Here is a 254,780-nt window from a genome sequence, read left to right on the forward strand (position 1 = left end):
TGAAAAACAATCGAACGCAATTAAATAATTATCGTTTTCCCTCATTAAGACACAAATAGATCAATTACCTGTAAGTACCTGTAACTTTAAACCAAGTATAGTTATTTTAAACATATCGCTCAATCATAAATCTTCGTATGATATGATCATAGACCTGCTGGAAAATCTGGCAAAACTTTCGTCCCACTGGATTTTTTTAACTTTGGAACAATAGAATTTATATCCCCTTTTAGATTTCAATAGGAACTTTTATCCCCACTGAGGAAAAAAGTTCCACCGGGGCTGTGAGACAGGGGTGTGACTATGAAGGGATCTTTTTGATGCTGTAAAAAGCTCATTGCTTAGTTATTAACTTTACCTAAAAGTGTTGTTTAGTTGGCGTTGTTAACCCATGAAAAGCAAATTTTAAAGTCAACCAAAGACAGTAAATTTGCTTTTTTTTCCCAGTGAAAGCGTTCTAAAATTGAAGATTTCTTGATATGAAAATGACGATCATAGCACAATTTTACGAGAAGTCTTTCTTCATTTTTGACCTCTATTTTCCACGTTTTGATTTCCACTGTCCTGATTATCTTTTCAACAAGCCCAAAACTGCCATCACGTTCGTGAGTTCTATCAAAACTTACAGCCTTTTTTCTCCGCTGCAGATTATATCCAGACAGACTTTAATGTTATTTTTGTCCTGGGCTAAGATACCTTCGGATTTAACTTGCTGGTATCATCGCTTAGGAATTATATTATATGCTTTTTTGCTAAGACGAGAGAGGTTGCTTTTAGAGAATAACAGCCGAGGCCAGTGTTATTCTTAGCCTCTATCAATTTGTGTCGATAAAAGCTTCGTTCCTGTAGTCTAGCCTACTAACAATACTTAAAACCAACCAGCTCAATCAAAATGCCTTTTGATTGGCTTAAACGACAACACGTGATTAGCATAATTAAAGTATTCAATTAATTAATTTATCTCAACCAATACCTTCCCTTTTTTAATCAACATCTTTCTCTCTTGTTCAGATATTGCAGTGTGAGTAATTGAATGAATCTGGACGTAGGGTTAAGGAGAGAAATCTATCGGATATTTATCGGAAAGAAAATCAACGTTAGGTATATAATTATAATTATATTTTTCGAACAAACCAAAATGAGAACGAAAACGGTCTTGTGAATTTGTCTCACCATATGTTTTACTTTTTTGGTTGGTCGACCTGTTTCAAAATTCGGGGGGGGGGGTGAAGTTTGTTATTTTTCCAGAACATTATTTTTGTTGATGTGATTTTAGGTTCTTTATTAAATGAAATTTTGAGCAAAATAGACTTGGGGTCCACTATATGTTTCAAAATCATTGTATTTCACTTGTCGTTAGCCTACAGCAAGCTAAGAATGACGTTTTACTAAGATTAACTAGGTAATTAGGGTTGGTTATTGTTTGATGAAAAAGATAAGTTGAATTTTGGTGGCTTGATTGCATCTCAGCTCAGAGCTAACTTGATTGCATCTCAGCTCTTGAGCTAACTTGATTGCATCTCAACTCTTGAGCTAACTTGATTGCATCTCAACTCTTGAGCTAACTTGATTGCATCTCAAATCTTGAGCTAACTTGATTGCATCTCAACTCTTGAGCTAACTTGATTGCATCTCAACTCTTGAGCTAACTTGATTGCATCTCAACTCTTGAGCTAACTTGATTGCATCTCAACTCTTGAGCTAACTTGATTGCATCTCAGCTCTTGAGCTAACTTGATTGCATCTCAACTCTTGAGCTAACTTGATTGCATCTCAACTCTTGAGCTAACTTTGATTGCTCTCAACTCTTGAGCTAACTTTGATTGCTCAACTCTGAGCTTGATTGCATCTCAGCTCAGAGCTAACTTGATTGCATCTCAACTCTTGAGCTAACTTGATTGCATCTCAGCTCTTGAGCTAACTTGATTGCATCTCAACTCTTGAGCTAACTTGATTGCATCTCAACTCTTGAGCTAACTTGATTGCATCTCAACTCTTGAGCTAACTCTTACTGTAAAGGGAGACGAATACTCTGTAAATTTAGCATAGCCTCAGGGCTTGATGGTTTAGGCTAGATAGGATAGATAATATTTTAGAGTTTGACGGTTAGAAACTACATGTTTTTTTATAAGAACAGCCAAAATATTTTAAGCCTTTGGATGTTCTTAACTTTTTTAGTTTTAAACCTAGAAATGTTCTTAACATGTTCTTAATTTCTTTATTTTGATAGTATTTTGGTCCATTTTCCTAAGAACATGGGTGTTTTCGAGTCGGCAAAGCCTTAAAATGTTCTTGACCTGTTCTTAAGATTTTGGCTTTCAAAGTCTTATGTTCTTATGTAGTTTGTTCTTATAAAAAAGTGTATTTGTTTTGCTTCATTTCAGTTTGAAAGAAATACTATGATGAGAGCCTTATTGGCGATACTTTTCGTCCTTGTTGCCGTCTTGGTGCCAAGTTGCACTTCCCTCACAGATGCTGAACAGAAGGTGTTAGATGACTTCGATATTACGATTGCGTCATTGAAAACAAAGCTTCAAGATCTCAAGAATAACATGAATGGCAAAATTACGAAGTTGAAGACTGATGTAAGAGTTCTTCTTTTCTGTGATTCAAAAAGAAAGGGGATCTTCTCAAAAGGTTATCATCCCTAAATGTTCCCTGTTTTCACTTTTTTCTCTGAAGAATTTCAGTGCATTACAAACTTTTGATCTCCGGGGATCTAAGGATAATAAGTTTTCGAGATGTCAAAGCCAAAAAAATTGAAATAGATTTTTAGAGACAGGAAAGATATTTGTTTCTCAATTTTTGATCCAAAGTTTTTCGGAAATCATAAGAATTTGAGGGCACGGGAAGGGTGAATTTTGGATTTTCATAATTTTGAAACCCTTTTGGTCGCATGATCGATGAGTAGATGAGTAGATTTCGGCGGGAAGCGATTTTGCTGACTGAGAAAAAAAATAAACACGGCTTGAACACGGTTTACTTCTCGGTTTACTTGTGTTGTACTTTCCGCCACTACATTACATTCCGTTCGGTACGCTACTAAGGCTACCATATTTGTTTATATTTGTTTATTTGTTTTTATTATTATTACTACGTTTTTACTATAGTCAAAAAAGTGCTGTTTATTCTCGAATTAACTGTGTTGATTTCTGGTTGTAACCTTGACAACTGGCGTTCCTTATTCTTTTAGACCGCAGACCAGTATACAAAACTCCATGCTGATCTAGAAAAGAAACTTGATAGCACTGTAACAAAACGGTTAACTTCTGTCAATAAGACCAATACATTGTTCGCCACCAGAGCCAAATCGTACAAAGACAATTTGAGAAAGAATTTGACTAATACCATAAAGAACCTTTACCTTACTCAATATAAGAAGGCTTTAAAAGAACGGGACGATTCTGTGAAGGGCTTTGTTGAGGAATTAAATCCCATTCAAAATGATATAAAAACAGAATACGGTAATTTACCTTTTTCTTCTTTTTTTTTACGTGTCCCATATCCAGGAGGTTAACGATTTTTGTTCAAAAGTGGATATCTAGGGGTTTAAATATCTACAAGATAGCGGATATCCAGGGAGTAGAGTGTCTTTTCAAGTAGAAAATACGATATCCAAGGGTAAGCATCTTTATAAGAGAGGATATCCAGGGGGTTGAGCATATTTTTAAGAGCGGATAAAGGTCTTTTACTAATAAAGATATCCTGAAAAATCGATATCCTCAACAGTGGGGTAAATTTCTTTTCTGGAAAAGCCTAATGTATACAAGTTGCACACGAGGGCCTCTGAGAACCGGATCATGATTACAATTTTCTTGTCTCCAATATCTTTTCGGATGTTTTTTCCAAGCTTCATTGAGTCTTTCTTTGAAGAAATGATTCTCCAATAAATAGATAACTGTATTATATCTGCAAACTCTCGAGAAAGATATATACAGCCATACTCTCTCTCTAATTCTAATCTCCTTTATTGGAATTTCTATGAAATCCGAACTAGAACATCTGCCCCATCAGCCGGGAAGTGGTATCAAATACTTTCTCTAATTTGAAGAATATTCATGGTCCCTCGAAGATCAAACTAAACCACCTGGAGGAAAAATTTCTTTTTTCGCGTTACACAATACCCTGAAATCTCAATCCCAGCACTTAAACACTTTTATTTTGGAAACAACAACCCCATGAAGTTGACCAGAAAACATTTTCCTCAAGGAAGATTTCAATCACTTACCTAAAAAAGACTCTTAGGGCTTTTTACTTAGTTTGTGACTCCCGCTAATTATTTCCCCCTAATAATTATTTCAGACATTTACAACGTGAAGTCACACAAACGGCAACGTAATGACACTTTAAAAGCAATCAAGGAATTATTGGAACAGAAGAAAGGAGAATCTGTATCAGACCTCAATAACATCGCTGGTGATTTGCATTTTGCAACACGTCAAATGCAATTGCAACAATTCCAAGAATTAGAGAAAGCAAGATCTGACGGTTACTCTGGAATCAAACAACTGAAGACGACAACAGGTAAACAAAAACAAAAATAAACACTTTACTTATCTTTCTTTTTCTTCCTTCACTTGTGGAGGTAGGAGGTACTCTGTACCAGAATGTACCTCGCGTTTATCGCTTCTTAGTACACTCTGGTACGCACGTTTTTTGGAGTACCGTCATATTCAGATCTGACGTGTATTGAAAAGGCTGACGATTTCGCCTGATAATATCATATATCGTGCATTTTTAATGAGCTCTTTGATCCATAGGTGAAATCTTATTGGCTCATTTAAGCTTTAGAAATTATATTAGACGAGATTCATTGTTTCTAACATCAGTGTAAGAAAATATTTTGACTAAAAAAAGGCCTGTAAACTTGGCAATCCTTCATCAAATGATAAGATTTTTCGATCAATGTTTTCTTTAAGATGAACTCTACTGCTTGATACTTTCCTCCAAAATTCTCCAGCGACTTTATGTCTGCAAATTGAGTCTGAAATCGTGTGTGCTTATAAAGAAATTTTCATTTTCGGCTTGAGAAAATATCTTTTCAAAACAAAATTGAACGGATAATAAAATGGAACATAAACTTCTTTCGTTGACGAAGTTTTATCTAAATTTTCGTATATATTAAAAGGCTAGAATCTTCAATGCTGATAATTAGAATGTTCAGAGCAAATTTGAGTTCTACTAAAAAGTCATCGTGCGAGCTTAAAATTTATTTTGATACCTTTTATAAAAGAAATCAAAAGACTTTAACGACCAATTACCGACACATTCAACTCCTGTTTCTATTTATACCTCTATGGGTGGACGAATCAAAATCAGTCTTTTACCTCCTTGAAATTTTGCAATAATTTTTTACACCCTAGAATATGAACAAAAAACTTCTCTTAGACCCCCTTGAAATTCTTCTCCGATTTCCCCCTCTGGAAAAATTCATAGTAATACCAAAGTGGTATTACCCATAAAAATTTATGTAATTTTTCCTTATTATTTTCCCTTCTTATATAGTCGGTGGGCGAAACTACTTCATAGCTGATCACAAAGACTGGGGAGCAGCGGGCATCAATGATTATCACAAAGAAGAACACAATGTCCTTGGTGTGGCTCCATTTGCCGCTGTCCTTAATGGTATCGAGTTTCGAGAAAGTACATCTTCCTATTCGCTTGAGGAACCGTCACTTGATGGTTCATTCGAAGGGACTAAAGGTAACAGTTTCAAACATAGACGATGGCTATCATCTGTGTAATATATTATTATGATATTACGATATATTATAAAACGTAATATGTTGCGCCGCGGAAGATAGAGTTTGTGTTTACGGACGATATCAACTCGGCTAAATTCATTCATTTCGTTGTGCTTGGACCGACCACAGGATTAGGTCGGTAGATTGCACATTGAGCTCCTCCGACTATTTTTCGCCCGAGTGGACAAAATTTCCGTCCAACTGCTAATTTGCGTGTTTGAGGTTATTCTTTATTATTCGAATTCATCTTAGACTATAGCATATAGTTTATTTTAAACTACGTTTTACAGGGAAGACAATCGAGGCAAAATCTTTTACACAATTTGCAGATAGGAAACTGTTGAATCTTAAATCTACTCCTCTCATTTGAATCCTTTAGATTGCAGTTAAATTAACATCTAAACTTTTTCGTACTCTTTACTTTCTGTGAATAATTCTTTTTAGAATGATCGAATAAATTACGTATAAATGGGAAATTTGTTAGTCTGGTTAAATTTTGTTGACTCTTCTCTCCCTCTCTTTTACCTCTAATGACTCAAACATCTACAGTCGACTCCCTCTCTCTCTCTCTCTCTCTCTAATTCGATCTTCAAGGGACCAAAAAGTTTATTCGAATTAGAGAAAGATTCGAATTACAGTGAATGATCTTCTAATACCACAGCCATCCCCAACCCTCCGGTACCATCAGACGTTCTTGGTGAACCAACTGTTAATGGTCAAATCACCAAAATGAAGAAATGGCTTACAGATTTCCAGCATGGTAACGACGAAACAAGAGACATGTTATACCCTTACTTCAAACCTGTGTTATCTTATGTAGAAGGATCATGGCAGAAGGTGAATGCTGACGCAGCAAAAATCACTGACGATAAAGCATCTAAGGTACAATGGACTTTTCCAGAAAAAATTTGAATATGATAAATGAAATTTGAGAAATTTACCCCCCGGACATTGTGAATTTTGACCCCCCGGACAGTAGGTCTGACTCCCTGGACAAGCATCAGTTGACCCCCTGGACATTCAAAATAACCCTAGAAAAAATTACAACCTTAGGAACTAAGGATCCAAAAGTTCAAGAATAGTTCAATAAGGCTCAGATTCTAGCATGGAAGTCTAAAATCCCCTTTCAAATTGAAATGTTCAATTACATTTGACAGATAACCCAAGCAACGTTCTCGCCCGAACTTCAAATTTCTAAAAAAGAATAAATAACCAAAATTCTCAATATATTTTGACGTACAATCTCGGTAAAAATATATTGAGAATTTTGGTTAATTCCTCGTTTTTAGCAATCTAAAGTTCGCTTTTGGGCTAATTGATAAATTTAGTCAAATATTTCAATTCGGGAGGGTTTTATAGACTTCCAGGCTATATTCTGAGCCCTATTAGACCATTCTTGGACTTTTGGATCCTAAGTTCCTAAGGTCATAAGTCGTAAGTCGTGTGTTAAAACCCGGGGGGGGGTACTAGGTTTGCGAGGTGACGGGTATGTCCGAGCTGAAAATCGAAAATCGACCCTTTGAGAGACAAAATTTTGGTGATTTTGGGACCCTTTCAGAGACTAACTTTTGAATTTGTACCCCTTTGAGAGACTTTTGAGGAATGAGAAAAGGTACCCTTATGGCTCGCACATACCCAGCCCCCATTTTGCCTAAGTACCCCCCCCCCCCGGGGTTAAAACTCTACACTTCAAACCTAATTTAGAGCGCTTCAAATCGTTTGTGGTTATAAGATTTCGTAGGAATTTCCCTCTTTTCTCAAATATTACGACCATGATTGTATATTGTAGGTATTTATACACCACGCTTATAAACTTGAATACAGTCTCTGTTTGCACTCGCCAAAGTATCAAAAAGTGGTGCACGTGGATCTGGGCATGAGATCGTCAGTCACGTTTACTAAGCCTTTATTTAAATCTTTCAAAAAATCTTGTTTGTAGAAAGTGGTGGGAAAATTGACGGTTAGAAATAATAAACAATCCAGATAATGGTTCAATAAGGCTCAGAATATGGAAGTCTATAACCCCTAAGACCCCTCCAAAATAGAATTACTCGACTACACTTAAGGGCTCTGACCATAGTCCAAAAATTGATTTTGGTATTTGAACATAGAAGTTATATTTCAGGTTTCTTAACACTTTTAACAAAGAATTGCCTTTATAAATTGCTTTTTAATCGCATCCCTTAAGAGTAATTAAGAATTTAATTGCAAAAATGAGGTTATGAACTTTAAAAAGATGTTAATAATATGTTGCATCACCCTCTTTTACAAAAAGTGCTTAGTTTTAATGGATAATTAACTTTTTTGTTTCAAAATTTCTTTACTGTCCGCAAAGAGTTGAACTATTTTAAATTTTGCGGAAAATTTTTCTAAAACGATGTGTCAAAAGTTATGACTGTTTTTTAAAGCAAAATCCAGATGAAAAATTGATGAAAAACCACTATTTTGAAGATTTGGAGAGAAAGAAGCATTTACAAAATTTTTCCGCAAAAAATTTTATTGTTCGGTAAAAGATACACCATCTACTGCGAAAAATTTTTCAAAATTTTTTTCTTCGCCGAAACTAAGCTCTTCAAAGTTGAAATAATCTTCCTCGCAAAAGTCTTCCTTTTCTTCTTCTTCAAATTTTTTCAATGCAATTTTTGAATTTTCAGATTCAGGAATATTTTGTCTAACAGAACATGTATAACATGCCATAGTTTTGTTGATTACATCAGTCAGAAAACACATTTTAAACACGGCAATTATGGTCAGAGCCCTTAAAAAATGCGAATTTCTCACCCGAACTTTAATTTTCTTAAATACCCCCCGGATTTAGACAAATTCATTGCTAGGTGGTTGATCTAAATATAAATTTTGGCAACCAGATACACCATTTTAGCAAAAAGTCAGTTCTCGCCAGGATGGTTAATTGTCGCCATGGTTTATTGTTTGGCATTGCAACCAAATGCTTTTTGTACCAGTCAAAAAACCTTACACATACATAAAAATACTTAACTCATTTCAAATTCTACTTGATTTTTTAGATTGTTTTTGATTCTGAAACTGGTGCACCGAACCTTGCAGATAAATACAGTCCAGTCACCGTCTTCGGTTATACCAAAGACGAAAACGATGTTGAACAACCACAGTATGCTAAATTCAAGACCAGAATCGTCAGCCAAACAATATCCAAAGCTGCTGGTTTGAATCCATTGAAATTTAGACCTAAACCAGATATTGTGTCATTGATTAGACATTATAATGATATGGCGAATCTGTTGCATTCACCTGCAGCTGACTTCGAACTTCAACATCTTGATTTCGAAGGAAAAGCAGATAATAATGGCAAAAGCTTCTATACTTACCTAGGTAAGATTTTAGATTTAAAATTAGCTGATGATTGTCGTCCATACGCGGGCCAGCATGAAACTAAATAATAAATCAAAGTCTCTTTTCTTTTAATTTGAATAAGCTCTGATATCATAGAGCACTCTCGGCAGATAGACTTGTAGATTCAAAATACAATCTTTTTTGATGCCCCAATCGTTAAAATTTAAAACTACACTCGGTTTTATCTATCAAGAAGGTTACCTGATGTCTTTTATTATATATATTGGTGATATGCACAATTGCAATGTTTTCTGGCATTACATCACGGACCCAACAGCTGATTGGTTGTAAGTGACGTAAATCAGTCAATACGTCACTTTCAACTTACCAGGTACTGGGTCCATGATAGACATTTCAATGGTGCATATCATGAATCGGTGCAGCCTCATGTTCGTGCTGTGTAACTCAGGTTTCTCCATATCGTCACTGGCAGAGTGCAGGAAACCATGTTCGACGCTTTTAGTGTGCGCTGAGAGGTTGATAGTCCCGAGGGGGGGGGGGGTAATTAGGCAAAAGATAAATTGAGAAAAATCTCTGTAAGGGTCCCAAAAACGTCCAAATTCAGTTGGTTTTTTAACTTTGGCTCAGACATACCCGTCACTCACCTCACAAACCTAGTACCCCCCCCCCCCCCCCCGGGCTGATAGTAAACTGAGTCCGAGGTTGACCATTACTTGGACAGTAGTACCAACTTTAACAGTGGACATCTCGCCAAGCAATAACTTATTGTACACTAAGAAGAAAACTCTAGTACAAGGCTACCAATATAAGACATACTAGAGATGTTATTGTGTACAAACTACTTACTCCCTTTCCAAGATTTCCATTCTTGTTGTTGAACTCTGTTGTTGAATCTATATTATATCATTGACAGATCGTCTTATGGAAGAGATCCCTGGCAAAAACAACGACAACACCAAGACGGATGGAGAAGGATTTGATAACATGATTCTTCTCAGTGCAAACCCAAAAGCAATAGGTATCAAAATTGATTTTCATTGTTTGTAATAAGAATAAGATAGGATTGTTAATGAGAATCCCCTTGTGTTGAAATATTGATTGCTATAAGCAAAAAGAACTTTTTCAAATGATAAAATTTCTATATTCTTTGACGTATCTGAAATATGTAATCTGAATCGGGGATTCTGAACATCTTCACAGGTACCGTAATATAAAATGAAAGATAATGGGAGAATTCCTGACCATTATTAACGACCTAAACTAAAATTAGAACTATTTTGAACCGAAATACCGATTTTCTTTTTGGTTAAGCTCTCTATTGATGATCAAAGATAGTATAGCAACAAGAAACTGATAGAACTTTTTTTTCGAATTTTTAAGGCATTGAATTTGACAAATGATATTCTGTAAAACACCCCCTGTTGAGAAGCCATCTTTTTGTTGCTGGAAATGCTTTAACCCCCTGGAATTCCAGGTAATTTCAGGCTTAAACCCCTCTGGAATTTTGAATTTTAGTAGGATTTAAAAAGCTACCCCCATGGAATTCCAGTTGTTTTTGACAGATTTTTGTCTCCCTATGGAATTCTGCCACATATCAAACCTTATTACTCCCTTGGAACGGAAATGGATCTCCTCAACAGAGAGTATACGGGTTCTTTTTGGAAAAAGCTCAATGTGGGATTTATAAAAGACTTTTATGAATAATCTCACATCTCACATAAATTTCTTTCAAACTTTTAAGGTACCAAACTTGACGCTAGCAGATATCATCGATCATACAAACTCAGTCAGTCAGATGCTATGGGTATCGAGAACACACAACGATCATTTAACGATCGATTATACGTTTCTATGACGAACAAAGAAGAAGTGGTCGGCCTCACTTTGGATTACGTCAATAGTGCCGAAGTTGAAAGTCAAATCAAAGTGAAAGTCTCGTACGCCTTACCCCTTGAAATTGTTTTCCTGACACCGCTAGCTGAATGGAACCCTTATTCGATCCCTCATAAGGATGATTGTGGTGACGTTAAAGGATCTGGAAGTGATGATTCACCTTTCGATGCTACATGTCCTCAAAGATTTTTCAGAACTCCACAAAAGTTGTTTACCAATGCGACACAGTGCGGTGGAGTACTTTACGAAGAAGAAGCTTATTTTTTCCTCACACCAAATGGAGACAAAGTCTGTTTAATTGCGTCCGGGATACGTACCGTTATCCCACCGGTGCATGGTCAACATTTAGGCTTACGGCAACGTTTCCCGATCGCGCCCGCCTACAAAGACGGTGCTGCAGCCGGTAAGAAATTAGACGCTATGGAAGATAGCATCGGATTCAGTATCAAGAATCTGGTCTCCAAAGTTTCCTTACAAACAGGTGCTTCGACCAAAGTAGGCATCAACACGCATTCTCATTACATTCGGTTAAGCATTGACCAATACAAAGAACTCCAGCATGGTAGGTGATATTTCTGCTTAGCTTTTCAACAAATTAACTGATGATTCGTAAAAGATGAAACTTACATTACTAAATTGATTCTTGTTTACTTTTTCTTAAAATCGTATGATTTCGCCCTGGTTGTGTTACATGCAATCATTGAGCACTCTTGGTAAATTGATTTATACATACTTATATTTCTGCTTATAAAAATGTATTTTTCGGAGATATTGAATCTTCCACTGTGAATACCATGACGAAAGCAATACAGAATTGTTAATGAAGGCCAAAATCCACCTCTCCAAAAGAAGGTGTTTAATAACTGAGCCCAATACACCCGATCCTCGCAGACCCACAGACCCCTTCCCACTGGCTCTCCTGTGGAAAATTATTGTCCAATTTTTATCCCCACTGGAAGTAATCAAATAAACCAATCCCCACTTCATAATATTATGCTATTTTTCGCATCCCCACTGAATTTCCTGACTTGGAAACAAAAGAAATTCCTAGCCATAAAAATATTGAATACAGTCCGTTATTTTTATCCCCAGGCTCGAAAAACCTACCGGGTCTGTGAGAGGGAAAAGAAATAAGATTTAACTGAAGATAAGAGAGTGATTTTACACTTTCTTTATCTTCGAACTTTTAATTGTTCTGATTCTAGTCGTAAATGTTAAATCAACTTGAGAGGCGTCACGGAAAAAATAAGAATCTATTTTACTTATTCAGTCTGTATATCATTCCAGTGTTGACCGTGAAATCATTCAAAAAGTAACAATAACTTTTGTAATTTTCCTATATTAGATTATAACGAATTTCACTTTTTTCTCCTCTACAGGAAAAGAGCTTTTGGTAGCGACAGCTGAAGACTACACGGCACATCAACATCTAGTTACTGTCAAATATGAATACGGTAAATTCTCCATCGTCGGGTGTGATACCGATTCTCCATCCGACAAGCATTTCTGCTTTGATGGTCACACACCTGATGTTTATTTAGCCGGTGAACCTTTCAAACCAGGGTTCACAGGCTATGGTTACGGTTACGGATACGGCTACGGTTATGGTTACGGTTACGGCTATGGATATTCTGCTGGAAAATAAATTGATTTTTTGATATACGTAACTTAAGATTACGTCATTTTTTAAATCAGAAGCACCCGAAAAAGCTAAGATTTGACATATTTTTGGCTATGTAGTAACTAGCCTATACTAGACATTATCCGTGTTTTTTCTACGCAATGAACGTCTATTCCACTTTGCGAATTTTTCGAATGTTTGGAGCCCGGGTTTTCGGGCTCTAAACATTCGATTTTTTGACGTCACTCTAAATTTCGAAGCTCCTGCAGTAGCAAAAATATCGAATTTAGTCAAAGCACTTGAAAGGCTTCATGTTTTGAAAAACATCAAAGTGGAACTCACTAAGCTCTAGTTTAGACGGCCTACTTTTTGCCCTGCCTATTCTAATTGTGAATAAACCAGCCGAGGCTGGAAGGTCAGCCATTAGAGCTTAGCTAGATAGCTTTAATAAGTGGGTTAACAGATGTAAGAGATGTACTGAAACAGAGTAGACTAAAAATGTTGAATAATTTACAAAATGTGAAACATTTGATAACTTGATTTAAAATTATTTAAAACAAGCCTGAGAGCTCCTCCAACCCCCCCCCCCCCACGAGAAGATCAAAGTATACTTCTCTTTAGCATTGTAGCACTGTTTCTATGACATCAAACAATTAAGCTATAAGTTCATTACTATAAAATAAAAGAGAAACATAGTGTAATTAAACTTTTTGTTAATTTCATTCCAGTCAGTTATGACACATTTTTTCTGCTGGATGTAGACAATATCCATTCTGACCAAAGTGTTATCTAGAATTAGAAATAAATAAGAAAATTGCCAAAACGTCAGAAATAAAGATATCCATCAAATATATACATAGAAACTGTACTTTTTGTTTTACTTGATAAAACTCCAATAACACTTTAAACTCCAGAAAAACACAGTTTGCATCAAAATCTTTTCAAAACGTAGTTCATATTTATAACATTTCAACAGGTACTGTATTTTGGTAGACTTGGTCAAATTACAGAAACCATTTGTCAGTTGTCTGCAAGGCCAATGAGGTACGTAACTGACTGCTATTCAGTCACAGCCAAAATTTGGCAAGGTCAGAAAAACATAATTTACATCCAGTCTTCGTAAATAAATTTTGTAGTTTAGTACCATCAAGTTACACAACATGCACACAACCATCTTGAAGACTTTGCTGGTCGCAAATGATAATCGAAAGCAAAACTTAAAATTCATAACTATGCAGGGAAGCTCATTTTTCCCCCATTTTGCTTTAAACTCCCTTTTGATTGGTCTTTGAATTTGGGCGATTGCTTTACCGCCTTGGCGGAATAAACACACGGCCATAATAAATAAATTCAACAGGGCAGCGGAGTAGCAATTAATTATAGCCGTTCATTCCATTCCATCATTCAGTCAAAACGTGCGCCAAGGTTAGAAAAAGACAATCTGCGTCCGGAACTGCGTGAAAAATAGTTTGATCAATTTCAACAAGAACTGTATATATTAATATCAATATAATTGATCAAATTCCAAAGACCATTTGTCATAATTTTACAAGTCCAATAATAGGAGATGTGATGTCATCATTTGGTTCCCGTCATCTGACCGACCCTGATTTACGGTCAGCAGGAAGAGTTGGAGAGTCGGAAAGCTTTTCCGCTGCTTTGCTGGATTTCCACTGTTGACCTCTGCACGCTCTATCAGTCTATGTTTACAAGTTTTCAAATCGAAGTAGCGAGCCGCATGCTAATGGAGAGTAAACCGAAAACCAGTTTATCCACGGTTTCTCAATTTCTTAATTCGGATCAGTCCACACGGATTCCCTTTCAACAAGATGTAGCTGCTTCTTAAAAGAAAAATATTTTCGACCGACCGACCAAACAATTTTTTGCGATTCGCCTTATCAAACACGTCCAAACCAAGTCCAAAAAAAGCACGATTGCATCATCCAGTCTTTATCAAATTTAGACAGTAGCTGTACTTTTGTAAACTTTATCAAATTCCAATAACATTATAACACCATCAATCCCACCTAGAGGCAAACAAGAAAAATATGTTTTTATTGCAAAAACTAATAAAAGGACCCTGCCGACGCACCGGACTTGACGAACACCGGACGCGCGAAAGTCCGGTGTAAAATGAGAATTTTTTTTACCACCAGACAATCTCTACTTTAAGAAAGTCAGATGTCCGGTGTCGGAGAAGGATATTTTTTTCCACCGGACTTGCTTCCGGTGTAGCGAAAGGATACTTTTTGCCACCGGACAAATACACCGGACAGTCCGGTGCGTCGGCAGGGTCCTCTAATAAAAAGCAGCAATAAAAAGTATCAGAAAATTCAACATAAACAAAAACTTGAGCAAACGGCTTTAAACCTTCAAAAGATGTAGAAAAAGAATCCCCTTGACGAAAATCATGTGAAATATAATAACAGAAATTGAAGCTTGCAACAGATCATTTACACTGGAAATACTTTGGTACAACACTGACTTATGACATCTGACTTATCGCTTGAGCTGCCATCTTGAAACACCACATTATGATCTGTAAAAACAACGCACGCTAAAAGTACCCAAAAAGTTAACCCGATCGGAAGAAAGTTTAGAAATCAAAGTGAGATCGGGAAATCGGATTTTTTTTTTGTCGTCTTATGATGCTGATGGAAGAAAATTTTACCTATTTGAATGCTCAGCTTAGGCTGACCAATTAAAGTGGGCTGTCTAAATAAAGTCAATGAATTGCCTTCTTTTGACGTCAATGCAATGACTTCTTTCAATCTTTTCCAAGCAAGATTTTAGTTGCCAACTTTTTGCCCAACTTCTGTCTACTCTAACCCGACTCTAACAATTAGAATAGACAGGGCAGAAATCGGCCGTCTAAACTAGAGCTAAAGAAACGAGATGAAAAATCCCGGTTTTTAGTGATGTGCTCGCTAGTAACAGACAGACGTCAAATTTTAGACGTTCTAGCAGTAAAATTGCCGTAATCTTAACTTACGCATATCACGAGCTGAATTTACACTTGTTCTGGAATATATTTCCATCAAGACGTGGCATGGATATAGGACTATAGGGAAAAGGACTAATGGCATATCACCATAACTAATAAATTTTCTTTCTGAATTTTTGATCTGCAGACTTAAAGTATGTATCATATAATTTGCATACTTCACAAACTGCATAAACTTGTAATAAATTTGTGGGGAAACATTTGACGGAGATAACTTTTAGAGGTAACCATTTCAGTCAAATCTTATGAAACGTGATGAAAAAACTTCTTTTATTCAGGATTTATTCCTACTCGGAATAAACCTGAAGAGTCTAAGATACTCCCCATTGGTCGTACGAGGCTCCACACCTTACGTAGATGTTTTCAAGTTTTTTTGAAGCATTTCGATATAGAAAATATGATGAAGCATGGTCAGATGGTCCCACTTGCTCCATAATTAAAAAATCGATGGTGGAACCTCGTGCGACCATTGGGGAGTGCCTTATGTACCCCGAGTATCATATCCATTAAGAGGCACAGTGTCGCGTTGATATATTTTCGAGATTTTCAAATATTTTTGTTTCTTTTCCAGTGCCGTAGAAAGCATTTTCATATTGGGGGGCTGAAGTTTAGTGACACTGCGAGGGCCAACCATGGTTTCCATGGTTTGGCCCGGGGGGGGATTTTGAAAATTTAAGCTCTAGATTGCTTGAAAATGCACTCAAAACAAAATGCTTTCAAGAAAAAACAAGAAAAACTTTGCATTTTGCAAAATAATCATTTTTGAAAAAATTATTGCCCCCCCCCCTACAGTGCTACGGCACTGTTTTCTGAGATTGTAGTGGCTACTTGTCAATGATTTGACTTTCTACTAAGATTAATCAAAATATAAAAGAAATTGGGGGCATAATGTATGGATTTTTTCGTTTACTACCAATGAGTTATATAAGACGTTACAAAGACGATATGTTTAACAATTATTTTTGTATAATTTGATAACAATATTGCAGTATTAATTGAACCTTTATTTCTTGTGTTTATTTTGGTATAACTTGTTTAACAAAATATATTATTAATCAGCATTCTACTCGATACTTTCAAAATAAAATCTAGAAATCTTTATTTGACGTATATTTAGAACACAGCATTGAACACATAAGAACCGGAAAATATTCCATAGACCACCGACTGTTTATTCAGCTTGAATTCTCACTTTTATCAAAAGAATGAAAGTAGTTTATCCTTAAATTGCGAATAACAGAAAAAATGGCAATTCGCGTCTTTTCATGTTTTCTTAGGACAAAATTGACAGAGGTGACATTCATGGCGTTCTAAATTTAGATTTAGAACGCCGTGGTGACATTTCATTAGTGCATCATTTTGAGAAAAGTCGTAATAATAATTATAATGCTATCATTTTTGACATTCTGTTTTTGGCCTTCTAAAAAGTCGTTTGAAGTAACTCTAAAAGTTTCGGGTTAAACTGCGCTTTTATGCTTTGTTGAAAAGATATTTGTGAGTGGAATTTTATTGAAAAAAGTAAATAAAGATGGAAGAATCAAGTTTGAAAATGAAATCAATTTACAATTATAGTGAATAGTCTATTGATTGGAGATTACTGAACACCCCTGTGTCACAGACCCGCTGGGACCCCAGCCCAACTGGAAAACTTAGCAAAAATTTTGTCTTCGGTTGAAATTTCAGCCCCACTCGAAACTCCATGTTTGAAAATTGCACTCCAAAACCATCCCCACTGGATTATTTATAACCTTGGAATAATAGATTTCCCATCCCCATTGGGATTTCAATAGAAATTTTATCCCCACTGAGGAAAAAATTCCACCGGGGCTATGAGACAGTTTACTTAGAACTTTGGAATTTTTTTACGACCTTTTACCTTTTCCAAAAGGTATCAAATTACATGGGTTGTTTACATTTTGTCTTTCTAAATTTTTGTATCAATCACTATAAAAAGCTCACGAAGCATTTTTTCATGTTTTGTATGCTTGTCAGTTAATGTTTAGAAATGAAATACAAAACTAGTGGAGCTTTATATATAACAAGATGTTGCGAGTTTTAAAAAGTAGGAGTGGACATGGCTATATTGTATCTTTGTGATAAATATTTTGGGATTAGCAAACTTTCTTTAATGGTTTGATGAAAACTTTCTAGGTTTCCTTCTTTGATGAGACTTTATATTTATATCCTTTATTGATTTGTAGGGGGTTTGGCTACACTGTAATTCTTGATTTGATGATATATCATTTCAATATTTGAGCCGAGGGGGGGGGACACTCATATGGTCCGACCTAACGGTATATGCCATCCTTAAGGCTAGTTTTTTCGAGACCCTTGAAATGCACTGTAAGGGTGTATTTTGATAGATACACTGATACACTGTTGCTTAATTGAAACTCTGACAGTAAAAATATGATGTATCTTTATGGTTTTAACTCGCATTCATTTTGATTTGTTTTGCACATTGTGTCGACATCTCAAGCTCATTTTAGGTACCTTTTCATTACTCAAGAGCTGCAATGAATTGGCATGTAAGGCGCCCCCTTTTCACAGACCCATTAGGATTTTTTTCCGCCAGTGGGAATAAAAATAACTTGGTTTTTATTCAATATTTCATTTGAAAGTCCCTTCTCTAGCTGAATCTATAAAAATAAATGATATAAATTATACATAAAATCATCACTGAGAAAAATTAACACACAATGGATGATGAAGTAGGTCAAGGAACATACGAAGGTCGAAGACAGCAAGGTTTCACCCTCGATTTCGTTCGCTCACCACCTGGTATCCTATTGGTTGTCAATACGGTAAGGAAATGTCAATCAATCGGTGAATAAATGTGAATTTGGGAGAAATGAGGAAGGGAAGTTTCTGCTCGTGTTTTGAAATTTTATTATATTGGGCTCTTTCAGAAAAAATCCGTTCATTGGAGGTGGAGGATGTATTATTTTTTCAATGAATTACCTCTAAACATTTTCATTTTTCACGCCATGGACAATCATCAATCTAACGAATTAGACACCAAACTTACCCCTGGACACCGCAGACTTTTTTTGGAACCCTTGGACAATTCATCCTACCCCCATGAACGGATTTTTTCTGGGGAAGAGCTCATTTTATATTTATTGTATTAATACTTTACCGGATACCAAGTCTAGCCAAGATGAAACAAGCTCTTTACATTAACGCTTTCTTCCAATAGGTTATTTTGTTTCTGTGCTGGACCATCATAGCTGGTTGGAGGACGCAAGTTCATCCATACATCGGAGTTTATTATGAGGGAAATACTGGATATTACCTCACAACCACCATCATACCATTTCTTATTCTGTTGACCGTCTTTGTGCTTAAGATGTTAAGACTGCACAAGAAAATTCCCAAAATCGTCAATTGGTCTTTGACAGTAAGTAAGCTTTAATCCATTTGAAAAGGTTTCGCACGAGCTTTGCATATTATGAGCTGTAAACATAAAATATCATCCACATCATCCAAGTCATATCCCAAGCTCTTATTTGTTGGGGATTCTATCCCATCAACGGAATTGGGTGTAATGTAATCTCAAACCAGATCATCCATTCCGTGCAAAACAACGCTTTGCTCTAGAGAGATATGACGAATGTGACGATCCGGCCTAGTTGTTCAGCCAAAACAATCGCAAAACCGTGTTTCGAAAAAGAAAGCGATTAGGTTATAATGATTATGTTTATGATTGGTGTTTGATTCTGGTGTGGCCGTTTTTTGTTTTAGTCAAAGTAGTCCGCAAATAATAATACAAGTCTAATGTGCAAAGCATCGGAATCTGCTCGGGGATAAGGGGTTTTTAAGGAAAAAAATTCTATCTAAAAAATAAAACGTCAGTGAGAACATTCATTACGTCAATAAATAATGGTTTTATTTTTTTTTTCGTTCTTTAAAGTTCGCGAAATTGATGCTTATGGTGACGATAAGTGACACCCTGAATACGAAAGAAAATTATGAAAATATGATGAATGATGAATTTTGCGCTTATGTATTACAGTGAAGTGAATACGGTTGCTCTATCTAGTGGTAATTGAGTCCTCGGATTCCACATGGACCTGTAGCTCAATGGTAGAGCAAATGCCCGCGAATGGCATGGTTGTGAGTTCGACTCTCGCCGGATCCGTTGGTTTTCCAACTGTTCTGGTGACTGGTCAGAAGACAACATGAAAATATTTATTCAAAATTCTATTTTATAGATGGCAATCAATTGTGCTGTTTGGTCGGTGCTTCTCTTCATCTCGTCCTGTGTGGTGGGTGACATGGCAAGAAAATTGAATCCTGCATGTGAAGTTTATTTATGTCATCATCTTGGCGCATGCGCGGTAAGTAATTATTATTGTTTGTCTGGAAATTTCACCCCTGTCTCAAGTGCCCCGGTGCAGTATTTTTTCCTAGCGGTTGGTATAATATTTTTTTAATCAAAATCAAGGTGGGGATGGAAATTCTATTGTTCCTACCTGTAAAAGTCCGGTGGGGATGGTTGTGGAGTAAGTAATTTGCTTTCATTAATTTCAAATAGGGATGACAGTCAATTCCCTAGTGAGATTGAAACTGTAGGGTATATGTATTTTTCTTACCGGGTGCAAGCTTTAGTTAGACCAAATTCATAGTTGGGCGGGGTCATAGGGTCTTTGATAAAGTAAAGGAATCGCAGCAGAAGCGTCAAAAGTTATTAAATAATTTAGCCAAAACTCGTAGCCCTAAAAATTCGAAATAAATGGATTTATACCATTGGATAGATAATAAAATTATGAACAGAAAAGTTTACAACAACAAGTCTTTTGTATTTTCAGCACCCCCTAGCTCGGGAAGGGGGGTATTAGGTTTACATGATAACGGAGGGTGCCGCCCAGCTCTCCCGCCGAACCATTATTCGACCAAATTTCGATGTTTCTGGGAGCAAAAATTCAAATTATCCTATTTATCCACCTTAACTTGCCTAAGCCCCCCCCTCCCCCGCCAGGCCCTGGTTCAAATGTAAGGACGAAGAATGTTACCGCGACATGAATAAGGTAACTGTAAATGAGGAAGTCAAAATACTGGTCGAAATACTCATTGCAGTTGAAGCTCTCTAATTTGATCTTCAAAAGAAATTGAATTTTCATCGAATAAGGGAGCGTCGTTTATGAGAGTTTATTGTTGACGGGGACTTTAAATTTCATCGAATAAGGGGCCCCCCGAATAGTAGAACGTCGAGTTAGAGAGCGCCAATTGTACTTACTCAAATGCACTTTACTTTTGCAAAAATTGAACAATGAGGTAAATATTTTATATTTTCCATTTCTTTTTCACAGGCTTTTGGATTTTTCGGATGTATTGGTTTAGGCGCACAAGCCTTTTTACATTTCCGCGAATGGCGTCAAAAATCGGCCGGTGGACTTCATAGCGCCACAAAGTCTTCAGGTGACGGAGCTGATGTTGAATAGGATTCTTACACGTATTATAAACATGTATCATAAAATGCTGATATCAGCACAAAGTCTAAATATAAATTTTTCAATTTTATCTTTTACGAATTTTATCTTGAAATAATTTTATGATCGTTATGACCACTCGATGTATATTTTAACGAATACTATTCTATGAAATTTCATTTACTGATCATTCTTCAAAACGATTTTAAAATTTTTTATTTTTTCCAGGAGTTTAAGACGGGGTCAAAATGCTTTCAAATCTCACAATCTGAAAACATCTATCTAAACTGAATCTTATTCTACTTTCATTAATGTTAATGAGCTTTTAAAAATGATTTGTAACTTTTTAAGTATTTTGACCCTTTTTCAAGCATTTTGAAACTTAATCCTCTGGAGTTTGAATGATTTTTTTCTAATTTCTCAGGCAAATTAAGGCCTGTCCAGATTTTTCAAACTTAGCTTAATTTTTTATCACCGTTTCCACTTGTCATAGCATATCACTTCATACATCGAAAGGGGTCAAGTTGAACATTTACAAGAATTTTTGTCATTGGATTGGTCGTTAACTATTCAAACAAAAACTTTTATTATATTTTTCTAAAGAACGCGTCATCTCTATTGTTTTGAATAACCAATTATGTGAGCATCTTGTAAAAACTTCAATACAACTGATCGAAAGAAGCGTATTTGAGTGTAGATCACTGTAATTGCTGTGCCATAATTAATTTTTTCACCCAAAAAAAGATATTAGGCAAAAACCAAAAAATGCTGACGTTAGCAAAACTTGTTTTTTGAATAACTCCAGTTTGGCTTATGGTAAAAACCAAAAACATGAAATTTGGACCAAAGTTGCACACCATTAAAAGGATCATTTAAAAAAAAATCTATTTGAAATTTTGCTGACGTCAGCACTTTATTGCAAAATTTCGTATTTTGCTGATTTCTGCTGACGTCAGCAAAATTTGAAAAAAAAAATTGTGCAAAAATGTTTATTGATATGCAACTTTTGTCCAAATTTCATATTTATACCATAAGCCAAACTGGAGTTATTTATTTAAAAAACAAGTTTTGCTGACGTCAGCATATTTTGGTTTTTGTCTAATATCTTTTTTTGGGTGAAAAAATTAATTATGGCACAGCTATTCCAGTGATCTACACTCCAATAGGCTTCTTTCGATGTATGAAGTGATATGCTATGACAAGTGGAAACGGTGATAAAAATTATGATAAATTTGGACGTGCCTTAATTTGCCTGAGTTGTTTGGAACAAGTTCATGTTGAATGCCTACTTGAACTTGAAAATAGTTTTACCAGAAGATAAAATTAGCATATGGTCGACCAAAATTGTGGCAAACTCGAAATTTTATGTTTAGCGGACGTTTTTTTACTTAGTTTTGACAATGATTACACGTTTTTTTAAAGAACAGATTGTCTATAAGAACATAGTGCTTCGATGGCCTGAAATGCTAAGAACAAGTTAAGAATATTTTAAGGCTTCTTGGAATCTGAAACACCCAATTTTTTAGGAAAATGGACAAAAATACTTAAAAAATGTGAAATAAGAACAGGTTAAGAATATTTTTTCAGGTTTAAAACTCAAAAGGTTAATAATATCCGAAGGCTTCAAAAATTTTGGATGTTCTTATAAAAAGAGAACGTGTATATTATTTGCATTTTTGAGTACTTTTGATCATTTTCTCGTTCGAAAATTTAAAACTTGAGCGCTAAAGCTTCGGTTTATTCGGCAAGTAACGAGGGGTAACGAAAAAGTAACGAAGTAACGATGGGGAAAAAGCTGAAAATGGTGGCCCTGACGTGTCGAACTATCAAAATTTGTAAATTTGTGCGCCAGAGCTAATGGTCCTGGTGATTTTGGGAGAACCTAACGACTCTGGTTAATCTATTCAATAATTTGGGAAATCTGATGATTGTACAGCAGGATCTGATCGTTCTGGTGAATATGACTGTGGAGATAATAAATCCAATTGTTTTTATTGTAAATTGGTGTTTGTGAATAGACTGAAAGATTTGACGGCTTTGGTGAATCAATGGTGTTGGTCAATGCAATGATGGAATCAATGGTGCTGGTCAATACAATGCTGGAATCAATGGTGCTGGTCAATACAATGATGGAATCAATGGTGCTGGTCAATACATTGATGGAATCAATGGTGCTGATCAATACAATGCTGGAATCATTGGTTCTGGTCAATACAATGATGGAATCAATGGTGCTGGTCAATACAATGATGGAATCAATGGTGCTGGTCAATGCAATGATGGAATCAATGGTGCTGGTCAATGCAATGATGGAATCAATGGTGCTGGTCAATGCAATGATGGAATCAATGGTGCTGGTCAATGCAATGATGGAATCAATGGTGCTGGTCAATACAATGATGGAATCAATGTTGCTGGTCAATACAATGATGGAATCAATGGTGCTGGTCAATGCAATGATTGAATCAATGGTGCTGGTCAATGCAATGATGGAATCAATGGTGCTGGTCAATACAATGATGGAATCAATGGTGCTGATCAATACAATGATGGAATCAATAGTGCTGGTCAATGCAATGATGGAATCTATGGTGCTGGTCAATACAATGCTGGTATCAACGGTGCTGGTCAATACAATGATGGAATCAATGGTGCTGGTCAATACAATGATGGAATCAATGGTGCTGGTCAATGAAATGATTGAATCAATGGTGCTGGTCAATGCAATGATGGAATCAATGGTGCTGGTCAATACAATGCTGGAATCAATGGTGCTGGTCAATGCAATGATAAAATCAATGGTGCTGGTCAATGCAATGATGGAATCAATGGTGCTGGTCAATACAATGATGGAATCAATAGTGCTGGTCAATACAATGATGGAATCAATGGTGCTGGTCAATACAATGACGGAATCAATGGTGCTGGTCAATACAATGATGGAATCAATGCGGTTGGTCATAATGCAATGATGGAATCAATGGTGCTGGTCAATGCAATGATAAAATCAATGGTGCTGGTCAATGCAATGATGGAATCAATGGTGCTATGGTCAATACAATGATGGAATCAATGGTGCTGGTCATTGCAATGATGGAATCATTGGTTCTGGTGAATTCAATGGTGGAATCGATGGTGGTGTACTGGTGGATGCAATGCTGCACTCACCAATGGTACTGTTGTGCAGGTGAATGCAAGTTAGAGATTGTGCATTTTTTGTAAGCATCATCTTTATAAGAAATCTATCGATAATTTTTTATTCAAGGGGTATTGACTTTCGGCGATGGGTTCTTCCAAAGCAAGTTAGGGTTTGTGAAAAATGTGAGCATTTTTATTTTTCTTATAAGCATCACCTTTATAAGAATACAATCCATAATTTTTTATTCAAGGGGTATTGACTTTCGACGATTGGTTCATTCAAAGCAACTTGGGGTTTGTACAAAATGTGAGCATATTTATTTTTCTTATAAGTATCATCTTTATAAGAATACAATCCATAACTTTTAATTCAAGGGGTATTGACTTTCGGCGATTGGTTCATTCAAAGCAACTTGGGGTTTGTGCAAAATGCGAGCATATTTATTTTTCTTATAAGCATCATATTTATAAGAATACAATCCATAACTTTTAATTCAAGGGGTATTGACTTTCGGCGATTTGTTCATTCAAAGAAAGTTAGGGATTGTGCAAAATGTGAGCATATTTATTTTTCTTATAAGCATCATCTTTATAAGAATACAATCCATAACTTTTAATTCAAGGGGTATTGACTTTCGGCGATTGGTTCATTCAAAGCAACTTGGGGTTTGTGCAAAATGTGAGCATATTTATTTTTCTTATAAGCATCATATTTATAAGAATACAATCCATAACTTTTGATTCAAGGGGTATTGACTTTCGGCGATTTGTTCATTCAAAGCAAGATAGGGATTGTGCAAAATGTGAGTATAATTATTTTTCTTTTAAGCATCATCTTTATAAGATTACAATCCATAACCTTTGAAGGTTTTGAATTTTGGTATTTGGTTCATTCAAAGCAAGTTAGGGATTGTGCAAAATGTGAGTATATTTATTTTTCTTATAAGCATCATCTTCATAAGATTACAATCCATAACTTTGAAGGTTTTGAATTTTGGTCATTGGTTCATTCAAAGAAAGTCAACGATTTCACATAAGAATAGTATTTTGATTTTAATTTTATTCGGTTTCGTTTTTTTCCGAATTGAAAAATTTAATCAGCTTACGATTAAGCTCTTATATTAACAAGAAAGCCTAAGCGGCGTATAGGCCCCCCAGCATTGTTGACAGTGTCAACATATTCTTTCGTTGCAGAGTCGCAATACAAATTTACAGGAGTAAATTATTTTTGATGTATTGACTAGAGTCAAGCGAGCCAATTAAAATTAATTACTTTAACATTTTGAGATTTGACCATATAAGTTTGAGGTATCAATTATATGTGGTTTTTTCTTACGCATGCGCACAATAGAAAGTCAGATAATTCAATTTTAGCCTGGACGCGTCAATTGATAATTGCGCGCATAGGCCCCGACAAAGTCAAATCTTTTCGACCAGTTGCGTTTTAAAGGCCCATACCGCTACGCGCTGGGCCAACAATTTGATTGCCATTCACAGATTGCTCGTTTCTTAATTGATTATTGTGCAATTGATTATCGTGCAATTGACATTGCAGCAAAACTTTAGCATTTTATTCTGCAAATTAATTTAACAAAACAATATTACATTGAGGATAAGATGCGTTTTAAAATGAAAAGTCCAAAATTCCAATCACCAAAATTCGAAACCTTCAAAGGTTATAGATTGTAATCTTATGAAGATGTTGCTTATAAATAAATATGCTCACATTTTGCACAATCCCTAACTTGCTTTGAATGAACGAATCGCCGAAAGGAAAAATCATTTAATGGGTGGAAGGAGGGTGAACAATAATGTCATTACTGCGGACAAGGCTTGTACATGAGAAATTGGCAAAAATCAGCTAAGTTGTTTTCCAGTGTCTATAATAATACCTTAGTTAGGTTTTTGTCGAAGTTTTGTCATCACATCGTTAAGTAAGTATTTATTCCCCCTGAGGTATATCATCATAATCCATTGTTTGTCACTTTATGATTTTAACGAGGTGGCAACGAAGCTAGAAGTGCTTTCTATAAACGTATAAAAAAGATACAAAGGAGATGGATGTCCAGTGGATTATATGTTCATGCTAACTCTGGTCGTGTTCAGACCAAGGTTTAAAGTAATTAAGTCTATATTTTTCTTTTATATTCCCTTTGTATTTAGCTGCAAGTTCCTCATAAGTTAAACCAAAGTTTAAAAAGGAATCACACACTGGTTTAAAAAAAAAGGTTTTTACGATATTATCACAGTTTTCTGAATAGACGAAATCAGAATTCGCAAGTAAAAAGCATGCTCCTTTTGTAAATTATGAAAGGAAAACGTGAAATTTATGACTTAGCGACGCTGGGAGCGTCTCTAGCAATTTAGGCAGTTAATGGGCTTTTAATGAGAATATCATGGATCGAAGTATCAAAAATGAAGCCCACTCAGGGTGCCTTTTCACTGAGACTGTCTGGCGAAAATCCATTTGCTGAAACAAAGAAAATTGATAGGAAAACATTAAACTTTTTGTTCTCCAAGAGAGGGCTACTCAGGTGAGTTAAGGCAAGTTCCAAACATATTTTGCGTGACGCGCACCGCTTCCCATTATTCCTTAACTTTCGTATATAGCTCAAAAGAAGCGTATTAAGGAGAGGATTTCGGAAAGTGCTGGGCCGAAATTTTAAATTAAGTCAATCTCAAGATATCGGCCAAAAACTGATTTTTACGTTAGGAAATACGTCGAAAAAACACGTCAAAAAGACAAGTTAAATGACGTCATATTTAAAAACAGCGATAACTTCGATTACATTGCTACAAATAACACCAAATTTTGACTGGAGACGTAGATTAACGATTCTAAAATATTTGTAGAGAAATTTTCAAAATTTTTAGATGACGTCATTTAATGTCGGTAAAAATTAAAATACGTCAAATATTGATGACGTCATCAAAAATTTTCAAATTTTTTTCATGCAATATTTCAGAATTAACAATCAACGTCTCCAGTCAAAATTTAGTGTAAATTGTAGTAATGTAATCGAAGTTATCGCTGTTTTTAAATATGACGTCATTTAACTCGTCTTTTTGACGTGTTTTTTCGACGTATTTCCTAACGTAAAAATCAGTTTTTAGCCGATATCTTGAGATTGGCTTAATTTAAATTTTCGGCCCAGCACTTTCCGAAATCCTCTCCTTAATACGCTTCTTGTTTTGAGCTATATACGAAAGTTAAGGAGCAATGGGAAGCGGTGCGCGTCACGCAAAATATGTTTGGAACTTGCCTTAACTCACCTGAGTAGACCTCTCTTGGCTTAATGACCAATTAAGCGAAAAAGGCAGCATAAATAAATTGGTTGCCATAAAAGTAGCAGAATGTGCAGTGGGATTCTTTTGTGGGAAAAGTGTTTCCTTTCCCGATAGATCTGTATTGATTTGATACAAAAGACGAAGAATCTTGTCACAGAAAATGTTCATTAGAAGGCTGTAATTCAAAATCCCTTGATATGCAAGTTGATGATTTTTAATAAAATTTTCTTCAAATTCAAAGGGTTGTAAACGCTTTGACAACTGTTTTGGGAGTCAGTAATGCTTTCCTATCAATTTTCTTTGTTTCAACTAATCGATATTCGCCAGACAGTCTCAGTGAAAAACCACCCCTTGATATGCGAGTTGATGATTTTTAATAAAACTTTCTTCAGATTCAAAGGGTTGTAAACGCTTTGACAACTGTTTTGGGAGTCAGTAATGCTTTATCATCAATTTTCTTTGTTTCATCTAATCGATTTTCGCCAGACAGTTTCAGTGAAAAACCACCCTATGAAAAACCAAACCATTTCACTGCTGATAAATGTTGATGTTCTGAATGGATCTTCAAAGAAGGCGATGCTATTTTATTGCAAACAATCTATTTTCAATGTATCTTTGGTTTAATTGGTCATTAAGCCAAAAGAGCTCTACCCCTCTCTTGAAGAACAAAAGGTTTAACGACCATGCAATTTTCGACGTTAATAAATCTGGAATGCTAATATGAAGCTATGAAGCCATCAAAATCTGATGTTAATCACGAATCTTAATTCTATATTTTTTACAACCTTTAGAAATTTATGAAAAGGACCATTGATGATGAGAACCACTTATCTATCTAGCGTAGTGAAAAAGCACCCTCAAACATTCGCAGGAGGGGATTCATTTTTCCTCTCTTATTAAAAGAAATAGCAATTAAGTCGTTGCATTTCTTAATTCCCGTATCAACTTAGTACTACTTAAGCCTTAAACTTTCATGTCTGAACACGAACTCTAACTGTAAGTCGAGCAATCAACACCAAATTTTGCATGATAAAAATTTCTAAAATTTTGGAAGACGTCATTTTATTGTCGGCAATAATTTAAGTACGTCAAAAAATGATTACGTCATCAAAAAATTCAAAATTTTATTTATTAAATATTTTTGAATTAATAATCAACGTCTTCAGTTTGGTGTTGATTGCATTAATAATACATACTAAAGTCTATTCACGATAAGTGTGCACTCTTTTTTCTTTTACCTATAACTTTTGAAGGAATTCTTCAATCTTTATAAATTTGGTATCATTGGAAAGATATTAGTGAGTGGAACAATTTGAAATAAAAAAATCTTTAAAAAAATTCCAAAAATGAAGATGAAAATGAAGAAGAAAAAAATGAAGATCTTGTAGAATACTGCTATAACTTTCATTTTCACTGGAGAGATTCTTTGATCTTAGAAAATCATCACTGTGAAGAAATTTCATTAAGATATTTATTCAATATAAAGTTATGATACAAAGTTAATAAGTGATTGACCCCAAAAAACAGCAAAAAACTGCAGAAAACAGCGTTTTTAGACGTCAATCAGCTTATAACTTTGTTTGATATCTTTTGACTGAATGATTATTTTTGAGAAATCTTTTCACAGTAATGACGTTCGATGATAAAGGATTCACTTCACGGAAAATGGTAGTTATAGCACTTTTCTACAAGATCTTCATTTTTTTCTTCTTCATTTTCATCTTCGTTTTTAGAATTTTTTTGAAGATTTTTTTATTTTAAATTGTTCCACTCACTAATATCTTTCCAATGATACCAAATTTATAAAGATTGAAGAATTCCTTCGAAAGTTATCGGTAAATGAAAAAAGAGTGCACACTTATCGTGAATAGACTTTAGATTTGAAGTTATCTTTCGTTTTTCAATAATGATGTCCTTTGAATCTTACCTATGACGTGTTTTTTCGACGAATTTCATAAAGTCAAAATCATAGTTTCTTCGTGATCCTATATGTACTACTGAGGTTTTTTGTTTGATTGGAAGTCTGCGATTCAGATATTCAGAATAATTACAGCATTGGTTTATTCATAGAGGTAATAAAAAATAGATGGAGTAACAACTTTTCTGTAATAGCCAGAGAAGTCATAAAACTCTTTAGAAATTTCTTTCAAATCGGCCTCCTTTGATTACCAATCCTTGATAGCAAAAATTAGTCAAGATATAGATTATAAGAACTAAAGTAAAGCTATTCTGTTCAACGAAACCTCGTATTTTTAGGTAAAATGCAAATTCTTTTCGAGTAATAATTTCTTTATAGTTTTAAAAGAAGTTTTTATTTTATCGGGAAACTTTCGAGAGGTAAACTTCTTCAAATTTTGCGAATTTTTCGTTGTTTGTGGAAGGTTCTTTGCTATAAATATCTTTAGATCTAAAATAGCAGCTGCCTCAAAATTTTGATAGAATATAGTTGAAAGATTGGCATTAGTAAATATGTAAAAATTGACAAAAACTGCCGAGGATTCCCTGAGCAGCGAACATTTTAAATTCGATGTTCTGTGCTTATTCTTGCAAGGTTTTCTTATGTTTTATAAACAAAACTGTCATTACACAATGAACAAATTAAAAAAGTAGCGTCATTTTATTCAAATTCTCTTCGACTCAAGTATTCCCATGAGCGAAAGCAAAAATTAATGGCTTTTTCCCAAAGCAACAAAGCAACAGTTTGCTATCAACGATACAATACAATAGAATAGTAGGAGTGGTATCTCCATCTATATTTTTATTACCTCCATGGTTTATTAGACCCGATATATTTACGGCCGAGTTTACGGCTAATTTCAAAATTCATTGTACTAACTACTATGTACTAAAACGATAGACGATAAACGTCCCCGGAAATCCCCCCCCCCCGCACAAATTCGGAAGCCGTAAAAAGTTCTTACACCAACTCGCGGGCCGCCATTTTCTTTTCTTCATAAGGCAAACAGTGAAGATCACTTGTTTTTTGTCATGTGACGTATTTGTTGTGGGGACGTACCATTACGACCACGGATTTGACATCCAGAGTGAAGCGCTTCTTAATTCAAAGGCGTGTTTGGTTTTAGAGAATTAGCACATACTGGACAGGACATTCGAAAAGGAAGCCGCGTGCGAACGTCTGGAACGTGATCTTCAAAAACAAAGAGGTAGAAAGTCAAGTTGGTAATAAAATGACTGAAATAAACGAGCCAAATGAGTCTCGAATTCAAGAAGAAACTGTTAGTTCCTTATCTGAAGATGTTGATTTAAAATCCCAAAAAACAGTAGATGAAAATCAAAATGGGGAAAGTGGCACAGACGATCAAAAAGAGGCAGCTTCTGATGAAACTGTGAAAGGTAAACAAATATATTGTACTAGAAAAGATAAATCTGGAAAAAGAGAGTTTAGACCAATCTACTGTTTGTGGGAGAATGTGTGGAGTAAGACCTTTCTAGAAAAAGCCCCTGTTTGTCCCACCAACAACCAACTCGGGCCTCTTCGGGCCATGTTCGGGCCGAGAGACCCTATCAATTCTTTTGGCCCGAACATGACCCGAGAACATGACCCGAGTCATTCAGGCCATGTCAGGAGATTCCATATAGACCTTTTCGCCTTTCCATCCGCCATCTTGAATTGTATGCAAAAATAGTGGAACGAAAAAGCCGTGGTTGGATTTAGTTGGAAAATATGCAAAACATATGCAAGTTTACACAAAGATTAAAAAGACAACAAAGCATCTTATAAAGAAATATTATAATCATTAGAACAATAAAAGATGGAATTTTTTAATTCAAAAAGAAATATTCACAGAACAACAAAAGGCTTTTAGAAATATGTTCTTGAAGACATTGCATATTCTGTTTTCATGCCATTAAGAAATTCCACGAAGACGGAGTACACACATCAAACTTTCAAAACACGCAAACTGAAAAGCAGTAATTGTGACGTCACACATTATCAATGTTTTGATTTGATCATTTGGCGGCTCTATTCCCAGGAGAATAATTTACCATCAGCCGAATAAGGATTATTTTTTACCTTCGCTGGTGATTTTTCAGTTTGAGTTTATGTCTAATGTTATGGATTTTTGAAGTGCTTGTTCTAAGAGATGAGTGAATATAATTATTTTTAGTTTTCAAGAGAAGCAAATTTAATCTTTCTTCTACAAGATTATGCTTTAATATAATGCCAATTATGCATGTAAGTTTTATATTAATACTTTCTTTTCGCATATGTTTTGCATACTTTCTAAGGGAATTTCACCACGGCAATTCGGCACCATAATTTTTGCATACAATTCAATATGGCGGATGGAAAGGCGAAAAGGTCTATTTAAATTGATTCAGCATGTCCAGTCAAACAAAATAGTACAAAATAAGATTTGTCTGTTTTGTTTATATCGCTCAAAAAAACTTTACGAGCTTCCCGTGGACACAATGAAGTATAAGCCCGAAGGGCTAGAAGTCAATCTCTTTGGTAGGATTTGAAGCCAACAAATCCTACCAAAGTTGCGCGGCCTTGAGCGGCTCGCCTGGTTTTTACACAAATGACAGATTGGAACTAAAATTTACCACTAAATTTCGAAAAAAATATCAATCATAAACAAAGGAATTGCTAGATTCAATCTGCCGTCAAAGGCTTCACTTTTTCTTGCCTGAGAAAGGTTAGAGATTGAACTCTAGCCCTTTGGGCTTTAAACTCAATGCGTGGACACGCTTCAGTTTAAAACCAGGACCAGTTTACTAGCAAATATTTCCACTCTAAGTATATTTACAACTATGTTTTCATACCAAATAAGACATTTAATATTTATATGAATTTACAACATTCATATATTTAAAATATAATTAAGAGAAACCAAGTTTTTCTCAAAGAAAATATTAAGAAAAGTTCAGTCCTGAAATTACACGCCTGTTTAAATCATGTTTTCAAAAATTGGCCCGAGTGTGGCCCGTGCGTGGCTCGCGTGTGTCCCGAACGCAGCCCGAATTCTCGGGCCATACTCTGGCCACGCACGGGCCACACTCGGGCCAATTTTTGAAAACATGATCAAAGCAGCGAAATTTCAAAACAAATCAACTACGCAGCTCCGCTCGCAGCTCTACTCTACCATTTTTGTTTTGATTTAACTTTGTATTTTAATGACCCGACAGGTCATTCATTTGAGGGCTATGCATGTTAGCCTTCACTGATGCAAGTTACCTGACTTCACGGTACAACTCAATATTTGGAAAATTTTATTTTGTGTCAAAAAATGTAAAAAAGATGACGATAGTGAGCAAAATCAAAATGTTTACTCTATGATGTTTGAAAATAAATTCAATTCAATGCACTTTTTATTTTCACAAATACAATGCTTAAAATCCTTGAAAATAAACTCTTCATAAGTACCACCTACAATGGTTACTCCGAAGGCCAAAACTTTTAAAATTCCTAAGTCAGAAAATGGTCTGTGACCAAAGTGCTTGGAATTATCGTAAAGCTAGAATCGCTTGACGTGCGTTCTCGGCTCAATCCTTGGACTGCGCACAAAATGGTAGACTTACTTTTGACAGTAGATCTGACATATTGTAGAGCACTTTGTAGTTTTGATTCCCATTGAAGAATCATATTCTGGCTTTGTTGCTGTATGTAAATATTCCATCACTGTTTCATCAACCATCTTTATTTTGGCTATGGCTTGCATAGTGCAGCCGCCAAGCAAAGAGAACCCGAGACATAAACATCAGGCCGTTTGTTTTGGTTTTCAAAACAGTTGAAGCAATAAAAAAGAAACAAGGTATACCGGGTGTGCCAAAAAAAAATAGGCCAAAAATTGAAACTTTGACGTAACTTTTTTCAGTTAGAATAGAAACTTGAAATTTTACATGCGTCTTAAGCAACCTATTTCCACAGAGTTTCATTTGTACAGCTTTAGTAGTTTCAAAGATATGGAGAATTTTCTAAAGGATGTGAAAATGTGCTTGTTTATAGATTTGACGTCAAAACAAAAAACTAGTCAGCCACAGTTCTCTAGCGTTTAGTATCCAAACCGGAGTTGCGTTTGTTTATTTCTGCTTTTGTTTTGAAATCAGAAAGATGCCATTGCAGTGTTATTTTAAAAGATGACATTCTATTGCAAAAAATTCACTTACTACGTTCAAGACAACCGGCATTTCTAACCATTACTGAAGAAAAATTGCCACAAGACAGACAGAGTGAAGAATGGCACCTCTTTCTGACGAAGACAAGGTGATTATCAGACATTATATCGAGAAAGAGTATACAGCTTATGAGATATGGAAACAGAACCTAGAAAAGAACTGGCATTATTCAAAAGTTAAACGTGCCATCAAGAAATTTAAAGAGTATGGTACTATGGAGCGAAAGAAAGGATCTGGAAGACCAAGAAGTGTCAGAACTGCTGAAAATGAAGCTTTTGTTGAAGAAATGATCTGCTCGCAGGAAGACCAACCTGGGACACACGCTTCACCAAGAGAAATTGCTAGAGACCTTGAAATCTCTCATTCCTCTGTACGCCGAATCGTTGAAGATAAAGGTTACAACCAACTTCTCATGAAGACTAACAGCTCGATCGACTCTATAAAGGTTACAACCAACTTCTCATGAAGACTACATGATTGAACGCGCCATCTTTCAAGATGAAAGCAATTTTCCACTCCAGTTACCGTTGAATAACCAAAATGATTGAGTTTATCACAAAGGCACAAAGAAAGACGTTCCTGATGAAAACCTTTTCCATGAAAGCAACCGCCAATCAATAAAAGTTATGGTGTCAGCTGCACCCACCTGGCATGGTGTTACAAGGCCGATTTTCGTAAAACGAAAAGGATCAGAAAGGATTGAAAGTCAACGTCAAAAACTACAAGAACCATCTGAAATGTAAACTCTTTCCAGCAATCGAAAAAATCTATCCAAGAAGGGACTGGGTTTTCATTCAGGATGGAGCTTCATCGCACACCAGCAACATTGTCCAAGACTTTTTGCAGGAAACCATACCAAGACGATACCTTAGGAAAGATCAGTGGCGTCCAAAGAGTCCGGACAGTAATCCTTCTTATTACTATTTTTGGAACGAAGTTAAATGCAAGGTGTAGCGCGGAAGATTGAAGAAGCCTTTTGAAACAGAGGAGGAAATCATTTCTAAGATCAAGTCTGTTTGGAAGGAATGCGCAAGAAACCTACCTGAAATCAGAAAATCTATGAAACAGTTTGTTGGTCGTGTTGGCACTGTTGGTGAATGTAATGGTTCATCAATTAAGATACATTATTCGTGAACTCAAATCTCAGATTTACTCATTATAATTTTTGTCTTTACTTTTATCATCAAAAGTACTGCTTTGTAAAAAAGTATATTCTGAATTTATCTTCAGAAAAAAAACTGACGTCAAATCTATAAACAAGCACATTTTCACATCCTTTAGGAAAATCTCCATAACCAGGGGGGGGGGTCAAGCAGTTAATCCAGAACATCATCCGTAGTAACTGATTTTGGATGATATTTAGGACCACCCACCCATTCTGACACTTAATCCACACTGGATTTACTGTTTTTCAGTCACAATCTTTGTATACCACCCCCTAAAACAGTCCACCGGGGCATTTTGGCATGCATTAAGTTATTTTAATTGATGTTGGTCGACTTTCTAAGTAATTTTCAATGCATTTCTTTTAAGGACATGAATAGCTATGAAAATATAAAATCTAAAGAAAAAATATCTAAATCTAGTATGAACAGGTAAGAAAATAGATCAAAACAGCAAAATGATAAAAGGCAGTAAGTAACAAAATATAGCAAACGTTATTGCATACCTCAAAAAAGATTCAAATATCTCATTTTTTAAATCAACATTCAAAGTCAGTTAGATCTAGTTAGATTTTGTGGTTTTAACTAGGCTGCAAACCCAATCTTTAAGTGTTCCCAACGATGTAGAACTTGCTTGGGGTTAGGTGCCCACTCACCCTATAATTTTTTCAAATTGACATTTTAGTTCTCTTGTCATTGTTTTGAAGAGAAGGGAATCTAATTCCCTGGCAGAGTACTCCCTTAGTTTTTCAATTTCTGCTGAATATATTGAGAGCTTTTGTTAGTGGAGAATTTTTTGGTTTTCTGGGTATGTCTTAAAGGAATCTTTCAAAACGGGTTTTTTCTTTAATCTGACCAAATTTAGTTGAAATGAGTACTAGGGAACCATGAACTTGACTTTATGTTACAGCAAGGAACGAGGTTCCTTCCTATATTAAGTAAAAACTGGTTTAAAACAAACCATTTTGATAAAAGGTTATACAAGCTCGCAAGCAGGCTGTTCCACCTGAAATATATTTCGCAAATTGTCTACCATTTTTAATCTGTTTTGATCGGATTTTTGTTTACAAAAAAAGGGGCGAATCACCCGATTTTATAACACTTAACAGCTTGAAAATTAGTGAAAACGGAATTTGTAAACAAAGCAGGAGAAAGTTAAAGCAAGACTTTGATGCAGTTTGACGTTTTAAAGACAGAAGAAGAGGCAAAAACGAGCATGAATCAGAATAAATGAATTTTACAGAATGACAGAAAATGCAATTAGTCCACTTTTTTTTCCCAGAATTCTTATAGAGACCACCCCTTTGGCAGTTAATCCACTCTTGGATTAACTATATTTTTCAAAATTTGAAAATGGACCACCACGGTCAAAACAGGCATAGTGTTTTGGATTAACTGCTTGAACCCCCCCTGCCATAACTTTAAAACTACTAAAGCTATAAGAATGAAACTTTCAGGAAAGCTTCGAAATAGGTTGCTTAAGACGCATGTAAAATTTCAAGTTTCTATTCAAACTGAAAAAATTTACGTCAAAGTTTCAATTTTTGGCCTATTTTTTTTTGGTACACCCGGTATAAAGTAACATTTGACACGGAATGAACCTCGGAATGAGCCACGAGTAAATGTCCACAACCTACACCTCCACCCCTGGAACGTCCAAGTTTTTCGTAAAACAAGTTTGAATTTGGAGCAGAGCCCCCTAACAGTCTATGCTGACAAATTGACACAAGACATTAACAAGAAATCCCTGTGAGAGGTTTATGCCAAAATCTGCAACAAAAACCAAAGTGGTCTCTTCTACTGATTGCTTTGCGGCGCTCCTTTGCAGACTGTTTATCAAATTTCAACCAATGAGATTGCCACATTTCACACAGCCCTTCTTTTTGGCACCCATGGCCTCTCAGTGCCTTGCACGACAGGCAGCTGTAAAATCCCACCCTTCATATATTTGTTTCAATCCAAAATCCTAAGGCTTAGGTTTTTTCTCATCTTCAATATACTGAAGAAAGCAGGATTTTGATGTGAGAATTACATTGCCAACAAAGTGCCGTAGAAAATCATTGAGTAAAAGAAGAGTTTAAAATCTTAAATATTTTGATTTTAAATAATGGTGGGAAAAAGTGAAACATGGAAAGTTTCATTTTTTATTGGTTTAATTTGAAATGGGAGATTTGGAAAATTTTCGTTTGATTTTTTGCACAAACCCCTGTAACTATGGGTTAGCACCCCACTGCTAAGATGTTGGCTTGAAATTGAAAATGAAATCACTGAAAAATCAGCCTGCACTCCAAATCCTGACAATCTTGATACCTTTGAAAGGACCAAAGGAACAAAACAATAAATAGATCTTTTCGCTTTTCATCCACCATCTTGGATAACGTGCAGATACAATGGCAGCAAATTTGTTGTGGTGGGGTTTTGTAGGAAAACTACACGCAAAAAGATAGTACTATTTAAAACTCACATGCATAATTAGCATTACATTAAAGTATTATAATCTTGAAGAAGAAAGATCAATTTTGCTTAACTCTTGAAAACCAAAAATAATCATCATATCCTCTCACCTCTTAGAACCAGCCCTTTAAAAAACCATAACATTAGACACTCAAGTTGAAAAATCAGCAACAAATCCTTTTTCTGCTGACAGTAAATTTTTTCTTTGGAATAGCATGGCAAAAATGACCTCATTTCAAATCAAAAGATTTAAAAAAATGAAATTAAACCATGATAACAATCTATGAAAATATATATAATCATTGTTGAAATAAAAAGAACAATTTTCAAGTACAATGCTTGGCCATGAATATGAATTGCTTTTTCAAGCAATTTAAGCTTTAATCATAGTTTTCTATTACATTTACCTACAGGAAAATGCAGGAAAATGTAAGAATTGATTTCGAAATTGCTCATTAATCTAAAGTCTGTTCACAATAAGTGTGAAAATGTGAAAATGATAGTTATAGCACCTTTCTACAAGATCTTCATTTTTTTCTTCTTCATTTTCATCTTCATTTTTAGAATTTGTTTAAAGATTTTTTTATTTCAAATTGATCCACTCACTAATATCTTTCCAATGATACCAAATTTATAAAGATTGAAGAATTCCTTCAAAAGTTATAGGTAAATGAAAAAAGAGTGCACACTTATCGTGAATAGACTTTAGGCTGGTTGAAAAAAAGGCTAATCAGCTACTGCGAGCTTGAGAATCCAAACAAATGTACTCAATTGGTCAAAATTGATTACCTTATTACACAAATATTACTAGTCATTTTATTAGCACGGATTGAAAAACTTTGTGTAAAAACCCCCTTGGTGGTGTCCTTGAAAAAGCAATAAAATTTGTGTTAATTTTTTGGCATGTTAATTTCAAGGCTGTTGAATACTCTTAGGTGCCAAATAAACGGGGGGGGGGGTTCGAATAAACGGGGGGGTTGGAAAATTTTCGAAATTTCAATAAATGGGGGGACCTAATTGCCGGGGGGGTTGGAAATTGTACTTATGAAAACCCTAAAATAAGGTAAATATAGGCTAAAATCAGGCTTTTTGGAGCAAAGTAAGGGGACTGAAAAGGGACAACTGAAAATATTCTTAAGAACTAATAAACGGGGGGGTCCTAATAAGGTCCGGGGGGGTTGGAAAATTTTCGAAAAATTAACAAGCGGGGGGGGGGGCCGTTTATTTGGCACCTAAGAGTACTTGCCTAGTAATATCGTGTAATAAGGTAGATTGCCATTCCAATCAGAGATGTTTCAATTTGAAGAAAAGCAATTTATGATGTGTGATGAACAAGCTGTGACGAAGAAAGCTGTGTCTATATTTTTTACCTGTTTGCCTGTTTTCCCAATTTCAGTAAGAACAACTGAAATATAGGAAAGAATGATGAATTGGTGAAAAATTAGGTTGAAATATTAAGAAAATGTTTTTTTTAATTGGTGAATCTGACAGGCATATAAAATTAAAGACTCACAAGAAGAATAAAAAAACTACAGCCTGGTCTTGGTAAAAATATGTTAACAGTCCCTGATTCATCCGGTCTGTATTCCAGGTTTCTTATTAAGGGAGCTCCCAGTGTCCCACAAACAGTAAATATCAAGGTCTAATTTGTATTGTTTTGAAGTATTAGCAGAGCAAAATGTTAACAACATCATATACAATTCTTCTGACACGACTCTTGGCAAAATAATGAGAATGAGGTACCAAATAGAAGTATTATCAATTGTTACCCCATTTTATTTTTCTGATAAAAAAAGGATCAAGTTGTCACCTTCACTTACCTTTGCTGCTATTTAAATTCATTTCTGGCAAAATCAAAGATTGGTCAAATTGAAAACCTTTTACTGCTAACTGATTAAAAACTCATTTCTAGTTGAAACAAGTGAGAATGGAGGCGAGACTCAAAGCAATGGCCTTGACCATAAAGACGGAGAAGATGAAGAAGCAAAGGCTGTTAGTTCTACTGACGGAGAAAAAATGAAACAAAACGAAAATCCTGAGGCTGGAGAGGAGAAGAAGAAAGAAGAAAATCAGGCTATCAAGAAGAAGGTTACTGAACAAACATCAAAACAATTTTAAGAATTTTGATGTCATTAATGGGCCAATTGCCTGTAGGTTCAGTCTTATTCTTACAAGAAACTCTTTATTTCTTTATTTTTCTGTTTTAGGATGAGTCGTTGGGATCAGCAGTTGCTAAGCATTACAATGAAATTCCTGCTGGTAGTAGAGAAACCAGGAAAGACAGTCGAATTTTCCATTTACGAAATTTTAACAATTGGATAAAAAGTGTGATTATCAATGAATATCTTGACAAAATCAAAAGGTAACAATAGTGCAGAAAGATTTTAGCCTACCTGAGCAAAAAAACCTTTGTTAGGTTATGACTATAACCAGTTGTGATTTGTGAGTTGTGACCTCATCTTTACTAATTTTGCTATTAAAACACAGCTTGAGAAATCTCACTGTTTAACGCTGGTAAAAGCGCAATAACAACCATTTCCAAAGCAATCAATTATCATAAAGAAGTGAAACATCCTGAAACATTATATTTCTGATTTGTTAAAGAGCAGAAAAGGTTTTGACCGAAATTTTGATTTTTAATAATTTGATACTGGAGTCTAGTGAAGAAGTAGACAAACATTATGAATCTTTTCATAGACGAAAGCGCACTTCAGATGATATCAATGTGTTAGACTTGGGATGTGGAAAAGGCGGCGATTTACTGAAATGGGATAAAGGACGTGTTGACCATGTTATCATGGCAGGTAAGATAAACCTAAATCTTCTAGATTATTTAATAAATAGCTGTTTTGTCATCTTTTTGGCTCACCAATTTCGCTTTTTTTCTACAGAAATTGTTACAGTCCTAATCTTCTATTGAACATTTGAATTTCTTTATCTTGGAATAGTTCTATGTTAATGAGTTTCATGGGACGAGCCTGTAGGTGGCTTTTGAAATATGTATGGGGCAGAAAGAACAAGCAAAACTATTGGAAAAATCATCAAGATGATCCATTAGACAATGGAAAGCTTTACTAAAAGACATTACATGCCCTTACTTGAGCTTTCCTTTGGGTTTTAAATGATTATGTTAGCTTTGAGTCAGTTGGCTGAAGTTGGTTGTATGATGATATGGTGGTTATATCAAAAGTTTTAAAAACCTTTTGTAGTTCAATTCCATTGATTACTCCTTGAGGGGAGGCGTTTAAAAGAAGGGAGTGTTCACGTCAAGTAATACAGTATACAGTGTTTGAAAATTCCGAGTACCTTCAGAATTTGGTATTGTGCTTTAACGTTTTAATTTTATCAATTAGACATTGCTGCTACTTCAGTGGACCAGTGTAAAGAACGATATAGCAAACTGGAGCGTGACCGCCGAAGAGGATCTCATTCGCGTGTCTTCTCAACTGAATTCTTTGCCGCTGATTGTACCAAGGTTAGAAATTCCTTTCCAGATATTTTTCGAATTTTTACTATTTGATGATATTACACTCCTGCATATGCATACCTTTCAAACAAGCACAAAACCGCTATTTAACTCGAACTCTATCAAAATTTACGGCCTTTTTGGTCACCGCTGCAAAATTACCAGTATTCATTTTGTCTTGAAACTGGCTTTCTAAGAAAAGTTTAGTTTGGAAAATAATCATAAAATTGAAAGTGTCTTTTCACTCAATCAATGAGCTGTTCCATCAAAAAACCATACAGGGGGTTGGACGAACCCTTTCAAGCTAAAAAAGAATCATTGAAAATGTGTCGATACCCCCTCGAAACTCGCGAAATTTGCAAATGTGCCCTTGGAAACATTCTTTTCATACCTTAAAGTGAGGGTGGACAAACTGAAATCAGTCTTTTACCCCGTGGCAAATCTGGAAAAACTTTACTCCCTCGGAAAAATGAAAAAAGCCCCCCTAGAAATTTTTCTCAGAGTACCCTCTGGAAATGTTCCTCCACCCCCTGTATGGATAAAAAATGTAATGGCCCAATAGCATCACTGCTTTTCGATTGTTTTTTTATGTCATACTATTCTCAAGGATTTTTTTTGTGTTCAGGTGAAATTTGTTGAAGTTGGTATTCCGAAATCTATGGATTTTCTGATATAGAGACAAAAATTGGAATACAACAATCGAATTTGTAGAGGCAAATTCTAAGACAAATAGAATATTTTCTTCTGTAATTTAGATTTTCTTCCTTTTATTTCCTTTGATTTCTTGTGTTTTAGGAAGTGATATCAGAGAAATATAAGAAGAAGGAAATCAAACTAGACCTGACAAGTTGTCAATTCGCTTTCCACTATTCCTTCGAAAGTTATGATCAAGCCGACATTATGTTGCGAAATGCTTGCCAAAACCTTCGAGTCGGAGGTTACTTCATTGGCACAACTGCCGACTCCAACAAACTAGTGTAAGCTTCTATGGAGTACTACTAATTCTAAATCACTTTATGATGCATTGGGCTTTCTATCTCATCATTCTTTCAACATATCGGTGGTCGATACATATTGATTCAGGAAGAAACATTTGTGTCTGACCACCCCCCCCCCCCTGGGACCCCCGAAAGACTTCCATCTATTCATGATGTACACCACTGGAGAGTCTTCAGAGAACTTTTAAGATTTTCCACCCAATTGTACAACGTCACTTAAACAATAGAAAAAGTGACGTATTGGGTGGAAAAAAAAAACAGAAAAGTTGCATAGTTTTGTGAAGTCATTTCAGTGGTGCATATCATGAATTCACATTATCATAGTGTAGATCTTTGAAATAACATTTATTTCTTTTCTATATTAGTAAGCGAATCAAAGAATGCAAAGAGGCCGATTCTTTCGGAAACTCAGTTTTCAACATTAAGTCGAACCACCGAGACAACTTCCCATTGTTTGGATCCAAATACACTTTCTTCCTTGAAGGCGTTGTTGATTGTCCAGAATTTTTGGTGCACTTCCCAACAATGGAGGCGTGAGTCTTTTTTGTAATTTTGTTGTTCAGTGTGTTCTGGTTTGTCCCTTTCTTTGATAAAGAAGAAAAGGAAATTTCCTGTAGTCGTACGTAAAGTTTTATGGCTAGTAACTAATGGGAAAATAAAAAATACGCACGATAACATTAATCGAAGGAACTTTGAATGTTCTTCAGGCTCATATTGGTCATTTTATTTTTTACATATTATTTTATTTATTACTTACAGCACTTCCTTTTCCCAAGGTCAGCTCTAACCTTTATCATATATATTTTAGCTTGGCAGCCAAGTACAACATGAAGTTGGTTTGGAAGAAGAATTTCCATGAAATTTTCAAAGAACATGAACGCCAACATTCCACCCTCTTGAACAAAATGAACGCCCTCGAGGTGTGTTTGCTTTCATTGGTTTGCATGAGGGGAGAGAATTCTTTTTGAATACTCAAAACTTAGAAAAGACGATAAGGCTTGAAATTTCATTTAGTTTTTAGGGAAAGAAAAATTAAAGCACGTTAGCTTCGTTGTCTTGTATTTTATTATTGTTTAATTTCTATTTCATGTAGACGTACCCTGCACCTGCGAACAAGACTCTCTTGGGAGGAAGCGAATCGCAATACAAATCAGCTTGTGATTACTTGGAAAGGAAGAGCTGCAGTCAGGTGGGCACCTTATCAGCAGACGAGTGGGAAGTGGCTGGGCTTTATGTGGCTTTCGCTTTTGAGAAAATGGAAGAGAAATCGGCATCGACGAGCCATGACAGCAGGAAGAGAGGTCGCGATCATAGCTCCGATAAACGACGATCGGTGTCCTCCAGCAGCAGTAAACGATCACGAAAAGGTTTTTCTCATTTTTACTTGCAATTCTCTCTTGTTTTTTTTTTTCAATATACTCGTCCTTTGACCGTTTCCGAACAAGTACCACTGAAAGTAACAATAGCCCAAGAGAAGCACAAGTTTGGTTCGTTCGGCTACCGTTAGGAAAAAACGCTAGAATTTGAGACAAAAGTTTATTGCCAAAAACATAGCTTTTGTCTTGCACTGAGAGGCTTGAAATGAAGCTGTTATGTCAGCTGACTACTCTCGGGTACCTAATAGCCGCCCCCCCCCGCTGATTAATTTTTTGGAAAATGTTTTTGAAAGTTCCCTTTTTTGTCTAAATTCTGCTGTATTAGCCTCCTTTTCAAACATTTTCCACCCAGGACATTTTTATTCCAAACCCCCCGCTTATTAAATTTTGAGATTTTTTCCAATCCCCCTGCTTATTCCAACCCCCCCCCCGGCTATTAGGTACCCTAGAGTAACATGATAAAAAGCCCGAACATATTTCACAAGTACGAATTTCATTTATAGAATCTGCAACTGAGGAAGTTTACGAAGTGAAGGATGAGATTTACGAGGTGAAGGATGAAATTTACGACGCGGAAGCCGATGTTGCCACCACAACCACCACATCTAATGGTAATTCACATTTTCGTTCTTTCCGTGCATCGTGTACGTCATTGTTTTCCATCTGAAACTTATACGGCTTTAAATCCATTTCGAAATTATTTGAAAAACTTGATGTTTTTTGACATCGTTCTTTTACGATATTGCTACCAAACAGTTTCTAAATGATTACTACTAGGTTCCAAATAAACGGCCCCCCCGCCTGTTAATTTTTCGAAAATTTTCCAACCCCCCCGGACCTTATTAGGACCCCCCCCCGTTTATTAATATCTAAGAATATTTTCAGCTGTCAAAGAGAAGGCCCCTTATTTTGCTCTAAATAGCCTGATTTTAGCCTATTTTTAGCTTATTTTTGGGTTTCAGAAGTACAATTTCCAACCCCAATTAGGCCCCCCCGTTTATTAAAATCTAGAAAAATTTTCCAACCCCCCCCCCTTTATTCGAACCCCCCCCGTTTATTTGGAACCTAAGAGTAGTAATCTGCAGAGGCAATTAATGCAAAATGAAGATGGTATTTAAAGTTGCGTGGAAACAGAACAACATGTGATTAATCTTATATTGGGCTCTTCCAGAAAAAATCCGTTCATGGGGGGTGGAGGATGAATTATTTTATTTTTTGACAATATATTTCGATCTATTGATCATCTTCAGGTCTAAAATTCAATAAAAACAAGATTATAAAAATCTCCGATAAAAAATGTATATGTTCACATATCTACAGTAAAAACAACCAATCTTATATTCGCAGTGATATCCTACTTTTTGTCTGTTCAATACTGTTAAAATTATTGTAATGACTTTAAGTTGAATGAAGTCCATATGATGAAGCCTTTCAGGTCAGGTACACGAACTTTCCATCCAAATTATTTTTTTTCAAACTTCAAAATCTGTATATTCTCATTATTTTCCTTTAGATTCCAAAACGGAAGAGAAAAAGGAAGAAGCTGCCATGGAGACGGAAACAAAACAAGAAGAAACGGTCGTTAAGGAGACAACCGAACAACCGATGGAAAGTGCTGACTCAACACAAGAAGCTGCGGAAACCGCCGAATGAGTAACGAACACACGCTGAGAACAAAAACACGAAACATTTTTTAACATATCGTTATATGACATTTATAGGTGTACATAACGACCAACTTTGATTTTATAAATAATGCAAAATTTTAGAACAATTTTTCTTGTTTGTTTTTTGCGTAACACAATGGGCCAAGAAAAATCGCAACTTTATCCTGTTTCAACTTGATGCGGAACTATTTCTTGAAGATTTCTATTTTAGTTTCTGTGATAATATTTTTCACTTTTGCTGGACACACTTTGAAAATGTAAGCTTGTAATAACTAGGGCGTGTGCTATGTTAAAGACAAAATCAGTAACTTTAATTACGAATTTAGCGAGTCTCGTTATGCTTAGTATAAGTTAATTTTTATCAGCCTTATCATGCTTAAACCAACTTACATTCGAGATTGAACAACAGTTCCATAGATCTGATTGTACGTTATGCTTATCAAAAGTGTGTCTAAGATAACTAAAAGTAATACATTAAATATATTGTCTCCAATTTCTTGGTCCCTCGGTCATATTGAAAAGACGGTAAACGAATCTTTTGTTTTTGTTTTTAAAGTTTGTGATTTAATCCTGGAGATTTAATCCTGATTTTTTTTATGTACAAAGCGTGAAAAAATATCCAATATTGCACATGATTTCACTACTAGTTTTGCGAGTTTAGAGATATATGCCATATTTATGCAACAACAGGAGGTGTTCCGAGTAGTTGGATAACAGTTCGTCCCAAAGTGCGGCCCTAACAAGGGTGCGTTTCTCGGCTTCCCAAAGTACACTGTACGAACTGTAAAGGGTCGAAATGAGAGAAATTGCAAGAGTGTAAGAAGAAGAACGAAGCTTTTTGAGCCAAATTTTGACATTTTTGTCTTCAAAATACATTCTGAGCATTTTGGATTTTCCCGTAAATTTAGTAATTTCGTAAATTCTCCCTGTGCTTTTATTTTGGGCCGCTACGGTTTTGTGATATTCACTTTTTTTTGCTTGGAAGAGTTTCGGGCTTTACAGAAATCTGTGGTGCGAACAATGACCTTTATTTACTTATTAAATTTCACAATGAAATCCACCTGTCCTTCTTTCCGCTGTTTTATGTATCCGGCCTTTTTGCGAAGCGAATTTATGAGCGAAGCAGTTTTGCTATATTGTGCACGTACCTTTAACTTCTATCCCAAGCGAAAATTTGCTATAAAATTTGCTATATAAATCACATCTTCAAACCGATGATTTTATCAAAATGACCTTGAATGGTTTGGCTTGAAGCCACGAAAACTTTCTCGGTTTGGTAGCTAGGACTGCGAAAAATGCCGTTTTAAAATGGTGTACCCTAGCAGTGAACAGCAACAAAATTACCGGAAGCCGAAACACGGACTTAGAATCTGAAATTGATCAAATTGCCGTGGCGGGCGGCACGCATCTAAGCAATCTAAGCAGTGGTTCTTCGGTTCTTAATGTTTATTTTGCTGTTAAATGGAAAAAAAATAGTTTGAACGGTGACAGAAAGGATCTTCATCATCCCTTGACTTTTAACAGCAAGTATCAAGTATCAAATAAGGTCAATCAATGAGAGGTTTTTGCAAGTCGCGCGGGCGGGAGGAGTGCTCTTTTAGTGAACGAAACTTACCTTGCAAAACCAAGTGGATATTCTATGATAAAGAAGTAAAGTCGGAGGTAATCAAATTTGTCGAATTTGTCAAGAAATAAATCAAAACTGCTGAAGAACGAAGAACCAACAAGCCATCTTTGTACATTTTTGTTTTTGTTTTATTTTAATGTTTTGTGATGATTTCTACAGACGATCGTGATTCGAATAAAAATGTTCGATCGTTCGATTTTATTAAGGCACCGTTTACACTAGAATAACTACAATCATGGTCGTAATATTTGAGAAAAAAGGGAAATCCACCGGGGTGTTTTGAAACCACAATCGATTTGTAAGTGCTCTAAAGTAGGTTTGAAGGGTAGAGTTTCAACTCTGAGTTTTAACACTAGACTTAAGACTTAGGATCTCAGGATCCAAAAGTTCAAAAATAGTCCAATAAGGCTCAGAATATAGCCTGGAAGTCTGCCAACCACTCCCAAATTGAAATATTCGATTAAGTTAAAGAGATAGCCCAAAATCGACTTTCTCGCCAGAAATTTAAATCTTGAAAAACGTTAAAATAACCGGAATTCTCATTCTATTTCGACCATGATTGTAGAAGGAAAACAAAAGAGCGATGCGCAGGGCAGTGGCGGGTGTTGTGCCGCCGTGGATTATGTAATGTGTTTGGGGCATTAAGGCTCTTACGACCCTGTCTCTATAGCGGCTTTATCAGAGGGAGGGATTTTTAGAGAGTCTCTTATTTTGCTAGCAACTTGCGAATTGAGGTGGAGTCTGGATCGCTTCGCAACCCTTATACAATACGGCTAGTTTGTAATTAGAGCAGAGAACGGGGGGTCATGTAGCCCGGGGTCCACTTAGAGCTTTTTTATGGACTTTTTGGCGCTGATAAGTGGCCCGGTAGTATATGGTAATATGCTTTTGCCTAGGCGGACTGTAAAACAGTCCGCCAGATTTTAGTTGTTTTTGGAAGGTAAAAACAGTATGAAGCAATATTTTTATTTGAGAATAAGGGATTGCAAATCTGTTAATCGTGTTTGTTTCTCATTTTTGATTATATCCTTCAACTCCAAGTAGTTTTATTGTTATTTAGATTTTTAATTTTTTTTTTCAAAATGGCGACCTCGCCAAATGCTCCTAGTCTACTTGACTGGACTCAGCGTCATAAAAAATTATCAAAAAGCAAAGTTCAGCCAGAAGTAGACTCTAGTCTAGGGGTCATGTAAAAATTCAAAACAAAAAAGGGGGAGTATTTTTCTTTACTTGGCTCTCTCCCCGAGTTGATTTTAACAGGATAACAGAACAAAATGGCGGACCGACTAAGGGATGAACTCAATGATTCTAAAGAAGAGGAAGAAGAAAACTTTTGGTAAGACTTTCTTTGGCTTTATATTTTTTGAATAATCTTACTCTTAATAATTCAACTCTTCAGCTAAAATTTTTGACTACCATCCCTTTCTGACACCCTTTTTTAGAGCCGGCAATTATAGCTAGGAGGGTTAGAATCGCTGCAGACAAAATGTCAATTGAATATAAAACCTTACCAAGTGCCCTGTATAGACCTTTTTTCAAAGAGGACGTCCTGTTGAATAATTATGTAGTCCAGCCATAAAAACAATGATAGAGCCATGCATAATTACTGTATCATGCATATTGTAATAATTATGCATGGTTTTATCATTGTTTTTCTGCACGACCCTCGACATGAACCGAGAATTCTCGGGCCTCTTCGGGCCATGTTCGGGCCGGGAGTCCCTATCAATTCTTTTGGCCCGAACATGACCCGAGTCATTCGGGCCATGTTCGGGCCATGTTAAATGTTAAATTGATTCAGCATGTCTCCAGTCAAACAAAATAGTACAAAATAAGATTTGTCTGTTTTGTTTATATCGCTCAAAAAAACTTTACGAGCTTCCCATGGACACGCTTCAGTTTAAAACCAGGACCAGTTTACTAGCAAATATTTCCACCCTAAGTATATTTATAACTATGTTTTCATACCAAATAAGACATTTAATATTTATATGAATTTACAACATTCATATATTTAATATAATACACCGTTTAGGAGTGTCGACTGCGCACGCGTCAATCCAATTTTCCATTGTTTTGATTTTAGCGATCACGGAAAATTCACTCTCCTCCGTAAAAAAACGGTAGGTAAACATCTGGTTCTCATAAGGAAACATAGCAGAAAAACGGTAGGTAAAGAACTCCTTTTAATCATAACTTCTTTTCCTCTTGATGAATTTTTGTGAAATTTTCAGGAGAGACTTATAAAATTATCATTGATATCATGTTCAAATATCTAAATCATTCTCTTTAAAGGAGAGACAAAAATTCACAATGTTTACATTCCTCTAACCTTTCACAGTACTAAAGTGCGCATTTTTACCTACCATTTTTACCGGGCCTCTGCAATGGAGTACCGTGAAATGGCGAGACTCCTAAACGGTGTATTAAGAGAAACCAAGTTTTTCTCAAAGAAAATGTTAAAAAAATTCAGTCTGAAATTTATACACGCCTGTTTAAATCATGTTTTCAAAAATACACCTTTCCCGTAATTCGTAAAACTAATGCGCGCGCATTATTTTGATGCTCTCCACCGTTTGGTCTCTGGAGGTAAACAAATCCGTTTTTGCCTGCGTCCCCTTAGGGAAAGTTGGTTTTTTTGAGCTTTTCTTAAGTTCTGTTGAACAAAATCCCCTCAAATTTTAGTATGTTCAATCTATTCATGATATCATACCACCCTGAAAATATTTTGCCAAAAGAAGGTCGCTGTCAAAAGTTAGAGGCTCAAATCCCACTTTCCCTAACCCCTCGCAGGCAAACACGCGTTTTTTACCTCCCAAACAATTTTATACACAACGGTGGAGCGCACATTTTCCCGGGCCATTTCTGAGAAATTTGAATTACGGGAAAGGTGTATTGGCCCGAGTGTGGCCCGTGCGTGGCCCGCGTGTGGCCCAAATTCTCGGGCCATACTCGGGCTTTACGCGAATTCCAATAAAAGTTTTGGCCCGAGAATTCTCGGGCCATGTCGAGGGTCGTTTTTCTGCTGGACTACATAATTATTTAACAGGGTGGCCTCTTTGAAAAAAGGTCTATCACTGTAGGTCCACATCCTCCAGTCAGGAAAATCCCTCAATTGTGGTATACTGCAATTGCGGTAGTTTTCATTCGTCGTGATCAGGCCACACGGCCGTTAGAGTATGTCGCGCGGCCAGTACGGCACGCCACATAGCCAGTATGGCACATCACAGTTTCAAAATAAATGTTAAAATCGGCAGGGTCGTTGGTTAGCATACAACAAAAGCTTATAGAGTCAAGTCACCAGTGCACAAACGGCCCCAGTGCACGAACAAGCGTCTTTGAACTTGAAAAAAACAACCAAAAACAAACTTATATACAACTTCCTTTGTGCAGCAGAATCCTGAAACTATCCCTTGCAATCACTCCAAAAATTAAAATAAACGGAGCACTAGAACAATACCAAACCGATTTTGAACGAGGCCAAGTAAAAAATCACGAAATTCGGGATTTTTGTAAACATGGCCGATTGCGAGAGAAAATGTTTTTTATAAGAAAATTTGCGCAAGAAGAGTTCTGAAAATGACTTTCCTTTTTTAAAAACCTGTTATCTTCCATCACACAAAATTTCATTGAAACATGTTAGCTCATTAATTCAAAATCAATAGAAACATATCACCAGTAGTTGATATAAAAAAGGTTCCAGTCCGCGAACGATCCGAACACCATATTCAAAATGAAGACATTGCAATGTCAAAACATTCGAAAGCGCTGGCGATCTCAATTAAAAAAGAAGGCACTACATTGCTGCGCTTTTCAATGAGCACAAAACTTGAAAAAGAAAACAAAAAAATGGACGACAAGAAAATATTTACAAAAATAAACAGGTTAGTAAAACGCTAAAGTTCTTATAAAAAAGATATTTTTTGGTGAAAAAGCGCGTGGTTTTGAAAAGTTCAAATACCCCTGTATCATCTCGGAAGAGAGTTAAAGTGTTACCTGCGAGCAGAGCTCTAATTTGTTCTTTCAAAAGATCGTTCGCGCACTGGTTCCTCGTTCGCGGACTTGGTCCAAATAGCGCTCGCTTTAACGACTTATTATTCCAAGAAGAAGCCTTCAAATAAAGTGAAAACAAACTGAAAGAAGGACTTCAAGCTTGTTTACGAGATGGTCAAAAAGGATTTATGTAAAAACAAAAAGTAAGTGAGAAAAGAGAAAAATAAGTTTGCCGTTCGTGCACTGGGCACCCCCCTCTAACCAGTCAGGGAAATCCCTCAATTGCGGTATACTGCAATTGAAGTAGTTTTCATTCCTGGTTAGCCTACAAAGGCTTATAATGGCTACATATAGTGCTGGTCGACAAAGATTAACAAACATCGACTGTAAAAAATTGTACGAGAAGAAAGCCTTTCTTTATTAAAAGAATCTGATCTACGAAAAAAATATTTTGTCTGTGCGTTAAAAAGATATGATCAATTATGTACAAAAGTTGCCTGTTTTCTCAATTAATCTTGAATTCTGTTTCTTGAATATACTGCAATTGCGGTATATGAAAAATGTAAAAGTGACATTTATACCGCAATTGCAGTAAAAAATTACTACCGCAATGAGGGATTTCCCTGACTGATAACGGCTACATATAGTGATGGTCGACAAAGAAAAACAAACATCCAGTTAGGGAAACCATCCAGGATCCTGCCATTCTATAAGCCAGCAAAAACTAAATGACACTTATAAACTTAAGTTTCTTACTATTTTCCATCGAAAACATCCAAAAACATTGCTACTTCCCGAAGCCGGGGACCAAAACAAATTATCTTCCAAAATTAGGGCGCCCTTTTGGGTCTATTGTTAAGGCCATCTAAAATGATGGAAAGAGTTGCGGGAAGACAAAGACGTCCGCTACTTCGAGGGCAGTAACGCCAAAACGCCCAATATGATCTTCCAACAGAAGGCGAGTAAGTTGCCGCGCTGGTTACGTCATGCACTCCACTGCAGCGCACAACGAAGCGTGTTTCAACGAATATCATTAATTAGAATAGAATATCTTATGTGCTTACCTTCAGTAAACTTTGAGTGCTTCATTGAAAATGAAGAAGGTAAGAAGATAAAAAATACGCTGGATAATTTTCATTGTAACAGTTTGGTCGAAATAATCGCTGAAAGTTTGAAAAAGTTTTTCCGATGCAAAAAAAAATTTCAGCCAATTAAAAGCACAGTGTGCTTATACTTACTATGTTTGCTACATTGTCTAGGCTAAAGAAAGTGCGCAAAGACACTAACATTTTTAATGAGTGATGTTATGATTTTTTTGATTGCAGCCGCGTACAGGAACTCGCCAAATGTTCCTAACTGACATCGACTGTAAAAAATTGCAGTATAAATGTCACTTTTACATTTTTCATATACCTCAATTTGCAGTATATGCAAGAAACAGAGTTCAAGATTCAAGGAGAAAACAGGCAATTTTTGTACATAATTAATCATAACATAGTTTGGACTTAAACTGGTATATCAAGATTACAGAATTTCGAGTACGGGCCGATTTTACTTTTGTTTTGAGTGGTTTCGTTTTCGATTTCAAGCCAACATCTTAGCAACAGGGTGCTCGCCCATAGTTACAGGGGTTTGTGCAAAAAACTAAACATAGAAAATTTTCCAAATCCCCCATTTCGATTAAAGCAATGAGTTTCACTTTTTTGCACCTATTGCAAATGAAAATATTTAAGATTTTAAATAAATTTTAAATAATTTAAAGGGTGGGGCTGCAAGGCACTGAGAGGCCACGGGTGCCAAAAAGAAGGGCCGTTTGAAATGTGGCAACCTCATTGGTTAAAATTTGATAAACAGCTGCGAAGGAGCGCTGGGAAGCAATCAGTAGAAGAGACCACTTTCTTTTTTGTTGCAGATTTTGATATAAGCTTCTCTCAGGGATTGCTTGTCAATCTACATGTACACATGTGTTGTGTCAACTTATCAGCATTGTATTGTTGTAGAGGAAAAGATAAAAGAGGTAAGACTAGCCTACTTTCTAATCCTGATATAGGAGTTAAATTTTAGACTGCCTCCCCTTTTTTAAAGGGGGATGACACCTTCTGAAAAAATGAAGAAGGGGAGCGTGATAGGAAATTTTCATGAAAAAGGGGGATGTCCAAAATTCTTGTGGAATTTTTAAAGGTTGGGCAGTATAGACCAAAACTCCTACCATCAACTGCTCTAACTTGGGACTATCTGACAAAACATGGGACGGCAATTCCGCCACCATTTCACCAAACCTCTAAACTCATTTGATTTGATTTAATGAACGACATATTACAAAATACACAATTTCTCTTTCGCACTGAGTAGGCTTTTAAATCGAAGTATGAAAATAATCTGTAGTGGAACACACACAAGTGTCTGTGAACGATGAAGAACAAGTTAGAGGCAAAACGTTGGAGCAATTGACGTCACTTGCGCGGCAAGTTACACACTGGCTATTTGTTAATCCTATCGAGCGGTAGGCGGTTAGGCGTTCTCTAACTCTCCAATCAACGTCCGGTCATTTTGTATGAAAACAAAAAAAGTTAAAAGGGCGTGCTATCAGTGAAAGTTATCGTGACATGTTATGACAGAAAGTATGATTGATAAACTTGTTAGAGTTATCAAAACAAATTTGTTGTCAAAGAGATTTAACAGTAAGTGAAAATACAGGCCAGATGATATCAACAGTCCTATGTTATGACCAATCGTCCCAAGTTAGAGCAGTTATTACGGTATATCAAAATTTTGGGATTTGGAGTGTGGGCCAATTTTACTTTCGTTTTCAGTGGTTTCGATTTCAAGCCAACATCTTAGCAACATGGTGCTCGCCTGTGTTTTCCCATAGTTACAGGGGTTTTTGCAAAAAACCAAACATAGAAAGTTTTCCAATCCCCCTATTTCAATTGAACCAATAAAAAATGAAACTTTTCCATGTTTCACTTTTTTGCACCAGATTTAAAAATTCTTCTTTTATTCAATGATTTTTTACGGCACTTTGTTGACAATCTAACTCTCGCATCAAATTCCCGTTTTCTTCAGAAAATTGAAGATGAGAAAAAACCCAGAGGTAAGACTAGCCTAGTTTTTAATCCTGATATAGGAGTTTAAGCTTAGACTGTTGGATGATGCCAAGAAGGGGGTATCATTTAAGAAGGGGGAGTTAGACCCCTTTCCACACTATCAGAACAAAAGAACACCAGCTTGGTAGATTCTACCCCCTGGGGCTAGTAGTTAAATATCATACACTGAATCCCCCAGTTATTCAAAATTTGCCTAACAAAAAGATTTTTTATTCAAGTTCTTTTTGCAATCACTTTTTTTCATGCAAAGTATCTTCTCTCAAAAAAATGGTAAAAATAAATTCCCATTGGGAAATGGGCCAAAGCTGACAGTCCTTTCAAATTCTCAAATTCCTAATTTCAAACTGAAACCTTTGTAACCCATTTACCAGGGTTTTGACAACAAGAAGCATTGAATTTATTTTTCTTTATTGAACAAGAAATTGTACCCTTTAAAGCTTTCAAGGACTACCTTTTGATCAACAGAAAATCTGATCGGGCTGGTCGGAATTGAAAAAACTAGTGGTTTTAAGTTTTGTTTAAAGTGATCAACTATATGTGGATCCTCAAGATGGAAAAAAACGTTTCATTACTTTTTGTTTTTGTTGCCAATCTGTCAAGCTCATTTCAAAATCTAGATGGGTCTCTGTATACTGAAGATTCTTTTTTTTAAGTTGCCTAGAAACCTAAAGTTCTTTTCAATATGATAATCAGATATTTTGGTATCTACTAGGAGGGGGTGGAGGATTCTAGGGGGGGGTGGTGTCAAGATTTTTTCCCACCCTCAGAGGGGGGTCTCAAAAAATTTCATGTAACCCATTTACCAGGGTTTGTCCAATTTTCATTCATTAATATAGATTTCAAATGTACACTCTTTTTTTATAAGCGTACTTAGGCTCAAATTCGGTAAAAAATTAACAAAATGACCATACTGAAATGCAAAATGATTTGTGCAGCCTTTTTAAAACGCTGACCTTTTTAGGGTTATTTTAACCCTATTCGTACTATAAAAATAACCCCCCGCTCTTTCTGTTCGGAAGTCAAACTATTGGTAATAGCTCCTGAAATAATAGAGCTTTGGCCGTGAAATTTTCTGTAAATTCCTAACTTTTATTTTGCTTCAAAATAAAAAAAAATTTGACACCTAAATATTTTCACACCTTGAGCATGATGACATTTCTGACAGTAAGGTGTCACAAAAATTGACACTTTTCCAATACAAATTTATTTTAATGTCAAATATATCGTTTAAACCGTAATTTATTGAATATTTAGGATAAAATAAGCATTTTAAACTCAGGCAACTATTTTCTAAAGCCTTTGTTAGAATACAATAGCTTTTTATAAGAACAATGGAAAATTTCGGTTTTTGCTCACTTTGGGCATGATGAGTGACGTCATCAAAAAATTTTTTTGTCAAAAGTTACCTTACGTGACAAGGATCTTGTGTGCCAAATTTCATCCAAAAAGACACACTAGATCAAAAGTTAAGTGGTGGTACAGGAAAAGCCCCCCCCCCCTAGTTCTGAACCGCCCCTAAAAGCCTAGTTTGAATAGGGTTAAAGCTGTTTGAGCTTTCTTAGACCAAAGATTTTTGCCTGGGGCGGCAAATTACAAAGAAAACTTACATTCTTTGAGCTGAATTGAAAATTCTAAATCTTCATGAACCCAATGAAAATCAACAAACCGAAGTCTAAGCATATAAATAAGCATAAATCAAGGGTGAAAATGAGATTTTGCTTAGCATATTCAGCCTCGAACTGATTTTCCTGTATGCTTATAAAAAAAAAGAGTGTACCAGCTGCTATTATTGCAGCTTCAAATCATCCATTTTGAGAAAACATTTTAAGTGGCCTATATTAGGAAGGGAGGGATGTCAAAATATATTGACCAGTTAGGGAGGGGCATGAAATGTTCTTGTTTTTGTCTGTTTTAGAAGTTTTGATTTGTGAGTTTATAGCTCTAAAAAAGGAAAGAGGATATTACCAAAAGTTTTCTGTAGTGTTTTTGTAAAATTTTTCACGATGAAAATATATGAATAAATGGTACAAAAGCAGTGAATGATATATTTTAGAGCTTATTATTTTTTACTTTCTCTTTTTATCATCTACTTTTCAATTTGGTGATACAATCAACATTTTATAATTTGAATTTGTCATTTAGGAAGCAAATTTTACGAGAAGTATCAGCAAAATCATCTAGAAGATTTCCTTCTTGCAAAAGAATCTTGGTGTTAGGTTTGTATTTATATTCATTTAAACTCTTAATATGTCAACGGTTGGTTATTGGTTTTGTTAACAAAGGCATTCAAAATTTCCTCCCCGTAATGTCTTCGAATACCAAGGACAGAGTTTTAAGAAAACAAGTCAAGAAAACAAAAAGCATATGGAAAAAATATTTTTAGATACTGTCTTAAATGCCTTAACCTTAAAAGACGATCACCTAAATTCTTTATCTGGGCTATTTTAACCTTTTAATCAAAACTTCAAACTTTGTAGGGAACGATGGAACAGGTAAAACAAGTCTGGTCATGAAATTGAGGAGGTCTGGGGACGATTTATTGCGTGGTTCAGGATTGGAATATACCTACCTTGATGTGGATGACGAAGAACGAGATGGTATACTTCTACATAGTTCGGAAGGGGGTCACTACCCCCCCTTCCCTAGAGCTACCCCCCTACCCTAGGTTCTTCCCCCTTTTAAAATTTGATGCTACCCCCCTCAAAATTTTAAAATCCTACAAAAGAAAATAGAACACACTGCATTGCGAAAAAAATAGAATCATTTTGAATCGAATGTTTCAAACATACTAAACAATTAATAAAGAAGACGTTGCATTGTAAATTAAAAATAAAACTTCTAATTTGGGAAAACACAAAAAAAAACATACCACTGACATCTTACCCCCCCCCTTTCTAGATGAACCCCCCCCCCCTTTCTAAAAACTTCCCCCTTTCTAGAAAAAATTCTCTTACCCCCCCCCCCTTTCTGAGATTTTCTGAACATCGCTACCCCCCCCCCTTTATAAAGGGGGGGTGCGAACTATGTTCTATTCTATGAATTTTGATTTTGTTCTGTTCTCTTATAAGAACCAGTGAAATTAGGCTTTGACCTGGCCGTTCTCAATTTTTGTGGTTTTTCAGGCTTTACTAAATGACCATAAATTTTTCTTAGGTTAAAAGCTTACTTTTAAAAAAAGTCTTTAAATACCAATTTTTTTGACTTTTTTTTTGCGTTTTATTCTTATGAAATATTGTTCTTTTAAATAAAAAAGCGTGTATTTGTAGTTGTCTATTTCAATTAAAAGTTTGTAGGTTGAAATCAAATTTCACTACAAGATTGTAAGCGATATCACTGCCTTTCTTTTACACCAACGATGCAGAAACACGGACAACTCACTCTCTTCATACTTAATTTTTTTCAGAACACACCAGGCTCAGTGTTTGGATACAATCAGGAGAAGCACACATCAAGGACCTCATGAAATATGTCATCACCAAGGAATCTATACACCATTCTCTCATCTTATTATGCATTGATATCTCGAAACCATGGAACATGCTTGACCAACTGGAAAACCATGTCAATATTTTACGTCAGCACTTACACACTTTAAATATTTCGGCAAAAATTTTAAACGAACTCGAAAAACAAGGTATGGTTCGATTTCAATATAAAAAAATTTATCATCAAAATGAAAAATATGAGCAATCTGATTGGCTAAAAGCGCGTACATAAAATGCTGTATTTCATATTGTACCTTACATATACAAGACTGCGTTCAAAAAAGGGGTCTGGTAAGCGGGAGATCATTATTTTGTACAATTTTATGATAAGAAAGGTTTCCTCTTCGCTTCCAATACACAACAACTTATCAAAAGAGTTCATGAAAAGAATCTTTTGATCTTTTTAATGACCATTCAATTCTTTTGTCGAATGTTTTGATGTTGATTTCATCTAAATAAAAGTAAAAGAAAAAATATTGGAAGGGAAAAACAAAACAAAGAAAAAGAGACACAAATGGAGAGAGAAAAGTTCTTGATATTTGTCAAGTTGATGATAAACCAGTTTTTACTCGTACAATATACAGTATGTGGCCCCCAAAACCTCGATCAAATTATTTAAAATTTCTCTCAAATCTAGAGGAAAAGAGGTTTTACAAAAAATTTTGCTGCATGAAAAACTTTAACATCTCTACTTTATTTCCCGGAAGTTCTTTTTCAAAATTTTGAATTTCAGCAATATTTTTCAATCGCTTCAAGATAGATAAGCTTTTTCTAATGGCCCCCAAAACGTTGCGTTACAGTATACCCCTGGTTGTTAAAACGTAGGTTTGGGGCCCCAAAAACGTAGGTGTAGTTAAAATCAAATTATTAAGCCAATGGTAATTAATATAATAGGGGGAGAAGCTATGAACATATTTGTATTTTCCCTTAAATTTAAGACCCGATGGATGTAAAATTTATGATTTCTATAAAATACTTCAAGATTTTCGATGATGCAAAGTCAAAACCGAAAAATTGGAAATTTTCAAAATTACAATTTTGATTTAACAACGTCTTAATCAAGTTTCTGAAAACCAATCTCTTTTGAAAATAGTCCCATTCATGTATGGAATATGCAGTGAGAATTTTAGAAAAACAGCTTAACTGAAACTGAAAATATCAAGCTATTTTTCTCCTATATTTTGCAAAAAAATGACAGAATTTGTCGTTTTTGCTGATTCAGCGAAAAATTTTATATACACGTTTTTTTTTTTATAAGAACAAACTATATAAGAACATAAGGCTTCGAGGCCCATAAATTTAAGAACATTCTAAGAACATTCTAAGGCTTTGGAGACTTAAAAACATGCATTTTCTTAAGAAATTACATCAAAATGCTCAAAAAATGCTGAAAATAAGAACATTTTAAGAACGTTTTTAGGCTTCAAATCCAAAAAACTAAGAACATCCGAAGGCTTAAAAAATTTTTGACGTTCTTATAAAAAAAAAAACGTGTATAATGTTAATTTTTTGTAATAAATTTTAAGTCAAGCTGGTAGGAATGGAATGTCGAGATCTTTTGCTGTTTCTCATATTTAGAATTTTCGGTTTTATCAATGCTGATTATAGGGCCTGTTAATATCGCTACGCGGAAACTGTGGAATGTGGAAACCAAAGTAAAAGATCAATTATGTTTACAGAAGATTTTTCTTCCTTTAATTTTGAAAAGTAAATAAAAACCTCGATTGATCACGAAATATAAAGGCCTATCTTGACGGGAGTTTCTAAACATCGACCAGAAATGGCGACCACGACCAGCGACCACGACCGGCGACCAGATAAATTTGGGTTATCGAATTTTTCCTCTTTCTGCACCGTAGAGTCTCTCTTATGATCATTTATTTATCGAATTGAAGAGTAAAGCTCACCCCTGTCTCACCTACAGTGATTATAAAGTCACGTGCAAAACGTGTAGAGCCGCCATTTCAACGCTCTTGGAGCTTGAATAGAGGGTCAATTTCTATCCTTTTATATTTTCGGCATCAAATTAATTAGTAGTAAAATTTGTGCTGGAATTTATTTAGGAAGCTTTATATTTGATCATCAGATCATTATTTTGTCAAAATAAGTCATTTTGACAATGTAAGGACAATAGAATAATTGATGAGATTGTTATCTCTAAAACTGGTCTTCCCAGCTTTTTCCTACTGACTATATATATATTCAAACTAAAGGCATCTCATTTCGGTACAATTAAAATATTTGGTGTAATAAAGTTTACAGGCATCACACTTAATTGCCCTGTCAATATTTTTGTCAAAAAGTGTCACTTTGTCTAGAAAATGACTGGTAACGTCAAAAGGGGCAGGTGTGAAAAGAGCTCACACCATACGCGTTTAAAAAGACAGAGAGAAAAAGAAAGAAAAAGTATCAGACGATCGTGTTCAATTAACGCATCAATAGCTCTATTTATTTAATTTGATCACCCAATGAATATTTTACGCTATATATTTTACCCATCTCTAAAGTCACAGATGTATCTTGATTTTCTGAAAGGCATTAGGTGTAGAAAGTTTCCTAGACCCCATTTCCATGACTTATTTTCAATATCCAAGGAGCTAGAGTGAGTTACATGCAATTTTTATCTTATTTTGGTGTTGAAATATCTCCTTCAGACACAAATATGTTATTTTGAATTTGTCTCGAACCATCAAAAGCATGCTCATTTTTAAGTATAGCCATGATTCTTTCAAAATAAACAAAAATCGTCTAATTCTGATAAATCTACAGGTCAGGATCCTCATTTTAATGACGACCTACGTTTTGGGGGCCGTCTCCGTTTTGGGGGCCATATACTGTAGGATATATTTTTCTCGTTCAGAGTTTTCTATTTTTTCCTCACTTAAAAGCTCGGAAAATATGACGAAAAATCTAAGCTCGAAAAATATATATCCCATATTTTACTCTGTACCGTGTGATAACTATTGCTTAAATCTCCTGATCTACAGCTTTCAGAATAATTCACTAAAGCTTTAGTATATCACCAATAATCCATAGTGAATCGAGCTTTTTTGATTTGTAAGATAAAGTGGGTCATGTAACTGTGCGAGTGCTCGCGATTAAAAAAAAAGGATTGCTTGCGCAAATCGAATGTTTTCTTAGCGGAAGTTTCGCAATTTTAATTAAAATATTAGTTAATAATAAATTTACTTACTTAATTTAGTTACTCTCTTTTTAGAGGGTGTAAAATATTAGTTGAGCTAGCAACAAAGACTCGATTCTCAACTGTATGAAAACTTCTACCGTTTCAGTTCTTCGAGATTTTCACATGTACAAATACAATGACGAGGAAAACAAACGATTGAGTTCCAACATGGAGCAAGATGAACAAGAGATGAACCAACTAGCAGAAAATATGATCGTGGATAATATTGGTCTCCCTATCGTCGTTGCTGTCACTAAGGTTCCTTTTTACTACGTCTGCTTTTATGTGCTAAGCTGTTTCTTTAAAGAACTCATTCATGCATGATATAGTTTTTATGCTCATGTGCCATATCTAAATGCAGGAAAGATACAAATCTTAATTTTGAATACCTTAAAATTGGAGAAAATACAATAAGCCTAAATGTTACTTTGGGATTCAGATAAGATTTTATAGAATTGGAAAGAAAGTGGAATCAATTGCTTTTAAATATGACCCGCATGTACAGTTGGTATCATTTAACAAGTGTTCATAAATACCACTATCTCACAGCCTCCTATAGAATTTGTTTTTGAAATCCCAGTGAGAATGAAATATTGTTTCAAAGCTCAAAAAACCTAAGTTGGGATACTTTTAGAGTTTCCATTCAATTTCAAATGGAGATTAAATCAAAGTCAATTATCCAGTTGGGCTGGATTTGTAGGGTACTTTACCACCGGGGGATGAAATTTTGGCCAAATTTTCCAGTGGGCCAAGGGTCATCATGTAGGGGTGTTTATAAGGCATATGTAGTAATATTGTAAGTTATTTTATGATTTGTTGAATGAATAACTTGATTTATTTTTTACCTACAGACGGACAACATGTCTTCCCTCGAACAAGAACACGACTACCGTGAAGAACATTTCGATTTCATCCAAAAAAATCTACGAAAATTCTGCCTCAAATGTATGTCGAACTTTCTGTTTTTTTTTCTTATACTCCTTCATATTATGCCATTCACGTTGAAACTTGATACCTTTGAACCCATCCACCCAGTTAAATTCAAGATTGAAAAGCTTTATCCAGGCTTGATTCACTGTAGTACATTAGTGTCTTATAATCCTCTTATAATTTCTTTCAGGCGGGGCATCATTAATATATACTTCGACCAAAGAGAATTGCAACACATCCGTTTTATATAAATATCTACTACATCGATTATACAACTTCCCCTTAAAAGATCCAGCACAAATCGTAGAGAAAGATGCCATTTATATGTAAGAAAAGTTACCTCTGTGTGTAGTCTCAAAATCAACCCTGACTTCTTTCTGCTTATGTTGTTAGCTGTCAGACTCTGGAGTGATTCGTCATACAGTAAAAACAATATTTTGTCTATTTTTTGATGGATTTCATATTTAATGTTTCTATATTTTTTGTCTTTTAGTCCTGCAGGATGGGACAATCAGAGCAAAATCAACATTCTAGACGAGCACATCAAAACTTTCGACGCAAACGAAACATTCAAAGATAGAATCGTCAAACCCGTCACACGAAAGGTATTATGTTTAAACTTTTCTTTCGTCGTTTTTATTCCCGAATTAAGGGCTCTGACCATAGTGAATTTTTCATAATTGCCGTGTTTAAAATGTGTTTTCTGACTGATGTAACCAACAAAACTATGGCATGTTATACATTTTCTGTTAGACAAACTATTCCTGAATCTGAAAATTCAAAAATTGCATTAAAAAAATTTGATGAAGAAGAAAATGAAGACTTTTGTGAGGAAGAGTATTTCAACTTTGAAGAGCTTAGTTCCGGCGAAGAATAAACATTTTGAAAAAATTTTCGCAGTAGATGGTGTATCTTTTACCGAACAATTAAAATTGTTGCGGAAAATTTTTGTAAATGCTTTTTTGTCTCGAAATCTTCAAAATAGTGGTTTTCCATCAATTTTTTATCTGGATTTTGCTTAAAAAAACAGTCATAACTTTTGACACATCTTTTTAGAAAAATTTTCCGCATAATTTAAAATAGTTCAATTCTTTGCAGACAGTGTAAAGAAATTTTGAAACAAAAAAGTTAATTACCCATTAAAACTAAGCATTTTTTGTAAAAGAGGGTGATGCAACATATTATTAACATCTTTTTAAAGTTCATAACGTCATTTTTGCAATTAAATTCTTAATTACTCTTAAGGGATTCGATTAAAAAGCAATTTATAAAGGCAATTCTTTGTTAAAAGTGTTAAGGAACCTGAAATATAACTTTTATGTTCAAATACCAAAATCAATTTTTGGACTATGGTCAGAGCCCTTAAGCTAGGGCTGGTGACTTTGGTGTGTATCATTGTGAAGAAATCCAAAAGAGCCTCTTTGCCGATGTCCCGCATCGCATTGTCATATTCATCTATCAACGACGTATATGGTTCAAATTTACGGCGTCAAGTTTCTCAGGATCGAATGACGTACAACGTCTGTATCTGATAGCACGTCAAGTAATAACTTTCGACGTCAACCAACCTTGGTTGTTTACTCGAACCCAATCCCTTTTCATGTTGTATTCGGCGTAGGAAATCAAAAGAAAAATGACATCCAAATACACAAGAAATAAATATTTTTTTTCTTTTTCACAGTACGTCAACCAAGAAAAAGAAGTCGTTGCAGAGGACGAACAGAAATTCTTGGAAGCGCAAATGGTAATTATAAAAATTTTATTTTTGTTTATCAAATCATATTGTTTCTAAAAGCTCGGTTATCTCATTTCCATACCTCTGATCATTTGCAGTAGAATATTTAAGAGCGGTTTATACAAAATTTTCAACTATAAACCATATAGGAACGTCATAAAATTATGAGTTGTTTTAATTTATTCTCAGGCGATCCTAAGCAAAGAACCAGCACCTTCTTCATCCGCTCAAAGAGGTCCCCCATCGCAGGTAAGTTGAAATTTGATTTTTGGACCTACCCCGGTGGAGGTCCTATAAATTAACCTGTGTTTGCTCGTTCGTTCGTTCCTTCGTCCGTTCCTTCGTTCGTCCGTTCGTCTGTTACCAACTTTTCTCAGGATTGAATCATACCGGGTGTGCCACAAATAAGTTACCCTCTTTGATTTGATATTTTGATATACTTTGATAGAGATTTTTCAAAGATTATTTTGGAATCATTCAGAGGAAAGCCTAACTTAAAATTTAGTGTATTACTTTTTAATTTTATTTCATCGGTTGAAAAGTTATGTTCAAAAACCTGAAATGTCAATTTTAAAATATGTCAAAAAGGCGAAAAACGAGAAGTATTAAATTGATTGCAATGCATAGAGACACAAAACGATATTATGCATCATGAAATCGTCGCATCAAAATAAGAAAGCCTTAAGTCCATTTTTTCAAAAATTGAGTTATGACCATACCGATGCTTTATACCCCATTTTTTATCGAATTTTTGGCTTAAATCCATCAAAAACCAACCTAAAGTGGCCTAATTTTAAGTTTTTTGAAAAATAAGAATTTTTATTTTTGAAATTTTCTCAAGTTAAGAAAGTCTTAAGTCCATTGTCATTTTAGTTGGACTTTAGGACCTTTTAGATTAAGGTTTTAGTTAAAGAGTTCAAAAAAGTTAAGAAAGTTTAAAGCAAGAAAGTCTTAAGTCCATTTTGGAGTTAAGACACTTTTTCACTGGAAATTTTTCAAATTTTCAGTTTTAATCAAGGAAATTTACATAGAAAAAAAGGTTTAAGTCCATTCTCGAAAAACATGCTATGAAGAAGCATTCATATCTCCGCAATGGTATAAGTGACAATGTTGATACTTTAGAACTTGAAAGATCTTTCTTCATTTATATTCATATCAAAAAAGCAGCTAGCTAGCCCAACATGGTCAAAAATGGCAGCCATTTCAAACCTTTAAACTTGATTTTCTCAAAACTACAAAAATGGACTTAAGGCTTTCTTATTTTGATGCGACGAAATGTATTTCCATTATGTAAAAAGCACTTATTTACAAAGTTAAGCATCCCTGTAAATACAGGGTCAATCAAAATAAGCTGCAACAGTTCAAACAAGGCATTTTTCTCAAAACTTTCACCTTCTACACCTTTCCCAACGATACACACAGAAAACTATCGGAAACTCTTGGCAAGGAATTCATGCTCTTGAAAAGTTGTTGAAAATTTTGTGATGGTTGAAGCATTCTGCATCTTGTTTATGCCCAAGGAGAAAACAAAAGTAAAAAAAACAATATAGAGATAAAGAAAACATAAAGAGTGTTACGAGGAGCAAGACTTTGTATTTTAATGTTTTGGTAAAACAAGTCCTTTCTCTCATAAATCGATACCCTTGTTTTTAGCCTTTTTTGACATTTTTTTAAATTGACATTTTAGGTTTTTGAACATAACTTTTGAACCAATGAAGTAAAATTAAAAAGTGATACGCCAAATATTAAGTTAGGCTTTCCTCTGAATGATTCCGAAACAATCTTTGAAAAATCTCTTTTCTACCTGCCTACAATATCAAATCAAAGAGGGTAACTTATTTGTGGCACACCCGGTAGGAATCTTTTGATTTTTGGTACAAAGGTGCAAAATGGTGGTGGCCAAAATGTGACGGAGCCCGATTTTCGAAAAAAAAGTTTTTTGGGCAAATTTTGGCCAAAAAACGGCTAAAAACGGGTTGGATCATTGATTTTTTCAGATTTTTTGCATGAAAGTAGGGTACCATCATAGGTAAAAGCTGGCTCAAACAGACTTTTGCAAAATTTTTGTTGGCGCAAAAAAAACAAGTTTATCTATAAGACTCACTATTAATAAGCATACATCAATGTTCTTAGTCAAAGTACTCAATTTTGTTATGAGATAGATGTTTTTTTTGCTCGTGAGGGCTTACTTTTGAAGAAATGAATATGTGTGTTTAGACATGAAATATTGGTTGCTGGGCGTGTTTTTATAGAAAAACTGGCAAAATTTGATATTTTTTATAGCACATTAACAATTACTTAGGTATTAGCTTTTCTCGAGATTGGCTCTTCATTCTTTATGATTTTTTGCACAAAGATGAATAACTATAAACCCTCGAATGTGACGTAGCCCGATTTTCGAAAAAAAAGTTTTTTGGGAAAGTTTGGGCCAAAAAAACATCTAAAAAAAGGGGTTTTTTGGACTTTGTGAAAAATTGATCATTAATTTTTTCTAATTTTTTGCATGAAAGTAGGTAAAAGATGGCTCAAGCAGATTTTTGTAAAAAAATAATTTTTCAGCTCAAAAAACGCATCTTTATCTATAAAAATCGCCAATTAATAAGCATACATCAATGTTCTTAAAATTACTGATTTTTTGATGAGATATGTTTTTTGCTCACGAAGTCTTGAATATGAAAGAATATTTCAAGAGCATGAAATTTTGGTTCCTAAACGTTTTTTCTATAAGCAACAAACGACTAATTTTAATAGATCGTCACTATTTGTGTTCTGAATGATTGTTTAATGGTCACACTCACGTAGATATCAATTTATATGTGTTAAATGCATAACCAGGTAGGTCCATAAAAGTATCACTTGTCTGATATTATTTGCACTATTGAGTATCTGTTAATCTCTTGAGAAAAACGAAAAATATCAATTATTCCTCGACTTAGTAGAGGAGGTAAATGGCCATCATGAACACTTTTATTTTCTAAGAATTTTTCTCAATTCGGCTTACAGGACGCCAGAGCATCCGCCCGAATGCAGGGCCATTCTCCAGGACAACGAGCGACTGGCCTCCCCCGACCAGCAGCCATGCCCAACATGAAGGGAAAGGTATGTTCTTTTTTGTTATCGGGTGTAAACAGAAAATTGTACAAATTCATTCTTATCTATAGGTACTTACTATCCGATTCTTTTGAAAAGGTCCAAAGTTAAAATTAGAACGCCCTCATCTACCACAGTTCAGGATCAACTAGATCAAAAGAAGACAAATCTCGAAATATTTCAGAACTTATATTTCAGACTTCCCCAAGGCTTCTTTTTCCGTTTCTTTCTTTTTCCAATAGCGAGGTTAAGCAAGTGTTTATTTAGACTGCGCATTTAGACGATGCGATATCGTAGGCCTGTACATAAGATTTCACTTGTATGGTTTGCTTTGGCAAGTTATGTACAAGCCTACGGTATCGCACTTTACGGTCAAAATAAACTGCTTAACCTCGCTAATGGTAGACAGAAGACTCTGATGAAAAAAGCCTAGGTTACATTATTATTCATCTTATCTTGTCTTTCTTTTAGCCGGACCCAACAAAAGGTGGCGCTGCTGGCCAAAACTCATCAGAGACTGTCCTTGCCAACTTCTTCAACAGCTTATTGAATAAAAACTCAACTGGAAAACCAGGTGGTCCGCCCGGCAAAGGTGCCCCTCCAGCGAGCGGTGCAGCAAATCGAAGCGACGTTCAAGCAGAACTAGAGAAGATGTCAAGAAAAACCATCAAAAAAGAAGAAAAATGAAAGGCTCTAGAATTACTAATTTTAATTAATAATTGATTATTTAAATGAATAATAAATTTAATAGCACTTTTTCTCTAAAATAGCCAAGACTTTATTTTCTAAGAAAATATAAGCCAACTTAGTGTTGCTTTGCTGGCTGGTGGTGCGCAGAACTAGATGTATTCTAGGCTAACGAAAGCCCATGGAGTTGTCCCTCGGTATCTGTGCTTTGTCCAGAACATTGCGGACAACTGTTTCAGCCTGGAATGCAAGAGATTTTTAAAAGCTGGTTATTTTTGTTACCATTTATTATAAATAATAGAATTTCCCAAATATTTTGTTTGACTACAATTTTTCATTTCCATTTTAGGTATTTATTAATATTTTCATGTTCTCGTCAGCATGACATCAAAGTAATGAAAATTGAGATTGAGGCTTTTTATAAACTCATTGAAAGTGTTTCTGTTGTATTTTTGTTTTGTCATACTTGAAGTATTTGGGGGAACATTCGTTCATTTTTTTTATTTCACAGAAATCTTTTTTTGAACATCTTCATTTTTATATTATGTAGACAATACTGTTGAAGAACACAAAATGAATGAATTTAATCAAATAACACCCCCCCCCCTTGTAACAGACCAAGCACCGCCCTGCTTCTTATCGGTCGGAAACTCTCCTAAAAATGACCTGACTTTGCATCAGCTTCTTCATCTGACTAAAAGATTCTCACTGAGTTTCTGAGACAGTGGTAGCAATCAGGTTGTGTTCTTCAACAGTAGAAATAGCAATATAAAAACAATATATTGTATCGTAGTATTTTCGTGTACAATAAAAAAATATCTGAAAATAAAGAAAAGTCATTTAGACACGAAATCATGTTCTTTGAAATTATTTTTGATGTATCAAAAAGAAAAAGGAAAAAATGGGTAGATTTTAATAAGCAACAACAGTGTCAACCCCTCTCCAACCCTTTTACCAGGTTCTTTTTATGCTTAACACTCTATTGTTTTAAACAATAGAACCATCGTTTGGGTCAGTACCAAAAACTGAGCCTGTAAATGCTAATAAACGTAATGCTCTAATAGAAAGTTAAATGTTTGTATCTTAGTAAGAGTTTTTTCATTTCAGCTTCACAAATTGTTTTAAAAATGTTGAAATTGGAGTCAAATAAAGGTTAAACACTACTTTATTTCTGGCAGTTAGCTGAACAAGACAGCCTAAGAGCTGACGTTAAAATTTTTGAAATCAAAAATGTAAAACTGTTCAATAGAGATAACAGACGAAAGGAGTCAATTTTATTTTTTGTGAAAGAAAGATTAGGTGGGACCCATCATTCTTAACGACTTTTTTTCATACAGTTTCGTAGAGTTGATTCTCTTTCTGTAAAATGTCATCATTGACATTTTGATTGTCTCTCTTCTATGACGTCATCCCTCTGCTGATAATGACTAGCATCAAAATCGTCAAATTCGTCGAAAAAATAAAAATATGAAAGAATGTGAGTAAAGGACTATCTACACTCTGAGCGAAAGAATATTAAGTATTGTCCCCACTAAGGGTGGTATTCCGTGTAGCTAGGGTTTTACTTTCGATGTCTGTTCCGCTAAATACTCTTGTAAGATTTACTATTTTGTAAACATGGCGGACCGAAGATGCGATTGATTGGAATTTGCTGCCTTTCGTAATATTTTTTATTTGTCACTTTTTCTTAGCTTTTAGAGCATTTACACTCGATATACCAATACAAACTCGAGTTGATTGTTAACTTAATTGAGAAACTTGAAAAATGGCGCTTGACTTTGATAGCTTGATAATGTTTGGTTTTAAGTATAGGACAGCAGGAGGGTTCGAAGAGTTTGCCAGTACAGTAGTTCATGTGTGCCCACCCTTTTTCTATATACTAAAACACCATTAGATAAATTTATCCTTAAGCTGGGAGCAAACCATCAAACATGGTTCTTCAAACATTTGAACTTTCTTGTTGAATGGTTTGCGCGGCATTTTCCAACATTGTCTCAAACATTTATTTTGTTGCATTACAACGGCTTCTTCTTTCGTTTATTGAAAAATAAACAAAAGACTTTTGTTTATTTTTCAAATCACGCGTTCGAAATGATATTCAATGTTCGATTAGCAATGCAATGTCTTCCTTCTAGGGAAACCCCGAGTTGAATGTTTGAAACAATTATGAACTTGTTCAAACATTGTTTCAAACATATTTTTTGATCTTTTTGTTGAAAAGATACGATTTTTGACTCCGCAAACTGTCAAACATCGATTTCATACATGAAACGTCACGATGTTTGAAGAACAATGTTTGACGGTTTGCTCCCAGCTTTATAGTCTTTAAGCAAACAGGATGGTCTTTTGCATAACTATATTACTCTGTGCGGATACAAGTAAGACCAGCAGGAAATTAGATATAGACCTTTTTTGAAAGAGGCCACCACCCTGTTGAATAATTATGTAGTCCAGCAGAAAAACAATATTACAATGCATGAAACAGTAATTTATACTTTGCTGTATCATTGTTTGTATGGGAAAGATCTAGTTTCAATCACCAATTCCGCCCTTCTCCTCTTTTTCTCTATTTCCTATCACTAACTCTGTTTTTTTCTGATTTCTGGACTTAGTTTTTTCTGAATTTGACTATTTGAAGCTATTTTGCTAATCCTGAAACTTTACTCCCACATCTCGGTTCGAACCACCAAATGCAAGCAACCATGGTTTTCAAACCCGACGCCTTACCGCTTGAGCTATCGTCGCACAGCAGAACCACGCAATTCATAACATATTATACCAAACTGGCAAAAGACGGGGGTAATGTTATTATAATATGGGTAAAAGTACCCCTTTTTAAACCTGACTGAAATTCGAGCCGTTACTAGCAACCCTGCGGGGCCAAAGGCGCCGAGTATGCACCCGGCACAGTGACAAGCCGTTACTAGCAACCCTGACCCTAACTGATAATCGAATCCTGACCCCCGGAAAATTACCACGGACTAGAAAGAACCAAAAAAATTGAAGGGGCGGAATTGCTGATTGAAACTAGTTTTCACCGTTTGTATGGCTGGACAACATAATTATTCAACAGGGTTGCCTCTTTGAAAAAAGGTCTATTCTACCGTGAGATTGGTGGTAACCTTGCACCAATGGAGCGGAGGCAAACTCTTTCCTGGACTTTCATTTATAATAATGACCTAATCAACGTTTTTACAATTAGAATTTTCAATAGAGGTGATCGTTGAACTTTGAGTAATTTCTATTTCTATTTCTATTTGGTTGAGTTGCAGGAGGCTTTAGAAGCCTATTCTTGCAACTATAGACGCTTACTAATGAGCGTCCCGTCAGCACCTTGAACTGACTACCCAATTCCCCTCACATGGCTTGGGTTGACCCGGGCGAAGGAACGCTCACTTGCCAAGGGAACTGCCGTAAGTGGGAATCGAACCCTAGGCCGCCTGCACAGAAGCCAAGGTAGTTCATGTGTCGACTACCACTACCACTATACTACGGCATCAGAAAAGCTGTTTTTCCATCTCTTTACATTCCTCTGGTACACTACAGCAGTTACCATCAGGGACAAAATAATTTATCCTGGTTGTACTGGGTGAGGTAAAATAATGTATGTGTAGTACAGTAATTTGTTATTCAATACCGTCAATTGCTCTAACTTGGGACTATCTGACAAAACATGGGATGGCAATTCAGCCCCAATTTCACCGAACCTCCAAAGTCATTTGATTTGAGTTAATGAACGACGTATTAAAAAATCCAGACCCGATCAATCGAACTTGTCGAACCAATCGAACCATCGAACTAATCGAACTTCAAAAAAATTAATCGAACTTTCCATTTTTTTCAAATATTGTATGTGAGTGTTCGATTAAGTTCGAACACTAATTATGGTTCGATTAGTTCGACAACCTAATTTGTTCGATTAGTTCGCACCATTAAAAGTCCGATTTTAAAGTAAAAATTGGATTGTAAAATCGGGAAAGCTACTCCCGATATCGGAATTGAACATTTTTCCGAAACCAGTGCTAACATCGCGTCAGCAACGCCATCGGGTGCACCCGGCCCGGCGTCAATATTACCGCGCGTTTTAAAAGTTCGCTCGCGCGGCGCGGGTGGGCAGTCGTGCAGACTAAATATTCGGGTCGGTAAACTAAATATCCGGGAGAGCAAAATATCCAGGACTCGGCAAGATGGCAGCTTTACAAAGGTCAAAGAAGTGGCGATAAGTTATGCAAAATGAGGTAAGGATTGGAATAACGAACTAATCGAACTAATCCGTAGCTTAACCTACCGAACTAATCGAACTGAAGCAACTTACCGAACTAATCAAACTCCAATTTCCGGTAAAATTGTGAGTGTTCGATGAAGTTCGATTAGTTCGATGGTTCGATTGGTTTGACAAGTTCGATTGATTGGGTCTGGAAAAATACACGATTTCTCTTTTGCATCGAGTAGGCTTTTAAATCGAAATATGACATAAATCCGTAGTGGAACCTGGTGGAACACACGCCGATACCTGGAACGAAGAAGACCAAATTAGTGGCAAAACGATAGAGCGTTTGACGTCACTCACGCGGCAAGTTGCACACTTGTTATTTGTTAATCCCATCAGGTGATAGGCGGTTAGGCGGTTAATTCTGATTCTTGAATGTACTGCAATTGCGGCATATGAAAATTGTAAAATTGACGTTTATACTGCAATTGCAGTAAAGATTTACTACCGCAATTGAGGGATTTCCCTGACTGTCTAATTCCCCTGACTGTCTAATTCCCCAATCAGTGCCCGGTCATTTTGAATGAAAACAAAAAAGTAAAAAAGGGCGCGCTATCAGTGAAAGTTATCGTGACATGTTATGACAGAAAGTATGATTGATAAACTTGGTTGAGTTATCAAAACAAATTTGTTGTCAAAGAGGTTTAGCAGTAAGTGAAAATACAGGCCAGATATCATCAGTCCCATGTTTCGACCAATCGTCCCAAGTTAGAGCAGTTGAGGGTAGACCAGCGCATTATCCCAAACAACTATCAAAAGCAAAAAAGTTGCTATGGTATACCCCCAACATAAATAATATTGTTAGCTTTGTAATATTTGAGTAAACTTTCATCAGTTTTGCATATTTTCCAACTAACTCCAACCACGGCTTTTTCATTCCTGTATTTTTGTATATAATCTGGGATGGCAGATTGAAAAGTGAAAAAGGTCTGATACGGGAAGGAATTCAAAAAGTACGTTTGTACCTATTATTCAGACCTCCCCTAGTTCTTCAGCGTTCATTTTCAAGTAGCCTTCTCAGTTTTTTACTCCCCCTCGAATTTTTATATATGTTTATTATATGAAAACTATGCTTCAATAAAAGAGTATTACAACATCTCTGCTAAAGAGAAAAGTACTTTCCTCTTTAGCAGAGATGTTGTAATACTCTATGGTCTTGTTATGCTACAGTTAAACCTAATTAGATGACCATTTTATTGATTATATCCTAGAAATCGGTATGATGTCTTCACTACCCTCCATCTAACTCCATCAACTTCCTCTCTGTTCGCTATAAGGCATAGTATAGAAAATATATAGTTTTATCACTAGGTGTCGCTTGTTAAAAATCAACATCAGAGTGACTTTATTCACTTGATCGCACTCTTGCATTAAAGTTGATTTGGTAAGGGTATGGTTTTTGTATACAACCTTTTAAGTATTAACTTGTCTTTTGTTTCAGTGTAAACAGGTGTAAATAATTTTCATTTAAACTGTCAGCCTGATTGATTATAGCTGCTGATTCATTTCAAAAAGAGCAAAGATTTGTAAACAAAAAATAGACAATGCTATTTGTTGCTTATTGATATTCAAAAGTTGAGGATGTTTTTGCAATGATTAATCCAAGCAATGCGTTGAAGGATGGTCCAGTACGTCGAGCATGACACACTAGTTAATGAACTTGTAACTCTCGAGAATTTCTCACCAGAAGACCGACTAGCTCATGCCAGGAAAAGACGTCATGAACAGATCAAATCTTATGACAGCCGGGAAACCAATCCAAATGCGTATCCTCCTGTGCATGCTAGTCACAACAAACGAATTCGTTTTGATAAAAACATCGAATTGATTGAAGCTGCTTCACGGAATGATTCTGGTGAAGGTTTGTTTGTAACACCTTAGGGTGGGGCCTGCCCATTTAGCATATTGCTTTACCTCTATGCTATATTGTCGACTCTTTCTTTATAGTTGTGGCTTCTACCTCATTACACAAATATTACTAGTCATTTTATTAACACAAATTGAAAATTTTCGTGTTGATAAAACCCCCTTAATTAAAACCAGCCGTTGTTTCCTTGAAAAAGCAGAAAATTTTAAGTTAAAATTTCAGATCGTGCAAATTTCAAGGCCGTTGAATACTTACCTAGTAATATTTGTTTAATAAGGTGTTCCAATTAGGAATAAAATGCCACTGTATACAACAGTTTAACACAACACTTGAAGTGTCTTAATTTGAGTTGACATTTTGTTTTCAGTCGAGCATCTATTAACACAAGCAGGAGTGAGTGCAGACCTACAAAATGAGGATGGCTTGAGTGCACTACATCAAGTAAGTTAAATGTTAGCCTTTCATTGGACGAGATTCTTTAGAAGTTACTATCGTAAAGTTTGCCTTCTTGTATACAATGACAGGCTATTTCTATAAAACGAATTGTACAAGACATTTACGTAGTTCAAACTTCTTTCAAAATGTTTGAAAGATTAATTTGACCAATCCCATGCTACTACTATTTCAAACTGTGGTTCAGTCTTGTTTTTGAGTGCCCAATATCACTTAGCTATTTGCTAGCCATATAAGTCATAAAATTTAGGGAAAATAGCAATAGACTTTGAACTATGGTTAAAAAGAGCTATTCCCAGATGATAGTGAATGAACTAAAGATTTGTTTTCATATTTTCTGAAGGCGGTAATCGAAGACTGTCAGGATGTTGTAGAAACGCTAATAAGACATGGAGCTGACCTTGACATCAAAGATGCCGACCTGTGGACGCCTCTCCACGCTGCTGTAGCCTGTGGGAATCTTGATTTAGTGAAATACTTGGTGGAGAAAGGAGCCAGTCTAGTGGAGATCAACACGGATGGAAATATGGCTATCGACCTGGTTGAAGATATGGAAGAAATAGAGATCTTCCTCGATGAAGCAATGGCTGGCAAAGGTTGGTAGTTTGTAATTAATGACATGTATTTCTTTGAATTCGGACTTTTTGTCAATCCTTTCTTCCTGAGGGGTCCCCCTTTCTTGCTTTGTCCCCCTCCCAACCCACTTTCTTTTCCCAGTTTTTCGGAGGGTGCCATAACCCCTTAGGACGAGGGTTCAAAGGGGGTATTCATCATCTCAAAGAAAACACTAGTTTATAAGTGTTAGGGAGGATAATATTGAGCATGAGATCCTTCCCAGTCTTTATAGAACTCTCCCAGCTCATAGAATGACAGTATGTAGAGAGGGATTTTGCTTAAGCTCAGAAAATGCTTCAGTGGTTTATTTGGATAGTCATAGTGCGGAAAGGGGTCTGATCCCCCTTCTTAAACAACCCCCCCTTCTTGGCATCCCCCCAACTATCCCCCAAGGTTTTCGGGCTAAATTTTTTATGGTAAAAAGGGAAGGGAAACAGTAAAGAAAAATTAAGTCTGGCAAATATAATACCACTTTTTAGTGAAAATAAAGAACTTCCTTTCATGCAGACCAAATTTCATAACAGTGCTGGAAAATTATCTACAATAATATTTAATCCCCCGCCCCCTTTTTAGTGAAAATTTCTGACCCCCCCCCCTTCTTCACTTTTTTGGAAGGGGGGGGGGGTTCCGAACTATGATAGTAAACAAGAGATTTACATTATTGAACGCTGTCTTTTAAGGTTATGACGAAGAAGGGCTGGAGCAAATTCGAAACGAAACAGCCACTCTCATGTTGGACGAATTGAGAGAAGCGGCGCAACAAAATTCATATGATTTCAATGTTCAAGGTTCACATGGAGAAACTGTCGTAAGTGGAATCTCAAATAAATTAGATTTCGTCCCTAGTGATTTATCTCTGTATTAAAGCAGTTTGATCACAAAGAGTGCAGAATTTTTGTTGTGGAAAAGTTTGAAATTAATTTTCAATGGGGAGCATGCTTTCGTTCTGCTTTTTATATCGTCTTCGTTTGCTTTCGCTTGTAATTTTTGGTTCCCTTCTCAAAATGCTTAGTTTTTGGTTATTGCCATGTATTGTGCGCAGTTAGGTAAACATGTGGCAAACAGATAACAAGAATTTGATTTGATCAAGTATACAGAAGGACTGTGAAATAGATTTTCTTCATTTCAGATGCACATAGCAGCAGCAAATGGTTACGATCAGGTGGTGGAATATTTATTGGATCACGGAGCTAAAATAAGTGTTGTCGACCACGATGCATGGCAACCTATTCACGCGGCCGCTTGCTGGGGTCACGTGAGTATTATGTTATTCGTACACCTGACAAGTCTTTCTGGCTCCCATTGTCGCTGAAAGTCTTAAATTAGTGAACCACCTTTAAAAACATCGGCTTTCACTGTCCTTCGTTTCAACAATTCGAATTTCGAATACTTTAAAAATGATTTCCTTATGACGTTTACCAATACACGCGTTATAGTTTCTTATGACTCGTTTACCCATACACGATATTGTTTCTTATGACTCGTTTACCAATATACGTGTTATCGTTTCTTATGACTCGTTTACCCATACACGATATCGTTTCTTATGACTCGTTTACCCATAGACGATATTGTTTCTTATGACTCGTTTACCCATACACGTTATCGTTTCTTTTGTCTCGTTTACCAATATACATTATCATTTCAGGACAAAATCATCGAGATTCTTGTGAACCATGGTGCAGATTTGGATGCACTGACAAAGGATGGTGAAACTCCTTTTGGTGAGATTCTTATCTCCTTCATTCTGTCCGGTTTCCCACCGGATAATCCGCCTTTCTTAGCAACACTTTCATTCAGTATTTTTAGCTCCTGAAGTTTTCGGTTACCGTGAAACTAGACGATTTAGTCGGCGACAGTTGCAATATTTTCAAAAATATGAATTTATTATGCTAAAAACAAAACATATGAGATATACTTACTGGATCTTTAGCCATTATAAAAACAATGTATTCATGAACCAAAGTGGCCTAAACTATTTAAAACATCCAAGAATGTCCCATTTCTGGATCGCCATTTTGAATCAGTGCTTTTCTATGAAAACTGCTGCCTCGCTGTTCTTTCAAAACATTAGCTTTTCAAATATCAAAAGAGAGCTTAACCTTTCCAGCGCGCAACATTTTTAAAAAAATCTCAAAATTTTCAACTGTTTTTTTGAATCCTAAAACTTTAAAATAGTGTTAAAGCTTGTAGCTTGAAAGTTAGAAAATGGTTTTGGTACCATTTGGAAGGTATTTTTATACTCTTTCTAAAAGTATTCAGTTTATACCCTTTTAAATCAAGTGGTCAGGAGTTATAGCCTTAGGTCTGAGACTTGGTATATGAGCTCATTTTGGACGTTTATGTACGTCATTCGGGTCTGAAGGGTAAAAACGTCTACTTCCCTTTTCTCTTTACTTTTACGGCTAGCAAAGAAGCCAATGAGAAATATAGCTTAGAAGATTGCTATGTAAAAAAAACGAATAGGTTAAAACATTTTGCGTAGATTGAATTTTGAGAATCAGTGATCTGACGTAATTTCGCGGGATCTAACATCTGGAAATTTCGCGAAATTAAATTTTGTGAAAATTAATCCGGTTAAAGTAAATTGATGTGTCATTTTGAGGCTACAAGTTTTATAAAACACAGTGAATCTTGGGTGAGTTTTTCTTACCGCTCGTCATATTTTGATCTTTACGACGTCTTCTTTTTATTCAGATTTGACGGAGGACGAAGATCTGCAGGGGATGATTATCGAACTCAAAGAGTCTGGAACCAAATCACATAAATTGAAACGAAGTCAAAGCAATAGCTCCAGAACGTAAGATGAAATTATTGTTACTCAAATAACTCAAATAAATTAACGATAAAGTAATTTCTTTACTCAATAAATACATTTGGTTTCATTCGAAACTTAAGGCTTTATTATACCTGCTATTGCAAGAAAGTTATTCACTGTAAGAAAAGTTTGAAGAAAAAGAACTTGAAACATCTTCAAATTTTCAGGGTCACGTGATTCAATTTTTGAATTGTTTACTTTTTTAGATTATCCGTGCGTCGAACGAGCATCGTCGAAAAGCACAAAATTTCCGTCAACGACGCTAAACAAGAGGGAATATTCCGTCAAAATCCTGACTTCTTACACGTCGTTATCAACACGGTTCGTTTGATCCTTATCTTTTCTTTGATTATCCTAACCCTTAAGAAAAATATTTGAAAAGTTTTTCGTAGAGAAATTGAAATTTCACCTGTGACTGATATCGCTAAAAAGTGTGTGGCTAAAAGAATAATATGTGCTTCAATAGGGAACTTATTTTGTTGGAAACTACTTTGGCGCTACTTCTTTCCAATGAAAGGATTACTGTCGCGCAAAAGTACTAGGTTCCTCGCCAAAATTAATGTTTTTATGATTTTCTAAAATAACCCCTGATTTTTCCCTCAAACACTCATTTTTAGGTAAAAAAGAAACAACATACCTTGCTATTCGTTAAAATTAAAAATGAGTTCTTACAGGGTTTACAAGTGTTTAAATATAATACTGTTTACAAAAAGTCAAAAACTTGTAACTTTAGTATCGTGCCGAATTTGAAATCACCATTCTCAAAAGAAAAGTGTGTATTGTACTCTGACCTTGATTTTTTTTTTTCTACATGGAATTTCCTCCTTCCCATTCTAGTTTTTTTGCATATAATAATATTGTGCTAGGATTTCACTTTTTACCAAACCTAATTAATTTTTTTGCGTTTTCTTTTGGTGCAGGGCGAGGAAGAAGAAGAAGAAGAAACGCGGAAAGGGGAAACCACCTCAAACAACAAAGAAAATCTCTCTTCACCTGATGAAAAACAGCCTGCTCAACCATCACAGCCTCCAGTTGTGGTCGCTCCGTCACCTCCACAACAACCTACCGGTATGCTTTTCTCATCTCCTTCGTTAATCCTTTAATTTTTTCTTCGAAAAGCATTCGTTTTCTGATAATTAATGCAGTGATGTTTATTGCTGACTCTCCATTTTGCCCACCGAGGTACTCTAGATTTTACAACCAAAAGTATAATTTTATCCGAAATAGAAAATTAACATAATACCGGTCGGTGTTTATTGAACCTGGCACAGAAAGGGTCGATAAGGTCATTTATATTACTAAAAGTGACAAATGAGCTCGTGGAAAGTCAAACCCCCAGCTGTGTTAATAGATTTATAAAAAGAAGAAAGTTTTAAGTTCTGTCTATCATTTAAACTTCTGACTTTTCTTCCAGAAGCAGAACAACAGCAGAAACAAAGCGAAGGTTCAGTATCGGTCAACTTATCAACCGGGGTACATTACAAAGCGGTGGAACAAAAGATTTCCATTGAGAGTGATACCGAAAGTGAAAGTGCCACTAATCACGTGACCAAAGCGAATAACACGCTGTCTAACGGAGGAGGTAAGACGTCCGTTTCTTAGTTTCAACTGGTACTTGGAGACCAATTATAAGAATTGAAAGATACATCACCCGAATAGTAGCCTTTTTTAGTGCCTCGTTTTGAAACTATTACATAGGTGATTAAATCCCTTCATTCTTCAAGTGTTATACTTGTTAAATAGATTTAACTTATTATGAATTGAGAGTTTATTTGAGAATACCTACTAATAAGTTTTCAATTATTTCTTCTTTCTCCCAGTCTCAGCCGATACGTATCCGGAAGGGCGGTATACGAAACTGGCGGCCGACTCAACGCCCCAACCAAATACGGACTCATCTCAGATTGTTTTAGAATTGGGTGATGGCGGACAACACTCTCACAACACGGCTGTGCAAAACCATGATAAAGAACTTCAACAATCGACTGATATGAGTGTCAAAAAGAAATGTTGTGTAATTTTATGATTCATTCTATGATCATATTTTATTGGATAATTCATGGTGCCTGGTTGCCATGTTAGATAATGACGTCATGTTTAGTTCACCACGGTGGATATTTTAATGCGAATTCGACTGAGAAAATCACAGATAATCACATTTTTGGATGGAATGGAACTTTTTAGAAATATTTTAATTTAACTGATCAGATGATTGTTTCCTGATTTTATTCTCTCGATTTTAATAAAATGACAAAATCTGCGACAAAATTAATTTAAAGCTTTTCACTTAAGCAAACCTGAGGGAAATAAAGAGACCATTAAAATAAGTAACCTATTTTTACTGAAACAGTCTTCTTTAAATACATTTTTTATGTTGGGAATTTTTTTTTTTTGATAAACTGCTTGTCTACTTGTTCTCATATATTTAAACTTTATTTTTTCGTAAATTTTTCAAAAATTTTTGTTAGGTGAGATTTTTAACCGACAATTAAGTTATATAACAACTTTTAATTTATTGCTTTCCATTGTTTTTCTTTTGCAAATGTTTCAACTTATTGCTCGGAATCAAATCAATAAATAATTTAAGCAATCCCTGTGGTCCACTGACCAACTGATAACTCCCAATTATGTAGCTGATAAGAATGGAATTGCTAACCCGGGGGGGGTGTACTTAGGCTAAATGGGTGTCAGGTATGTGCGAGCCATAGAGGTCCCTTTTTCACACCCTCATAAGGGTACAAAACCATTAAAAAGCAAATTGAGTCTCTTTTTAGCTGATATTTTAGGGAAATAGTCCCTCCAAGGTTGGCAAAAACGTCAAAAATGGACAATATTTTCGAAAGGGTCAATTTTTAAATTCACCAACCTTTCTTAAGCAGAGAAAAGTTAAGCCATAAGACATGCGATGCATTCTGAATGACGAATTGAATCCAGACCTTTCTTGTTTTCTCCTTGAGTTGAAGCTTTCGCGAAAGTAAATGTCTTGTTGGCTTTGCTCTGCTCTGGTGTTTTGTTTTATTTTTCTCTTGCTTGTGACTCATCATGATTAAGTAAGTTTACTTTATGCCTACACTATTCCCATGCTCAGTATGTTCTAAGACAGTCAAAGAAGAAGGCAACTCTATATTCTGTGACTCCTGTAAACTTTGGACTCACCTAAAATGCTCAGGCTCTTGCTGAATTTCAATTTTTATCTACCAGTCCTAACGACTGGTACTGCCCCAAATGTCTCCTTGGGGCTCTTCCTTTTAATCTCAAATCCCAACCTTCCCTCCCTGGTGCCCTAAACCCTAAACTTATTGATGTTGCTCGTAATCTTCACCTAATTTCTGACCACTGCCAAAACAACTGTCTGGACCTTGATAATCAAGGCTGCTGACTGTACGTACTACAAAACTCCTGACTTCCAAAAACTTTCCCGTGAAAGCGGGCCCTTCTCTTTTTCTTCTCTTCACCTTAATATTGCTTCATTAGCTCTACACATAGATGATCTAACCACTGTTATTTCTAAACTCAATTTTAACTTCGATGTGATGGCGATCACCGAAACCCTATTTTGAAGGGGAAAAAACTATCTTTCAACTTCAATCTTGAAAATTTTCAGGAACCAATTTACACGCCTACAGAGGCAAAATTTCTCTTTTGAACCCCGCAAAGATCTTGACTCCCTGTTGTATTGCTCAACCTTTCTTGAATCTACTTTTGCAGAAAACCTGCATCCAAATTCTACTAATACTATTGTTGGATCCATCTATAAATACCCTCTTTTTTCGCTTGATAAATTCAATAAACTTCTTGAACCACTTTCGCTAGGTGATTTCAACATACAAAAAACTCGGGCTTAACCATGGATCACCCCCGGAATTATTAAGGGCTCTGACCATAGTGAATTTTTCATAATTGCCGTGTTTAAAATGCGTTTTTCTGGCTGATGTAACCAACAAAACTATGGCATGTTATACATGTTCTGTTAGACAAACTATTCCTGAATCTGAAAATTCAAAAATTGCATTGAAAAAAATTAATGAAGAAGAAAATGAAGACTTTTGCGAGGAAGAGTATTTCAACTTTGAAGAGCTTAGTTTCGGCGAAGAAAAAACATTTTGAAAAGATTTTCGCAGTAGATGGTGTATCTTTTACCGAACAATAAAACTTTTTGCGGAAAATTTTTGTAAATGCTTCTTTGTCTCGAAATCTTCAAAATAGTGGTTTTTCATCAATTTTTCATCTGGATTTTGCTTAAAAAAACAGTCATAACTTTTGACACTTCTTTTTAGAAAAATTTTCCGCAAAATTTAAAATAGTTCAATTCTTTGCGGACAGTGTAAAGAAATTTTGAAACAAAAAAATTAATTACCCATTAAAACTAAGCACTTTTTGTAAAAGAGGGTGATGCAACATATTATCAATATCTTTTTAAAGTTCATAACGTCATTTTTGCAATTAAATTCTTAATCGCACGATGAGTTATTTTTTCTTCTTTGGCACGCCTTCAAAGAGAGCAATTAATCGTTAATTGCATCCTGTAGAGAGCAATTAATCGTTAATCACACTCTTCAATGAGGCGCCAATATTTACAAAATTGATTTTAATGTTTTTTCTTACATTTTTTTTGCATCGAACGTTTTAATTGCATTCGAAATTTATTTTGTGAAAAAGAAAATCAATAAACAGCAATAAAAGAAAGACATAAAGAGAAGAGAAAAATATAAAACTCTCAGTGTAATTTCTGTAATTTACTTTCCTAACTGGGAAAAAGTAGTGAAAGCCATTGTGCGATTAGCTCGTAATCACATAATAACTCGTACACTTCGAAAATTGCACTCGTGATTTTTTTGTTTCGAATTTTCCTCGTCCTTTCGGACTCGGAAAATTAATAACAAAAAAATCACTCGTGCAATTATATTCGAATTGCACTCGTTATCATGTGATTACATATACTAATTACTCTTAAGGGATTCGATTAAAAAGCAATTTATAAAGGCAATTCTTTGTTAAAAGTGTTAAGGAACCTGAAATATAACTTTTATGTTCAAATACCAAAATCAATTTTTGGACTATGGTCAGAGCCCTTAAATCAATCTCACAACGTCAATTTTATTCTAGGAAATATATTCAAACCAAGGACCCTATTATGAAGTCTTTTTACTATCAAAGATATAAAACATACAAAAATCAATCTTCTCCTTCATCTATTCGTGTCAATGGCCATCGGAGCTCTGATCCAAACGTTGTTGCCAATGGCTTCAATGACTTTTTTTACATCTATTGCAGATACTGTCCGTTCCAAAATTGGTCCAACCAATCGTCATTTCTCTCACTACCTCAAAAATTGCATTAGGAACTCTATTTTTCTTGATCGTGTTAACCCTGCTGAAGTTTTACTAACAATTAATTCTTTATCCTTTAACAAATCATCGTTTGCAAAAGGCAAGAAAAGGCTTTCGATACTGTTGATCATTCTATTCTAATTTCAAAACTCGACCACTATGGGGTTAGAGGAAAGGCTAATGACTGGTTCAGATCATATTTATCTAACAGATCCCAGTTTGTCTCTATTTCATCTAATAAAATTAAAATAATCCCTCATGGTGTTCCACAAGGCTCTGTTCTGGGACCTCTCTTATTTTTAATCTATATTAATGATCTTCACAATGCAATCTTTTCAAGTGAAACTTTTCATTTCGCCGATGATACCCATATTTTACATTTTAATGATGACCTTCTTTTCCTTTGCAACAGAGTCAATCGTGACCTAAGATCCCTCCAAACTTGGCTCAAAGCCAATAAAATATCCCTTAACGCTGGAAAAATAGAATTTTTAATTTTCAGACAGTGTCGAAAAATTCTTCCTTTTGTTCCTTTTATTAAAATTGGAGGTAAGAAAATTTTTCAAAGTTCAAATATCAAATATCTTGGCGTTTTGATTGACATGCACCTCAACTTGAAAGCCCACACCACATCTTTATCAGCTAAACTTGCCAGAGCAAATAGTATTATATCTAAGCTCAGGCACTACGTTTCAATAAAAACCTTAGTTAACATTTATTATGCTCTTTTTCATTCCCATCTTCAATATGGTTGTCAACTCTGGGGTCTTACTGACAATACCACCTCTAAGTCTATATTTATCCTTCAAAAAAAGCCTTACGTCTTATTACTTTTAACAACTTTCGATGCCCCTCTTCTCCACTCTTTTCTGACCTCAAAATTCTCAAGATTTTTGACCTTGTCAAATGCCTTAATATATCTTTTGTCCACAGATTCCTAAATAACAAATTACCCTTTGACCTTCTGGAGTTTTTTAACTTTATTCAGCTCGATGCTGAAGACGAAAACACTCAAAGTACCAGAGGAGCATGTTTGAAACTACTTTTTGTTCCCTCCTACAACACCATTACCTTTGGGAACAAATCTTTTTGGAACAGCATCCAGCGATCTCGGAGCGATCTTACCCAAATATTACCCTGAGCTCATCTGATTTCAGTGTTGTTAAATCTCTCGCCCTTACTCTCGTCTTGGGAGATACTGAGCACACCCCTCCCCTACTAAGAAAGGTTAGCAAACTAGCAAATTTATTCTTAGATAACAAAATTCTTAACAAGCAACATGCTGAATGGACCTACCTAATGATATTAACATCAGATGAAAATAAGAAAAAAGTGACAATAATTGTACAAAAATTCAGAATGGAAAAATAAAGCTCGTGTGTTGAATAATGTAAAATGGTAAAAAGGAATTACCCCAAATACGAAAATCACTTAAACCATTCAGGCCCAAAAAACCCTATTTTTTTAGCAGTTTTTGGCCCAAATTTGCCCAAAAAAAATTTCCTTAAAAATCTGGCTCCGTCACATTTTGGGCATTGTTTTGTTAAAGGGAATTTCCCCAAAATACGAAAATCCATTTTTTAATGCAAGTAAGAATTTTCCGGGAAAAACCACTTCAGCCATTCTTTAGAGAATCTTGCCCTCCATCTTTGTACAAAAAGTCAGAAAAAAGTAATGACAGGATTTTGCACAAAGTCCAAAAAACCCTATTTTTAGGCAGTTTTTGGCCCAAATCTGCCCAAATAAATTTGTTCTCAAAAATCGGGCTCCGTCACGTTCTGGCCATAGCCATTTTGCATCATTGTGCAAAAAAATCAGAAAAAACTAATAAGCCAATCCTGAGAAAAGCTGGTAACAGACGAACGGACGGACGGACGGACATGGGTTAATTTATAGGACCACCGATGGTAGGTCCAAAAATATAAACATTTATAAATAATTTACAAAGTGTTATGAACGCAATCTGTACTTAGGTGGCCGCATCTTTTTGATTAGCTAGACTATAAGGCGGTCTCCTTCCATATATTTTTTGTGCATATCATCACTTGTATCTTTTCTGTAGTGTTAAATGGTAAATACTTACTTACTTTACTTGTAAATCGAACCATTTCCTTTGTTCCTTTGCTAATTTAGTATATAAGTTGGTCTAAATTTCATGTTTCTACCGTTCTGGAGTTACAGTTGACGCTCTCTAATTCGATCTTCAAGGGGGATTGAATTTTCATCAAATAAGGGAGCTTATCAAATAAAAGAGCGTCGTTTATGAGAGTTTCTTGTTGACGGGGACTTTAAATTTCATCGAATAAGGGAGCCTATCGAATAGTAGAAGGTCGAATCAGAGAGCGTCAAATGTATTTAAAAAACAAGTTTTGCTGACGTCAGCATTTTTTGGTTTTTGCGGTTTTTCGCGAAAATGAGGGTGTAAACAATTAGGTAACACCCCTACAGGAAAACTTCATCATGGTATCCTTCGTATTAAATCATTGGTTTGCTCATTTTCTGTCGGCTAATGGTCTTCAAAAATTATCTTAATTTTCAGGTTTTTGAGCATACCATAACTTAGCCCGGGGTCCACTTTTTTTCTAGACTGGATGGCGCGATTAAGTGGCCCGGTAGTATATGGTAATATGCTTTTGCTTAGGCGGACTGTAAAACAGTCCGCCAGATTTTAGTTGTTTGTGGAAGGTAAAAACAGTACGAAGCAATGTTTTTATTTGAGAATAAGGGATTGCAAATCTGTTATTGATGTTTGTTTCTCATTTTTGGTTATATCTTTCAACTCCAAGTAGTTTTTTTGTAATTGGATTTTAAACATTCTTTTTCAAAATGGCGCCCTCGCCAAACGTTCCTAGTCTACTTCACTGGACTCAGCATCATCAAAAATTATCAAAAAGAAAAGTTCAGCCAGAAGTAGACTCTAGTCTAACCATAACTTGAACACCTGAGGTGTAAAAGAAAATTTGACTCCACGCTTTTTAGCTTGAAGCCGTATATCTAGAAATGTAACAGCAACTTAACAGCCTCAGTAAGGTTGGCTGACAAACCATCATACAAATATAGACACCTCTGTCTCACAGCCCCGGTGGAACATTTTTTCTCAATGGGGATAAAAATTCCTATTGAAATCCTAATGGGGATAGATATTCCTTTGTTCCGAGGCAAAAAGATTCAGTGGCAATGGTTTTGAAGTACCATTTTTAAACATTGAATTTCGAATATGGGGATGAAATAAAAGTTAATTTCCAAGTGGGGCTGAAATTCTGGAAATTCTAGGGTATTTTCCCACCGCGGACGAAATTTTTGTAAATCTTTCCAGTGGCGCTGGGCTCCCAGCGGGTCTGTGACACAGGGGTATAAATTGAATCGCATCAATGCATGAAGGGCAAAGGTTTGTGAGCTGGTGTCAGTTAAATTTTTCAGGCCTCTTATGTTTGTTTACGTTTCTAGTGACGCAGGTGGAAGAAAAATTTTGTTCACAGGAAAAATCAGAGCAAAAAAATAGCTCAGATTGTGAATAATGAAGAAGATAAGAAAATATTGTGTACTTTTGAATGGAATCAGTTTTTAAATAGGTTTTAAATAGAGGGAATGATTCAATCACCATGGTGATACTCAAAACACGGAAACTGGACAACCGTTACACTTCATGTTTTATTCAAAACTATTCAACCCATAATTTGACCTATCTATCAGTCCAGACCATTTTGACAGGACAAAAATGACTAAATTACATCATTTTCGATGGCTTAGGTGGCTTAATGTGGTGGTGATCTTATTCAGCATCTATTTCTTTTATGGTAGATTAGTATTTTTTGATGTGTACTCTCAATTTTTATTTTTATTTTTCTAACATTAACCCTTTAAATGCCGCGGTCCTTTTTTCTAAGTTTTTTTTAGAAAATTGCTAGTTCAAACTAAAGGCTATATCTCCGGATCTAGAAGGAGTTAAAATCTCGCTGGAAAGACTCACTTTTGATTTTTTTGCTTGACCATGAAGCCCAATCCAATTCCTACGAGTTAGACCAAAAGAGACGATTTCTAACTCAAACTGGGCATTAACCCATGTCCGATATACCCAACATTGGCACTTAAAGGGCTAATAAATTTCAATTCTAATCTCCAAAATGTTTCATTTGAGGATTTTTGGCGCAAATGATAGGGGATAATTTATGCGTACAAACTTCGCGATCAGAAATTTTCAAATTCTAGGCGATTTTGTCTCGCGAAACTTTGAATCCATAAAGTCTTAGCTCAAAATCGGCTCAAGCGTTGAAAAAATTATATTTGGCTAAAATTTGGCACAGACGTTCATTATGGCTCCTAGGACCACAAAAGAAGACCTGTAGCTAAACATTTGGCAAAAAAATTTATTAAATTTTGCAGACGTCAGCACTTTTTTGCAAAATGATCCTTTTAATGATGAGCAACTTTCGTCTAAATTTCATGTTTCTACCATTAGCCAAACTGGAGTTATTTAAAAAACAAGCTTTGCTGACTTCAGCACTTTTTGGTTTTTGCGGTATTTCGCGAAAACGAGGGCGCGAACAATCTCGTAAACAATTAGGTTGAGCATGGATTTATTATAGAGACTCTGGACAAACATCGAATGAAACGGTGGAGAGCGAAGTATTGTCTTTCTTTTGTTTAAGAAAACAATCAAGGATCTAGCTTTGTCCGCAAAGGACAACTGTCATGGCGGCTCGAAGGACTCTGATTTTGAAAAATGATTAATACTCTTATTTCTAAAAAGTTCTCTTACTTTTTCTATGCGTACTTTAACTGGCCAAAAGTTTGAAAATAAATGCTAGAATACCACACGAATACATTTATGAAATCTGGTGTGAGAACAGGTGAGAAAAACATCATCAGACGAGTAAATTCAAACACAATGCTTATGACACGAAATTTTGAATTGGGAATATCTTTCCAATATTTCTCTGAGAAGAGCTGAGATTGACATGTATTAGACGTGAGTCTCATAGCTCCACTGTGGTATGAAAATATTTTGGTGGCACGTGGTGGCACGGTGGACTTTTTGAGGTTGAAGTTTAGAAATTTCTAGTGTCAAGATTCAATTTCTTATACATAGCTTGTTTTACATCTTCCGCGCATTTTAAAACGTCATAACGACGTATAATTAGTAATTAACTAGATGAGTTTGAATCTCGGAGGAGAGCTTAAAGTCTCATTTGGGAATTGGATAAGTGTATTTTGATGTGAAATGCAATTAAAATGCTATGAAGAATCATGTTAATGGCGGAAGGAGGGTGAACAATAATGTCATTACTGCGGACAAGGCTTGTACATGAGAAATTGGCAAAAATCAGCGAGTTGTTTTTCCAGTGTCTATAATAATTCCTTGGGTTGAGAGAATTGACGTAAAAATCTTTTTTGATGAATAAAAACAAAGTAATGTAAGTTTTTACACGAAAAAATGGCAAAGAGGGATGAATTCTTCTTGACATTTGGATTCAAACTTGTGTCTTTTGACTTGCAAGGCTTTGACAGGCTAAAAAAGACCATCATTCTTACAATTTCTTGTTAGTAGTTTTAAAGTGTTTCTATTTTTTTCAAGAATTTTTCGTGAGCATAAACTTACAGTACGCGAATGGCCCTTTTAAGAGTTTTCAAAGACATTTAATTTCGCGAAAAAGGCTAAAATTCGCGGAAACCGCGAAAGTTTGTATGCCTAAAGTATTCAAGCTTTCGTTTGGATTACATAATCAAAGATCTATTGAAATGATTTTTTTACAGTAAGTTCATAAATAGTAGCACCTAATAAGTCATATAAAGTAAAAACTTCAAAACTTACTATCTCAGTGAAGTTTTAAATAATAAAAACAGTAAACTCCCGGTTATTCGAAGTGATTTAGTCTATAGGGAAATACACACACTTCGAATAACTGAAAGTTCGAATGAACTTAAGCTCGAATAACCGAGACTTGTTTGAGTTGGGTAGATAGGCAGATCCAAGGGGAAAGCTATCTCACTTCAAATAACCCGCAAATCAATCGAATAAGTGCAGGTTCGAATAACCGGGAGTAGTCTACTGTAGTATGGAATTTATTTGTTTAAAAATGATAGTCCGAAGAGACTACGGCTAGAAAACTTTTGTAGATTATAAAGCTTTGTTTTTAGCGTTCCGCCTACCTGTTAGGGCTGTTATCCAAACATTTCTAATTTGCGATTAACTTTATCTAATCAATTTTCAGCTAAAAAATGGTTTTAATAAAACTTGTATTGTTAATATGTCTTGCAACCACGACATTCGGATCAACCACAACAATGACAACTACGGTGGCAACCAACCAACCGTCTGCTACTTCAACAACAACAACCCTTCCTGCCACAACCAGTACCAATACCCCTCCTCCGACTACAACCACAACCACTGCTCCTCAGACAACTACCACGAATACGCCTCCTCAGACCAATACAACAATTGCAACTCCTTCCAGCTTGACAACAACCACTACCCTTCCACTTTCAACGACCACAAACACAACATCTCCTCCAACTACAACAAATACAGCTTCTGCTACTGCTTCGATCACTACAGCTAATCCATCTGCCACCACCACTACGACAGCTAGTGTCTCTCCTTCAACAATCAACCCACAGCAAACAATATGTGAGTGTACAACTACGTCACAGGCTTCGCCTACTACACTCTTCACAACGACAACACCCATTACAACAACCAAAACAACAACCACCTCGACAGAACCAGCAACTTCAACGGCTATAACAACAAATTCGACCTCTAACACAACCGTCGCAACTTCCACAGTGAACATCGCAACAACAACGTCAACACAACAACCAACAACAAATCTCAACTTAACTTCTAACACATCCCTCACACCATCCTCAAGTGGCAACACAACTACAGCATCTACTTTGGCAACACCTGTCCCAAACACAACATCAACTCAAACAACAATAATAACAACCTCTACTAAAACAACAACGACCACGACAATGCCATCAACCAATAACCCTTCAACAACAACTTGTATTTGTACAACAACTTTTACTACTTCGACTACCCCACCTCCAACCACAACCACTACCCCTCCTCTAATCACTGCACTTCCTCCAACTACAACTACAACCACTACACTTCCTCCAACTACAACTACAACCACTACGCTTCCTCCAACTACAACTACAACGCTTCCTCCAACCACAACCACTATCCTTCCTCCAACTACAACTACAACCACTACGCTTCCTCCAACTACAACTACAACCACTACTCCTCCCCCAACTTCAACTACAACCACTACCCTTCCTCCAACTACAACCACTACTCTTCCTCCAACTACAACTACAACCACCACGCTTCCTTCAACTACAACTACGGCCACCACGCTTCCTCCAACGACAACAAACTACTCCTCCAACGACAACTACAACCACTACACTTCCCTCCAACTAACAACCACTACTCTGCCGCCAACTACAGCCACTACCCCTCCCCAACTACAACTACAAACCACTCCTCCACTACAACTACAACCACCACGACCTTAACTAAACCACTAACACCGTCCTCCAACTACAACCACTACCCCTCCCCAACTACAACTACAACCACTACTCTTCCTCCAACTACAACTACAACCACTACACTCCCTCCAACTACAACTACAACCACTACACTTCCTCCAACCACAACCCAACCACTACACACCCTCCCCCAACTACGAACACCACTACTAACGACCTCCTCCAACCACACGACAACCAACTAAACACTCCCTCCAACTACAACTACAACCACTACCTCCTCCAACTACAACCACTACCCCTCCCCCAACTACAACTACAACCACTACTCTTCCTCCAACTACAACTACAACCACTACACTTCCTCCAACTACAACTACAACCACACTCCCCAACAAAACAACACCCCTCCCCAACTACAACTACAACCACACTCGCCAACTACAACTACCACCACCCCTCCAACTACAACTACAACCACTACTTCCTCCACACAACTACAACCACACCTCCCCAACTACAACGACTACACCCTCCCCAACCACTACAACTACAACCACTACCCCTCCTCCAACTACAACCACTACCTCCCCCAACTACAAAACTACAACCACTACAACTACACCCTCAACTACAACCAAACCACTACACCCTCAAACTACAACTACAAACCACTACATTCCTCCAACTACACACAACCACTACTCCCCCAACTACCACCACTACCCCTCCCCCCAAATACCACACCACTACCCCCCACTACACCCCCAAACTACAACTACAACCACTACTCTTCCTCCAACTACACCACTACACCCCCAACTACAAAACTACAACCTACACTCCCCCAAACTACAAATACAACCAACTACCCCGCCTCCCAACTACAATACAACCACTACCCCCTCCCCCAAAGAACTAACACAACCACGACCCCCAACTACAACTACAACAACTACAACCACCCCAACTACAACTACAACAACTACACTTTCAACTACCCAACAACGACAAACCACTACCCCCCCCAACTACAACCAACAACCAACAACACCACAACTTCCTCCAACTACAACCACAACCACTACACTTCCTACCAACTCAACTACAACCACTACGCTCCTCCAACTACAACCCAACTACACCTCCTCCAAATACAACACCAAACACTACAACTCCTCCAACTACAACCACAACCACACCCTCCGCCAACACTACCACAAACCACTACCATCCTCCAACTACAACCACAACCACTACCCCTCCGCCAAACACTACCACAACCACTACCCCTCCTCCAACTACAACCATTACACTTCCTCCAACTACAACAACTACACCTCCCCCAACTACAACTACAACAACTACACCTCCCCCAACTACAACTATAACCACTACCCTTCCCCCAACTACGACCACAACCACTACCCTTCCTCCAACTACAACCACTACCACTACCCCTCTTCCAACTACAACTACTACTCTTCCTCCAAATACAACCACAACCACTACCCCTCCTCCAACTACAACTACAACCACTACACTCCCTCCAACTACAACAACTACTCTTCCTCCAACTACAACCACTACCCCTCCTCAAACTACAACCACTACCCCTCCTCCAACTACAACCACAACCACTACCCCAACTCTAACTCCAGCCACAACTACTACCCCTCCTCCTACTATATCTACAGCCCCATCTACGGAAACTTCAAACCTAACAACAAATGGAACTTCAATTGCAAGCAATGGGACAAACAATGAGACTTCATCCGAAGAAACAGGAACAAGCGGAATAAACGAGGATACTACTATTCATGACAGTGTTATGAGATTCAAATTCATTGAAAAATATGAAACGCTAATTACAGAGTACGGCAGCATGGAAGCAGCTACAGAGAAGATTTGCAACGACACAAGAGAAAACTTAAAATTGGAAGTGGATCAATTCGGTAACTGCAATCTGACTAAAGGCAGTATCGTCGTGTCTTTTCAAGTTATTCTAACTGGAAACAAATACAACCAAACACTCAGAAGATTGAATTTGTTTGTATACAACAATTTGTTCACAGTGAAGAGGCCTGATGGAACAAAGTACAATACAGTGCCTTCTTCAGTTTATGCAGATGATGTGCACCAGGTGGAATCAGGGGGCGGAGTGGCGGAGGAATATGGGAACGAGGTTGTTGAGAAGAAGACGAATGATGATGAATGCATTGTGATTGCTTTGCTCGTTTTTTTCATTGTTTGTGGCATCATATTGGTCCTCATCTTGCTTTACTTCTTGTTAAGGAAGAAAAAACATCAAAAAGTTCTTCCAATCGAAGAAGAAGATGAGAAGAAGGGACAATACATTCACCCGATGCCCTGGTTCTACTCACCACCCCCTAAAGAAGATAAAGGTCAGTTTTACATAGCTTCATATTGCTTTAAGGAGGAATCTTTAAGGCATTTAGTTACCATAATACAAAACGAAAGCTCGAAGATCTTTCTGAACTACAGTCTCATAGCATTTGCAACAGAGTGTATACTGTATTTTTTTATTTTTCAGCCTATGACGATAATGACGAGGCATTAGCAGATGTAAGGAGGTTGTATGGAAGTAAATGGGTACTTGAAGAGGACGATCAGGTCTACAACGTCCCAAAAGACAAAGAAGAAGAAGATGGAAGTGCTGAGTTGGATATTCGAAGATTGTACCGAAGTCGTTGGATTTTAAGTGAGGAAGCAGTAGAAGATGAGTTGTCTTTTTCACAACAAGAAGATGAGGAAGATGACGAAATTGAAGGAGACATTCGACGTTTGTATCAAAGTCGTTGGACATTGAAAGATGAACCCTTATTATTGCATCCTTCTAGTGCTTTATCCCATAGACCTCATTCTTCAAGAGCAAGTTCAGCGAGAACTTCTGCTCGTGGGAGTAGTATCTCTTTACAATCGAGCACAAACTCGCTGAAAGATAGCCAAATCTAGGCTATTATGGTTTATGAGAACTTATGTTGTTATGACAAAGTTTATGGGAAACTAAATTCAATATAATTGTATGTAAAGTATTCTTAACAAGTTTATAATAGATTTTTCATGCTGAGAAAGTCGAACATTTCCACACGGGCCAAATCTGGCCAACTCTATATTTTTATTTTTTGCGGTGTTGCTATGACAAACAATAAAAAAAATCGTATAATAAGTCATTAATAATTCACTTTTTGTTTGTTTATTTATCTTTTGGGTTGGAAACAACATAACATTCTAAAATTCCCATTTAAAATCTCCAAAAATCGGTTGAGAAAAAGGTGCAAGGTCACAAGGTTTTTGATATTTTAGTTTAACTGTGTCCCGGCGGGGGGGGGGGGGGTTGGTGTAAACTATCTGAAAGGGTCTCAAAATTTCGAAAATAGAGTACTTAAAGGGTCACGAATTCTCGTAATTTATAGACCAGCGTCCGAGATTCAAAAAAGGCCTTAAAAATGGTTTTTCGTAGGGCACCCCTTAGATCAAGGCAAATTTTTGATATTATGCTCCTAATAGGGTGTAGAATTGACAAAAAAAATTTGGCCTTCGAATCTCCTGCAGTTTTCGAGTGAATCGATTTTTAGTTAATCGATAGAACTTATCAAGGGTTTTTTACTAACGGTTTTTTCGAAGTTTGAAAATCAAATATCTGAGACTACCATCGGATTCAGCGTGAAAAGTAGATATAGAAAATGGGGTTAATTGTTTAGTTTCGACCACCTGGTGCCGAGAAATGGCATTTTTAAGGCGAAAAATCGACGTTTTTGCCGTTTTCCGATGACGTCAGCATTTTCCTAGGACCATTTTCAGAAAAAATCATTTCCACAGCTGGATAGCCCTGAATTAGTAGTATCCAGAAATGGTATGGTTTGTCAACTTTCAATGTATAGATCTCGAGATAATTCATTTTTAAGGTGGATAAATATGCTGAAAAACTGCTGACTCAGCAAAAAAATATCGATAATTTTCGATATTTAAACCAAAATGTCTCGAGATCTAGATAAGTTCTATCGATTAACTAAAAATCGATTCACTCGAAAACTGCGGGAGATTCGAAGGGCAAATTTTTTTTGTCAATTCTACATCCTATTAGGAGCATAATATCAAAAATTTGCCCTGATCTAAGGGGTGCCCTACGAAGTGACACAATCCACTGCCTCGGCCGCTGGTCTATTAGATTAAATTTTGAAAGTTTTGGCTGAACACTTGGGAAAACTCCCTGAAAGGTTCGTAAAAACGAGCAAAATTTCCGAAATTCAGTCTCTCAAAGGGTCGATTTTCTTTGGCTTGGCCATACCAGTATCCCCTCACCTACAGGAATCAAAACCTGAGAATAGGGTATCATTTAATAATTTCAAGATTTGAATCATTTTTCCTGAAAAATACTTTTTTTAACCAAAAGTAAGCCTAACTCAGCATTTTAAAGAAATAACCAGAGGTTTGTAATGAAAAAGTAAGTCTCTCAAAGTTGACCCCGCCAACTAAAGAATCGAGTGACACAATGTTCTTTTTTTATCGATTTAAATAAATGTCGATTGAATCGTCGTTGAATTGTGACAGTAGGGAGAAAGATATCACCAAGGAGTCCAAAATAAACCATCACGAAAAAGCTGTTGAATAATTGATGTTGCAAAGGAAGTAAATGAAATTTCATTCAGATACAATGACCCAAAAGTCTTTCAATGAACTTGCCTGAAACATAATGTCATTTTAAATCAGACAAAGACACAAGAAGGTTAACAAGAAGGTTACAAGAATATCCAGTAAGTACTGATTTGAGTTTTATCTTTACAACTGATTACAGCAATCTCGTGCAAGAAGTGAAAATGATTTGATGATCAAAGAAACTTCTAATGAATTATTTTTGTTTCGTTTTAATTTTCAGACGACCATGGAAGGTCTATTATTGACGCTGCTTTTGATATGCTCGATTTCATTACCTTCAGAAGCTCAGAGCACTACTCTTTCGCCTGCAAACACTACCAACTCTCTCAATACAACTACTACTTCTCCTGTGACGACGACAACAACACAACACGACCCCCCAAACCACAAAACCACCCCGCCTCCAACCACAAACCACGACCCCTTCCTCCAACTACAACCACGACCCCGCAAACAACAAAAACCACACCACCCCCTCCAACCACAACACTCCTCCACTACCCTCAACACAAAAACCACACCAACCTACCCCTCCTCCAAGTACCACACCCACCTCCAACCACAACTACCCCTCCTCAAAACACAACCACTACCCCAATCAACCCCTCCTCCAAACTACAAACAACTACCCCTCCCTTACCACACTTACCCCCCTACAACCACTACCACTCCTCCAACTACAACTACTACCCCTCATCCAACTACAACTACTACCCCTCCTCCAACTGCAACTACGACCACTACCCCTTCTCCAACTACAACTACAACTACAACCACTACACCTCCCCCAACTACGACCACAACCACTGCCCTTCCTCCAACTACAACTACAACCACTACCCCTCCTCCAACTACAACTACAACCACTACCCTTCCTCCAACTACAACCACTACACTTCCTCCAACTACAACCACAACCACTACCCCTCCTCCAACTACGACCACTTCCCCTCCTCCAACTACGACCACTACAACCATCTCTCCTCCAACCACAACCACTTCCCCTCAATCAACTACTATCACTTCTCCTCCAGAAGACTCGACTCTTACCATTACAACCTCAACGAATACAACAACACCGGAGCCTGTAATCTTCGCAAACAATATCATATTCAAATTTGTTGACGATTACTCGTCTACCATCATTAAAGCAGGTGGGAAAGATGCAGCTGAACAGGCCATTTGTGAGAATTGTCGAGACGAGTTGAATATACCTGAGAAGGATTTCCATAATTGTTCTATCAGTGAAGGCAGTATCAAAGTGACGTTCATTATGAATCAAACAGCCTTCTTCGCCAACCACACCGTTCGTAAGTTGAATATGATGGTTAAAGACGATCTCTTCCAAGTCATGATCGGTGGCTATCGGTTGACAACAAAACCAGGATCGGTCTTGATAGACAGTGTCATGCAAACAGCATCATCCAATCAGCAAAACACACCATCACCTGTGATATCGGCAAATACCGACACCGACGGAGATGACGACGATGATGACGGTTCTTTGATCGCAATCGTTATCTTAATCATTATCATCATCCTAATCATCATTCTGGTCCTCATTTTATTGTGGATGATCAGAAAACGAAAAACTATCACCGATGAGAAGGTTTGTAAATATCTTTTATATATCAAGAACGAGCTGATGTTGAACTGACAATATCAGAAGTGTCTTATCTGATCTCAATATTATCCATTATGTCTTTTTATAACGAATGCTCCATGCAAAGCACACACAAAATAAACGGCAAGAGGTATATTCTAGCCTTTTTAATACATAATCAAGGGCATAAATATCTAAATTGAGTATTAAGTAACAATTAACAAGATCTGTTTCGATTATTTTCAGCAGCCTGACGAAGAAGCAAGCAGAGGGGCAACATCCTTATCAGCAGAGACAAACGACACTTTTGACAACGGTAAGGGTGATTTATTTCTCAAAGTATAATAGGAAAGATTCTAGATTCTAATCATTTCTGAACAATTGGTTAGCAATAGGAGTGGGGTAGAACGCTTAGCAGTTTTCAAAGAGGCGAAAAGTGATACACGCTCAATTCGATGTAGGTGGCGCACGGATGTTTGCAAATGATCTAATTAATTCCTTTATTTACAGAATTGAAGAGTGAAGCAACATTGGGTCGAATCAACTTTGGCTCCAATTTTAACGATGATGAAGTTCATGTAAATGAACAATGGCAGGGGCTGAGTCAGATACAATATTTGTATGGAACCGACAGAGAATGGAAATTCGAAGATGACGAAATATCGACAGTTGATGTGGACGCGACGAGTCGTATTCGATTCTTGTTTGAAAGTCAGAACTCCTTACGACATCTTATCGACGAGATGAAAGAGGGTGACGAGGGGCGAACTATTTATGATGAAGATGGAACTGAAATGGAAACATACCGTTCAAATGGCGGAGGGGCGGAAAACCCACCATCCTCGGGCGCAAGTGATGATAATCAAGATGAAAATGAAAATAACGATGACGAAATGGATAATACCAATGAAGAGGATAATGATAGTGATGATGATTCTAGTCCTCAAAGTAGTAGCCCTAACAAAGAACTACCTGCTCGGCCACCGCCCCCAGGACGCCCGAAGCGCCCTCTTCCACCATCAAGGGATTCTTCAAATGTGTGATAAGAACTGTTTTAAGATTAATTTTAGTAAATATTTTGTACATAAAGAGTATTTTTATGAGTAGAGATAAAAATATATGAAAATGATAATGTAATATTTCTACCTTGTCATGCGTTGGTTGATTTTTAAGTCCCCCAAAAAAGAATAGATGAAATCGTTGGCCCAATTCGAAAATTTGGTAGAAAAAGTCTTTTTAGTTGGTACCCTCGAAGAAAATCTCCCCCTCCGTCTCTTCGAACATTTAGAAATCGGGAATAGGTCACAATACACTTTTTAACGATATTTTATCCAAATATTTATGAAAAGTCAAACTTAGAAATATGGTTAACGATACTAAAGACTACTCATTCTCAAAATTTGTGTTCGCACAACACGAGAAGGGAAGAAAGTTATTCTTAATTTTGCTCAAAAAGGCTTTTAATGCAAAGTCAGAAGTCTTTTACAAATACAGTTGACGCTCTTTAATTCGATCTTCAAAGAGAATTGGATTTTCATCGAATAAGGGGCCTTATCGAATAAAGGAGCGTCGTTTATGAGAGTTTCCTGTTGACGGGGACTTTCAATATTATCGAATAAGGGAGCCTATCGAATAGTAGAACGTCGAATTAGAGGGCGTCAACAATAAGTTTTTTTCCTTGATTACACCAAACAGACTATTAAAAATTAACTAGCCACCATTATGGAATAAAGTGTTTGAGATACGGACTTCTTACGCAAAACCGAACGTTTTCTTCTGAAGAAACTTTGGCGGGAATTTGATGTTACCGCTTAAAAGCGTGACTTAAGGCATGAAATAACATAAATTCAGGAAATATGTATTCTCGATCATTGAACGGTTATTTTATAAGAATGTTCCATTTCCATTTCATCGTGGAAATTCTTGAATTCTGGGGGGAATCATCCTAAAATATTCTTACGGTATTAGTATAAAATTTCATGATATGTTTATTAGCATAATCGTAACTTTTTAGCCAATTTTATCACGAATATATGAATATTCTTAAAGAGCAAATTCATATAAAAAAGCGTGCAGGTACTTAGTTGAAATAGTGCAAGATGAGAATTTAAAAAACAATTTAAAAAAGTCAATCAAATTCGCGTGTCTCAATCAATTAAATATTTTCCAGTTTAAATATGGATTACATTCATTCATAAAATAGTTTTTCAAAAAAGATGTTGAAATTCTGATGAGAAAAACAAGACGGATTGTTTTGGTAGTTGTCATGGGAAACTAACCTCGTTCCCAAAGGTAAGTCATTTCTATTTATTTATTTGTTTGAATTTGCGGCATGACAGTTCAACGGATTGAGGGTGAATGCTTGTGTGAAAAAAATGAAATGGATGAATAGCTTTAGCTCCAGGAGGCATAGTGACCGTATAACAAAAAATCTTTTTTTAACTTTTCGATACATTATTAAAAAAATGAAAAATATCGAGAAAAAAAATTCATACTTTTTTCATTTACGATTTGAACGTTTGAAAATCGGTTTAGAGAAAAATAGTCCAAGATGAATCTGACTTCTCGCTTGTTTTACACTTTTGGTAAGCTTTTTTTATGTATAACAGTTTCAACCTTTTACTCCAACTCATTCATCATTTCTATTTTTAATTAGCCTGATGAAGGGTCCCGGTAGATGTCCCTCCTTAGTCGGAAAATCAGCCAAAAATATTGTCCCGGTGTGAGTGATACCCGGGGCGGGCATCAGATTTTTTCGACCTAAAAGCACAAGTTCCCAGGCGGCACATAATGTTGTTTTAACGTTCATCTAACGATATATGGACGTTGTGAACGTTAGATAAACGTTGAAACAACGTTGTGTGCCTGCTGGGTTGGTATCACGTAGTTTTGGATTTTAAGACGGGCGAAATAAAGGTTGATTTAGAAAACTTAGGAGTAGGGACCTGTTAAATTTTATACATAACTGGAATAATATTCAGGTTTTTAGTCGTCAACGCCAATTTAAATGACTGCTATCTTTTCATATAGCTTTTAGTTTGGTGTTATATACGTGTTGCGTTGAGGGTGCCACCAACAGCACTGGTAATGACACTGTCTCCACAACCACACAAGCTCCACAACAACCCGCAGAAACCACCGCAACACCCTGTGTCTGGCAGAACTTCACCATCGCTGTCTCTTCCAATGATACTGTCTCTTCCAATGGTACTATCTCTTCCAATGATACTATCTCTTCCAATGATACTGTCTCTTCCAATGGTACATCATCAAACGTCACTTATACCACAGTGAGTCGATGTGTCCCGGTTGCCACAACAACAGAAGCCTCTGACCCTGGCGTCACTGATTCCGGTGACTCTGGAAGTAACTCAACCGACCCTTCAAATGGAGGGGGTTCAACTAATCCTCCTACCAATGGTACCAACTCAACTGATTATGGAGGCTATACGGAGAATCCAACTGGGGGTAATTCAACAGTAGACGGAGGTGATAACTCTGGCGGAAGTAACTCAAACTCTACTGTTACTGAGGCCCCCGATACAAGTGGCGGCGGGGACAATGCTACTACAACCATGGCGGATAATGGCGGCGATGTGGATCCGACACAGAGTGGAAGCGCTTTCAATACAACGGAGATGATAACTACTGAGGTTACTGTCACTGAATCTACAAGTGCCCAACTTACTGAAGCTGATGGAGACGCAACAACCGAACCAGCAAAAGAAGTATCAAGAGGCAGTGTATACCTCGATGCCAATTACAACGCTTGGGTCGATGAAATGGGATTCGATGCACTTAAAACTGCTGTTTGTAATGAAACAGAAGATCAAATAGGCGTCCCGTTGACTGCTTGTAATGTCTCAGAAGGTAGTATCAAAGTCACTTTTGAGGTATTCTTAACACCATCAGAGACTGATGCAGCCTTCGATGTTCTGTACACCAAAGCAGAAGCGGATCAACTGCAAATAACGATCACCACATCCAACGGGACATCACAGACATTGCAGCCAGTCAGCGGAAATTATATGTACCGAGGCGACGGGACAGACACCACGTCAATGACTCCTTACTCAGGTTCAACGAATTACCACAACACACAGAACGGTGGCGGGTCCTCCACTGAAGAAGATGAAGATACCACATGGTTGATTCTGTTGATCGTTTTGTTGCTATTGGCAATCATTGTGGTGGTCGTTGTCGTCGTTTACATCTTTGTCATCAAAAAGAAACAAAAGGTAACTATACTCGAGACTCTATAACTCTGATTCCTTTTGCTCATCTCGCATATTAGTTCATACCGCGTGGCGAGGAATCCATAACAACCAACAACATCAAAAACCATCAATCACAAAAAGCAAAACAACCACGTAAAAGCAGTCATTTTAAAGAAATCAACATACAAAACTGCATGAAAAAGAATAATATAGTACATAAAAAGATCCTTACATAATTTCTTCTTTTACTTTCATTTTAGGTTACACCCTCCGCAACTGAGCTTCAGCCCAAGTCCGCAGAAGCTTGAATCAGCCCTCAGACTCAGCAACTCCGATAGTTCCGAACCGAAACATCAACTAAACATGCGATGTAAACGACGTTGGAAGAACCATAACAAAAATGACGAAAAACCTTTCCATTGAAAAAAAGAAGCCACTTCGCGTTAAAAAATCTTATTTTGTGATACTTAGTGCCTTTTTTTAATTTCGACGAAAGTGCATGTGTGAAAGACGCGACACATGATCAGTAAGTTGTGGTGAACAACTAAAATCGTTGTAAATATTGTAATACAGTAATTTATGATTACCTTTTATTCTTTTTATTTAAATTTATTCATTTATTTTTATAATTTTGCTACTTATTGGCACATGCTATTGTCTCTTCATGTTTATGTCATCACATCACATTTGTCAAAACTCTATTTGTAAATTGTAAAGAAAATCAACATAGAAAATATCCTTAGGATTTACAAAAGGTTTAAAAAAAAGGCAGTAAATAACGCTGTCATTTGTTTAAAAAAAGTAAAAACGAGATAAAGATTTGCAAAGTTTACTAGGAAAACATTTTTACACTTGATTCACTACTTGTATATTCTTTACTAAACCTTGACCCAGGATTGAAAAGTCTTGGATGATGGCTTTAGTGTTCGTTTTTAGCATTGTTTCTTCGTTTGTTGTGATCTGAGGAAAGAAAGAAATGACATCCATGAAATCATAATCGTATAAGCACTATAGAAATGATTTGTAATTTTGTAGAGATTATTGTTGACTTGAAATATTCAAGAAACTAACAATCCGTTATTGTAAAAAAAATACATCAAAATAATATGTTTTTCTTCCCGCGCATGCGTGACTAATTGTTGTGCTACTAGGTTCAGAAAGGTTATTTATCCTATCTCTCAGAGAGCATGAAGCTCCTTCTTCGCGAAACTGGAGAATAAGTTTAGGCTACGTTATCTCTTCTTACAGCCTTAGACATTATCTCTTCTTACAGCCTTAGACATTATCTCTTCTTACGCCCTTAGACATTATCTCTTCTTACGCCCCTAGAAATTATAATACCATTAGGAAATCAGGGACTTCGTCTATAATAGGAAAAAGGGTTGTGACCTTTGTATCTTTAGCTTTCTGTTTTTTCTTTTTCTTTTGTGCGACATCTTCTTCGACATGTTTGTATTTTGCGTTCATTATCTAAAGAAATGTCCATAATTGTCATTATTTTGGTTTTGACAACAACACAACATTAATATGCAATGTCACGACAAGAAAATATTGACGTTCCGCAGTCACTGACATTACCGAGTTTATGTATCGAAGGATATCGAGGGCGAAGGTACGTGAAATGATACAAAACAAAGTCGATAGTTGATGTACGGCTCTATATCGCCTTTGCTCACCTAAACAGACGACGGTATTTTGGTGTTTTTACCGTCGTCGAGCAAAGTGGACGGTGATTTTGGAGATATGTCAACTATGCATTATACCGTCCCCATCGATTTATCTCGAATACATAAACTCGCTATTATAAAAGAAGCTCATGCTAATTTGAAATTAAAAGGGACATGTTATCCCTTAGAAGTAAGCTCGTTTCAAAGGGACTTTCAAAAACAAACCAGAGAGAAGAGAACACGGGAAGTCTTACTTTGAAAGGTTGAGCAGCGAGTTTGTTTCGTTTCCACACCACACCAATTTGACTTCCCCCGTATTGATCGCAAAAGAACATAGCGGTATCATTGAAAAGTTCCTATAGGGAAAAGCAAATTAACAAATTTACGGAGCGTACACGAGTACATCTCATCACAAACTTACAAGCTGAATCTTGTCGTTATTAGGGCAAATACAAACTTTCTATTAGAAAGCCGCCTCTAAATATTTTTCTAAGAAAGAGAATATCCAATCCGATAGATTATGAATCCCTACTGGAAAATTCGGCAAAGATTTCGTCCCCGGTGGAAAAATACCCTGGAATTCCAGCCCCACTGGGAAATTTACTTTGATTCCATCCCCATCCGAAATTCAATGTTTAAAAATGGCTTTCCAAAACCATCCCTACCGGAATTTGTGACCTTAGAACAATAGAATTTCTATTCCTATTGGAATTTCAATAATAATTTTTATCCCCACTGAGGAAAAAAGTTCCACCGGGGATGTGAGACAGGGGTGTTATGTAAAAGCCATGGTAGATTGTTAATTTCGCCTAGCGAAAGTATTACGATAGCCTTTCGCGGTGCTGGTGTCATCGGAAAAAAAATTAGAAAACGAAAGTATAACTAACACAGTGTAGAAACGTAGAAACTTCTAGAATATTCTCGAATAGATTCAAAAAATGGACTCACTTGCTAAGATAAAATCTATGCGGTTTTGAGACCGCAAAATGCATAGTTAAAGTAACTAAGCATTTGTAAACATTCCTCGAATGAATGACTCGGCTGGTCAATAAAATACAAAATTAAATCAAAACAAAAATGGTAGAGTAGTGCTGTGAATCCATTTGTTTTGAAGTTTTGCTGCTTTGATTGGTCAGTCATTTGCTGGCTAGGCAAGTTTCCCTCCACTGATGCAAGTTACCGGACTTCACGGTAATTTCTGGCCCGAATGGGTGGAGTAATTCGATATGCAGAACTGAGTCAATAGGTTGTCACGTTATCCCAAACGAATATATAATTAATAACTCCACTGAATCCAGCATTAAAACAATAATAAGAAAATATCTAGTTACACGTGTTTATACTAAATATGCTTTCGTGTGATACCGTAAGCAGGTCCATTGTGTCGACACTCCTCATCTAATTCCGTCACCTTCTTTGAAGATAGGAATAACAGGAAGGTTGATTTGCCTGATAGTTGTTTGGGAAAACGCGTCAACCTACGACCTCCAATTCTGCATATTAAATTACTCCAGCCATTTAGGCCAGAAATTATTTACTCTGTACGACGGAAATAAAACCCTTATACTTCATAGCCAATATGAACAAATCTTATACATCAGGTAATATCTAATTTCCTGCTGGCTTTACTTGCATTTACTGAAGCATAGAAGTATCATAAATTTAAGCTTTCGTAATAAGTACAATAGGCAGTCGTGTTAGCCTAAAGGAGTATTGACAAAAGATCTTTTATTTCTCTGACTGCTAAAGAAAGAATTAAGTAGTAACAAGCTAGATGCTGAATGGACCTACCTGATGATGAAAGTTAGATAGCAATGCGAGGAGAAAAATGAAAAGAATCGGTCAGAAAACATAGCGTTTAGCGAAAATGCATAACGCAAGAAATTCATCATTGATTGATGATGGGGGGAGAGGGGAGGGTTGTAGGGAAAAAATAAATATAGAAAGTTCTGGTAGCAAAAATCAGTTTTATTGACAATTGAATCATGCTTGATGGTGAGCATTGTTATCAATAATGTTTTTGTGTGAAAAACATAGAAATATAAGGAAAAAATCCAATGAAAATCTGCAAAAACGGCGATTTCCGGCATTTTCAACCGGAAAAAAACTCAGCCATGTTTTTGAGCATCTTTCTGCAAAAAATCAGAAAAAACTAAAGATTCAAATTCGAGAAAATGTCAAAAAACCAGTTTTTCCGGCGAAAAGTGGGCTCCGTCACATTTTAGGTATTGTCATATTGCATCAGTGTGAAAAATTTCATAAAAAAATGTAAAGTACAGCTCGAGAAATTCAAGAATTACTGTCTTTCCGGCGAAAATAGGCTGTTCCGGCGATTTTTAAATAGTTCCGGCTTCAAAAATCAATTTTATTTTAAATTGAAACATACTTGATGGTGGGCATTGCTATTAATAATGTTTTTGAATGAAAAAACAACCAATTATAAGGAAAAAGTCCAATGAAAACCCAGAAAAACGGCGATTTCCAGCATATTTCAGGCATTTTCCGCCGGAAAAAAATTTTTCTCAAAAATCGTACTCGGCCATGTTTTGGGCATTGTTAATACGCATCTTTGAGCAAAAAATCAGAAAAAACTAATGATAAAATGTTGAGAAAATGCCAAAAAAAAAGTTTTTCCGGCATATTTCCGGCATTTTCAGCCGGTAATGAATCTTTTTCGAAAATCGGGCTCCGTCACAATTTAGGTATTGACGTTTTGCATCAGTGTGCAAAATTTCATGAAAAAATAAAAAGTACAGCTCAAGAAATTCAAGAAATACCGTTTTTCCGGCGAAAATCGGCATTTCCGGCGATTTTTAGAAAGTTCCGGCTTCAAAAATCAGTTTTATTGACAATTGAACCATGCTTGATCGTGGACATTGCTATTAATAATGTTTTTGTGTGAAAAAACAACGAAATGTAAGGAAAGAGTCTGATGAAAATCTGCAATAACGGCGATTTCCAGCATATTTCCGGCATTTTCGGCCGGAAAAGAATTTTTCTCAAAAATCGGACTCGGCCATGTTTTGGGCATTGCTAATACGCATCTTTGTGCAAAAAATCTGAAAATACTAATGATGAAATCTCGAGAAAATGCTAAAAAACGGGTTTTTCCGGCATATTTCCGGCATTTTCGGCCGGAAATGAATTTTTTTCGAAAATCGGGCTCCGTCACATTTTGGGCATTACTATTTTGCATCATTGTGCCAGAAATCAGAAAAAACTAATGAGCCAATCTCGAGAAAAGCTGGTAACAGACGGACGGACGAACGAACGAACGAACGGACAAAGGTTAATTTATAGGACCTCCAGGTAGGTCCAAAAATCAGCGATTTGGAGCTTCTTATTTTTTCAAACAGAAAGTACCCCCGGGGGGGGCACTGGGTTTGCGGACTGACGGTATGTGCGGGCCAAAAAATGGCTTTTAAAATTGCACCCTTACAGTGCAGCAAAAATCAGTGAAAATCATACCCTTAGAGTGCATTTTCCCCCAAATTTTCGATCCCTTTCGTGCAAAAAATGGTCAAAATTCTAGCATTTTTGGTCAAAATATCTAGATTTTTCAAGAATTTTCTGAAATTTCTACCCTTACAGCGCATCTCTAGTTTTTCCGACCCTTACAGTGCATTTGAGGTGCCTTGAAAAAGACACCCTTAGTGCCCGCACATACCCGTCGGTCCTTTTGCCCAGCTGCCCCCCCCCCCCCCGGGAGTACCCAACAGTAAGTTAGACATTAGACTAACTTACTGTGGGGTATGTTGTGATGCTTGAGTTTTTCATTCATTAACCTTTTGCTAGTTAGGATACCATGTTGAATAATTAAAAACTCCAGCATTATAAAAAATTGACACATTAATGCATAATTATTTTATTAAGTGTACGTTCGTGTTTCTTATCATTGTTTTGATGCTGGAATTTTAATTATTCAACATGACATCCTAACTAGATAGTAAAAGGTCTATTCAATATGACAGTGTGTCACTAGGGGGAATTCTCCACATCACTCCAAAAGAAAAAGGACAATGAATGTCTCAAATATGAAAAGACAAACATTTTTTCAACAAAAAGTTCATAGTTATGTCACTTAATAGAAGGGGTCTGCAGGTATTATCTGCCCCTCTCGTCAACAGTATAACATAAAGAGTCAGAGCCAGATTCTTTGACTAAAGTAGATCAAGTCTATCGAGTCTACCTGTTCTGAAATAGAACAGAAGATTGTTAGAGGTGATTTTATTTGGTTTTCTTAATTAAAAGTAGTATTTTGTTGGGAAGATAATTTTGTGTTTATGAATTTTGAGAAAACGGAAATCTTAAGGCTAGAACCTTATGTTCTAGTATAACTAGTAAGTATAAAAAAGATTTGTATTGATTATTTTGCTCTCTTTACCAGAACTTTACCAGGCATGTCTCTCTAGGGGTAATTTTTTCGTCTATTTTCGATTCTGACTTGTACCTCGGGCTTTTAATTCTTTATTTTATCTATTTATAATCGTACAAAAGGCGAAATTTTCGACTATCAGTCGTCTTGTAGGTTTTTGAAGACAAAAAATTGGTTTACCTGTAATTGGTCGAGGAACGAGCGAGCAGGGTCAAAGTCGACAACAGGGAGGACTTCATTCGATACATTGTTCGACACCATTGATGCTAATTTCACATCAGACGATTTGTGGACACTTTTTGAAGATTGGATGAAAGGTAGTTTCGGCACATGGTTTTTATCCAACTCAATAACGATATCATAATCTTTTGTGGAAGGACGAAATAATTGCTGAAAAGAAGACATGTATAAGGATTAGCAAATTTTTCACTTCGACAATCTGTTATCTTTTATTTAATTTCTAAAGACGGAGCATAAATTTTTTCGGGTATTTCCGATAAGTAAAATGATGTAATGAGCAACCCGCGATAAATACCATGAAAAAATTCACTGAGTGAGAAGGAGTCTTGTTCAAACGAGTTCAAACAGTCAAAAAAAAGATCAACTCTAAGTACTCTACCATTATAGTTTGTTGTGTAAATTCAAAACCATCGCTTTCCACTAGTGCCAAAGCCGCTTGAGCGAGCAACGATAACCGTTTCACCACCTACAAATGAAATTATGTATAGATTCAAATTCGCAAGGTTTTTCCATTTCAAACAATTTCATGAGTAGTTTTTATGACTCATTAGTATATACCAAGTTAGCCTGTACCAAACTCTTCTTCGCTGAGTAAAAAGATAACGCGAAGTTCGGTTTGTTACGGTCAGGCAACATTCCGTGTCTCAGACATTTTTACGCAAATCTCTGAATGTCTCTGCGAGGGAGCATAGCTACAGGTTAATACCAAGTTTTATTAAACGAAATTTCTGACCTGCGGTGAGGGTTGTTGTTTTGTCCATAAGGTACCATCTACATCATAGGGAGTCATGACAACCATGTGTGGAAGATGATCTCTGGAGTTTGTGAAACGTTCTTTCAATGCTTCCATGCTTTCGCCTAAAAGAATTCAATTTATTGTTTTGTGTATATACCTGTACTACCTTTTGGTGGATCAAATTTCGCGTCGATTAATTCTCGCAATTTTCGCGAAGTTAAGTCCTCGCAAAAAACTTTTAATTAGAAATTTTGTCCGAGGAAATTGAGAGAAATTACATAGGAAGAAATTTTGACGGGAATTTAATTTGGCGGATGACGGAAAAAATTAAATTTGGTGGGAACGTAATTTGGCTGATTTTGACCAAATCCGCCAAATTCGTAGTCTAGCAAGCTAGACGACTAATTTATACATCATAGTAGAAATAAAGCAAAAAATAATAATGAATGGAACAATTTTAGTCGTCTAGAAACATTTGTGCACTAACTCCAAACAAAAGAAAAGTGTCAATATTGTAATTATAATTTTTTCCTGCTCAAAATAATTCTTGAGAAAAAAAATATGTGTGGATTTGTGTATTGAAAGTTTTTCATTTACGTTGATTTCGTTTTGAGAGTTTGTTGTTGCTTGATAAATTGTTTTCTCGCTACGCAAGTTTCTGCGTAGCTAGCCCCTGTATCTATAAGGCTGGAACACCGGATTCTTCCAGTCGTTTATACAAACTAAATCCCGTATTATTATTATTAGTATTGGTATTATTAGTATTACATGCATTATAAACGACTCCAGTCTACCAAATTCGCCAAATTTCTTTTTTTAATGTGGGTGAAAAAGAAGCCGATTCGAAATACTGTCCATGCGAAAATTTTATCTATACAGAGAGCATGAAACTTCTCTAACGTGGAATTGGACACTCTGCTTTACGATCCTCTTTACGATACTCTTAAGATAAGACCATAAGTCTCCTTGTAAACGGACAAACTCGGTGTGTAATAATAGCAAACAGTTTTCTATTTCATTATCAAACAAGCGACTTTAAATTACGAAAATTTCAGGCCTCTCTGGACCTCTCGATGTAGACTCAAAGGAATGAAATGAAATATTGCTAATTACTTTTGATTTCGCTATTGAGGTTGACAATCAAAGGGTTTGCATTCCAATCGAAGGTCGCTATATGATCCAAGAATCGAACAAATCCACAAAGAGATGAACTAATACAAAGAAAAATTGGAATAAAATGAATTTAATGCATTGACTTGAAATGGAAGAGCATCTTAAAAAAAACAGGTTTTTGACCTTTAATTTATCGACGGACATATAATAAAAGGCGGAGAGAATACACGCTTTTTTATAACAGCCTGTAAAATTTTTGTCAGGCTTGGTTGTTCTTAATTTTTTTGAAATTTTCAGGCTTAAATGTTCTTAAGGGAAGAAATTTTCGCGGAATTTAATTTCGCGAATAAGAGTTTCAAAATGGCAAGTTTCGCGGAATTTAATTTCGCGAATGAGTCACGATTAAGAAGAAGTTATCAACTTAGATTAACTTTTAAGCATCGCGGAGTTGTTTATATTCGTTTAAAGTTGATAAAAAATACACATTATAATGCTTAAAAATCAATTGTGTCCATCTTTTTTTGGTAATACCTGGTCAAAAACAACAAAATAAAAGAAGAAGAAAAAAAATCGAATTTCGCGGAATTTAATTTCGCGATTTAACAACTTTGGTGTGTTTTGCGGAATTTAATTTCGCGAATTACGCCCAAATTCGCGAAATTAAATTCCGCGAAAATTTCTTCCGCGAAAATTTCTTCCCTTAAGTTAATATGCCGTGTTTCTTTACTTAGAAATGGGTTTAAAATTATGTTAAAATCATTATTTCTGAAATGATCCGAGGCTCAGATTGTTCTTAGGCTTTGGGCAATTTTCAGCCTCGTGTTCTTATAAAGAAAAGTGCATACTCAAAAAAGGAGAGAGAGCTGGTCTGCTTACTTAGGTGGGTTTGGTGAGAGAAAGACGGAGGCGACCAACAACTCGATCAACTCTTCATAGAAATGATTGGACAACATCTGACTACTCATCCACCTCTTCGCCAGGCGACACGTCAGCGAAAATGTACCGAATTGACCGTTCAAACTAAAACAACAAAACTGGAATGTTGAAATATCTAACATCCTTGATATTCGTATGATGAAATTTCTCAAAGCTATTTCTCTAAGCACCAACCGTAAAATGAATTCTTAATTTTCTCGAAGAAAAAATATCGCAAAACCTGCGAACCTAAGATTATGACTTAGACTAAGGGCTTATAAAGACACTTGCCTGTGAATGAGGGAGTTATGGAGGGGCTTTTTCACAATTTCCATTTCCAACTTCTTAGCCTGGATGTCATGGGAAGTTTTTGATTTTCCCAAGGCTGCATTTTCTTTATGTAAAACCATTTCTCGGTAATGGATGACCGACAAACGAAAAACGTAGCCGTTCTGTAAAAAAAAGTCAAAGAATTAGAAGTTGAAAACGAAATAGAAGAAAAGACTTTTATACCGAATGTTTACAACTTGAGCTTTGCTCAATCATTCTGCGATCAGCGGTTTGAGAAAGAGAATATAATAATCAGTTAGGTGGGAGAGTCTATCGTCATGCTACCCTAACACCCTGCCTGGAATTGATCGAGATTTCTCAAACACTAGAATTTCTTTTATACTGGAATATCGAACTCACTTCCTTTACTCCTTTGAATCAGGAATCCTTAGAAACGATTTTTAAACCCTCTAACCCATACCATGTAAGCGTTCGTGTTATAAAGATGAGACTGTAACGACCATCGGGTATTGAAATATAATTTCGTTCTCGGAAAGTAACCGAATGGAAATTTCATTTTGAATAAAGAAATAGTAGCATCGAACCCGGACTGCGTGATTTTGCACAACACTATAAAGAATATAAAGAATAAAATCATCTTGTCAAAACTCTCACTTTCATCACATCGATCCACCTTGGAGTCGCTTTTGCAGGGAAATGAAGTTGCTGACGTATGCATTCTGCAACTTTGATGTGGAAAGCAGCGCGTATGTGTTGGATTGCTTCTAAATTATCAGGCCATTGACCGCTCCCTTCAAACTTGATATAAGCTGAAGAACAAAATTAGTGTAAATACAGTCAATTCTCTACAATTTGAAACTCTTTTGATCGAATCTTTCTATAATTCGAACTGAAACATCGGTCTCCTCAACTGGAAAGTAGTATAAATTACTCCCCGTAATCCGAATTTTTCTATAATTCGAAGAAAGTTTTTGTTCCCTTGAATATTGAATTTAACAGTCAACTGAAGTGTGCAAAATTGTAAGGAATTGTGTGGCCTGTGCTGATTTCCTTTGTTTTACTTTTGTTTTCAATTCATGATATGCACCATTACAATGTCTTCTGACATTACATCACGAACCCAATAGCTGATTGGGTGTGAATGACGAAATGACTGATTTTACGTCACTTTCAACCAATTAGCTGTTGGATCCAGTGAAGTAGACTGGAAGATATATCAGCATATTGGAATTTTTCACTTTCGTTTTCAAAAACTATATGAAAACAAAAAAAGAATAAATTATATTCTAAAACCCAATCAAAGTTTATGAAACTATAAAAAAAACATTAAAATACGTCGAAAATTTGAAAAAAATTGGTCTATTGGACATGGTTTTCTGTTTGTTTTTCTCCAAAAAGGCACTGGATCTAGTGGCATGTATTTGCTACCACCTCAAGCAAAGCCAGAAAATGAAGCCTGCCAAATTACGCCGGACCACTTATCAGCGCCATCCAGTCTATCAAAAAGCTATAAGTGGCCTCCGGGCTATTGGGTCCGTGGAAGACATTGCAATGGTGCATATCATGATAAATTATTAAACCTACTATTTTGTAGATTTACTACCGGTACAAGGACAAGCTTTTCTTCCCTCGGGCATTTTTTGAAATAGATTATGCTAAGATCCACTAACCTCTGTTTTGCCAAACGCGCACTATTTCACATGCATTTTTGTTTTACTGAATTTTAGGAAAAAAAGTGTGTAAAGGTGTGCACTGTTACCTTTTATTACAGGACACCAAAGCGGTGATCTTTTTGCGTTACTGGGTACCAGAAAATCTTGACCTTTTGATTGCTCCTTGACTTCGTATTGTCGAGCAGTCAATGGCTGTCGGTGGAATAGAAAATTTATTTGACTTATGGATAAAAATATGTTTTGATAAAAAAAGAATTGGATAGATTGTATTACAAGGGATCAGAAGAAAATGCTAGAAGCAACCATACGATAGAAAGCGCTAAAGTAAAAGTAGATATACCTCTGTCATCCTAAGCAATGGGTCCACTGCATGTATATTGTTGACGACTAAAGGTAATTCACTCAAACCACGTAGCTGACGACTCAATTCTTCGAATGTTTTGATCACGTGAGTGCTCTCTTCTTCACCACAACCACGTGGTATTGTGGCTTTCTTCTGATTGGCTGACGCGTGCTCGAACGATGACGTGTTCGAAGAGAGAATGAAATCGAACGAGTTGCCATGGTAATCGATGGATGAAGGATAGATTGCACAATGCCTTGTAGAAAAGAAGGTAAAACACAAAATTAGTTTAGAAACGATATTAATTTTAAGTCTTTTTAGGAGGCCTGGAAAACCCGAATTATGACGTCATGACTCAGTTTTCTTAATTTTGCGAGTTAATTCTAACTTAAGTGCTTCTTAAATTGAGTTTTATAACTCGGATTCTTAAGGTGCACCTTAATTTTTTGAGCTATATAACTCCTTATTTAGAAGGACGGATATTTTGGTAGGTCGGTGAAAGTCGGTTAAAAAAGAAACTCAAATGTCAGCAAATGATTATGCATGTCTTTGCTTGTCCATTTGTCCTCCGATGTCTGATAATACCTCAGAGCATTCATTTTTCCAAGACAAATGAAGATATAAGTTACATACAGTTTAAGAAGATGTTGTACGATCTGTTTGCAGACCATTTTTTTCTGGCTGGAATTGGATGATGGCCAAACTACCGCCTCGTTGATACTGCCATCTTGAAAACGCCTCAATTCTGATTTCTCGCCCCAAAATGCGCGGAACTCTTTCGCCTGAGCACAAGGATAAAGAAATTCAATGATGAGAAAATAGGTAAAGTTTCTTTAAATATTTACTTATTCGGTAAGAAGTAGCCGAATTGAACCATGTTAATAAGATAGTGGTCCTGGACTGAAAACACCGGCCAATCATACAACTTGGAAATTGACAGACCGACACTTAACACCTAAAAAAAGCCTCCATCCACCTGCATGAAATTTTTTGGGGTGTTAAGATTTTCTAGTAGATCTGGGTTTCCTCGACAAAAAATTCAATTGAAGGCCTTCCTACATATTTCTAAATAAAAGTGTATAAAAAATATTTTCATTTTCATTGACGTTTGTTGACAGTAATAAGGGAAGGAGATACGAATATATCAGTCTTGAATCGTAACGTTTATGTTATGTGAGAGGGGCGAGAGGTAAAGGAGAATAAATAAACTTCATTCGATGAGGTGCAGCTAAATAATGAGTTGACGCTAGAACTTATTTTCTGGAAATCTCTTACTAAATCCCGGCTAATCCGAACCAGCAAATTAGTCTATTCAGGGCCAACATTGGAATAAATTCCTAGGGGTGCAGACGGTATATGCGTTGTGTGCAATGCTTGCGTTAGCTCAGAATCGAGTTGCCTCTATCTAATGATAAGAATTGTCTTGCACAAGATACTTGAAAAATACTTGGCAATACAAATACAAGGAGATATCTTGTGATACAGAAAATTTAAAGTGATTCGTATATTACAGATATATGAGAAAAAACCTGCTAAGGGATAAACTGAAGGGAAAATTCTTTAAAAAATTTGTTTACGTTTAGCCAGTTGGGAAATTTAATGAAGTTATATGGCTCGATGTTTGTTTATATGTTTGTCTTTACTTCACAAACTAATGAATATGTTGTGAGAAGAGGGCCAAAAAGACCAACTATTTTCGTAACAATAAAAGTAAATATGTAGAAATCTGATTACTGAACTTTTCAGAACAACCTTGCGTAAAAATTATTTGAAAAGAAAGAATTTTTGATTTGAATTCGACACTTGTTACAATGAATTGAATTAAACATCCAAATCAAAAGAAAGGCGAATAGACAACGCTGAAAGGCATATACAGCTGTCTGAACAAATTTCAATAAAATCAATCTTTTTTCGTTCAAAAATATTTGTCATGATACAGTGTTGTACATCTTGAAAGTGTGACCTTGTCTAGATCATTCGATTAATAGAACACAGATCGGATTTATAAAGAAGAGATAGATGCATAATTGAGACCTTCTTTTGGTTCCGATGGGCAAAAAAGGGCGATAGTGTATATGATAAGGGAAAGAGAAACATTTTGTTAGAGGGGATGTTTCGCCATGTTTTCTTTTCACATAGGAGTGTCAAAAGTTTCCCTTGGAATGAAAAGGAAGGAATCACACCCAGGGAACAGGACTTTTTACTTCTCTTCATTCCTCAGTTTCCCAAAGGGTCCGCGTTTTTGAAAGTTTTTTCGAACATCAATGATTATTAATTCTCTTTGGCTGATTCAGGAAATTAAAAAAAACGTCCAAATATCATCCGATAAGTTTCACTTGTCCACTTATTTTTTCGTTAGTTTTTCAGGAAAAAAAGAAAAGATGAAGGCTCATGAAGTGGTGTGGGTTCTGCTGGTTTGTTGTACATTTGTTGCTTCACAAAATGTCACTGAAGATGTCGGGAAATGGAAAAGAATCACGAAGGGTAATCAAGAAGTCATAAATTCGTTTATTTTTCATCTCATCGAATTCATTGAACAATTTTTTTTTATAATAGTATCCAAAATTTTTGAAGCCTTCGGATGTTCTTAACTTTTTGAGTTTTAAGCCAAAAAATTTTCTTATCATGTTCTTATTTGTACCATTTTGTGAGTATTTTTGCCCATTTTCCTAAGAAACTCTGTATTTTAGAGTAAAGCCTTGAAATGTTCTTAACTTGTTCTTAACATTTTGGCCATCGAAGCCTTATGTTCTTATATAGTTTGTTCTTAAAAACAAAAAACGTTTACTCTATCTTCAGTCCTAAAGATCAATCAAAAGAATTGTTCCACGAACCAGAGCTAGATCCCTTTTTTTATAACAATGCTGAATTGGCGCAGAGTTAGGCATATAGAAGTTATCTAAATTCTTAATTTTTTCATTTTGACTTCTTCTTCAGGGTACGTGATCGGCTCGAGCGAAAGCGACATAAAGATACATGTACACTTAGACCTCACCATGAAAAGTTTCGACAATAAAGAAGATAGCCACTGCAACGTTTTGAACCCGCTAGCAGTTATGTTTGCAGAAGCAGTCTTATTTGCCGCTGATCGAATCATTTCGGAAAACCTTCTAGAAGGGCGCACGTTAGGTGTCATTGTGATCGACACGTGTAAAGGCACTAAACTGAATCCTTACTTATTGGTTCATTTCGATGGAACGTTGATCATAGGACCTTATTCTTCGGAACTTTCCGACTTTACTACCAAATTCATCTCCGTTTTCGACTACAGCATGATCAGTTACGGTGCTTCTTCCGACCATTTTTACGAGAAACGAGAAGACTTTCCAAAATTTTTCAGCACTGTCCCTGCAGACAATACTTCCAGTCAAGTGTACAAAGAGCTAGCACAACGAATGAACTGGGAGTACACTAGTGTTATTTACACCTCCAATGAGGACGGGAACTCAATGATGGTGCAAACTATCGAACGTCTATTCAACATTGGGTATTGCACATCACAAAATGACATCAAAAGTGGAGCTAGTGAAGCGAGTTATCAAATAACTATCGAGAAAGTTCTACAACAACACGAAATCAAGGTTGTGTTTCTTTTCCTCGCTTTTAAAGAATGTAATGATTTCTTTCAAGCAGCCGCCCCATTTAAAGAGCGATTGGCTAGTAAACAATTTGTGTTGGGAACCGCCTGTAGTGCTGGTGTAAATATACCACCCATGGTCCGCCCTTACTTCAAGAACATGATTAGTATACAGATAACCCTTCCTCAACCAAAAGAATTTCAAGAATACTTCGCAAATCTCCAACCAGGTCATAACAGACGCAACGAATTTTTTTTCAACTTCTATTGGGAATTCACACGAAATTGCACGCTGCACGGCCGAAAAGGATATCGAAAATGTGACATCAGTAAAAGTCAGAGCTTCAACCAGTTTGCGCCGGTGCGGCCCATCATTAGTGCCATGTATACGGCCGTTTATGGAATCAAAACATATTGTAGTAAAAAATTCCCTTTGCTTCCCTTTTCAATTTGTTATGGCGTTATGTCAAAGGAAATGAGGACCAATATGAAAAGCAACCTCAATTTGTACATCCCACATGTGCGTTTCAAATTGTTCAACAGGACTTATTCAAGAAATTCGCCTCTCCACGAAGTAGTGGATAGTTATGATGTTTTACAATACGTACAAACAAATGACAGCTTTCAATTTAAGAAAATCGGTTATTGGGATGCAAACAAAAGAGACACATCTTTTGCATTGACTTTGAACGAGGGTTTAAACATGACCGACTCAAGGTGTAGTTTACCGTGCGGTGAGCGCGAAATCAAACAATACCTCGCTTTGGCAAGCTGTTGTTGGCATTGCAAGAAGTGTCCCGTACACCAAATCATCCAGAACAACAAATGCCAACCCTGTGAGCTTGGATACAAAGCGAACATAGAGCAAACGCAATGCGACCAGTTACCCCTGGTTACCATGAATCACAACAACGACTTGTCCGTCATCGTCATCTTTCTAACGTCATTCGGTTGTTTCATCGTCATGGCAGTATTGTTTGTTTACATGCGCCATTTTTCATCACATATCATCAAATCGAGCAGTCGAGAGTTAGCTTTATTTTCCTTGTTCGGTTTGTTTTTGATGTTGCTCGTGCCCATTCTTTTTACGATGGAGCCCAACATTTTGATTTGTTACGGACAAAAGATATTCGTGGGACTATCATTGACGTGCTGTTATTCACCACTGGTTTTGAAGACGAACCGCGTTTATAGAATTTTTGCCAGCTCCAGCAAATTCAAGTTGAAACGTTTGATGTTAGTCAGCATGCGTTCTCAATTCCTCCTCATCTTGGCCATGGCTGGCATCGAACTTTTAATGGGAGTATTCTGGATTCTGACAGACCAACCAATCATTGAGACTGTCTATCCAGCTGATCGTGATTATGTAATAAAACAATGCAATATCAGTGGAACGGGCGCCGCCCTAAACCTCATCTTCCCCATCGCTCTCATGGTGGCGTGCACGTTCTGGGCGTTCAAGACGCGAAACCTACCAGAGACATTCAGTGAAATCAAAAGCATTGGGGTGACCATGTATATCACTTTGTTTCTTGCCACCGCAGCTTTCTCCATCATTTTCATCTTAGATGGGACCATTGAGAGACCGTTCATTCAAATCTATGTGGTCTCATTTACGTTTCAAGCCATAGTTTTCGTCAACTTAATAGGACAGTACGCTATGAAAATGAAAACGCTTTTTTCGAAACCGGACAACAGGGCAGACACCAAAGAACAAACAAACACAGAAGTTTCTATAGTAATGACCAACCGGTTTATTTCTTCACCAAGTATCAGCCCGAAAACAAACAACGGTCTCCGCCACATGTCCACGGTGAGCGAGACCAGTTTCCGTAATGACCCTTATTACGCAAATCTGACGACAGTTCAACAAGGAGTAAAACGTTTGAGTATCGACTATCAATTATGATTAAGTGCAGTTGAAAATGTCAAAGGAGATGATAATATCTCTTGTATCAATATTTCTGGACCAACAACATCAGTCAAGTTTACAAAGAGCTAGCACAACGGATGAACTGGGAGTACACTAGTGATATAATATTATCTCGTGTATCTATATTTCTGGGCCAACAGCTTTCTTCAATGTACAAAGAGCTAGCACAACGGATGAACTGGGAGTACACTAGTGATATAATATGATCTCGTGTATTTATATTTCTGGGCCAACAGCTTTCTTCAATGATTGTAATTTATGTATATATAGAAGGTCTTTTAAAACGATTGCGAATTTTTATTTTGCATATAAAGAAAAATGAAACTACGATAAAGTGCATTTGCATCTTGCTCATTGGTTGTATAATACTGAGCCTGGAAGAAGTTAAATTTAAAATCAAAACCTACACAAACTTGGCCATCTAGTCATATTTATAATCAGGAAAGTAAAAAAAACTTGAAACATTCTAGATCATATATGTAAAAATAAGGAGTACCTGAGGTTGATCAGCAGGAGGGCCCATGATCAAAACATTGTCATAATTGGACGCGTTCAAGCAGACTCCCACTGTGATTGGTCCTTTTGAAGAGTCTGGGCACGACTCGTTCACCGACCACTGAGAATGAAAAAAAATTATTTTTACAGCACTCAAAGAGATTTACATATTTATTTTAAATAGATAGAAAGTTTTGAGCTAAATTCTCAAAAAACATAAAAAAGGTAGGTCAAATGACGATCAGAAAGGGTTTAATATCTCGCAGAGTGGCTTGTATGTTATACAATAAAAATATAAGCAATTTGATCTCTGATACTAAAAGATAGAGCCTTTCATATTTTCAAACATTTTGAAATTCATCAAAAGAGGACTAACCTGAACCAGAGGCGAGGGTTTCATAAATAGACTCGTTATTCTTTCGTCCAATCCCCGTCTTAAAATTTCGGACATTTTTTCCAACAGAATCGGACGCGCGTTGCCACCATAGCTTATCAACTTGTTATTTTCCTCCGTTGACAATTTGGTTGTAAAGGAGCCGGCGTCATTTATTCTAAATATGAATAAAGCAATTCAAAGAATGAATTTTAACTGAAGTTAGACTTATTAACGATCGATTATCTTATACGTCCAAAACGATATTTTTTCGAAGCTCTTCTAACAGTAGGCTGCGTGCATACTCAGAATTGATTTTGATATAGGGGGTGCGTATCGTGTAGGAAATTCTCGTCCGAGAGTTATCTAAAATTTGGGGTAACCAAAAGTTGCATGAATTTAAATAATCTCCTCACATCCAATCAAAGAAAATTTTTCTCAAAAATCGAACTCGGCCATGTTTTGAGCATTGCGAATACGCATCTTTCTGCAAAAAATCGGAAAAAACTAAAAATGAAAATTCGAGAAAATGTCAAAAAACCGGTTTTTCCAGCATATTTCCGGCATTTTCGGCTGGAAAAAAATGTTTTTTGAAAATCAGGCTCCGTCACATTTTAGGTATTGTCATATTGCATCAGTGTGCAAAATTTCATAAAAAAATATATATTTCAGCTCGAGAAATTCAAGAAATACTGTCTTTCCGGCGAAAATAGGTTGTTCCGGCGACTTTCAAAATAGTTCCGGCTTCAAAAATCAATTTTATTGAAAATTGAAACATGCTTGATGGTGGGCTTGATGCTATTAATAAGGTGTTTTTTGAATGAAAAAACAACCAATTATATGGAAAAAGTCCAATGAAAATCCAGAAAAACGGCGATTTCCGGCATATTTCCGGCATTTTCGGCCGGAAAAATTTTTTTCTCAAGAATCGGACTAGGCCATGTTTTGGGCATTGTTAATACGCATCTTTGAGCAAAAAATCAGAAAAAACTAATGATGAAATCTCGAGAAAATGCCGAAAAACCAGTTTTTCCGGCATATTTCCGCCATTTTCGGCCAGAAATTTTTTTTTCGAAAATCGGGCTCCGTCACATTTTGGGCATTGCCATTTTGCATCATTGTGCAAAAAAATAGAAAAAACTAATGAGCCGATCCCGAGAAAAGCTGGCAACAGACGAACGAACGAACGGACGAACGGACGAACGAACGGACAAGGGTTAATTTAAAGGACTACCTTAAGGTAGGTCCAAAAAGGAAAAGGCAGGGGTAAGCTGGGACATAAATATTGTAGACGATACGCATCCCCTATATCAAATCATATTAGAAGGATGCGTGCAGCCTATTCTAACGGTGGCAATAACTAAGTTTTAAAGCTTAACTACCTTTAAAAAGAAGAAATTTTCGCGGAATTTAATTTCGAAGTTGAGAGGAATTTTTGTTTAAAATATGGCTTTTGCCCCAAAAACACCAATTCTCTAGTTGATTTTTCAAATCATGAGAATATTTTTGTTTCGCGGATTTGTCAAAAAACAGCGAAATTAAATTCCGCGAAAATTCGTTCCGCGAAAATTTCTTCCCTTAAGGTAGAAAAATACTGTATCTTCCACAATTTTGGACAGTGCGAATGTAGATCAATGAAAGCGAGACGAGATTACGTCTGATCCGTACCTGAACATATGATCGACGGTTTGAAGGAAGGATTTGGTTTTGATGAAAAGTAATTCAAAGGAGCCTTCTTCAGTACTGTCCAATAACGCCAACGATTGCTGAGCTTCATATCGCAACTGAAACGTAGAGTTATATGGAAAGGTAAAAACGAAAACAAATTAGTTTCTACAACACGTTACAGTTTTGTTACACACCGAAAGAAAATAAGCCATTCTACTGGTTCGAAATGAAGCAAACTTTAAATCTAACCATGACATTCTAAATCTAGATTTACTAAATAGTTAGTTCGGGGCAAAGTATCTTTATTCACTCTCGTCTTTAGAAGCTACTTTTATTTTTTTTAATTATTAATTATGGCAATGTTACACATTTTTAGTAGAAAAGGTACCTAAAAACAAAAGACGAGACAAAAGAACATCGTTCAAAAATTCGCCCAACGCTTTACAGACTGTGAAATATCCAGAAATGAAACAAAAACACTCATTGGTAATATTGTAGGCTTTAAATCCAAAAAAAATAGCATAAGCAACTTTTCTCTGTGTGTACTCGCTATAGTTTATGTGGCTTTTTGTTGCTTTATGGTTTTAGATTTTGCGACAAGTGCAACTAGTGTTAATCGCCACTTTTTTCAACAAGTGAGTACCAAGCTTAAATATCTTTTTCACTTACCATTTGATAGGAGATGGTATCGAGTGACGAGCAAAGGTTGAGGTGACCACTTGAGTCCACAAAAACAACCGGATATACACCGTGAAAGTCTTTTAAAGATGGCAGCTAAAACAAGACAAAAGAGAGAAATGAAGTGATGTTGTCCTTTTTGTTCCTGTTTGTCTATCGTAGGTTTAAAAGCAGCCAGTGGGAAGTTTACACATTGATAAGTTAACATGAATTTTTCAATCAAATCTATTTAAGTAAGAATGAAACCTTTTCATCTTCATTGGTATCTTTATTCAAAGTGATTCCTTCCTTCGACCAATCAGATGTACCTATAGACCGAATACAATAGCAAGCAATATACAACAAATTGAATAACAGTATAACAAGGGCCTCGATACCATTTTATGTTGAATATTTTTCCTTCTCGGTCAGTGAAAGCCCTATATTTTCTGCTGGTTAAATTTTATGTTGATTTATTGATGCCAACAGGGGGGGGCAAGCAGTTAATAAACGGCACCTATGACACTTAGTACCGTGGTGGGTCCTTTTCCGAAATTTTCAAATTGCAGTTAATACACCAGTGTATTAACTGTCAAAGGGGATGGTGTTAAGACAATTTTAGAGTCAAAAAGTGTATTAACTGCAACTAACTGTAAAACTAAAATTTGCTAGCTCTTTCTCTAGAACTCAACATCAAGCTGCATCAAGCCAGATCAAACCCAAGTTTTTATGTCTTTATCTCAGCATCACATTTTGTAAACATTCAATTCCTTTCAATCAAACGTTCGATTTAATTCAGACGTTCGATTAAATCAAAAACATTTGAAAATGATGTTCTAATCTAATCTCGATCGGGAGAAAAAAAAAGAAAAACAAGTAATACTTTAATGGACCTACCTATTTATAAAACGAATAATTAGAATTTAATGGAAGTAATGTATAATTTTAAATTTCGATTTATATATCTATTGGAACGGAGAAAGCAATTAAGAAACGCATCGATGTTTAACGGTGAAAGAAAAATAATATCGACACTTTAATCAATCATTCAGAGAAAATTAAAACTGAGAAAATCTCAAAAAACCGCTTTTTTCGGGACATTTCCGGTTCTAGCGGCCGGAAAAATTTCTTTTTCGAAAATTGGGCTCTGTCACATTTTGGGCATTGCCATTTTACATCATTGTGCAAAAAATCATGAAAATCTGTCGAGTACAAGTTGAAAAAATGAAGGAAAACCGTTTTATTACGTACGCCGGTTTTCGGCTGTTCCGGCGATTTTTAAGGAGTTCCGGATTCAAAGGATGATTTTTTTGGAAATCAAACGATGCTAAGTTTTGGGCATCATCATAAAGAACATTTTTCTGTAAAGAAACAATTAAATAAGTTGAAAATATGTGATGGAAATGTGAAAAAACGACGATTTCCGGCACATTTCCGGTTCTACAGACCGGAAAAAATTTTTTTTCGGCAAACGGTTTTCGACACCTTTTCGGCAGTACTAATGTGCATCTATGTGCAAAAAATCGCAAAAAACTAATGATAAATCTCGAGAAAATCTCAAAAAAACCGCTTTTTTTCGGGACATTTCCGGTTCTACCGGCCGGAAAAAATTTTTTTTCGAAAATTGGGCTCTGTCACATTTTGGGCATTGCCATTTTACATCATTGTGCAAAAAATCACGAAAATCTGTCGAGTATAAGTTGAGAAAATGAAGGAAAACCGTTTTACGCCGGTTTTCGCCTGTTCCGGCGATTTTTAAGGAGTTCCGGATTCAAGGATGATTTTTTTTGGAAATAAAACAATGCTAAGTTTGGGGCATCATCATAAAGAACATTTTTCTGTAAAGAAACAATTAAATAAGTTGAAAAAATGTGACGGAAATGTGAAAAAAACGACGATTTCCGGCACATTTCCGGTTCTACAGACCGGAAAAAATTTTTTTTTTCGGCAAACGGTTTTCCGACACCTTTTCGGCAGTACTAATGTGCATCTATGTGCAAAAAATCGCAAAAAACTAATGATAAAATCTCGAGAAAATCTCAAAAAACCGCTTTTTTCGGGACATTTCCGGTTCTACCGGCCGGAAAAAAATTTTTTTCGAAAATCGGGCTCCGTCACATTCGAGGGTTTATAGTAATGCACCTTTGTGCGAAAAATCAGAAAAATTGAATGAGCCAATCTCGAGAAAAGTTGGTAACTAACTAACTAACGAACACGGGTTAATTTATAGGACCTCCACCCCACCGGGGTAGGTCCAAAAAGCAAGATGGTAGAAAGAAAAACTTTGACATGTTTGAGGTCAATTCTGTTCGCATCTGATTACATGAAGAGTTCTTTAAAATTATTATTTGGCACTTCCTATGAATTTAAAACTAAGCAACCATGCAACTGGAAAACCTCAAAATCTTCTTCTGCTTACTCAAAATCTAAAAATTTTAACTGTTGCATTGCTTAGGTAACTGTCTGGCAGGGATTTGCACCCCGACTTACAAAAACTTAACTTAAATTTTTTAATGACATAAATCTGTGACATAAGTAGTCTCAAAACAGTTAAAACCCCTTGTATTGCATCAAATTAATGGAAAAATACACGGTGGACCTACATGGAACGGTTTGTCGGCCGCTGCAGACTCCCTTTGGGGGGGGGTGTATATATTTAATGGGTAAAAAACAGTCAATACACAGTGTACTAAGTGTCAAGGGGTGGTGGTCCTTTCGAAAAATTTCAAAAAGCAGTTAATACACATAGTGTTGTGTATTAACTGCTTGCCCTCCCACCCCCCTGATGCCAAGTGACCAACCAGTAAGAACTATTCATTTCATAGAACCAAAGAGGAAAGAACAAAAAGATGTTAAGTATTCTAATGCAAGTCTCGGTAATATGAACCAAATAGAAATATGAAAGTAGGTCCAGTGGAAGACCTCTGGTTTACTTTTAAGAAATTTTCTGGTTATAATTGGTCGATTGCTGAGGAGTATGGATGGAAATCACTCCCAAACAAGCTAGATGCTCAATGGACCTACCTGATGATGAAAGTTAGATAGCAATGCGAGGAGAAAAATGAAAAAAATCAGTCAGAAAATATAGCGTTTAACGAAAATACATAACACAATAAATTCATCATTGATTGTTGATGGGGGGAGAGGGAAGGGTTGTAGGGAAAAAATAAATAGAAAGTTCTGGTCGCAAAAATCAGTTTTATTGACAATTGAATCATGCTTGATGGTGAGCATTGTTATCAATAATGTTTTTGTGTGAAAAAAACATAGAAATATAAGGAAAAAATCCAATGAAAATCTGCAAAAACGGCGATTTCCGGCATTTTGTACCGGAAAAATGTTTTTCTCAAAAATCGAACTCGGCCATGTTTTGAGCATTGCGAATACGTATCTTTCCAGATCTTTCTGCAAAAAATCAGAAAAAACTAAGGATGAAAATTCGAGAAAATGTCGAAAAACCGGTTTTTCCGGCATATTTCTGGCATTTTCGGCCGGAAAAAAATGTTTTTCGAAAATTGGGCTCCGTCACATTTTAGGTATTGTCATTTTGCATCAGTGTGCAAAATTTCATAAAAAAATATAAAGTACAGCTCGAGAAATTCAAGAAATAATGTCTTTCCGGCGAAAATAGGTTGTTCAGGCGAGTTTTAAATAGTTCCAGCATCAAAATTCAATTTTATTGAAAATTGAAACATGCTTGATGGTGGGCATTGCTGATAATAATGTTTTTGAATGAAATTATGAGGAAAAAGTCCGATGAAAATCTAGAAAACGGCGATTTCCGGCATGTTTCCGGCACTTTTGGCCGGAAATTTATTTTTCCGAAAATCGGGCTCCGTCACATTTTGGCCATTGCCATTTTGCATCTTTGTGCCAAAAATCAGAAAAAACTAATGAGCCAATATCGAGAAAAGATGGTAACAGACGAACGGACGAACGAACGGACGGACGAACGAACGAAAGAACGAACGGACAACGGTTAATTTATAGAACCTCCACCGGGGTACCCGGAGGTAGGTCCAAAAAGGGATAAAACAAAAAACAGTAGATACTCTTGGTGAATAAGTACCATTTTTTATCATTATATGGAGGCTGACTTTAAACCCTTTGAGCATCTTCCTATTTTATATAAAACGAAAACGAAACTTACCAATGAAGTGAAGAGTAAGTCGAAACATTTGATAGGAGCTCATGTGTGCAGAAATCTTTCGTACTGACAACAAATACACCAGCAACATTGAACAACAAAACCCATTAAATGGTACATTACCCTACAAAAATAAATTAAAAAGATATAGAAATAAAAGCTTTCACCACATTTAAAATGCTACGGAATGAATTCCATAAACATTATAGTCTTTGCTGGTTAATGTGCACAAGACTTTTTCATATTTCTTCCCTTGAAATTCACCAACAAAATTTTAAGAAATTTTAGCCCCCGGCGAAGAGTCTTAAAAATCTATAGTAGTTTTAAAGTATAGTGAGATATAAATTTCAAGAAACGACTGTGATTGTCAATAACATTTTATCATTATTACCAATCTAATTACTACTACTTCATTAAAGAAAAAACACAAAAACATGGTTTAGCATTACGCCAAAAATGTTTTGATAAAAAAAGTGTTAATCACCTTGTAACTTCGTTGTTTGAGCCACGTTTTGAGGAGTAGGATGGCTTCACTCATACCAGGACATTCTTTGAGAGTAGAGTACAACAATCGTAAGTGATCTTCGTATAACATGTCCTCCAGAACTCCATTGTTGTAATCTGCTGTTGGAAACTCTGTTTGAAAAGGTTGGAACAAAAAATTGAATAAAAACAAGAGTTACCAACAAGCTTTGAAGGAACAAATTACAGGGGACTTAAGCTTTATACAACTAAAATTGGTTCAAATAAATCTCTGCCAAGGCAAATCCCTCTCCTGGAATATGTTTTACTGTTAGTTAGAAGTTCCCTGTTATTCGAACAAATTCGAAGTCGTATGAGGTCGATTTGGAGTATTTGGAATGCTTTTAAAGATAACCAGAAACGCATGAAAATATCAATAAAAAAGTTATGTAAAAAACTTGAAAGTTAAGTGAAAAAAGTTCTAATGAAATTCGAATGGGGAATTAATTTCTGTACCAATTTCTTCTGTTGTATCCTGTTCATAGCCGTGATACCAATTATGTCTTATGTTATTTTTCAGCGGTAAAAACCGTGACAACTTGAAATGCCCTTCGGGTGTAGCTAGGTGAAGCACAACGTTAAATTTTTTCCCAACTTTCCCTGAAAATCAAAACATGTGAAAACACACTCAACAGTGACTCATCAGGGAAAACAAATTAAATTAATAAGATAATAGCTTCATAGCTTTTAGAATTGACTTTTGAAGAGCAACTCTAAAAAGTCATTGTACGACTTTAAACCTAGTCAAATGACACAATAGATTGCAAGGTTGAAATTAGTGGCTGCCACATTCTATCACAATGTCTATCCTGAAAAAAAAGATGTTAAGATACCTTTCAAATTAATTTTCAAAGTTGGTTTGAAGATATTTGTTCCACAGGTAAAGGAGAGATCTTCTGTGTGTTCCCAATCTTTCAAGTAATAAGCCAACCATGAAAGATATATAGCTCGTTTGTAGTAATAACGATAGTTCAGATAATCTTTTCCATGTAACACAGCCTAAGAAAAAAACAGAAGAATAACTTCATCATCAGTGAATTTGGACTTCAAAAGATCAAATATATCTGAAGAACTGAAGAATAATACCTCAAATTTTAAATAGGGACGCCTACTTTTCAAAGATCGAAACATTAGCACAATAATGGTTTTTTTTGTGGGTTACCCTTACGGAAAACTAAATGTTTGCAAGTTTTCCACAAATCTTCTGACAAAAATTCTAAAAACAGTCACAGTTTAGTGGAAATATAAACCTGTGGCATTTGTACAGCAATGTCAATTGAATGATTCGCTTTGATCATAGTTTTCAATAAAAAGCTACCAACAACTTTGATTTCAGAGGGAGTGTGAAAACAAAATTTTCCTTTCATTTTGGATTGACTGATGATATCTGGGAAGGGAACATGAACTCCTTGTGGTGAAGCATCACTGGATGAAAGCTGAAAGGGGAAAACAAAATTATATTGAAAAGTAACGGTTTGGGGTAATGGTTTGTTATTACATACCTGTAGTAATCAATCAAGGATTTATTTATTGGGCAAATCAGACATCTTCAATGATTCTGAAAAGGCTCCTTTCTTCTTTCGAACTAATTATTTTCTCCAAATGAAACCTTACTTGGATACAAACAAATTGCAGATAATATTCCCATTATTACAGCCTCTGCTTTTTATACGATATGTTTTTCTACTTACCTCATACTCTTGGGTTTGTGATGGTAATTGCTTCAAAAAGCTGTTTATGGAGTGCAAAACAGTGTTGATTTGATCTAGTTTGTTTTCTTGTAAACGAACTTCCTCCAGCAGGTATTGAATCTGAAAGCAGATAATAATATAATTATAATACATTGCATATCGCCTTTCTCAAACTGGTAAAAACTGTAAATATCATGTTTTGAAGGATTGACAGACCTAAGGATGGATTTTTCAGAATCATTCCACTGCTATTATTTCCTACTCGCTAAAAAATCGCTTAAAAGATAAAAAGAATAGAAATAATGTTGGTTAAATGTTTCTTGGCTTTACTTGTAAGCGAAATATGTTGTTCTTGTACAGATCTTCATTCTCTTTCAACTGAGTTAATTCATCGTTTGTTGGTGCTCTGTAGATGGACGTCTTTTGATGTTCTCTTTCTTCCAAACTTGCGACCTTTAAAGGGAAGGGAGGATAAACAAAGATTAAACTAAAATATTCCCGTTACTATCTTGACAATGCAATGAAAGACCCTTTCTCATTCATAGTTTTTCTCCCATATTCAGTGTGCAGTTTGATAACCTTGTTTGCAAAATCACAGTTTAACAACACTGATATTTTACCAGAAAGTTAATCTAGGGTGGGAGGAAATTCTTTGTTGCAGAAAACTGAAGGAGATTATGATAAAAAACAAACCTTTGTTTCATCAGTTGGAGGTTTTTTCTTCTTAAACTTGACTTTAGCAGCTCCATCAGAACCACTTTTTCTTTTCATTGTTTTCATACTTCAATAATTATGCTAAACTAAAATTATTACTTCAGGTCATATTATAGCACTTGGTTTTCCAAGTATGCCATGCTCTCCCCTCATTTTTTTTACATTTTTGATAAAAAAGACAAGAGCTTATTGCTCCGGCCTAGGAGCCTTAAATTCTCTCTCGTCCGACGATGGTCATTACATTTTTTGTTTGTTTACCTTATCCGATGATCTATTCCGATTTAATAAAAACGGATTATCTGATTCCGATAATACTGTGATTTGATTGGCAGAAAGTATTTAGAAAAAGATGGCTGCTGAAAGTGGACTAGCTGACTGTGTAGCAAATTCTGGCAAATCTCAGTGAAAAATTTACAAACCAATCACGGGGCAGAGTTTGATGAGGTAAAAGTACTTTTCAGAGAAAGGAATTTCAAAATGTCATTTTTCATGATGATATATTGGTGGTCGTCCCTTTTGGATTTTCAAACTTGACAATGAAACTTTCAAACACACAGCCATTGAAATTCAAAAGAGAATACTAAATTAAAATTACAGTGTAAATTTGAAAACAATCTGAGTAGTTTTTGTGGTGTTATGTATGGCTGAAAATGATCCTGTTTTGGACTTTGTTATTGTTGCATTCATCATCGGCTGGCGACCGTTCATTTTGATTTTTCAAACCCGACACAGATTTTTTACAAACATATCACTATGAGAATTCAATAAAGGATACTAAAACACACCTTGTGTGTAAATTTGAACAAGATTGGAGAAATTTTCACAGTCAGACAGTGTTATGGCTGAAAATGATCATTTTTGGACTTTGTTGTAATTTCATTGCGACTAGCGACCGTTCCTTTTAATTTTTCAAGCCCGACAGATTCTTTCCAAACATACCACTGTAGGAATTCAAAAAAGGATACTAAAACACAATTCCTGTGTAAATTTAAACAAGATCGGAGAAATTTTCACAGTGTTATGAAAGATACCACTATTACATACACACTATCCTACCATTTTATTTGATTTATCCTAGCCTCCTCCAAGTATTATCCCAACAGAATAATGCTTAGCTAAAAGCCGTGGCCTCTAATTTAGGCTATTTTTCTCCCGGTCTGGACAATCAAACAACGGGCGCATTATGGCTTGGCTATTGGCTAGTTTAGAAAAATATAAATTTATAAGAACTTAGAAATATTGACAATTCTAAACGTTTATCTCCTTTAGATCCAATTCAGTACTTTTTAGTCAGGGGATGAGTGGGGAGGGGGGTTGGGTTGGCACTTTAGGCAAGAAATTGCATGTGTAATCACTTAGAAGAGCTCAACTTCCAGCTGGTTTATTTATTCATTAAGATTATTTCCCTTATTATACTCACTCTGCAATAAAATTATTACTTTGCTTTCTGATTATTACTTTGTGGGCAACGTTCTAAACACAACTCAACAAACTCATTCTTCACATCTTTTAATCTCTTAAGCCGGAGCTTCCAGCGCAGCTGGTTTATTTCAAATTATTTGTCACAAGAAGGAGTTCATTTTTCAAAGTCCCCCAAACTTGGAATTATGAAATTCTCGAATTTTAGCTTTCAAATTATCTCACCCTAGACTTTTAAACAAATCTGTTTAACATGTTTTATGTACAACTAATAAATTCTAAATAGCTGTAGACGAGTGCTCCTTAGACAAAGACAAATAAAAGAGTTGATACTTGTTTTTAATAAGCTCACACTTTGTGTGCATACCTTAAGGGAACTAATTTTAGTGGTCAAAAGAAATTGAGAAAAAGACCATACATCAGGGATAATTATTAACTAATTTTGGATCCCTTTCTTTTATTTTCCATTTTCTAAGTTTTCTAAGTTTTGGTGAAAATTGGCAAAATTTGTGATTTGCGGGTTTTAATTTGCGGGTTTTAATTTACTTCCATAAACATAAAATAGAATTGGTAGTACAAGTAAACATTGTTTGGATACCTTTTTGTTAAAGTTTGTCAAACAAAAAGATAATAATAGTTTAGTTTTTCCCAATAAGTGCGGGTTTGCTCGTGCGGGTTAGAAAGTCCTGTGAGCAAGCTCGTTATTTATCAAAAATTAAAGTGAAAGGAAACCAGCCTGATTGACTGAGCCAGACGGTACTAATCGATAAATTCAATTATCGAAGTAATCAATAATGATCGAAGTAATCGAACGACCATTTATCAATTAACAATTGAGTCTTCGATCACTTTCTTAACAACCCTTCGAAGACTCAATAACTGTTCGACAGTCTGGATTAACCGCCTAAATAGGAACAAATTTCTTGATTTCTAAAATATCCTATCTAAGATACAAGTACTTATAATATAGGCATATTTTTTATTCTATGCTAGGAACATTTTCCTTCTTCTCCAAATTTTTCATTTTAAAATAAAGTCGCATGTTCAAGTTATGACTAATAGATGTAATAATACAAAGTGGTTTCTTTTTCCAAAAAATCAGCACTTTTGGTGGGTGGAAGGGTGGAAAATCTTAGCTTTTGTAAAAAAATATCTTAAATAGGAATATTTTAAGGCTTTCTTTACTAAAAAAACGCCATTTGATGTGTAAATAGACCAGAATTGACCATTAATAAGCAGTGGAATCTGCCTGGAAACTTTAAAATGCAATAATTCAATACCGCATTGATGAATCCTTCTGAAATTTGGAACACAGTTAGAAAATACCTAAATGAAAACATAGATAATAATTGATACATGCGACTTTTTTTAATTTTAGTCTAAAATAAAAATCTCTAAAATATTCTAACCTTAAAATAAAAAATATGCCTAGATAAGTACCTATATCCTAGATAAGAGTATTAGTGAAATCGAAAAATTTGTTCCTATTTAGGCGGTTAATCCTGACTGTTTGAGTACTTTGATTGTTATTGATTACTTTCGATAACTTCGATAACCATTGTTTTCTTCGATAACCAGTTGATTACATGGGTCTGGTAGAAGAACATTGTAGAGATGTGACATCATTTGTCAGATGACAAACAAGCATGACAAAAAAGTTTGTATCATAGATAGTACATATATACATATATGTACACAACGCTAAGCGGTTACGCCGACAATTGAAAAATGTATTGATGATTTGATGCAATGTACTCCTTTCGCACTACGGTGAATTGCTACATAAGGATTTTAAGTCAAATTCATGGTTTCTGAAATTCACAGCTTAACCTCCCAAACCTAAAAGTCATTAGAAAAGTGTACAGAGATCAAAGGAAGCCATCTCCCAAACCTCCCAAACCTCCCAAAGCTAAAAAGTCACTGGAGAAGTGTACAGAGATCAAAGGAAGCCATCTCCCGGACCTCCCGAACCTCCCAAAGCTAAAAGTCATTAGAGAAGTGTACAGAGATAAAAGGAAGCCATCTCCCGGACCTCCCGAACCTCCCAAAGCTAAAAGTCATTAGAGAAGTGTACAGAGATAAAAGGAAGCCATCTCCCGGACCTCCCGAACCTCTCGAAGCTAAAAGTCATTAGAGAAGTGTACAGAGATCAAAGGAATCCATCTCCCGGACCTCCCAAAGCTAAAAAGTCATTAGAGAAGTGTACAGAGATAAAAGGAAGCCATCTCCCGGACCTCCCGAACCTCTCGAAGCTAAAAGTCATTAGAGAAGTGTACAGAGATCAAAGGAATCCATCTCCCGGACCTCCCAAAGCTAAAAAGTCATTAGAGAAGTGTACAGAGATCAAAGGAATCCATCTCCCGGACCTCCCAAAGCTAAAAAGTCATTAAAGAAGTGTACAGAGATCAAAGGATCCATCTCCTGGACCTCCCAAACCTCCCACAGCTAAAAGGTCACTGGAGAAGTGTACAAAGATCAAAACTTCTCTGTACACTTCTCTAATGACTTTTTAGCTATGGGAGGTTTGGGAGGTCCGGGAGATGGATTAAATTAACAAAAAGTTTCTTCAAAAGTTTGAAATCCCGGCGACCAATTAGAATAGATGTACAATGTTCTGCTACAAATCTGGATTACATAGATACCTTGGAAAAACCAAAAACATTGACCTAAAAGCCACAAAAAGAAGCAATAAGAATCATATCTATCTATCTATATGTTAAGGTTAAGTATCAAAAGGTCCTAAGACCCATTATCCATACATACAAATTATAAGATTGTATAAAAATAAAAAGTAAATAACCTATGTAAAATTTTTGCACTAATAGAGGACACAAAGAAATAGCTTGAGTAGGCTAAATTAGAGAAATGGCTAGAGTAGGCTGAATTAGAGTAGCGGGCGGGAGAACAATGTTTTTGTTTTTGTTTATCTTGGGACCTGAAGTGTTAGGGGACCTAGCACAAGGCAATTTTTTTGGGGGAGCTAAATTGTTGGGGGGACCTTACTTTGTTGGGGGGACCTTACTTTGTTGGGGGGAGCTAGAAACCTGACTGAAGCTATGCAACAAGACGCCAAACAAAAACAAAAGAGGTATATATGCAAAGATAAAGAAAAGCTGGTTGTAAAGTAGTGACTAAAGTTTGAAATGGGAGAGTCCTCGATTGAAACAATTGCTAAAAATTAATTCTATTTAAAAATAAGTTACATAAATGTAATAGGGATAAAATGCTAAACTAGTGTAAAGTACTGATGCATAAAAGACTCAAGCAGGCTAAGTTGAAATAGCTAGAAGTTATTATCAAAGGTGCTCAGGAAGACTAGAATTAGGCTGAGAATAGTTATATAAATTAAATTAATTGGGTAAAAATTGATATAAATATTTAAATATTGTGTTTGTGAGAGTTTGAAAATAAATTATTTAAATGTTTGATTTTATGCAAAAATGTATATATAAATTAAAATTACGTTGGTTTGGCCAGAATTTTCAACTTTTGATTTGAAAGTTCAGGTTTTAAATCGTTCCAAAGATTAACAGTGAAAGGTACAAATGAGTTTCTGTAGGCCAGAATGCGACCATGTACTTGTTGGAAACTGATACAGTTTATATATCTTGCTCTACTTGGTAGGAATGATTCTGGGATAGCGATAGATTTATGGATGATTTTGTGCATCAGTACTTCCCTGCCATTTTGAGTGTGCTGGCCCTGGGTTTCCTCAAATAACCCATATCGCGCATTCTGATTGGTCGGAGAAAGCGAAAGTGGTTTTTGCGCGTGCGAAAGTGGTTTTCGCACGTAAATCGCGTGTTTTTATTGGACGAAATAACCTCAGTCTCGTATTTTATTGGACGAGATAATCTCGGTTCAAGATTCTGTCGCTTTGCTACAGGAAATATATCCAACACAATCGAAGGTATTCAATATGATTGAGAGTAATTGAAAGTATATAATCGAACAGTAATCGAAACGATCGAACGATTCGAAACGGTCGAACAAAATGCCATAATTTGGAGTTGAGTGAGTATTTAATCACGGATAGAATCAATAAGTGGTCACTGTACACTGATCACCTTCGATTTTTATCAATCATTACTGCGAAGCGAATATATATGAGCGAAGAAGTTTTGCTATAGTGTGCATGTACCTTTAAATTCTATATACCCAGGGGAGCGCAAGACGAAAACGAAAATTTAGTTCCCGTCCTGTCCCATCTGTTAAATGTGGATTAAATATTCTGATCCCGGTTGTTTTCGTCCAGGTAAGAGGCGTTACAATATCGGTTTGGTAGATTGTACTTAGGATGGCTTCGTCAAGAAAAAGAACCACTCTACGGCGCCGAAAATCTCCGAGTCAGGGCAATTTCAATAAAAGATATTCCGTTGTTCCAGTACATTATTAGCTTCTTTACTCCCGCTCTATATCAGAAAGCTGATTGGTTCGGAAAGCCAGCGCGCGGTCAAAGTGTTCAAAAAACTCAAACTTTCTCTCTGCTTTCATGGTGCTCCCTTTTAAGAAGTCGCTGCATTGACTCGAGCATTGAAAACACAGACACTTTCGAACCTTCGAATCTTTCCAATTTCGAATGTTTACTTTTTTGTGATAAATAAAAATGAAACGTTGAATGTTTTGAAAAAGTTGAAGAGGTGTAAGATGTTGGTTGAAAAGAAGCTGAAACTGGAGCAAAGAGAAAGAACAGAAGAAAGAGGATGGAAATTTTTATTGTTTCATTGACAAGACAGGCTCAACAGAGTTGTTGTGTCATTTCCAGAAAAGGAAAGCTGAAAAATGACCTGCATACGTGGTGAAAAAACTTTTTTTGCGAAGCGAAGTAAGAGATTGAGCAAGAACATGAACTTGGACTTTTTGCATGCTTTAAAATGGGGACGAACATATATTGGCTGCTCTAAAATATGTGGGCTTTGGTTGCTTGCTGTTATTAAATATGCATTTGATGGCCAGAATAAACTATTAAGGAAACATATGATTGTATTAAAAAGGATTTTAGAAATTACCGGAAATGAAAATGACTTGTAAAATATCGAAATATGTATCCATCAACAAATCTTGACAGTTATCAAAACACTGTCAAACATTTGTCTCCAGTTACCAGTAGATTTAAGATTAAAAAACCCTATAGATTTCACCACTTTGGAAAATACAGCCCTTAAAAATGTTGAGGTTTTTTGCTTGATTGTTGAAGCAAACCCTGGTTGAAGGAATTATAGGAATCTTCTTAAATTTCAGTTCTTTTTCTCTGGTTTTTCTTTATATATTCATCTTTAGGATTTTATACCACTAATAGTTTTATTATAATTATAGAACTTAAACTTTTGAATTTTTGTGTAAATAATGATGTAACTTGATACAATATTTCTAACTCGTAGCTGGGTATGGTTATTAAAGATTAAATTCCTCCGTATTTCACATCCCTGTCTCAATAGACCTACTGGTGTTTAAACCGGATAGTGCTTGACCCCAATGATTCTTTTGCTTTGATTGGGTTTTGATTGCATGCAAGGGACTCTGGAATAAAGACTATATTTGATATCAACATTTACATGTAAAAATCTTTGAAACCATGAATACTATCATCGAGTCACCAATCATTCACTGAGGAAAGTCTGTCTACCCTGGAATTCTAACAAATAAAAAACTATTTATGGCAAGGGGGATTTGAATGTTTGTTTTTATTGAAACATTCGAAATTCGAAAGATTCGAAAATTCGATTTTCGAACACGAGGTATTTAAAACCGGAAGTAAAATGAGTCGAGAAAAATAAAAACCAAAATTAAAAATAATTTACTTTAGGAAAAACTTTCCTGAACAAAAGACGCGATTTCAAAATTATCTTCGGATATTTTTTACTTACCTTTACATGAGTATTAGGAGTTCTGAAACGCGCGCCCCTTTTATTTTGAGAAATTTCATGTTAATTTCAAGACGACCCACGGCATGGCCCGAACATGTTCGGGCCTGTTTGGACCATGCTCGGGCCACAAAAAAGTATTATTGAATCGGCCCGAACATTTTGTTCGGACCATGTTCGGGCCATGTCTTTAAAGGAACATCATAGGAATAGTAGAATTTAATTTTATTTACCTTTCCTGGTTTATCATCATCCATTGTTAAATATTTTCATTAGACAAATTCAAAGTTCCAAATACCAGTTTGATTCACAAAGTTGTATAACAGTACAAAAAACGATCCAGAAAAATTCTGTTTCGAATAGGAGAAGACCACGAGAAAAGGGAACGGGATAAAGAATAAAAAGAAGACCATATTATGTAAGATTCAAATCATTCTTTTTAATAATTTTCCTAACTTAATTGGAAAATAGATGTTTAACTTTTATATTTGAACAATACCGTGAGAGTGGGTAACTTGCATCAGTGGAGGCTAACATGCATAGCCCTCAAATAAATGACCCCTCTGGTCATTAAAATACAAAGTTAAATCAAAACAAAAATGGTAGAGTAGAGCTGCGAGTGGAGCTGAATATAGTTTATTTTAATAACCAGCCAGGTCATTCATTTTAGGGCTATGCATGTTAGCCTCCACTGATGCAAGTTACCCACTCTCACGGTATATATTTGAATAAAAATAAAGATTTTTAAATTTGTTTGCTAAAATAAGGAATTTAAAATATAAATATTGGGTCCTGAAATTACACGCGCGATCGTAGCAAGTTTTCGAAAATCTGGCCCGAACATGGTCCGAAACTGCGCGGGCCACGCGCGGGCCATTTTTAAAAAGTATTAATCAAGAGGCCCGAACGGGTCGTATTTCAAGGTCGTTAAATTTCATACTTATATTCATGTAATAAGGTATAAATCATTTTTGTTTGGTGAGACCCCTATAACGTTAGAAAAAAGAACTTATCGGGCTCATTCAATACTTTCTATCTTTTTGCTTGCAACTTGCTAATTTAGTGACCTGCCTCGATTGCTTTGCAACTTCATGGTGGCCAGCCATATTTTAGTGCCCATTTCAAGGGTTTCAAGGGTCATTTTGCATCAATTTTCAAGGGTTTCAATGTGGTCATAAATCATTCTTTGGGCAATAAGTGAACGACTTGATAGGTTTTGATTTGAAAAATACAAAATAAATAAGATAGATAACTTTATGTAGATGTAACCCTAACATTAGATAACGAGAATATAGTATAACTACAAAATGAAAATGCTAGTACAGTAGGTGACTTCTTTGACAAAACTGCTAAAAAGAATTTAAAGATGTCAGTCATAAGATTCATCAAATTAAATAATGGAAGGAACACCATAGAATGTGCAATGATCTAGATAAAGAAAATCAATCATTAGGTTATTCACTTTTATCCCCACGAAGTGGGGAAAATTTTGCATTTTAAAAGTTCTTGATGAACAAAAATCCCTTCCAGATTTCTGAATTTCAAGGGTTTCAAGGGTGTAAATTCTATAGCTCAAGGGTCTTCAGAAAATCTTCATACTTTTAAGGGTTTCAAGGAAATTTTCAAGGTTAACAAAAAAATCAAGGGTGTTTCAAGGGTTTCAAGGATTTCAAGGGTCGCTGGCCACCATGAACTTTTATATATATACGGCTTGTTGATTACTTCGATCACAATCGAACGTTTGATTAGTACTGTCTGGACTGACCGTCACATTCCAAAATCAACTACAAAGAATTTGAAACGAAAATAATATATTAATTTACGTACATGAATTATCGATTAGCTCAATTAGCTCAATAAATTAATCAAAAAATCCATACCCATATAAAAAATCATACTGAAAAGCTGAAGCAATAATTTCTAAAAATTTAACACCAGAATGTAAAACCACTTTGAAACCGAAAACATGTGAAATTTTCACGACACTGAAAACAAAAAGAAAAAATATCGTCCACAAACCAACCTTGATAAAACATACAAAAAACCTTAATAAAAAATACAAGAAACGTTAATAAAACATACAAAAAACGTTAATAAAACATACCAAAAACGTTCACACATTTATTCAGAATACACGATTCTATCAAACAAAAGAAAACTTTATCCAATAAAAATGAAGAATCACACTCACGTGATCTAAATAACCAAACGACCCTCGACATGGCCCGAGAATTCTCGGGCCAAAACTTTTATTGGAATTCGCGTAAAGCCCGAGTATGGCCCGAGCTGGCACGGGCCACATTCGGGCCAATTTTTGAAAACATGATTTAAACAGGCGTGTAATTTCAGGACTGAATTTTTTTAACATTTTCTTTGAGAAAAACTTGGTTTCTCTTAACTATATTAAATATATGAATGTTGTAAATTCATATAAATATTAAATGTCTTATTTGGTATGAAAACATAGTTATAAATATACTTAGGGTGGAAATATTTGCTAGTAAACTGGTCCTGGTTTTAAACTGAAGCGTGTCCACGGGAAGCTTGTAAAGTTTTTTTGAGCAATATAAACAAAACAGGCAAATCTTATTTCGTACTATTTTGTTTGACTGGACATGCTGAATCAATTTAACATTTAACATGGCCCGAACATGGCCCGAATGACTCGGGTCATGTTCGGGCCAAAAGAATTGATAGGGTCTCTCGGCCCGAACATGGCCCGAAGAGGCCCGAGAATTCTCGGGCCATGTCGAGGGTCGTATAACCAATCAAATCACAAATAAAACAATGAAACAATAACATTACGAAAAACGCATGGTCTACTATACTATAAAACCAAAATCTTAATCAACTAATACCCTTCTTTACTCATTCAAATTTATTACCTGACAGACAAAATGGCTTCACAAAAAATTAACAAACCTGGTAAGAATATATATTTATCTAAATACTCTTTGCAATCTTCTACATCAATGTTCTAGGTATAAAGTATACACCTATGATATCTTAAGGGTCCTCTGAGTGATGACTAAGGCACTGTAACATACACTCAAGTCCCAGGTTCCTTAGTCTTTATACCTCTGAACACCTCTTAACGCTCTATTAACAAACTTGTATATAAAATGCTCAAATTAACAAACTTGTAAAATTATTGAAACTTTCCATACGTACTAAATGATATCAAAACTGTTCTCTTCAAAAGATAAATCACTTCATACTTACAAAAAATAAATCACTTCAAACATTACATCAATTTTAAATACACTTAGATCACTTCATATTTATAACAATTTTAAATATACTTGAAAATGTTTTGCATTGACACCAACATACAGTGTAGACCTAAAGCTCTAAACCAGCATCTAATAACATGAAAACCAGAATATGATTCTTCAATCAGTTACATCAAAATGCCTCGAAAATGTCAATATGAAAATTGCGTAATCAGAGAACGTATGTCTCGCTCATTATAAAAAGGCCGACACAAACTTTCAATAACTGGATTGTAACATCGAGTTAAGTCTCTTTTGTTAAGTCACCAGGGGGTAAATAAAACAGACCTTGATACATTTATCGTTCGTGTCAACTTGACAATTCATTTAAAACTCCGCCTCCTAAATATTTGGGGTAGGTAAAATATGTACAAAGAAATTCATACTTTTCCAACCCGGCAAATCTTTAAAAAAGAAGCGAACAATAAAATATAATTACCCTTTCCAAATAAACCTCTTCGGTGGCGAGCGTAGTCTACTCTGACGTAATTGTAAAATTTATGTGATGGGAGTTTGACATAGTAATGTAATGTTGTTTGGGGAATTATGAAGTTCTCTGGAATTTCGATTGCATTTATTCAGGTTGATTTTTTATGACTTCTAATGGTACTTTTTCTAACGAGTTTGATTACTCTGTTCTCACACTTATGTCTTTTTTTTTCGCGTCCATTTCCGTGATTACTTTTATTTATATTTTTAAAGACAGGTAAGAAGGCATATTGATGTAACTGTCAATGGGAATCAAAACTATAAAGTGCACTTACAAACATCAATTTGTCAGATCTAACAAAATTAATAACCGCACTGTCATCATTGACAATAAAACAAACGATTTTCTGTCAAGAGCCTTGTAAACATTCCAATAAGTTCCATCGAAATGATCTACCACAGCTCAGTCTACCATTTTTAGCGCGGTTCAAGGATTGAGCCGAAAACGCTCCGCGAACTCCAGCGCGGGTGAGAACTTCAATCTGTCAATCATTTTCTCAAGCGAAAAGTACGCGAAGCGATTCTAGCTTTACGATAGTGCTGCGGGTCATCAATGGATAGTATTCAATCATCATTATCCCTTTATTTTCATTCCTAGAACTTTTGCAAAAAAAAGGAAAAATAGAAAAGTTGTATTTTTTACTGCTCTATTCACATACTGAATTTGAAAGATCTTCTATGTGGCGTTTTTTTGCAAACTTCAAAAAACTGATTTTTGTCCCGCCTTTGCGGGACTTTGTCTTAAGTGCTTGAGTGCAGCATAGGGTACAAAGTAAGTCCAAACATGCGTTTCCCGTAATTTTTGTGTGAAGAGATAGGTCTACACTGACATGTAATTAATCTAAACCACTTAACACACAAAAAATTCCAGATATTTCTTTCTGTAAGGAGATAAATTCACTTCGCTACAGAATTTTCAAAGGAGTACTCCACAAAAGAATGGTACTCCCATTCCTTTCTATCAAAAATTAAAAATTTATGACGATGTCAAAGTACGTATAATGTCAAATAGACCTTTTTTCAAAGAGGACATCCTGTTGAATAATTATGTAGTCCAGCCATAAAAACAATGATAGAGCCATGCATAATTACTGTATCATGCATATTGTAATAATTATGCATGGTTTTATTATTGTTTTTCTGCTGGACTACATAATTATTCAACAGGGTGGCCTCTTTGAAAAAAGGTCTATGATTATAGATTGTTCATTTATTGATAGGAAAAAATTATCGAATGCATATATCCCCTAGGGCAGAGATAGCATGTCTAAACAATTTGATACCAAAAAGAGAAGAATGGAACAACCAAAACATACCTAAAAGTTCAAATAACCATGCATGTGTGTGTTGGTCTTGAAAAAAATCGCACATGGAAAATTTTCGATGTTGTTGTTGGAATAGCAAACCCCAAAAACTGCTTTTTAAGGAAAATATCCCGATTTTTTCCCGAATCGGGAAACTTTTTGTCATTTTGAAATATGCTAGAAAAGATACCACTGCTAATCTACCATTTTAAAATAAAAATATAAACAAAAAAATTTTTAATCAGCTGATCGGATGGATGGATGGTGTGTCAAGGTCGTGTCAATTTTCAATTTTAGAAGAAGACCAGTCATCAAAACTATGGTCAAGGTCAGAAGATATCTGTTGACTTGTCTCCTCTCTAGATCTAACAGAAACTAGCCGTATTGTATAAGGGTTGCGAAGCGATCCAGACTCCACCTCAATTCGCAAGTTGCTAGCAAAATAGGGGACTCACTAAAAACCCTCTTCTAATAAAGCCGCTATAGAGACAGGGTCGTAAGAGCCTTAATGACCCAAACACATTACATACATAATCCACGGCGGCACAACACCCGCCGCTGCCCCGCGCATCGCTCTTTTGTTTTCCTTCTAGTTATTCTAGTGTAAATGGTGCCTTAATAAAATCGAACGATATTCGTCGAACAATCGAACATTTTTATTCGAATTAAGAATCGTCTTTCGAAATCATCACAAAACATAAAAATAAAACAAAAACAAAAATGTACAAAGATTCCGTCTAGTACAAAGATGGCTTGTTGGTTCTTCGGCAGTTTTGATTTATTTCTTGACAAATTCGACAAATTTGATTACCTCCGTACTTCTTTATCATAGAATATCCACTTGGTTTTGCAAGGTAAGTTTCGTTCACTAAAAGAGCACTCCTCCCGCCCGCGCGACTTGCAAAAACCTCTCATTGATTGACCTTATTTGATGATACTTGATACTTGCTGTTAAAAGTCAAGGGACGATGAAGATCCTTTCTGTCACCGTTCAAACTATTTTTTTTCTATTTAACAGCAAAATAAACATTAAAAACCGAAGAACCACTGCTTAGATTGCTTAGATGCGTGCCGCCCGCGCGGCAATTTGATCAACTTCAGATTCTAAGTCCGTTTTTCGGCTTCCGGTAATTTTGTCGCTGTTCACTGCTCGGGTACGCCATTTTAAAACAGCATTTTTCGCAGTCCTAGCTACCAAACCGAGAAAGTTTTCGTGGCTTCAAGGCAAACCATTCAAGGTCATTTTGATAAAATCATCGGTTTGAAGATGTGATTTATATAGCAAATTTTATGGCAAATTTTCGCTTGGGATAGAAGTTAAAGGTACGTGCACAATATAGCAAAACTGCTTCGCTCATAAATTCGCTTCGCAAAAAATTTTCAGATTAGATTTAGGACTTCCTGTAGCTGGTAGGGTTTCTCTTTTTCTCTTTGTCAAAGAGATTCAAAGACTTTGACTTTGCTTTTATCAGTCTAAACTTAAACTCCTATATCAGGATTAGAAACTAGGCTAGTCTTACCTCTTTTATCTTTTCCTTTACAACAATACAATGCTGACAAGTTGACACAACACATGTGTACATGTACGATGTACATTGATAGTGATCCCTGGAGAGAAATAAAATCCCACCCTTCATATTTGTTTCAATCCATGATCCCATGTTTTTTCTCATCTTCAATTTACTGAAGAAAGCGGGAATTTGATGCGAGAGTCGACAAAGTGCCGTAAAAAATCATTGAAAAAAAGAATAACTTAATTATTCTTAAATATTTTCATTTTGAAGAATAGAGGTGCAAAAAAGTGAAACATAGAAAAGTTTCATTTTTCATCGCATTAAAATTGAAATAGGGGATTTGGAAAATTTTCTATGTTTAGTTTTTTGCACAAACCCCTGTAACTATGGGCGAGGACCCCGTTGCTAATGTTGGCTTGAAATCCAAAATGAAACCACTCAAAACAAAAGTAAAATCCGCCAGTACTCGAAATCCCGTAATCTTGATATATATATCAGCCTGTCCCAAGCCAGGATAAAGACAGAGGGACCCAGAGAAGATTTGCTACCTTCTCATTGTAACATCGTCTCTCTAAGAGGAAAAAGAATTCGGCCACTCTTTTTTGTTTGTAGGTCTGACAGGAGAAAACATTTATATTTTCATACTATATTATATGTGGGAGCGTTCAATAATAATTTTAAACGTCACACGCTAGGGGAGGGAGAGTCCTTCGTACCTTTCGTGACGGAGCGTGATATGAAAATGAGGGAGGAGGAAGGGTACTTGTCTGATGACCGTGACGTCAGGGTAAAAAAATTTGAAGTTGCTTTTTTATGAAGAAAAACACTTTGTTTATAATTTTAATTGTTATTTTACGAAAGAAAAGTCCTAATGAAGATTAGACTATTTGTCAAAGTTGTTTTTCAACTGTTTTTCACCCTGTTTTTTTATTTCATTTTTTTCATTTTTTCTTTCGGATTAGGGTCTATTTCACAAATCATGACGTCCCGCTAGGGGCTCTCATTTAAAAAACGTGACGAGGGGGAAGGGGATCCTAAAAAGGCAAATTTAGAGTGATGTAATTATTCAGTAGACCTGTTCTTGTTTCTGAGACAATTCTGATTGGTTATTACGAATGCCGTTCCGACAGTGGAAACCCCTTCCGTGAAGCTATTTGATTGGTTCACACGGCTTAAAATTACGTCATATTACTACTTTTATAAATGGTACCCTTCATCCAGTAGTAAGCACTGAGAGGCTTCTGATTACTGATGAACTAAAATCTTTAGCTACAAAATTCTATTTAGACAAATACAAAGCTGAAGACGAATAATCTTTGTGTGTGTGTCTGTGTGTCTGTGTGTGCGTGTATTGTGTGTGCGTGAACTTAGTGTGTTTTCCCAGGGTGGGAGGGGTGGGTGTAACAGGAAGAACTTTATAGATAAAACTACTCAAAGAAATTGTCATAAAATAAAAGTAAAAATATTTCTTATATTCATTATTTTGTTGTCACTATTAATATTATGATAATCGTTTAATCATTTTTTCTTTAGTTCTGTAATAATTGTTCAGTTTCTTTTAGGTTCCCCATTGTATTAGAGAAATCTTCATTTTTTTTTGTAAGGGGTTATCCTGCTGTGTTGCAGCGAAAATATATTCAATTCAATTCAATTCAATTCAGATTGGCGTTTACTCCAGTCAATTTTCAAAGGATAGGAAACCCCTTATGAACATGAAAATCCACAGCAAAAAAAAGAGCTTGTGAGTAAACGTCAAACAGGTTTAAAATTTAGAAAATGGAGGAAAACTATTTCCGAAAATCTGGAAATCAGAGCAATTTTCTTTCAAAAATTGTGATATCTGGGAAACTGTTTTCCCAAAATCGGAAAGTGCTATGAAAAAACATTTTCAAGACTTGCATGTCGACAATGTGGAAATGGGTGAGTCTAACACCCTATTATGCGTTTGAGTTGGTACCACTGAAAAAGGTAGTGCAATCCCCTAAAGGACTGTGGAGATGTAATCATCAACAGCAACAACAAAACACTATATGCATAGATTTATAAGTTTATCATTCACTTGAATCAAATTCTGACTGACACAATTTGTCCTAAACAATAGTGAAAGAAAAGAAAATATGTTATAATATTTATTGCAAACTGTCAGACTCATTGCCTGGAGGATATCAATAGACGATATCGGCTTAACGAAATTCTCCCCGAATGATTACCCATGATGCATTGCGCAAAAAAATTTAGTAAGTCAATATAGTAATCATTCGAGGAGAATTCGTTAAGCCAATATCGTCTATTAATAGACTTTCTGGAATTATTAGGAAGAATTTTAGTTTTTACTTCTGTTTACTTTAACATTATATACTTGGAGATTTACAAAGAATCAAGTTTTCTAATGTTTTCATGTTAAAATGCTACTATTTTACAGATAATGATATACAAAAAGAGTCTTTGCTTCAAATGTTTACTATCCATTGCATTCATATGTTTGGCTTTTGCTCATATTGAGATCAAACATCCAATTGTTATTGGTAGGTTTTTCTTCAACTTAAAATTGTTTCATTTATAAGATTGCGTCTAAATCAATTTTGTTACATTCGATTAATAAATAAGTTCAATGAAATACTTGAATGGGACAAAATTAGCTCAGAAGTTCATTTTAATTAAAACGAATTCTTTATACTGTGGTCAATTTTCATAAATTAATACAAGAGTATAATGTTAAAATGTATCAATCAAAATAATGAAGAATTTTTTTTTTAATCAGTTCCAGGGATAGGAGGCAGTCAAATCGAAGCCAAACTTTCTCGCAATGCTTCCACACATTATTGGTGTTACAAGAAATATCAAGATTACTTCACAGTATGGTTGAGCATCGAAGAATTATTCCCTCTGTCACGTGACTGTTGGATTGACAACATGAAGTAAACTAATAAAAATAATTTTTTAGATTATCTTTAGTGTTTATTATTCAATTTCAATTTCTAGGAAGGTAGTTACATTAGTTTTCTGCCAAAAACTAGTTCACCTGGTATGTTTCCCTCAACCTACTCAGGATGGCAATTATACATTTGAAGTCTGTGCGCCTGTTTTTGTTAATCCTTTACTTGCAACGCCTGAACACAACAGAGTAACTGTGTATCAGCAATATAGCTTGCATAAATAATACCTTAAGGGAAAAATTTTCGCGAGAAGAAATTTTCGCGGAATTTAATTTCGCGAATCAGAGTTTCAAAATGGCAAATTTCGCGGAATTTAATTTCGCGAATGAGCCAATTTCAAAAGTTTCACGGAATTTAATTTCGCGGTTGAGGGAATTATTTGTCTACGAAAAGCCCTATTTTGCCCTAAAAAGACCAATTTTAGGGGTGATTTTTTTAATTGTGAGAATATTTGTGTTTCGCAGAATTTAATTTCGGGGTTTAACCATTTTGGTGTGTTTCGCAGAATTTAATTTCGCGAATTATGCCCAAATTCGCGAAATTAAATTCCGCGAAAATTTCTTCCGCGAAAATTTCTTCTCGCAAAAATTTCTTCCCTTAAGGTAATATTCAAACATTGATTTTTTTCTAGGTGAGAGTTTTCTCAGAATTAAGGACCTGTATGATTAAATAGGATGTAACAGTCTATTAAAAAAAGGCATTATTCTTGTTTAGGCTGACTTACAACGAGAAGGAAGATCGAATGGAAAATACTGAAGGTGTTTTCACCAGAATTCCTGGGTTTGGAAACACATCTGGCATCGAATGGCTGGATCCTTATGTGCATGGACCTGGTATCTACTTCTTCCCTTTGGTGGATTCATTAACCAGATTGCTGGGTTATGAGCGTGGAAAAACTTTACGATCTGCTCCGTATGACTTCCGCTACCATCCTGGTAAGATGTTATTCATTTACTTCATCTTTTCTTCTAGTTGGGATTTTTTAATGGATTTTTTGTATGTGACTGTATGGTTTATTATGAGTGTCAATTTTCTTGAAAATCATTGTTACATGATGATACATCAAATCGGCGACCATTAAATTGTTTTAAAAGAATTTTGTATAAGGCTTATTTTGATATGACATTTAGATAGCAATAAGAAAATTTGAAATTCGAAATCTTTCAGGAGATGCTGGTGATTATTTTGATCGTTTGAAGAAGTTGATTGAAGAGACGTACATGATGAATGGAGAGAAGAAGATTATGTTGCTTTCTCATAGCATGGGTGTTCCTTACTCCCTCAACTTTCTTCATCGACAAACTGAAGAATGGAAAGAAAAATATATCGTGGCATGGACCACTATTTCTGGTATGAACAGTTCCACTTTTATTTGATGTTCGCCACTTTTATTTGAAATATTGAAAGTTCTTTCGTCTCAGACGTATTGTAAATAGGCTTTTCTAAAGCTTCAAGAATGTGCTAATTTGTTGTGTAAAAATTTTGCTTTGATCACTGTATTCATGATATGCACCATTGCAATGTCATCCGTTCCACCCAATAGCTGATTGGTTGAAAGTGACGTATTGACTGCTTTTACGTCACTTCCAACCAATGAGCTATTGGTTCCATGACGTAATGTCAGAAGACATTGCACTGGTGCATATCATGAATATCATGTTCATTCATAAACAAAAACAGATGAACTTATTCGTTACAGTGGCTTCTAGCTATTATAAAGATTGGCTCATACTCTTCTGCTTATTTCTTCCTCGTCTTGGTGGTCCAGGTCTTAAACATGATGACATCATAACCTTTCCCACGTGGCATTAGTGTATTACAAAGAGGATATTATTTTAGTGTTGAAGAAGGATTAACCTCGAATTTTGTTGGATCTAACCGCATGCAATGTAGCTTCCTCAAATTTTGTAATGTAATCTATTCATGATATACACAATTGCAATGTCTTCTGACATTACATCACGGACCCAATTAGCTGATTGGTTGTAAGTGACGTAAAATCAGTCAATACGTCACCTTCAACCAATCAGCTGTTGGGTCCGTGGAAGACATTGCAATGGTGCATATCATGAATTCAGCTTGCCTTCTCGCACATGCGTGGTCGTTACTTGACCTTGGGTAATATTTCTCAATACACCCCTCACTAACTGGTCATTATTGTATTAGTGTATATTCTTTTTAGGTGTATTCGGAGGTTCTATGAAAGCTGTGAAAGCGTTCATATCTGGTGATGGATTTGGTATTCCCAAAGTGCTTGATTATCCAATCACATTGCGAGCTTTTCAACGAACATTCAGTAGTTTACCTTACATCCTTCCTGATGAAAGTTTTTGGGCCAAGGATGAGGTGTGTATAGTCTTTATGCCAATAGAAATTTCAGACGGTCTTTGATTTTCACTGCTGCAAAAGAATTTACATAATTCTACTGAGCAGTCTTTGAGCTTTCTTATTTGTAGCTTTTCGGCACATCATTTCACTAGAGCACTGAATTATTCGAAGTGATATACATCAAGTATTAATTTGCTTAGTACGACTCATTTTGTAAAAGATGGCGAGGTTAATTATTGATAGATATTTTGCGACGACGAATTTAGTTTCCCCTAAGCCTTCATTTATGCTATTTTGTACAGTTTATCCCAAAAAGAAGATAGACTTGCCCTAAAAATCAACTTTGGTGCTAGAGCGAATTTCCGTTTTATTTTTCGTTTTCAAAGCAAAGTGTGTAGACTACGTGAGGAAAGCCTACCTTACTTTCCTACTTAGCGCGAACGAAGGCCATGTGAAGCCCGTTCGTCGTCGCGAAATATCTACCGATACTATTATGTATCACTATATGTCTTTCTCACAGATTATCTTTTTCCCTAACAACCTTTCGTACTTTCATCCAGGTCATCGTGAAAACGTCGAATCGGACATACACAGTACACCAATACGACGACCTCTTCAAAGACATGGGTTATCCTCTAGCAAGTAAAATCTATGCAAAGACTCCTAAAGCGTGGTCAGAAAAACCTCCTAACGTCAAAATGTTTTGTTTTCACGGGAGTGGTAAGGACACTCCCGGTGTTTTGAATTACCGAGAAGGATATTTTCCGAATTACACACCGGACATAACAATTGATGATGGGGATGGGACGGTGAACTTGCGGAGTCTTCAAGCGTGTCAGTTGTGGAGGGAAAAACAAAAACAACCAATAATTTATGAAGAATTTTCTAGAGGTGAGCATAATGGTGTTTTGGGTGACGCTCGGCTCATCAGGTCCATCATTAAAGCTCTTAGTGAAGATTGATAGTCTCATATCTTTAATACATTTGTGTAAATTCATTTTAATCTATATACCGTACTTCACTATTATTTTAACATTTTTTGTTGTTTAGTATTTAAAACATGTAGTATATTTTTAGTCAGTATTGTCTACTTTTTGAAAACGTATTTAAATGGACGGACCATTGTGTAAATAAGCAGGAATTTTCTATCATAGAAAAATATATTTTTAAACGAACTTTCCAAAGTTTTCTCTCAACTAAAGTTTTTATTCATCATAAGTTATTAAATACTCAGAAGATTTGAATTGTGACATGCATTTTCCAACAACACTGAACGTAATTTTCAAAATAAACATTTTGTTGACTAAAAATTTGTTTTGAATAGAAGGACAAAGTATTGCACGAAAGTCACATAAGCTGCCTCCTTCATTGTCAAAAATTATATACGGTCTAAAGGTTTGGGGACACGAGAAGTTTTTTTCGCGTTGGTGCAATGCAACATGCTCCATCCCAACAACATGAAACACTTTCTCGTGTCTCCACCACATTTTTCTTTTAATAACATTTGTGCTTCTCTCACTTTTGTCCCTGGCACAATGGAGCAAAATTGATTCGAATCAATTTTGCTCCATTGTCCCAGGTACAAAATCAGCGTGTCTTTTGGTTATTTCCATCACTTTTTGTCTCATTAAACAAAAAAAAGAAACCATGGGACACGCACTTTCTTTCTTGTGTTAGTGAGATGGAGCATGCGAAAAAAACTTCTCGTGTCCCTAAGCCTTAAGTTTTTTTGTTTGTTTATTTCTTTTCAAACTTTTTTTAAATTGACTTAGGGAATGTTTTATTTTGTGGTTTGCGTGTGTCCAAATAGTCAACATATGACGGCGTCGTGACTTTGAAAGAAAAACATTCGCTGGCACATGTAGATTTGAAGAAAGCTGATCTCAAAAGAGCGTCGTGAGGAGTTGTGAGGGTAAAATTATCAAATGTTATTTTACTTTGCATGAAAGATCTCTTGTAAATCTACTAGCATTTTGTTATTACAGAGAGTAATGCCTTAATTTGACCTTTGATGTTGGATTGCCTGTGACATGATTATGAACTTTTAAACCCTACCTCATTCACATCAATTTCACATTTTATCTTTATATCCCTCGTAGAGACATACGACAAACACAATGAAAGTTACATACCTCTGCTCACTGGTCTTTGTGTTATGTTGTCTGTTTGATAAAACACTAACAGATGCTCAAGAAATCACTCCTATTGTCATTGGTAAGCCTACATATTTTTTCCTACTACTGTTTTTTTATACTAGCAGAATCTGCTTCGATTATAACTTGGCTCTTTTTAAGTTTTCATTAATGATTGTCTCTTCTTTAAAAGTTTAATTTGCAAAGTGACCAAAATACTTTTTACTCAAAGTTAAACGAGGGCTGACAACGTTAATTTCTTTGTGGGACTTTCCAAGTTGAGAAAGCATTATCTTACATTTCTAATTGCAAAATCTTCCTGAGAAAATTAACTTAATAAAGGGATATAACGCTTTTACTGCAAAACTTTCCAATAATTGGCTTAAAATAAAAACGTTAGAAAAAAAATGTTGAAAATAAAATGTTAGAAATAATCCGTTACAAAGACCAATACTCTGGTCAATAACCTCAATGGTGTTTACATCTCAATCATAATCTATCCATGTGTTTCTATACTTTTAGTACCAGGAATCGGCGGGAGTCAGATCAATGCCAAGTTGAATAAAAGTTCTTCCAAACACATTTACTGTTACAAAAGTTCCAGTGATTGGTTCACTATATGGCTCAGCATCGAGGAATTGCTTCCATGGGCTAAAGACTGTTGGGTGGAAAATTTCAAGTAAGTATTTTATCAGAATGTCCACTTTTATCTTGAATTTCGGCAAGCAGAAATTATTTTTTTCACGAACTAATTTGGCAAATTTCAGTCGTCGCATCGTTCATTAGAATTAACCATTGGTAGTGTTTTCCAATTATATTGGCATTGAATTTTGTAATACGATGAGATAGGAATATAATTCTAACTCAAGTTTTCTGAACTGAGGTTGACTTTTAATGCACTGGCTTGGCAGGTCGATGGCCGCTGTGAACAACCCTGGAATAGTTCAATTTGATTCACTGATTGACAGTGTTTTCCCACGATCTTGGGGTTGAATTCTGATTCTTTGAGACTAGTTTAGGTACAAACTTATTCTTTTTTATGATTTTTGTTTTTGATGCAGGTAACTGCAAGTTTATCGCTATTTCTAAAAATGATAAAGCGTATTGGTTAAAAACCCAAATCTTCTGTGTTTTTTACACTAAATTCTTTGAAAAACAAAAATCATAAAAAAGAAATAAGTTTATACCTAAACTACTTTGAGACAGGCGTGTAAAAATCAAAACAAATAAATCTCTTTCCAGGTTGCAATGGAACGAAGAAAACGGACGGATGGAAAATGTTCCTGGAGTTTTCACGCAATGTCCAGACTTTGGGAACACAACGGCTATTGAATGGTTAGACCCGTCTGTTCACGGACCTGGTGTTTACTTTTACCCTTTAGTGAATGGTTTGGTCAAGAAGTTCGGATATGTTCGTGGGAAAACACTCCGTGCTGCGCCTTACGACTTTCGTTATGATCCAGGTAGATTACGTTTTTCCTTTAACTCACTCCGTGTCAATATCATAGAGAAGATCGGGTGCCGGGTGTTAGTTTGACTTTTTGAAATCATTATTTTTGTTCAAACTTGATGGAAATGACCATGATCCCAAGGAAAAAGATTTTGACATTTGGTTTGTGTATTGATGGAAATAGATCGCAAAATCAACAAACTGCTCCTTATTAAGGGCTCTGACCATATTCAAAAAATAGATTTTTGTATTTGAACATAAAAGTTTTGTTTCAGGTTCCTTTACACTTTTAACAAAGAACTGCCTTTAAAAATTGCTTTTTACTCAAATCCCTTAAAAGTTATTAAGAATCTGTTTTTCTATGAAAAATTGGTCAAAAAGCACTTTTTTCAAGATTTTCCGAAAATATATTTTTAGTTCGGTAAAAGATACACCATCTATGTACCTCAAAAGTTTTTTCGAAATATTTCTTTATCGCCGAAAATAAGCTTTTCAAAGTTGAAATACTTTTCGTTGCAAAAGTCTTCATTTTCTTCTTCATTAAATTTTTTCTTTGAGATTCTTAAATTTTTAGACTCAAGGATAGTTGACGTAACAGAAAATGTATAACATGCCACAGTTTTGTTAGCTTTATCAGGCAGAAATTAATATTTTGTACGTGACAAATATTAAAATTTACTATGGTCAGAGCCCTTAATTAAAGATGAGAGTAAGGAAAATTTGGCGGAAAAGTATTCTTTTTCCAAGATTCACATCGCCATTAGAACAACTTTTTTTTTGTTTTTAGGATCGGCTGATTTTTACATGTTACGCTTACAGAACTTGATTGAAGAAACATACAAAGATAACGGCAACCGAAAAATCCTTTTGCTGTCACATAGCATGGGAGCTCCTTATACACTACATTTCTTGCATGGAGCTTCGCAAGAATGGAAAGATAAATATATCAAATCGTGGTTCACTGTCTCAGGTATCAAAACAACTTCTCTGTTTACATTTCACTGATCTAGTATATGACATTCGTTGAGTACTTCGAGTTGACCAGAAGACACATCACTTAAATGTAATATGATTCATCTGTCCACAATCTCTGAAGTATTGCATTACCTACTGGATAACTCTAATTCTGTCTCGATGAACACCCCTGTGTCACAGACCCGGTGAAACCCCCGACCTACGTGAAAATCTGGCAAAATTTCGTCTTAGAAAGAGAAAATGAGAATAAAAAAGATTATTTGAATCGCTATAAATGTAACCCGCCCTTTTTCTTTGAGCTTTCAAACAAATTGTTTTTCTTTTAACAGGAACTTACGCTGGGTCGACGAAAGCTTTGAAAGCCTACATCTCAGGAGACGGTTTCGGAATCCCTTCGGTTCTTGATGAGCCTCTGATGCTGAGAAGATTTCAAAAGACGTTCTCCTCTCTGTTTTATATTTTTCCTGATCCTTCTTTCTGGCCCAAAGATATGGTAAGGCTCTCTTCATCTTTTTCTAAAAATTCTCGTTTCTTTATGACAAAAAGTGAAGATTTTCTATATTTATTTGACCAACAATTTGAATTCTTAACTTTCATAAAACATCAAACGCTGATTGTATTTATATTTCTTTTTTTTTGCGACACACGCAAGATCTCACTAATCATGTCTTACATACAAAAAAAATCCAGAATTGTCTGGTAATGCCGGAGAATCAGGTAAAATGGCCATGAAACATTTTTTTTTAAGCTTTCATTATTTTAGATATTTTTACTGCTACGGAATATAGTTATTTTCAAACTTATGTTTCAGGTGGTAGTGAAAACATTGAATGCAACTTATACCATCAATGAATATGAAAATTTATTCCAAGATCTCCGTGATCCCATATCCAGTAAAGTTTTGAAATCTGTGCCCAAATCCTGGAACGATACAGCACCAGGTATAAAAGTGTATTGTGTCCACGGCACGGATGTTCCGACGTCGGAAGTGTTGACTTACGGTGACAATTTTCCCGACGCGACGCCGACTATCACAACAGGTGACGGGGATGGAACGGTCAACCATCGAAGTTTAGAAGCATGCAAACGGTGGAATGGAAATAGTGACGTCACTTATAAAACAATCAAAGGAGCCTCGCATAATGGAATTTTGGGGGACCCAAAACTTTTAGATTTCATGAAAGAAGCCTTATTTGAATAAATGTGATGGAGGAAGAAATTGGGTAGAGTTGAAACAAGGAGACAACATATTAATAGGGAAATTTAGATTAGATTTTTAAAGTTTATTTTTGGTAAGTCATTTTTGAAACATGTACATAATATTTTAGGACCATTCAATACTTTTATCAATGGACGAGAAACTTTTGGGGATTGAAAATTAGTTTCAAATTTTTTTACGGTAGGATTTTGTAAATAATGAAATTGATCGAAATAATATGCTTACGATTAACATTTTTGTAAAAGTATAGTATAGACTGTGCATAATAACGATTCCATTGTCCAGTAGTCTGAATCGCAGCCTTCTACAAAACCGCATGTCCAGTAGTATTAGGTTTTTACTGGGAAAGTTTTCTACTCTTTTCAGGGCGCGTTTTATGATGACGCGATTATTCAACTCCTGCAAATAGGACTTTTAAGTTTTGCAAAAGTAAATTTTGAATGCTTTATCTGGACAATCTTGTAATGTCGATGAATGGTAATGGGGTAGTATTTGGCTTTGGCTATCTAAAATGGTAACATTAATACATCCAGATATAAACTTTGATAAAGAGCAAGAATGGATTAATTGAGCGTTTGAAATTTCGTAAAATGTTTGGTTTCCAACGTACATTTGCTCTAATTATAGCTGTTAAATGGGTTCCATACTTCTCACGGTTTTAGCTTATTTGTCGATGACCAATTCTTTATTGTTTCTTATTCAATTTGAGGATGCTGATACTCCGGGGGGGGGGTACCAATGTTGCGAGCTGACGGGGGGGATGCCGCTTCAGTTTTTGGCTGTTAATTCAAAGGGACATTTTTAACCGGAAAAAAATTCTTTTTGTTTGAAATTACCAACGACCTAATAAAATAGATAGACCAGTATCCTATTGAAATTATCCGCGTAAGAATGATAAAAAAATTAATGATTTTTTGCATCATTAAAATGTCATTCCGCGTGCAAAAGTATTTTTTTAAGATTAGCTATTGGTTGATATTGATCACATGACCTAAATTTTGTGAATATGTTCTTAATTTCAAGTCAAACTTTTAGGCTTAAAAATTAGTAAACATTGTTAAAATTATAACATTTGTATTTGGATAGTGTTTGTGTTTTCTATCTTAAGAACGCACCATGAACGCACGTCTATTTTCTTAGTTAGAGTCTTTCAAAAATGTTTATGTTCTTAAAGAAAATGCGCTGAAAAGCGCAACAGTGTTGTCGAAAAATATTGAAAAATATCTTGTGAGAAAGATGATTAAAAATGCGATCAGACGTAAGCAAAAAAAATCGAAAATTATATTTATGGTCAGTAGAAATTCGATATAATTGATTTTACACCATTTAGAGATGCTTGTAAAAAGTCTAATTTCTTTGTAATATGACTTACGCGGACGGTGGAAAGACGGCAAGATGAAAGAATACAAAATGAATAGAAAACAAAAGATTTTTAAGAGCCATTGCATGAAGTTCTTGGTCTATCTATTTTATTAAGTCGTTGAAATTACACACCCTGTAGAGATCAATTTTCAGAGACAATATCGGTCGAAATATATTGAGAAATTTGGTTAATTCCTCGTTTTTAGCATTTTAAAGTTTGGGCGAGAAAGTGGCTTTTGGGCTATTAGTTAGATTTTATTGAACATCTCAATTTGGGTGTGGTCTATAGACTCCCAGCCCATATTTTGAGCCTTATTGAACTGTTATTGAACTTTTGGATCCAAAATCGATTGCGGCTATAAGATTTCGTGGGATTTTCCCTTTTTCTTAAATCTTATGGCCTTTAATTTCAAAAGTTTGAAGTGGGTAAATTTAGATTGCGAACCAGTAATGCAAGAACCAGTAAATTTTGGCTAACGATGAGACTTTCTTTATCTCTATCTCTTTCTAGTTCTCAAGTTTGAATAATCTTGAATTGTCTTATTAACATGTCTTACTCAATCATCAAGTTTGAGAGCCTAAGTCAGCTACTTTTATTCATTTTCAAAATGTAAGGCCGTTTCAGCGAAAACCTGACTAGCAAGCGTCTGTCTTTCCTAGGACACAGGAACGCGGAAATAGTGCTTATAATAATAAAGAGTTCTTATAAAAATAGAAATTGCCGCGGGAGAGTGGTTTGTATTTGTATTCATAGTCTAGCAAGCTAGACGACTAATTTATACATAGTAGAAATAAAGCAAAAAGTAATGAATGGAACAATTTTAGTCGTCTAGAAACCTTTGTGCACTAACTCCAAACAAAAGAAAAGTGTCAATATTGCAATTATAATTTTTTCCTGCTCAAAATAATTCTTGAGAAAAAAAATATGTGTGGATTTGTGTATTGAAAGTTTTTCATTTGAGTTGATTTCGTTTTGAGAGTTTATTGTTGCTTGATAAATTGTTTTCTCGCTACGCAAGTTTCTGCGTAGCTAGCCCCTTTATCTATAAGGCTGGAACACCGGATTCTTCCAGTCGTTTATACAAACTAAATCCCGTAGTATTATTATTAGTATTGGTATTATTAGTATATACACGCATTATAAACGACTCCAGTCTATTGTATTCAGTGAACATATAAAAAAATAGATCCTATTGCAAGTTTAATCTGCGGCGAAATACAACGACGTAGTTTAAGGTTTCAGCGAAAACCTGGCCTTGTATTCTTAAAAAATTGTTCTATCAAAGTGTGTATAAGGACAATTGAAAACAGACATTGCTGAAGTGTTATTTGAACGGTAAATTAACAGAAAATATTCTCATAGCATAAAAATTACAAGAATTCTAAAAAATTGGCAACATCATATTTAATGATTTAGCAGAGTCTTTGGCTTCAGGAGCTGCTCTTCTCAAGACAAAGCCTCTACAAACTCCATACTCATTGCGGTTGAACACTTTGTAATTGACGCAGAATTCGGTGTTAGGATCGTAGTAATTTCTTCCGCATCGGACTTTACGAGAGTAAACTTTGCCACGGTAACATTTTTGAGATTTGCTGTTGTAAGTGGTAGACCTATAAAAAATTGACAAAGGTTCCAAGGAATGTTTCTAACTTGAAATACAAAAACTAATATTTTGATCCCAAAAGTCTATTTTGAGGTCCTATTTTCAATCAAGTGACGAATGTTTGAACGAAACAATAGCTTAGCTCACCCACAACAGCGATGGTAGGGGAGTGCATTGTAGAGATTGTTATTGCAGCATAATTGCGATGAAGCATCCATTATTTGCCAACCACCTGAAATGAGGAAAAATTTTTGTCAACAATTACAGTAATAAGGGAGACTTTCAACATTTTCAATTCAATACTGAACAGTAAATATGATGTTTTGGGGGAAATATTTATAAGGGCTCTACCGAAATTGTGAGACAGGGATGTATTTTGTTTTAGGAAAATCAATACTGTATTACAGTAGCCAAATTAGCGGTCGACTCAGGAATATATGTTCTTTACTTACAATAGGTGTACTGGATGTTGGTATTCAAGAAGGTGAACAAATTGTTGTTGTTGTTGTTGTTATTTCCAGCAGCTACCAATATCATCAACGAAAACGCTATCAAACACTCGAAGAATCCCATGCTTGGTCAGTTTGTGATGCTATGTTCGCGTCAACCTCCTTCTCCTGTTCACATGAAAGACTGATGCTACTTCATTAACAAAGATCCTCTATTTATTTTAAACCATACAGTTTTGATATGCCATCTTGGGAATTCTGCATGCATTTGTATCAGCAAAAAGGTAATCTAATATAACTTTTATAATCATTAGAGAGCAACTCATTTGGGAAATGGCATATTCCCAGAACTTGAAAAGTGAAGACGTTTTGAATCCATTGGGAATTTATTAGAGATAAGACAGTAATAAGGTCAACTTGTATAAATTGGAAACAATATTAGATTGAGCAAGCGTCGAAGAGCATCACATCAGCCACAGAAATTATTCGTGTAGATCAGGTAAGCTTCTAAATCCTTTCCTAAATAAAGTGGAATTTGTTTATTTTTCAAATTTAAAGGTTTTTCTTTGGATCAGAATTTAACTTCACATTACCATTACTATTACAATCATGAAAAATAAATTATACTTCTATGTTTCCAGATAATCATCAACATGAAAACACTGGCAATATTGTTGATATGTGTCGCGGCCACATCTTGTCAAAGAGATGAGCGTTGGTACCCGGTGGACAACTCTAATGAACTCCATGCAAGATACCCTATTGAGGATGAAGAATACAGAGAGTCGCCGTTTGTTTCAGAAAGGAGGTATGCTGATCCTTTCCAAGAAAACGATATGATGCCAAACTTTTACGAAGAAATCGACGAAAATGTGAAGGAGAGAATCACAGGATATGAAAATGTGCCAGAAGTTTTTCCGATACCCAAAGAAGTTACAACATCGTCTACAACTACTGGCCCTACCAAATCTGATGCGTCCACTACAACTGCCGGCCCTACTACAACCGAATTACCAAAATCATCTCGTATGAACTTTACTGGCCAAGTAAGACCTGGAAATCTCACTCAAAATTCGCAAATAATGAAGTCGAAGATTTTAGACAAAGATTTTGAAGACTACCTTCAAATGAAGGAACAAGAGGATCCCCTTTGGTTCAAAATACACAAACACAGACGACATCATAACAAGAATGTCAACATCAATCATAACTCGAATGTCAATATTAACTCGAATCACAACTCCAACTCGAATCACAACTCGAACACAAATGTCAATGTCAACCACAACCATAACTCGAACGTGAACATAAACTCCAACCATAACTCTAACACCAATATCAACTCGAACCATAACTCGAACACCAATGTCAATCAAAACTCTTTTAGACCTTTCTACATTGGCAATCTCCCAAAACAATGGCATATTTGTAAGTTATTTCATTCACAGTACCAGAAATTTCTCTATAAGGAAAATTTTGAAAGGAATTACAAAAAGCATCATATTCATTGCCTGACTACCAAAAAAGTCGTTGCCTGCTGTACTTTATAGCTTGACCAACTTATAAAAGCAATAAAAGCAATTAACATAGCTATGGTCAAAGGTAGTTCTCTCGTTTGTCTGAATTGAGGATTTCGAATTGACTTTTTGCAATTTTGTTTCAATCAGGTGGTGGATACATCATCGACCAATTTTCGCAATTGTGTTGTCAGGGTAACCCTGTGAACAAACAACCATTTTCCAAGTGCTGCGGGTAAGTTGCATCGTTTTTTCAAATTCAATTGGCTTACAATGCTTGGTTTTTCATATATTTAACTGAAGGATCTATCCGATTTCGGCCCTTTCGGAGCAGCCTTTCTTGCATTTTCATGAGTTGTTAAGGCTTTAGAAAACAAAACAAGGATTGCGCTTATGAAAATGGATTTATGTGGAATGGATTCCACAGATCAGCAATACTTTTTAAAACCATTCTATTTCAATTTTATTTTCAGCTCTGGACTTTACAACTTGATCACGGAAGATTGTGTTTCTGGTTCACCCGTTGCCAAGAAGCTCCCAGAATGTGGTTCTTCCAAAACAACGTATGATGCTTTCAAACAGTTTTGTTACCATGGCGATGTCTACACTTATGAAAAATATATCGAATGCGACGGTTCTTTGTATTATGTATAATTTTGTATGTAGATTTTCATGATTTATTTGAATATATATTGGAATTCTTTTTTGGATAATTAAATGCACAAACTACGCTTTCTGTTGTATTTCAAGCCAGTTAAAGTTCACTTCACAACATCCCCTTCTCACAGACTCGGTGGGATTTTATCAGTCAGTGGAAATGGAAATGACGGACCAAAACTCGATGGAAATTGTTTTCATCTTTTTTATGTCTGGGAATTTTAATTCCATTGTTTTTAGCCGGAAAATTCAGTGGGGGTGGAAAAAATTGCACCATATTTTGCAGTGAAGATTTGCTGATCTGATAATATTCAGCGGGAAGATATTGTGGGACTATGAGAAAGGGGTGTTTTGTATATCTTCGGCGTTTGAATGTAAGATTTTTTACCTCAAAAATATTTTGATAAGTTGAATTGTGAAGAGAAACCATTATCTATAAACCATTAACTATATTAGACACTTTGTCGTTTATAATCCTTTTAAATTTGAACAAATCAAACTTTACCTGATAATACCCCTTCTCATGGACCCGGTGGGAAATTTTTGACCAGTGGGGTGGAGATAGAGATTCCGTTGTTTTTATGACTTGGGATTTGAATTCTATTGTTCAACTACAAAAAACCAGTAACAAACTTTTTGGAATTAAAATGTTCTAGGTGGAAGATTTTCGAAAAGGAGGCTAATACAGCAGAATTAGGGCGAAAGAGGAAGCTTTCTAAACCGTTTTCCCAAAAATCAATAAGTGGGGGGGGGGTTGGAATAAGAATATCCCGGGTGTATAATTTTCGAACAATTAATATACAGATTCACAGGCCCAATAAATAGATTTATCAGAAAAATCCGGATTATTCAAATATTTTACCATTGATTTCTTCACTGTTAAATATTTCACAAATATGAGCACACTTTAGATGATTCATTCCATTCAAGAATTGAATTGTATTTCAATTCGTACAAATAGAATAGACTCTTAGTGTCGCTGGGAGATGAACTTCATTTAAGAGAGGCAAGTTTAACAAGATATTCTGCTCTAACTTAGTTTAATCTAAAACTATTTCCGCCGTCCATAGCCTATGATAAAGAGAGCCTAGAAATTCCGTCATTATCGGTAGAAAACCCTAGCCTCATAAAAATGCCGAAATTTTCGAAACTTTAATACCCTTCCTTTTTTTGGGCCTTACTTTAAATGTAATTTGAATGAACGTACCAGGAAAAGATAAATTTTGCGGATGGAAAACTATTTTGACCCTTTCCGATTGCATTTAAGTCATTTTTAATCTATCAAAAATAATTTTGGCTTGGTTTTAACTCCTTGACGTCCCACCAGTGAAATTTTGTTCTCTCAGGAACGATATTTTCGGCTGCAGGTACCAGTTTTGATTGAGGGCCTAATTCAAAGATTTGGCAGAGCTTTCCAACGGTGCCAAGCATTAAGGTTTAGCAGAGGAATGTAAAGAGATGGAAATACAGCTTCTTGAAAACAATGGAAAAACGGCTCGTCATATACCAGGTCTCTTGCCCTTAAAGGAGTTTATGTCGAGTAAATAGGTTTCTTTTGTTGTCGCTATAAAAAATCTGCATAATTAGCGTGTTGTGACAAAATTCTTTTGTTTCAAGCCTGATTATGCGCAAACTTTTAGGGCTTATATTTTGGGTACACCTCTCCTATACGAAAAGGTACCTATATCTTCTTGCTCAGAATTTCCTAGCGATTCTACTGATATAACCGCATCATGACCGCACCATAATATGGAAAGCTAGAGCTCGACAAAATTATAACTTCATCTTGATTTTACTCGACTTCTGACAGTTTTACAAGAACCAATCTAATATCATTGCGTTAAGAATTTCTTTTGTTATACATTGGTAAAAATATTGTTCCTTATTCTTAAAAATTGAACTAGTAATCGGCAAAAAAGGAAAAACAAATTTTCATTTTTATCGTCAAATCATGTAGAAACCGTCCGATTTGTATGGCGAGCCGTCTTTTCTGGACTTTCATTTAATGACCTAATCAACGTTTTTACAATAGAATTTTCAATAGAAGTGATCGTTGAACTTTGAGTAATCAGAAAAGCTGTTTTTCCATCTCTTTACATTCCTCTGGGTTTAGCTATCAGCAAAGCCGAAATGATTGGATTGAAAGTTTAAGCATTGAAAATTTTTGAAAATTCGATTTTTTATTTAGCTTTTTGAGAACGTCAAGGAGTGTTTATTTAGGCCACAGATAAAAATCCTTATCAAAATCCCAATTGGGATAGAAGTTTTATTGTTCCAAGGTTAAAAAAAATCCAGTGGGGATGGTTTTGGAGTGCAATTTTCTTTAAAATTTTAGATGGTTAAGAGTTTAATGCAGTCTTCCAATAGATAAGGAATTTTATGGCTGTGTTTTTATGTCGCACTTTATCAGTACTTTTATTTTCAAAGTGTTGGGAAGCATGTGGAAAAATTATAGGAATAAAATTCAAGTATATTTTCAATTTTTAATATAAAAAATTATAAGAAATCTCAAATTATTTACAAAGTGTCATAACATTTAGTTTACCAAGAACTATTAACAAAAAATCGCGACAAACGTGCAAAATGCCAGTGACAGGAGAGAATCCAAACAAAATCTTCCATTTGATCATGAAATACTTTTGGTTTTCTATGAAGAAGTCTCCATTTTCACTGGATGCTTAAAACATAAATTTCATCAAATGAATAAGTTACCCTCTAAAATACATGAATGCAAAATCTTTCCAAAAAATTGCATGACGGTCGTTTATTCATGAGTCACATTTGCCCAGAATGCATTGAGGCATTACATCGATTAGGTACGGTACACACTCGGTTCTTTAAACAAGGACATTTCAACAAGAATAGGGTCTGTATACACGTGCAAACAACAAAAACAGAAATGGCGCATAAAATCACAACGATTGCCATAGCGTTGTAACCAAGCAAATGTTGCGATTTTGTTCAATGTCGGAATCTTCAATACGGCGTTATGGAACGAAGTTTTCTTCACAAGGTGGTCATAGTTAGCCTTGAAAAAATGAAAACATTACATCAATATCGAAGGTGTGTACGAGCTAATCTAGCTCTCAATATCTATTCTCCTTACACATTCTGGAGACTGAGAAATCAGTAATAAACTTTACTGCTCTGGTTTGAAATCCCCCTCTTGGAGTTAAGTGATGTAATTTAGAATCTACTGAATTGAATGAAAATTGCTAATGGAAGCAAGAAAAAGGTGTCAAAAAGGAAGAATTATATGAATGCAATTTGAAGTCTATTCAACTTTCTAAGCTGTGTATTGAGGGATTAAGGTATTCGAAGAAACGGGCTGAAACAAAAATTGTTAACAATTTGAGAGAAAACAAAAAGGTATTAAGACAATTCTGCAGAAAATAAACTTTTCTGGTGCCCAGGTGATGAAACACGCATTCAGGGTACTCTTCCCATGCTTTACATTCAATTATAACAATGTTTTACTCCCAATATAATTGAATTCAGAGAGTGACTTTCTTGATTCTTTTGTCATGGTTAGAACGTATATACATAGTTTGTAATAAAAGTCCTTAGAACGTAGAAAGTCCGTAACCCCGTAAAACTCTTAACAAATAAAGATAAAAATCGAATTGCTCAGTTAACGTTATCAATATTTCTCTTGGATTGGTCCAAACTGTGATCTAATCACGTGACCAAAAGTGAGCAAAACAAACTAAATTTTTCAACGCAAGTTAGAGTTAGAGACAGTAAAAAGAAACAAAACTCTTCAAGACCGAGGTATTTATTACGGGCTATGTTAGAGGTATAATTTCGTCAAAAGGTCTTTATGAAAGAGAAATGCTTACTTTTTACGATCCAAGTAATGAATAGTTCCTATCTTCTTGAACGTGAAATTCCGAGAATTCTCGCCATCAACCAAACACCACCAAAAACATAGACTCAGTTAACGTTAACAAACTGACAATTCCAGTACATCAAAGTGCTTCCTTTCAAAATTCTTCTTTCTCTCGCTCACGAAAGAAATATTCGAAAAATCAAGCGAGGGAAGGCAACACACCCTGCCAAAATAGTTTCTTTTACACCAATTCATTCACAAAAAAGAATAATCAAAATCGAAGAAAGAATAGGTAGCTGCTAGCAAGGCAATACCTCCATTCAAAAAATTCAATCAAATCAAACAGTTCTTTAGTTTAGTTGAATAGTCTGTTTATGACATTTTGATTTTCTTCAAATAAGCGTCGTTCATTCAGCATTATTCAGCAGCTGTTTTCCACATCTACCATTTTGAAAGTCGTGCCGAGTTCTTCTTCAATATGAATTTAAAATACAACAATAAGAAAATGATACCTCTATATACAATAGGTATGTTACAAATACCTCAGAAAAAAAATCTAACTACTTTTGCTATTTACACTCAATATAAATCAAAATTGATAAAAATCAGTGACAAAAATCTTTTTTGGGGGCTTCTTTTCGAAATGTTAGATCCAGTTAGGCAAAAGAAACTGTTGAAATCCCCAAGAAATTAAATTTATATTTAAAATACTTCAAAATTTTATCGCGCTGGCTCACAAAAATAAATCTCGTTAAATTAAATTCGTACCGGAAAATTATAAATCCACTCGTCAATCAAATAATATACATATCAATGTTTTTACAATACAGTTGTCTTTTAGGTTTTTAGTTTTGTTTACAACCTAGATAAGGTTTTGCATTGAAAGTGAGAGTTTTGGGTTGGTTGACCAACTTGGAAACAACTTCTCATGACAAAACCTTGGACGACCATCAAAGAGCCAGCCACTAGAACCACTGCAACGATTACAATCTCAAGCATCTCTCCCTGTCGAGGGTAGACTATTATTGTAGAAAAGACGATCCAATTGGTTAGTTGTCTTGCAGTTCACAAAAACCTCTCTAATTGACTGTATTTCGTTTTTTATGCCACTAAAACTTTTTAACTTGAAAATTTTATAGATTTCAACAAGAATAACTCTGTGCTTTGAAAATAATAAAATTGGTAACTAGCATATCAAATGAAGAATCATACATATATTTTTGTGGTGTTTTTCCATGATTACCTCCATCGTAGAGATCCCATTCAACATTTGATTCATGTTTTAATCCTTACAAGGATTGAATAGGATTCCGAGTGAAGCAAGGATGAATCACTTTTTCATCAATTATTAAATTTTCAACAATCATAAATTTTTTCCCTGGCAAATTATTTTTAAGAAACTCAAGATTTCGGAGATAAGCGCTCAGAAACCCTAAAAATAAAGTAAATCGACTCCCTTTCGGAGTTAAAAAAGGGTTTATAATGGTTTTCAAACTGTCGATAAACATAAAGGCTAGAAATTTTCAAATCCGAGTTTTTTCTCTTTGCATTCCTGGTATTAAGGAAAAAATATTCGTAATAAAAACATCAAAATATTTTCGAAGTTCAATACTTAATACTACTAGTAAACTTATTGAGATTCTGATAAGACTACATGTAGCTTTCTGGCAGGTGGATTATGCAATTACCTTAAAAGATTGCAATTAATTTCTGAGTTAAGTAAAGTAATATTCATGATTCTAAGTAGCCATCAATTTCACCCGTTGGATCGATTTATGCAGTTAAACATTACGTGAAATAAATGTCCACTGGAAACAATATCATTGTTGCCATAATCAGTTATATAATATTTTACCAAACCTCTTCGCATACTTTTATCCTATTACGTATAAAGCCAATGATATGCCCAGATAAAACACCCCTGTCTCACAACCCCGGTGGAGCTTTTTCCCACAACGGGGATAAAATTATTTTATCGAAATTTCAATGGGAATAAAAATTCTATTGATGTCAGCTATAAAATCCAATGGGGTTGGTTTTGAAGTGCAATTTTTACATTGAATTTCGAATGGGGATAAAATTAAAGTCTATTTCCCAGTGGAGTAGAAATTGTAGGGTATTTTTCCCACCAGGGACGAAATCTTAGCCAAATTTTCCAGGTGGGGCTAGGGTTACTGGGTCTGTGACACATGGATGTACTAAAAATTTATGCAAGACTTACTTACAGTCGCGCTCGTTTTTTTCCTCAGAGGATAAAAAGTTCCAACTAAAGTCGAAAAGTGACTCAGAATCCATCGTTTCAGATCAGAAAGGTCACTCTGCAATGGGTTTATAATGCTATCTTCTACTTTTTCATACTCAATTGGGGGAAGGTATTGTAAAATGATTTCTCAAAACGCAAATGTTTTTTTTCGCCAATTTTCAGTCGAAGTTAAGCTTCACCTGATCTGTGTAATACGTGAGACAGGGGTGTGAAATATAAAGTTACAGTATTGTAGTTGGTATTTTTGATCATCAAAATGAAGAGCAATGAAAGAAACTAAATATTATCCAAAGTCCTTTCATTTGCTCTTCCTAAAAATCAAGGTTTACTAGGTAGGGTTCACTCGTCAGCGTAAAGATTATCATTTTTGGTTTTCAAGGTTTCTATTTCACGTGTAATACAGTTCGCGCAAAATGAACATTGCTCATTCACGAAAGTTTTTATCCCCAAGAGGCCTGAGGAGGAGTGTTGAAATGAATAAATGATGAGCTTTGTGGACTGGTACTGAATGAAGGGAATCATAACATTAAGTCACGAGGCAACTGTCAAATTATTTATGAGGTAGGATATTTTACAGGGACAAAGTTCAATGCGCAGTAACAAAACGCTTTGTGGCAAACTCCTATACCCAAAAAATGATATTAAAGCAAATAGGCCACAGTTTCGGTAGAATCCCACTCACCATACCCAAAATAAAACTTCACCCTAAAAAAATTGCGCTGAAACATATTTGGATATTTGTGACATGAAATTTTGGTAGTAAATTACCAACCTTTCTGAATCTTAAAAAAAAGAAAGTTGGATTTGAAAGCCTCGAACCCAAAAAAGTCACTTTTATTTAACCTTCTTTAAGGGCTTGTAATTTTGTCAGAAAGACATGGGAAGGGAGATCGAAAGAATTGGTCGAGAGGTATGACTTTTAGGTTAGGTAAAGATTTTGCGAAGAACTTTAGATTAGATATTTCCCATTTCATATCTTGCTTCTGTTTACATCTTTGCCATCAAGGTCACCTCAGATCACATGATCTTCGAAAATCACTATGGGAAATTTTTTGTATGAAAAATAAACAAACATGGCATGTTTAAAGTCTACAGTAGTCCTTTTGGAAGAACTCCATAGAAGTGATTTTATTCCTGAGGTTTAATTAACAAAACACGAAAGTTGAACAGAAATGTTCAAAAATTTCAATTTTACGTGACTCCGCTACAGAATAATTATTTTTGAATATTTGTTTTCTTGAGAACGGACTTTGGACTTGATCTTGATGTTTTGATTTGCCAAAATGTCTTAAAACTTTAATCAATCACAAGTAACAAATCGAGACTTAAGACGTCATTTGATTCAGTTCATCTAATACGAACTAGACTATTGATCGATGAAATTTTGCCAAAAAGTGGGAAAAACCTTTTCGTGAAGTCAGTCCTGTCTCCTGTCACAAAATTTTAATTACAGATACTATCCAAAAAAATAAATAATCTACAACACAAGTGTAAGGGGTGGGAGGTTCGCGGTCTCAAGTTTTAAAACCTGTGAATCCGCGCCATCTCCTGAAAAATATAATGATCAAGGCCAAGCAAGTTATTTGGCTTTTATTAGCATTTGAGATGATTCTCATGATGAAATTTCAGTCTTTGTAAGGAGAGAGCCATCTGTATTATTATTGACCAATGAAGGTCTTTTAACTCTCCTGGTCGAATTCCTCTCTTTAAAGGACCAAAGTTCAGATTTCAAATCTCTATTGAACCAAATGAAAATCACCGGATCAATGATTGAATTTAACGATGCTACAAAAAGCACTAACTCACTGAACAGCTTGCTCCTTCCAACAACATACACGTTACCTAGAAACAATACGTTATGCAACAAATATGGTAGCCAGAGTAAGCAGAACGTTGCCACAATGGCTATACAAGTCAATAAGGGTTTCTTTGGGATACGTCCCGTACTTCGTTTCTTGTATTGTCCACGTATGGTAACGTAGTGACGGCGAGCAATAACGTAAACACTAAAGTTGCATGCGGATAACGTTAGAACGGAGATGATGATTGTGAACGTTAAGATGACGGTCAATTGACGGTTGGAGATGTCGGCGACGAACATGATAATGAGAATAATGAAAGTGGTTAGAAGCCAAGTTGCCAACATCATGAACATCAAATCTCTTGTTTGAATGCGTTGATACCTGAAGGGAATGGAAAGATACAATTCCAATTACAAGATTCCATTCATTTCTATCATCTTGTTTCATTCTTCTTTTAATAGCATGTCATGTTCCATATAACTCAAGCTAAACAAGATACTTACTCAACATTTACACCCCTGTCTCAAAGCCCAGTGTGGAAAAAAAGTCCAATTGAAATCACAATGGGGATAGAAAAAAAAAAGGTTCCAATATTAAAAATCCCAGTGGGGATAGTTTTGGAGTGCAAGTTTTAAACATTGAATTTCGAATGAGGACGAAATCAAAGTCAATTTCCCAGTGGGTCTGAAATTTAAGGGTATTTTCCCACCGGCGGCGCAATTTTTGCCAAATTTTCCAGTGGGACTGGGGCCCCAGTGGGTCTGTGATACAGGAGTGTACACTTTGACTGAGCAATGAGAAGGTTGATATAAGCATTAGCCTAACGACTTTCTATAGACTATTTAACCGCGATAAATGGTCTAGAAAAAAGTTCGTTCCATTTTACTGCTACCCAACTGATTTCAAGCCATTCTCCTGAGTAAGGTATGCAACAGATAAAAAGTCTTAATATAAATTAGTCTGTGTGTCACTAGAAATAAACTCACCGATAAGGGTATTTGATAATGATGAACTGATCCAAAGTTTTCAACATCATTGCAAAGAACATTTGAAGGACGATCCCGAAAGTGATTAATTGAAGATATCGATGGTTAACGAGCTGACCGACGATGAGAAGAACACCGAATAAGAGATGGGAAAGTTGAAGATTCATGAAACATTTTGCGACGTGTTTCGATTTGAGACGTGCCATGTATTTGACGAGAAATGTGAAAAGCAAGACATTGAGGAGAATGTTAATTGAAGCATCGATCATAAACACGATCTATGAAAAGAATTAGGGAAAATTAATTCGTGTTGGATCTTTTAGAAGGCAGGTAAATTTAAAAATATGTTGTCGCTTATCTGCAAAAATTAAGCTTTATATGGTCGAAAGTTTCCCTTTTATAAAATGTTAAAAATGAATGTTGTGAATGAAATGAAATTGACAGATAAAAACAGACTTGTCGAAACTGACGTCAGAAAATGTAATTGCATTGCAGCGTGCGTGTGCAGGGATTTTTCTAAACACTATTTTATGTCCGGCCAAAATAACGTTTTTGAAACTCAATCCAAAATAGGAAAGCTATTATTTTTTAGCAAAATTGAACTTGTTGGTTGTTTACAAGAAAAAATAACTAATACTATCTACATATTCAAGATTTTTTCGGGAGCTTCGCCCTCTGTACACCCACCAGACCCGCAGCTACATCAATGTACAGCTTCGCTGGGCAAATTCCCTTTCAAGCATATTAGAAGCTCAATCTACATTTACAAAAACGGCCCAGCTCAAAGTGCGTGTCATAATTGTCATAATAGGACCTTCACCGTCGAAAGGAATAATGGGCCGTGAAAAGGCCTATACCTTGGAAATGTCTCATGTCATATAATAAATTAAGATGGCAAAAGGTAAACATACCTTCATAACTTCAACATGGCCATCGTCACCAACATCCTGGTCAGTAGAATTCAACATTTCTTTCACCTTTTCATCCAAAGTGAGGACATTCACATTTTGCACCCATTTATCCATGGAATCTGTACTTAGGTTGAGACTCTTCCAAAACTCATGGTCTAGTTCGTTCGGCGTTGTTATTGGCGTCCAAGGCATGGTATTTTTGTATGTCTTAAACTAAAACAATATTCGAAAACATCAATCTTTTCTGAACAACAGTTTATTTGATAAGAATTCCCCAACAAAGCTTCAAGCCCTGTTTGACGTTTCTTGTACTTAGCTGAAAGTCTAATCTAAATAAATTTCAGTTTATCGACCCAACGATATCCATATTGGAAGTTAATCGTGGCTTGGATCACGAAACGTAAATCTTGTGATCCAAGCCACGATAAGCTTCCAATAGAAAAATCTAATCATTTAACTAAATTCATACATATTTTCTTCACTTGGTTTCATCATTCTAATTAGTACACTTTTTACACTACGATGTCAGCAAAGAATACATATTTGCAATTTATTTTTGATACACAAGAGGAATATAATTAACTCAAAATATTTCCTGAACAACAGAGAGGAAAAATTAATTACAATGTAACATAACTATTACCATTAGGACGAATGACTAATAAAGTTCCATGTCATTCTTTCAGTCAGAAAATTTCGATACTTTTCTAAGCTAAACATTCTCGTTGGAATCAAAGGCAGAGATACAGGGGGACGCTCTAACTTTTAAACCAAGTAAATTCAGCCTTTAGCCCCAGGACTTAAAAAGCATCTTCTCGTTCATACATTTTGATACTGAATACAGTAGCTTTAAATGATACATAAATTACCTAAAAAATGAGAAAATATGGCAAAACCTGTGAATGAAAAGAACCTGAAATCGCAAAAAAGGACAAACCAAAAAAATACCCAAAAAACGCAGATGTTCTGCGTCCAACAACAATAAAATATGTTACAAATCATACATACAACGAAATCTACCTAAAACGGATATCATCACATAAACTCTGCTGAACTGCCATACCAAACTAACCAATAAGTATGATACTATACTATTTCAGGACTGTAATACATGCAATTCTTGACATTTTGGCCTGTATGATGTAGAAATCCTGCAAACAAAAGCAAAATAAAAAACCGTTACGTGATACTGTGTATATGATTATATTCAAAACATTATTATTATTACGTCAATGAAATAAAAAGACAAAATAACTTTCTTACCTTACTTTTCCTGACCAGCAACAGTAAATCATGTTTTTACTTTCAAAAATGTCTCTTTTTGTTCAACAAAAGCTCAGTTTGAGCCTGATGCTTCGGTATGAGAAATAAAAAGCAGACGGGACATGAAACGGGATATGCTTATAATAAGTTTGGCGTACCGCACGCAGCATGAAGGGTTTGAAGAAAATAAAAATTAAGCAGGAGTTAAAAGAAACCTATTTCATCAACAACTTTGAAAAAAATATAAAAAAATTTGAACTGATGTAATGAGGCTTAACAGTTACACTCTTTTGCTTTATAAGAACAATTAATTTTATAAAAACAACGAGGCTCAAAAATGCCTGAATTTGAAGGGAATTATGGGTGGAATGTGTATGAATAGTTATTAAATTTATTACTTAGATATCTCAGTTTTGCCCAAGAAATAAGAACAGGAAAAGAACAATTCATGATATTCATGACGTAATGTTTTCTACGGAAAGACCCCGGTTTTTGCCAGTAGTGGCAAATTTTATACAACTTTTGTCTAGTTTAAATTCGCAACTACTGGCTAAAACCGGGGTTTTTCCGTAGAAAACATTACGTCATGAATATCATGAATTTTACGCTTAAATTGACGAAAAGATATGAACAGCCAAGCCTTATAAAAAACTTACTGGTTTTCTTTCAACAAAAGAGTGTACTGTATACCCGAGTGCAGTATACATGATGTGAGCGTAACCTTATTACCATAAAATTTCAGCCTCAACCCTCTCACCTTTAGTTTTGAAGCAATAATGACGTCACATGTATGTATCCGTCCTCTTTGAATAGAATTTCATAATATAAGAGATGACTTAAAAAAGGTCAATGTTAATGTTTAAGGTTACCAACTTTCGACACACTCTTACGCTGTTGCATTTCTTTGGCTTATGCACCAATAACATCATAGGGTCAGACAAGGTCCAGGCAAAAAATATCCCAAATATAAAAGCAGCCCCCAGTCCTATACCTAGTATAAAATATTTGTTGATTTAATATCTAGGAGAGGGAAATTTGTAAAATTGCTGGATTTTCTTAGTCAAAGCACTTGTTATACATTTTTTTGAAAGCTAAGGGGTAGGGGAATCAAAATAGCTCGGGTGCCAATTTTTATTCGGACACTTTCGTGTGATTTTTGGACAAATATAACGGTCAAAAATAGGGTCAAAAATTGATGAAAGTTTTAGCTTTAGAAAACGGAGACCTGTTGTATATTTTTGGAAAACTCTCAAAAAAATTAAGATTAGAGATAAATTGCGAGTATAGGTGATTTCAGTTCCTATCTCGAGATAATGAGCTTCAAAATGCGCTGGACAAAACAGTTCTGGCTGAAAAACACTGTTTTTAAGGGGGGGGGGGTGAAATTGTACTTCTGGAAACCCCAAAATAAGGTAAATATAGGCTAAAATCAGGCTATTTAGAGCAAAACTCTTTGACAGCTGAACATATTCTTAAGAATTAATAAACGCGGGGGGAGGGGGGGGGTTCCTAATAAGGTCCGGGGGTTGGAAAATTTTCGAAAAACTTTTATTTGGAACCTAAGAGTAATGTTGTTGTAACGGTGAACAGTAGGAAATTGTTGAAAAAAAAACAACAAATATGTTTACCAAAAAGAATAGACATTAGGCGAAAATAAAAAAATGTAGCGTTTCCGGAATGCGGGTGAAGGAAAAAACTCTCATGCGGCCGACCGGAATTTTTTTTTTTTTTGCTATAGAACTTTAAAGATAACTTTTATGTACAAAAAGTATGAAGTAAGCCCTGAATACTAATGTATCAACTACTGACGAGTCTGCGGCCAGGTCAGAAATTTTTTTTATTTTTACCCGGTCGGTTTCCGGAAACACTACATTTTTTATTTTCACCTTATAAAGAAAGGTACTAACTCATTAAGCATGGTTGAACGAATCCATAACTAGCCAGTTTTATGTCTTTAAAAATTTACCTCAGACAGTATTCTCGTCCACATCTGAAGTCCATTCGCTGTAAGTACATGTGTTTTTTTATAAACATACAAAAATCCAAAAACTGACTCAGAGATGCTTAGATCGAGATATTGACAAGGCTGAAAAATGCTTGAAGGATGCTTTTATCCTAAATTTTAGAGAAGTTCCAAAAATACGTAAAATTCCACCCAAAAATAGCCGAAATTGTAAAATGCAGGCGCAGGTAATGCTTAATAGCATATGCTTAAATTTATGTCATATCTGTACCAAGTACTTTGCTTGGGATATGAGCATCCTTAGAAGCATTTTTGAGCCTTGCAAAGCCCTCAACCTAAGCATCTCCAAGCCTTTTTTCAAATTTTTGTATGCTTATAATTCATAATTCAAAAAAGTATTTGAAAAATTCTCATGAGAGTGGTTTTCACGTGGCAGAAAAAAAGAGTGCACACTTAAAAGCGAATGCGCTTTAGATCTATGAAAAGACAAATCTTAAGTGCATGAAAGGAGATCATTTTTACATCGGGGATAACTTTATATTCTTCCAGAATGATTCAACTCAATACTGTTCGCGCTTAGTTACCTACGATAATGTACAATGTTGAATCCAAATTTGCATAATCAAAATACACAAATACGTATTGATAATTTGTACCTCATAAGTTTACGGTGTAATGTCTGTATTTCAAAGAACAGCACTCATCCAAGAAGCATTTGAGTTCATTGATGATTACTGGTAATACCAGTGGGTGGTTCAAAAATCAATAAATAGTTCTGCCAACAAACTTGGCCCTTTTCAAGGATTCCCATTGAACATTTGATGTCAGTTTAAAGGAACGTCATTAACGACAATTTACCGTACTTTTGTCAGCTGGACTCCCTCTGAACAACTGGATCAGATGGATGGCGTATCGTTTGTCGGAACGAGGGCGTTGTAATGTTCACCTAACCCATATTGATGGCGATGGTATCTGCAAAAATAATTTGCATGGAAATAATGCATTGACGAGAACATTTTTAATTGAAAACCAGTATATCTTGGCTAAGCCAAGATAATAGTATAAAATCGTTAGCCATTTCTTATAGGGGGGGGGGGGGGGCGGACGTACGGGGTTTGTGATTTCCGAAATACCATAAAAATATACTTGCAATTCCGATACCGATTTTTTAGTTTTTTTTTTCCTCGTTTTGACTAATTTTTAATCAAATTTGATTTTTCATGTATGAATTCCAAAAAAAGGGGATAAAAACTTAATAATACCGAAATTTCAAAGCAAAAATTCATGGATTTCCGATACCGAAACAGTTTCAGAATTCCGAAATACCGAAGGAATTTTGCATGAATTCCGAAATTCCGAAGAAAAAAGGGCCGATTTCCGCAATTCCGAAAAACCGTACGCCCCCCACTTATAGGTTTAGGGTTCAAGGTCCTCATTTTTTGACAAATATATTTAAGGTCTTTTTCTTGAATATACGACGTTAGAGAAAGGAGTGCGGGGATTGATATGCACTCAGGGAAGAAGTTTTGACACTAAATATTGGAATAGGAGTGGAATATCTCTTTGAGAGGGAAGCAAGGAAAGCACTGTCAGACCTTTATTTACTTTTTACTAAACAAACAAACTTATAATGTCTAGCAGAATAGCAATAGCAAAAAGAGTGCATTGCATCATAACAAACAATTGTGTCCTTGCATGTAAACCGAATTTATACTTGTCTTTTAGAGTGAATTCATTTTAAGTGCATTCGTGCACATAGTTAGAAGGGTAAAGAATTACCCAAACTGGGAGATTGGAGATTTCACACAAAATGGAGCTTAAAATCTATCCATGTATTGGGCAGATCTCGATTTTAGTGCTTCTTTTTTGGGCACAGTCAGTGCACGGTCATGGAGCTATGGTCAAACCAACGAACTGGCTAGATTTTGAAACACGAATTCAATTAGACAATGGCTCGTGGTTTACAGGTTTTGCTGGTATGAAAACACGTTTACAGTGTAAACCAGGCCTAACGATCCCAAGGAAGATCATCTGCAAAGAAAACAATGATTGTGAAGGTTATGCGTTTCCTGGTCCCATATGTAACTGGTTCACAAATGAAACGTGGATACACACGCCCACCCTTTTTGATCCCGCCCTTCGTACCTTCAGTCGCGTTAGAGACGAAAGTAAAGTGTTGTACACACCCTGGCGGGCACCAGGAGCCGCCCCAATTTACAGCCCTTGTGGTGTATCCGGTGGTAACCCGAATGGTTGCGGTGCACTGAAATGTGGGCAGAAGACCGGCGGTTACGGTCACGGTCAGAGAGCAAAGGATGTTGAATTCGTGCATAATATTTCTGTTACGACATGGAAACGAGGCCAAGAGGTTGAGGTAAAAGCACACAAAGTTGACTGCTTGTTTTTCTTTACACAAATAAAAATTAATTAACTTTTTTAGTCGTGCTTTTTGTCTAAAAGATACCGAATTCCATTCTCATCCAAACGAACGATGATTAATCTAAAATTTAATCATTTTTAATTGCAGGTTGCTTGGGCGATCTATGTGAATCATGGCGGAGGCTACTCTTATCGGCTGTGTAAAATGCCAAAAGAAGGACGACCAGGTTAGCAATATTGTTTTATTGTAAGGTTTGAGAATTAAAAGCCGTAAAGAGATTCTATGGAAACAACACTAATGATATCCTAAAAGTCCTTAAAAATAAACGGTTTGTGATCTTACAGTTAGATTGTTGTATCTTTAAAAATCCTTTTTGGCTGCTTTACATAATGAAGAAAAAGCTTCAACTGAGAGTTTGGCATAGTGATTTATTATTACTGTTTACACTGTCTGCACCCCAAAATGTTGGTAAATTTTGTTTTTCTTCTGACGCGAAAGAAAAGCTTTGGAAAGGAAAAAATGGACTTGTTACAACTTATTTACCCCCATAAGAATCTTTCCTGTTGCATTATTCATTCTCAAAGTTTTTCAGATGATCAATATACAAGTTTGAAATTTCATATTTTTACGTCACTGCACCCCAAAATGTAGGTTCACTTTTTCATTCATAACTTTCTAAAAAATCGACCAATATTCATGGTTTTTGGTACGAAAGTGTCTGATAGGATTGCGAAACGATATACCTTCTTGGAATCGGTAAAGGTAGGAAAATGTTTGCTAAAACCGAAAAAAATCTATTTTTGCACCCCAAAATGTAGGTAAATTGCAGATCAAATAACGACGATAACGTCAAGTTTTTGGTTATCTGGCGTAAACCTAGCGTAAGCTGAGGTAAAAAGAAGTCATTGTAATGCACTTTCTATTTTTGGGTTCAAACGTTAGTGCACTTGCACGATTTCAAGGAGGAAAGTCAAGAAAATGACTAAGAAAAACTTCACCTTGAAACTACAATGCAATGGTGTAATGGTGTAGGACTTATCTCTTGATGGTGAAGAACTAGGGGCTCGGAAACCCTAAACTTGATAGTAATTTATCTCTTTTTTTCGGAAATACCCTCGGTTGATGGGGAAAATGGGCAAATCAAGGGAATAATCAACATTAAAATTAATCACAAACTTATAGGCTATCCATTACAAAAGTTTTCGGGCAATACACATACTGAATAAATTTTAGTGAACGTCAAACTAAAATCCTACATTTTGGGGTGCAGACAGTGTAGATATCATGAAAGTAATTGATCAAGGGTACGATGGCCCGGAGATGTCACTGTTTCGTCACAAAAATTCTTAGTTTCATCACAAAATTTTTTGGTTTCATCATAAAAATTCTTGGTTTCATCACAAAATTTTTAGTTTCGTCACAAAAATTCTTAGTTTCATCACAAAAATTTTTAGTTTCATCACAAAAATTTTTAGTTTCATCACAAAATTTTTTAGTTTCATCACAATTTTTCAGTGTTTCATCACAGATTTTCAGTGTTTCGTCACAAATTTACAGGACTTTTCAGTGTTTCATTATTAATATATTTTTTTATGAAACTAAAAAAAACTTTTTTTCTTGTGGCGGTAGGATCAGGCGAAAACTGGATCAGTCACAAGATCCTGTTTTCATATTATTTTGCGAAAAAGAAATACAAAGAAAACTGAGAAGCTCGTTTTTCATAGGAATTAGTTTTCAGGAATCAGCACATCTCTCTGGTCAGCCAAAAGATTTTTTTCTCGCCATTTAATTTCGCGAATTAAGGGGTCATTCGCAAAATTTTCTGACATTGAAGTAGGGAATATTAGGCTATAGCAAGGAGGCTTTCTAAATTAGCTGCATGAAATCTTTCTCTTTAGTAAATTTTTTAATTGTGAATACTCTATAAAAAATAATTCAAACAAGAAAAGGGTGGTGGACACTACTACAGTACACCTAAGAGAACGAATAAATTCGTTTGCATCAGATTAAGAGAATTATAAATTTGAAAACCGAGTCGAAAAGCTCAAAACCATGTACCAAGGGATTTTGACTTATCTTGGTAACTGCGTTTTGAAAAGGAGGCCTGAAATATTTTTCAATATCTCAAGAAATGAGTATCGAAGAGTATTGCAGTGGGAAAATACTAATCACGTTTTCATCAACACCCTTAATCACTGGCGGCAAAAATATCGTCTTTTGAAATATGGATCCTTCACGCCTATGTATTTAAAAGCAAGAAAGAAAATTTTATTTTTAGTTTCATAAAGAAATATATTAATAATGAAACACTGAAAGTTTCGTGATGAAACACTGAAAAGTCCTGGAAAGTTGTGACGAAACACTGAAATTCTGTGATGAAACTAAAAATTTCATATGACAAAACTAAAAACTTTGTGACGAAACTAAGAACTTCTGTGATGAAACTAAAAATTTTATGTGACGAAACTAAAAATATTGTGATGAAACTAAAGATTTTGTGATAAAACACTGAAATTTTGTGACGAAACAGTGACATCTCAGGGCCATCGTACAAGGGTGAATTAAATTTTGTCAGTAAATGAGTAATCGACTTTTAAGACTCGAGCCTCTATGTGTGAGAGTAAATAACAATACAAGGCTATCAGCTGAAGGTGTTTCTTCTTTAAGTAAGTATGTCGAAAAAAATATAAAAAAGTTTAAAGAGAGGATAAGCAGACTGTCTTTGGAGCAATTTTACCATTTTGTTATTTATATTTTGGATATTAGGTTTGACGGAGGAATGTTTTCAGAAGACTTCTCTCCAATTCGTGGGTGATCATCAATGGATACAATGGGGTGAGGACGAAACGTCTAGGAGGGAGATAGCAGCAGTCCGAACAAACAACGGTACCTTCCCTCCTAAATCACAATGGACCAAAAACCCAATCCCGGCGTGCGTGGGTCAAAAACAGGCGGCTTCTTAGACCCGCACCAATGTCTAATGGGTACGCAATTTCCCGCTCCAGGACCAGGCTTGAGTGGATTTGGGATCAATTTGTACGGAACGGAGAAAATTTTTCCCTTCTCGATTGTTGATTTAGTGAAGGTGAGAATTTGGACGTTGGAGAATATGTGTTGTCGTTCAGATGGGATACTGAACAAGGACATCAAGTGTGGAACACATGTGCTTCAATTCGTGTCGAATAATAAAATGTTGTCATATTTATGTTAATTGACGATTTAAATTTAGAGTCTGAATTCACTTCCAATGATAAAGTTTATGGCGAGCTCGCAATATAAGCAGACCTGAATTCGTCGGGTTTTCGTGTCGTCAAAATCGAAAAAGACGGACTTTTCATGTCTCAAACTTCTCCGAAGGAAACAAACGTATTCCTAAGCTTTCTGTGTTGTCCCAATCGAATTTGTTTGTTCCATAAGCCAAGTGATTTGCACTTTGCTCGAACCCGGAACTTTAGATCAAGAGTTAAGCACGCTTCAACTCGAATACCGCTGCTTTTTTATTAATCATACAAATCTGAGGTTCCAACCAAACTTACATATAGGAAACAATTACATGGTCTAAATCATATTTCTGAGAATGACTTACAAAAATATATCTTTTATTAGAAACTTGTGAATCGAGATGAGACGTGATCACTTCGCAGATTTTACATATTATACCTAAAGGGAACGAATTTTGGCGAGCAGCAAAAATCCTAAATAGTTTTGAATTTGCCGAGGAACTCAACTTGCAAAGACGAAATTTTGTTTATTTTGACGAAAATTAATTTACTTTACAAAAGCACTTTAATTTTCGAAAATAAATTCCCTTAAGGTATGTAACTTTTAATATATAATAAATAAAATTTTGCTAACCAATATGAAAAGGTAATTTCTTACTTAAAACAAAACTTATGAATACATTTATATGCAATAAATTAATGATTAGGTGAGAATCCTTTGTTATGTACAATGAAAAACTACCGGGTGCGCCAATAATAACAAAAAATTTCCTATTATCTGTAAACATTATACATAATTAGACAGTATGGTTTTGTCATGACTCAAAATAAAGTCATGAACCTTTTTATACAGAAATACTAAAAAAATACTATACTAAAGTACTTTAGTTTTCTAAAATAAGTTCCCTTCAAGGTATGTAACTTTTAATATATAATAAATAAAATTTTGCTAACTAATATGAAGGTAATTTCTTACTTAAAACAAAACTTATGAATACATTTACATGCAATAAATTAATGATAAGGTGTTATTTGTTATGTACAATGAAAAACTACCAGGTGTGCCAATAATAACAAAAAATTTCCTATATCTTACCGGCTCTTTTTATGCCGGCCCTTATTGGCGTTATTTTTGGGAAGGTGGCGTAAAAAGGGCCTATAAGGTATCTGTAAACATTATACGCAGTTGTTGCGTTTATTGTCATGATTCACAAAAAAGTCATAAAACATTTTTTTCCGAATATATACAGAAAAGAACAAAATCTCGTTTACAACCAGAATCAGTCATTTTGAAGAAAGAATTTAATGTTAATAGGAATTTTTTGATCGCATGTTTGGTTTTGATGCAATTTTTGGATATATTTTAATAAGTTGCTAGTATTGATTTGCTATTTTCCAGGAATATTTTAAAACAAAAGTGAATATTGTTCAAATGACGACACTTTTACGTAAGGCCTAATTGCGACGATATCCGAAATTTCTACTAATATTGTCAAATGAAACTTAAATTATTAATAAGACTTATTTTTGGTGAGGCAAACACAATTTACATTGTTTTAACCTTCTTTCGTGAAACAAACTTTTAAAAGTGTCGAAGGTCGAAAGCCTTAGGGGCTACCAAAAATTTCATGAATCATTGGGGCAGTTTTTTTGGCTGGGACCTAAACCTAGGCTGACGCTGACGTTTTACTTTTCTAAAAAATTTTTCTCGCTTGAAAAATAAAAGTAATAAAACCAAATCAAATTAAACGGAATCACAAAACTGCGCCATAAATCCAAATTTCTTGGAAGTTTAACGCGTTGTGACCGACCACTTGTGGTTGCTCAGCATAAATTCCATCAGCCTGTCTCATACATGAAAAGATTCTGCGTACCCCCATGTCTCCTGTATTCGCAAACCATGTCATGGTGGTCTGCTCGTTGACGGCTAGTATGGTCTTCAGATCAATTAGATCACTTCGTTGCGCATATTGAGGGTATAAGATATAATCGTGACGATTCACAAACACAACATAGTCGATGAACACACGATTGTTGAATTCCGCCTAAATAGACAGAAATGAACAAAATTGACAGAACACAGTATTTGAAAACGTTCTCTCGTTATCTTCACCACAAAACTGTTCATTTCTTCACTTTTGGAAAGCGAAGGAAAATTTGTGACTTTTTGTGTATGACGTTATTTTTTTACAAGGGAAACCGAAAGATTACTTCTTGTGGGAACACTTAGAGACTTCTAGGACAGGCCCTATATCAAAAGCTGCATGGTTTTTGCCTACCTGCATGGTTTTTGCCTACCTTTTCAGTCTCCCCCCTTAAAAAATGTTACTTTGCCCTTAAAGAAAACTCCCCCCTTAAATCGAACAAAAATTACCAGTACCCTTTGTTAGAATGCCCCCCCCCCCTATAAAAATTTTATCCTCAAAATGTAATGAAAAAATAACCTTATAAAGTGATTTTTATCCACGCTTCAGATTTTGAGAAACTATTTTTACAACCAATAATCACTTTTAACAAAATGAATCTGAATAGACGATGAAACAGCCAAAGTAAGATGTTATTCTATCTGATAAAAACAACTAAAATCTTCTAATAAGAATTTTCAGCTTTTAAGGTGTTTTAGGAAATCCAGAGAAGTGAACAAAAGTTAAATGTGAACGGACCTTAATCCAGTGTCTTGTCGTGAGGTGGTCGGTATGGAACATAGTTCCTTCATTTCCGTCGAAAGCAGATGCCGGGCCTCTGGCGGCATCCAAAAATGAGGAACTAGTTGCGGTTTGGACGTAACTGTGCAACGCTTCTAAAATACAGACAAAAATTGTTGTGTTCTCAAAAATGATCAAAGAAAAAGTGGGCAAATTTCAAAAGTTTAGAAAAGATTTTTGGACCAAACGATGTTTGGAGGATTCGTAACTGGAGGTATAACTCTACCATCGTGTGAATTGACATTCTCGTAAATCAAGTTAGTGGCAAAAGAGAAGACTTAAAAATATCTTTCAAACGAGCTATTGAAGGCCTCTAACTTTTTCTAGAGGTGGAGATAAAAAATCTGAATTGTGGCCATAGTAACCCATGAATTGCGTGAAAAAGAAGCCAATTCACGAGATTTTGTCCAGGCGTAAACTTTAGATTCTCAATTCGCGAAAAAAGTCTATTCCGGCATTTTCGGCCGGAAAAAAAATGTTTTTCGAAAATCGGGCTCCGTCACATTTCAGGTATTGTCATTTTGCATCATTGTGCAAAATTTCATAAAAAATATAAAGTACAGCTCGAGAAATTCAAGAAATATTGTCTTTACGGCGAAAATAGGTTGTTCCGGCGATTTTGAAATAGTTCCGGCTTCAAAAATCAATTTTATTGAAAATTGAAACATGCTTGATGGTGGGCATTGCTATTAATAATGTTTTTGAATGAAAAAACAACCAATTATAAGGAAAAAGTCCAATGAAAATCTAGAAAAACGGCGATTTCCGGCATGTTTCCGGTATTTTCGGCCGGAAAAAAATTGTTCTCAAAAATCGGACTCGGCCATGTTTTGAGCATTGTTAATACACATCTTTGGGCAAAAAATCAGAAAAAACTAATGATAAAATCGCGAGAAAATGCCAAAAAACCAGTTTTCCGGCATACGACCGGAAATTTTTTTTCGAAAATCGGGCTCCCTCACTTTTTAGGAATCATCATTTTGCATCATTGTGCCAAAAAACAGAAAAAAGTAATGAGCCAATCCCGAGAAAAACTGGTAACAGACGAACGAACGAACGGACGGACGGACGAACATTAATTTAAAGGACCTCCGAGGTAGGTCCAAAAAAGCAATGGCGCCTAAATAGTGAAGAGAAGGAAGGAAGATTAGTTTTCAGAATGGTCGCTTATTGGATACTCCGATGTCTTACCGACTGTAAGAGGGACGCAAGAAGCCAAGCCATCACAATTATCAACACAACGTTTATCCGATGGGCATGGATTACTTCGGGAACAAGTGATTCCAATCTAAAAAACAAAATAGAATAAAGAGTTTATATAATGATGTTTAAGCTACGAAAAGTCAACTGCAAAACCTCGATTCAGGTCCAACAAAAGACTTTAGTACACCGCTCAAATGGAGGCTCTTGAAAGCTCGAATGGAGGCTTTTGAAAGCTCAAATTTTGAAATTCGGACCATTAAAGGTTCAAAAGTGAATGAATGATATTGATAACTTACAGCTTTTCGGTCATAATTTGTTTCGAAATGATTCCAACCCGTCTGATTGGTTAAGACGGTCACGTGTTGTTCAATGTTTCTTTGGATTATGTTCCCCAAGATTTCACAAGTAGAATCTTCTCTCATGTAATTAACGGATAGACATCCAAGATGGTACATACATTCAGTGAGACAGCCACGCAATGAAAGTGAACTCAAAGTCAAGAGAATTTCACCTAAAAGTCGTTGACCATAAGTGACTTTGGAAAATTCTGCATCAAAATTATTGCACTGTTTTAATTGGAAAACATGCGAAAAAGTGAAACTTAGGCAGAAAATGGTAAAACAAAACGCAATTTTCAGTGCCAACTTCATTGTAAAGAGGCTTCTTTTACAAAAAACATCGAAAATGACGAGTCAAAGAAACTTCGATCAATCAATTAATTTTTGAAAAATACTAGAGTTGAATACTAAATGAAAAAGGGACTAAACCACTCAATATTTCTTTCAAGTCAGTTTAGTTGCCAGGCGATATATTTCAGTAAACCTTATTTTTATAAAAATTCAATCGGTTGTTTGTACGTGGAATGAAAAATGGAAATTTATCTTTTTTGAATAAAATTTGAAACAAACATTTCTTAAAATATCGTAAATATTTCAATGAAAATCACGTAAAATAGACACAAAATAAAATGTAACACAAATATTAACTTTTATACAAAGAGCCCTATATAGCAAGGTGTCAATGGTTAACAGGGTTCTTGGAATATATTTTCAAGGGTTTCTAGTCTTCATAAAATATTCATATTATATTCAAAAATGAAGGGTCTTTCAAGGGTTGTATAAAGGGTCTGTCTATTACACCTAAAACCAGAATCACCAAGAATCATCAGCAACTCCCATTAATAAATACCGTAAAAAAAAGTACAAAATTTTGATATAGAAAAAAATGTGCGCGATACTTCGGAAAATAAAATTCAAAAAAGGTGGTAATAAAATCATAATAACAGAAATTAAAAAAAACTAAAAATTGTTTTCCAAGCTTGACTGTATATTTTTCATTATGCTGTTGTAATGGCTAGTTTTCAATCAGTCACAAAGGTTTTTCAAAGTGCCATTTTTCACTGTTCAAGTTTGTGTCTGCTAAATTTAAAAAAAAGGTTCTTCAGGTTAGAAATAACATCCGATAAGATCGTCAAGTTACACCAGCCCAATATATGCGAGGTTGACAACAACAATCATGAAGAATATAACTGGAGATAAGCAGCTCTGGAGGTTCGGTTGGACGAATCTTTTTCGTCTTCCAAAAAATTATCATATTCTTGATTTCCAAAGGAATCATGTTGCAATTTTTCCTTTATTTTCGTAGCGGCATCTTCTTCTCGCGTTGGGAAGACTCTGATTTTGGCTGTGGCTTTGTGTCCAGTACCCATCTTAGCGAAGACGCATAAATCCTGGTTACAAACAGACACATCTTCGATGGTATATCTGTAAAGCCGACGTTTGGAGAAAGAGTACGTCTTCGATTTCAAATCCGATCGGGAAAGTTCCCGGCAAAGGCTGTCGTTTGATGAGCAGAGAGCAATAGCCAGTTGGTTATGCTCCTTGAACCCCAAATTATAGGGGATATCATACATAAAATGAATTATGTATGATTCATTAAAGGTTTTGACCTCCCATGACAGTTTGCCAGAAACACCATGATGAAGCTTGAAGAAAGCCGAATCTTTCTCCGTAACAAAAGCTTCCTCGTACCCAGGGTGTACAGTCTCTGCAGGGATATCAACATCTCCGTATTCTATTTCCCATTCACGTTCGATGAGAGACCATTTACTGTAATTAATGATGGATCCAGCTAAAGCAACTTCGGCATTGGGTAGTAAAGATTCGATGTTTTCTCCAGCCAGAGTTGCACCTTTGTTGACGGTGTTCGATAGAGTATCTAACACCGTTGTAGAAGCGAACTTTAGTAATAATGATAAGGTCAAAACAACAACACTGAGAAAAGCCATTGCATCGATATTATCTTTAAACAATGCTTCTACTTCGTGTTATCAAGACAAAGTGTTTGAAATTTGATTAACATTTTCTGATGTGACATCGAAATTCATAAATCCAGTTAATCCAGTTAAGTTAAATTTTCTATATCGATAAAATTCATAGAAATGTCATTCATGGTACTATATTAAATATTATTTTTACTCATACGAGGATGGTTGCGATTTAAAAAATTGTATTAGTTTTCTGGAACTTAAAAATGGACAGGAGATAACAACAGGTAAGGGGTATATAAATTATTGACAAAAACAAACGACATCGCATCTGTCACACTAACTGTCAATTCTACGAAAATTTCTATAAATAGCGATAATAAATTATGTATTTCAAGTTGCATTCATTCAAGTTGCCTGCAAAGGTGAAAGAGAGAATTTCGCACAAGTTAAGATTACGTCATTCTTCTTATTGGAAACAACCAAAGAAAAAAAACAGAATTTCTGTTACTATAAATAGCAAGCAGTGGACAAATTCCAGCTTTTTTTCTTTTTTGCTGTTACTATGGCGTTATTTTCACTTTTAGGATTCCAAATCTTGGATCTTAAATAAAAGAAGCCTCCCTGTGGTCCGCCTGGTTAGCTATTTTCTTTTTGCCTGCGGCGCCAAGATTACAAAGAAAACTCTCTGCGACATGAAATTTTAAGTTTTTCCGCACTTTTTGTGATCTTACTCTCGCTAACATTGACCTTCAGATGCCTCTTTTTTAAGCAACTTGAGATTTCTTAGAGCAGCAATTGACGCCCGCGGCGCATAAGTTACGAGAAAAATCTTCTCCAAAAATTTCCCCTAAAAAGGTCAAAAATTTTCCAATCTCATCCCCCGAAACGAAAACCCGTGGCTACGCCTCTGACTGAGCATATTCCAGATATTAAGCATAAGGCTTTCTAGGTCAAAGATTAAATTGCAACGTCAGAGGCTTTATAAACTTTATCAGTGTGGGGTCTTTGGTTTTTGGCGACAATTAAAATCAGAGTTTACATCAAAAAGGCAACTTACGATAATCGAAGAGGAGTAGAGGCTACATGTTCTTCACCGATCACTAGCCTGGGAGCGTTGGCTTGATAAATCTCCACTCTTTGTTGATACACGTTCGATATCGAACGAATCTGTAAAGAGGAGGACATTTCTTTTTCGAAACCTTTTCGAGCTTTTCGTACTAGCAGTAATATACTGATTCTTTGAGAAGCAATGTCAGTTACTCTGGCCAGCAGTAAAAAGATAACAGAGAAACCTCAGATATATGAGCCCCAGGGGGAGGGGGGCACTCATATGATCTGGCTTACGTCATGTACCGGGTTTTTCAGCATCCCAAAATGCACTGTAAGGGTGTGTTTCTGTCAGATAGCACTGCAAGAGTCGAATTTTAAAACAAATTCAAAATAACTGATAAAAATAAAGGTTTTTACTTCTCGTTTGTTTGAAAAAGTTTCTATTGTCTGACAATCACAGCTGACAAAAATAATTTCCCAAGCTTCTTTTTTCATGCAGATTTACAGCTGAAAAATATAGTGCACTATAAGGGTTGGGTAAATCATGAGAAAATGCACTGAAAGGGTACCTGTTCAGCCATATTGAACTGCACTGTAAGGGTACGATTTTGAAAAGCAGATTTTGTGCGGCACATACCGTCATTTCGAAATCGAGTAGCCCCCCCCCGGATATGAGCTTTACAATGAAATAACATACCTCTAGTTGACCACCCCACGTGGTAGTATTCTCTATGTCATCACAGTACTTCCCATACTCCTCTGTAACAAAAACAAAATTATTCAAAATGTCGAAAAAGATTCATAGTGGTTTGAAATCGGCCGTCGTTTCTGGCGGTGCTCTCTATTTTAGAAGTACCGAAAAGAGAGCGTTGCGAAAGCTTTTAATCGTGATTTTCACCGTTTCCTTTTTAAAAGCTTTAAATATAACAAGCAATATGCTGAATGGACCTACCTGATGATTAAAGTTAGATAGCAATGCGAAAAGAAAAATGGAAAAAATCAGTCAGAAAATATAGCGTTTAGCGAAAATACACAACACAATAAAGTCATCATTGATTGTTGATGGGGGGAGAGGGAAGGGTTGTAGGGAAATAATAAATAGGAAGTTCTGGTCGCAAAAATCAGTTTTATTGACAATTGAATCATGCTTGATAATGAGCATTGTTATGAATAATGTTTTTGTGTGAAAAGCATAGAAATATAAGTAAACTAAAGAGTCGGACTAGGTCATGTTTTGGGCATTGTTAATACGATTCTTTGAGCAAAAAATCAGAAAAAACTAATGAGAAAATCTCGAGAAAATGCCAAAAAAACAGTTTTTCCGGCATATTTCCGGCATTTTCGGCCGGAAATGAATTTTTTTCGAAAATCAGGCTTCGTCATAATTTAGGTATTGACATTTTCCATCAGTGTGCAAAATTTAATGAAAAAATATAAAGTACAGCTCAAAAAATTCAAGAAATACCGTTTTTCCGGCAAAAATCGGCTGTTCCGGTGATTTTTAGAAAGTTCCGGCTTCAAAAATCTATTTTATTGAAAATTAAAATTAAAACATGCTTGATGGTGGGCATTGCTATTAATAATGTTTTTGAATGAAAAAACAACCAATTATAAGGAAAAAGTTCAATGAAAATCCAGAAAAAGGCGATTTCCGGCATATTTCCGGCATTTCCGGCCGGAAAAAAATTTTTCTCAAAAATCGGACTAGGCCATGTTTTGGGCATTGTTAATACGCATCTTTGAGCAAAAAATCAGAAAAAACTAATGATGAAATCTCGAGAAAATGCCGAAAAACCAGTTTTTCTGGCATATTTCCGCCATTTTCGGCCGGAAAAAGATGTTTTTCGAAAATCGGGCTCCGTCACAATTTAGGTATTGACATTTTGCATCAGTGTGCAAAATTTCATGAAAAAATATAAAGTACAGCTCAAGAAATTCAAGAAATACCGTTTTTTCCGGCGAAAATCGAAAATCGGCTGTTCCGGTGATTTTTAGAAAGTTCCGGCTTCAAAAAATCTATTTTATTGAAAATTAAAACATGCTTGATGGTGGGCATTGCTATTAATAATGTTTTTGAATGAAAAAAAAAAAAAAAAAACCAATTATAAGGAAAAAGTTCAATGAAAATCCAGAAAAACGAAAAACGGCGATTTCCGGCATATTTCCGGCATTTTCGGCCAAAAAAAAAACAAAAAAAAATTTTTCTCAAAAATCTGACTCGGCCATGTTTTGGGCATTGTTAATACGCATCTTTGTGCAAAAAATCAGAAAAAACTAATGATGAAATCTTGAGAAAATGCCAAAAAACCGGTTTTTCCGGCATATTTCCGGCATTTTCGGCCGGAAATGATTTTTTTTCGAAAATCGGGCTCCGTCACATTTTGGGCATTGCCATTTTGCATCATTGTGCCAAAAATCAGAAAAAACTAATGAGCCAATCCTGAGAAAAGCTGGTAACAGACGGACGAACGAACAGACGAATGAACGAACGGACGGACATCGGTTAATTTATAGGACCTCCGAGGTAGGTCCAAAAATAAGAACCAGTTTGATTCTTCAAAATATTTTATTGGTATTGGAACCTTTGATAGGTCAGTAATTTCAAAAAACTTTCTAACAGTCAACAACCATTGAAAACTCACCAGTGCTAAGGATGTCACCGGTTTTCGTGTTGGAGGTGAAAGGAAGAAAGTCATCTTCATTCGTTCGCATAAAACCTGCCGTCTTTTGCCGTAACTCTTTCAACGCTTCCTTGAAAGCACAAATAAGACGAAGAAAAGGTTAGAATTTGGTTACACAGTGCTGGTATCTGCTGGTATAGAGAAATCTGATAGATTCTGTTGAAAAATCAAACAGTGATTAATAATACTACAGTACCCTCGATATTTAGAAGTTCAAAATTATTGACAATGTTAAAATTGAGGTAAAAACGTTGGAGACAGTTCATTTCACTTGTTGAGAACAGCAAAAATAACTTACTTTGGTGGATGAACCAAACTTTTGAACGATAACCGAATTATACAGACTGAAATCAGAGAAAACGAGATGGAAATGAAAAATTAAAGAGTGAATTGTCTACGTTCTTAATTTTCTATTTGCGAGCCTACAAGGTACTTTAAAAGATTTTAGAAAGTAAATACCGGGTGACCCACAAAAAAGTTCGGACAGTTTTCGGCGTCTCGAGGCCGAAAAAATGTCTCAAAGTGCTTGAAATTTGAATATGTAGAAAGTAGATATTCTAACTTAAAGTTTGAGCTATTACTTTTTAAATTTGACCCACAAGTTCCCTACTTATGAGCTTTTAAAGTCAAAATTCACTTTTCGGAAAGAGCGAAAATTACGTCAAAAAAGAGGTATCAAATTGTTTTATTATCAATCAATCAAGCAAGGTCGTTAAATCGTTAGAAAAGAGCATGTTAGATATTTTTATTCAATTTTAAAACTTTTTTTAGATTCTTTACTTTCACAAAATCTATTAACAAGTTATGCGTTCAGAAAAGAACCACCACCATGCACTTTCTAGCATATTCCAGGCAAACCCACACTCTCTGTTCTTTCATAAGACGCGACATTTTCATAAAGAAAGCAAATTTTGCCTATTTGCAAAATATTTTGATAAAAATATTTACAGTAAATTTATATAAATCTACTTCGTTGTTAATTTATTATTTTATAAACTTTAATTACCTACAACACTAATTAACGAGGTTGTAAAACATCAGCACACTCGAAAAACACAATGTTAAAGATAAAGAAATATAATTGACGTGTTTTTTCACTTTCCAATAATTGAATTTTGACTTTAAAAGCTCATAAATGAAGAACCACTGAACAAAATTTAAAAAGTAATAGCTCAAAGTTTAAGTTAGAGCATCCTCTATCTTTTAAATTACTTTTATTTCAGACCCTACCCAACGAAAACCGTCCGAACTTTGGGTCACCCGGTATATTTTCAAGTATCTCTAGAATACAATTTAGACGGTTCTCGTCGTTGCAAACGCCGGTCAAGTATTGCTGAACGCACACAATGCTCCTAGTGATAGCTGTCATTAAATGAAAAAAAAAAAAAAAAATGGGTGAAGCTGAATAGCCCTTTTGATAGTAAATGGTCAAAAACTCGGATTCATAAGCCGAAAAACGAAAGATTACCACTTAAAATGGTTTAAAACTCAAAACGTCAAGGTGCTGAAAACGCAAAGTTATAATATTAAAGTCTTCGACCCAATGAAGGGTCGACGACCTCCTACCTACCTTTCAAACTCGAGATATCGCAGTTTAAAGTTTTTCAAAAATCTGAAAAAACGTCATTGGATCTCCTAATTACCCTTAACTTTTGCGGTAAACGGGTACCTTATGTTCAAAGGTTCCCAAAAAAACAAAACAAAAAACGTCGATTATTTCCACGGTAAAGTGGGTTTTTCATTTCGCGAAAGACTGACACTGCAGCGACTTCTTCTCCAAAAAAACCTGAATCGTTATTCATTTTACCGTTTTAAGCGGGCGTAAATGATGTTTCAATGAGCGCAGCCGTGACGATCGGGAATGCCGTCAAACGTTGGGCTATAGCGTGACATGAATTTTTCATAAATCCATTTTTAGTATAGTAGCATACAAAATGTGAGATACTAAGTTTCAAGATATAATTTATATATTTCAGTTATTCGATTTTACTTACCAATCTCCATCTGGTTGTACCTGAAATGTCAAATCAATCAAACAATCAAACAAAAGAACTGAAAGGACATTATTTAACCTATTTTAAACGCACCACATGAGATCAAATTTTAGGAAATTCTTTTGTTCATTCTGTTTTGTCAGTATAGACGAGCGCCTCATTTCTATAACATAAACAGAATATCTTGAAGTATAGATTGCAGCTTGGAAACCCACTTTCAACTAGCAATTACACATGAGCCACTTTTGAATTTGCCTTTTTCAAGTCAGCAGCCCTCTTCATATGGAAGAATCTGGATTTCGAACGCTGAGGTTGTTATTTGTTATCTGAGTTATTTGTCAGTATTATAAAAACAAAAAGATAAAACTGTCCTGTAGTAACAATTGCAGAATAGTTATCTTATCAAATATTCGAGACATTTTTCTTAATGTGGGTTTAACCCTTGGTTCGTTCGGTGATTTCATTGGATGAATTCGTTAAAGTACACAATGACGGTATTTGATTGGCTAGCAAATCGATATCTACCATCTGACTTGCAGGGAAGTTACATGCTACTAACCTCACGAATCTTTAGTTGATTTTCTTTCAAAATTTTGTCGAATTGTGCAGCTTCCAAATTGCGAACATGATTCGCGCTTTCTTTTTCACCTTCCACTAAACGCTTCTGGCGCTCTCGCTCTTCTTGTTCTTTCTTCTCCTAATGAGAGATGGGGAGTGAAATCATACATAATCCTATCAATACTATAGGTTGTGGTTTATCCTGGTAACATTTCTGAAGGCCATGGACAAGCACCAATCGAACGATTTTCACCACATTCTCAGTACGATTGATGGCGCTTGGATATCGGCGACTGCGGTCAACGTAAGGTTTTCATCAGAGACGAAAAAACTTTTAACACTGGTGATTGAAAGAATCAAACCACTAAACAGGTAAAATAAAACAAAGTTCCAATCAAAGCGCCAAACAGCATCACGAGCGAACGACTTACTCTTCTCTTCTGAGCTTTGGAAGTTTTCTTCCCATTTTGCGATGTTCGGTCTTCCGTCGGCGGATCTGCCTCACCATTTTCTTGTAAGGTCAGTTTGTCTTCTACTGCTTCACTTAGTGATGTGTTACCTTCTCCGTTCACAGTTGTACTTTTCTATGGAACGGCGAGCAAAATATTGTAATTCAAATTCACCAGAGACCATTGAATATAAAATCAAGGATAGTTTTACATACAGCGTAATGAGTAAAGCGATATCAGGGGTTCTCAGGTGGTAGCCCCGAAGAAATTATTGGGATTCTTGAAAGAATTCAGCAGTCCCCCACCCGTCATAAATTTATATTTTGTCAACATTAATCGGATGCTTTCTGAAAAACCAAAGGGGAAGACGAATTTGGACCATCAAAATATGGGGTACCCATTACTGTAGCCACTAAACGACCTGAAATTTACTAAGCTTTCATGACTAGAATAAAGCTTAGATCGGTAGCTGATAAGTGTTTGCTCTTGCAATGAGCTAGAGCAAATAATTTGGAGCTGATCCGTTCCTTGTTTACATACCTCGTCATCGATCTCTTCTTGTTGTCTTTGATCCAGTTCTGCTTGAAGTTGAGCGATTTCAATTGTGACTTGCTTCTTGCGTTTCTTGTCACCTTTAGGTATGCCGTGCTTCAGTGCTTGTATCTTTCCTGGAAAAGTTGTAGAGATTTAGCAATATCTTTATTATAGTGTCACTTTTAGGAAGAACACGGTTTGAGCAGTTTTGTTTTGTCTAGACGTAGGACGGTTAGAAAGACCCATAATTTTGTTTTAAACCCCATAATTTTGTTTTAAACCCGAAGAACCCTCGAGAATATCGAAAGACCTCATTTAGAGTTACTCTTAGTCAACCAAGATCAGACACGGGACGTATATTTACTAAGTCCAGTCAGCATTCCTCGCCAAAGGCCCCACACATAAAATTCGCTTGTTTCATATGGCACGCACTACAACTTTGTGAGTACATTTTAGGGCCAAATGTAAAATGAGAAAAAAGATTCGCATAAAGCCACTTTGTTTAGAGAAATCCATAAATCCGCCGATGGTAAACCCAAAAGTTGTTTTACACACAAATAAAAACATTGACATAATAAGAAATTTATCAAAAACCTTGCAATTCTTTTTGTTCACGTTTATGGCGTTGAGCCAATGTCTCGGTAGCTTCCTCATCCACCATTTTGAACCATGCGGGTTGTTGTTATATTTTGTTCAAATTGTATCCATTTTTTGTTTTTCATAAATTCATTATTTTTCACTAAAATTAAAAGTTGATCAAGATGAAGAGATGATATCTACGCAACAAGGATTATAAAGCAAGAGAGGACAAAGTATAATTCTAACAATTATTAATCATCCTAACAGGCCCCCGTAGATATTAAAAACATTAGACCCTTTAGATAGCAGCACTTGGTTTTCTTTTTTATAACTCTTCCAATCCTTTCTTCGCTCTTTCCCTATAAGATAACCAAATCAATCAAATCAGCAATGGTAATCAACAACATTTCAAAGATTGCTAATTAAACAATTTTAGATTTTGAGTGTCGTTTAGTCACTTTTAAGAATCAATTTAAAATTATTATATTAAGATTTAAAAAGAATTTAAAAATTAGCTATAAAATTCACAGTTCTAATTATTTACATTTTACTATAAGTTTATAGGTTTATAGGTATCTAATTTAATAATTATATATTTACAGTTTATAATTATTTGTTACAGTAGGTTTACGAATGTTTAGAAGAGGATGAACATCTTTCGTCTCTTTTTCTAAAAAAAAATAATTAATTAGATAATAAAGAATGAACATTCAAATTTACCAGGTACCTAAAGGATAGCGTCCATAAAATTCAAAAAAGATTAACAAAGATATTCGTGCTATCGATATTTGCACAGTCAGTGAGTTTTTCGAAAGGAAAGGCCAATACAAACTTGTTCAAAAGGGTAATAAGTATCTTCTATTATTAGATAATTACAGCGTTTAAAAACGTGAATAAAAATGAAAGAAAACTTTACTTTTTTCTTGATGGGTTTGAGATCCAGTTCGACACTTCGTGGACGTGAAGATGGTTTCGATGTTGATGGCGGGGGCGGAATAGCTTTCTGTCGGGTATCAGCAAATGGTTTCGGGCGTTCAGGTATTTTAGGTTTAGTGGTAGAATCCTTTGAGAGGTTTGTACTGTTTGAAACTCCTGATAAGAAAAGTGAGATTGTGGGAAAGTTATTAGAAATCAACGACCACGTGCAAAAAGAAACTCCATCTTTAGAAATTGAACAAGCTAAACTTAAAGTAGGCGTAATATTCTAAAGAGTCCAACCTCTTGGAATCAAACCTCAAATAAGTCCATGAAAGATGTAGAGCAGATGATTACATTAATCATTTTATGATTTTGAATTTACCTGATGTAGGGCGTGTAGGCGGGTCAGGGCGCTTCGGTGGCGTTTGTTTACCACCATCTTGTGGTGAAAATCTGTTGAATGCTTTACGAAAGGAACTTTGTGGTTCTTGCTCAACCTCTCCTTTGTCCGTCGAGTCCTTTTCTTTCTTGATTTGTAAGAAGGTCAAGTCTTTTCGCATATCAACATTATCCTCTAACATCTTCTTCATTCCGTAATCCAGCTCAATATGAGCTTGTTCTAACGCAATATGAGCTTTTTGTAACTCCTCGTAATCATTCTCAGCTTTTTCTCTCTTCTTTTCTTCTTCTTGTAACTTTTCTTCGAGGTTCTTGATGGTCGTTTTATGTTCCACGACCTCGTCCTCCAACTCTTTGTGACATCTTTCATATGCTTTGTGTGATCGTTTTAATAAAATGTTCTCCTTAAGAAGTTTGTTGATTGTCTCTTGGAAATACGAATCGCCTTCCGAATAACTGTACTCGCTTTCGTCTTCAGATTCGTGAGGCGAGAATCCCTCGTCACTGTATTCGGTATTCCTCGAGTCTTGTCCTCGGCGCCGAGAACGCTCGGGCGGTTTCACTTCACCGTCACTCGTTGAATTTTCACGTTCGAGGTCTTCATACTCACTGTCGGGTGTTTGTTGCGATCGGTTTGGATCGGGAAGATTCTTGCGACTCTGATCCAATCGTTCCCGGCTCTTACTTCTCGATCGCGATCTACTACGACTTTGACTTCTAGATCTTGACCGACTGTTCCCACGACTTCTGGACGGTTTCTTCCGCTTATCGAAAAGAATGTGTTCGTTAAGAGTGAGGTTTTCTTTCTTCAATTCTCGAAGCTCGTCTCGTAAAGCACTGTTCTCGTCAATCAGCGATGTCTCTTTCAGATGTTCCGAAGACCTAAAGACGGACGATATTGAAAGAATTGTCATATTGTACTTACTTCGTTTGTAAAAACACTTCGAGAAAAGAATTGGGATTGAGATCCCAACAGAACATAGCTATATTGGAATCTTTTCATGCCTCAAGAAAGATCTCTGTTACAAAGAAACCTCAGGAGAAGTTGTAAAATATTAATTTCATTGTTCTAGCACTATGGGCACACAACGTCTTATGGACATTCAATGGACGGCTTTAAGACCTTTGGACGTCCTAGAAACGTACATTAGGCGTCCAAAAGGCGTTTAGGCCCATTGGGAAAATTGGCGGAAACAATTTTCCAAACATAAAATTTAAGAAACATACGCATTATTGTGTTCATCTGTTTGTCCATTCTTGATTTCAGATTCCAAATCTTCACACTGTTTAATTTTCTTCAGAAGCAATTCACGATTTTTCAGACACATATACAAGTATCGGTCTTCTTCAAAAGCTGGTGTGACGTTTGATTTCGTTGATGTTTGATCCATTGTATGTGTTCTGCCTTGGTCTGATGTTCTGGATATAGGCTCTTCAATAGAGACATTCCTCTTGAATGTGGAGTTTCTATGTTTGGAATTTTGAGAATGAGAGTAATCTGCTTGTTGAGAGTTTTGTCTTGAATAGGAAGGTTGTTGTCTTGAAGGGAACTGGCTGGAAGACGAAAGATTTGGGTTATATTGGTAGGGTTGGGGAATTGAAGGTTGGGGAATTGAGGGTTGGGATATGTGTATATGACGAGGTGTAACTTGCACAGCTTGATGTGTAACTAGAGGCTGTGGAATTACGACAGAGGGTTGTGGGGTGACGAATGTAGGTTGGGGAGTCATTAATGTAGGCTGAGGCGTGACTAACACTGGTTGGGGAGTGGCAACAGTGGGCTGATGAGTGACTAAGGTGGGTTGCGGAGTTAGAATTTGGGGTTGAGTTTGAGGTTGGACCGAGGAACCTGATAGACGAGATTGGATAGACATCTGCAGTTGTTGACTGAGTTGGGAAGCTGAGAGGCTTATCTGTTGCAACTGTTGGTTAAGATGAACGTCTTGGTTCAAATCACCTGAAGGTTGAAGAGGAGGGTTGTTGTAAGAAGGTTCTGTGTAGGAGTTTTGTAGTTGTTGATTAGTAAGAAATTCTCTTTCGATATCATCTGGTTGAGATCGTTGACTCAAACGAGAAGATGGCCTATTGCTCTCATGATATTCCTCCTCAGCAATCCGATCCAGATTAGGATCTGAGAAGCTTCGTTGAGACATTGCAGAACCCATTCTCGGTGAAGGTGCAGCTTGGTACGATTTGGCTTGTTGTCGAACACTGTTGATGGAATCTGTTCGGCTTCTGAATGAACCTTGTCTTGAGCTTGTACGAGACCGATCACTGAGGTTGTCTTCAGCATCCATTTGAGCCAGATCAAATTCTAGCTGCGGAATAATTAGATCTTCATCGACTACTGCCTTCGATCTTTTTAACGAAGATCTTTTTGTGGATCCAGCTTTAGTAGGAGATTTCTGTGTGTATTTATTAGAATCGCTACGTGAAAAAGATTTCTTTAACCTTCTTGGAGATTCTAATATGTTTTTCCAATTGATTGGTGATATCAGGTTCTTGTATGACGATTCGTCTTTGACTTTTTCAATCGGCTTCGATTGCTCTTGATGTTGTTCTATATCCTTTTCATCAAAACTGAATTGTGGTCCTTTCATCATTTCATCAAATTTAGGTGTATTGGCAGCTGACCCTCTTGGTGTTATGGTTGTACTACCACGTCTTGATGCATCGTCAACAGCACCCTGATCGTGGACTTTCTTGATATCGTTTATAAAACTATTGGTACGTCCTGTTATCATTTCAAATGCTGTATGTAAACAAACAAAATGCATTGTCAGCAAACAATAGTAATTTACATGAATTCTGGTTGGATTAGAGCGATGTATTTGGCTATCTGCTGCTCTTCTTCAGTTGGAATAAAATGCATTAGTTGCAGCTGGTTTCAGGATGCAAGGAATTCAAAATAACAAAGTTTCATCTCATATTTCCCATAACATTTTAAAAAACAGTAATCTCTGTTCTAGTAAATAAAGCTTACGAAAATGGTGTGATGAAGTAGTTCGCGTCGGTTGAATATCTGAAAATCTCCTGGAAAAAAAAACTGTAGATTTACATCGGAATTATGTTTGGTTGCGAATATCTGACTGGCCTAGGTTTTGAAAGCAATATCAAAAAGACGAAAAGTGATGCCACGATAGAATAACATGATATTGTTAGATTAAGAAATTAGAATACCAGAATTTGAAAAACTACCATATCAGTCATAATTCGTAGTCTCCCAGCCATTCAAATAACTTTTATAAAAACGCATTGTACTGTGGTTACTTACCTATCTAAAGTTAGAGTAGAGAAGATATTCTTTGCTGTCCTTCCTCTATCATCTTGTATGGTAGCATTCGCACCATGTTGCAAAAGTATCTCAATTATTTCCACGTTCTTATCTGCAGCTGCTGCTAACAAGGGTGTTCTTAAAAAACAAGAATAGAATGAACCTTATTAAGATCCACGATAGTTTTTACAGCTCCTTAAGTGGAAACAGCATTGTTAATGTGACTTCCAGTTCAACAAGACTCATTTATAGCAAACAGAATCAACAGCCTTGCTCAAAAAGTGATTTTGGAGGGGCAGAATTTGACTAGAAAACTAGCGCATTGTAAAAATCAGTATAATTATATGTACTTTAAATCACAGAAAAGCCTACATCTTACTTTTGCACAAGACAAAAATATATTACCTTCCTTTCCCATCGATGGGATCCACCACAGCACCGTGCCTCAAGAGAAAATGTGTGGGACCTCTCAAGCCAAGCCCTGCTGCCAAGTGGAGCGGTGTAAAGCCAAGCTAAATGGAAATTGCATGACTGTTAGTGTATGTATGTCATAAAATTATCATTAAATTCTCTTAAAATAATTGGCTGGGATCAGGGGGTGGGGTGTCGAGTTCTTCCAGACATACATTTCATGCATATTCAAATAAGTGTTAGGAAAAAGTGTTTCTGAAAATTCATCAAGGATTTCATGAAAAAGCCAGAAACCCCTAAGAACTACTTTGGCTTAATCAAGACTGTCTAAAAACTTCGACCTTGAATTGGTTATAGCCTTTACCTGAAAGTATTGGCCATATACTAAATCAAATTTAGAGTTAAAGTAGTTAATGCAGATTTTGAAAGTAAAATGTCATAGTTAAACCTTGTCTTTAGTATTGAGGTCAGCTTTGTGTTTCCACAATGTTTTCATCACCATCGCGTTATCAGCAAGAGTGGCAACATGCATGACCGATATACCATCATTATCTTGTATGGTGACATCAGAACCATGATTAAGGAGAATTTCTACGCATGCCAAAGAACTTGTTTCTGCTGCCTATAAACAATTACCGAAAAGTAGACAATTTACTAAATACAGTACAAAAATTGGACAAAATTGTTAACATTTGACAATTCAATTGACAGAAATCCGAATATTATTGTGACTGGATTCTTATCGACAAAACAGTGCAATGATGATAAAGATGGATATTTAGAAAGGCTCAGAAGATTTTGGTAAAAACTGACCTTGAAAAGTGGAGTTTTTCCAGAGTCATCTTTTGCGTTGATAATCTTATGAGCATCTGTACGATTTAAAAGTGTTTCAAGTATTTCTGTATAACCAAGATAGGCTGAATAATGGAGACAGTTTCTACAAAAAAGAAGCAGTTTTACAGTATTAAATAAACCTTTACAATCTTAAACAATCTTAATTTATTATACCTAAATAGTCGAACATGTCCAACGGTCTGGGCTCATCTTCAGTAGCTTCAAATTGTTCAAAGGCCCGATTGTAGTAACAAAAAAATAGTAGCAAAACTCATTATTGAAGTTATAATTAAGATATATATCCTGTATTTAATAAAGATCAGTCAGTCCCTAGAAGATCAAGACCAGTAAACATTTCAAAAAAGCCAAAAAATCAGACCATGAAGTCTCCAGGCTGCCCAAGTATTTTTGGGAACAGACACACAGACAGACAACTCTCAAACATTCTCAGATTCTAGCTCAACTAAAGGCAACAATAAAATGTAAAAAACAGTTTTAAGTTCTTGCCCCTTAGGCCTTAGTGAGGGACAAAAAGTTGAACATTTAAAAAAACTGATAATGAAAAGAGACAGTAATTCGGAAACAAAACAAACTTTTATGTCAGAAATTTCAAAATGATACCTGTTCCTCCGATCAGTAACACACACATAATTCATCGGTCTTGTATCAAGTAAATGTATCATTTTCCCCATTTTCTTCTGAATGACGGCTTGGGACAATTCTGGCAATGAATTCTCTTCTTCAAAAGGGATGTAGCTGGTTCGAGAGTCATTATGAGACAATTCAGGAGTTTCTTCATTGTTTTCTTGTTGATTGAGATTAGCTACTGAACGTTTCTTAGGGTTTGGTATTTTTTCCACCCTTGGAGATACATTGAATGAAACGGTGCTTTTCTTTTTGCTTGTTCTCTTCTCTTTCTCTGGGGATCGAAAACCATCTTTTTTGCTGGATTTGAAGCTCTCCTTTCTTCTGGGTCCTTTAGTGCTACTGCCTGTACTCCTGATGCTATCTTTCTTGCTTAGTTTGGTAGACCCATCACTTCTTTCAGATAGATTCCTCTTTACCATGCCGATGTCATCAAACCTGAAAAATAATTATTATTACTAGTAGGTCATTTACACGTTTTTTTTTAAGAAACACACTTTTAAGAAACATGAGGCTCAGAATGCCTATAAACTAAGAAACATCTAAGAAACATGCCAAGACTGAGAATGAAAAAATAACATTTTTTAATTCAGATTTTCTTAAGAACCTTCCAATCCAGCTTTCCATGAGGCGACTGGATTGGAAGGTTCTTAAGAAAAGCTGAATTAAAAAATGTTATTTTTTATATTATAAGAAACATTTAAAGCTCAAAGGGCCGATTTCTTAAGAAACATTGAGGCTGCTTGGTAAAACTAGTTTCTTAAAAAAAAAACATGTACAAGAAATCATAAAAATTGCTTTTATTCCTTTGACAACATCATCTCAAATGACTAAAGCAATGCTATGCTCAACTTTCGACTTTTCCAGGCTTTATACAAAAATACCTCATGATAAACTTATCTCAGTTTTGAATGAGATTGTCGATTTCTGTTTAACAAGTTTTTGTCTGTTGCTAGACCTGATGTTAGATGGGTAACTAAATCCTCAAAAAATTCATTATCTTTCAATATTCATTCTGTTAAATCACCTATAAAGTTTTTAATGGAAAATGTTTTTCCTCTTGTGGTGATTGTGTTTTTAGACAGGTAATTGAAATTCCCATGGGTTCCTATCCGGCTACCTTGACGGCCAACTTGTTTTTATATCATTATGAAAGTAATTGGCTCAAAGATCTTAAAAAATAATCTTACAATTGCAAGAAAATTTTCAAATACATTCAAATTCATTGATGACCTGAATGCAATGAATGATAGAAGTGAATTTAAAAAACATCTAAAAGATACCCATCCACCTGAGAATCAAAGAAAGGACACAGTAATAAATTTTAAAAGTGCTTCATTTTTGGATCTTGATATTCAAATTGAAAATAAGCAATTTAAGACCAAACTTTTTGATAAACATGATGCATTTCCTTTTGAAATCGTTAGAATGCCAGACAGATCTTCCAACATGCCTTCCAAAATTTTTGAATCATGCATATCATGCATAGCAGGGCCTGAAATAACAATCTTTTGATGGTCGGACATGCACATGTCCAAAGCAAATCGATCCGGGTCAGACATGTCTAAATGAATTTTTAGCTAATAATTGGTCGGATTGTCCGACGAGATCGTTTTTTGGTTGGACAAAAAATTAGACCAGCTAGAAATTTAGAAAGACATTAGGTTTTGATTTGAAGCAAGCTTGAAAAAAAGGATGAATTGTTTGCTTTCAAACACAATGAATAGAGGACATCATTTTTAACTGCAGAGAGTTTCTCTGTGTAAATAATAAGGTTGCTAATAAATTTCAAATGTACGTAATTTTTTGATTTTTCAATTTTTTAAGGGACTGAAAATATGGGTTGGACATAATGTCTGATCAGAATCTATTTTGGTTGGACATTTCATTGATCGATATATAGTTATTCAATATTTAAAAGACCGTCGCCTTCTCTCCCCACCCAAATTACTATTATTGTTTATGAAGCATGAAAGTTATAGCTAGCAAGATAACCCTGTATGTATTGTAAGTTGGTCTAATATCGTCATCCCTCTTCAAATTTTGACACCCTTCTTTAGAGATAGGAATAATAGGAAGGTCGAAAATGCTGATTCATAGTGTGCAGGAGGGGTCCAACCCCCAGCATTTTTCAGGGGGGAATGATATTATGTGAAAATAAGAAAATAGGCCCCGGCTAAATTCTAGAGACATAGCCCCCACCTTCACAAAGCAAAATATCAAAGAAACTTTGCATGCAAATCCTGGATAAATTTATTGCGCCGCAGACAAGAATTTTTTCAAGAGGGATAAAACCTTCACCACGGCATAGATTTTTAACATAATTTAAATATAATATTTTCAACCTATCAGCTATGCCCCAGTTCTATTACACAACACTCGGGGGTGCATTCTATGTGATTGAAACTAATTTTCTTTGCCTTACTGTAAGCGAGAAGAAAAAATCTTTTGTCTATCAGTTATTCCGACCTTCCTATTATTCCCTATCTCCAAAGAAGGTTGTGGAAATAAGAAGAGGGATGTCGACATAATTGTTTTGGAGAACGCGACAGCCTACCGTAACTCTAAGCCTACCTCCTCTAATTCTGACACCCTTTTTATCAGCTGAAATTTATAGAAAGGTTGAAACTGTTTTTCTTTGCTTAGTGGTCAGAGAGGAATAATCCTTTTTCAATCAGTGATTCAAGCTTTCATATTATTCCTTTCTCTAAAAAGAAGGGTGTCGGAATTAGACGAGAGATGTTGATATTAGAACAACTTACGGTATTGAATAACAAATTACTCAGCCAATAAAAGCGTGATGAATTATTAAAATGTCTCTAGGTATATAACTGTTGTGGAGTAATTAGTTATTCAATAGGCTGTTGCTTTCTGCAAAACAACTACCGTCAACACTGCTCTAACTTGGGACGATTGGTTGAAACATGGGACTGTTGATATAGACCTTTTCGCCTTTCCATCTACCATATTGAATTGTATGCAAAAATACAGGAACAAAAAAGCTGTGGTTGGATTTAGTTGGAAAATATGCAAAACATGTGCAAGTTTACACAAAGATTAAAAAGACAACAAAGCATCTTATAAATAAATATTATAATCATTAGAACAATAAAAGATGGAATTTATTAATCCAAAAAGAAATATTTACAGAGCAAAAATAGCATATTCTGTTTTCATGCCATTAAAAAATTCCACGAAGACGGAGTACACACATCAAACTTTCAAAACACTCAAACTGAATTTAGCTGTAATTATGACATCACACATTATCAATGTTTTGATTTGATCATTATTTTTGCGGCTCTATTCCCAGGAGAATAATTTACCCTCAGCCGAATAAGGATTGTTTTTTACCTCCGCTGGTGATTTTTCAGCTTGAGTTTATGTCTAAAATGTTATGGTTTTTTGAAGTGCTTGTTCTCTACTATATCTTTTAATTTTCTGATTTGAGGACGCACATATTATTTTACATTTATTGATCAAAATTAATCTTAAATATAACGTAGTGGTCTAAAGAAACGACTATTCTTTTTTAGAATCAACCTTACAATCTAGTTTTTATATTTATAAAAACTAGATTGCTGACGTGTGAAAAGGAATGTCGGCGTGAATGATCCTTTTGTTTCGATAATAACATCAAAGCGGGAACTAATTTTCTTCTCGTTTCTTTCTTTCCTTTTTCTTTCTCATAACTTCAAGCTTTCCCTCAAGCTCTCCCAAGCGTGGTTAGCTCAAATGGTTAGAGCGTTCGTCTCATAAGCATGGGTTTCCAAGTTCGATCCCTCTGGGTGTCAAATTTTCCAATTCTTCAAATTTCATAAGATGTAGAAAAAGAATCCCCTTGATGAAAATCATGTGTTTGTTTTGCCAAGTTAAAAAAATAAATGACAGATATTGAAGCTTGTAACAGATTCACACTGGAAATACTTTGGAACAACACTTTATCAACTTATCGCTTGAGCCGCCATCTTGAAACACCACATTATGATCTGTAAAAACAACACACGCTAAAAGTACCCAAAAAGTTAACCCGATCGGAAGAAAGTTTAGAAATCAAAGTGAGATCGGGAGATCGGATATTTTTCTTGGCGTCTTATGGAACTGAAAATTTTTACCTATTTGAATGCTCAGCTTAGGCTGACCAATAAAAAAATATTAATATAAAACTTACAGTACATGTACATGCATTATTGGCATTATATTATAAGTGTAACCTTGTCTTATTATTATTCTCATTATTAGTTCATTTGGAAAATTTGACACCCAGAGGGATCGAACTTGGAAACCCATGCTTATGAGACGAACGCTCTAACCATTTGAGCTAACCACGCTTGGGAGAGCTTGAGGGAAAGCTTGAAGTTACGAGAAAGAAAAAGGAAAGAAAGAAACGAGAAGAAAATTAGTTCCCGCTTTGATGTTATTATCGAAACAAAAGGATCATTCACGCCGACATTCCTTTTCACACGTCAGTAAGGTTGATTCTAAAAAAGAATAGTCGTTTCTTTAGACCACTACGTTATATTTAAGATTAATTTTGATCAATAAATGTAAAATGATATGTGCGTCCTCAAATCAGACGATTAAAAGATATGTAGAGAACAAGCACTTCAAAAAACCATAACATTTTAGACATAAACTCAAGCTGAAAAATCACCAGCGGAGGTAAAAAACAATCCTTATTCGGCTGAGGGTAAATTATTCTCCTGGGAATAGAGCCGCAAAAATAATGATCAAATCAAAACATTGATAATGTGTGACGTCATAATTACAGCTAAATTCAGTTTGATTGTTTTGAAAGTTTGATGTGTGTACTCCGTCTTCGTGGAAATTTTTAATGGCATGAAAACAGAATATGCTATTTTTGCTCTGTAAATATTTCTTTTTGGATTAATAAATTCCATCTTTTATTGTTCTAATGATTATAATATTTATTTATAAGATGCTTTGTTGTCTTTTTAATCTTTGTGTAAACTTGCACATATGTTTTGCATATTTTCCAACTAAATCCAACCACAGCTTTTTTGTTCCTGTATTTTTGCATACAATTCAATATGGTAGATGGAAAGGCGAAAAGGTCTATATCAACAACAGTCCCATGTTTCAACCAATCGTCCCAAGTTAGAGCAGTGTTGACGGTAGTTGTTTTGGAGAAAGCAACAGCCTATTGAATAACTAATTACTCCACAACAGTTATATACCTAGAGACATTTTAATAATTCATCACGCTTTTATTGGCTGAGTAATTTGTTATTCAATACCGTAAGTTGTTCTAATATCAACATCTCTCGTCTAATTCCGATACCTTTCTTTTTAGAGAAAGGAATAATATGGGTCAGGGTCAAGGTCGAGGTCGGGTTAATAGAGATTGCCTTTTATTTCTACCTATCTTCTCTGAGGCTTCTTTCTGACCCCCTGGTGACTTTTCTAACTTATTTACTATGTTTTCTTACTATTCTAAAGTGTTTTAATTAACTGACCTTGAATTATCGACCCGACCGGGGTTCGAACCCACCAAATGAATAAGTTTCTGATCAGAAACCCAGCACGCTATTCGTTGAGCCACACTCGCACAGCCAGCAGAATACAAAATTTGGAAATACTTATAGAATGACAAAAAAGACGGGGTAATGTTATTATAATATGAGTAAAATTGCCCCTTTTTTAACCTGACTGAAATTCGAGCCGTTAATAGCAGCCCTGCGGGGCCCAAGCCGCCATGTATGCATCCCCATCCGGCACAGTGACAAGCCGTTACTGGCAATCCTGACCTAAGCAATTCCAAACAACAAAACCCCCGGAAAATTTAAAATGTCGGAGTGAGCATTAGACAAGAGTTTTTTCCGCAAAGGTGAAAGCAAGTGAAATCATATGATTTCAGTGGAGTTTGTGGACGAAATCAAAAAGAAATTGGCTGAAAGGATTTTTGTCTCAATACTTGTTTTTTTTATCGGTATGTAGTTGGACCCCCCCACCACCAACTGTATCCAAATTCGACAATTACCATATGTGCCTAGAAACACTAGACCAAGAAAATTCATTAACTTACCAAGTTCAAACTCATCTGAAACAAAATAAATGTGCTTTGACCTGGTGCCTTGGCTTTCAGCTTTTTTTTGCTTTCTGCTGGTCCGATGATGCAAAAAAAGTATTTATTTTCTAAACCTTTAATCGGAGTATTTCTTTAAGCTCCCTGGCGTAGTCCAATCACAAATTTTTATTCTACATATTATTTCTCCGTTTGAAAGATCCGAAAAATGTCCCCTTAATATTTTGTGTACATTCTAGCTTTTAAACATTCAAATCAAGCAAGGTATATGAGTCAGGCAAGATTATCCTTTAGAACGGCAGACGGCTCAAATTTGAGCAACGTCTTGGAAACTCTGAAAGACTTGACTGATGGTCACCCCAATCGTTGCTAAATCAAAAACGTTGCTCGTTAGAAAAAAGTGCTATATTTTTGTTATGGTTGAAGATATGATGGAGATAATAATTTGTTTTTTGATATGAAAATCGGGAAAGGGAAAAAGCAAAACAAAAATCTCCAAAAATTTTTGTAGAATGCAGCCATAATAACAGATTAACCAAAGAAAAGTTGCCAACCCAATTGACACATAACACATTGGACATCCTGGACCATCCAACAGTAGACAGGGTAACCAACCACTATAGGTAATCGAACAACCACATCAATTAACAATCGAATGTTTAGTATATATACCAAAAATTTCAATAAAATTGTGAGTATATTCGATCACTTTCTTAACAACCCTTTGACCAGACGGTACTAATCGAACGTTCAATATTGTGATCAAAGTAATCAATAATGATTGATAATAATCGAAGGTGTTCAGTGACCACCTATCGATTTTATCGGTGATCAAATACTCACTCGACTCCAGATTATGGCATTTTCTCCAGTGTGGAAACAATGTAAAGTCCACGCCGAATTGTTATCTGTTTAAACTGAGGTCTACGCCAAAAAAGTTCCGAAATTGCAGGGGATTTTGAGGGTGCTGTAAAACCTCCATACGGGTCCAGGGCTCTGGTATCTTCCCATATGCCTAAAACGTAAAAGTTGCTCAAAATAAGCTTTACATAGACCTTTTTTCAAAGAGGACGTCCTGTTGAATAATTATGTAGTCCAGCAGAAAAACAATGATAAAACCATGCATAATCATTACAATATGAATGATACAGTAATTATGCATTTGTTTTTATGGCTGGACTACATAATTATTCAACAGGACGTCCTCTTTGAAAAAAGGTCTATTCTTTTTACACTCTACGCCGTTATATGGCGGTCGAGCAGTTAGTCACACTAGCGTCCCACCAAAATGCATATCAAAGATTAATGCTGCGAAAACGCTATATCGTTTAATTGACTTGCAAGCAAATAAATGCATCGCAAAACTTCTAAAGGGATTTTAGCCTGGAGATCCATGCTATGATTTCTTATTCTATATACTGATAGGGAAATATATAGCATGGTATGGGCTGACAGTTTGAATTTCCCATATCCTAATAATGGTTGAAAACACAGCCAATCAAATCCTGTTATTGTTTCACTGGTCACACTTTCTTAAGTTGAAGAAAGCCCAAGTTCCGAAATTTGGTTTTTATTTTAGTAAGTGATGAGGACAGCGCTAAATTCGAATTTCCCACTATAATTTTTTTGAAGCCAAAATCGGGCTCACAGCTCTGACCCGTCAAGTATTCATCAGATTTTAAAAAAAATACGCAGACGGGTTCCTGTCTAAAGGGATTTATGAAAAATAACCCGGCGCTTTTTAATGGAATTAACATTTTCAAAAACTATGAGAAATTGCCTAAAATTTGAGCCATATAGATGAACAAATTTGAGCCAAGCCAACCTTGAAAACTAATTTGAAGATCAACTTCCCAAGAAAAAGATCTACGGGAGAGACGGAACCAACCTAGATCCGCGCACCGCCGGATAGGCTACTTCAGTGTAGACCTAACTCTTCACACAAAAATTACGGGAAACGCATTTTTGGACTTTGTACCCTATGCTGCACTCAAGCACTTAAGCCAAAGTCCCGCAAAAGCGGGACAAAAATCAGTCTTTTGAAGTTTGCAAAAAAACGCCACATAGAAGATCTTTCAAATTCAGTATGTGAATAAAGCAGTAAAAAATACAACTTTTCTATTTTTCCTTTTTTTTGCAGAAGTTCTAGAAATGAAAATAAAGGGATAATGATAATTGAATACTATCCATTGATGACCCGCGGCACTATCGTAAAGCTAGAATTGCTTCGCGTGCTCTTCGCTTGAGAAAATGATTGACAGATTGAAGTTTTTCACCCGGGCAGAGCGTTCTCGGCTCAATCCTTAGACCGCGCTAAAAATGGTAGACTGAGCTGTGATAGATCATTTCGATGGAAGTTGTTGGAATGTTTACAAGGCTCTTGACAGAAAATCGTTTGTTTTATTGTCAATGATGACAGTGCGGTTATTAACTTTGTTATATCTGACAAATTGATGTTTGTAAGTGCACTTTATAGTTTTGATTCCCATTGAAGAATCATATTCTGGTTTTCATGTTATTAGATGCTGTTTTAGAGCTTTAGGTCTACACTGTACTTCCCGGAAATTTTGCCGGACCTCAAACTCTGCCCCATTTACATGTGCGGATTTCTTTTTACTTTACTGTCGAGGGAGAGGTGGATGCGTTTAAACCTGGCGTCATGAAATCGGATGTTCGAATGGCGGTGCTCCTCTCGTCTTGAAAAACTTTGATTTACATGCCAATATCTTAGTTTAGATCAGCTCCATACGCCAATACCACAATAGTAATTACTGCCTCTCTCGGAATATATTTGGCGTACTGTGCACTATTTCCACGCTGGCATTTTCTGCGACCATTTTCGATTTGTTCAATCATTTCGAGTACTTTTCAATTACTTTCAATGATATTGAATACCTTCGATTGTATTGAATACTGTACCTTCCAGCCTTCGATTTTATCAAATATGTTTCCAGTAGCCAGCGCATCAAAATAATCTGAAACCAAGTTTATTTCGGGCCAATTAAAACACGCGATTCATGCGCGAAAACCTCTTTTGTTTTCTCTGACCAATCAGAACGCGCGATATGAGTTATATACTTGAAGAAACTCAGGGCGAAGGCACACAAAATGGCGTGCGAAATGGCTGGCAAATAAGGGGGTCAATCTTTATGACGGTCTTTTTGTGCTTTGGTTTTAAATTTTAAGTCATTTTTTTTGGTTTTTCTTAAGCTATCGAAGTAATCAATTGGTTATCGAAGTTGTCAAAGTTATCGAAAGTAATCAATAACAATCAAAGTACTCAAACGGTTATCGAGTCTTCGAAGGGTTGGTTAAGAAAGTGATCGAATACTCACATTTTTTTTGAAATTTTGCTACTCGACATTCGATTGTTAATCGATAAGTGGTCGTTCTATTACTTCGAGCACTATCGATTACTTCGATAAAATTAGTACCATCTGGCTTCGAACACACGATAATTAACCGTTGGAGTACTTTGATTGTTACTGATTGTTATTGATTACTTTCGATAACTTTGACAACTTTGATAACCTATTGATTACTTCGATAACCAATTACTATGATATATCTTTAAGAAAAACCAAAAAAACTGACCTAAAACCAAAGCACAAAAAGAAGCCCCAGCATAAAGATTGACCCCCTTATTTCCCAGCCATTTTCCCCGCCATTTTGTGTGCCTTCGCCCTGGGTTCCCTCAAGTAACTCATATCGCATATTCTGATTGGTCGGAGAAAACAAAAGTGGTTTTCGTGCGCAAATCATGTGTTTTAATTGGCTGAAATAAACTTGGTTTCAGATTATTTTAACGCGCTGCTACTGGATCTGGAAACATATTTGATAAAATGGAAGGCTGGAAGGTACTCAATACAACCAAAGGTATTCAATATGATCGAAAATGGTTGAAGAAAATGCCATAATCTGGAGTCGAGTGAGTATTCGATCACTGATAAAATCCATAGGTGGCCACTGACCACTTTCGATTATTATCGATCATTATTGATTACTTCGATCACAAATTGAACGTTTGATTTTAGTACCGTCTGGCTTAGAACAAAAGAAAATAGCAAAAGAACAAAAGAATTACCCATAGCGACCATTTTGCAACCATGGGGAATCGCGATTTTATGGAAATGGGAGTCCTCATATCAAATAGAGTATCTTCTGAAAATATCATTCTTCCCCATAATGCTAAAATGAAAAACGAAGAAGCTTTAGTTTTTGTATCTTCTTTTTAATCTGCCATAAAGTGTTATAAAATTCCTTACTGTCAACTGCTCTAACTTGGGACTATCTGACAAAACATGTCGATCAATTTCGCTACCTTGGCACAATACTCTCGAGGAACTGTACTGATGAAGCGGATGTAAATGATAGAATACGCAAGGCCAGTAATGCCTTCGGAGCTTTACATAAGAGTATCCTGTCCAACTCGCACATATCTCTTTCAGTCAAAAGTTCTGTTTACGAAGGCCAATTATTTTTTCTTAGGCCAATTCACCTTGCAGGGATGGTACATCTGTCACTAATGTTCACTTTTACACTAGTGGTAGTTCAACCTTTGGTTAATAAGGTTGTAAAATTTCTAAGCAAACAGAAAAGTCCTTGGGAAAATATGGGACCCGAAATACCCCTTGGTAGCACTTTTCTGTGGAATATCAAATCTCCAACTTTTTACTAAAAATGGGGGTTTCAGAAATAACAATACCAGTCAAATTCAGTATTTGCAACTACAAGGGTGAGAGTTACCTGAATCAAGTTCAAAATCCCAAAACTTAAAACTTAAAAACTCAGTTGGGTTTAACTACTAAGACCACAGAGTATACTACGATCTCTGAATATACTAAGATATTTGACTTGTATTAGGATGTTGTTAAGCATGACCATTTTCTCAACAACGAAGACTTTTTGGGAGTTGATTTAATTTAGCATCTTTTAATGAGTAGCACCTATTTAATGGTCATTAAGAAACATCAAACTGTAAAATTTTCTCAGAGAAGAGTGAATTTGTGAATTTGAAACATCAAACTGTAAAATTTTCTCAGAGAAGAGTGAATTTGTAGATTTGTAAAAATTTGTTTAGAGGCATTTTTCATTGATAGTCCCCTGAAAAGATAATGCACTTGAACACACGAGGTTACCATTGGTAGCTCCCTGCCATCAAAACGCCTATTTTGCCCATTGGTTTATCCTTGGAAGCAACACGACATCAACTAACAACATTAACATCAACTAACAACATTGACAAATAACTTTGACAAACAAACAACAAACTTATACAAGCAACTAGATTTTTAAGAAATATACAAAAACAACTTTATATACATACACTACTAAGTCTGAAAACATCAATTGTGGACACGGTTGATGATTTTTATCCACAGTCGGTCATTCTTATGGACAGTTTATGCTTGGAAATAGACAGCCAATACTTTTTATGAACTGTCGAGATTATTTAATTGACTGTCGATATCTGATATTGACTGTCAATGTCTGATATATTGACTGTCAATGTCTGATATATTGACTGTCGATCTGATATTGAGGCGAAGGCGAAGTAGATAGCACCTAACACAACTTTCATCCTAAAATCTATTTTGATTTATATAGAAATTACTTATATAGTTGATATAAAAATATAAAATACAGAATCGTGCTTCGATGGGAGACAGTGGAAGTAATGAAAATAAAGATGATGTATTACATAAAGCCAAGGTAAATTTGCTTTACCAATATATTTAGTTATTAACGTAATCGTCTAAGAAAACAGCTATTATTCTTTAGAATCTTCCTTACAATCTAGTTTTCATATTTATAGAAACTAGATTACTGACGTGTGGAAAGGAATTTCGGCATGACTGATCCTTTTGTTTCGATAATAACATCAAAGCGGGAATTAATTTTCTTCTCTTTCCTTTTTCTTTCTTATCAGTTCACCCTTTCTCTCATTACTTTCAAAGCGTGGTTAGCTTATACTTATACTTCATTTTCCTTGAGAAATACAGTGGACATAGTACTTCATTTTCCTTGGGAAATACAGTGAACATACGTCATTTTCCATTGAGAAATACAGTGAACATACTTATACTTCATTTTCCTTGGGAAATACAGTGAACATAGTACTTCATTTTCCTTGGAAAATACAGTGAACATACGTCATTTTCCTTGAGAAATACAGTGAACATATAGTCAGGTAGAATTGCATAACTACCCAGACAAAAATGGTGTAGAGATTAAATTTTGCACAGAGGTCCAGGAACATGTCAGGAATCACCAAAAAAAAAGCCCTAACCCCAAAAGATGGGAACACCCTCAAATCCATAATGGCGGGCATGGTACTTTTTTCTACAATTAATCAAGGGGGGACCCTTGATAATTGATTTTTAATGGTTTTCAAATGTCAAAAGTAACTAAGGAAGATTCCTTTTGATGAGTAGATAAAAAAAATGGGATCACTTTCGAAATTTGGACCACGTGGTCCCAAGATATGACCTCTAAAGTCCAAAAAATGACAATTTTGATGACATCAGCATTTTTACTAAGAGCGATAAACCTAACTTTATTTTAGGTGTAAAAAAACAAGTTTAATTTAATGGGTGTTTTGCCCAGCCCAACCCATGTTTCTTAGGTAGGAGAACATTTAACGCGCATCAATGATGCACCTACAAAGAGCCAAAAGTATTCCAAATGGTGTGTGTCATTTATCAAGTATCATTTTTATATGTCATGAAGGTTTTCTGTGACTGACTGTACTATCAGAATGATGTTTTTATTTCAAAATGATTTTTTGATCTTGTCAATAACTTTTAAATTTCATCTGCACTATAAACTTTTTCTTAGGACCTTGTTGTAAAGTTGTACGAATACCGTGACGAATATCTTTTGAATAATGACATTGAAAAAGCTATTGATAAACCAAATGATGTGAAAGAAAAAGCCAAGGAAGCTCTTTGTGAGCTTGACAGTTTACAACGTAAGAAAATTTTATTTTAGCTTTGATATCTGTTCCAAATGCTAGATATGTCACTCCAAATTTTTCTCAGCAAAGAAAGTTAGAGTTGAAGGTTTTTTCAGTGGATCAACTTTGGTTTTGAATCTATTGTACCAGATTATTTTCAACTTTAGAAGATTTTTTTGATAAATAAATTTTTTGAGCAATACCGAGAAAGCTCTCTTTTTAGCCTTTGGGAAATCATTCTATACTTTTGAGGACAAGTTGGATGGATGAACTTTGTAATGAAATTTTTTCATGCTTTTATAGTTTCCATAAGTGAAAAAGCCATCTTCTTTGGTCTCCGTGGAAAGATACTAAACATTTCACAAGACTATGACAGTCGAGCGGCAGAATGTCTTTCAAAAGCTCTGAAATTGAATCCAAATCTTATTGATGCATGGAATGAGCTTGGTGAAAGTTATTGGAAAAACAAAGATATAGATGCAGCATACAACTGCTTTACACAAGCCAACTCAAAGGTATGAAAATTCTCTAAAGTATAAATTTCATGTTCAAAAAGTAATATTATATAAATGAATTTTGTTTTCAAGTTGGTTTTGACTCTTTTATTTTTTAGGAGAAGAACAAAGTTTCATTACGTAATCTTTCAATGGTCCAACGGCAAATTGGAAAAGGTCAGTCTCAAATTCTTTTTACTTTGGATTAAAATTTGTTTGTTTAGATAGCATATCTGACAAATAAATTGCTTCCTATCATTATGTTTTTTGAAATACTTTAGTTAAAGATGAATTTAGTTGATAAAGAAAATTTTTACTTTCTGCTCCTGTTCCCTCTCTATCATAAATAGTGCCAACACATTAAACAAGGAATAATGTGTGAAAATTTACTACAACTCATTCATTGTTTAGATTTTGAGAGCAAGATCAAGAACATTAAAGAAAGCGTAACGACAGCAAAACAAGCTGTCTCATTGGATGTCACTGATGGAAAATCATGGTGTAAGATTTCTTCGTTTCTTAATTATTTTATTCTGGAAAGCACAGGAACGAGATCCCATCAAAACTATTAAAATTCATGATATTCATGACGTAATGTTTTCTACGGAAAGACCCCGGTTTTTGCCAGTAGTGGCAAATTTTTTACAACTTTCGTCTAGTTAAAATTTGCATTACGTCATGAATATCATGAATTATAACCTTGTTGGCTTTGACTTTTTTTAGCCTGTGATTAATAATTCAGTGAGTCCTTATCCAGTATTTTTTTCTGGCTATAATGTGGACAGGTCCATTTGTATATAAAGTATACTCTTTTTTTGTGTCGATATAATTTTTGGGCTACTAGTTGAGTTCTCAGTGTAATCGCTTATAAAACTGCCTTGAATTTTTTTAATATAAATTTGTTTCTCATTTCAGTCATCCTTGGGAATGCATATCTCAGTTGTTTCTTTTCCACCGGTCAAAATCCCAGCGACATCAAACAGGCCATGGTGGCTTATTCAAGAGCTGTAAGGACATAGTGCGGAAAGGGGTCTGATCCCCCTTGTTAAATGATCCCCCCAACCTTTAAAAGTGCCTATCCCCCCAAGGGTTTTGGGCTAAATTTTCAAAGATATATAGTGTATAGTGCGATCCGATAATCCCCTTCTCGCTGCTACCCCCTTCTAAAAATGAATCCCTTGTTTTCTCTCTATTTGTTTATGGTAAAAAAGGAAGGAAAACAGTAAAGAAAAATTAAGTCTGGCAACTATGTGTAAGCCCCCCTTCTTAAACGATCCTCCTCCTTGCTACCCCCCCCCTTTTTAATGAAAATTTCTAATCCCCCTCCTTCACTTTTTTGGAAGGTGTCATCATCTTAAGAAAGGGGGAAATTATTTTGAGTGCAACGTTTGCCTCGTTTTGAAACCATTACCAAGGTGATTAAATCCCTTGAGTCTTCAGTTGTGTGTTTATAAATAGAATAAGACCATGTTCAGACGTTACGATTCTGTTCCGTTCCGATTCCGTTCCGAAACGGTTCCGAAACAAGAGTGAACGTCAAAATTTGAAACGTCAAAAAAGAAGACGTTACAAAGCAAAACAGATCGAAACGGTTTCGCTCCACTTTTTTCATCGGAACGGATCTGCTCCGTTTTCTTGCTCCGAAACGTTCCGAAACCAATATGAACACACTCGATCCGTAACGAAAATTATCCCGGAGCGAAACGGAACAGTAACGTGTGAACATGGTCTAAACTTCTTATGAACTCCTCTGGGAATCAAATAACATAGCAACATTCTGAAAACGAGGTAAACGTTGCTCGTGACGTAATTTATGATAAGGTCTATTTAATTAAGAGAAAATGAAGATGAAAAGAAAAAGGAATATTTTTCATAACTAACTTACTTCTTAAAATCATTATTGAAAATCTCGTCATGTTTTCTTATGCAAAGAACTATCCTAAAATTCCAGATTTTTTCTTTTAAAACAGGAGAAAGATAAATGCTCACAAGTGAACCCAGATTTGCACTACAATAAAGCAGTTGTAAGTTTTCAAAATTCTTTCGTCGCTCTTTCGAAATTTCTGCTGAAACTGTTTATTTAGCCCTTTTTTTAATTTGAGACCCAAAAAATCTGCCTTTCTCTGTGTACTTTTGGTTGATCACAGGATAACCTTTATTAACTTTTACAAAAAAAATAGAGTTAAAATCATCTCATCTTTTCTTTGGGCATCAGGCCTTCAAATACGAAGAGGACTTCCCAAACGCAATGAAAGGGTACGAGATGGCGAGAAAATTGGATCCTGAATGGGACCAACCCAAAGAAGAACTTGCCGATCTCAAAAAGAGGCTGAAAGCTTCCGTTGAACTCACTCGAAACAAGGTAACATGCATTCAGGAATGGATATACTGTGTCTGAATATTTTTTTTATTTTTAGGTCCTCCTTGTGATTTTCATTGAAGATATTTGGGAAATATAAAAGTAGTAAAATGTAAACATTGCGCGAACCACGTTGCATTAAAGAGAACAATTGAAACCACGTGTCCAAAACAAACTTGTAGAACAATTGAATCAATCAAAATCAGCCATATTTTTTATAATTTGTTATTTTGACATGTGACTTTTGTTTTGATTTTGTATCCCGCTGCATATGGTTTGTTTACAAATTTTGTCAGTACTTTTATGTCCCTTTAAAAAAACCTTTTAGGCTGGTTTGAAACCCAAACGTGTCCAAACGTTGCTAAACGCTTTCAAAGACACTGATTACGGACCGTACCAGACTGGAGTTTATACTAGCCCTCTCAATAACAAAATCGAATTGACACGTACCAAGTTTGAAGAACTGAATGCTGGTCGAAATCCAAATAAGGTTGCGTGTGGGAAAGTTGTTGCAATGGTTCCTGTTACAGATAGTTTCCCTTTGTAAGTAACTCTTTTAAACTTGTTTGAAATATACCGGGTGACCCACGAAAAAGTTCAGACGTTTCCCGACGTCTTGAGGCCGAACAAATGTCCCAAAGTGCTTGGAGTTTTGATATTTAGAAAGTAGATATCCTAACTTAAAATTTGAGCTATCACTTTTTAAATTTGACCAACTTGTTCTCTACTTATGAGCTTTTAAAGTTAAAATTCACTTTACGGAAAGTGTAAAAAACACGTAAAAAAGGGGTTTCAAATTTGGTATTTTTAGACGTTTTTGATAATCAGTTTCTGAAAAAAATCTATGAAAGCGCCAATTTTTATAAAAACTAGTCTTGTTTTAAACAAAAACTACTTTCAAAGGTGTTTTTATTAATTATTAATGTCATAAAACTCGTTAAATAAGTCAATTTGTAAGTGATTTTCTAATTGATTGCATGAATTTAATACCTCTTTTTTACGTGTTTTTTACACTTTCCGTAAAGTGAATTTTGACTTTAATAGCTCATAAGTAGAGAACAAGTTGGTCAAATTTAAAAAGTGATGGCTCAAATTTTAAGTTAGGATATCTACTTTCTAAATATCAAAACTCCAAGCACTTTGGGACATTTGTTCGGCCTCAAGACGTCGGGAAACGTCTGAACTTTTTCGTGGGTCACCCGGTATGACATTTTAATTAGTCGGTGATGAATTTTGAATGTTAAATTGAAACATTGTCACAATCTTTTAAAAATGTAAGGCTAATTATTGTAAACAATTCACTGTTTTCTTTGTAATACCTCGATTTTCAAAAAGGAAGCTCTTAGATTTAAGAACAATGAATGGCTCACAAATCTCTTCACAATTTCGCTCTTACCAAATATGAAATTTTAAAGTTCCCTGTACTTTTAACTGAAGGAATCATTTTCTCTTTTCTTTCAGTCCTTGCATTTTGATGGACGCATCAAGTGACTGTATAGTGGTCAGTGTTTTTAACTTGGCTAACGGTAAAGGATTGTTACTCGGTGATACTGTTGCTATACCAGAACCATTCGTTCAAAACAATGCATTCTCCATCGAGAACGAGGTATGCTTTTTGCTGTGCTCTTTTCTGGCCGTGGAAACCTCTTTCAGGGCTCTCATTTGTCTTAGAATTTTAGAAAAAGGAAAAGCAAAAAGTTTTCTTCTTAAGACCACCCTATTCATGATATGCACCACTGCAATGACTTCACGAAATTATGAAACTTTTCTGTTTTTGTTCCACCCAATACGTCACTTTTTCTATTGTTTAAGTGACGTATTGGGTGGAAAGTTTTGAAAATTCTCAGAAGACTCTCCAGTGGTGCATATCATGAATAGGGAAATATCCACTGAAAGATATTTTTTAGAAAATCAAAGAAATAAATAGCTCGGAAGACTTAAAATACTTGATACCTATATGAAAATGTTCTAGTTTGGGTAACCTGATAGCAGCTGAAGTTTTCTTGACGCGACAAGCTGAAGCTTAAAGATCGCTAAAAACTAACATCTGAGGAAAATGGCCTTATTTCTACGGAAAATTTGAGTCAATTTTTTGTTTCGTGCCGAAAATTTAAAAATTTAAATGGCGCTCCATGTTTTGCATGCTTATTTTCCAAAAAAGTTCTGAATTTGCTTTGAGAGAACTTGACATATCTCCCGACCCAAAAGTTGTCGGCCATGACACCCTTCCCTGTCGACATATTGCACTCGGACCTGTTCTTCTTAAATAAAATTCTACGCGGTCCGCGTACAGGTGCGCGACCATATTCTTCAGATTGTATATTTTCGCCCATGTCTTTAGAGCTTCAGCGTACTGGGCCAGAAAATACACAATCTGCTATCAGGTTAAGTTTAGGGGAAGTTGTCCTAAATTTTCATAACATAAATAATCCAAAAAAGTTGTCAGTAATTCCTTTGCTTTTTTGCACGCGTCAAAATCAGTCTTTTCGAATATCAATGCTAAAAAAAGGCTCTATTTTGAGAGTAACTATTTCTTTTCATAACACTCTTCTAGGTTTTGCTACTATCTTTTGAAAAATTCCCAAGTGTTCTCACCTTTAGTGTTTTAGCTTTACCACATAAACTCAGAGAAGCTACCTTAAAGGAAGAAATTTTGGCGGAAAGAAAATTTGGCGGATTTGGCGGATTGGCCAGAATCCGCCAAATTAAGTTCCCGCCAAAATTTATTTTTTCTGCCATCCGCCAAATTAAATTCCCGCCAAATTAAACTTGTTGAAAATATGATCTGTTTTAAGGTGTTTTTGCATTTTTTTCGCTGTTTTTACGCGATTTTAAGGATACATTTTTCAGCAAACGCCAAATTAAATTCCCGCAAAATTTAGTTTTTTCGTCCATCCGCCAAATTAAATTCCCTCTAAAAAACTTTTTCGGCCATCCGCCAAATTAAATTCCCGCCAAAATTTATTCTTCTGATAGAAGTGAAGATCATTCTCAGAAAGTAAAAGTGAATCATTTCAATTCATGATTATTTCTTTTCATTTTCAAGGAGCTTTCCTTCAAATCGATTCGAGTTGATAATCCGATCGTTTTGGTGGTGAATCGAAGGAAAGTTGGTCCAGAGAGGCTTCAGTATGGACAACTTTCCTTCATCAACAAAAGTGAATGATTTCCATGGTTATGGTTTGGATTTTAGTGTCAGCAGATGATGTCGAGGAAAGAATTTCATGTCAAAACTTTGGCGATTGAATAGATCATGGAGAGAATCACCCAAAATTATTGGCAAACTTTGAAAATTTGAAACAATCGCCGTAATAAAAACTCATTTGCCTGCAGCAGGAGAATTGAGAGTCTCTAATGTTTTGGTGCGTTTCGTCGTTGTCGTTGTTGTTGATGTCGTTTTAAAACATTCATAACAAGTTTATGTAGTGTTTCGTGTTAATTTATATTACAAAATCATTTTAAAGTTTTAGGAAGGAGTGTATCATATAGAAATCCGTTCGGAACAGGAAGGGAATTGGGGAGGGTTATTTAGATATTTACTATCTAACGTCTTGCTTCCAAGTATTGCAGGTGGGATATGGAACGAGTCCACTCGATGTAGATGCTAATAAACAATAGATTTTTTTATCTTGTATATTTATTTGTACAGCCTTATTTCTAAAGAATTACATTATTTCATAAAAGAATCTATCCAATAACAAACAGAATTCCCGGTGAGATTTATTAAAGTCTGTCTCAAAATAATTTGCAGTGGAGATAAAAATGGCTGTAACTTTTGATAACATTCGAATTAGATGGCGGTTTTGTACTCGTTAAAAAGATAATCTGGAGTGGAATATTATCAACAAAGCAAAAAATTTAAAAAATGGAAAAACGAAGATGAAAAATGAAGAAGAAGAAAATCAGCAAAAACGGCTCTTTTTTGTTGTTTTTTGATGATTTTTGAAGTCAATCACTGATAAGATTTCGACTATATCTTCCAATGAAATAAATCTTTTTGAAATTTTTTTTCACATCAATGATTTTCTAAGATCAAAGAATCACTCGTGTGAAAATGATAATTATAGCACCATTACTGAAGAAGTTTATTTTCTTCTTCTTCCATTTTCAATCTTCATCTCCCGACCTTTTGTAATTTATTTCTTTATGATAATTTCCACTGCAGATTATCTTTTCAACAAGCACCAAACCGCAATCTAATTCAAATTCTCTCAAAAGTTATACCCTTTTTTGTCTCCGCTGCAAATTATATTGAGACAGACTTCACATCATCTCTTCGTTCTCTTTTGGGTGGCACCTTTTATGGTCCGTCCTTTACCACTCGATATATAATACCGTTTTCCGGTCTTTTTTTCGTCAAATCCCGTAATACCGTACTAAAAAAGGGCCAATCCCGTGTCACACCGTAAAAGTACAAACCCCTCCCCCAATATTCAAATTGTTTTGAAACCAAACATCAGTGCTCAGAAAGTGATTTGACTGTTAGCGGACTTTTGGATTGTTAAACATAAGCACGGTACCGTACATTGAGTTTAAAGCCCCGATGGAGCTTGAAAAAAGTCAAAAAGTGAAGCCTTTAACTTAGGATTGTGTGCATTTAGAAATACGGATTGAATAAAGCCCTTTCTTTGCTTTTGCACGCATGTTCAAAATCTGCCGATAAATTCTAGAAAACTTCGCGGGTCACGCGTTTTGGATGGATAAAAGAATAAGAGTCAAATCTATGTTAGGTCTGTTAGGGGGGGGGGTACTTAGGCAAAAATAGGTGCTGGGTATGTGCGGACGGTAAGGGTCGGGTTTTTCACCTTTCAAAGTCTCTCTAAGGGTTACAAAAATCAGGAAATTTCAAAGTAGTCTCTCTAAGGGTGGGAAATTTTTGAAAATCAGAGACAATTTTTCGAAAAAGTCTCTCTAAGGGTCACTTTTTCACTAAAATTTGGTCTCTCTAAGGGTCGGTTTTCGGAGGTCCCGTCCGCACATCAATCACCAACCCTAGTACCCCCCCCCCCCCGGCCGGGTCTGTTAGGGCTTTGAAATCAATGAGTAAATCAAGGAATCAAGCTCATTAGAGGAAGGGCGGTGATGGTGAAGTGGGCGGGATGGGTCTAATTTTCCCGATTTCTACGATTTACATACAGGTTTCCCCGTTTTTTAATTTTATCTCCATAGTATTTTTCAACCTGAGACACTCGTCGTCAGGATTACATGTTGGGTTTTGTTTACACCAGGAAAGAGTGATCCAACATGGCGGCGTCTGTTCAAAGTAGTTCTGAACTTGATCTTAGTTCAATTGGGGATGGTATCGATGAGGAACCACTTGGCGATCTCACAGATGAAGAACTTTTTGAGCTGGTACAGAAGACTATGTAAGCTCTTTTCTGCAATCAGGAGGTTCAGTTCTGCAAATAAGGAAATTTCAGTGTTGTCGGATGGCGATGCCGATGGGAAAACGACGGGTAATTTTGTAAGCATAGCGTTAGCGAGGATAATTTGAACAGGGCAGGGTTCAGACAGACCCTGGAAAATCTGGAAAACCTGGAAATATGATAAATTTTCAGAAAAATCAGGGAAACTCAGGGAAACCCAGGGAAAAATTTTTTTTCCCAGTCTGCTCAGGGAAACTCAGGGAATTTTATTTTTTGAAGAATGAATGGAAAAAAACAGATTTAAAAAAAGTTTTTTTAGTTTTAAAGTGTTTATTCATATGCAGTATTTGTAGCTTTAATTTTTACCTTAGGTTTACCATTTGTAGCGACTCCAGAAGTCACGCAACTATCGTTGACGTCAAACCAAATGTTTCATTTTTCCGTGAACTTTGAACCCTTGTAACTTTTCTTCTATGTATGCTAAAGCGTTCCGGTTTTTACTAAAAGAAAGCCCGCGATCTTAGCTTTCCAGCGGTATATAACACTGTGGACACGGGCTAGACGGCAAATTGGTAAAATGCCGAACGTTTTGCAACATTTTGAAAATTGTTTGCCGACGGGAGAAAAGAAATTTGCAACTTTCGAAGAATAAATGTGTCTGGAAACGGAGGAAAAAGTAATTGGAGGCTGAAACTTTGTATGTTTATCAGAAAAAGGGTGAGGAATTCAAAAATCACATTCGCTAATTCTAGTTCTTTCATTTTCATGTAGTTTTTTTAACTTTTTTGCTTCTTTAGCATGGGAATGTCCCAAAAAAAAGTTTTTATTTCTGCCGAAATGGATTTTCTTTTAATTTGGGGTTTCTACTTTCAGAAAAACTTATTCTCTACTCATAAGTTTTTGTTCCTCCATTTCCAGAGGCCCCTTGAAAATGGGTCCTACCACCTTTTTTGACTCATTTCAACCTTTTCCAAGCTGTTTCCTTCAAAAACAAAAATAAAACAATGCAATGTCTTCTTTTTTCAAAAAAAGATATATCTTTCGTTATTTTGATAAAATATACTAAATATTTTACAAATATTTTTATATAATAATATTTTAACACCATCAAAGAATTCTCCCTCCAAATTTGAGGTCTCTAGCTACACTAGAAAAAGAGATATGCAAAATTTAAGAAGCATGACTGGAAAATTCTTTTTTTTTCTTTTTGACACATTTTTCGAATTTTTCCAAGCTATTTTCCTAACCTTTTTTTGACATTTTTAGTCAAAATTTTGACACTAAAATTTGAATATCTTTACAACCACTTATCCTCTGGAGGCCTATGACCCCTCATTTTCTTTCTTTTTCAAAGCTCTACAAGATAGGATAGATTTTGAAAAAAAAATGAAAACTTGAAAAATCTTCTGGAGTTGCTACCATTTGATTTGTGTGCCTTTTGTTTAAAGATACATCTCTTTTGACTCTGCTTAGTTTTTATGGTTTGCTTGATACTCAGGGAAAAAATAGGGAAAAAATAGCTAAAATGAGGAATTTCTCAGGGAAAAAACCTTTGAAAATTGATTAAAATTCAGGGAAACTCAGGGAATTTTATTTTCGAAGGTCTGTCTGAACCCTGGGGGGTTCTGGGGAGTGAAACGACCCTTACATTGGTAAACACCCAACCTATTTTGATTTAAAATGTGCTCCTTTCTTTAAATCAGAAGTGGTATGTATTATGTATCTAGTTACAGTACATACAGTGTAGACCTTTTTTTAAAGAGGCAGCCATGTTGAATAATTATGTACTCCAGCATAAAAACAATGATACATCCATGCATAATTTTTAAAATATGCATGATACAGTAATTATGCATGGCTGTATCGTTGTTTTTATGCTGGAGTACATAATTATTCAACATGGCTGCCTCTTTAAAAAAAGGTCTATACACAGTACCGTAAGTTGGTCTAATTCCGACACCCTTCTTTAGAGACGGCTAATATGAAAGCTTGAATCACTGATTGAAAAAGGATTATTCCTCTCTGACCACTAAGCAAAGAAAACAGTTTCAACCTTTCTATCAATAATTTCAGCTGATAAAAAAGGGTGTTGGAATTAGACCAAGTTACTTTACTTTTTTTTGAAGGCTTCTTTGTTTGTCTCAACAATCATCCAATTTGAGAAATCCGATGATGGACCATGACTTTGATGCTATTTGAATCAGCTCTCCTAAGAGGAAAGTAATTCGGCAGCAGTGGCTCGTCCGGTAGTGAATTGAGAAAATGGTCCAATTGATGTTTAAAATTAGTTTTGGAGCAGTTTTTGAGGTTACGGATGGATTGTGGGAGGGCATTAAATAGTCTGGGACCTTCTTCTGACAGGGAGTCTCTCCATATGTTTTTTTGCCTTATGTTCACCTCTTTTAGATAACATTTTCTACCCAGTCTCTGGTTATCAAAACTGAAGATGCCACCTTTGTTTTCAGCATAGTTAAAATTTGGTACAAGCTGTTCTAGGATGCTCCAGGTGTAGATAATCCTGTATCTTTCTCTGCGCCGCTCCAGGCTGTATAGTTTAAGTTCTTTGAGCTTCTCCCAATAGTTGAGATGTTGAAGTGTAGGGATTCCATTCAGGTAAGATTTTTGAAGTGATTCCAGTTGTTGGATCAGATATCTTTTTGAAGGTGACCACAGCTGGGAGCAATAGTCAATGTGTGGTAGTACCAGTGACTTCCAAAGAGTTAGCATTACTTGACAATCTCTTGTTTTGAACGTTCGATGGATCCAAGCAATGATACTTTTGACTTTCTCAATCTGGTTTGTGATGTGTTTGCTGTATGTCATGTTAACATCCAGAGTGACTCCTAAATCCTTCACGTCCATCTTGGTTTCGATAGGAGAGCCAGTGTCTGAGAGGTAACTTGAGTGTTCTTTTAGTTCTTCATTTTTTCCGTAATTAAGATGTTCAAACTTCAAGCCATTGAGCTGCATGTTGTTTAATGATGTCCATTGATACACCACACCAAGGTCGTTTTGTAGAAATTGAACATCAGTGTTATTAGAGATCTCCTTCATTAAACGTGTATCGTCGGCAAATGAAGATAGAAATGAATGTAGGATGTTAGTGTCAATATCTTGGATCATTATCAGGAAGAGAAGTGGACCAAGAACTGATCCTTGGGGGACACCAGAAATGACTTCTGCTTTTTTGGAGAGGATGTAGTCAACAGATACTTGTTGGGTCCTACCGGTAAGGAAGGATCTGATCCATTGCAGTAATTTGCCAGTTATACCATTTCTCTCGATTTTATGGAGTAAGATTGTATGATCTACACGGTCAAATGCCTTGCTGAAGTCAAGGTAAATAACGTCAACGTTACGTCCTTTTTCAATGTGATGGATGAGTCGTTCTGTGTGCGAAAGAAGTTGGCTAAGACATGATCTTCCAGACCTGAATCCATGTTGATTATCGTTAAAGAGGTCGTTTTCTTCTAGATGATTTTGTAGCCGTTTTCTGACAATCTTCTCGAAGATCTTAGTTACATGCGAAGTTAATGCTACAGGTCGATAGTTTTCAGGTAGGCCTTGGTTGCCTTTTTTAAAGATGGGTGTGATGAAACTGGTTTTCAAAAGTTGAGGTGTGTAGCCTTTGTCAAGTATATTTCTCCAGATTAGAGAGAGAGGGGCTGCAATCTGTGACTTGACTTGTTTTAAGAAAATTGCAGGGAAGCCGTCTGGTCCTGCTGCTGCATTGGAGGATAAAGTGTCGATCTCCTCTATAATATTTTGTTCTGAGAAGTCGATATCACTTAGATTTGGTTGATTTTCGGTGATTTCTGGCAAGTTATAGTTGGGTAGTGGTTCCATAAAAACAGAGGTGTATTGATCTTGTAGAATGTTTGCCATTTTTTGACTGTCATTTGTCAGTTGATTGTTTTTTGGATCCTTCAATGGTCCAACCTTCGGTTTGTGTTTTGAAAAGCGTTTCGCGTACGAATAAAAATATTTTGGATTGGATTTTATTTTCGAAGTAGCATTTGTTTCTTGGTTCTTTCTTCATTGGAGTATGATTCTTGAAGTTTAAGTTCAATATCGATAAGTTTTTGGTGAATCTTTTGAGTTGATTTCTTTTCTTAAGCTTTAGGCGTTTTCGCATCAGCACTCTTCTATCTCTGGGTATAATGGTTTTTGTTGATTTCTTTGACATTCTTGAAGGGACTTGATTTTCAGTGATAACGTTTATGCATTTATCAAGAAAAGTACCATATTGTTCGTCTTGGTCTGAAATGGGGTTTAAAATAGCATGCCAGTCAATATTTAGTAAATCTTTTTTAATATTTTCCCAATTAATTTTGTTACTGTGAAAATTAAAATTGTCAAATTTGTTGTGTGAGGTTTTCTTGGTTAAATTTTTACAAGTTTTGTCGAAAATCATATGGGTTGCAACTTGGACCATATGGTGATCTGAATGAATGGTAGGAGTGACTTGGTAGTCGAAAACCATATCTGGATTGTTTGTTAGTAAAAAGTCTAAAATATTTCCGTCTTTATGTGTTGGTTTATGAATTGTTTGATTTCAGTTTAGGTGCATCATAAAATCTGTTAAAATATATATAAGCTGATTGTCACAGCTTTTTGTTTGTGTGTATGTATCGTTGATCAATGTGTGTGGAGTATTGAAGTCTCCACAAATATAAATATCTGGGGTGCAGTCGCTAATGGTATCAATCTTTGAAGTTATTGAAGCGAGCATTTGAATGAACTCAGGACCATCTGATTTGTGAATTTTGTTGGTCGGTTGTCTGTAAAGTATTCCAAGAATAACATTAAGTTGCTTAGAGTATAGAAGGAGAGCTTCGTTTACCCCATTGGAGAATTCCAATAGTGGTTCGAAAAGAGGAGCAATATCATCCTGTAAATAGAAAGCCACTCCGCCGCTGTATCTGCCATATCTAGATTTCTTTCTATTTCTGTCTTTTCGAAATAGCTTATATCCGTCAATTTCTAGCTCCGCCTCGTTATGACCTTTGGATAGCCATGTTTCTGTCAGTCCTAGAAAAATGTGATTCTCTGACTTCAAAATTTCCCTCAGATATGGTACTGAGGACTGTTTGGTCTGAGGGCAAAGACCTTGGATGTTTAAAAACATGAAGTTTCTCAATGTTGCATCATCTTGAAGTTTGGATTGGATAGTTGGTTTGATTGGTTGAAGTTCAGATTCCCCAAGTGAAGTGGTGGTGGAATTGTGGCTTGGGTTTGGTATCGTTGTTGATTTACCAGCTTGGACACTTCTTGAGTAGGGTGAGTTTGTGGTGGTGGTTTTAGACTTTCGTTGATAAATGAGATCATTTGCAGGCGAAAGTTGTCCAGTATTTTGAGAAAATCCAATGAATCGTTAGTTTCTCTGTGGTTCTTTGTTGGAAGATCTGATTTCTTTGACATGGATCTGGTCCCTTTGACGTGTGCAAAAGTGCAGTGGGTATTGAAGCATGTACCACTTTTAATTGAGGAAGAGCACATTCTGGGGTGAAATTGTGCACAGTTAGTTCCAGCATTACATCCTCTTGGACCTTTGTTTCCGTATTTCATGAGTTTTGGACAGGCTTTAGGATGGGTGTACTGGCAGTTTTTACCACGAATACCATGCTTACATTTTCCTTTCATATAGAATCGACAGGTTGGAGGTGTATTGTTGTTACTCTTGTTGAGATCTTTTGATTCTTCAGAGGGTTTGAAGGTTGCAGATGTGAGCTTTGTGTTGTTCTCAATCTCTCTTAGAAATCTTTTCTTCATGAAATCTGTTCTCCCTAAATGATTAACATCATCAAGGTTTTTGTTTGTTTCTTCATTTTTATTGTCTAGAATAACATTTGGTGTAAGTGGGATTGGTGGAAGAGTTCTTGATCGTCTTTGTAGAGGGGGTATTGAGGTGTCTGATGAGAGATCAGTATTACTTTTGGCAGGTGAGGGTGTAGGTGTTTGTTTTGGAGAGTCGGTAACGATTGTAGCGTTAGTCGTGGTTATTTGTGTAGGTGTTTGGGTAGAGTTAATGTTGACATTGTTGACATTAGCATTGGCAGCTTTATATGTATTGTGTGGAAAGTTGATTGTGTTTTCCTGGCAATGTTGGCAAAGATAAAACATACCAGGAATTTGGTATACCAAGTCTCTCAATTCCTCATCTTGATCAATAAAATTCATGTTCTTTAACAGATTTAGGTAACACGGTCGATGGACTTCTTGCCCACAGGAGCCGCATTTTAGGAGTGAACTGTCATGTATTTTTACTCTGTATGACTGGTTGCATATTTGGCATATATCTGGAAAATAGCTTTGTATAACCACACATAATTTTTCAATGGCTTCATCTTTGTTCATAAAGTTAGTCTCTTTTGACAGGAAATTCAATGTTTCCATAATAGGATCCTTTCGACACGATTTCAGCGTTTTTACGTTGTCTTTGGTTGGCTTTTCTGGATCGTAGAGTCTGATGCAATTTCTAATTGTTTCGTTGCTGGCCTCTTCCGCTAGTTCAGCAAGAACTTGCTTCCAACTATTGATGAGTTCAACCGATACAACATTCCTCATGGTGTTTTGAGAGTTTTGTTGAGTCGGCATGGCTGCAAACAAACAGCACCAAACCAGAGACTGGGTAGGTACTTAACTCAGTGATTCAGTAAAATTACATTGCCAACAGGAGAACTAGTTGAACAAATTAGTTGGACGAACAAAAAAAGTAGATGATTCAGGATAAAAGATACCTGATCAGCTGCACATGGGAAACCATTCACTGTCATGTGCAGCTGCTCCTCAGGATTTGGCTAAATGCCTGGGTGACCAGCCACAGGACCCTTGTATTGAGAGGTGAGATTGAATGGAGCGTTGGACGGAAAGAAGCAAAAAGTAAAGTAATACCTCAATAGTCCAGGGCTAACCTGGTGTGTTTAAGCTATGTGGTCTTTGGTCTTTTGTCCAGGTTGATACTTGATAGCCAGCACAAGCCAAACAAGTTCCGCTTGATCGGCCACTTCTGAGTATAAAACAACTCAGGTGGGTTGGGCTACCTTTGGCCTTAGGCCCCGGGATCAGCAGCCTCTACCCGGTATTCGTTTTCTTCTTGACTTTTGTTTATGTTTATGTTTTTTTCTGTTGCTCTTATTCGCTAATTCTTAATGGAGTGAATTTTTTTATCTACCACGGTAGGCTGTAAAGTACTTTTTTTATGCATTTCGTCAGTTGTTTCGTTAATGAAAATAATTTTCATGTAAAATTGCTTATAATTTGGCTGCTTTTTTAAATGAAAGATTTGCAATGTTTACTGGAACTTCTAGATGTCTAGCCCAGACCCGACCAAACGTACTTGTCAAACCAATCGAACTAATCAAACTCCATCGCACAATTAAAGTTCGATTAAAAAAATTAACTGAAGATGTGAATGAAAATGAACTCTAAGATTTTTTAAAAGATTGTGAGTGTTCGATTAAGTTCGATCAATGGGTATTGGTTGGATCAGTTCAATAAACCAATTTTGTTTGACAAGTTTGTGCTGCTCTGCCGCCGTATATTAGCTTCTTTTCAAAGCCATATTTGGAATGTAAGTCGGGAAATTACTTCCGATAATGGGTTACACACTTTTCCTGTATCCTTTTAGTGCCAGAGGCGGTTTGTTGGGGCGTAGTATTCCGCCACTTGGCAGCGCACAAAATCGCAACAGAGGGGCTACGGACTTTATTCTGGATAGACAAATATCCGGGTACAATAAACGTCTAGCTGTTAAGTCCGGGAACTGTTGAAATGGCAATCGCGTGCCAGGACAAAGTTTTTGCAAGCAAGGGAAGATACGAGGATTTAATATCATCGAACTAATCGAACTTTTTACTGACCAAACTTATCGAACTGCATTGCTTCAAAAATTGTGAGTGTTCAATTAGGTTCGATTAATTTTTTAAATCGAACTTTAATCGTTCGATGGAGGTTTAGCCTGGGTGTCTAGACTCAAAATTTTAGAAAAAAAACTTTTACCTCATCATAGAGGGGGGGGGGTGCCCAGTGCACGAATGCCAAACTTCTTTTTCACTTTTCTCACTTGCTTTTGGTTTTTATATAAATCCTTTTTGACCATATCGTAGAGACAAGGTTGAAGTCCTTCTTTCAGTTTGTTTTCACTTTATTTGAAAGTTTCTTCTTGGAATAATAAGCCATTAAAGCGAGCGCTATTCGGACCCAGTCCGCAAACAAGTAACGTGCGCAAACGATCTTTTGAAAGAAAAAATTAGAGCTCCACTCGCAGGTAATACTTTAACTCTCCTCCGAGATGATACAGGCGCTGTGGTACAGTGGTCATAGACCTTTTCGCCTTTCTATCCGCCACATTGAATTGTATGCAAAAATTATGGTGGCTTAATTGCCGTGGTGAACTTCCCTTGGAAAGTATGCAAAACATATGCAAAAAGAAAGTATTAATATAAAACTTACATGCATAATTGGCATTATATTGAAGTGTAATCTTGGAGAAGAAAGATTAAATTTGCTTCTTTTGAAAACTAGAAATAATCAAATTCGCTCATCTCTTAGAACAAGCACTTCATAAAACCATAACATTAGACATAAACTCAAGCTGAAAAATCACCCGCGAAGGTACATACAAAAATAATCCTCATTCGGCTGACGGTAAATTTATTCTCCTGGGAATAGAACCGCCAAAACGATCAAATCAAAACATTGATCTGAACCTGCTGAATGTGTGACGTCATAATTTTAATGCTATCAGTTTGCGTGTTTTGAAAGTTTGATGTGTATACTCTGTCCTGGTGGAATTTTTTAATGGCATGAAAACATAATATGCAATGTCTTTAAGAACAAATTTCTAAAAGGCTTTTGTTGTTCTGTAAATATTTCTTTTTGGATTTTGATTAAGGAATTTCATCTTTTATTTTTCTAATGATTATAATATTTCTTTATAAGATACTTTGTTGTATTTTTAATCTTTGTGTAAACTTGCATATGTTTTGCATATTTTCCAACTAAATCCAACCACGGCTTTTTCGTTCCTCTATTTTTGCATACAATTCAAGATGGGGGATGGAAAGGCGAAAAGGTCTATTGACCTTGGTTGTTGCACAGGCGACTGAGGTTCCATTCCCACTCGCAGCGGTTCACTTGGCAAGTGAATGAACCTTCGCCCGGGTCAACCCATGCAATTTGAGGAGAATTGGGTAGTCAGTCCAAGGTGCTGACAGGGCGGTCATTGAAAGCATCTATAGTTGGGAAAATAGGCCTCAAAGCCTCCTGCAACTCAACCAAATAGAAATAGAAATATTATAGGGGTATTTGAACTTTCAGAACCACGCGCTTTTTCACTAAAAAAGCGTCTTTTTTATAAGAACTTTAGCTTTTTACTAACCTGCTTATTTTTGTAAATATTTTCTTGTCGTCCATTTTTTGTTTTCTTTTTCAAGTTTTGCTGATCGAAAAGCATGGCAATGTAGTGTCTTCTTTTCCCCTTCTTTTTTAATTGAGATCGCCAGCTGTCAAATTTTTTGACGTTGCAATGTCTTCATTTTGAATATGGTATTTGGATCATTAGCAGACTGGACCCTTTTTGATATGAACTACTGGTGATATGTTTCTATTGATTTTGAATTAATGAACTAACATGTTTCAATGAAATTTCGTGTGATGAAAGATAACAGGTTTTTAAAAGAGGAAAGTCATTTTCATCCCTCCTCTTGCGCATTATCTTCTTATAAAAAATATTTCCTCTCGCGATTAGCCATGTTTACAAAAATCCCGAATTTCGTGATTTTTTACTTGGCCTCTTTCAAAATTGGTTTGGTGTTGTTCTAGTGCTCCGTTTATTTCAATAATTTTTGGACAGATTGCAAGGGATAGTTTGAGAATTCTGCTGCACAAAGGAAATTCTATAGAAGTTTGTTTTTGGTTGTTTTTTTTTCAAGTTCAAAGACGTTCGTTTGTGTACTGGGGCCGTTTGTGCACTGGTGACTTGACTCTAGCAATACAAAGTTTTACTTTTTATTTTAAATTTTAACTTTCAACTAAAAAAGTTGGGTACATTTTGTTTGATACTGCCTGTGAGTGAACCCTTGTTGACATACTATCAAAACTTGGTAAACCCAGGCAGACACATAATTAAATTACTATAAAACCTCTTCTACCAACTCAAAAAGCTTTCAAAACTACTTTAAACTACATCAAAACATCAGCCACATTTATAAAGGCTCCTTTCCAGTGGCCATTTTGTTTAGATATGAACCTGTGTTTTCATTTGTTTATCTTTTTTTGCAAAGTCAGCTTTTTCCATAAATTATGCGCGCGCATAGAAAGATATACAAAATCCCGCGGAAATGATCAGTGACTGGTTGCGTATTGGTCAATCAGATGCACTCACATATGCAGGGACAAATATCCCTGCAGACGAGTTAGTTGGACCAGACCGTAAACCAGAGACAAGATTATAAAAAACTAGACAGTGAAATAGTTTACAGTCTGGATATCCAGGCTATCTGATACGTCCAGAAGCTCGAAAAATCAACACTGGAACTAACAAAGGACAAAAGGTTTCCGGTGTGGCTGAGGGATACTTTTTGGCACTGGACAAGAAACACACCGAACTGTCTGGTGCGTTGGCAGGGTTGTCTTTGAAATTCAGTATGTGAATAGAGCAGTAAAAAATACTTCTTTTCTATTTTTCCTTTTTTTTTGCAAAAGTTTGAGGAATGAAAATAAAGGGATAAAAATAATTGAATACAATACACTGTGGATCCGCGGCACTATCTTAAAGCTAGAATCGCTTCGTACAGGTACTCTTCGCTTGAGAAAATGATTGAGAAATTAAAGTTTTTCAATTGCGCAGGAGCATTCTGGCATTGATGTCCTAAGGCCCCTTATTAACAGAAAAAGCCTATTCTGAGGTTAATTCTTTGTGTTTTAATAGTTCCCAACTAATTAAACAGAGCCTGGGTTGATTATTTTGTTCTTTGAACTGAATTCAAACTCAATCTTTGAAATAAAAACGGTAGCAGCTCAAAACCCTGGAAATTTGCCTGGAAAAGCAACATGCTTCAAAAAACTACATGCACACAAGTTAAAAAAGCCACCCCGGCAGAACATCTGCAAACTCTCTCACATACAAAAAAAATTAATCTGTCAATCATTTTCTCAAGTAAAGAGTACACAAAGTGATTTTAGCTCTATGAAAGTGTCGCAGATCATCAATGGATAGTTCAGTTGTTTGGGAGTAAAGTTATTAGAATTTCAATTGACGTCATTAAAATAGATCAAATCTATGCAGAATCAAGGTATTTTCAGGATTACACAAAATTTCTTCATCAAAAAACATCTGTCTAGACTGAATCTTATTCTAATTAAACTTGAAAAAGACACGTAAAGTGGTCGAAATATCATAAAGAAAAATGTGTTATATTTTATTTTGATTTGGTTGCACATCACAAGGCTTTTTATGTTTCACTTATTCTAATTAGTGATATACTTAAAATTAAGCCCAAAATGAGGTACGGTCTAATTGTGCACAAATGGGTACAAGCATGAAACTTTGCACCATTGTAGTTTAGGGGTCAAAAATGGATTTGAATCTCAAAAAATTGGCACCTGTTTGTGTATTTTACAGACCAGAACAGGTTCCCAGGCTAAAATTTCATGTTACATGTTACTACTTAAAAACATAAATATAGTTCCTCCCTCGCTAGGAACTAACGTTATATCGCCAGAGGTACTAGACTATGTGAAAAAAAGAGCAAAAAGAATAGAAAGAATATAAAGAAGTCAGTTCGTCTGTGTGTTACCAGCTTTTCTCTGGATTGGCTCATTTTTTTCACAATGGTGCATGATGGCAATACCCTAAAATGTGACAGCTGAATTTTTAAGAAAAAATTTTTGGGTAAATTTTGGTCTGAAAATTGCCTATCATCACCCGTCACTGCAATATCTTACCTAAGCGTTGGTAACTCTGCTGTCGACAGTAAATAGATAAATATACATACTTATTATTACACTAATTTAGGCGTGCCAATGAAATCTTGAAGATCGAAACAAAAATGTTTGAAAGTCACTTGAAGAGAGTGGATCCTAAAGATTTGACTGACCAAAATGCTGGTGAGTGTTATAACTTTGTTTTCTTATCATGCCCATGTCATGTTTATTTTAAATATTTAAAACGGTTATAACCGTCTTGGGAATTGGTGAAAAGGGGGTTAAACGATGCCTGTAAAAAGTCGTTTTTCCCCTCAAAATGTTTGTGGACATGTTTTGTATAGCTAATAGTAGCAAAAATATCCCAAATTTTCTTAGTTTGGTTCAGTCATTTGTAATTTTTTCTACCGAGAGGTGTTTATAATATTTCAGAAAAATTGATTCCTTATATAATACAGATATATTTAACATCATATAGTAATGTGAGGTAATGAGTTTTGAAACTTTACAAACAATGTGTGCCATTTTTTCAATAGAATTATTCTCTATGAGTATTTTTATCCGAAATGGTGGCAATAATTTTAGGCTCGATACAATCGGTACCAGACCCAGTGGCGACGAAAACATTTCGTAAGCGATCTCGGTCACGTGGTCACTCCATCGATCGCAATCTGAAACTGTCAGCGGAACAGAAGTGTGACATCGCTACACGAGAGCTGGAAGAACTTCGCGAATCAATAGATAAAATGAAAGAAGTCGCTGAAAAGAAACTCGATAATTTTAAGGTAGTTTTTCTTACGTGCTCTCTAACTACTTTTAGATTTTTTTGCAAATGTTTTTGGTCTTTCTTTTCATCAAAATCCAACTTGATGTCGTTCGAAAGCATTGAAAAAATGAATGAAATTAAAACATGTTAGAATAGATTTAAAGAATGTTTTTAATTGAAATTATTTCCGCGCTAAATCTTTCCAGTGACAAAACAATAAGATATACATCGTGGATGAATAATTTTTCCTCCTTTCTTAGGCGATCATGGAGGAAGCTGACATTCGGCATTCTGAGGTAAAGAAGACACAATACGAATTCAAAAGAGATGTTGTCAACGGTGCCGTCAACCCTGTAAGTTTTCCTCCCCCTTTCTTCAATTCTTCGAAAATGTGCGACTTATTTGTTCTTATTTTTTTTACACTTAGGGAATCGAGTTCTTCTTTAAAGCAGGTAGACTGGAGTTGTTTGTATTCCGTTCAATACAGTAGAGTTGTAAGGGATAATATCAGTTTGTCCCCTCTTCCATCTTTTCCGTAAATTTCTACTATATCGTGCTATATCTGAATTAGTCGTCTAGCATAGGCCAAAATTTAGTTGTTGCAGACGCTATACTTCATTTTTACTATCTAACAACTTCAATTTTGAACCTGCTTTTCATATTAGAGAAACGGACGAGTGATAGCAGAGAAATTGGTTCGATCAGTGGAAGACAAACTCAGATCAAGGGTTAGACTTTATTTACCACGATTATCAATCCATCGACTCTATCCTTTTTTTTTATTTTCTTTTTTTTCACTTCAAACTTTGAAATTTCGAGTTATGGAGATATGTTTTTAACGCATTATTGACTGAAGAGAATAGAAAATTTGCTCAAGTTAAGGAAACATTCGATTTATAGAGGTTCAAGTTAAGGAAGACTATCATTATACTCACATCTTGTGTCATTGTGTTATTTAGCCTTTAGAAATACCTTTTTTATTATTTTTTTAGGATACTTTGATCGAAAAACTTCGTCTGAAGAATTCAACATTGAAAGTGTTGAAGAAGAAGTTGCAACTTCAACTCAAACAGGTTCGTGGGATGGTTCTTACTCATGTTGAAATGTTGATACATCAATTTTAATGTTGCTATAATTGTACTTTGGTCATATGATTCCCAACTGAACTGAACTGAACAAAAGTCCCAACCACAAATTATACAAATGATGAAATCTATGGAATCCCCGTGCTGTCTTTATTAGCAAGTTTATGTATGTGTGTTTTTCTGCGATGGAGAAGTTTAGCTTTCGATTTGTTTAGATGCTGAATAACTGAGGGTAAATCAGCACTTTAACAATCCTTGATTTGGTCGGTCAAAAATGCGGATTATTTTAAATTGCTTCAGTCAATCCGTTGTCCTCAAAAATGTGCAAATACACAAACTCGCTATTATATTATGCCCCCTGACTAGAAAACGTAAAAGAAAGCTTTTTCCATTTTTTGTTGATACTTTGAAGGAAATCACCATTCCTTCGTCTTCTCTTCCACCCTCCACTTTTACAACCATGCCATCCTTTTTTGTTTCTCTTTAGAAAGAGGAGATGGGTGAAGTGCTACACGAGGTGGATTTCAACCAATTGAAGATTGAAAACAGTCAGTATCTTGAAAAGATTGACGAACGTAACCAGGATTTACTTCGATTGAAATTGATGGCAACCAACGTTTTACAAATACTTAATACTTATAAAGTAAGATATTTTGAACAGCTTTTCCGTCTCAAAATTCTGGATAATTCGCCTTTTTCCAATTTCCGTCTCAGACGAAAAAACCTTGCTTTGGTCACTGAGTAAGACAGTTGTACAATATTGAATTATTTGATTCATTTTCTTTAAAGAGCAGTGCTGCCATGGAAATCAATTTTTATTTTTTCTTCCTGTTCTTCTTACAGAAGAACACTTCTTACACTTACAGATATAGTGTTTGAGTTTCACGAGTCTTACTTTTACCCAGAAATCCTTGATAGTATATTCATCATAAACAAAAAATGTCGAAAGAATTCTGATTGGTTAAAATAGAAATTTTTTATTTTTATTTTTTCATATTTTATACAGAAAAAGTTGTCATCGTTAACGATGGAATCAGATCGGTTGAACTCGGAAATCACTATGCGGAAAGACCTATTCTCAAAGATCGAAGCAGAAATGAAACTGGTCGATGAGGTCGGTATTTTCTATGTCAACCATCACAAAACTTTCTTTGAATGAAACTCGGCGAAGATGGAAAAGGATTACATTGATTTCAACAATAAAACAAAGGCTATTTCTCATTAAATCGAAAACTAGCAAGTATTTGAATTCGCCCATCAGCAACATTATTCAGGACCCATGCCTTGATTTCCAAATTAGATTGATCAAAACAAGATTGACTCAGGCGTGTGCAACGAAAAAGATAATTTTTACTTCGATCTTGTTATATGCTTTGAAATGGGCAATTCTAGAAAAAATTTGTACCCCTTATGTTGTGGAGGTCTTTTTTGAGAAAGATAAAGAAAAGGATCGGATCGCACGTGACTTCGGTCGCAAATCTATTTGCTTATTTACTATCAATCAAGATTAAACTTTTCAGGAAAAAAGTACAGCAGAAGAAGTGAATCGAAAATGTAAAACACAATTACAGGACTTCAAAGTACCTGAGGTATGATCCTTTCCATTAGCTCGTATCATGAGCCTCATCTCCTTGTCATTTCTGAATCATGTATCTTTACTTTTGAGGACGATGGAGTAACTGTAACGATATGGAACAACCTGCATTTCTGACCCGTCGTCCTCAGTCATCTGTATCCGTCGTAGGAAAAGTGTTTACCACAAGCAATTATGTAAAGCTCTCTGTGTTTTCGTGACAAAAATAATCTTTTAAAGCTCGCTAAACGAAGCCCTGCTTTTGATAATATCTGTATAATATAAATTAATTATTATAATATAAATTAATTATTTTTTATCTTTAGGTGATGGAATATGTCCATGAAAAAGCTGAATTATACGAACTGCGGAAAGCCGTAAGAATCCTGCATCTTTAGAAATATTTATGAGAAAAAAAATTATTTACTTGTTTTCCGGCTGCTATGTTTAACCCCTCACGCCATCATGAGCAGTTTAGGTAAAACAGTGACCGGTTTATAAAAAAGCTTGTCGACTCGAAATTTCTCACACGGCCTTAGATGGATAAGACTGCATGGCACTGGTCCTCTTTTCTTGAAAAGGGATGTATATTTACAGAAAAAACACCCTTTAAACCAATTTTCAAAATCGACCCAGTTTAATCAGCAAAAACCTCGTCTATCACCAAATTCATACTTTGAGCCATTTTGACTGTAAAATCGCAATTAGACAGGTGATCACGCTAAAATTTAAAAAAAGTACCATCACTTAAAAATTATAAAATATTCTCGAAGGGTTGATTTTTTTAATAGGGGCCTTGAGACCCCCCCCCTTTAATATGTCATGATAAGTGCTATGACGTTGAAATTTTGACTAGTGTTTGTTAGATATGGATAATTCAATATGACAAAATTTTGATTCGACCACCTGTCGTGTTGGTATTTTACAGACCATGGTATTTTATAAACTTAACCAAAATCATGTATTGACTGATTGGCTTGTTATCGATTTGGCTGAAATCTGTTCAGGAAGGCTGATATGTCAAATAGAAGAGACTAGTAATAGAAAAACTCGTTCCCATGAGTATTTGGGATTTTGCAGACTTGTCTGTAAAATACACGTTGACCACCTGTCGGAACTCAGGAACTATATTGAAGTTTTGACTTATTCACCAGTGATAGATATGGACCTTATCAAACACATTGCAAAATTTCAATTTAGCCACGTGAGTGGTTGGTTTTTACAGACCGGTCCGTTTTTTTACCTAAAATGTTCACTTTCAGCATAACCACTCGTCCGAGTTTGCTGAAATTTTGGCTGCATCAATACCTTACGCTTGTCAAAATTTCAAGTCAATAGCGTTTTCCAATCACTAGATACAGTATCCTAGGGCTGTTAATGCAAGAAAGGGCAATTTTAGGTCGGTCTGTGAAATACACGATACCAACAGATGGTAAAAAATTTACCCTCAGCCCAAAAAAAACACATGTCACTTGGAATTGCCTCACAAAATTTGAACAAAAAAAATTAAAGTGAAAAAAAGTTAGGGGGGTCCTATTTTCGGTATTTTCGAAGAGTGATGCGAAATTTTTATCAAAGATGCCAATTCATATTTGGTGCAAACTTGCAAAATTTTAAGTCAATTGGATAAATATTTCAAATGTTATCAAAAAAATTGTTTCAGGGGAGGGGGCACTTTGGTCCCCTCCCCCAAGATGCTCTAAGGGTTAATAATAATTTCTGCCTTTACTCGTTTGATTTGGTTAATAGACCTATCAACCCTCAACGCAGAGGGTACGGGTTAGCTTAACAGATACATTTGAATCCAATGTCTGAAATCGTTTCATAGATTTCTCCCATAGACATGGAATTCCCTACGTCACCCCTTCCTGGTAAACTCGTCTCAATTCCTATGTGGCTTTAAGGGTCTCGGATGATAATGTGATAATTTATGTCTTACTTTCCAGGTATCAAGCTGGGAACGAAAGGTTGAGATTACATCGGTAAGCAAACATCATGGATAATTATTTATCATTTTTTCCCGATACAGTAATTAATACGTTGATAACCTTTCTTGCAATACATCCTTCGTATTATGATTTTACTATCTTAGAACTTCTTATGCCGCACTGGGTGTCACTCCTCGCTGGCATGAAAGTAAAAGGTTCAATTTTGAAAATGGTTTTCCTAGGAAACTGAAAATTTCAAAATTTCAGGCCAATTAAACACTTATTTATCCTGGTGCTTTGATGGCGAAAGTGCGTTTCTTCCTTTTATTTAGATGGCTTTGAAGACTCATTTAAAAACGTGGCAAAAATTGAAAGGACGAGACCAATATCTACCAGAACAGACGATAAGCTCTTCACCGCTAACCAGCTAAGTGGAAAGTTCTTATTTTGTTCTTATTTTGTCTGTTCTTTACTTGCTCCAACTTTTACAATCTTTAGACGGCATTGGGGCGGTTGTCTGAAATGAATTGTGCAAATGGTTATACAATGGAAATAACCCTAGGGCGTACTTATCAACAACACCCACTTTACGCGACTCATATTGTACAATAGTCCAAATCAGATTTGGTCAAAACCTTCTGATGTACAAATTATCGATTTTTATTTTCCTAAATTGTAAATATACCATCAAAACTACACTAATTGCGCACTTACCAAATTTTAATTTAATTGTTCATAATAGATTGCACTTATTTTCTTAAAATATCATATAAAAGAAAGATAAAAATTCGACAGAATATCGATTGAAGTGTTTGAAATATTGTCAATAAACTTTTAAAAAATCTTGCAAAAAAGATCTTGTTTTGATAATTTTTTAAGGAGAATTTGAGGGTTTCAAATATTCTAGCTGCAAAGCAGGGGAGTTTTTATGATTATCTCCAAGCTTTTAATATGTCACCAAGGCTTCTTAAAGAGTTTCATCAAAGAAATTAAAAATTCCGTATACCTTCTAAGTTTGAAAATAACCAAAACTGTAAACTTGAACTTTTTATAAGAGTACAAATGAGTCTTTTTTTGAGTTTAAAAGGGTATTAATGCAGGCCTTTGCAAGATTCTTTTTGTACTTTACTTTGTAGATAACCTTCAATTGCGTCATATGGTGTCTCCGAGTTTGAGTGGATCAAAAAACATTTGAAGTACTCTTTTCTTTAACTAGATTAAGTTTTCAAAGATACGCAAAAGGGTATGGTATGAGAGCTAGACGTGTCTTTTTTAGAACAGAAAGCTGTTGGTGTTGAAGAATCTTAGATATGATAAGCCCTAGTCATTATTGAGCTAAATATTTATTCTCGCCAATTCTAAATTTTGGTCAAACTAAGTGACCGGGTATTTTAATTATTTTGATAACGATAAATCCTTTTTTTATAACTATTAAGTGTTTATTGTCAAAATTAAAACTCAGGCATTCCATAAAAGCACCTGGGGTAGGTTATTTAGCTTGAGTACCCCCCTCCCCGGGTCGCCTCTGTATTTCAAATGTCTTAAAGTGTGATGTTGGTTTAACACTGTGATACAAAATGATCATTTGAATTTGACCAATAACAATTAATTAACCATATATGATAAACAATAATCATCACACAATCTATTTTTGTTTGTTTGTCCTTTGTTGACTTCGAATGAAAGTTTGTTATAAGAAAAAGGCATACGTTTCTATCAGGGAAAATGACCGCCGAGCATCAGAAAATTATCAGAAATTTGTTGATATGCGTATTCTAAACACTACTGTTTTGATGGAAGTACAGAATCTACTTCACCAGTTCTTGTCAAGGTAAGAGCTATGAATTACCACTTTTTTGAAGTAAAAGCATATACGATTTTTCTTACAACTTAAACCCCTTCTGTCTGTTGTCGCACATTCTGATAGAGGACAAAAGTCAATTGACGTCAGCCGAAGTGAAAGGGTGACAGTCCCACTTGAGAATTTGGTTTTCCGGACAAAATGATCTCTTTGTGTGAAGAAGTATTTTGTTTTGATGTTTTTTTTTGAGGTATTGCGACATCATCGTCACTCAGACGTGCGTGTCACAATTTTCGCTTTTCGTTAAAAAAGATTCATCCTTCATACCTTGTGTGAAAAAATTCACTGCCGATAATTTGACGGACTAGTCAAATCGTTGCGTAGTTACTGATTTTCGATGAATAAAACTCGTCTTGGCTCGGGCTTTTTACAAGTTTTCAACCCAATAAATTGGTAATGTTAGCACACCGATCTACTAGGGGTAGGGGGTAGAGTAACTTTTTGGGGGGGTATCTTCAGATCTTCTTCGCCTGGTGTTTTTTCTGTTCCATATAATGATAGAAGACATTTAAAAAAAAAAATTTTCAATTTCATGCATTTTTGACGAATTCCAGCCCAAAAAACTGCCCGGGGGGGCTTTTTTACCGAGAAATCAGCTTTTTTGAGTTTTATTCTTCATATCTCTTCCAAAACTTGCTCAAATTCAAGATGTAGTGTTTTTTTATGAAAATTTAACCTATTGTGATGCATTCTGCGCAATTTTTAAGGTCAGAAGTCCAAAATTGGCCGAACGCCCCTGGGGGTACTGATTCGCACTACAGGCAAAAATTGGAAAAAAATGGCATTTTCTGGCCTTTTCAGGCCTGTAAATATGTCAAAACTATTGCAAATCTTATTTTTTTCACTTGCTGTACTAAATTTTATGAAGAAACAACAAAACAATCATAATGGATTGAAAATTGTGCCCGTTGGAGCCCTAAACGAGCTGTTTTAAGCCAATTTTGGGTAGCAAAATGCTTTTTAAGGCCAATTTTGCAAGTTCATAAACTTTAAACTAATTGATTTACACGTATGAAATTTTCAGAGATGGAAGTCTTCAGTAAAGTCTTTAAGCAAAATGAATTTCAAGATTTTCACTTTTTTCAAAAAATCATAATGGCGTCTTCAAAAATCGCTTTTTAGCCAAAAAAATCATATTTATCAAAAATGGCAAGCTTCTACAAACTGAGTTTAAATGCTGACTGAAATTTTTTTTGCAGTGATAGTACTCTGGAGATACTCCAGGGAAATCAAAATCATTTGGGTCTGGGATGCGTCCATGTCCCCCATTATGGAAATAAAATCCCTGCTAAGAGCCATTTTTCAGGCAAAAATCTAAATTTGGACTGAAAAAATCTCTAAAATGAGAATAGACATGAACCTAAAACTTTTTTGCAGTGATAGTCTTCTGGGAATTACTCCAGGAAAATCAAAATCATTTGGGTTTAAGATTTGGGTATATCTGCCATTATGGAATTGAAATCTGTGCTAAAACTGGCTAAATTGCAACATTTCAAGCAAAAATCCCATTTTGACTTAACAACTGCTCTAATGTGGCAATAGATATGATCCTAAAATCTTTTTGCATTGATAGTCTTTTGGAAATACTCCAGGGAAATGAAAATCATTTGGGTTTAGGTGATTTTGATTTCCCTAGAGTATTTCCAGAAGACTATCACTGCAAAAAGATTTTAGGATCATGTCTATTGCCATTTTTAAAATTTTTCCAGTCAAAAATTGGATTTTTGATTGAAATATTGCATTTTAGCAAGAATTTCAATTCCTAAATGGTGGATATACCCAAATCCCAAGCCCAGATGACTTTGATTTTCCTGCATTATTTCCAGAATACTATCACTGCAAGAAAATTCGGGCCCATTTTAGAGATTTTTTCAGTCAAAATTTAGATTTTTGCCTGAAAAATGGCTCTTAGCAGGGATTTTATTTCCATAATGGGGGACATGGACGCATCCCAGACCCAAATGATTTTGATTTCCCTGGAGTATCTCCAGAGTACTGTCACTGCAAAAAAAATTTCAATCAGCATTTAAACTCAGTTTGTAGAATCTTGCCTTAAAAAATGCTATTTTTGATAAATTTGATTTTTTTTGCTAAAAAGCGATTTTTGAAGACGCCATTATGATTTTTTGAAAAAAATGAAAACCTTGAAATTCATTTTGCTTAAAGACTTTACTGAAGACTTCCATCTCTGAAAATTTCAGACGTGTAAATCAATTAGTTTAAAGTTTATGAACTTGCAAAATTGGCCTTAAAAAGCATTTTGCTACCCAAAATTGGCTTAAAACAGCTCGTTTAGGGCTCCAACGGGCACAATTTTCAATCCAATATGATTATTTTGTTGTTTCTTCATAAAATTTAGTACAGCAAGTGAAAAAAATAAGATTTGCAATAGTTTTGACATGTTTACAGGCCTGAAAAGGCCAGAAAATGCCATTTTTTCCAATTTTTGCCTGTAGTGCGAATCAGTACCCCCTTGGGCGTTCGGCCAATTTTGGACTTCTGACCTTAAAAATTGCGCAGAATGCCTCACAATAGGTTAAATTTACATAAAAAACACTACATCTTGAATTTGAGCAAGTTTTGGAAGAGATATGAAGAATAAAACTCAAAAAAGCAGATTTTTCGGTAAAAAAGCCCCCCCCCGGGCAGTTTTTTGGGCTGGAATTCGTCAAAAATGCATAAAATTGAAATTTTTTTTTTTAAATGTCTTCTATTATTATATGGAACAGAAAAAACACCAGGCGAAGAAGATTTGAAGATACCGACTTTTACCCCCTACCCCTAGATCTACTTCACCGAGAAATTTAAAACAAAATGATCTCTCTCGTGTTGAATGAAGTTCTGTCAAATGTTACTTTTTGACATGCCTTCCCTCCCTTGAAAATGCCGATTTTATTTGAATGTAAAATGCGTACAGGAACAACCATTACACATATATAGATAAGGAAGTATTTCCTGCGTTTCGTGGAGTAAGGAAATTTTTTTCCTTTGTCTGAAAGATCAAAAGAAACGTAGTGCTTGGAGACGTTTTTACTGACTGGAGCTTTATATACCCATCAAAGGAAAATCTTTGAGCGGAGTTTTTTTTGAAAGTGGTCTCCTAATTTAAGCACCTCTCAATAGTGGTGTAATGCATAGAGAACGCTAGATCTAGTTATCCTTAAAAACTTAGGATATCATTTAGGTAAATTGTCAACACTGTATGGCTTCTTTGCGGGTACTACTTTAAAAAAAAAACTCAAATAAAAAATAGTGGATATAACTTAGTCCGTGGTTTGTAAAAGTCAAATTGTTTATAGTAGAAAAGTAGAAATCTGACAGTTCTAAATCCGCACACATTACTGTTTATATTTTAAAATGAAAGTACACAGCATTCATGGTGAAATAAGATTTAGGCACATTACAAGATTCCTTGTTTTTGGTTTCAACAAAAAGATGTTTGGATGGGAGGAGAAGATAAATGAAGTTTTTGTTTGGGTGCTGAAGATAATCCTTTCATTTTGAAACAAAACAATAAATAAAAATACACGTGTATTCCCCTTCAAACAATTTTCAGGCACATTAGTATTAAAAACAAGCCAAAATAACCTAGTGAAAACAACATTAAGTAAAGGGGTTATGTACGTTTTTCAAAAGATAAATAAGTTTGGTTTATTTAGCTCTTCAAGATAGTTGTTTCTCATCATAACAGAGAATTGACCATTTCCACATTGTTTGGAAACTATTTCGGAAAAGATACACAAGATAAAATGATATTTATACTTTGGGAGTACTAGTTCCTTGTTTAGATAGAATATAATATAATCGCTTGGCTTTTCGTTGTCAAAACCAACCTTTTTTGGGGTATTTCATAAATCCCATTTTTTATCTCTTTTTGGCATTTTTTAATGAGTGTGAAATTTATCATGATGTCAGATTTTTTCCGTCCTTTGAAGAAAACGGCGACATTCTTTCGGCATGCCAATTGCTGTGAAAAATAAATATTTCAGCAATTTTTGCTATCGATGTTGATGGTTTCCAAGAAAAATGCGTGTCCTCGGCACTTCGGTGTTCGTGACGCCTGCTCCCCATTGAATTTCAGAAAATTCTTCGTTTCGAAAGTCCTAAAACTCTTGACTGCATTTGGGAGTGTATATAAAAAAGAACTTAATAAAATTTTGACTAATCCCATTGTCGTATGGATGGTTTTTTGATATCGTGAAAGAATGTCTCTATTTATAGAAATCTTAATAAATTTTGTAACAATTTGAAAAAGAAGGCATTCTTAAACTTAGTATGGCATTGTTAAGCAATGAAGGAGATCATAAGAGTGTGGTTGAATTGCCCACTCGGTGTTCTGTTACAATTGGCTCTTGAAGATGGCTTAACCATAGACTTTGAGTATGCTATGGAGAATTTGCTGACTTATCATAACAAACACTTAGATTTGACCATAAATAACATATTTACCAATTGGTAGAATTATCATGACCGCCCAAAAATCCCGTAATTCCTAAGTATTATTTTCTAAAAACGGAGTGTCTGGGAAATACCGGGTGCGCCACAAAAAAGTTTCTCTCTTTGAAACTGATTTTTTCAAAATCTAAGAATTAAGAAACAACCATTCCTATTCCATCAGTAGGTAGAAAGTGAGAGTTTGAACACAATGGGTATTGTTAACATGAATAGAAATGAATGGGTATTGTTAACACGAATAGGAGAGTTTGAACACAATGGGTATTGTTAACATGGGCAGAAAATGAATAGGCATTGTGTTAGAGCAGAAATGAATAGGTATTGTGTTAGAGCAGAAATGAATAGGTATTGTGTTAGAGCAGAAATGAATAGGCATTGTGTTAGAGCAGAAATGAATAGGCATTGTGTTAGAGCAGAAATGAATAGGTATTGTGTTGGAGTAGAAATGAATAGGTATTGTGTTTACTTTAAATCGTTAAATTTTAAAACGACGAGGCATGAGAAGAGCTGAAAATGAATAAGCATTGTGTTTTTCACTTGTGTACCTTTTTAAAGTAAATCAAGATATAATTTTTGCGCTTTGATTAAAACACAACCTATAAAAGGGGTTCGAAATACCGTTTTCCCCTCAAAATATTTGCTGAATCCCGGAATCCCGAAAATTGAAAAAAATAATAACACCGTCACACCGGTTTGTACAGGTTCAAATACCGGCATAATTACAAAAAATAAGACAAAATACCATCACCCTGCATCACCGTCTGATTTTAAAATACCGTTTTCCCGTCTTTTTTTTCGTCAAATCCCGTAATACCGTACTAAAAAAGGGCCAATCCCGTCACACCGTAAAAGTACAAACCCCCCCCCCCCCCCCATAAAAGGATGAAAATTGCTCATGTTTTTTCTCAGTTTTTACCTTTTCAAAGTTGGAGAGCTGTTAAAGGAATAAACAAAATGGCGACTTTTAAAGAAGATACTTCAAACACAAATGCTATGAACAACATTCGTGGCGACAAGGCATCATACGGAACGCCGAAGGCGTTCCCCGCCCAGCGATTTCAGTTAATGATGTGAATTGGAAGAAAAAATCCAAGGGATTATATAATCTCAAATGAGGATTATTTGATTCCACAAAGGGATTAGGTAATCTAATAAAGGGATTCGGTAATCTCTAAAAGATTTACTTGAATCAGGTAATTACAAAGAGGGATTAGGAAATCTTGTAATAGGGGTTAGGGGATCTGAAATAAGGATTAGCTTGAATTAGGTAAACCCAAACAGAGATTAGGAAATCCCAAACATAGATTAAGTGAAGGATTAGATAATCTTAAACAGGGATTAGGTGATCTCCAAAACATATTAACACGGATTCAGTATAATCACAATTAAAGATTAGGTAATCTTAAACATGGATTAGGTGATCTCAAAAAGGATTGCATTAGATTAGATAATCCCAAAGAGGGATTAGGTAATCCCAAACAAAAATTAGGTGATTAGTCACAAAATGATTAATAAAATTAGACAAGAAAATGTAGAATAAGATCAAGCTAGCTTAGTCCCAAAATCGATTGTAAAGAAAAGAAAAAAAAAAGACATGAGCATATTCAATTGAAGAAGAAGAATCCAAGATCCTAAAGAGAAACCCGATATCGGATTCCTCTTGCATTTGGTCTATAAATTGGCAAGAAAAGATTCCATTTCTTCATAATGTTTAAAACCAAGGCCGACGATGTATGAATGTGACGATTGCGAAAAGACCTTTTCCACAAAAAGCAATTACAATCGCCATGCTGCAAAAGCCCACCCTGAAGAATCTGAAGAGGAAGAAGATGAGGATTATTCAGACAGCGAGTCAATGTCCGATGATGAAGATTCTGATGACAGTGAACAATCTCAAGGTGATGAAGAAACGATAAATATCTGGGAGATCATGTTCAACGAATGCGAAGAGACTGGTTTATCAATTAATGAAATTTATAAATACAGGGTCCTTTTTCTCCGGGCAATGAAAAAGAATATAGCTCATAAAGCCATCATGCAAACTTTGCAAAGAGTTAGAGACGAAGAAGATATGGACTTTGAGGAAGCATTGGATTTTGCCATTGACAAACGTCGGTCTTTGATTCATCGACAAATAATTCAATTTTCAAATGATGAAATGGAAGAATGAAACGAATCGATCTCTATAATGGACACTTGTATTTTCATTAAAGCTATAAATATATTGCTCTCTGATTAGATTATACTTGTATTATATTTCTTTTATTCTTTGGGTCAATCATTTCTCCCGAGGTCAAGCATTTAGCGTAAGGTAGGGTTACTGAAACATCATGATGATATATATGATGCTTTAAGTTTCAGCTACCTTGTTTAAGAATAAAAATAACAGGAAAAGGATGTTAGCACGAACAAAAAGCTCGAAGAAATGTATAAATATAAATAAAATGGAGTATTGTAATAACAAAATGACCAAGGCATCAGTAAGTGTGATTAAAGAAAACAATGATGTCTTATTTTTAACTATAAAGAATGAATTTGGGAGCGGTCGCTTTTTGAAAGTCTTTAATGTATTTTTTGAAGTTATTTGAGGCTCATTCAAGTATTGCGTCACTTTATTTTACTCATCATTTTGGTGGGACTATCACCTAATTTTTGTTTGGGATTACCTAATCCCTATTAAAGATTACCTAATTTCTCTTTGGGATTATCTAATCTAAGGCAATCCTTTTTGAGATCACCTAATCCATGTTTAAGATTACCTAATCTTTAATTGGGATTATACTGAATCCGTGTTAATATGTTTTGGAGATCACCTAATCCCTGTTTAAGACTACCTAATCCTTCACTTAATCTCTCTTTGGGATTACCTAATCTCTGTTTGGGTTTACCTGATTCAAGTAAAACTTTTAGAGATTACCGAATCCCTCTTTGAGACCAACTAATCCTCATTTTTTCTTCCAATTCACATCATTAACTGAAATCGCTGGGCGAGGAAGGCCTCCGGCGTTTCCACATTTGATAAACCGCAGACTGAAATCGAAAGAAATCCTATTCAACTACATTCATTATTCTCGAAAGTTTGCGGTGGATATGTCATTTATTTTGGAGTCTAGGTAATGTTCTAGTTGGTGAGTTAGGGAGTTGGGGAGTTACTAGTTTCGAGTTGGGGAGTTCGTAAAACTTTACGGCAACCGAAAATTTTCTAATTTAAACAAATGTAGCCCAAAAGTACAAATTTCAAAATAGCCAGTACCAAACATATTATTGACTTTAAGATCATGAAAATGGTAAGGTGCTGGCTAGCAAAGCCAAAATACTAAGTACTGTTATGTGATTGTCATAATGCTGACAACATGACACGTTCTTGTAAAAATATTGACAAAATCTTTAAATACAATGATTGTCAAACAAATTCCCCAAAAAATATTGATCATACTGCAAGTGATGCTTATTACAGGTGGCATATGTATTATACGTATTATATGTGTTACATATTACTCTCATATTACATTTACTTTCAAAATCGTACTTTTGATGTATGTTATTCTTTTTCGGTAGCCGGTAATTTTTTAACTCCCCAACTCGAAACTAGCAACTCCTCAACTCGAAACTAGCAACTCCCTAACTCGCGACTAGAATAGTTTCCAAACTCTTTATTTTGCTACTCAATTGTGTCGTGGTAAAAGATTGTCTGACATTGTAAAAAAAAAAAAAAAAAATTGATAGAACTGACTTTTCTGCAAATGATCAAAAGATAGGACACTTTTTGTTAAAATATTTCCCAGGAAATGGTAGTTTTTAGCAGTAAATGTTCAATTTATTGTATACGCTCATTTATTTGTATTTATTCTGTTATTCTAAAATAATGTATAAAAAAATTTTCTTTCAAATATTCAAACCAATTTTTATCTCTTGAAAATTGTTCCTTGTTTTGAAGATGTCTCTTAAACTTTGTTGTTGATTGCTTGTTGAATTCCTCGATATCCATTTCATTCCACATGTGTTCAAACAGTTTCATCATCGTCGTATGATAATGTTTTCTTTACATAAGACATGATGTTTTTGTGCTCCACCTTCTTCTTGGCATCCTTTGCACATTTCATTGACTGTCTCTGTTAAAGCATTGATCATCCTTTCGGTGGTTTTATCGACAATTCCCATGAGATATTCTTCTCTTTCAATGAAGAACTTTGTTGCTTCTTTTTCCTCATCTACTTTCAAATTTTGATCAATCTCCGATTGTGGGAGTGGTTGTGATCCAGAAGAAAAATCCATAATTTGCAAATATATTTGATTACGGGTAGTAGTTGTTTCTGCGAAGAGTCTTAAATAAAAAAAGTAGTTTTCAATGAGTTCTATAATATATGCTACTTTTCTTGCGCTACATTATTCATCAGCTTTCATTGAAAAAAGACCCATACATATTTTAGATTGAGATAGATGTAGTATCAAGAAATAAGTGTGAAAAACATACCTATTACCCTTGATAATTTCGAATCCAGTCTGCTAACAACTAATCGTCAGGCATTTCAATTATGTTCTCCTGCTTTACTTTCTTTGGTTCGATGATCGATTCTTCTTCTTCTTCGCCACTTGAAAGAACGATCAAATCAAAAATTCTTGAAGAGTTTTCCATTTTAATTTTAGCTTGCCTTAATAAAACTTCGAAACGTATTTAAAAAAATTCGATGAATGTATATTCTTTTTGTTTTGATTTGATTTCAAAACTATCGCTGCAATTTTTCTTTTTCAGCTTATTCACTCATGCGTATAATAATACAACCGAACAAAAAATATAACAAACAATCATTAAGCATTTCAAATGAATAATTTTTTTTTCTTAATACAAAGAGATACATCGTGATAAATTCTATTTTAAAATTTTTGATTGTAAAATCTTCTTTTTCAGTTCATTTACCCAGTGTTCATCATTTAAAAGTTCTTTTTTGCTGTTTTATTAATCATCTTGGGACTATCACCTAATTTTGTTTGGGATTACCTAATCCATATTCAAGATTACCTAATCCCTCTTTGGGATTATCTAATCTAAGGCAATCCTTTTTGAGATCACCTAATCCCTATTAAAGATTACCTAATCCCTCTTTGGGATCATCTAATCTAAGGCAATCCTTTTTGAGATCACCTAATCCATGTTTAAGATTACCTAATCTTTAATTGGGATTATACTGAATCCATGTTAATATGTTTTGGAGATCACCTAATCCCTGTTTAAGATTACCTAATCTTCACTTAATCTCTCTTTGGGATTACCTAATCTCTGTTTGGGTTTACCTAATTCAAGCTAATCCTTATCTCAGATCACCTAACCTCTATTATAAGATTTCCTAATCCCTCTTTGTAATTACCTGATTCAAGTAAATCTTTTAGAGATTACCGAATCCCTTTATTAGATTACCTAATCCCTCTTTGGGATCACAAAGAAAGCTCGCTTCTTGATGGACTATATACAGCGAATGATCAACCTATTCATAAACTTGGTAACCATTGGCTCTTAGTTTTTGTTGCTAAACGAAAAGTTGTACTTTTTGACAGTTTTGGAAGAGCTCCTCATTACTACAATATAGGCTCATGACTTTTCTTTTCTTTTCTTTACAATCGATTTTGGGACTAAGCTAGATTCAAGCTAACCTAATTCAAGCTAACCCTTATCTCAGATCACCTATCCCCTATTATAAGATTTCCTAATCCCTCTTTGTAATTACCTGATTCAAGTAAATCTTTTAGAGATTACCGAATCCCTTTATTAGATTACCTAATCCCTCTTTGGGATATTAAAGAAAACTCGCTTCTTGATGGACTATATACAGCGAATGATCAACCTATTCATAAACTTGGTAACCATTGGCTCTTAGTTTTTGTTGCTAAACGAAAAGTTGTACTTTTTGACAGTTTTGGAAGAGCTCCTCATTACTACAATATAAGCTCATGTCTTTTTTTTTTCTTTTATTTACGATCGATTTTGGGACTGAGCTAGCTTGATCTTATTCTACATTTCCTAGTCTGGTTTTATTAATCATCTTGGGACTATCACCTAATTTTGTTTGGGATTACCTAATCCATATTAAAGATTACCTAATCCCTCTTTGGGATTATCTAATCTAAGGCAATCTTTTTTGAGATCACCTAATCCATGTTTAAGATTACCTAATCTTTAATTGTGATTATACTGAATCCGTGTTAATATGTTTTGGAGATCACCTAATCCCTGTTTAAGATTATCTAATCCTTCACTTAATCTATGTTTGGGATTTCCTAATCTCTGTTTGGGTTTACCTAATTCAAGCTAATCCTTATTTCAGATCCCCTAACCCCTATTACAAGATTTCCTAATCCCTCTTTGTAATTACCTGATTCAAGTAAATCTTTTAGAGATTACCGAATCCCTTTATTAGATTACCTAATCCCTTTGTGGAATCAAATAATCCTCATTTGAGATTATATAATCCCTTGGATTTTTTCTTCCAATTCACATCATTAACTGAAATCGCTGGGCGGGGAACGCCTTCGGCGTTCCGTATGATGCCTTGTCGCCACGAATGTTGTTCATAGCATTTGTGTTTGAAGTATCTTCTTTAAAAGTCGCCATTTTGTTTATTCCTTTAACAGCTCTCCAACTTTGAAAAGGTAAAAACTGAGAAAAAACATGAGCAATTTTCATCCTTTTATGGGGGGGGGTTGTACTTTTACGGTGTGACGGGATTGGCCCTTTTTTAGTACGGTATTACGGGATTTGACGAAAAAAAAGACGGGAAAACGGTATTTTAAAATCAGACGGTGATGCAGGGTGATGGTATTTTGTCTTATTTTTTGTAATTATGCCGGTATTTGAACCTGTACAAACCGGTGTGACGGTGTTATTATTTTTTTCAATTTTCGGGATTCCGGGATTCAGCAAATATTTTGAGGGGAAAACGGTATTTCGAACCCCTTTTATAGGTTGTGTTTTAATCAAAGCGCAAAAATTATATCTTGATTTACTTTAAAAAGGTACACAAGTGAAAAACACAATGCTTATTCATTTTCAGCTCTTCTCATGCCTCGTCGTTTTAAAATTTAACGATTTAAAGTAAACACAATACCTATTCATTTCTACTCCAACACAATACCTATTCATTTCTGCTCTAACACAATACCTATTCATTTCTGCTCTAACACAATACCTATTCATTTCTGCTCTAACACAATGCCTATTCATTTCTGCTCTAACACAATGCCTATTCATTTCTGCTCTAACACAATACCTATTCATTTCCGCTCATGTTAACAATGCCTATTCTTTTCTGCTCATGTTAACAATACCCATTGTGTTCAAACTCTCCTATTCGTGTTAACAATACCCATTCATTTCTATTCATGTTAACAATACCCATTGTGTTCAAACTCTCACTTTCTACCTACTTCCATCAGAAAAAAGAAAGATAAACTTAAATTTTGATTATTAAATTCGATACATTAGATCAAAAGTTATCGAATAAAAAAGTTACTTTCAGAAAGTGCCCGAAAACGTTAAAAATCAACCTATCAAATTTTAAATTTAAAATTGGTAATCGCAAGAGGCTTTACATGATTAAGACCATTTTTCAGTGATTAAACACATAAATTTTGAAACTGATGGAACGAAAGGGTTTATTTTTATGAATTTTACCAGATTTTTTAGCTTTTTTCGACGAATTTTCTGCCTTTAATGAAATTCAATCTTCCTTTATATAACAAACGGTCATTTAGACAGCTAATTATTATTTTTAATGACTGAAACGAAAATACTGATGCATCATGTTATTATGCTTCTGTTTAATTTGATAGGTCGATTTTTAACGTTTTTGAGCACTTTCAGAAAATAACTTTTTTATTAAATTGAGCATAATTTTCGATCTAATGAACCGAACTTAATAAATGACCCATCAAAATTTAAGTTTATCTTTCTTCTTTCCAATGGAATGGGAATAGTTCTTTTAAAATTTTTAGATTTCGAGAAAATTAGTTTTAAAGAGAGAAACTTTTTTGTGGTGCACCCGGTAGTATGGAGTTCATTATTTCGAACAATTTGCTGTTATGTTCTTTCTTCTTGTCTTTTCGGACAACACGTATCATATCAGTGTTTGATCAAATTTGACCATAAATTACCGCCCAATGTGAAAGATAAATTTCAAAATATCTAGATTTTGTCAAACCAATCACTTTGTGCCTAATTTTACAATTCTTTCCTTGTTTTAATGCAAATTTGCAATGAAAGCTTTTTAAATCATGTCAAACCTAGAGTAATGCAGGGGGACCTGTCCTCTATTTTTATGATCTGATATATACAGGACGGATTTGAGAAAGATTTCCGATGGGAAATTTCGATTGAGCACTGTCCTCGTTTACTAAAATAAAAAAGCTCAGAAAGTTGCGTATTTTTTCCAAGATTGTGACACCAGTAAAAGAATAAGCAGAATTCGATTGGGTGTGTTCAAACTGATAGCCCAAAATATGCTATTAAAACTTCGCCATCAGTATTTAAATAAAAAAATCATAGCAATGCATTGCTATTAATTCCCCAAGTATCTTAACAGGCAGGACCCGCATAGGTTAAAATATCTGATAATTCTTGGCGCAAGTTTTGTGATCACAACCTAAAAATAACTGGACTTGAATATAAAGTGGTTTTCTTGGGTTGGCATTCGGCCCTCCTTTTCTTCCCCTTTTGCTTGTATCCTGTTTTTTTGTTTTTTTTTTTCATCAGAAAAATGTCGGCAGGGTACAGGATGTTTTGATAGGAGCTTTTGAGAGACATTTTTTCAAATGTTTTCCTTCTAAAAACCGGGTAAATTAACGGATGATACCTTCGTCACTATTATGTCTGACTTTCAAAATTGATATCGAAATTATCAGAAACTAGCCGGTACCCAGCTGTAGCTGAACGCACTAAAAGTCCTTCGGATGTAGAAGCTGGCTTAAAAAAAGATCAAATGAATAAAAAGATATCTTCATAGTTTGACTCTAACCATCCCCGGAGATCTTTTTCTCGCTTCGCCTGAGTTAAATACGCCGTCCAGTTTTCGACAATTTGGTAAAAATAACAACATGTTAACTTAAGAACATTTTTAGGCTCGAAACCCAAAAAGTTAAGAACATCCAAAGGATTCAATAATTTTGGATGTTCTTTTAAAAAAAACGTGCATATTATTAAAACCTAGGGGATTGGTAACAAGTATGTCATCATACATGAATAAAGATGAAAAGAAAAAAAATTGAGGAATAAGGAAGAGAAATTGCGCAGTTGGGGATGATGTGATGAGATCATCAACAAGGAAATAAAATCATCATCACATAGATAAGATCTGGAACAATAATATTTGGATAACTTAGCCATATTTTGATAAGGTTTTTTTACTTCTCATTTCTTTTCATTCAAGAAACTTATTTAAGAGCTTTCCGCATTCAACGTTCAAACATTTTAATTTTGTCCAAATTCCCAAAATTCTGGGACCTAAAATTTTGAATTTCTTTAGCTTGGGAAGCCCTTTTCGATGCCTTTTTAAATATTTTCCAATAGTTTTCTATTGAATTAACTCATTTATCAGAACGTCATAACGGTCCTCTTTTGACTAAGATCTGCAAAGCTCATGACGATAATTTTTTTCTTCTGAAACTTTTAAAATCAAAATGCCGATATTTATGATTTTTGTAAATGTAAATTCATTCAAGCCATCTTAACCATCTTTTTAAATCTTTGCCACAACAAATATCAAATCAAAATATATCGATTTCAATGGAATGACATAACAATTTAGAATTTTAAATTTGCCCCTTCCATATTTTGAAAGTAAATATTGAAAGCAAAATGAACCTCTGGAGGTCTTCTTTACTGCTGAGTAAGGGTGTGTGTTTGAAGGTATATAGGATATAGCTGCAACTGTGAACAACACCCATTTTTCATACTACTTAATGCATGCACCCTCCTACCTTTGCACCATGAATGAAAGCCTCTACACTTTTTTTAAAAACAATAAGGCTCAAAATTGCCAAAAAAATTAGAACAATTTAAGAACAATGCTGAGCCTGAAATTACTCAATTTCAAGCAATTTAGGGGTCAAAGTAGTAAAAAACGGGTAAGACGCCTAAAATACCTCAATTCACCCTATAGATAAGAACAGGATAAGAACAATTCGAGGCTGAACAATTTTACTGGTTGTTATAAAAGAATGTAGTTTTTTTTCTGAATTTCGTTTTTAAGGTAAATTTGGGTTATTTAGACTTAACATCTTTTACGTATAGTTAAAACAAAGTGTATAAGAACATGGGACTTTGAGACCAAAATATTGCGAACATTTGAGAATTTCTTAGGCTCTTCAGACATAAAACATGGAAATCAGGAAAATTAAACTTAAAATATGAAAAAGGCTGAAAATATAAAAGTCTTCAGAACATTTTCAGGTTTATAAACCTAAAAAGTTCAAATGAACAACCTAAGGCTTAAAAACTTTAAAAAAACGTTTTTCCTTCACCCAAGGAACGAAACTTTAGTCATACACTATGTGTCATAAAGTCAACTTTCAGACTATTTATCTTAGTTTTAACTATCTGAATCATAAACGAAAGTTGGCTTTTTTTAAGTTGCAGTCATTTAATTTACTTTGTTAGTTTGAATAGAAAGTAAATTTCAGTTTATGATAAAATAAACATATCAAGCATCTTCATTGCCGAGTGTTAAACACTTTTTTAGTAGTATATATGTTGTTTTTATGCAAAGCAATCTCCTTATAGAAGGACTCACAAAGATAATATTTGTGATTCACGTCTAATTTTTATTTACCGAGAAAACATACTAAAAAACTTTTTAATACCTTAATAGACCTGCCCCCTTTTTCATATTGCATTGATAGTTTATGTAAGGATTTTCTTGGGTCACGTTTCTAATTTATTGCTTACTTGAAATTATATTACATTATAATGCGTTGAAACCGAATCCTTCCACCCCAGTAACGCCCTTGATTTTCAAAAGGTTAAAATCACCCGTCTTTTAACAATTGAGTTTAATTTCAAATGTGTTTAAGAAAACTGGTATTATTTATGGAATTAGCATACCATATTTTGTCGTTATTTGGAAAAAATGCCAGACAAATCTTAATCAAATTTTAAATTTTGAGGATTGTTAGATCATTCATCACAATTGACAGAAATCGCTGTCATCCTTTTTTTTTCAACAGAGCGAGTATGACCTTCTCACTTCTTCAACAGTAGGGGGTTATTTTCTTTGTCAATAAATCTCCACTGATGAACTAGTTTAAAACTTCAGTTAAGATCTCTCTCAATTCTTGGCTTTTTTGAAAGTCTTCATAGTGACAATCAAGCTGGGATTCACCTAAGCCCTTTTCACATTGAGTCATTTTTTCAAAGTGCTATCGTTGAAGATGTAACCTTTTTCAATAATGAAATTAATTTTGGTTGGCGGTTTTTACAACCGTTTTAAACAAAATCTGGGCGTTATCAATCCAGAAAATACTGTTGTATAGCAATTAAATTTGAACTCTCAGAAAAAAGTGATTCCTTTCCTCCATGCAATTGATGTTTCAATTTTAATTGTATTGGATCGAAACTATTATACTTATACTAAACAGTGAGAAAGTTAAAAAAACTTTTTCAGCCATTTATTAGACCTTTTCAAATAGTTGAAGCGGCATCGACTCTTTAGTCTGCGCAAACTTAAACAAGATCCATGTGAAAAAATAACAAATGGATTGAAAAATCTGATACCTCATTTTTTATCCCTCACCGTACAGTTGTTGCGGCTAATATTTCTAAAATACGCTTTTTTTATAAGAACGAGCAAGTTTTTGGTGAGGCTTGGTCGTTATTTTTTTGGCACTTTGAGACTCAAATTTTGTTTTCATCCTGTTCTTATTTCTACTACAAAAGTTAGGTAATTAGCGTTTAATACCTCATTTTTGCTAAAATGAATAAGTTGCTTCGCTCCACTCCACTGAAGTTGATTCGAAGAATTTAAGACGTTTTTATTTCCTTAAATATTTCTGAAAAAAGATATTCTTATTAATCTCACATTGATATTTCAGGAAAGGAGTTGGAAGATAAAATATAACTGTTTTAAAATTCTAATACTCCAATTGCCCTTGATATGTTTTTTTTCTTCACATTAGATGCGCGTTTTGATTACAGTTTTTTAAGAACATCCAACATTTTTAAAGCCTTCGGATGTTCTCAATTTTCTGAGTCTTAAATCTAAGAATGCTCCTAATATGTTCTTAGGTGCACCATTTTATGAGTAGTCTTGTGCCATTTCCTAAAGTTGGGTGTTTTAAAGTCTACAAAGCCTTAAAATGTTCTTCACTTGTTCTTAATATTTTGGCCATCGAATTGAACTCAGTTTACAAGAACAAAGTTAATTTTTTGGAAGCTGTTTGTATGGTCTAAAATCCTTACAATATAATGGATTATTGATTCTTTTCAATAAGTATACTAGATAAATCTCAATTTATTTTGGCACTACCGTTGCCATGATTATTAAAGGATGATACGTCATTTTAAAGCCGTCAAAATTATTTACGTGCTACAACGCCGTGACGTGCCTAGTTTTCCGACAGGTTAGTTATGCCACTCTGACTCTAATTTTTATGACGTATTTGTTGACGTACTGGATATTTGTCCAAATCAAAGATTAATCCAAAATTTCTATTTTGCGCCAAGTATTTATTTATTCTCGATAACATTTTCTACTTTCAAAACACAAAGTTTGATTTTTCAGAGGCTAACTATCTATTTGTTGAAAAAATGACTGACTTGGTTACTCTAGTTTTTTCTAGATTTAGATTTGAATTAAGACTACTATATTTTCCTAGGCTAGACTAGAGTCGTTTATAATTCGTGTAATACAGTAATATGGATGTTACATGTTATAATATCAGTCCGTATGAATTATTTAATGTCTGAATTAATCGTCTAGCATGCTAGACAACTTGCAGGCTTTAAGTCCGCTCATTTTCTAGCACGATTATCGATCCTAATTTACTTTCTTTTCATTATATCCCAATTTACTGCAATCAATAAAACGAAAAGAAGGTGTGATAACATCAACTTTTACGGTAATGAGGACTACACAAAATCACCACCCGTCCTCTCCCGCCCCTTCTCTCTTTTGCGAAAAAACCGAACTTCCAAACACATAATTTGCAGGATTGGTTTACGCTACAGAAGTGATTAAACGGCCCAAAAAGGTGTTCACGCGGCAATACTTTGTATTTCCCGTAAATTATTATCGGTTCCTTTTAATGCAAGTTAATCA

General features: G+C 35.5%; 19 protein-coding genes and 2 long non-coding RNA genes across 26 annotated transcripts; 15 read left to right on the forward strand and 6 right to left on the reverse strand.

Annotated features, from left to right (window-relative positions):
* Positions 1-1,014: 1,014 nt before the first annotated feature.
* LOC136814449 (uncharacterized) lies at positions 1,015-12,694 on the forward strand. Its single transcript, XM_067070998.1, has 10 exons — positions 1,015-1,101; positions 2,385-2,585; positions 3,194-3,464; positions 4,303-4,524; positions 5,506-5,703; positions 6,406-6,626; positions 8,771-9,095; positions 9,991-10,095; positions 10,819-11,532; positions 12,350-12,694. The coding sequence occupies exons 2-10, from the start codon at positions 2,400-2,402 to the stop codon at positions 12,613-12,615; spliced, it is 2,508 nt and encodes an 835-aa protein (XP_066927099.1). The 5' UTR covers positions 1,015-1,101; positions 2,385-2,399; the 3' UTR covers positions 12,616-12,694.
* Positions 12,695-18,219: 5,525 nt separating this feature from the next.
* LOC136814430 (plasmolipin-like) lies at positions 18,220-21,174 on the forward strand. The gene is made up of 4 exons (XM_067070976.1): positions 18,220-18,399; positions 18,795-18,995; positions 19,810-19,935; positions 20,908-21,174. The coding sequence occupies exons 1-4, from the start codon at positions 18,295-18,297 to the stop codon at positions 21,037-21,039; spliced, it is 564 nt and encodes a 187-aa protein (XP_066927077.1). The 5' UTR covers positions 18,220-18,294; the 3' UTR covers positions 21,040-21,174.
* A 9,348-nt stretch (positions 21,175-30,522) lies between these two features.
* On the forward strand, positions 30,523-45,197 carry LOC136814453 (mRNA cap guanine-N7 methyltransferase-like). The gene is made up of 11 exons (XM_067071001.1): positions 30,523-30,807; positions 39,124-39,299; positions 39,419-39,573; positions 39,909-40,015; positions 40,565-40,686; positions 41,473-41,654; positions 42,041-42,208; positions 42,484-42,595; positions 42,769-43,042; positions 43,555-43,662; positions 44,565-45,197. Exons 1-11 carry the CDS (start codon positions 30,642-30,644, stop codon positions 44,702-44,704), a joined length of 1,710 nt encoding a protein of 569 aa, XP_066927102.1. The 5' UTR covers positions 30,523-30,641; the 3' UTR covers positions 44,705-45,197.
* Positions 45,198-47,561: 2,364 nt separating this feature from the next.
* Positions 47,562-66,648, forward strand: LOC136814458 (cytoplasmic dynein 1 light intermediate chain 1-like). The gene is made up of 12 exons (XM_067071006.1): positions 47,562-47,681; positions 55,588-55,661; positions 55,923-56,042; positions 56,849-57,079; positions 60,221-60,372; positions 60,966-61,059; positions 61,235-61,370; positions 61,538-61,649; positions 62,726-62,788; positions 62,969-63,028; positions 65,783-65,878; positions 66,341-66,648. Exons 1-12 carry the CDS (start codon positions 47,620-47,622, stop codon positions 66,554-66,556), a joined length of 1,416 nt encoding a protein of 471 aa, XP_066927107.1. The 5' UTR covers positions 47,562-47,619; the 3' UTR covers positions 66,557-66,648.
* Positions 66,649-72,260: 5,612 nt separating this feature from the next.
* LOC136814432 (protein phosphatase 1 regulatory subunit 16A-like) lies at positions 72,261-79,094 on the forward strand. The gene is made up of 11 exons (XM_067070979.1): positions 72,261-72,687; positions 73,061-73,134; positions 73,490-73,742; positions 74,442-74,569; positions 74,891-75,016; positions 75,410-75,485; positions 76,459-76,561; positions 76,786-76,900; positions 77,500-77,647; positions 77,994-78,161; positions 78,400-79,094. Exons 1-11 carry the CDS (start codon positions 72,447-72,449, stop codon positions 78,603-78,605), a joined length of 1,638 nt encoding a protein of 545 aa, XP_066927080.1. The 5' UTR covers positions 72,261-72,446; the 3' UTR covers positions 78,606-79,094.
* A 9,093-nt stretch (positions 79,095-88,187) lies between these two features.
* On the forward strand, positions 88,188-92,622 carry LOC136814512 (uncharacterized). The gene is made up of 4 exons (XM_067071068.1): positions 88,188-89,376; positions 89,887-90,038; positions 90,655-91,826; positions 91,976-92,622. Exons 1-4 carry the CDS (start codon positions 88,195-88,197, stop codon positions 92,395-92,397), a joined length of 2,928 nt encoding a protein of 975 aa, XP_066927169.1. The 5' UTR covers positions 88,188-88,194; the 3' UTR covers positions 92,398-92,622.
* A 1,342-nt stretch (positions 92,623-93,964) lies between these two features.
* On the forward strand, positions 93,965-96,815 carry LOC136814513 (uncharacterized). Its single transcript, XM_067071069.1, has 4 exons — positions 93,965-94,048; positions 94,322-95,710; positions 95,951-96,020; positions 96,215-96,815. The coding sequence occupies exons 1-4, from the start codon at positions 93,965-93,967 to the stop codon at positions 96,745-96,747; spliced, it is 2,076 nt and encodes a 691-aa protein (XP_066927170.1). The 3' UTR covers positions 96,748-96,815.
* Positions 96,816-98,179: 1,364 nt separating this feature from the next.
* LOC136814461 (mucin-21-like) lies at positions 98,180-100,306 on the forward strand. Its single transcript, XM_067071013.1, has 3 exons — positions 98,180-98,289; positions 98,735-99,942; positions 100,182-100,306. The coding sequence occupies exons 1-3, from the start codon at positions 98,256-98,258 to the stop codon at positions 100,227-100,229; spliced, it is 1,290 nt and encodes a 429-aa protein (XP_066927114.1). The 5' UTR covers positions 98,180-98,255; the 3' UTR covers positions 100,230-100,306.
* A 220-nt stretch (positions 100,307-100,526) lies between these two features.
* Positions 100,527-139,532, reverse strand: LOC136814446 (nucleolar protein 6-like). Of its 2 annotated transcripts, XM_067070995.1 has the most exons (27): positions 139,412-139,532; positions 127,031-127,132; positions 126,668-126,790; positions 126,338-126,457; positions 125,897-126,082; positions 125,480-125,645; positions 125,103-125,246; positions 124,609-124,760; positions 124,128-124,248; positions 120,245-120,306; positions 119,990-120,094; positions 119,321-119,436; positions 117,656-117,830; positions 117,281-117,400; positions 111,908-112,056; positions 111,272-111,530; positions 111,018-111,123; positions 109,913-110,067; positions 109,259-109,419; positions 108,929-109,072; positions 108,053-108,150; positions 106,937-107,061; positions 106,583-106,669; positions 106,144-106,353; positions 101,843-101,944; positions 101,311-101,391; positions 100,682-100,881 (listed from the first exon to the last, which is right to left on the reverse strand). In XM_067070995.1, the coding sequence occupies exons 2-27, from the start codon at positions 127,115-127,117 to the stop codon at positions 100,768-100,770; spliced, it is 3,468 nt and encodes a 1,155-aa protein (XP_066927096.1). In that variant the 5' UTR covers positions 127,118-127,132; positions 139,412-139,532; the 3' UTR covers positions 100,682-100,767. The 2 variants fall into 2 exon arrangements, with proteins under 2 accessions (XP_066927095.1, XP_066927096.1); XM_067070994.1 differs by lacking the exon at positions 139,412-139,532 and having other exon boundaries at positions 100,527-100,881; positions 127,031-127,152.
* LOC136814448 (metabotropic glutamate receptor 8-like) lies at positions 113,515-117,115 on the forward strand. The gene is made up of 2 exons (XM_067070997.1): positions 113,515-113,758; positions 114,212-117,115. The coding sequence occupies exons 1-2, from the start codon at positions 113,539-113,541 to the stop codon at positions 116,758-116,760; spliced, it is 2,769 nt and encodes a 922-aa protein (XP_066927098.1). The 5' UTR covers positions 113,515-113,538; the 3' UTR covers positions 116,761-117,115.
* A 3,773-nt stretch (positions 139,533-143,305) lies between the features above and the next one.
* On the forward strand, positions 143,306-147,352 carry LOC136814433 (lysosomal phospholipase A and acyltransferase-like). Its single transcript, XM_067070980.1, has 6 exons — positions 143,306-143,438; positions 143,675-143,831; positions 144,564-144,784; positions 145,017-145,199; positions 146,032-146,195; positions 146,738-147,352. Exons 1-6 carry the CDS (start codon positions 143,339-143,341, stop codon positions 147,137-147,139), a joined length of 1,227 nt encoding a protein of 408 aa, XP_066927081.1. The 5' UTR covers positions 143,306-143,338; the 3' UTR covers positions 147,140-147,352.
* A 706-nt stretch (positions 147,353-148,058) lies between these two features.
* LOC136814464 (lysosomal phospholipase A and acyltransferase-like) lies at positions 148,059-152,222 on the forward strand. Its single transcript, XM_067071016.1, has 7 exons — positions 148,059-148,089; positions 148,277-148,391; positions 148,832-148,988; positions 149,552-149,772; positions 150,547-150,729; positions 151,064-151,227; positions 151,546-152,222. Exons 2-7 carry the CDS (start codon positions 148,295-148,297, stop codon positions 151,933-151,935), a joined length of 1,212 nt encoding a protein of 403 aa, XP_066927117.1. The 5' UTR covers positions 148,059-148,089; positions 148,277-148,294; the 3' UTR covers positions 151,936-152,222.
* Positions 152,223-154,633: 2,411 nt separating this feature from the next.
* Positions 154,634-155,564, reverse strand: LOC136814470 (uncharacterized). The gene is made up of 3 exons (XM_067071022.1): positions 155,372-155,564; positions 155,067-155,151; positions 154,634-154,926 (listed from the first exon to the last, which is right to left on the reverse strand). Exons 1-3 carry the CDS (start codon positions 155,490-155,492, stop codon positions 154,698-154,700), a joined length of 435 nt encoding a protein of 144 aa, XP_066927123.1. The 5' UTR covers positions 155,493-155,564; the 3' UTR covers positions 154,634-154,697.
* Positions 155,565-155,796: 232 nt separating this feature from the next.
* On the forward strand, positions 155,797-157,614 carry LOC136814465 (ankyrin repeat and ELMO domain-containing protein D-like). Its single transcript, XM_067071017.1, has 4 exons — positions 155,797-155,867; positions 156,010-156,796; positions 157,036-157,120; positions 157,359-157,614. Exons 2-4 carry the CDS (start codon positions 156,022-156,024, stop codon positions 157,537-157,539), a joined length of 1,041 nt encoding a protein of 346 aa, XP_066927118.1. The 5' UTR covers positions 155,797-155,867; positions 156,010-156,021; the 3' UTR covers positions 157,540-157,614.
* A 2,386-nt stretch (positions 157,615-160,000) lies between these two features.
* Positions 160,001-162,564, reverse strand: LOC136814437 (uncharacterized). The gene is made up of 2 exons (XR_010847634.1): positions 161,382-162,564; positions 160,001-160,570 (listed from the first exon to the last, which is right to left on the reverse strand). It is a non-coding gene; the product is annotated as an uncharacterized lncRNA (long non-coding RNA).
* Positions 162,565-165,077: 2,513 nt separating this feature from the next.
* Positions 165,078-167,577, reverse strand: LOC136814435 (G-protein coupled receptor 12-like). The gene is made up of 3 exons (XM_067070982.1): positions 167,334-167,577; positions 166,423-166,700; positions 165,078-165,817 (listed from the first exon to the last, which is right to left on the reverse strand). Exons 1-3 carry the CDS (start codon positions 167,523-167,525, stop codon positions 165,247-165,249), a joined length of 1,041 nt encoding a protein of 346 aa, XP_066927083.1. The 5' UTR covers positions 167,526-167,577; the 3' UTR covers positions 165,078-165,246.
* Positions 167,578-171,074: 3,497 nt separating this feature from the next.
* LOC136814438 (deubiquitinase OTUD6B-like) lies at positions 171,075-190,352 on the reverse strand. Of its 4 annotated transcripts, none has more exons than XR_010847636.1 (13): positions 190,198-190,352; positions 189,610-189,737; positions 189,052-189,204; positions 188,622-188,759; positions 188,063-188,082; positions 186,367-186,412; positions 186,030-186,138; positions 184,085-184,146; positions 183,395-183,504; positions 180,365-180,579; positions 180,057-180,153; positions 178,824-178,960; positions 177,105-178,205 (listed from the first exon to the last, which is right to left on the reverse strand). XR_010847636.1 is itself a non-coding variant. In XM_067070983.1 (10 exons), exons 1-10 carry the CDS (start codon positions 190,262-190,264, stop codon positions 171,456-171,458), a joined length of 909 nt encoding a protein of 302 aa, XP_066927084.1. In that variant the 5' UTR covers positions 190,265-190,352; the 3' UTR covers positions 171,075-171,455. The 4 variants fall into 4 exon arrangements, 2 of the variants coding, with proteins under 2 accessions (XP_066927084.1, XP_066927085.1); XR_010847635.1 differs by having other exon boundaries at positions 180,365-182,751; XM_067070983.1 differs by lacking the exons at positions 177,105-178,205; positions 178,824-178,960; positions 180,057-180,153; positions 180,365-180,579 and adding an exon at positions 171,075-171,531.
* On the forward strand, positions 173,085-176,150 carry LOC136814439 (uncharacterized). The gene is made up of 2 exons (XR_010847637.1): positions 173,085-173,165; positions 175,706-176,150. It is a non-coding gene; the product is annotated as an uncharacterized lncRNA (long non-coding RNA).
* Positions 190,353-190,644: 292 nt separating the features above from the next.
* On the reverse strand, positions 190,645-202,799 carry LOC136814440 (uncharacterized). Its single transcript, XM_067070986.1, has 11 exons — positions 202,710-202,799; positions 196,640-197,101; positions 195,998-196,121; positions 195,633-195,806; positions 195,179-195,285; positions 194,774-194,911; positions 194,483-194,532; positions 192,727-194,251; positions 191,483-192,381; positions 191,099-191,274; positions 190,645-190,852 (listed from the first exon to the last, which is right to left on the reverse strand). Exons 2-11 carry the CDS (start codon positions 197,083-197,085, stop codon positions 190,820-190,822), a joined length of 3,672 nt encoding a protein of 1,223 aa, XP_066927087.1. The 5' UTR covers positions 197,086-197,101; positions 202,710-202,799; the 3' UTR covers positions 190,645-190,819.
* A 5,484-nt stretch (positions 202,800-208,283) lies between these two features.
* On the forward strand, positions 208,284-216,224 carry LOC136814441 (tetratricopeptide repeat protein 5-like). 2 transcript variants are annotated; one of them, XM_067070987.1, is made up of 11 exons: positions 208,284-208,421; positions 209,547-209,679; positions 209,968-210,179; positions 210,278-210,335; positions 210,570-210,659; positions 211,074-211,165; positions 212,129-212,182; positions 212,374-212,520; positions 212,846-213,060; positions 213,979-214,123; positions 215,564-216,224. In XM_067070987.1, the coding sequence occupies exons 1-11, from the start codon at positions 208,368-208,370 to the stop codon at positions 215,681-215,683; spliced, it is 1,320 nt and encodes a 439-aa protein (XP_066927088.1). In that variant the 5' UTR covers positions 208,284-208,367; the 3' UTR covers positions 215,684-216,224. The 2 variants fall into 2 exon arrangements, with proteins under 2 accessions (XP_066927088.1, XP_066927089.1); XM_067070988.1 differs by lacking the exon at positions 208,284-208,421 and adding an exon at positions 209,322-209,396.
* Positions 216,225-217,726: 1,502 nt separating this feature from the next.
* Positions 217,727-236,017, forward strand: LOC136814443 (cilia- and flagella-associated protein 263-like). The gene is made up of 12 exons (XM_067070990.1): positions 217,727-217,883; positions 229,903-229,994; positions 230,397-230,596; positions 230,838-230,930; positions 231,243-231,305; positions 231,570-231,650; positions 232,150-232,305; positions 232,669-232,776; positions 233,183-233,251; positions 233,562-233,612; positions 235,182-235,217; positions 235,496-236,017. The coding sequence occupies exons 1-12, from the start codon at positions 217,762-217,764 to the stop codon at positions 235,592-235,594; spliced, it is 1,170 nt and encodes a 389-aa protein (XP_066927091.1). The 5' UTR covers positions 217,727-217,761; the 3' UTR covers positions 235,595-236,017.
* The last annotated feature ends 18,763 nt before the right edge of the window (positions 236,018-254,780 follow it).

Source organism: Clytia hemisphaerica, unplaced genomic scaffold, assembly GCF_902728285.1.
Source record: "Clytia hemisphaerica strain Z4C2 unplaced genomic scaffold, Clytia hemisphaerica genome assembly, whole genome shotgun sequence".
In the NCBI taxonomy this organism is placed as follows: Eukaryota; Metazoa; Cnidaria; class Hydrozoa; order Leptothecata; family Clytiidae; genus Clytia; species Clytia hemisphaerica.

Bases quoted from the DNA above. Each gene is read 5' to 3' on its own strand.
- LOC136814441 (XM_067070987.1), top strand. From the start codon at position 208,368: ATGGGAGACAGTGGAAGTAATGAAAATAAAGATGATGTATTACATAAA. The intron at 210,660-211,073 runs GTAAGATTTCTT...TTCTCATTTCAG, and splicing joins CACTGATGGAAAATCATGGT to TCATCCTTGGGAATGCATAT. The intron at 214,124-215,563 runs GTATGCTTTTTG...TTCATTTTCAAG, and splicing joins CATTCTCCATCGAGAACGAG to GAGCTTTCCTTCAAATCGAT.
- LOC136814458 (XM_067071006.1), top strand. From the start codon at position 47,620: ATGGCGGACCGACTAAGGGATGAACTCAATGATTCTAAAGAAGAGGAA. The intron at 47,682-55,587 runs GTAAGACTTTCT...TTTGTCATTTAG, and splicing joins GAGGAAGAAGAAAACTTTTG to GAAGCAAATTTTACGAGAAG. The intron at 56,043-56,848 runs GTATACTTCTAC...AATTTTTTTCAG, and splicing joins GGATGACGAAGAACGAGATG to AACACACCAGGCTCAGTGTT.
- LOC136814448 (XM_067070997.1), top strand. From the start codon at position 113,539: ATGATTATTAATTCTCTTTGGCTGATTCAGGAAATTAAAAAAAACGTC. The intron at 113,759-114,211 runs GTAATCAAGAAG...CTTCTTCTTCAG, and splicing joins ATGGAAAAGAATCACGAAGG to GGTACGTGATCGGCTCGAGC.
- LOC136814440 (XM_067070986.1), bottom strand. From the start codon at position 197,085: ATGGTAAAGAGGAATCTATCTGAAAGAAGTGATGGGTCTACCAAACTA. The intron at 196,122-196,639 runs GTATCATTTTGA...TCTTTTTTGTAG, and splicing joins GTTACTGATCGGAGGAACAG to AAACTGTCTCCATTATTCAG. The intron at 191,275-191,482 runs GTAAATTCAAAA...TTTTCTTATCAG, and splicing joins GCCTACACGCCCTACATCAG to GAGTTTCAAACAGTACAAAC.
- LOC136814453 (XM_067071001.1), top strand. From the start codon at position 30,642: ATGACTGAAATAAACGAGCCAAATGAGTCTCGAATTCAAGAAGAAACT. The intron at 39,300-39,418 runs GTTACTGAACAA...TTTCTGTTTTAG, and splicing joins ATCAGGCTATCAAGAAGAAG to GATGAGTCGTTGGGATCAGC. The intron at 39,574-39,908 runs GTAACAATAGTG...ATCTTTTCATAG, and splicing joins TATCTTGACAAAATCAAAAG to ACGAAAGCGCACTTCAGATG.
- LOC136814513 (XM_067071069.1), top strand. From the start codon at position 93,965: ATGTCGATTGAATCGTCGTTGAATTGTGACAGTAGGGAGAAAGATATC. The intron at 94,049-94,321 runs GTTGAATAATTG...TTTAATTTTCAG, and splicing joins TAAACCATCACGAAAAAGCT to ACGACCATGGAAGGTCTATT. The intron at 95,711-95,950 runs GTTTGTAAATAT...GATTATTTTCAG, and splicing joins AAACTATCACCGATGAGAAG to CAGCCTGACGAAGAAGCAAG.
- LOC136814464 (XM_067071016.1), top strand. From the start codon at position 148,295: ATGAAAGTTACATACCTCTGCTCACTGGTCTTTGTGTTATGTTGTCTG. The intron at 150,730-151,063 runs GTATCAAAACAA...TTCTTTTAACAG, and splicing joins ATCGTGGTTCACTGTCTCAG to GAACTTACGCTGGGTCGACG. The intron at 151,228-151,545 runs GTAAGGCTCTCT...CTTATGTTTCAG, and splicing joins CTTTCTGGCCCAAAGATATG to GTGGTAGTGAAAACATTGAA.
- LOC136814430 (XM_067070976.1), top strand. From the start codon at position 18,295: ATGGATGATGAAGTAGGTCAAGGAACATACGAAGGTCGAAGACAGCAA. The intron at 18,400-18,794 runs GTAAGGAAATGT...TTCTTCCAATAG, and splicing joins TCCTATTGGTTGTCAATACG to GTTATTTTGTTTCTGTGCTG. The intron at 19,936-20,907 runs GTAAGTAATTAT...TCTTTTTCACAG, and splicing joins ATCATCTTGGCGCATGCGCG to GCTTTTGGATTTTTCGGATG.
- LOC136814470 (XM_067071022.1), bottom strand. From the start codon at position 155,492: ATGGGATTCTTCGAGTGTTTGATAGCGTTTTCGTTGATGATATTGGTA. The intron at 155,152-155,371 runs GTAAGTAAAGAA...TCCTCATTTCAG, and splicing joins CAACATCCAGTACACCTATT to GTGGTTGGCAAATAATGGAT. The intron at 154,927-155,066 runs GTGAGCTAAGCT...AATTTTTTATAG, and splicing joins CCCTACCATCGCTGTTGTGG to GTCTACCACTTACAACAGCA.
- LOC136814461 (XM_067071013.1), top strand. From the start codon at position 98,256: ATGAATCTGACTTCTCGCTTGTTTTACACTTTTG. The intron at 98,290-98,734 runs GTAAGCTTTTTT...CTTTTCATATAG, and splicing joins TCGCTTGTTTTACACTTTTG to CTTTTAGTTTGGTGTTATAT. The intron at 99,943-100,181 runs GTAACTATACTC...CTTTCATTTTAG, and splicing joins TCATCAAAAAGAAACAAAAG to GTTACACCCTCCGCAACTGA.
- LOC136814512 (XM_067071068.1), top strand. From the start codon at position 88,195: ATGACAACTACGGTGGCAACCAACCAACCGTCTGCTACTTCAACAACA. The intron at 89,377-89,886 runs GCCACTACCCCT...CCACCCCTCCAA, and splicing joins CTACTCTGCCGCCAACTACA to CTACAACTACAACCACTACT. The intron at 90,039-90,654 runs AACTACACCCTC...AAACCACTACCA, and splicing joins TACAAAACTACAACCACTAC to TCCTCCAACTACAACCACAA.
- LOC136814449 (XM_067070998.1), top strand. From the start codon at position 2,400: ATGATGAGAGCCTTATTGGCGATACTTTTCGTCCTTGTTGCCGTCTTG. The intron at 3,465-4,302 runs GTAATTTACCTT...TAATTATTTCAG, and splicing joins TGATATAAAAACAGAATACG to ACATTTACAACGTGAAGTCA. The intron at 5,704-6,405 runs GTAACAGTTTCA...CTAATACCACAG, and splicing joins TTCATTCGAAGGGACTAAAG to CCATCCCCAACCCTCCGGTA.
- LOC136814465 (XM_067071017.1), top strand. From the start codon at position 156,022: ATGAAAACACTGGCAATATTGTTGATATGTGTCGCGGCCACATCTTGT. The intron at 156,797-157,035 runs GTAAGTTATTTC...TGTTTCAATCAG, and splicing joins CCCAAAACAATGGCATATTT to GTGGTGGATACATCATCGAC. The intron at 157,121-157,358 runs GTAAGTTGCATC...TTTTATTTTCAG, and splicing joins CCATTTTCCAAGTGCTGCGG to CTCTGGACTTTACAACTTGA.
- LOC136814446 (XM_067070994.1), bottom strand. From the start codon at position 127,117: ATGAAAACAATGAAAAGAAAAAGTGGTTCTGATGGAGCTGCTAAAGTC. The intron at 124,761-125,102 runs GTACAGAAATTA...CTTTTCAAACAG, and splicing joins GGATACAACAGAAGAAATTG to AGTTTCCAACAGCAGATTAC. The intron at 108,151-108,928 runs GTAAGCAGACCA...TCTTTGTATTAG, and splicing joins CTCTCACCAAACCCACCTAA to TTCATCTCTTTGTGGATTTG.
- LOC136814438 (XM_067070983.1), bottom strand. From the start codon at position 190,264: ATGGTGGATGAGGAAGCTACCGAGACATTGGCTCAACGCCATAAACGT. The intron at 184,147-186,029 runs GTGAGTTTTCAA...TTTTTGTTACAG, and splicing joins CGGTGACATCCTTAGCACTG to AGGAGTATGGGAAGTACTGT. The intron at 171,532-183,394 runs GTAAGTTGCCTT...TTATTTTTGCAG, and splicing joins TCTACTCCTCTTCGATTATC to ATACCATCGCCATCAATATG.
- LOC136814432 (XM_067070979.1), top strand. From the start codon at position 72,447: ATGGTCCAGTACGTCGAGCATGACACACTAGTTAATGAACTTGTAACT. The intron at 73,135-73,489 runs GTAAGTTAAATG...TATTTTCTGAAG, and splicing joins GCTTGAGTGCACTACATCAA to GCGGTAATCGAAGACTGTCA. The intron at 73,743-74,441 runs GTTGGTAGTTTG...CTGTCTTTTAAG, and splicing joins TGAAGCAATGGCTGGCAAAG to GTTATGACGAAGAAGGGCTG.
- LOC136814433 (XM_067070980.1), top strand. From the start codon at position 143,339: ATGATATACAAAAAGAGTCTTTGCTTCAAATGTTTACTATCCATTGCA. The intron at 145,200-146,031 runs GTATGAACAGTT...TATTCTTTTTAG, and splicing joins GGCATGGACCACTATTTCTG to GTGTATTCGGAGGTTCTATG. The intron at 146,196-146,737 runs GTGTGTATAGTC...ACTTTCATCCAG, and splicing joins GTTTTTGGGCCAAGGATGAG to GTCATCGTGAAAACGTCGAA.
- LOC136814435 (XM_067070982.1), bottom strand. From the start codon at position 167,525: ATGCCTTGGACGCCAATAACAACGCCGAACGAACTAGACCATGAGTTT. The intron at 166,701-167,333 runs GTATGTTTACCT...TTCTTTTCATAG, and splicing joins GCCATGTTGAAGTTATGAAG to ATCGTGTTTATGATCGATGC. The intron at 165,818-166,422 runs GTGAGTTTATTT...CATTCCCTTCAG, and splicing joins ATTATCAAATACCCTTATCG to GTATCAACGCATTCAAACAA.
- LOC136814443 (XM_067070990.1), top strand. From the start codon at position 217,762: ATGGCGGCGTCTGTTCAAAGTAGTTCTGAACTTGATCTTAGTTCAATT. The intron at 231,651-232,149 runs GTTCGTGGGATG...GTTTCTCTTTAG, and splicing joins TGCAACTTCAACTCAAACAG to AAAGAGGAGATGGGTGAAGT. The intron at 233,252-233,561 runs GTATGATCCTTT...TTTTATCTTTAG, and splicing joins AGGACTTCAAAGTACCTGAG to GTGATGGAATATGTCCATGA.